At 51.9% G+C, this 284,338-nt stretch overlaps 4 protein-coding genes, 3 long non-coding RNA genes and 1 pseudogene across 12 annotated transcripts; 2 read left to right on the top strand and 6 right to left on the bottom strand.

Moving 5' to 3' along the window:
* Window positions 1–10,707: 10,707 nt before the first annotated feature.
* LOC106783065 (uncharacterized) lies at window positions 10,708–21,740 on the top strand. Its single transcript, XR_001380562.3, has 3 exons — window positions 10,708–10,830; window positions 19,991–20,108; window positions 21,490–21,740. It is a non-coding gene; the product is annotated as an uncharacterized lncRNA (long non-coding RNA).
* Window positions 21,741–59,294: 37,554 nt separating this feature from the next.
* GHRHR (growth hormone releasing hormone receptor) lies at window positions 59,295–71,291 on the bottom strand. Its single transcript, XM_001916546.5, has 13 exons — window positions 71,169–71,291; window positions 69,253–69,355; window positions 69,025–69,132; window positions 68,179–68,276; window positions 66,943–67,040; window positions 66,045–66,177; window positions 64,452–64,605; window positions 64,092–64,152; window positions 63,459–63,528; window positions 62,723–62,814; window positions 62,018–62,147; window positions 61,478–61,519; window positions 59,295–59,679 (listed from the first exon to the last, which is right to left on the bottom strand). The coding sequence occupies exons 1-13, from the start codon at window positions 71,223–71,225 to the stop codon at window positions 59,554–59,556; spliced, it is 1,272 nt and encodes a 423-aa protein (XP_001916581.3). The 5' UTR covers window positions 71,226–71,291; the 3' UTR covers window positions 59,295–59,553.
* Window positions 71,292–88,994: 17,703 nt separating this feature from the next.
* LOC111773208 (uncharacterized) lies at window positions 88,995–90,253 on the bottom strand. The gene is made up of 2 exons (XR_002807507.2): window positions 89,899–90,253; window positions 88,995–89,643 (listed from the first exon to the last, which is right to left on the bottom strand). It is a non-coding gene; the product is annotated as an uncharacterized lncRNA (long non-coding RNA).
* A 5,465-nt stretch (window positions 90,254–95,718) lies between these two features.
* On the bottom strand, window positions 95,719–114,881 carry AQP1 (aquaporin 1 (Colton blood group)). The gene is made up of 6 exons (XM_001499632.6): window positions 114,860–114,881; window positions 114,116–114,217; window positions 109,119–113,847; window positions 99,052–99,216; window positions 98,661–98,741; window positions 95,719–97,835 (listed from the first exon to the last, which is right to left on the bottom strand). The coding sequence occupies exons 3-6, from the start codon at window positions 109,506–109,508 to the stop codon at window positions 97,656–97,658; spliced, it is 816 nt and encodes a 271-aa protein (XP_001499682.2). The 5' UTR covers window positions 109,509–113,847; window positions 114,116–114,217; window positions 114,860–114,881; the 3' UTR covers window positions 95,719–97,655.
* Window positions 114,882–129,745: 14,864 nt separating this feature from the next.
* Window positions 129,746–243,534, bottom strand: MINDY4 (MINDY lysine 48 deubiquitinase 4). Of its 4 annotated transcripts, none has more exons than XM_001500529.5 (18): window positions 243,143–243,534; window positions 236,914–237,033; window positions 233,651–233,886; window positions 229,881–230,127; window positions 224,706–225,127; window positions 188,867–188,925; window positions 183,768–183,874; window positions 181,165–181,281; window positions 179,806–179,894; window positions 170,640–170,741; window positions 168,888–168,951; window positions 167,771–167,836; window positions 161,352–161,419; window positions 148,183–148,246; window positions 145,014–145,175; window positions 140,100–140,280; window positions 139,475–139,547; window positions 129,746–130,206 (listed from the first exon to the last, which is right to left on the bottom strand). In XM_001500529.5, the coding sequence occupies exons 1-18, from the start codon at window positions 243,203–243,205 to the stop codon at window positions 130,158–130,160; spliced, it is 2,289 nt and encodes a 762-aa protein (XP_001500579.2). In that variant the 5' UTR covers window positions 243,206–243,534; the 3' UTR covers window positions 129,746–130,157. The 4 variants fall into 4 exon arrangements, with proteins under 4 accessions (XP_001500579.2, XP_014594643.2, XP_070120870.1 ...); XM_014739157.3 differs by lacking the exon at window positions 243,143–243,534 and adding an exon at window positions 240,435–240,583; XM_070264769.1 differs by lacking the exons at window positions 129,746–130,206; window positions 243,143–243,534 and adding exons at window positions 136,449–136,623; window positions 240,435–240,583.
* LOC138923793 (oxysterol-binding protein-related protein 9 pseudogene) lies at window positions 131,035–133,209 on the bottom strand (annotated as a pseudogene).
* Window positions 178,315–206,390, top strand: LOC138923794 (uncharacterized). Its single transcript, XR_011437918.1, has 3 exons — window positions 178,315–178,398; window positions 204,645–204,854; window positions 205,513–206,390. It is a non-coding gene; the product is annotated as an uncharacterized lncRNA (long non-coding RNA).
* Window positions 243,535–245,000: 1,466 nt separating the features above from the next.
* INMT (indolethylamine N-methyltransferase) lies at window positions 245,001–262,524 on the bottom strand. 3 transcript variants are annotated; one of them, XR_011437917.1, is made up of 4 exons: window positions 260,858–261,725; window positions 259,342–259,549; window positions 255,134–258,326; window positions 253,557–254,923 (listed from the first exon to the last, which is right to left on the bottom strand). XR_011437917.1 is itself a non-coding variant. In XM_070264770.1 (3 exons), the coding sequence occupies exons 1-3, from the start codon at window positions 261,114–261,116 to the stop codon at window positions 247,838–247,840; spliced, it is 846 nt and encodes a 281-aa protein (XP_070120871.1). In that variant the 5' UTR covers window positions 261,117–261,725; the 3' UTR covers window positions 245,001–247,837. The 3 variants fall into 3 exon arrangements, 2 of the variants coding, with proteins under 2 accessions (XP_070120871.1, XP_001500553.2); XM_070264770.1 differs by lacking the exons at window positions 253,557–254,923; window positions 255,134–258,326 and adding an exon at window positions 245,001–248,216; XM_001500503.5 differs by having other exon boundaries at window positions 253,557–258,326; window positions 260,858–262,524.
* Window positions 262,525–284,338: the final 21,814 nt, after the last annotated feature.

Genomic DNA, 284,338 nt, shown 5'->3' with positions numbered 1-284,338 from the left:
TCTTCCGCCGCAGGAGGACCCCTACAAACGGGCTGTATTGTGTAAGTTCAAGAGCCATATTGCGCATGCCCTGCTAGGGGCTCGTTCACTGCCCCAGATGTGGCTCCAGGTCCTGTTAGGGCAGAAGCCCGCACCTGTCCACCTGCCCTCCTCTCCCCCTCGCAGATCCCACAGTCAAGGCCAGGTCCCAGTTGCTGTTGCTCCAGGTTCTTCGGAGCCTGACTTGGCTGCCTTGAAAATAGCAGTGCACCCGGCCCAACCTAAGTCCTGACTTCAACACAGGGCCTCGGCAAGCACGGAGGTGTGGAAATTACACATAATTCGTGTGGGAGGAGACAGCAAGCGTGAGGCATGGAGACAGCCGTTCCCAGAAAAGCAGCTCAGGATAATAGGGGGCCTGTGACAGGCTGAGCCCCAACTTGGTGTCATGCAAACGATGCTGATAATTATATTAAAAGTAGTGCAAACAGAACGTTCTTTGACGACCAACTTTGGGAGCAGGTTGGCAGCTGATGAGATCATCCTTCGCCATGGCTAATGGGAGCATTGTCTGCAAGGAATTGGCCGGGCATCAGGCCCTCCAGGCCCTGAGCAGGAGCTGGGAGGATAGTTGGAGCCGACAGGATGGGGTTGACCCAAGGCCTTGCGTGCGCTCAGGGGCTGATTTGCATAATCAGGTTTCTCTTGCTGCATAACAAGTTTCCACAAATTTAGGAGCTTAAAACAACACACAAAGATTATCTCATAGTCTCCCTGGGGCATGAATGCAGACGGGCGGGGGGGGGGGGGGGGGGTGCGGGGGTGTTGGTGGTGGTGGTCTGCTGCTCAGGGTGTCCCAAGACTGTAATGAGTGTCATCTGGGCCTGAGGGCTTGTCTGAGGCTTGGGATCTTCTTCCAAGATTGTCGGCAGAGTCTGTCCTTCATGGTCGCAGGACTGGGGCCGTCAGCTTGCAGAGGGCTCCCACCGCCCCCACCAGGCAGCCCTCTTCACAACATGGCGGTTTGCTTCTTCAAGGCCAACAGGAGAGAAACGGCTGCCTCTGTGTCTCTAACTTCTAGACCCTCTTTTAAAGGGCTCGTCTGATTAGCTCAAGCCATCTCAGGAAAATCTCCCTTTTGACAAACTTAAAATCAACTCATTAGGGACTTTAACAACATCCGCAAAATCCCTTCCCCTTTGCCACATCACTAGCCTACCCAGGAAAGTAAAATCCCATTATATTTGTAGGTCCCGTCCACATCCAAGAGGAGGGGCTTGTATGGGCTTGTACACAAAGGGGCAGGCATCTCAGGGACCTTACAATTCTGTCCACTACAATCCTGTCACCTCACCTAGGGGCTGGAACGTGAGGGCTGGGGTAGGGACACCCATTGACCCAAGCACCCTGAGATCAGAGCCTGTGTTGTCTTGTTCCATCCCCACTGCTTGGCATGAAGTCAGTGCTCAGGAAATATTTATTGATTGCAACAGTGAGTCACCAACTCCTACCTCCATTGTACAGGTGGGGAAACCACAGCCCGGAGAAGGAAAAGAACTCTTTCAAGTCATCTGAGTCCACAGGTGACAAAGCTGAAGTGGCGATAAGCACTTCCATTTGTGGAGCGCTCATTCCACGCCAGGCACGACGTCTGCTTGTTTCACCAGCTCCTTGAACATCATCAAGCTGTATGATTAGGGATTCTGATTATCCCAGGTTTATGGATGAAGAGACCAAGTCTCGGGGAGGTGAAGTCACTGGTCCAAAGATGCTGCCAGCACAATCACAAAGCCGTGTCTCCGGCTCACTTGGCTTGATTCCGACGTCCCTGGCACTCCCTTTTCTACGCTGTGTGGCCTGTGTCTGCAGGCAGCACAGCCTGAGAGCAGCACCAAGAGGCCGGATGTGCTGAGATGGTCAAGGATGCTTGGCCGCCTTCCCCCATGCCTCTGCCCACCGCTCCCCCTTCCTTCCCAGGGGGATTAAGTCATCACTCTCTTTCACACTGAGCCACCTAGGGCCTGACAAGGGGGGTGGTATTTCTAATTACTCATATTTAGCCAGCCTGGTTAGTCCTGTCACAAAGGCATTGTCTCTTTTAGCTCTTTCCTTTGTGTTCTGAGGACACTTCTCTGGAAGGGAGGGGACCCATCTCTATGACCGGAGAGGGGAGGACTCAGGGGAATCTACTTCGAGTGGGCAAAGGGGTCTTTTATGACCACAGAGCAAGCATCTCTCCGAGCCTGCCGCCTCCCGCCAGATGCCCACAGGAAGCCTTCTTCCGGCCCTGGAGCACAGAGACTATGGGTCCTCCATATTGGAAGCCGGGACCTGGTTCACTCCCCAGATGTGCATATGCATTACCCCCTCGCCTTCTGTCAGTCTCTGGTCAAATGTCCCTGCCCTCCGCATGTGATGGCACCCCTACTCCATCACGCTCCACTCCCTTACCCTGTGTTATAACACAATGGTTAAGCATAGATTTGGAGCCAGACTGCTGGGTTCAAATCCTGTCTTTGCCCCTTGGACAAGTTATTTGACCTTCTGTGTCTCAGTTCCTGCATCTATAAAGCGGGACTAAACAATAACATCTACTTTTTAACATTTTTGTAAAATTTAAATGTTAATTTATATAAAGCATTAGCACCGTGTCTAGCACAAAGTATGTACAATAAAGTATTAATTTTGCCCTTTTTACTCTTTTTCTTTATAGCACTATCACTGTCTGACGTGTTGCGTATTATTTGTCTATTCGTTTAACAGTCATCTCCTCTAAGAGAATGGAAGCCGCTCGAGGGCAGGGTCTTTCTTTGCTCATTGCTCTTTTTCCAGCATCCAGAGGAGCTGGATGGTGTTTGTTGACTCGGTGAGTGAATCCCACCTTCCCTCTTCCCAGGCAGGACTTCTGTTTCTCTCTGCACTCTTCGGAAGTTCTAATGTAAAGAGAATGAAATGCAGCTTCCGTGCCCACGTCCTCTTCTAACCTCTGTCACCCTGATTCATGACCACAGACTCCATTTCTGGAACCACAGACCCCTCTGTAGTCCAGTCACCGAATTCTAGAAGGCAATGAAATTGTCTGAGCTCTGTGTCCTAACATCCTGGAATTCTGGAATTCATGGATCCCTAGACTGGATTCCAAGATTGGAGAATTCCAGTATGGAACTCTGGAGTCTGAGAATGTAATCTGAGAATTGCTGATAGGACCTAGGAATCTTGGAAAGGAGGTCCAGAATTTCAGAAGGGATTCTTGGAATCGGGTCATTGGGAGAATCTGGTGAGACCAGCTGGCTCTGTTTCGCTGGCTTTTTTGCAGCGATAAAAACACCAGTGGTGCCGGTGCTCAGAGCGGAGGGGCAGGGAGAGGGGCCAGGACTGCGGTGGGAAAGGCCTCCCTTGTGAGGGTTGCTAGGCGCTGGTACTGCCCAGACAATGAGCTGGCCGGGTAGGTAGAGCCTAGGGCTGCATCCTAATCAGAATGCAGGGGGAGGAAGGGAGGGAGGGAGGGGTTTGGGGTAGCATGTGTGGGGGCGGGCATGACCAGCCCTAATCCCATTACAGCTGGCCATCCAGCTGCCAGGGTTGGCTGGGCACCAGGCCTGGCTGTGCCCTCTCCTCCAACTGTAGGCCCAGGCTGCAGAGGCCTTTGGATTTAGAAGGTTCTCCATCTTGATCTGAAGTCTATACCCCAGAACAGGAGTGTGGCTATGTCTTGAGCCCCAGAGAACTAAGGCTAAAAGAAGGATCATGGCCATGGGGTTATCGGGTGGAAGAATCTCTCAAGAAAATGGATTGACCTGGGGTAAAATGGTGGTACTTTGTAAGAAATTTTGGAAATAAGACAGAGGTACAATTAATGGACACTTGACACTACTTCCACCCTGAGAACTGAGCCAACCCCGGCCAGTGCTTTGACCCAGGCTGGACACTGAACCCTGACCTTGTCTTAAATTAGCCTCTAATCACAGTCTCAGAGGAAGCCCCTGCCCCGGCCACAGACTGACCTCTAAACTCTAACCCTAGCCCAAGACCAAGCCCTGATCCCAGCTACAGGTTCCTCCAAATGATGCTTGATGATCCCACAGATCTCTGAAAATAGGACTCACCTCAAAGAACCTAAAAGACCAATAATTCCTTAAATTGGTATAATAGAGCCCCCTGAGATATGCTGGCTCCTGGAAACGCACAGCTACAAAGACCTGGGCTGAACTCCCAGTCAAAGCAGAGCAGGCTGACTCTGCCCTTCACTGTGTGGAAGGGTCTTGTGTCCAGAAGTCTCTGCTCCACCCTGTGCTCCTTTCAGCATGGGAAAGAGAATCTGGAAGGAGGGACCTGACCCAGAGTCAAGATGCTGTTGGAGGTAGAGTTGCAGACCGTGGTGAGAGAGTTGGGTGAGGGACTGTGGAGGTGGCCCTGGTGGTGTTGGAGGTGGAGATGGCCGCGGGGATGATGATCTTGATGATTTTGACAAATGGAGATGGCAACACAGATGAATATCTGTAAGGCTGGCAGTAGCCACAAATCCCATGTGGATCTCCCAACTTTTCTTCTCTTCCCTCAACTGCACTCCTTTCCTCTTTCCTGCCACCCACTGTCTTGGCTTTGGTTTGGCTGGGTTTAGTGTCTTGGAATAGGTCATTGTTTTTCCTTAATGAGCCTGGAGCTTTTCAAGGAGGAACTCTGTAACAATCCAATAACAGATGAATCTGAGTCTTTTTGTGCTCCCTGCTTCTCCTTTTAACATCTCCAAAGTGGAGGGTCAGCTGCCTTCTTCCCATCAATATGACTGCACAATAGAACAGGAGGAGGCTTCTCCCCTGAGCACCTAACGTGTCTGACACACACGCTGCTCACTCCCAGGAAGGTCAAGGGAGTCCTGTCTGGAAAGGTCGGATGGACACGCAGGCCTCTCAGAGCTGCAGTCACCTGGACAGAGAAGAGAAAAACTGTAGCATATATCTGGCTGCCGTGCCAGCTACACTACCAAGGGGCAGTGTAGCCAGCCTCACTTGGCCCACATGACCACAGGGTGTGAGGGTCACAGGGAAAGACCCTCTGCCCCTCAGCAATCCTCCTTGTTCAGTGCCTCACTGAAATCTCTCCACTGTGACTCATTTTCTTTTGGTGAGAAGTGGGCAGAGGCAGTGCAGAGAGCTCTGGTCTGGTGGTGAGAGGACCTGCGTTCTAATCTAGGTCCCAGTGCTGCTTGTAACCCGTACTTCCACCACATAACCCCGCCTTCATGTCTCCAGGAGGGCAGCGCGGTGGACTTTTTGGTTAAGATACTTCTTTACTGCCTGGCTGTCCTTTGTAGTGCAAACCGTTTAGCCTCCTTAGTTCAGTCTCCAGTTCTAAATGCTAGTGGCATTGCCCAGTCACGTTGTGACATTAAAAACACTCCTGTGCATCTCCAATACTGCCCACTCTCTACCCCCTTCAGGACTACTTCAAGAGATGGTCTACGCAGGAATTGCAAAGAGAATGGCCTCCAAACTGTTCAGACAAGATCATCCCACCGCTCACCTTCAAGCCGTATGAGAGAAGGTAAGGAGTTGGAAAGAAAACTATGGAGGATACATCTGTATGGGGTTCCAAGTAGGAACCCCACGTCAATCAAGTGAGAGGAGCTTAGAGAGACTCACTTGGAGAGCTTGTCAATTCTCCCTGAAACTGGCTAACACAGAGACTGACGGCTGCACAGAGACATATCCCAGCGTGACGCGCAGGAAGAACTATACCAAGAGATTGGAGTCATTCGTGGAGGATGCAGAGTCAGCGAAGCGTTTAAAGCAAGGGATGTTAAAGAGAATCATTGGGGCAGCACGACGGAGGATGTATTGTAGGCAGAGAGACCAGTTAGGCAGCTACTATCAAAGTCCTGAGGACAGATGATGAAGGGCTGAACTGAACTAAGGCAGTGGCCGTAGACAGAAAAGGGCAGGGCTGGATCTGAGAAGAAGCGAACACAAGGGGCCCGGCCTGGTGGCGCAGCGGTTAAGTGCGCATGTTCCACTTTGGCAGCCCGGGGTTCATCGGTTCGGATCCCGGGTGTGGACATGGCACCGCTTGGCAAGCCATGCTGTGGTAGGCGTCTCACATACAAAGTAGAGGAAGATGGGCACAGATGTTAGCTCAGGGCCAGTGTTTCTCAGCAAAAAAAAATTTAAAAAGAAGATAAATAAATCAGGACTGTTTTTGAAAACTCTAAGAGGCAGGACCTATAAGAGGAGTTTTTGTTATTGTTATTATTCAATTTAAAAAAATGTAAAACACTGTGGAGAGGGCATATATTGAGCACCATTATCATTCACTAACACTTTAGCATGAATTAGCATATTCATCCATGTATCAGTGGAAATTTATCAAAAGTAAAGTTCTAAAGAATGAAGACTGGATGGGGAGAGGGAAAAAGAAAATATACCACCAGGAAAATGAAAGACCTACATGGGAACAAATCTGGACACTTGCCAGGAGAAGGCAATGTAGACAGAAGAGATAAGAAGGGATGTCAGGCAGACTGTTTTGCACTGGATGTCTGGAGATCTGGCTTAAGTCTCTATCCTGTCCATAACCTATCAGCCCGAGGATCCTAGCAAGTCACTTAACTTCTTAGAGTGTCTAGTTCCTCATTTGTGACTAGTGGATGATACTACTTATCTTACAGGGTCAAGTTCTGTAAAGGGCCTTTTCAACTTCCAAGCTCTGTGAGGGGCTATTATTCCATCAGGTTGCTGAAAGTTAATCCCAGAAATGGTTACCCATCACCTTTCTCTGAAATACAGCCAACCCATCAACCTATCAGCTGCCAGTCTTCTTAAAATTAGTTTTGTCAGCTTCCAAGGAAAACTCGATTAGTCATAATGGGTACAAAAGGGGAAGGGCAAGAGAAAGTTGGCGAGAGTCAGTGCTGCTTAGAAGTCTTCTGTTCACTGGAAACCCCTTATGGACCTCAGTTTCCCCATGTATCCAATGGGAGTGGCAGTGGCTAGCCTCACTATTACAAGGAGATAATCCACGCTTCTAAGTTTGTTTAAGGAAAGGGGCTATCGTCTTTCTTCTTTTCTGCCATTCAGTAGCCATGATCTTGTTTTTAAGTTTTTGTTGCCTCGGTTTCCCAGCTGTGAAATGTGAAGAATAATGGCATATTAGTATGCCATAAGGTTGTTGTGAAGATTAAATGTGTTTAAATTTATGGCGCCTAGGGTGGTATGAGTGAGTACTCTGTAAGCAGTAGCTATTACTACTTCTACTTCCCTGCTACTACCACCGCCATCATTATCGATCCCCGCAGGACCTGGCATCAGTAGACATTCCATATGTGTTTGCTGAACCAGACTGCTCGTGGGTGTGGAGCGTGGAGAGAAGCGTGCACTGTCGTGCAGGTGGGTGAGCTCAGATTCCAGGCCTCCCATGCTCACTGTGCTTGCACTCAGAACCTCAGCTCCCCCGACAATCTAAAGGACTCCAAACAGCCCTTTCCAAGAGTACAACTCAGTAGGGAGAATTGGAGCAGGAAGTTCTTCTGGCACTTTCTTCCCAGTTCCTCTCTTCTAAAGTTGGAAACAAGACCAGGACCCCTCCCCGACAAATGGCTGCCTTTCTGGTGGCCTTGACCCATGATAACCTTGGGCCAGATAGAGAATCCAGTGTCAGTTGACTCAAGTAGGACATCTCCCCAGAGGTCCAGAGCCATATATCCAAGCCTCCTTGACAACCCAAGTCCAGCATTTCCAACACTGAATGCAGGATCCCTCCCCAATCTACGTCACCCCCCAGTGCCCCATCTCCACAAATGGGAGCGCACTCAGCTCCTTTGTGAGTCAGAAACCTGGGAGTCATTCACACTTCTGCATCCCTCAAGATTCAGCCAGGCAACCAGCATTTAGTGAGGACCTCCCGTGGGCCAGGCACCAGGCCAGGCACTGGGGTGCAGTAGTCCCTGGCCTCCTGGAGCTCCCAGTCAGATGGGGTGCACAGAAGTTAAGCAATGATCATTCAAATAACATAATCCAATCTGTGATATTGAAATACAATAATAGGGTGCTGTAAGCCTATATAAGCCTGTAAACAGGTGGCCTGATCTCATCTAAGAGGTCAGGGAGGCCTCTCCGAGAAACAGTCTGTTTATCTTAGATCTGAAGAACAAGTGAAGGAGCCTGGGGGGTGGGGGAGATACTACAGCAGAGAAAGCAACAAGAGCAAAGGCCACGAACAGAGATGGAGCCCCCTGCACTTGACCCACTGTACTCAGACCAAGAAGAAGAGGCTTGATTTGAGGCCAGAGGACCAGGTCAGATGGTGAAGGCCTCTGCGACGGTATCCTAAGAGCAGTGGGAAGCTGCTGAACAGATGATGAGATCTCATTTGCATTTAAACAATATCACCAGGATGTAAAGGAAAAACCAGGTTGGAGGATGTGGGGAGACCAGCTAGCAGGCTGTTGCAGAGGATGAGGCAGGAGATTATGGTGTGGACTAAGGGAATATTGGAAGAAGAGAGAAGTGGGGGAATGGAGACCATCCGGGAGAGGAAATCAATAGGACAACATTTCCCAGTTTCCCCTGCAGCCAGATGTGACTACATTCAGGTCAATGATATGTGAGCAGAAGTGATGTAAATGACATCCAATTTGTGCCCTAAAGGGAGGGGCGTGAATTCCCCTTCCTCTTTGCCCCTTCCCACTGTCCAGAATGAAGTCACGACAGTGGGAACTAGAGCAAACATCGTGGTCAAGGAGAAGAAGGCTGCTTATGAAGGAGAGCAGAGGCATGAAGGAGTGTGGGCCCCCTGGGATTATGGAGCTGCCATACCAGCCCTGAATTGCCAACCCAAACTTTTGTGTGAGAAAGAGGCAAACTTTTATTTTGTTTGGGCACTCCTATTTGGGGTCTCTCTGTTACAGCTGCTGGATCAAACCTTCATAGAGTGACAGATTAGATGTGAAGCACATGGACAAGAGAGGCAGCGTTTCCCTTGGGTCTCTGGCTTACACCACTGGCTGGTGATGGTCAAGTTCACTGGGACAGGAAAGCCTGGGGCAGGAACAGGCTTCAAGGTGGAAGGAGGTGGGGGCTCTACAGATTGTGAACTTGACTTGGACAAGCTGAATTTGAGGCACCCTAAGAGGAAACAAGAAGAGATGTCCAGGGAGCAGGTAGGGTGCTTAGAAGAGAGATGGGAGTTGGAAGAAAGTGTGATCAGGGAATGAATTGGTGGTTCTCAACCCTGACTGAACAAGAGCATTTAAAAAATGCTAATACCCGGACCCAACGGCAGAGATTCCGATTTATTAGGTCTGGGGCAGGGCCTGGCATCGGCATTTTTAAAAGCTCCCCAGGTGATTCTAACATGCAGCCAGGGACGAGAACCACTGGTGTGGATGGTTATTGAACCCACAGGACTGGATGAGACAGCCTAGGGAAGGAGTATAGAGTGAGAAGAAAATCGATCTTCAAGTCCTGTCGATTTCAGTCCCTCTCACACCTCCAGGGCCCCGCTGGGAGATGAGAAAGAGAGGATGACATAGCAACTGCCCCGCCATTGCCATCAGTCCTCATGTGGAACGTGGGAAGGAGAGCCAAATAAGAAGCACGATAGTCTTCTTGGATGTGGCAGGGCTTTGGAGTGACAAAACTGTTCTCCTTCGTGGGGCCACCTGCCCTCCACTCAGGAAGCTGCTCTGGCCTTCACAGCTGACCCGCCAGAGGCTGCTCGGGAGCAGACTCCACCTCCCCTCCTGCCCAGGGCAACTCCACGAGGCTGTCACTGCAGCTGGTGGCCCTGTCTGCAAGTGCCAGGCCAGGCTGATCTGTGAGAACACACACACAGTGCACCCTCGGGCCATCTACCGCTTCCTTTCTTCCTGGCCATTTTGTTTTTCTGGCTCTCAGATTGCTCATCTGTAAAACAGAATAGCTATACTCAAGCCAAACAAGACAGTGAGTTTTTTTGGTGAGCATCAGAGTGGTCATGAAGGAAACTACGGAAACGTGTGAAGCTCCTTCTATCTGCCATACGTCTATTGTTCTCCAGGCTGGGTGGAAGGAAGATGCAGGGAGGGAGGCAGAGAGATGAAGGGGACCCGCAGACCCCTGCTGCTCTTGGGCTGCTTACAGAAGAACATGCCTCCCATAAGTGAAAGGCTGGAAGCGAAAAAGCCCACGGCATTTGGGTCAGAAGGAGCCCACAGTTTACGAGGGCAGAGGGCAGCGGGAAGGGGAAGGCACTGGAAGCCCAGCCAGAAGGTTATTTCCGTGAGAACAAACATTTTCTTCCCTCATTTGCGTCTCCACGGCAAGTGGCCAGTGTCTGTTCTGGGAGCCAAGAGGGAACGTGGCAATGTTCAGCCAGACCGGGCTTGAATGTCAGCACTGCCACGCTCTGATTGTGTGACCCCCGGGCAAGTTACGAAGTGTTGTCCTTTCTGAGCCTGTTTCTTCATCTACACGTTGCTCAGCATGAAGCCTGGAACACAGCAGAAGTCAATCATAAATATCAGCTACTTTTGCTCTTAACAGGATTATACCAAATTCAGAAGGTTACGAGCTAACATGAAAAAGACCTGACTTCCCTTTCTTCCTTTAAGTTGAATCAAGTGAACTTTCAGGCAGGCACCAGGGTAAAGCCTGCCTGCCAATTCTTTGTAAACAGTGAGGCTTCCTGCAGTGTTATGGGCTGTCGGGGGAGAAGGCATTGTGAACTAGCACCCATTGTGACGGTCTACAAGGTGAGAAGTCGATTATCCCACCTAGGGTGCCAGGAGCAGGAGTGAAAGGTCAGACACAGGGCCAGGAATAATTGCCTGACACAGGGACAGTCCGCAGGGAATACCAGGAGCCCCCTGGGCAAGAGGTCAGTGGGAATGGGGGGTAGGGGCGAGGGAAGACCTACCAGAAAATGATTCTTGGTTGGGCGGGTAGATGAATGGTTGGAATCCTGTAGCCTCATGCCCCTGGCTGGGACTAGAGGATCTGGTAGACTTGGATAATTGGTGCTGAGTCCCTACCCTGATGCTAACAGCTTCTCCAGTCCCCATCTTTGACTGTTGCTTCTCCCCTGGGGCCAGGATGGCCCGTTCGGCCCCATGGCAGTTCTTCTCCCAACATCTGGACTGTAGCCACCTCTCCCCATCCTGAGTTGGAGGGTTTCCCCAGGGCCGGCTGCAACCTCAGCCCACATCACCCCACTGGGGCAGGTTGGCAGGGCCTGAGTAACACGAAGGAGTCCTCTGTGTGTCCTACCCCAGACCCCTGCTCTTCCCACCTTCTCCTCTTATTCCTCCTTTTTCTGCTCCCCCGGGTGGTAAGTTAGGGCCCCAAATTGAGGCCATGTCTCCTGCCTTCCTTCCCCCAGAGCCTGGCCTGCCTTCTTGGTGGCCCCGTCTCCACCTCTGTGTGCGGAGCCCAGCCAGGGTGTTGAAGTGCCTTTGGCAGAGTCGAGAGTCTCAGACAAGATGCCCTGCCTGAGCCCAGTGTTCCTGAGCCCCCCTGGTGGCATGGGGGTGTCCAAAGATCTCGGCCAGGGAGCTCGTTTGCTGGGCTGCAGGCTCAGCCTGGTCTCAGCAGTGGCCGGCCTTGGGAGGTGAGGGGAGGTAGCTGCCTGGTTGCTTTGGGGCTCTGGGCACTATTAGTTGAGGCTCCTGGAAGTTCTGGCACAGGGCTGGAGCTCTACTCACATTTGTTGCATAACTTATACCTGGAAGGGACCTTAAACACTATCGATCCAACCCCCTTCATTTTGCAGACCGAGCAATGGAGTCCCTGGGAGCAGCAATAACCTGCTGGGACTAGAACATCTGAGCATGGTTCCCTCTCATTCCTGCAAAAGGCTGTTCCTTTTGCACATTACACTCAGAGTTACAAAGTTCAGCTGTCCTTGCCAGCTTCTCCTCTGGCGGGACATGCTCTTTCTCAGCTGACCATCAACAAATCCATCCTAGGTGTTAGCCTCTGACAGTGCCCTAAAGGTTCCCTCCAGTCAAGGACAGCCTGGTGACCAGGCGCCCAGCCTCACAGCCCCAAAGGCATGAACTATGGATGGCGGAATCTCAGACAGAGGCCCTCCTTGTTAGCATCGCCCCCACTGCCCAGCCCCCATGGGTGCAAGCAACCACCAGAGGATCTCAGCCACTCAGCAGAAGCCGAAGCAATTGGATTGCAGAAATCCATGAAAAAGAATGGATTTTCTTACTGCACTCAGAGTCTTTAATTTCCTGTGTTTGCCCCCAAAGGGCTTTTTCATCGACAAAGCACTTGGTTCTGTGGGCAGTGCGGTTGAAGAGAAGCTGCTGATGGAGAGATTAGCGATCAGGGACATGCAGGGGCTGGTGTGCTGGGAGGATGGCTCCGATGAAGCAGTAGGAGAGCCCAACCCAGCCTGGGTTAGGGGCAGGGGTGCCCCAAACGGCCAAGAGTGGGCAGACTCAGAACAGAAGCCAGGTTGGGCTGCAGTCAGGAGCCAGGTGGCAGTGAGCAAGTTGCCAAACCAGAAACAAGTGCTTTTGAAAACGGATTCCTAGGGACCTTTCAAATCAGCTGAGAGAGACAGTGGGAGTTAGGGATGGGGGCCAGCTGGAACGTTCTAGAGCCAGAGTCAGGACACAAGAAGCTCAGATCAGAGTCTGTGCCCATCCCTCCCCATGTGTTCTGAACTCCAGACTCTGTCAGAGCCCTGAGCTGAATTCGTGGGCTGTTGCAAGGAGGAGAAACTTCTCCCCTAGGAGAAGGAACAGGAACAACTTGGGGAAGATAGGGCTGATGGGTTTATGAGAGAGCAGGGGGAAAAAAGATTTTCTGTCTTCAACTGTAAGAAGGATGTGTATGAAGGGTCTCCTCAGCTTAGCTATAGAGAAGAACTATAGGCTCACTTTGAAGCAGTTAATATTATAGTCAGACATATGGAAGGACTTCCTGACTACCAAATTAATGAGCTGCCTGGGTCACCCTTCCCACACCCCATGCACTTCTCACCTTAGCTGAGGCCACTTGACACGGCCCCTCCCTGCTCTTTTCAGGAACCATGGATTCCTAGTTCCAGGGACTCAGCGTGAATCTGGCCAGCCTGCAGGGTTCCAGCCCAGGCATGAGCCCAGACCTCCTGCCTTGGGCCAGTGAGTTCTGCGATCTTGCTACAACCGGCCAGAAGCTCACAGGCTCTCCAGGGAGCCTGAAAACTGACCACACCCTGCTTCTTAAGATATCTTCTCCTCCTGCCTGGTTCTCCTCTCGCCTCCCTGGCTTCTCCCTCTCAGCCTCTCATTCGGATTCCTTCTCCGTGGCTCACCCTGTCAATGTTGTGTGCTCCAGGGCTCAGCCCAAGCAACCTTCTCTCCAATGTCTGCACTCTCCCTAGGTGATCGCATCGCCCCCCAGGGCTTTAAATTCCCTCTATCTGTTGCTGACCCCCAAGTATCTATCTCCACCCCAGATGCCTCCCCACACATCCAACTGTCTTCTTACATCTCTAGTTGGATGTCTACAGTCATCTCAAACTTAGCAGGACCAACGCACAACACCTGAGCTCCTCTTCTGAGCCTGCATCCTCCTCCAGCTTCCCTATCTTGGTGACCAACATCACCTTCCACCTGCTGTTCAAAGCAGTGAACATTAGTGAGCATTCTTGATACCTTCCATTCCCTTACCAGTTGCCTATGCCCACTCTGTCAGGGAATCCTGGGGAGACCCAGTGGATCCTGAATCATCCCACTTCTGTCCGACTCCATCTTGACCACCATGACCCGCCATATCCTAATGGGGTGTAGTTAAGCACCCAGATTCTGGAGCCACTCCCTGTGTGGCCTTGGGCAAATTACTTAACCTCTCTGGGCCACAGCTTCCTCACATGTAAAGTGAGGACAATAACAACATCTCCCTTATGAAGTGGTTGTGAAAATTAAGTCAAATGATGTATGTAAGAAAGAACAGTGCTGAGTACATAGGAAACATTTAATCAATAGAATCATTGTCTAACTCAGCCCCATGCAATAGAAACATAATGTGAGCCACAAATGGAAGAAATATAGGTAATTTAAAATGTTCTAGTAGCCACATTAAAAAAAGTAAAAAGAAACAAGGGGAATTAATTTTAATGATACATTTTGTTTAAGCCAGTATACCTAAAATATGATTTTAACATGTAGTCAATACAAAAATATGAATATTTTACATTATTTTTATTGTGCCAAGTCTGAAATCCAGTGTATCTTTTACACTCGCAGCACTTCTCAATTGGGACTTGTCACATTTCAGTGCTCAAAATCTCCATGGGGCCAGTGTCTTCTGCTTTGGCCAGGGCAGGTCTGGGTAGTCTCGATGTTTCCCTTCTTATACAGCAGAGTTTCCCAATCTCTGCACCACTGACATTTTGGGCGAGTGATGGAGACAGAAATTGCACCCAGAGTATATACAGAAAGAGCGAGATGTGAGTGTAGTGACCCTGGGTTATCCCAAAAGAACAGCAGCTCTGGGGAACAGAGACATGTAGAGCAGGGTTTTGCAACCTCAGCACTATTGACATTTGGGGCCAGACACTTCTCTGTTGTGGGGGCCATCCTGCGTACTGGAGGATGTTTAGCAGCATCCCTGGCCTCTACCCACTAGATGCCCGTAAGACCCCCCACCCTCCACCGCAGTCAGACACTGCCAAATATCCAGGGAGAGAGGTCCCTCCTGGTCGAGAATCATTGTTCTTGAGTCTCTTCTGTTTAAATTCCTCTAATGGCTTCTCACTGCACAGAGGATGGATCCCAAACCCCTCACTGGTTGGCACAGTCCTGAGATCTGGCCCCCGTCTGCTGAGCCCATCTCCTTCTCTGTCCTGGGTGCCCACCATGCCCCGGTCCTCCCAGCCTCCTGCAGTTCCTGAGCAGGCCAAGATTGTCCCCTCTGTGGGGTCTCCACCCAACTGTTCCCTCTGCTTGCCATGCTTTTCCCCTTGACCTTCCCTCTGCTGGTTCTTCCCATCCTTCAGGTCTCAGCTTAAGGCTCGCTGGGGTCTGCCAGCCACCTCTACCCGCCCCGGATCTCTCCTCGCCCTTCACTCACCACCCCTCCCCATGGTGAAAGTCTCTGCATGCCACCTGATATCTTTCTAGGTTACTATTGTCTATCTCTTCCTCTGAAACATAAGCTCTGGGACCACAGGGACCTTGTCTATCTTGATTATCACTGTCCTCCCAGCATCCAGAGGAGTGCCAGGCACAGAGTAGGTCCTCTCAGTGAGTATTCACTGAAGGAACCAATGCCCCTCTGCTCTGGCCTCCAGGCCTCAGCTCGAAGTCCCCACAGTGTGCCCACACAGCTATGCCAGGAGTCCCCCTTGATTCTCCGGTGGGTTGGTCAAAGAGCTGCTGCCTTTCCAATGTCTGCTTGGCAGGCTGCTGTAGACGGCAATTCAGGTTCTGCTCCAGGTTTTGCTCCGTGCAAAGGCAGTCTGTGGAGGTGGTGAAGGATGAAATCCATTCTCTGCAGGGCCAGATCTGCCAAGAGAGGGCATCTTCTTCTAATTCACACGAGGGGGCCACGGGGCTCGCAGTATCCTTGCCACTCTGGCTGCCTGATGGTGCCAGCTGCCCAGTCCCAGAGGAACTCCCCATTGCAGGAGTGGTCCCTTCTGGTGCCCCAGGCCTGGCCAGGCACCTGTGGGATCCAGCCTGGATGGAAAATGCCTGGATCTTTGCTCTGGACCTGGGAATCTGCTGGAGGTTGGACAGCACCTCCTCCCCATGTCCTTGTCCTATGAGACCTCCCTGCCTCCTCAGCTATGCACGAGCAGAAGCAGCAGGCCCTGGGACTCTCTGCACCCCCTTCAACCCTACCTGCCAAGGCCAGCTCCAGCTTCCACATCTCTTAGACTGTCATCTAAGAAAGAACTGCCCAGCCAGCAGAGCCTGCAAATCCTGGGAAGTGGCAGAGGGAGAGGCTAAGAGAGCAAAGCCAGCCCGGGGAAGGAGCCTCACCAGTGGCAGGCAGTGAGGAGCAGAGGGTGGATGCAGGATCTTGGAGCAAATGGTCCTGGAGACCTTGCCTAATAAGTGCCCTTGAGAGATGCCCCCTCCAGCGTCCTCTTGGGGCAGTGGGGGCAGCTTCCAAAGACTGTTCAGGGCCCATTCCACAGGCCTCTGACATCCTGGCTAGGCTCTTGTCTCAGGCCAGTAGAGTCTGGAGGGCTGGAGATCAGCCCCCACCCCTTTGATATATGGGGAAACTGAGGCCCAGGGCTGTGAGATTCCAAATGGAGTGGTCTGGAGAGCAGGGGTCACTGAGAGGGCAGTATTAGGAGGACGAGGTAGCAGGAGGGCAGCCAGGGCCTCTGAGCTACTCCCCCAGGCCTCTTGGCCACAGGGCTCCCCCATCCCTACCCAACTCAACCTTTGTCTGATTTGCTCCCTGTGACAGCTGGGGAGGCTGGGCCTCGCCCTGGCTCCTGCCATCAGCCATCTCTGTGTGGCACTAAAGATGTGTGCGGGAGCCAGGCCTCGGCAGCAAGCTTGGCAGGCAGCTCGGCGTTGCCTGGGAGACCACAGAGGAAGAAAGCTGCTCCACACGGCTACCGAGGGCCAGATGGCTCGTGGCTCCAGAGATGCCTCTCCCAGGGGCCACAACCTCATATACACCTTGCAGGGGTGTCTCCCAGACACCCATAAGGCAGATGGGAAAACTGAGGTGCCAAGGAGTGGAAGGTCTGACTTGTTGACACACTGAGGGTCGGTGGCGAGGAACCAAGGACAGACGCAGAGGCCCTGCCTCCCAGCCCTGGGCTCTGCTGACCTCCTGGACCTGCAACTCAGGAACACACAGCCAGGGGGCGTGCTGGTCGCCATGGCCAGGTCTCCCAACCCTGCCCCTCTGGAAAGACCTGAGGCTCTGTTAAAGGCCGCTACTAAACCTCGCTCTCTGGAGCAGCGGGATGTGTAGCCACAGAGTCTGAGGAAAACTCCCAGCTCTGGATGCATGCACTGCAAGTGAATAAGACAACACTGAGAGTTGGAAGCTGGGCTCTTGGCTGGGGTGCCATCAAGGAGCCAGAACAGGGTGCTGAGATTGGGTGGCTGTGCCTTGGAGTTGGGGAAGTCCACCGTCTTCCTTCCACACAAGAGGAAATCGAAGTGTGTGTTGGGTGGGGGGAGAGTGTCAGTCGTTCAGAAAGGCTGCCTGGCCCGGTTCCCCTCCTCAAAGCTGGGAGAAGCAGGTATGGGACCTCCCTCACACCTCCAGAGACCCACAGGGTTGGGGGGACCCACTATCCTCAAGGTGGGTGTGGCTGTTTTGCTGAAGGTGATTCTAAAATAGCCGTTCCTCAGCTCGCCCGGCCGGCCGGCCGTGTTCAGTACGCAAGCCTTCCAGCCAAGTGCTTAGAAATGCTGAGCAGGACAGCCCTGGGTGCTGACCCCGGAGGAGAAGAGGAGCTCACCTCTGGCCTGCCCTCGGGGACCCCCAAGGCTGGTGGGTGCCTCCCCTCGCTCTCCAGTTCATGCGTTGGTGAAGAGCGCATACCTGGCCTGGGCTGGAGTTTGAGGCTGGACCTCTCAGGGTTGTGGGGGCTGGTGGGGATGGGGCCATCAGCTGGGGATGGGGAAACCTGGAAGTCTTCCCAGAGAAGGGGAGGGAGAGGGGACAGTCGGGCCCCCTCCCATGGAAGGTCGGGAAATACCCAGCACAGCTCCAAGCACAGATCTTAATGAGTCTCTTCTCTGGGAGCAGGGACATGGCTGTAGGCTTCTCAGCACTGACATTCAGGCATAAATTAAACAGGGAGACAGCCAGGCGGCTCTCCAGGTTCACGTAACCGAGCTAAATTGCCCCACAGCGCTCTCCTCCGTGGCACAAACAGAAACCACCCCCCTGCTGGAGGTTGTCGCCAGGCGGCCCAGCAGCGTCTGCTCAGAGAGCTGCCTGCAGCCCCGGGGCCTCCCGCCCCCAGCCCCTGCCTGCTGCCTGAGCTGTCAGCCCGACTCCCAAACAGGCTGATTATCCCTACCGAGGGAAAACAAAACATGTCAGCAGGCCCTGAGAAGAGGCCTGTCTTCTTAGGCAGAAGTAATCTGAGGAAAACTCCCTGCTCTGATCTGCAATAGGAGGTGAATGAGCTGAGCGCACGCGGCTTTACCAGCCCCGCTTTCTCCTGGCACCGGGGCAGCCTCTGCCAACATCACCTCCTCCGAGAAGCCTTCCGGGCCTACACTGACCCTGCCCAGGCTCCCTGCAGGCCTCCCTGACCGTCCCAGGGCCTGCGGCGAGTTCTCAGTCACTATTCCCCTGTGTAGCCCTGGAGTTTTGTGGACTCTTGGCTGTACGGTTTGTTATTTTGTAGGAATTTTGGAAATGGTTGTGGGCTAGAAGACTTGCTGACTCCTCCAGGAAGAATTCTCTTCCTGGTTGAACGGGGTGCCGTTCAGGTGAGAGGAAGGATGCCACGGAGTTTCGGATCTAGCTGCCTCTGTTTGGGAAGAAAAAAATCATGACTGAGACCCTCGCTCGGCCCATTGGACACCCCTCATGATTTCCCACCCCTGTACTTGCCCTTGGGTTCCCTCCACCTGCGATGTCCTTCAGCCAGTCCTCTATCACAGCTGACCTGCAAACTCAGCCAAACAAACCAGACAAAACCCCAACCCTCCCCAGCTTCAAGGGGTCTCAGCCCCCAGGCCAGACTTTGTACCTCCACCCTGCCTGGTGTTCATCTGAGCAGACATCTCCACTCGCTCTCCCTGGGCTGGGAGCTCCTGTGGGCAGGGGTCATGCCAGCCACATCTGCCCAGGCCCCAGACCGTGGACCAGACACAGCTCACGTCCAGGAAACATGCTGAGTGAATGAAAAGGAAAGTTTCCTCTTCCCAGCCCGGCTTCTCTACCTCTTCCATCTATGTGAGCTGCCCATGCTGCTGCTGCCATCTCCTCCCAAACTCTAAGGAGGGTCCTTGTGTGATATTTACCCAGGGCCCTCCTGCCTGTCCTCTTGGGGAGGGAACTAACATTCTCGGAACGCCTCCGATGTGCTGGGTAAAGTGATAAGCATTTTACACATGGATCTGGTCTACCCTCACAGCCCCACTGTGTGTTTGGTGTATTGTGCCCGACCCTACAGATGCAGAAAGTGAGGATCAGAGAACATACAGACCTGCCCCAGAACCTGGGTGGTAGAGCAAGGATCTGAGTTTCAAGGCTCTTGCTTCCATGCCAGGGGCTCTTTCCTCTGCAATAGACAGTTACTCCATTCACCTAGGGTTCCCATGACCAAGCCTCAGGCAAGAAGCGCTGCCGCGGGGTGGGGGTGGGGGGGAGCTCACACTGCCCCCAGGAAGGCTCACACTGCAGCTCCCCATCCCAGGGTGGATGCTCCATCTGAGCGCATTTCAACCCAGTTATATCATCATTATCCTCAGCTAACTGTTAATGGGCATTTACCATATATGCCAGGTGCAATGCTAAGCGTTTTTGCAAATCGATACATGATAAATTTCACAACAACTCTTTGAGGTTTGTCATTTATAATCTCTACATTGCAGGTGAGGAAACTGAGGCACAGAGAGGTTAGCAAACTCACCTAAGGTCACGGCTATTAAGTAACAGAGTCCACGTTCTTAATAGCATTCAGGCCGGAGGCGTAGGAAATGTGGATCACGTGCCTCTGCCCTGCAGCTAGCCAGAATGACGTTCTGGGGGCATCTAGCATGTTGCCCACCCCACCCTCGCCCACCAAGTGGCACACAGAGGGCTGGGGCTGCCAACTCTCCTCCCCAGCCTGCCTGTAGCTCTGGAGAGTAGGCCCAGAGTCTGCCACCTCTCTCCCCGACCACTCACCCCAACTGTGAGCTCATCAAGGGCCGGGGCCAGATTCATCCTCTTTTATTTCCTCCCACAGGAGAGCAGAGACCAGAGCTGAACAAAAAGGGAGCATAATGATTTTACATACGCATTTACGATGTTTACTCTGCCTGCTTCCAAAGCAGATGTAAGGTGGTTTCGAATATTGAAATGCATAATTAGGACAATACAATTATTCTTTAAAACAGAGCTGTTGGAATCCAATCAGCAGTCAGGAAGATGGAGCTCTTTGGGCAGCTGGGAGGCCCCAGGCTGGAATGCAGGAACCTGGGTTCATGTCCCTGGCTTGGCCACAAACAGCCTTACGTAAGTCATTCATCCTTCTTGGGTCTCAGCGTACCTATCTGTAGAACAGGCAGGTGGAATATGTCGTGCGGAGATTGAAATTGGTGGACAGCTTTTCATTCTGTGCTACCTGGAGCCCTAGGGGTTAGTTAAGGACAGTCCAGTGGCTGCTGTGGGTGGACAGGGAGGTTAGGGGTCAGGAGATGGGCCCCAGGCTGCCACTCCCACCACAATCAGAGTGACTACTTTCATGTATTTTAATCATTGAGCTTCTGCTAAAAATGTTTGAAAAACCGCACCAGACAAGACATTCTCTTAGTCTCTCAGTGTGAAAAGCCCTCTCCTTCTGTCCACGCTGCTGGCCCACCCACCCACACCAAGCTCCATTCTGGGCATAGCTGGGGTTTCCCTGATCTCAAAGGATGCTTGAGGCCAGGCAGGGAGACGTGGGTGCCCCCTTAGGGAAGGGACTACAGTTCGGGGGCTCACACTTGGCCGGGGTTTCTAAAAAGAAGCTAGGGCCCCTTCTCTCCCTAGACAGGAGCTCACCCTGGGCCTCTAAGACCCAAGCCCTGTGCGTTGGTCCGGGAGCTGTGCACGTCAGGGGCCCTCCCTCACCCTGCCTCAGCCCAGCTGTGCAGGGCCTCTGTGCTGCAGGCAGGTGCCCAGGACACGGTCTCCTCGAGGAGACCACACCAGACACAGGTGGGCAGGCGGGTGGCCCAGATAAGCTCCTGTCCACAGCGGGGACTGGACGTTCCAGCCACCGCAGCTTTGGGGATGACTCAGCCGCTGCCCAGATGGCCAGGTGCCCCCTATGTGGACCTCAGAGTCTGTGCTATCAGCTCCCTGGCACCCCAGTGCCCACTGCCTCCCTCTGTCATTGGCATGGCTGTGGCCGCTGATCTTTGATCACTGTGGTAGGGTGGGTGGCACGGAGCCATGCACTCTCTCAGCCAGTGTCCCTATGGCCAACTTGCTGGTGTACTTTGTCACCTTAAAGTCTGGTCCCAGCCTGAGCCTCCCCCAGAAGTCTAATCCCTCCTAAGCCCAGCCATGAGCAATTCATGCAATGGGAGATCTGAACTGCAGCGCGGAATTCAGGTTCAGTGTGCGTAGTACTCCTGCACCCCTTGAAAGGGAGAGTCCTGTGTCCCGGGAGTGGGGTGCAGGAATAGGTGCCGCACTCAGGCCTGTGGTGATCAATCCTCCGGCTCTGTGGTGGGAGGAAGAGAGGAAAGGGGATAGGAGAGCCAAAAGGACAGATGGCCAAGGCCCAGGACAAATGGGCCAGGGGAGGGTAGAGATGCTGGGGCAGCAACTTCCCCATCCCATGAGCACAAGATAGAGGGCCTCCCTGGAGCCTGGGGGCCCAGAGTAGCACACCCCTACATTCCTGCAGGACAGCCTGCAGACTCCAGTATACCCAATGTGTGCCAGCCACGGCGGGTCTGACTTGGCTTCTGGGATCTGGGCTTTTCCATCAGCTGACCCCATGCTGTGACTTGGAAGCCCCACGACCTCCTGCCAGCTTCATGCCTCACTGCACCTGCCTCTGCTGCATGGGACACCTATGACCATGCCCCTCGGCTTCCTTGACCCAACCATCATCACCCGTCCTCGGCCTCCCATTAAATGATGGTGGTCCCCAGAGCTTGGGTCCTGACTCCCTTTTCACTCTTAGTGGCAACTCTTAGGCAGCACTTAGTGGGCTCGCAGCACAATCTCTGTGGGAGGAGACAGAGATGTCACACACAGGCTCTGATACTCCCACCATCTCCCCACACCCACCCAGCTGAGCACCAGTCTCTGTTCACCAGCTAATTGCCAGGAGACCCAAATCCCTCGTTTGAGCCCCACCCCTGTCTAGCCAACCATCTGCTGGACTTCTCCACAGTGATGCCTCACAGATGCTTTGCAGTCAGCCAGTCCAAAACCAAGCTCATCCCTGTCTTCTAGGTCTTTGTAAAAGGTACCACCATCTCCCCAACTGCCCAAACCACAAACCTAAGTAGGAATAAGCCTCTTCTGCAGAGACCACTCCCATCTCGAGCTGGTCTGCCCCAGCCTGTCCCTCATCCACAGTAGGAAGGCATTTAGTCCCTCCTTTCCAACCACACGGAAGTGCCCAAGCCAGGACATCATTGCCTTTTACCAGTTACAATATCCTCCCAACTGGTCACCAGACCTCTGCTCTCACCCACTCTGCAGTTGGGATAGAGTGAGTTTTGCCACCTGCTAATCTGACTAAGCCATTTCTTTGTTCCAGAATCCTCAATGGCTCCCTATGTCCCATTGTATCCTGTCTAACTCAGCCGAACTCTCTGCAATCGGCTTCCAGGTCTATGTTTTCTCCTTCCTGACTTGCTCTCCACTCCAGCCTTCCCTGACACACCGACGGAGTTTTCCTTCCCCTCCCCCGTCCTGTCTCCGTTCATTTTTAACTCTGCCCCAGCCAGAGCAAGAAAATACTTCCACCGGAGGGCTCTTCTTCCTCAATCCCCATGTCCAGGTCATGAAGGACCAGCTCCATCCACCCTCTTACAGGGGTCTCCCCAGCTGCCTCGGCCCCCACCCACCTCCCTTTTCTGAGCTCCCCTGCCCCAGCCGGCGAGCCCTATGCACGCTCCAGCTCGGCTCTCACTGTGGCCTGGTTCTTCTCTGGCTGACTTCGGGGGGAGGCTGGTCTCCCCACCAGCCAGGGGCTTCCCGAGGGCAGGAGTCAGGCCTCCTATGCCAGTCCTTCCAGTAGGCCAAGCAGTGAAGACCAGGACGCAGGGGAAGGAGCACAGAGCCTGGGGCCTTCTTCAATATCTGGAGGGGCCGCTCACACTCTCCACTCTTACCTGATCTGAACAACTGCTTTTATTTTCCTCAGGGAAAAACTCTGGGACCTCAGGGGTTCTGGGTGAGTTTTGCACCCAGTTTTCTTGGGGGGAGGGGTTGAGGAGCCTACAATTTGCAGGGGGAGTCCTGGGTCTAGGCCCCCTGACCCCTGTCATTTATCCCCTCCCCGGGCATCGACCTGGGCCTGGGATGCAGCACCACCATCCTCAGACTCAGACGCTGCTCTCGTCCTCCCTGCCCATCACGCTGCTCATCGCCCTCCCTTCTCCTGAACCGTAGACTGAAAGCTCCAGGCCATTTTAGTCCAATTTTCTCCTCAAATAGACAAGTGATTGTGGCATTAAGACCTGGTATCTGCTGTTCAGAATCAGCAAAGAGCAGAACATGGGACAAATAATGAGGACTGTTGGACAGAGCTACGCAGGAGCACTTTCTCCTCCTGGCCCCACCCCTCCACACCCCCTAACCACCCTCCCACACACACACCCCAGAGTCTGAATGGAGAGGAGCCCTCCCTGGCACAGGGGGTCCCGGCTTCCCCAGCTGGGCATGGGACCCTGGGCCAGCCACCTCTCCTCCCAACCTCGCTCTCCTCATCTGTACAATGGGCATTGCTGTCTTCCCCAGAGGACTAGAGGAAGGTGAGAAGTACTTTAAAAAAGCCAAGGAGGAGACCAGTACCTGGAAACTGTTGCTGTTCCCATCCACTATCAGCCTGCACTCTCTCTCCATCTTTGGCAGGCTGTCTGAGCCAGGATCATTCTACCCAGTTCAGTGGATAAGAACACAGGTGTGCAGCAGCTAAATGTTACCTATTGTCCCCACATCCATTCAGAGGCCTAAGGAAGAATAGCACGTATTTATGGAGATTTTATGACGTCCCAGGACGGGGGCTCCACTTGGATTATCTTATTCGAACCTAACAACGCCACCATGAAATGGTCCCATTATTATCCCCGGTTTACAGATGGGCAAATTAAGGCAGAGATCGTTTAAGCAACTGGCCCAAAGAGACATTTTGTGAGCTGCGGGCAGGGATTTGAACCCAGGCGATCTGGTCCCTCATACGCACCGTGCAACACTCCTTCACGACCAAGTCCCCGAGTCTAAGGACTGAGGGAGTGAACCTGGACGGCTCGGGTCAGCCACAACCCAGGCGTTGGATCGGAGACCCCCCCGAGAGCCCACAGACTCAGGAACTTCCTTCCGTAGTCCTCACCCATTTTCAGAGGAGGTGGGCCGGATGTGTGAACCAGGAAGTCGGTCCTGAGGGGGGTACAGAAGCAGGTAGATTCTGCTTGTCGGGCCAAGGGATGTGGGGGGAGAGGAAACCCTTCCTGGATTGCCCATGCCTGCTTCAGTCTTCCTCCCTCCTGGTCTCTGTGTTTTCTTCAGGTCTCTACCCCTGCCTTCCTCCCTCTCCCATCCTCTTCTACCTGGTCCAGCCTCTGGCTCTCCCACCAAATCTCTGCATGTCTACCTGCCCCTCCCCTCCCCAAAGCAGCTCCCCGTCCCAGACAAGGGCAGAAAGAGAGAAGTGTAGGGTAAGCTGCTCCCAGGAGGTTGCAGGCAGCTGCGTGCCCCCATTCCAGCGGGCAGATCTTATCTTGAGCACCTCTACCCTGCTCCCCGTATTTCCTGCTGTGGCAGAAATGAGCCCAGCTGGCCAGAGCTGGCACTCATACCCAGGCTTTCCTCTGGTACCTCTACCCCTGCTCTCTCTCCTCCCCTCTTCCCATCCTCCCTTCCTCCTGGATACAGTCAGTCATTCACTCAACAAACTCTGGTGGGATGCCTATTCTTTGTCAGGTGCAAGGCCCAGTGTTTGGGTCCAGATGTGAAAAGGACACTGCCTGGGCTCTGGGCCTCAAAGGAGGGGGTGGACACAGCAACCATTTCCCCACAGTGTGCAAAGGGCTGTGCCAGAGGCATTAGCAGGGGGGCCTGTGGGAGCCTAGCTAATGGGGCTATTCTCTGGGAGTAGGGCACAGGGGTCAGGGGGGCATTCCTAGACATTTCCTGGTTAACCTGACCTGCCCCATCTCATCTGAAAATCGGTGTGACTTCCCAACCTGAATGACATAGGTGCTGAAGCCTGAGGGAAGAGCAGGGACTCCCGGTGATGAGCCCACCCTCTCCCCAGTCTCTGCCCCGCCCCCACAGCCCTGTCCCCAGCCAGCAGGGCAGACCCCGAGGAGGTCAGGGCCACAGACACAGGGGTGGAAAGGAGGCACAGGGTCCCCAGGGCCTGATCCTATTCTGAGCTGGGAGACCTCCACCCGCTCCCCTCCTCCCACAGCAAACTCTCCCCAACCCAAGACCAGCACCAGGCTCCAGCTGGGCCCCCACCCTGCACCCCTTACCCCACATCAGAGCACTGACTGGGCCTTCTGGGGTCCTCCCCCCTCCACGGCCCACTCCCCATCAGCAGGGCCTTGTGCTGGGTGTCAGGAGATGGAGGACAAGGAGGAGCAGAAAGTCCAGGGACCCACCGTGAGTCAACTCGTCCCCCTTCCTCACATCCCCCAGGCCTCCCCACCCTCACCCCGCAGCCAGCTGCCCCCCTGACCCACCATTGGTGCCAGGGAGGAAGTGTGGGTGAGGGCAGGAACAGGGACATTCTGGCCGCCCTCCTGTGCATGGAGGGTGGGGGAGAACTCAGGGATTGGGAGGGCGTCTCAGGCAGGCAGCCGGGACTCTAAAGGCTCTGGTGGGGACAGGAACTCAGGGTCCTCAAGTAGCTGGCCAGTGGCTTTGCTCTTTGCATGGGAACCAGGTAGGACCCAGGAGAAAATGTTTCCTCTCTTGCCAGTGCCTCTCAGAGGACCTGCCTGCTCCCTCCAAGAGGAAGGCAGCCTTATACAAGGTATGTAACCTCTTTATTTTACAGATGAGGACAACTAAGACCAAGAGAGTTTACCCGAGGTCCTTAACAGGGTCACAGGGCAAGTAAGGAGTCCAGGCAGAAGGCATCTGACACAGATCAAGGTCTCCGGGATGATCCAGTCGACACAGGGCCCCTGTGACTGGAGGGTGGGTTGTGGGGTGGCTATTGCTACCCATGATGGGTGCCATCTCCTTCCCTAGTCCACAGAATAGAGGTGGTCCCCACCCAGGTATGCAGAAGAGGAGTGGCTTTACCCGCCTCCCGGGCTCAGAGTGCGCAGCCAGCTCATGATGGCGGCAGCTGCAGCAAGACTTTTCCTGCCCTGGCGGGCCCTTCCCTCACCTTCCTCCTGCCCCTCCCACACCCAGGAGGGGTCAGAAACTGGCTCTCAAGCTGGACAGCGGCTGAAGGGGGGAAGAAGCAAACCATATCCCCCCTTCCCACAGCAGACCCGAGCAAGGCAGGGGAAAGTGCTGTTAAATCAATTTCAGAGTTTTAATTAATAGCTTCTCTGTGGGCTAAGAGTGGGCAGGAAAGATATGGGACCTGCCTGAGTTTTCCTCTAAGAAAGGAGGAGGAGACTTCCCCAACAGTACCTTTCAAGGGAGCTGTGGGATACAAAACTAAAATTGTGTTTTCAATAGACACAAGCCCAGCTTGTTCAACATATACATGTAATGCGCCAAGATTGGTTCCTGTCCCAATAAATGTGAGCTAAAATGACTGTCACCCCCAGGTTCTCTCAGTTCCATCTGACCTTGATGGGGCAAAGGGCCCATCATGTGGTCCTAGCGGCACAGGTGTTCTTGGGTTATCTTTCTGTTTATCTGCCCTGGGTACCTTCAGTGGCAGCCCTGCCACCAACCCCTTCAATGCTTTTGGCCAGGAAGGTCTCTGCCCTATCTGGGCCCCAGTTTCCCTCTCTGTAGCAGGATGAGGCAAATGAGATCCTTTATAAAAGATTGGCCCATTTTAACTATTTAGGTGATGGCAGGGGTCCCCTCTTCAGTGATCTTGAGAAGTCCTGGGTCTACATGGGCATAGGACTATAGTGAGGAAAAAGGTAAAATTCAGGAAATGTCACATAATCTTGATTTCTGAGTCCTCCTGAGCAATTCAGCCAGCATGTCTGCATGGCAACAGTCAACTTAAGTGGGGAGGAGCAGTGTCCATCATCCAGAAAAAAAATCTCTCCATTTGGCCACAGTCCCCACCACTCCCTATTGCCCTCCATTCCTAATGCCAGCTGCCATTTATCACTGAGCATGTGCTGTTGTTTTAGTAGAAAACTATTTCTTTGTCATTATGTTGCCTCAAAAGTAGAAAATTGAACTAGAAGGATATATGTTTTAAGAAAAAAATGGCAAAGGGGGACTATTTCCTTGGAAAGATGTTTAACCATCAAATGTCTGATCCTGCTTTCTTATTTGACTTCCCGGCCCAAGGCATGTAGCAGTTGAGTTTGTCTTCTCAGGCCACCCAGCAGACCCCCTGGCCCTGCCCTGACAGGACTAAGGGATCAGCACAAGTCCCCAGCCCCTGGACATTTCTCTGGGGGAGCTCTCCCTCCTCTTTCTTCACCCACACTAAGACATCCTTCTCTAGACCCAGAACCTCATGTGGCAACAGGCCCAAAATGGAGAAGGCTTGCATGGTGCAGAAGCCAGCTTGGAGCCAGGCGGGGCAGGGATATGGGGGCGGCCACAGCGCCATTGTCTGGACCCTCAGTCTCCATGCTCTGCAGACCCTCACTTGGAGAACCAGCTGACACCCCCCTCAGGCCCTCTCCCTCCTTCCCTCTGCTGGAGTTGCCATGACAACCAGAGTTCATCCTCTCTGCCAAAAACTCTGCAAAAACAACTCCGCCCTGGGCTAGGAGGGAAGGGGCAACGGCCAGGCATCAGGGTAACCACAAGGAAGGCACGTGGGTCGGTGTCCTACCGATGGCCCCCGAAAGAAGTGCTGAGCTGGGAACTGGGAATTTGCAACCGGTCAGAGGCAGAGTCAGGTGGCGTGATAATAGTCCAAAAGGATTTTTCATTGTCCTCCATTTTCCGCATACTCACAGCTTACATCTGGCCCCGCAGTTTCTCCACAGTCTCCATCTAATCTGCCTCCATTCTGGGGTGATGGGCAGAGGACAGAGGGGTGTGGTACAGGGGCCCAGAGAACCAGCTGTAGCCTTGGAACATAGATCCAGAAGGAGACCAGGCTCTCTATCTCTGCCTGGCCCATGCCGTGTGACCTCAGACAAAGGCATTTTCCTCTCTGGTGACCTGAATCCTTAGGCTCCATTTCCTACATCCCCAACTCCCATCATTAAAAGCGAATTCAGGAAGGAGTCAGGGTCTCATTCACACTGGGGTCTATGTGACTGAGAAGGTGTGAGCGGACGTCTTCCCAGGGAATGAGCGTTTTAGCATGGCTTCACCCTTCTGATGGTAGCATTTCAGGCCTCAAAGAGGCGGGCTGGGTTGGGAGCATTTTCTACTCCTCTGAGCTCCCATGAGGTGAGGGGGCCCACACTACTCCCTTCTGGGGAGACTCAAGGACAACCATGTTAACCCCACAGCGCTCTCCCACAGCACGGCCAGCCACAGGAATGGTCACCATTGCAGCTTGAGGACATCCTGCCCTCAGTGCCGTCCCCTCAGGGTGGACCAGGTTGTGATGAGCAGTGGCTGGCCACAGAAGGGGCCCTGAATGTCTGTGGAGGGAGGAAGGGTGGGGACCGGTGGGTGATGGGAGAAGAGCAGAGGCCTGCCTTAGAGACCTCGCATTTGTTCATATCTGATCAGAGCTCCCCCCTCAGCTCACAATGTGTCCTTTAGAAAATTGTTTCTCCGCCCTGGGCCTCGGCCTCCTGGTTCTGAACAATGGGGGCTCTGGGCAGGACAGTCGTGGAGAGCATAGTCTGTGTGATGTTCCACCAGCCTGGGGGCTTGATGGGGCAGGACATCTCCTCTTCACCTCTGACCCCTAGACCCTCAATTTGGGGCTGTGAAAGGGAGGAAGGGCTAGGAAGATGGTGGGTGTGGAGGTCGTGAGCAGAGGCAGGCATGGTCCAGTCTTCCCCAAGGTGGCCGAGGCCCCAGACACCTGGGGCAGGTGAAAGAGCTGCTTCTGCCTGTGGGATCCGGCCGTCCCTGCTGCCTGTGCTGGGGTGGGAAGGAAGTCACTGGCCTGGGCGTTTAGATTCCTCCCTGAAGCCAGAGTGGAGGAGACTCACAGGCGAGCAGACAATTCCAGTTCCATGCAGCATCTGTGAGGATGGAGGGCTCCTCAGGAAGCTCCTGGCGGGAGGAACAAAGTAGCTGAGTGTGAAGACGGGCACATCTATTCTGACTGTGAGGTAGCCGGGCAGGAAAGTCTTTCTGGAGCAGGCAATAACAGAGCCAAGGCCAGCGTGAGGACTGCAGGGGACAAAAAGCAGGGCCAGAAGCTTGCAGGCACAGAGAACCTTGTGAGCAAAAGCCTAGAGAGTGGGACCAGCCTGCTGCATGGGGGCCACGGGAAGGGTGTGTGTCCGCGTGCACATGTGCACATGTGTGGACTTGCAGGGGCAGACAAGGAGGCCAGCCCCAGCCTTGGCCATCCTGGAGTACAGAGGGCAGAGGGCAGAGGGCAGTGGGAGGGGGTTAGCGGGAGGCAGAGAGACCAGCAGGGAGGTTGCTGTTGTCCAGAGAGGAGAGGACAGCCTACTCTCCAGCAGCCCTGACATGATTCCACTCCGCCAACTTTCCTGAGCATCTACTTAGTGATAATGCGCAACACTTTTGTAAGGCTTGTGTGCGCTGGGCACTATTCCAAGCACTTGACACGTGTTGCCTGGTGTAATCTTACAGCAATCCAGTGAGCTGGGGTCCCTTTCACACACATTCTACAGATGAGAAAAGTGAGGCACATGCAGTGAAGGCCTCTGGTTTCCGTCTCCAGGCAGCCCAGCCCCAGAGTCTCTGCTCTTAACCATCCCTGCCCTGTGCCCACCAGGGAGGCAATGTGCCAGATGTTAGGGACAAATAAAATACGCTCCCCACAAGTCACCAGGCCAGAGGAGATGAAGCCCAGCCTGTGGCAGGCAGGGGTCGTGGGGGTAGAGAGCAGGGGGTGTGTTGGGAGATACTGGGAGGTGATGTTTAGTTTAGAGACTGTGACGGGGGAAGAGGAAGGAGTCAAGGCCCCACCTCTTCCCAGCTCCCGTCTCTTCTTGGAGCTTCCCCCTGAGGTGGAGGCAGAGGAGCTGGCACACACGTGGTGACAGCCACCCCCAACCACCCAGGCCTGGATCTGCTTCCCAGCCCCTCCTGGGTCTCAGCTAGAGCTGCAGTGGGAGGGCTGTGAGGCAGAGGAGCAGCCCCAGCACCGCCTCCCTGGGGAGGGGGCAGGGCTTTGCAGACCCCCTCTTCTCTTTGCCCAAACCCTGACGGGCTGGGTCCCGCTGCAGCAAACACAGGGTGATTTATAGGGACTTCTCCAGCGGTTTCTCATGAACCACAGGCTCCCGAAGACACCCGAGGTGGCTCTCCTCAGACTGAGGACTAAATTGATTGATTAAATAAATATTTAATTTATATAAATATATAATTTACATATAGCTATAAGTTAACTATAACAGTGATTTATTAATATAACCAATTCAGCACCTGGCTTTATTCCAGGCTCCCGGCTGGGCTCTGGAGACAGGGCAGATAGGTATGCCCTGGAACAGGTCAGCCATGACCCTGCTTTCACAGAGCTTACAGCCTGTTTGGGAGACAGGACAGGTGAACAAGTAGGGACTTGGCAGAAAAATGAAGAGCAGAGAGTAGGGGGCACCTAGTCAATTTTGGTGGGGTAGGATGGGTGCAGAGTCATGGAAGGCTTCCTGGAGGCAGTGACATTTAAGCTGAAAGCTGGTAAATAGAGATGGGGCAAAGGAGAAGAGGCAGGGAGGAGGCATGGCGTGCCATATTTGAAGTATGGAGTACTCAGGGTAAGAGCAAGGGCTGGGGCTGAGGAGGTGGGCAGAGGCCAGATAGCAAGACTCATGGCCAAGTGATAGGGTTGAGCTTCATTTCAAGGGCAATGAGAAACTCTCAGATGTGATCAGATTGGGAGAGGTCTCTGAGCCAGACTAGGGAGGAGGAGAGGCATGAGGGGGCTGTCACGGTCCAGGAGAGAAATGATGCACGGACTAGACTGTCCAAGCTGCTGATAGAGACACATGAGCGGACTCCAGAGGTGAGGAGGAAGTGGTGTTCACAGTGTGTGATGGTTGACCCTCTTGGTGGGATGCAGAAGGACCTGTGGACTGGTTCCCTGGACCGCAGGGCAGAGGGCAGGAGTATTCACCAAGATAGAACGCAGGAGGAAGAGCAGGTTTGGAGGGAGCAATGATGAGTTCAGCTTGAGGTATGCTGAATTTGGGGGGCCTGTGGTCCACACGAGAGGACACGTCTGAACCCCTGGGTGTGGGCTCATGGGAGAGAGCAGGGCTGGAGAGCAGAGTCAGGGATCGTCAGCATGTAGATGTGCCAGGAGGTCAGTGCAGCCCTGGCAGATGCCTTCAAAGGTAAGCCCTGTGGCTTGGCCACAGCCACTTACATTCCCTTCCCCGACTCCTGCAAAGCCCCACTAAAATGACAGAAAAAGACAAAGATGGCCAGAGAGGAGACAACAGGACACGACAAAATTTTGGAAAATGGAAAATGAATGGAGGAGCAGTAACTGCCTTGGCGGAATTGAGAAAGCAGAAACCTAAGTGCCTGTGGAGGCGGAAGGCAGCAAGAAGCAGGCCGGATTCCACTCCGATGCCTGGAAAGACTCAGGAAGGAGAGCTGCCAGACTCCCCTGAAAGCAGGAGTGAGGCTGAAAACAGAGGAGCAGTGTGAAAGTCTCCTTTAAAAAGCTGTCAGACCCGCCCTCCCCATCCCCATGCAAATTCCTTTCCCACCCAGCTGAGGATGAAATAGATCTCAGGAGAGATTCGACCTTGGTGACACTGGGACTGTGAAGTGAGGGATGGGAGATGAGGAATCATACTGAAATGGGGGATTTCATGCTGGAATGGGGGATTTCATACAGAAGGGTGGACCTCCAGCCCCCATCTGCTACTCCACTTGCAGAAGGCTCAAGACCCCAGTAGGAAATTAGAGATCTCTCTGGAAAAACTGCCCAGCTCAAGAGGAAAGATGTAGAGACAGTGGCATTTGGGCTCACCACCTGATCGTCTCCAGGAAAGCCTATCCGTGGACAAGCCCTGTCTGTGCACACAGAGCTTCCTGTCAGATTGGTGGTACTCTGTCTGAAACAAGGATTGCCACCCAGGGTCCGCAGACATGTTAGAAATGCCTCCGACATGAAAGACACAAGACAGGGACGGGGGAAGCAAAAAAGGGGTTTGGCAGACAGAGAAAGAAACTTAGAGGAAACAGAGATAAGCAGGGAGGAAAAAACTAAAAATAGCTAATCTCCTTAGAAAATTAATAAAATATATTGCATACTCGGGAAAAATGATCAGAATGTTATTTTTTAAAGGAACATTAAAAAAATAAGCAAAAGAACTTGGAAAGGAAAGGGAAAAATTTGATAGCTGAAATTAAATATTCAGTGCAAGGGCTGAAAGATTAAGTTGAAAACCTCTTTTGGAAAATAAAACAAAATGGCAAGTTAGAAAATAAGAGAGAAAAGATAAGAAAGTGGAGGTTCAAATCATAAAGTCTACTATCTTACTAATGGGCGTCCTGGAAAGTGCGAACAGAGGGACCCAAGGGGAGAAATTTTTCAAACAGATGAAACAGGAAGATTTTCTAGAACCAAAGGATGTGAGTCTCTACTTTGAAAGGACTCATGAGTACCCAGCAGCAATGAACTGTAGAAGATGCATACCAAGGCACATTATCACCAAATTCAGAGTATCAGAGACAAGAAAAAACTGAAAATTTTAGGGGAAAGGGGGAGGATGGGTCACATATAAAAGATAAAGACTTTGAATGACATCAGACTTCTCAGGAACAAAACTGGAAAATAGAAAACAACTGAGCACACAAAAGTCTCCTGAGATTTCAAAATCATTGAGAGAAATTTATTTGTAACCTACCATTCCATACCTAGCCAAACTATCCATCATGTAGGTAAAATAAAAGGTAAAATAAATGCATATTCAGACATGAAAGGAGTCACAAAATTTACCTACTGTGTGCATTTTCTTAGGAAATTACTGGAGAATATGCTACACCAAAACAAGGAAGTTAGCCAAGAAATAGGAAGGCATTGGGTCCAGGACACAGTGGAATCAACTAATGAGCAAGATGGAAATCCTCAGGAAGACAGAGAAAGAAGGTTCTAGAAGGACAGCTAGGGAAGAGACGTGGATAGCGGCCCCTTCAGGTGGGGACTAGAGGCTCTAAGGGGCATGTCTGCAAAACAGAAAAAAATTTGAATTTATAGATTATCTGAGGAGGCTGACAGAATCAAAAGCAGTTTTAGGCTTTGTTAGAGAGTTTGGAAAGAATTCACGGTAGGTACATGAAAACTAAGTAAGCAACAAAAAAAATAACTTCAGGAAAAAACAAGTCCTGTGGATGCCACTTCTGACATCTCTCAGGGGTTTCCCCTCCACTTCTCCTGGATTCCAGAAGGTCCACAGCCCCCACTCAGGCAAGATGGTAGATTCTTCTCAGGAGAACTGAACAAGCCCATAAAGAAAGAAGAGCAAAATCTGACATTTGGGCATCCCCCAACAAAAAGGCAGGCTCGCCATCTGCCCACCTCCAGTGGAGCCCCTCAGTAGCCCAGCCCCGCCCAGCCACACAGGCTGCCAATCAGCATCTGAGGGGCTCCCTCAGTACAAACGAGCAGCCAAGGACCACCAGACATTTGAGAAAATCCTCCAACATTAAAGACCAAGGTCCAAACAAAGAAAACACGTGGTCCAAACTACAAGAAAGAAACAAAGAGAAAACAGAGACAACGCAGGGAACAGAAGAAAACTTCAACACCAGCACTAATGGTAACATGCTTAATGAAAAGAAAAATCACATTCAGACACAAGGGAATTTTGAAAAAAGAACAGAGAACAAAAATGAGCTTTAGGAAATTAAAATAAAAAGAGTAATAAATTTGAAAAATCAACAGAAAAGTGGAAGGTGAAATAGAAGGGCTCTATCAGGAAAAGGCTTTTTAAAAAAAGGAACACAGGAAAAAAATATTACAAGAAAGAATTAGAGATACATTCTAGGAAGTCCAACATCTGGCTAAAGGGAATTCAAGAAAGTGAGGACAAAAAAACTGGAGAAGAAGAAATTGCACACAAAAACTTACCGGAATTGGACATGAATTTCCAGAATAAAAAGGTCCACCCAGGACCCAGCACATTGGATGAAAACAGATTCATAAATGAGGATGAGAAAGCTTATATTGAGCTCTTAGGAGCTTCCAGGTAATGAAGCCGCTGCCCGGAGACCAGGAGTCAGAACGGCATGGGTTGCTCTCCAGCAGCTCTGGAATTGAGAAGCCAATGGGCCATGCTTAACAGGGGAATATATTTCCAACCTGGGAATCCATGCTCTGGGAAGCCATCAACCGAGCGTGAGGCTAGATTAAAGACATTTTCAGAATAAAAATTCTGAAAATTTTACCCCCCGTGTCCCCTTTCTCAGGAAGCAATTGCAGGATGTACATCACCAACAGGGGAACAAACCCAGGAAGGGAAAGAAAAGAGGTTCTGGAAATAAGGACGTGAAGACAGAAGCGCAGTGGAGCTGCGTCTCAGCATGAGGACAGAGAGGGCCCTAAGAGCACAGGTTGAGTATCAGGCCCCGCAGGCAACAAGTCCGGGTTAAAACAAGAGAACAGAGGGAAAAATGAAACCGGTGCGTTTGATTGAATGGAAACCCTATTAATAGGCAAGCGGCAGAGACGTGGAACACTTAGAAAAAGTTGACAATACATACCAGACGTCAGGCGAATAAAAAAGGCGGTTATTAACTCCGGAAAAAAGAAGGGTTATATAAAGAAGAATGCAGGTACAATGTACAACTGGGCTCAGCGGTGCTTTTGTTCAATGAAAAATTAGCAAATAACCTTGTTGGGAGGATGGAGGGAAAGGAAGCAGAAAAGAAGGGAGATTTACATCTTCATTTACCACGGCAGCAAGTCAGAAGCTAACGCCCAAAAGTGACAAATCAAAAAATATTGTGGAAAAAAAAATATTGTGTATGCATATATTTAGAAAAATGGAGTTAAATACAAGACGAAACACCCAAAAGAATTAAGGGTGATTAGAGCACAGAGGTGACACTGAACTTGGAGACCAGTGGACTGGAGATTGCCGCTTTTCATTCTAAACCTTCTAGCACCATTTAACTTTAACTACATGCTGGTATTGTTTTGAATTCCCCAAGTACAATGTTATTCAATCCTTGTATGTCCATAATCCAGCCGGGCGTATAGTCGGTTCTCAAATGTGTGCGTATGAAATGAATAGAGGGAGACATCCTAGAACTGGAGGGGTTTCCCAGGAGAAACCACTGGGCCTAAAAGGCTGGGGCATAGGATCTGGATGAACAGAGAGAAGGACCCTGGTATCTGGAGTGGAAATGGTGGAGCAGAGGGTCCTCCAAGACTGAACAGGCTGATGAATTGTATGGCTCAGTCATTCTGGGAGCCTCTGAATTCTAAAAGAGAGCCCACAGAGAAAGCCCCAAAGGAATGAGGGTGCAGAAGCAGAGTTTCAGTGTCCTTGGCAGATGCGCCACTATTTGTCTATTTGCACAAAACTCTAACACAGTTGCAGCCCCTCGATAAGGGGCCACTAGCAGCCCCTTCCTTCCCCTCTGCACCCCTCAGACCTGCATTCGCTCCTTCTTTCAGAGTGGGAGTACGAAACCCTCTGCACAGCAGGATTCCCTGCGGAGCTTCCCCCAAATAGCACCTCTGTCCGACCCCGTCCCTAAGAGTCTGATGCTCCTGGTCTGGGAAGGGACCCGAGCTTCAGGGAGGGGACTAGGTTGAGGCGAGTGAGGCACTCCCTCTCGGGGTCCTGCAGGGGCAGGTCCTGTCTTGGTTTAAAAGTGTGATATTTTGTTTATCGTGGATTTTTAAATTAATTTTAATGTTTTCAACTATTACATTAAAATATTTTTATCTTGATTACTGAGCTTGGGATCCCTCTTGAATTTTCCACTCCTGTCGAGTGCCTCGCTCTCCGCCCTCTAGTTCTGGCGCTAGTGAGTGTCAGAGTTTTTGCTTAACGCCTTGCCAGGGCCTGACTGTGGGGCGTATGCATTGCACCGAAGCCCCCTGCGCTGTACCCTGCTCCGGGGAGGTGGGCTGTAGGTCAGGGCAGCCCTGGGCTTCTGGACCTTCCAGAGGAGAACCAGCAGCGTCCTGACTCTGGCGGCTCCCTCTGCTCCCTGGGGCTGCCTCAAGATGAGCGGAGGACTGTCACCCCTGCTCTGGGCTGGGAGACTTCTATGGAGGGAAAGGCGACATCTGTGCAACCTTCTTTTTCTAGAAAAGCCGTCCAAACAGTCCCCTGACGCAGACCCTTCAGTCTTCCGAGGGAGTAAATTAAATGCCTGCATGTCGCTTGCATAGCTAACGCTCATTGCGGTTCACAGAAGTTTTATGCACGTTTTCGATCCAGTGGAGCCGAATGTTGCCTGTCAGCTAATTACCACTTACCACGTGCCCGGTGCTCTGCTGGGGCTTTGAGTGGATCATCCTAGTGCATTCTCACGCCACCTCATGAGGTGGAAACCATTGTCTTCTCCATTTTACAGGTGAGGAAATTGATGCCAGAGAGGTCAGTTAACTTGCCGGAGGTCACACAGCTGGCAGAGGGTAAATGGCACTCTGTCATCCTGACTCCCATGCTCAGAAGCACCCCATCATTCTAACTCCACCAGCAGAAATGTCTAGAGTCCAGACTGGAGTCAGGAAGCCGGGGTCTCGGGATGGAGTCACTGTGAGCCGGCGCAAACACGTCCTCCCATTTGCTGTCTCTGGGCCTCAATTTCCTCATTTGAACAGAAGGATTGGGCAGCTGGCCCATTCTGGCCCTGGCGTGCAGGGATCCTGTGACTAGACCATCTGGCCCTATGTTCCAGCAGTCATATGTCCTGCCGGTGTCACGGCTAAAAATGCTGTGGAAGAGAGTGACCTGCAAGTCAGCAGGTCAGCAGGTCAGCAGGTCAGCAGGTCGGCAGGTCAGCAGGTGTGGCTCCAAATTCGGAAGGAAAGGATGGTGGGGTTCTGGGCTGGGGTTGGAAACCACTCTGATCGCCTTCTTCAGGACCTCCTGGTCCGAGTGTTCAGCAGCTGCCCCAAGCCCCGGGGGTGCCCTCCCCTCACCGGAGAGTCTCCTGGCTCCGCAGGTAGAGAGGGGTCAGGGGGCAGAGGCCAGGCTTGGGGGGAGGGGGCGGTGGGGGGGGGGAGGAGCAGGTCTTGGGGATGGAGCTGGGGTGGAGTGAGAGAGGCCTGGAGTGTCCGGGACAGAAGTGGACGGAGCTCCACGAATCGCCCAGGGATTCAAGAGAGAGGAGCCTCAGAAACTGCTGGCCGTGCGCCTTGCTGTGAGGCAGGAAGGGAAACAGGGGAGGACAGGGCCATCTGGGATCCCACCTGCCTGTGACTGGGGGTGGCAGAGGGGAGGGGTTCGGGAGCTGAGGAGCAGCGAAGCCTCTAACAGGGGAAGCAGGCCAGTCTAGAGAGTTCAGGTCCCCTGTGGTCAGGCACAAGGAGCTTGGAGCTGCTGGGAGCCAAGCAGGTGGCCAAGAGGAAGCAGCAGCCCTCCCCAGGGAGTAGATGCTGTGTCCTCCAGAGCCCAGGGATGCTCCACAAGCTGTGAGCTGGTGGAAAGCCACTGCCAGGGCTGGGCCGCCAGAGAGGTCAGTCGCTGGTGACCAGTGGTTCTTCCCGGGATGCTTCCCGCCTCCTTGTGACCAGGTGTGAAGTCGGTAACAGGCCGGGGCCCTGCCCCTGACCCACCGCCTAGCCCCACGGTCTCCGTCTGTCCTGCCTTTCCCTGTATACGTGTGGCGAAGGGGAGGGAAAGCAGCAGATGGGCAGGTGCGACTTCAGGTGGCCTCTGCTGGGTGGATGGAAGAGGCCCCCGAGCCTGCTAACGATGGCTGCTGGGGTCTCACTGTGATACGGCGCCCTCTCCCAAAGGGAACACAGGACAGCCATCACGTTCCACGCTGAGCTGGAAATCAAGAGGCCTGCGCTTTGTCACCAACTCTTCTTTGCCTTCCTGGGAGACCAGGTGTGGTCCCCAAACAAGGGCGCTGCACTCAGATGTCTCAAAGGGTCTCAGTGCATCAAAAGCCATGACTCTGTGGGGCTCCTTGTGACTCTGCACAGAGACTAAAGGGGACCTCTCTGTGATGAGATCACGAGGGCTTATCTGGACCACCCTTCCCTGCCCCCAACTCTAGGGGGGGTCCCATGACCTCTCATACTCTTTACAGTGGGACAGCGCCCACCTTGGTTACTCATGGTTCGGAAACATTCAATTCTCATGCAACATGTCAGGATGCCAGTCACATGAGAGATTTGGGAGAGAAGTGACTGGCCCTGTAGAAAGGGACATCCTGATCAAGATGAGAACACAGGCCCCACTGCCTTTGATCTGTAACCTCCTGACCATGCCAAGTTCCCAGCCCCCGGCCCGCCTCTCTCTCCTCTCCTTCCTGGCCCCTTCCTTCCAGAGTGTCTTGGTCCCCAATTACTCAGAGCTGCAGGAGGCCTGCCAGGAACGAAATTAGAGCTACACATCAGCTAGTCTATATTTACCACCTGACGGCCGAGAAGGATCTATCTTCTCCACAATTAAATGAAAAGAGTTTTAATATCGGCAGGCAAAGGACTCGAGCATCAACGGAGAATTAGGTTAAAGCCAGCAATTGGATTAGCGCCCAGCTGCAAGTGAAATGAGGACTCGGACACCGGAGCGTTGTTTTTCTCCTGGTGACAGGCCCTTCCTTGGTGTGGGGCAGGGAGGCTGGGCTCCTGAGATTGGCCCGACCCCCTGCCCTGAGGACCAGAGACTAGAGGGGCCAACTTTCCAAGAACCCTCTGTGAAAAGGAAGCCCTCAGCCAGGTGTGGTAGATGAGGGGAAGCAGGTCCCCACAGCCAGTCAGCCTCCACACCCCCTACTGAGAAGCAGACCTCATCGTGTCCCCTCATTCGTCTCCTCTCTTGCCTAGCTCAGGCCCCCACCTCCTTCCCTCGACTGGCTGCAGCCACCCACGGCCTCTTCTCTCCCCATCCAACCTGCAAGCACACGCTAACCGGTCTTCCCTAAGCCAGCCGCCTTCCCTAACGTGTAGCAAACGGATGCAGGGGCATATGTGCCCCCGCCCGGGGCAGTCGTTGAGGCCACATCAAAGACACTACTCAAATAATTGTCCCTTCCCTTTTTTTTTCAACTTCACACCGAATTACTTTCTTTAGATTTATTAACTGTGAAGTGCATGAATGCACGCTGGCTTTGCTATGGGTTTATCTGGGAGCAAATTCCAGCACAGCCTAGGGAGAGACAGCACACGCGTGTCACTTTGTTTCTGGTCTCTATCTCCCTTCGCTGCCCTGATGAAGCAAACCCAAATCCTTCCCGGGAAACAAAGGCAAGTCCTTCCCATCGGCTCCCTGAAGGTGGGTGTCATGTCCACCCTTCCAAACAGAGCACTGGGAGGCACACAGTCCAGCCCCGACTCATGAGAACATGCAAGCCCCATCCCGGTTGTGTGGATCTTCGGAAGGGCAGACTCCGCAGCCAACTGCATCTCTTCTGGCTGCGTTCCTCCTTTCGCACCAACAGTAAGTTCTTCCTTCCTCTTTCCTAAGCCTCTCTGGGAGGAGTCCAAGTTTGCTGGCCTCATCTCAAGAGAACACAGAAATCAGCCGGTGATGACCGGAGAACACCAGGCCTCTTCCCCCAGACTCCCAAACCTAACAGCCCCGAGCAGAACTGGGGGTCCCGGATTGTCGCCTCCATTGCAGAGGGGAAAGCTGAGGCCCCAGGAAGTCAAATGGCCACCAGAGAACTAGGCATGGAATAGACCGCCCTGAGACTCCCGGATGCCGAGCTCAGCGAGCGAGGAGTACATGTCCTCACTGCCCACGACGTGCCCAGTCCTGTGCTGAGCTGGGGTTGGGAGTGTCAAGAACAGTGCAGGGTCTGAGACTTTACCCCATTTACAAAATCACGGGTTAGCCTGCAGTATGGTGGATGCCGCCAAAGATACCAGACTCCCGGGGTCAGGGACAAAGGACTTAGCTACTCATGGCAAAAGCAGCAGCCAGAGCTTCATGGTGGCTTGCTGTGGTTCTCTTGGGCCACCCAAGTCCCACCAAGGCCATGGGAGGGGCCCATTATGGGCAGGCCTCTCAGCGGGTTGTGTTACAGGAGAGAACACTGAGTTTGGAGGTTCCCCACTTTTGTAGAAAGTGGAAGGAAACCTGCTCTTTGCCTGGTGGGAGATGCTACCTCATCTGTCAAGGTTGCTCGTGGCGAAAATGACCCTGAGGAGTGGCCCAGGTAGAGGGTGATCAGGACCTTGCATTCTTGGCATGTCCAGCGGGAATTTCCAGCAATGCCCATGGCACATGGTGAATTGTCTCTCTCAAGAGGGGGGAGAGGGGGTGGGCATTGTTCCTGCCCTCAGGGTGCCCCAGATCACCATACTCACGGGTGCTGCCTTTGTGCATGCACAGTGGGTATCTCCTTGGAGCTGCACATTTTCACCACAGAAACAACATCATGAATAAGGGCTGGGGTGCCTGGGTATCTCACAGTAACAGCAAATAGCTAGAAAGCATTGTTGTGAAATGAGGTCCGAGTGAGACCATACTAGAACCCTGGAGAAATAGATCTAAATACATCTCAAGGTCCTGACTAAGACTGGACTCCAATTACCTCCTGAGCGTGTCAGGTGGGAGGAAATAGGCCAGGCTGCAGTGACAAATAATTCCCCAAACCTCAGTGGTTTGAAACCACACGGTGTTTTCTTCTTATTCATGCCCCGTGGCCGTCACGGTTAGCAGGGGCTCTGCTGCAGGCCCCAGACTGATGGTCCAGCCCATATCTGGACCTCTGCCAGGGACCGAGGCTGAAGGAAAAGATCCTGTGGTGAAGATGTGCTGGCTCTTAAAGTCTCTGCCCAGCAGTGGCCCCATCACTTCCTACATTCTGCCGGTCCAGGTAAGACCTACGGCCGCAACTAACCTCACGCGGACATGCAAGGGCCATCCCACTCTGTGCACAGAAACAAAGAGAGCCAGAGACTGTGTCCCCAGCCCTTATGACACCCCAACAAGGGTCTCCAGGGTCTCGTTACTCTATAAAGAAACCAGAACAGGAGACCAAAGATGAGGCACCGTGGTTGTGGTTTACGAAAAAACAATAGACGAATTGAAATTCCAGTCAGCGGACTCCCGCTCAAAGAAGAAGCTTTGGCAATACACCAAGAGTGGGTAATGGATATATGTTTTGTTAAGTTGTCCCCCAATGTTGAAGATACGCGCACCATTGTTTATGATGCTCCACTTTGACATTTCTTATTATCTCGTTAATAGTCTTGTAGGGCTTATCTTCAGCTTACATACTCTCTGGGCCCCGATGAAGAGTTAAGTAGTTCTTTGTTGAAGGGTTCCAGTAAGTGTCCCAAAGTCCCTCCAAACTGGGGGGCAAGACTCCGAGACCAGCCCATGTGGCTGCTCCCTTGTGCCCTGACCTCTCCCTTCTCTTCTCTTCAAGTCTCTCCTCCACCTGACGTTGTTGCTCTTCCCTCTTACCAGGCGTGAAATCTTTGCCAAATCATGTAATCTCTCTGTGCCTTAGTTTTCCCATATGTAAAATGGGGGTGCCAATAGGGTCTACCTCATAGGGTTTTTATGAGGATTGATTAAGATGACACATGTAACATGCTTAGAACATACAGCCTGTCAGTAATGTCTGAGATAGAAAAGGGTTCAATTTTGTAATTGTTCCACAGACACACACCCTTCCCCCAAGATTAAGAAGTTTCGGCACCCCACTGCATCCTAGAATTTTGTACATTGAGCTGTCTCAGGCATTTGCTAGACGTTTACGAATTCTTCTTCTTTGTAGACTTCCTGCTGACTCCAGGTGGGGAGAAGGTCCCTCCATCCCCTACACGTTCACGAGGAAGGCAATGGCTGCTCCTCCTGGCTGCTGTCTCTGTTCTGGCAATGCTGTGTCTGGTTTTCTCCTACATTCCTAGAAGCAAATACAACTCACAATGAGAACTGATTTCCTGCCTTGTCTCTATGAAGAATATCAACCTCTCCAGCTGCCCCAGTTTTGACTCTAATCCGTGGGAAGTAATAAACCAGGAGTATGATCCCAAAGGTGTGTTTGTCTGTTTCCTGGCAGAGCGTCTGGACAACGGGATCTCCATGGGAACTGAAAGGGCCCATGCTCGAGACAAAGGCGGGGCCGTGTGCAAACAGCTTTCCACCTGCATTCCTTCGCTCAGGCTGCTGTAACCAGTATCACAGACAGGGTGAGTTAAACAGCAGAAACTTATTTCTTCATGATCCTGGAGGCCAGGAACACTAGATCGAGGGGTTGACAGTGTTGCTTTCTTCTGAGGCCTCTCTCCTTGGAGTGTGGATGGCCGTCTTCTCCCTGTGTCTTCACGTGGTCTTCCCTCTGTGTGTGTCCGTCGTCTTATGAGGACACCACTCAGCTGGTTTAGGGTCCACTCTAATGACCTCATTTTGACTTAACGACCCCTGTGATGGCCCTATCTCCAGATACAGTCACACCCCGAGGTCCTGGGGGTTACGGCTTCAGCATACGAATTTGGGAGGACCCCATTAAGCCCATAACACTTCCCCTCCTCAAGTTTCAAGCCCAGGAGCAGGGCTGGGGGCAAGTTTCCGTCCATCTCAGCTCTGTTGTCTCCGCCTCAGCCATGTCCTACATTGCCCTCTCCTGTTCGAGCTCCTCCCAGCCCTGACCTCTCCTGCAGGAGGCCTCCTCCTGCCCCGGCCCACACTCTAATCTCCCACAGCCCCATTCCCGACTGTCCCCAGGGACTGAGCTCCCATGGGCTCAGCGGGTGCCCCTGCCCCTCAGCCTGGAGCTCCTCCAGCAGAGGTAACACGCCCACTGGGCCCTGCAGAAGGGGGTGCCCAGCGGGACTCGCCCACTCGCAGAGGCCAGAGGTGGCTGGAGGAATGAGAAGGGTCTTGTGGGGAGGCTGGGGAGGGGCCAGGCCGCCCCAGCTCTGGAAGCGATATCTGGGACGTAGGAGCAGGAAGAGGCCTGTGGGGCCTCCCACTGGATCGACTTGTCCTCTGTGGGCCCACCCCTGGCCCACACGAGCCCTGGCCCCATCTCCCTCAGTGGGAGAGGATGGCTAACAGATGTTCCAGATGTTCCTAAGGGCTCCTCGGCCTCTGAGTCCAGAAGAGGGTCAAGGGGCAACTTTGTAATTTCCTGGCGGGGGAACCGTAGCTAACCACAGGAGCCAGTGGTTTGTAAAGTTTCCACGCACCTCGTCACACTTCCGTTCTGAATCCTTTTTCTGGGTGTCTGTCCCTCTATTGCCTGGATAGTCCGCCCTGCTGGCTGTCGGCCTCACATCTGCTCGAGGCTCCGTGATGGGGATGGGGGTCTGAGTCAGGGACTGTTCAAGTCTTTCTTTGGTCTGATATATATGGGCGTTTTCATTAGTGTATCCACAGTGCCTGGAACAGGAGCCGGTAGGTAGGAAAACACGTGCTCAATAAAAACGTTTGAACAGGTGAATGACAAGGAAGAGCAAACGTCGCCTTGGAGCCCAGTGTGCTGGTTAGAGTAGAGGGGTGGTGCCAGGAGGACAGAAGTCCCCTCTGAAAACACAGATAGACGAGAAGCATGTGAGCTTCCTTAGGAGCATGAGCTGGGAGGGGAAGGAGGGTCAAAAGCAGGGAACTTGAACTCTAAAGCCTGGGTTCAGAGGTCAGAAGAACAGAAAATGGAGAGAGACCAAGAGAAAGCACCTATTGGGAGTGAGTCTCCTGTCACTGGCGGCATTCAAGGCTTGCTAGACACCAGGAGACCAGGATGCTGCCCAGAGGTCCCAAAAGAGCAGATATTCTCAGACTTGATAGTGACGCAGAACTCTGACTCTGGACCTGGCCCTGCTTTTGGCCCTCTGGGACCTGGGCAGGCTCTGGCCTTCTCTGGGCCTCAGTTTCCTCCTCTGTAGTATGGCAGGGAGAGGTATGACTTTGAATTTCACGGCAGCCCCTCCAGCCCTGAAGATCAGTGCTCTTGAGCCTTGGGACTGTGGTCCCCCTCAGGGCTGCTCTCCAGAGAGGGGGGAGCAGGGCACGGAGGGGAAGGGCAGTGGGGAGTCCTGCCCATGGCGTGCAAAGACCTCAGTGAGAACGAGCTATACCCGGACTCCCACGCCTCCAGCCAACCCCATAGGCCCTCAGCCCTGAGTTTAGTGGCCCCAGGGGTGCTGGAGGAGTAGATGAAGGTTTAGCAGGGTCAGGGGTCATGGCCTCCTCTAGGGGAGCGAGGCCAGAGGCAGGGGCTCCAGAGAACACATGTCTGGCAATGGAAGGGCCTCGGGCTGGGAGGCAGGAGGCCTGGGTCCCAGCCCCTGCCCAAACGCTGATTCTCTGTGTGACCATGGGCAAGTCGCTCTCCCTCTCTGAACGCCAACACCCAAATTTACCAAGGCTAGGTCTGGGCTCTGCCAAGATCTGGGCAGGAAGGAGGCAAAATGAAGCAGACAGGGTCGCAAGCTTCAAGAGCCCTGGATGTGACTGAAATTTGGGAAAAGAGGAGGAAGGGACACACAGGAAAGGACAAACATGGTAAAATCAGTAAAATGTGCTTACTAATCTCTGCTCTGCCTTCTGGCCTCTTTGTGAAGAGCAAAACTAAAAACCTGTGTCAGCGAGTCACTCAGTGCTGCCGTGTCCCCCAGCTCGTTGATCTCAGGTTGACCCAGAAGCTCAGCGTCACTGCGAGGAGACAGGCTCTGGGAGGTAAGTGACCCATGCGAGCCATTCTCCGACTAGGACACTATCCCCTCCTGCAGCCCCTGGAGCTCCCTGCCATGTTCTGTCATGGCTGCCTGTCCCTTGTCAGCCTCCCCACCAGGCTGTGAACTCCAGGAGCGCAGGGTGCTGTCTCTGGTTCACGTCCGTATTCATGGCGCCTTGAACGGGGCCTGGCACCCAGGAGGGCAAGGAATCAGAGCCGGATCCCACCCAAAGAAAGGCCTAGAACGACACAGGATGGTCAAAGGAAGATTTCTTTAGATGACTTTGATTTCAGAGAATTTGACACGGAAGCTTCAGGGAAGTCACGGGAGAAATCAGAACTCTGGACCTCTTTACGCATTTTAATTCCATTTCAATTCATTTACACAAACTTTTTCCTAATGCCTTCTCTGTGTCAGGCGCTGTTGAAAAAACTAAACACAAACCCCGCCCCCATGGAGCTTACATTCTAATGGAGAGAGAGAGAGAATAAACAAGATAGGTAGATAAGTCATGCAGGATTTTAGTAGTCGGTGCCCTAGAGAATGTGAAGTGAGAAGGTGGCATAAGACGTGCTGTGGGCTGCGGCTGGGGCGGAAGCTGCCAGTGGGTCAGGGCCCCTCACTGAGGTGAGGGGGTGAGCCACGGGGGTTTCTGAGGGAAGACTTCTCCAGGCAGAGAGGATAAGTGCAAAGGCCCTGGGGCAGGAACAACAAGGAGGCCAGCACAGCTTGAGCCGAGAGAGTGAAGGAAAGAAGAAAAGAGTCCAGAGAGGCAGAGAACACAGGCCTTTGTACTCTTGTGTCGGCCATGGGGCCCCTGGCATTTTACTTTGAGGAAAATGAGGAGCAACTGGAGAGTTTGGCAAATAATTGTGTTTATTTTGGATTACAGTGTTTCGGGATTGGGGGTAGAATAGCCATCATATTCTTCTGTGAATCCCACCCTGGCATGAACCCAGGTCCGACTAACTCCAAACCCAGTACTCACTCTGGTACCCCTGCCTCTGAGAAGGGAGAGGCTGGGAATGGACAGGACATTCTAGTGTTGAGGGCCGAGCCCTGGGCGGGGGGCTTGGGCCAGAGCAGAGGGAGGGAAGCCAGAGGCTCCAGAGGCAGCCTTGCTGGGCTCCCAGCAGCTCTAGGAAGGAGTGTGGCTCCAGTGAGATAATTTTTCCTCCGCAGCACAGGGAATGTGGCGTTTGCCCTGCACGGCCAGCTGTGGGTTGTTTGGGGAAGAGGAAAAGGGAGAAACGACAGCCTGGCTGGGCCCATGTGCAGGCCCGAGGATTGCTCAACAAGCTCAGTGGAGTGGAATCCAGGCTCTCCTCCGCTTGGTCCCCTCCCCACGCCCCAGCAAGCCTCACCCTGCCCTGGGGTCACAGAAGTCAGAAGCTGCTTCCAATTAGACCCGCAGAATCCCACAGGCCCTCAGGGAACGGGTTCGCAGGAGCTTGACGTCACCACCATTTGGGGTCCAGAAGGGAGGAGGAGGTGACCCCTGAGTTGAGTGGGAGGATCAAGGCACATAGCAATCACTGCTTACCTGGGTCCCCAGGGCCCAGAGGCAGTGCCGCAAGCAGGTGTGGAGAGGGTCCTTCAGACACGGATTTGAACCCACTTAGGATGTGCGTGAGCTGCACGACCTTGAGCAAGCAGATGAAGCTCCCTGAGCCTCGGTTTCCTCATCCGTGGAATGGAGAGAATGCGCTACTGACTTCACGAGGCTTAAAAGATGATGCACCCCCAGGGCCTGGCACACGGGCAACGCACGTTACACAGCGGCACCTCTCCTCATCACTCAACCAGTGAGGCGACTTCTCTCCCTGCGTGTCCCCCCACCCCGGGCTGGGCTTGGCTCAGGAGTGGGGGAGCAGGGGGTCCTCTGGGCTCAGCCTAATGGGGGATCCTGGGCTGGCTGGGGTTGATGCAGGAACCCAAATAGGACATGAAAAGAGAGAAAGGTGACCTAGGGGACTGTTTCTCAAACTTGTTTTTACTGCCCCCACGGCGAGAAAGACATCTTGCCCTGTGATTCCACATAAACGTGCATATATGCGTAAAATGGAAACGAAAGTTCCGTGAAACAGTACTCACTCTCACTGGGCGTGATGCAGTCTGTTTTCTGTTCTCTTTCATTTCACTAAAAATGTTAAGTGCTGCTCACAACCCAAACACAAAAAAGATAACCAGCTAACGTGAAGCGCCGGCCCCGGGGCTGGCCGGAATGCAGTCCATGGTTGGGCTCACAGAGGGTTCATTCTGGCCTTTTCGAGAACGGCTCAGGGAGGGGAAGACTGGCTGGTGAGGATGCCCATCGCCATGTGACTGTCCTCTTCAGGTCCTCACAGGGCCACCCAGAGGCCTGGCAAGGAAACCCAAGAGGCAGATGCTCCCGAGAGGCTGCTCTGACCCTCTCCAGGGGGACCCTCTCCAGGGGGACCTTCCTGCCCAGCAGAGCCACCCACAGGGGACCATGGAAGATCATATTCAGACAGAGACCAGATGGCCACTAAGCGGACAGCCTCACTGTGTGTATCTGGCCTGGGAAGGACCAAGGAACCTTGGGGACCCGAGAGAGGCAATATAGCATAGTGGTTAGCACAGAGTCTTTACTGCCAGGTTGCCTGGGTCCAAATCCTGCTTCCATTACCTCTCAGCTATACGGCCACGGGCAAACTACTTAACCTCTTTGTGCCTCAGTTTCCTCCTCTGTAAAATGGGGAGGATAATTCCTCAAAGGGTTCGCACGTGTCACCCAGAACAGTCCCAGGCACTACTGTCATTTTTATTGCTCAGTCAGATGAAGGCGCTTACTGGCTGGAGGCCAGCCGGGTGGGGTGCCAACATATCCCATACAGGACCTGTGGGTCGAGCTTTCTATCTCCCTGGCCCCCATGTCAGTGAACCAGGTTGTTCTTGAGACCTGTGGGCTGGGAGTGCTGCTGCTCACCCAGAGGGGCCCTCCCAGACAGCATGGACCACCGTCCACCTCACTGCTGGCCTCTGCAGGAGTTCCCTGCCCTGGAAACTTGCCCTGCCTGATGCCCCCAACACACGCTGGTCCAGGGGAGTAGGGGGGCAGTTCTTCCTTCTAACATCGCAGACAGGTCCTTCTGGGGCCGGGGGCCTGTGCGGGGCCCCAGGGTGCAGGAAAAGGTCCTGAGCTGGGAATACAAGTCCGTGCCTGGTGCTACTTTCCGCTATCTTCCTTCAGGCCCCCCTTATGAGCACAGGGTAGACCAGCCCCCATGATGTCAGGGGCTGTGCTTGGGGGAGGGGCCACCCCGTACCTGGAATGGAGTCCCAAAGACTCACTGTTCATGTGCTCCATTCACTGTGTTTCTCCTTGGAGGGCTACGTGGATTCGCACAGGGCCACCATCACCCTGAAGTGTTCATGGGTGTGCTGCAGACCACGTGACAGGTGGGGTGGAGGAGTATTTATGGATGCAGGTGCTTCTTTCTAGTGTTCCCTACACCAAATGCCAAATACTAGAAACCGGAAACTCAAACCTCTTGCGGGACCTGCCCCTACTTCGCCCCAGGGCTCCCCTTTCCCTGCCCGCAGTCTGGCCCTGGGGTCAGCCAGCCCTGCGTGCAGACCCCGGCTCTGCTAGTGACCCGATTCCTGACCTGCAGCTCGTTACTGCACCTCTGTGCGGCCAGGCTGGGCGTCAGTACAACTGGGTCAAGGGCTGCTGCGAGGATTAAATCAAGTGAAGCATGGAATCAACCAGCACAGTGCTTGACCCTCCGTGGGTCCGTGACAAATACAAGAGGCTGTCCTCCTCCCTCGGTGGCCTCCCTGCCAAGTCCCCACCTCTGTCCTCCCCACAAGTCGCAACTCCCGGCACAGCCTCCACCCGAGGCTCTTCCGGGCGCTCGGCTTTGTAAACAGGTCTCGTGGCAGCGGCAGCAGCCTTAATTTTAGTTCTGGGCTCAGTAATTGCCCGTGATTACAGGCCTGTCAGCGCAGCGAGCACTGCAGCTGCTAGGAAGCTGGTGGGCCTCGGCAGGGCCGGGCTGCAGCACATGCTCACACACGTGCCTGCGCACGAGGGGACACGGCGCTCGTGTGCACACACACGCACTGGTCCTCCAGGACCAGGACCCCGAGGATGGACCTCAGCCAAGCTGCACGCATTCTGTATGTGCCCGAGTCAGCTCCTCCAGGAGGGGGTTTAACAACACACGTGCACGCACAGCCTACCCCGTGATGGATGACAGGCTGACAGTAAGCAGAGGAGGACAGGGAAACAGAAGGTTTTAGGACAAGAACTCTCACCTACCTGCTCTTTCCAGAATCTTCCTTCTCTCCTCTGCCTGTGGGCCCCAAGGGAGGAACACCAGAAAGAGATGCCCCATCTTTTCTGCTTTGAGACACGTGTGTGAGTGTGTGGGTATGTGGGGCAGGCACTGAGTGTGTGGATGTGAGGCGGGTCAGTCAGTCGATAAACATTCACGAGACATCTACGGTGACTCTTGACCTTGACCCTGTTTAGTCTGGGGGCACAGCGGTGAATAAGACAAAGAGGATCTCGACAATAAACATGAAAATATCTCGTACCCTGCTGTTGATGCTCATTTTTTGCAGGTTCCGTACTCATGAATTTGCCTCCTAGCTGACATTTATTTGTACCCCACAGTCACCACTCAAAGTGCTTCCACTGTCCTTCTCAGAAATGTACAGAGTGGAGAAGAGCTTGGTGGCCCGATGCACAGGTTCCCAGCTGAGGTCCAACAAGGCCACGCTCTGCCTTCCTGTGTCAGCTCTCAGACTGTAAGCAAGTGTCCTTTTGGAAGTCCACCCAGTGCCACGTTTTTAACTTTTCTGTGCTTTTCCTTGGCGATTTGGCAGTTTAAAAGGCCCCCCGAGCGTAGTGCTGTGTAGTGTTCCTAAGGCAGGGAGGCTGTGACGTCCTCCAGGAGAAAACCCGGGTGCTCGAGTAGCTTCCTTCTATTGTGGGTTCCAGCGCTGTTGGCCGTGAGCTCAACGTCAATGAATCAACGAGATACATTAAATAAAGGGTCTACAAACAGAAACACACAGAAAACAAGGTTCTGTGTCAGTCGTTGACTAAATGCTGTGACGAGAGCCTCCCGGGAGCCTAACCCCGTATTTCTCATAGGAGCTGGGGTTCCTTATCTGCTAACTCAGCGTTCACGGGGACTTCATAGAACATAACTACCGTGAATAACGAGAATGGACTGCAATTACCGCTCAGTACCACGAAGGAAATAAAACAAGGAAATGCAATAGGACAGTGTGAGACATCACCAGGTGGTCAGGACGGGCCTCCCCGAGGAGGTGACGTTGCCCTGAATGGGGACTAAGTGAAGATGGCAGCCCTGGGCGGCGCTGGGGGAAGAGTGTCCTGGCAGGAGTGGTGCTGAAGCTAGCACAGGCTCCAGACTCTGGGAACCCGAGAAGGTGGGTGTGGCCAGGGCCAGGCACGGGGGAGGAGGGCAGAAGATGAGGCTGGCGGGTGGGCAGGTCCAGGCCACACAGGGCCTCACAGGCCGCAGAAGGGAACTTGAATTCTTTTTCTAAGTCAAGTTAGAAAGCGGGCAGTGCCAGGATTGGCTTTATCCCCACTGTGTGCACCGTGTCCCATAAAGGCTAACAAGGCAACAGCAACTGGTCTGTGGCAGGAGCCCTGGGGTCGTAGCAGAGACGTGGTGACAAGAGGATGGATTTGGAGATGTTGGGGAGGCTGAGGCTTCAGAATATCCTAATGGGATCCGGTGGGAACTGCTGGGCAGATGGGGTAGACACACAGAACGGGGAGACCAGCAGGAGGAGCTGGCCTGCAGCCCTACTAATTGCGAGATGCCCACACACAGTGGTTGGTCGAGGAGGCAGCTGGACCAGGGGTCTGGGGTTGGGTGGGGGCACACGCATGTGAGTCTCACGTGTGCCCTGTGAGATCTTCCCACCCAGGCTGTGTTGGGGCCTCGGCTTTCACTGGGAGCTTTCACTGGGCCCCGCTGGCCTTCCTCCACCCTCTCCCCAGGACACTTCCTGTGGTCAAACAACGCAGAGCCAAACCCAGAGAAACCTCTTCACACACACACACACGGATGGTCTCTGTTTGAAAGATCCAACTCAATCAAACAGGTCATGTGCACTGGGCCTCCCCACCTTCATGTCAGCTGTTCCTCGTCCCCGGATCTTTCCCTTCTTCAAATCTCACTCATCCTTGTGGGCCCAACCCACCACGCCTCCCCCAGGAAGACTTCTCTGACTGCTCTGACCCCCAACTGACCTCTGACATTTGAACCCCCACAGCCCTGCTGGCCTGAGTCCCATAAGCCCCTGTTCTCAGCAAGCATACCCACTGCCCAAAGCAGGGTTGAGGTCTCCTAATCTTCCCCTCCACGCTGTGAGACCCCTAGGGCACAGCCCTAGTGCTAGGGGGTGCAGGAGGTCAGAAGACTGAGGCTGAGGTCAAGGTCAAAGTCAAGATTCCTGCAGGGCTCAGGTTGAAGCCTGAGGCTGTGCTTAGTTAGATTCCAGCTGGGCCCAAGTTCAGGCGGAGGAAGAGGCTGCAGAAAGGACTCAGGCTGTGGGCAGCGTCAGGGCTTGGCCTGGGTCAAGGCGGGGCCTCGGAGTCAGGTCTGCCTGTGCCAGGCTGGCTGGCATGTGCGGCACTGGCTCCCATGACCACCCCACACCCCACGGAGCTCCGGCTGCTGGGCTGCGAGGCTGAGGGCCCTTCGGCCTTCCCCAGAGGCGGGCCCTGGGCTGTTTGCCTCCCACCCGACTCGCAGGCTGCTGGATGCCTGGGAGGGGCCCTGCCTGGTGGATATCTGTCCAGTGAGAGCCCAGAGCTGCTCTGTGCCAGCACCACGCCCACTGAGCTGTGGGCCACGCTGGTGCCATGGCGATGCCACCACTGCCAGCCTTTCCCAGCCCCGTCACTATGGGAATGTGTGTAGGGCTGCAGCTGCTTATGCAACACCGCTGAGGCAGGGACTGCCTGCCCGTCAACCCCATCCTGCCTGCCGGCCTAACCTGCTCCCAGGGATCCCTGCAGGGAGGGTCTGTGAACTTGGGTTATGTTGTCCCATCTGTCATCCCCCAGACTCCCCCATATACATACACACACAGCACCCTGTCTCTGGAAGGGACACATGGGTTAGAAGGGCCATGTGGGTCTTGGGGAAGATGGGGAGGAAAGAGAAAGAGACGCGGTTGTGGGGGATGGGCAGAGGGAACTACAGAGGAGAATTCTGACAGATGGGAGCAGCAGGCCATCTGGATGCAAGTGAAAAGCTCCAGCACCTCCGGCCAGCCCCAGGCCCCAGATGTCTACTGTCATAGAGACAGGCCAGCTGCCCGACAGGCTGTTCTGTCACTTACCACAGCTGGAAGCTGGGGCCCAGTAAAGAGAAAGAAAAAGACAGGGAGAAAGACAGAGACAGAGATAGAAACAGAGAAATAGAGAGACAGGGACAAAGAGACAGAGAGAGAGACAGAGAAAGAGAGACAGAGAGAGAAAGGAGACAGAGAAAGAGAGATGGAGACAGAGACAGAGAGAGACAGAGACACAGAGAGACACATACAGAGGGAGACACAGAGTGGGAGAGCTCCAGAAGAGAAATACACACACAAAGATTCACACAGATGAGAGAGACAGAACAGACTGTCAAAAAAAAGTCCCAAACATCTGCACTTTATAGTTTCCTGCTGGTTTTCAAAGCCTGGCTCTGCCTCTGAAGGCAGCCCTGTTCCTAACGGTTCCAGGGCCCGGGCCCCAGGCAGCCCCAAAGTTTGGAGGGTGAGGCCATCACAGGCTTGCTGGGCTGGACACACCAGGGCAATCGAGGGCAGGGAAGGGCTGGGTCTCCTCACGCCCCCTGCTGCCCGCCCGGGGCCTCTCCCCCGTGGCCTTGTCATGCGTCTCCCTCCAGCTTGCCTGTCCTCCTCACCCAGCGTCACCCCAACGCCGCCTGAGCCCCCTCTTTGCAGTCTCCAGCCTTCCGCAGGCTTCCTCTGTCACTGGAGACTCTGGCTCCAAGTCCTCCTTTCCATCAAGCCCAGCCCTCATCCTGGGTGACCAGTCACCTCAGTGCCCAGGCCAAGGTCTTGCAGTCCCTTCCCGTCCTTCTCTCAGGGCCTTCTCCTGGACACCCAGCAATCACTCCCTCCCGCTCCAGCACAGAGCCAAGGCCAAGGCTAGAAACCTCACCAGCAATGGCAGATCCCCACTGAGCCCCTGGCCACACTCGCCTATCCCGCCAGGCCCTGATGCTTCCACACCCCAACCCCTCCATGGGCCCCTCTGGCCTTGATCCTGGGTGATCAGCACAAGCTCTCGTTTGCAAATATGGCGAGGTCTCAGGGCTGGCCCAGGCGCTTTGGCGGTCCTGGGTTCACTGGTTCAGATCCTGGGTGGGGACCTACGCTCTGCATATCAAGCCATGCTGTGTCAGGTGTCTGTGGTAGGCATCCCACATATAAAGTAGAGGAAGACAGGCACAGATGTTAACTCAGGGCTAATCTTACTAAAAAAAAAAAAATATAGTGAGGTGTGAGTGCCTCTGTCTTCTGGGCCAAACCTCACCCTGAATAAGCTCAATTTAGCCTTCTCTGTGCTGGACACTCCTCGTCCACCCCAGGGAGGTCACTCAAATTCATGCTCTCTGGGTGAGCTGGCCCGTTGGCTCTGCCTGACTGCTTCACTATATTTCTCCTCCCACCTTCTGTGGCTACTGTCTCCGACCTTCTCCATTCTCTCCAAGACCCCCACGCACTCTCCACTCTCACCCTGGCAGACAGCTGGCCTTCCCAGTGAATGCAGGAGCCCACAGCCGGCCCCCTGTACCTGCCCACCCCCAGGCCCCCATACCTGCCTGCATCCCCCACTACCCGCTGGGGCAGAGACCCCTTTCCCAGGCCAAGGTGCCCCCATGTGAGTTCTGGGCCCACGTTCTCATTCTCCCCATCTCCTTCTCAGGGACCTCGCTCAACGCCTTGCCCTCCCCGGATCCTTCAGCAACCACCTGACGTCCATCACATCAGCATTTATTCAGGTTGGCTTCTTACAACAAAACCATTCCCCACTAGACCCCACATTGCCCTCCTGACACCCTCTCATCTCCCCTCCCAGACAAGCCTCAGTGAAGGGAGTGTCTACACAGCCTGCCTCCACTCTCCCACGGCCACTCCCTTTTCAGCACCCTGTAGTCTGGCTTCTGCCTCCACCTTCTGCCACAGCCGCTCTTGCTGTGGGCTCGGCTGCCAAGTCCAGAGGCCGCTTTGCGAGGCTCATCTCACGGGCTGCAGGGGTGCTGCCGCCAGCCGCCAGGCTTTCCCTCCACCATGTATGTGGCTCCCAGGAGCCCAGGTTCATCGAGATTTCCTCCCACCTCTTTGCTGCTCCCCCTTTGCAGGTCCTTCTCCTCCATCGGACTTGGGGATGTTTCAGTCCCTCGGGGCTTCCTGCCTCACTCGCTCTCACGCCGGGTGGTGGAACAGCAAGGATGCTCCGACTCACGAATCCCACTTCCAACCCAGGCCTCTCTTCTCAGCCCCACTTGATCCCTGGCATCCAACCGAATGTCTCCCTTGCACACCAAACTCATCGTGCCCACACTGATCGTCCACTCTTCCCCCTACAACGGGCTCCTCTCCACCACCGCCCACCCCAGGACTCTTCCTAGAAACCTCCGTCTTTCCATCTCACGCACTGACTCATCATCTCGTCAGGCATCTTTTCACTCTGTTCTAATCTGTCCTACCACCATCCCTGTGGTCACGCCTCCATTTTCAGTCTCCCTTCTTCCAGGTGAGGTCTCTGCCTGAAATTCAGTCTTCACATACCAGTCAGAGGGATCATTTTAAAAACATAAGGTTCGCTTTATCACACACTTCCAACAATTCTTGGGATGCAAACTTAATATGGCTTTCCCATCCCTGTGTGATCTGGGTGCCACCTGCCCCCACCCTCGTCTCAGGCTTCCCCTTTTCTCCCTACAATCCAGCCATAGCAGCCGACTTTCAACACCCCCCCCCAAAATTGCCAACTCCTTCCTGCCTCAGGGCCTTTGCACCTGCTGTTTCCTTTACCTGGGATTTCTATCCACTTCTCTATGCAGCCAACTCATACTCTTGGTTCTAATCTCAAATTAGATGTCACCCCTCCAGGAAGCCTTTTTTCGTTACACCCCAGACTAGAGTTGGTCCTCCAAATATTGTTCTTTCGGCAACCTACTTCGCCTTTGTACACCTATCACCATTATTATGCAATTGTTTGAGGGGCATGATTGTCTCCCTGTACTAGACATCTGTCATGTCTGTGGACAGCCAGCATACTCTGAATGTCCTTCGTGTGTCTGAGGAACTTGTGGGATCACGTGGGCCCTCTCCAAGGTAGAAGTCAGAGCTGGCTTTCCCAGACCCCAGTGTAGCTAGTGGACAGGGTCAGGACCAAGGCTGTGCTGTCCACGGCAGCCCTGTGAGACCCAGGTTTGGAAGACAGCAATGAGAGGAAGCCAGCGCCAGGTGGAATTGGGTTTTTGGCAAGTGTGGCGGTGGTGTTTGGCTTTTCAGGACAGCCATGTGGTGTGTCTGGCATCCCGTCCCCAGGGTTACTCGTGTGAGCAGCAGCGTCTGTGACCAAAAGTGGTGGAGTGGGGAATTCGCCACAGTGGTCCCAGGGGGCTCCCTGGGACAGAGAATGGGCTCCTCATTTTCATCCTCGCCTCCCCCTCCCCAAGGTGTAGAGGAGCACAGGCCGGCCACAACAGAGGGAAGTCCAAGTTTCTTCCTTCCCTTTAGGAAACCTCCTTTCTATTGGCTGGGAGGAAGATGCTGCAGTGGATGATGGGAAATTCTGCTTTTCCAGCACAAAACCAGGGGCCCAGGGAAACCCCCTTCTGGTCTGAACCCTGGACAGAGACTTCAATGAGCACCAGTTCTCCTGTCTCTTTAGTTCTCACTCTTCTTATCAGCTTCGTCCTCCTCAAAACTGGGGTCTGGAGGGGTTTGGGGGTGTCCCATTCCTCTTCCCCTCCAGGAGCCTTCTGACCTCTTATGCTGACCAGACTAGAATCCCCTTCTTCCACCTGCCCCGTAGGCTCACTAGGCTAGGCCCTGCGTGTCCTGTGTCCATCTCCAGCCTCAGGGTCTCATTCAGGGAGCAGGGTCAGCCCAGCCAGGGTTCTTGGCTGCAATTATTCTGCCACCTGGTGGCCAAGGTGAGCATTGCTCATCTCAGCTCATCTCATTGCCTGCAGTCAAACGTCCCTTTTGAAGAGCCCTCAGATGTCACCTAATGACCCCCTCCTTCCTGGTACAGATGGGGATGCTGAGGCTCTGAGAAGGGAAGGCCTTGCCAGTCAAAGGATCTGCCCAGGAACCCTCACCGTAGCCCCAGCCCAGGGATCCTTGCAGGGGAAGAGACTAGAAAAGTGATAGGAATTTGAGGCTCCAGTTGAGACTGGAAGGCAGCAAGGAATAGACGTCCAGCCACAGATGCTCTAGGGGAGCAGTGGACGGTTCACAGAGCGAGCTTCTGCTCCGACCACTGCTACCGCCACGAACTCACCGCTCACAGGAGCTGCGGTCAACCACCAACACCAACGCCTAACTAACAGCCAACACTAACTGCTAACAACACCACCAACAGCAGGCAAACGCCGAGAGGCCTCTCTGACTATCCGGCTGACAAAGATACTATTAACGACAATAATGATGCAGAGAAACTGTCACGCTCATGCTGCTTGTGCAAGAACGCACTGGATCGACTTTTCTGGGAGGCAATTTGCCAATAGGAATTAAAAGACTTATCATGGGCATTGCGCTGGCTCCCAAATTCTAGGTCTGGGAGTTTATTCGGATGTTTTTATCTCTTTGCGATGTACACAAAGAACTGTATGCAAGAAGTTTGTCATCACCATTATTTACCAAAAAACCGGGAGCAATCTTCGAGAGAAGATTTGCTAAATAATTATTGGCTGAATAAAGAATATTAGATAGACTTTACAAATTACATAGCAGAAAAGAGGTTTGCAGCAATGACTGATTTACCATTTTTAGTAATAAATTTAGAGATATAATTCACATGATAATTCACGCTTTTAAAGTGTACAATTCAGTGGCTTTTAGTATATTCACAGTGTGCAGCCATCACCACTATCCAGTTTTAGAACATTTCATCACCCCTAAAAGGAACCCCGAACCATCAGTAATCAGTCTCCATTTCCCCCTCCCCCAGCCCCTGGAAACCTCTACTCTACTTTGTCTCTGTGGATTCACCCATTCTGGACATTTCATACAGACAGAATCATACAATAATGTGCCTTTTATGACTGGTGTCTTTCACTTAGCATGTTTCCCGGGTTCATCCACGTCGTATCATGTATCAGGACTTCATTCCTTTTTATTACAGGATAATATTCCATTGTATGGATATACTTCATTTTGTTTATCCATTCACCAATTGATGGAAATTTGGGTTGTTTCCATCTTTTGGGCATTATAATAATGTTGCTATGAACACTCATGTACAAGTTGTTATACAGATGTAGGTTTGCGATTCTCTTGCCTGCATCCCTAGGACCGGATTTGCTGGGTTATATGGTAACTCGATGTTGGACATTTGGAGGAGCTGCTGGAATTTTTGCCAAAAAAATGGTCAGAAAATAAATAAATAAATAAATAACTGCACCATTTTACATTCCCGCCAATAATGTATGATGGTTCTAATTTCTCCACATCCTCGCCAATACTTATCATCTGTTTTTTTCATTTTAGCCATTCTAATGGGTGTGAAACAGTATCTCATTGTAGTTTTGATTTGCATTTTCCCAGTGATTAATGATACTGAGCATCTTTTCATGTGCCTATGGGCCAATTTATATTGTGTATGTTAACTTTATGCATAAGAAACAAAATACGAATTTATAAATATAGATATGATCTCAAAATGTTTCAAAAATGCAGAGAAAAAACAGGAAACATACAAAATACCAACGGTGATTGTTTTGGGCTAATGAAATTATGGCTGATGTTTATTTTATTTTTTAACCCCTTTTCTCTCTCCCAAATGCCCTGCAATGAGTTTGAATTACTTTTATGATCTGAGACTAAAGGAAAGAATGCCTGATAGGGTTTTTAGACTGGGGCCACACCTTGACGTTTGTCTGACCAGGAGGGCGCTGGGCAGCAGGGCATTATGGCCAACAGTGTGACCATGGGTTTCCTATGGCTGCATTTCCTTTCACTGGACGCACTGAGTGCAAGGGAGGAGGGTGTCCACCAGAGAAGGAAGGGCGGGAAGGCTGGAGGAGTGAGGGAAGGCTCCCTGGAGGCAAGCAAATGGAGCTGAGTTCTGCAGGACCAATAGATCTGCTGTGGGCAGGTAAAGAAGGGGAGAGATTTCGTTCTGACCTGCAGTGCCCATTTCTGCTGAAACCTCCCTCCATCCCCCTCAGTGGCCCACCAACATGTCCCCAAGGACAGCACCCAGTTCTCATTCTCCTCCCTCCTGCCAAGGAGTAGGGTGGGGGAGAAATGGACGGTGATGATGTGTTATATCAGGGGCCCTCACTTGGGTGTGGGGCAGCAGGCAGCAGGTGGGGAGCACAAGAAGGCACACAGTGGAGAGGACATTAGGGAAAACTCTAGAATTGAGAAATCTCCACCCTAGAGTAAAACAGGGAAAGGGATCCAAGCAATTTCCAGAAGAACAAACCCAAAAGGCTAACAGGCACAGGAAGAGATGCTCACTCATTAGTTATCAGAGAATGTAAATTAAAACGACAATGAGATGTCACTTTACACCCATTTGACTTGCAAACATTAAAAAGCTGGGTAATGCCAAGTATTGGCGGAGCTGCTGTGGGAGTGTTGACTTTGCAGGCATCCTGGAGGACAATCTGCTGCTACTTTGTCACAATAAGAAAAGGCCTAACTGATGACCCGGCCCTTCCACCCCTGGGCATGTGTCCCAGAGAAAGGCTCGCTCACCCAGGTGCAGGAGGGGACAGGCATGTGAATGTTCACCTAGAGGGAGGAGGAGACAGGACGAGTCACACGTGGGCAATGACACCATGTGGCACCATACAGCAGTCAAAATAAGGGACCAGATGAGCACACAGCAACACCGGTGGATCTCTTCAAAGCATAGTGCCGAGGGGAAAAACATTAGAAGCAGGATGAGGCACAGAACCAACAGCACTTATGTAAATTACGAGTACACACCCACCAAACACTACATATTTTGCAAAAATACACAGAAAGACAAATATTCACATTAAACACATTGGAATGTTGGCCTGTGGGAGGAGGGAAGTGGAAGTGGAGGTGGAGACAAAAGAGAACAAATTTTAAAAATAAATCAAACAAGAGGATCCTTGCACAGATGATGGTGATGCAACATGAACGGAGGATGATAAACGCACTCCTGAGCCAAATAAAAGCTATGGACCCCTCCCCCCGGGGGCCCGTGCACTCACTCAAACGACATCTGTTCATTTACAAGTTTATTAGCTGCGGCCCAGGCTCTCGGAGGAGGAACTGAGCGGAACAGACAGAGGAACGGAGGAGTCAGAGGCAGACACACAGGGACCCAGGTGCAGGATGGGAAGAATGGCTGCCACTGCCTAGGGCTGGCTGCAGCTCGGAGGGGGCCTCTGGGGGGCACGGGCCCCATACCTCTGGAGGATGGTGGCCCCATTGCAGCTGCCCAAGTTTGGGTATGGACTTCAGTCGCATGAGGTGGCCAGCCTAGCACACAGATGTCAGCACCTTTACCCCCGAGCGAGAAGGCATCGTCCACTTGGCGTGGGTCCTCCGGGCTGGCAGAAGCTCAGGGTCATGGCCGTGCCATCTCCGTGAGATCTCAGCCCTTACCTCCAGGGACAAGAGGGAGGACGTTAGGAAGGTCCTTTACTCAACTCCAGTGGGACTGAGGGTGCAGGGAGAGATCATATAGGAGAAACAGAGACAGGGGCTCCTGGGGCAAGAGAAGCTATGGTTGGCTATAGCCACTGCTAAGTACTGCCTCTACAGGCTACTACTTCCTCCTTCCTGTGAATATTTCTGGCCATTCCCTTTAGTGCCTTTCTCTCTTTTAGCACTGCCTTTGTCCAGGCCCAGTTAAAGATGTTCATGGGTGCTTTCCTGAGTTTCTGGCCAGACAACTACTGTCCTCCCTGAATAGCTTGGACCATCCCCTGCCCTGGGGTTCAATCTCGCCCCTGTCCACTGAGCTGAATGGTGGCCACTGGGAGCCTGTCCAGAGGACATGACCTGAAGGGAGAGAGGACTCCAAACTCTCTCTGAGGAACTGCAGTTGAGGGGACTGAGAGTAACCAAAAAAGCAGCTTGGGAGGGGCAGGGGGGCAATGTCTGTATCTTCACCTCTCCAAGGGGCTCTCGGGGGCAGAGGGAGCTGAGAGGCTGTGACCTGCCTAGATGAGCTGAACTTAGGCCATGGTGAAAAACAAAAGGGAGGCAGATTTTTGTTCAACATAAAGTGAGCTGCCTGACAACAGAAAGAGCTATTCATAGGCAGTAAGCTCCCCATCACGAGAGGTATGTAACTATCTGGTTCCAAACACTGCTTCGTGGGACAGATCCCTTCACAACTCTCTGTGGAACTCCCTTTCCCAGGCGCCCCCAGTCTCAGCTGAGGCTGTTCCTCGCCCCTTCCGGCCTCCCCAGGGCCCATGAGCCACCACTCTCAGATACTGCTGTCCTGTGTCTGCACCTGGATACCAGAAAAGGCTGTGTGAGATTCAGAAAGGCTGAGAAGGCAACGAAGAGTGTCAGAGGGAAGGGAACCACTCAGAGACAGAGGTGGCAGGTGAGGCGGGAGCAACACTCCACAGCTGGGGGGGACAGGCACATGCACCCAGGTCTCCAGCAGAACGCGGAGCCCACGGCAAATCCACGGCCACTAGAGGGAGCCCATGACTGCCGGCACAGTACAGGGCTTGGTGGTCTGGGGCACCAAGTTAAATACTCCCACCTCTCCCCACAAAGCCAGTCTGTCCCAAGGGGAAAAGGCAAGTGCCTTCTGGGCGGATGTTTTAACCCGCTCCTCTCTGCCATCTTTCCGTATTTCTACATGTGCACCAAAACCATCTGTTCCGTCCCTTCATGTGTATGTCCACCTTGTCTGGTCTGTTCTCGTCTCTCTCTCTTCCAGGTGCTCTCACTCAGTGTCCCTGGCTCTGCTCTCCACCATCCTCTACAGCTCTGCATCCCATGCTGTTTTCCTAGGTCCCCATATGTCTACCTCTGACTTTCTTGGTTCCTCTCTCTTCTCTCTGTTTCTCCCAGAGCTGGTTTATTCCCTCCTCCACACTCCTTTTTGTTCAATTTTAGGAACACAGAATCAATTTTAGGAGCACAGTTCAATTTTAGCCCACCCCTGGATCTCTCTTCTGATTCCTGAAAGGCCTCCTCCACCTCCAGCTAAATGGACAGTATACTTCACCCAGCCCAGAGGAGGGATGGATAAAGAATGTTTACAAGAAGCATTCAGGTTCAGCTTGATCCAGAAGCTCAGGACAGACACCCACATAGGATCACAGGACTCAAGGTTTGACCTGAGCTGGGATTTACAGGGCCTGGGCAGGAGAAGGGGGCCTTAGGACTGAGGGAGGAAAGCCTCGATGAGTAAGGATAGCCTGAGATCACATACCTCTTGGTTGAGGAAGCAGTACAGGATGGCAACAATGAAGCCCTGTGTGGCCAAGGAAGAAGGACCCCATCAGAATAACTTGGCCTGGCCTCAAGTTTCTACCACCTTTTCCCTTACCTACTCCCTAGGCTGTGGCTTGGGCCAGGCATTTGGGAAAAGGAAAAGTAGGTACATTCATCACTTACCATATGCTAGGCATACTGTCTCACGTAACTGTCATAGCAAGCCTGCCAAAGCTGTACTGTTGGCCCCATTTCTCTGATATTCTTTACTTCTGCATGCCCAGTATTGAGCAGAGAGCCTGGCAGTAAGGTGCTCAGTAAATGTTGACTTGGTTGGATGGATGGGTGGATGGGTGGAGGGATGGATGGACGGATGGATAGATAGATGGGTGCAGGGGTAGTTGAATGAATAGAGAGATGGATGGATGGAAGGTGGACAGACAGATGGACAATTGAATAGATGGATGAGTGACTGGAAGGAAGAATCCCCCCCCTGCCCAAGGACTCAGAGGGAAGGAGCACCTGTGGGGACCCCCACCTGGAAGGAGCCCAGGCCCAGCTCCAGGGGCAGGCGAACGCCGAGGCCGGCACTATCAGGCAGGAAGTTGAAGATGATGTAGTGAATTCCAAACAACGGGATGAGGAGAAGGGTGGACTTGGAGAGCCGCCTGCAGGAGAGGACAAGCCCTAGGCTCCCGTGGCTGGAATCAGAAACTCCACATGCCCCCGGCTTGCCTTCACCTTCCGCCAGCTCCCCATATCGACTCTACGCATCAGCCACCCTGGAGAATCCATCCTCCCCACACACACCCCGGGCTCCTGGATCCTGCTGCTCCTTCTGCCAAAACCTCTTGTCTCAATTTATTCTGGTAAGTCTATGCATCTTTCAAAGTCTAGTTCAAAGACCACTTCTGCCAGGAAGCCTTCCCTGACCACACCCCACTCTAGCCCCCCCCCATTTAGAAAGGCATTCCTTCGGCAGGCTCCTGTAGAAATGGATCCCAGCACTCAGCAGCCTATTTGGCCTGATAACTGGCTGTTTGGAACCTCCATCCTCCCCATATTGTGGTCTCCTGGAGGGCAGGGACCAGATTTATTCTCTCTCTGGGAACATGGGGAAGAGCACGGGGCCAGGATCTTAAATGCCGGCTGGATGAAAGAGAACCACACCAACTCCCACTCCAGTTATGGCCCCAGAATTCCCCAACACACACACATGCGCGTGCGCACATACACACGTTACCAGTACTGAGGCTGGGTGTGAAGGCTGCCCTGAGCTGGCTCCAGTTTCCTCAGCAGGATGCGGATGATATTGAGAAACAGCCCAAAGTTCACCTGGAAATAGAGGTGCAGGAGGGCAAGGGTCACAGGGTGTCCCTGGTGACCTGGAGTGGGGTGTCTTTGGGGACTAGAAGCCTCAAGTCTCTGAGAGACGGGGATGTGCAGGTGGAGGCATGTACACATCGCTCCGGTACTTGGAGCCTAGAGACTGGGAGGTGCCACACGGAGCTCAGGGGCTTAGGGTCCCCCTCCCTCTCCAGTCTTGGGATCAAGGGTGGGAGGCCAGGCCTTGCCATCCTGCCTCCAGCACCTCCTAGAGCCTTCCCTGGCACAAAGCAGGTGGCCTTCACTTTGCATAATTGCTAAATTGGGGGAAATGTGCACGTTCACCGAAGCCACGTAACCCAGCCCTGGCTGCCCCGTTCTCTGTGGGAGCGAGTGCTGGGTCTCAAGGACAGCACTCCTTCTATGTCCCCCTCCCCAGGTTCACGGCAGCAGCTGATGCTCTGCAGCGGGGACACCAGGTGGTCATCAGAACCCTGAGCTGGAACGGCTGAACGCGGAGCGAGGCCACCTGGTTTCATCAGCGGGGCCTCACAGAACCCAGGCTGGAGTCTGTTTCCCGCTGTGGACGGTCCCTCGGTGGACCCAGGGAGGGTAGCTGAATAAAGCAGAGGACACTAGCCCCACAGACTGACCCCAACAGAGAGGACGATGGGCCCTTTGATGATCCACCAGTAGGGGGAGCTGTTGTCCAGGTCCCAGCACCTAGGGAGAGGAGGGCCAGGACTGAGGCCGGATGCTTAGAACGCAGCGGGCCTTTTCTGCGGTCACCGTGCAGCTCTCTCCTCTCTTGTCTCTACCCACCACCCTCCACACTCCACTCTGTGGCATTCGAGCCTTCCAGCCTCCCCGCGCTCCCGTCCAGCCTTCTCTCCACTCTCAGCGCCTGACGCCCCCTGCCGCAGGGCCGCCCAATCCATGCCGGGCTCAGCCTTTCTCTCCGCCTAGATGGATGAACTTCTCGAAAATCAGTCTGTCTGCTGCCTTCTTGCTGGCCCCAACGCTTCCCCGGTTCCAGGAGGCCCCCCACTTACAGCCCCCCACCCCCACCTCTCCCTGAGCCCGCAGGCCCGAGAATCGGAGCCCCTCCCGCCCCTTCGACGCATCCAGGGACAGCCTCCGACCCCGCCCAAGCCTGGGAGTTCTCTGCAGGCGGCCCGGGTCTTCTCTTCCTCTCCCCTCCTGGAGAACAGCCAGGTTCCCTGACTGTACAGTCCACGCCCCACGGGACCCTGTAAGGGTGTGGACAGTTGGCCACCCAGACTCACGCAACGTCCTCGAAGGCCAACTTGCAACCCACCCACGTGCCAGTGAAGAGCAGGGGAAGCCCTGTGGGGGTTCAGAGGAGACAGGAGTAAGGCGTCTGCATCTTGCGCACGGAGACCTGCCCCCGCCTCCCACCACCACCAGCAGCCCCACAGTCACTGTGAGGACAGGCCCAGGCGAGAGCCCAAAGGCCAGGGACCTGGCCCCATTCTCCAACACTTGCTGTAGGACTACAGGCCGTCGCTTCCCCACTGTGGGCCTTGGGTCATCATAAGTGAGCTGAAGGGACCTTCGTGTGAGCTCCCTGGTATTCCTGGCCCTCCGCTTCCCCTACGGTGTGCAAACCAGCCTTCAGTGCTCACCCCAGCCGGCAAGAACTAGCCCCCAGAAGGCTCGCTTTGTGCTGGGGGATGTGGAGGCCAAGAGCCAGGTCAGGTAGACGGCTTCTGCCAACAGCCAGCTGAAGTTGGTCATGGTGGCGAAATGGGAGGTGGCCACAGAGACCTTGCACAGAACCTGTGGGTGGGGGACCTGGGTGCTTCAGAGCTGGGACACCCAGTGGAGCCCCACCCAAGTCCCCCGACTCCACTCAGGTCCCCTCCATCTTGGGCTGTACCAGAGAGGATAGGTAGTATAATGTGGTGGTTAGGAGCACAGATTTGGGATCCGGACAGCCTGGGGTCAAATTGACACCTATTAGCCCGGTAACTTCCCCACGCTTTAGCTTTTCATCTGTAGAAGGAAAACCTTCAATACCTAGCTCATGGCCTCTTCAGAAAGATTAAATGGAAACTGCGTATGAATTGCTGCTATTTTCACATTCATCCCATCCTTCCTGAGCTCAAGCCAATCCCTAGAGCTTGGATATGGAGCACTGCTTACTCATGGACAGCTCCCTCCAGCAAACACACGCATGCGCCCAGGATTTCACTCATTCCCCGCCTGACTCTCCCATCTGTCAGGGTGAGGAGCACCCCTCTGAGCTCAGATGGCCCACACTTGGTCCCAGGCTCACCACTAAGCAGCCGGGTGACATTGCCAATTGTCCTTCATCTACAAATGGGACTAAAATGAAAATATAAGTAGGAAATAAAAGATGATAATGTACGTGAAGCATATAGTGTACTGCCTGGCACATAGGGACTCAGTCTATATATTATCATTCTTGCTTTCATTCATTCATTCAGGTCATCTGTTGGTTTGTTCGTTCATTTTTCTGTTCATTTCCAGCATGATTTTAGGGTTCCTGGTAAGTTCCTCCATACTCGGCCCAACTTCTTTTTATTGTCAGTCTCCACTCATGCTCCCATCTCCCACCCCATTATGACGTCCCAGGTTCTTGGACATGCGCAGCTTCTCCTGTCTGGGAGAGTGTGTTTGCCCAGTCCCTCCACTTAACGTGTCCTCTCTCCCCCTCTCCCTGTCACGAGTGCCCACCCAGCTCCAAAGCCATCTCCTCCCCAGAGCTCCCTCTTGTCCTCTCCTGGCTCTCAGCTCCCTCCACCTGGTGGTCCCATAAGCTGGTGCAATCTGCCCCCTAGGCACCCTGGGCGCTTCCTGAGGGAGGGACCCAGCCCCTCACATACCCACCCCCAGCCACAGATGGACGAGTGCTCAGGGGAGGGGTGGAGTGAAAAGTTGGGTGGAGTGAAATGTGGTCCAGGTTGAATATGGAATGGGGCATGGAAAGAGGAATACCGAATGTGGAGTGGAGAGGGCACTGGGAAATGACATTCATTGGCACCATGGTCCAGGAAACGGCATGAGGATTTAGGACCTGACTCTGGAGCTGGGCGGGAGGAGGGAGGGGTGATTTCCTGTTCTGTGATTGGCAATGCCAGAGCCCCAGGGTCAGCCCACAGGCCTGAGCAGGCTGGCAGGCATATCTAGGTCTCTAACCCAGCCCCTTCCCGCCCCCCCGACCCACCCCGACACCCCCCAACCATGGCTGTTACAGTGGAGAAGCTGCAGTGGTCAGTGTTCTCGCCGTGAAAGAGGGCGGCATCCTTCAGGAACACAGCTCCCGCCTTGAGGATAAAAGTGGCGAACAGCTGGGTGTGGATGTAGTTCCGGGGACAGTGGAGCCTCCTGGAGGGGGCAAGGAGGGATAAGGAACAGAAGGCAAGGTAGGAGCCAGCTTCTAGTGTGCCTGCTGCAGGCTGAGGGAGGCTGAGCAGCGCGGGGGCGGGGGGGGGGGGGACTGGATTGACTTGGATTGGACTGGATTGGATTGAGCAGAATTGGGGCTACAGTTTTAGCCTTGCAGGACAGCAGACCAACCACTGCCCTGGGTTCAGTATAGGTGAGGGGCGGAGCATACCAGTCCCCGCCTTCAGAGAGCTCATAGTCTCTCCGACAGAGGCAGAAACAGCAGGGTACTGCCCAGGGGAGTCCCCTGGATGATCAGAGAGAGGAGACACATCCCCATGAGCCAGAGAACAGCACAGGCCAGGTTGTGGGGCTCAAGCTCTGCAGTCTGGGGGGCCTTAAGAGGAACAATGGTCAAAGAGTTGGAACAGTCAAGAAGGGCTCCACGGAAGAAGCAAAGAGGATTCTTAAAGCAGGTGGGAGCTGGCCTTTGAATTTTGAAAGTCATGAAGACCTTGAGAAGAAAGGAGGCAGGCATTGCAAGCAAATAGAATAAGTTCCATGTGAACGAAGGTGTAGAGGTGGGAGAGTCCTGGGGTGTGAAGAGAAGGGTCTACACGTGCAGAAAAAGACAGGAAATGGTAGAAATGGCCATGGCGCCTAGAGCTGGAAACCTGTTGAACGTCCAGGCAAGGAAGCAGGCTTGGCATGGCGGACAATAGGGAGGTAAGGAAGGTTCTTGAGCAGGTGATGAGGATGGCAAACCTGAGAGCCACCAGGATGGCGATGGCCACAAAGAGGGCCACGCTGGAGATGCTGTGGCCCAGGGTGTAGATGATCTTCATGGTGGAGAAGTAAGATTTCTGGGGAGGGGGAGATGGAGAAAGGCTCAGCAACCGTGCCCTTGGGGAAAGGCAGGCTTGACAGTCGAGTGGGCGCAGCTCTCAGCACTACCCCAAGACTCCCCATCTGGGGACAGGGGTGTCCGCGGGGACCACAGCAAGCTCCCTCCGGGAACAGAAGTGTTTGTTTACAGCCTGTCTTCCTCCAGACCCGCTGGGGAGGGAGGAGACGGTGACCGGAATGAGATGCTCACCTCTGCCTGCTGCTCTGAGGGCGGGGAGAGCCAGCAGCAGACACCACGTGTCTCCGGAGAATGACAAAAACTCAAGAGGAAATCAGGCTTGTTTATTGACATCCAGTTTTCTTATTGCCTTGGGAACAAGATGTCCCCAAATAAAGGGGACAGCCAGGGACAGTCGCAGGAAAAAGTTCTTTCCATGAGCAAGTATTTGGATCAATCAAAGTCCAGCCCGGACCACAGAGATGGAGACGGGGGGTGTAGGCTGGGGGATGGGAGCAGGGGCCCAGCTCCCTGGAGGGATGCAGGCAATACCGCCCCTCTCTGACTCAGTTTTTTCATCTGAAAAATGGCCAGACTCATGCTTTCCCTTGCAGGGCTGAGGGGAAAGAGATATGGGATTGTGGGGGTGGAAGCACCTTGCAGAGGCTCCGCTCAGTTCTGAAGTGTGGGGTATGCCGACTAGATTAGGGGTCACTGTGATCACTTCTGGCCTGGAGTCTCCCTCGCTTGCCCACATCACAGCCAGGCACACTACTTTACAGACTGAGGACCAGAGAGAGCAAGGAGTTTGCCCAGGACCTCGAGGACCCCTTGTTTCCCTGGAACCACTCAAAGCTTCCTGCCCTGGAGGCCTGGGCACAGAGAGGCTACTCCAAGGAGACAGTGGCCAGCACATCTCCCAGCCTGCCCTCTGTCTGCCCTCTCCCTCCTAGCAGCGTGGCCCACGTGTCACCCTTGAGCAAATTAGCAAAAGGTCCCCCCTCTCTTCCAGACACTTCCATCTTCTGGAAATCTGCTGTAATTAATATTCCAACTTGTTAGCTACAACGGAAATGGTGGCCCCTATGGTTGTGCAGTCCACCACTCATACAAACATCCATGGCAACCCTACCTCCAAGACACCAGGAGCCTCTTACCTCCTCAGTCAGCAGCTCCAGGGGCACAGGGCAGGCCACAGGGTAAGGTGGGAAAGGCTCTGACCAGCCCGTGATAGTACAATCCCGCTTCACGGACCCTGGGAAGGAAGTGGAGATGAGGAAGCAGAGAGCTGGTTATGGCTCCTCCCCTCTGCCCAGGAAGGTGGGGAGCCATGGCCCATGAAGTGACCTTGGCAGGATCTGCAGAGACAGCCCCTCTCAGGGGAAGAGAGAAGGGGTCCTTCCTTCAGAGGCCTGAGTTCCAGGTGCAGCCCACTGGGACACATTCCAGGGCCTTCCTCTCTGGCCTCAGAGTTACCGTTTGTTAAACGAAGAGAATCATTCCCTTGAGGGGCAGAGTAGTGTGTTGGGCCCCCAGCATCCTAAGGGCAGCGGGGAGAAAGGAGGCTTTCTCTGCCCCTGGAGGGACTGTCCACCCCAGGTACCCAGGCCAGGTAGCTGAGGCAGAGCAGCGCGCTGCCCTTCCACCCTGCCCCCAGTAGGCAGCTGGCAGCATCTTAGCGGTCAGACAGGCTCTGGGCCCCGCCTGCTGACATCCAGAGAACATCCACTGGGTGCCAGGCCCTGGGTCCAGCGCTTCCAGGCTCTGCTCATGAATCCTCACTCCCTGTGAATTTGATGCTCTTGTTCTCGCCAAGTCACAGGTGAGGAAGCTGAGGGTCAGGGAGGTTGACTGACTTGCCCAAGGTCCCACCCAAAGAGAGGAAGTTGGTGTTCAAATCCAGGTCTGCCTGCCCCAAAGGCCAGGGATGTGTCTGCCATATCCTGGCACCACCAGATGAAACCACCTCCCCTCCCCTCCACCCCACCTCCAGGAACCCTCACCTGGCTCTGGGCTGAAGTGAGAGAAGAACTCTGGGCAGGGGAGAGTCACCCACTCGCCAGAGTCTGCCATAGGCCAGCAGAGCAGCCCATCCCAGGTCCAAGGGCAGCCTAGACAGAGATGGCAGCGGAGTAGACTCAGCCCGGGGGCAGCCCCTCCAGCATTCCGAGGAGAAGCTGGAGGAGATAAAGCCATCCGAGAAGCCGCCTCCTCCCTCCCAAGCCCCATACCCAGGGTGGTGTTGGGCATCTCCTCGGCCGCCCGGAGACAGGCATCCTCCTCCTCTCTCAGCTGGGTGAGGAAGTCACACTCTGGTTGCACGTGGCCCAGCACCTGCAGGAGAGAGTTAATGGTGAGCCCAGCCAGTGGGGTGCTCCTTCTGGGGTCTCTGGTCCAAATGACCTGAGGGCAGAGACAAAGCTGGAGTCATTTCTGTGCCCCTGCTCCCAAGCACAGAGCCTGCCTCACAGCACGTACAGGTGCACTTGATGGTGGGAGGGAAGGAAGAAGGAGGGAAGGAGAGATGGAGGTCAGATGGATGCCTCCCCTGTTCTTCTCATGGCAACGAGTGCTGACACTCATTACGCAAACATCCTCAGAAGGGCTCACGGAGACAATTAAGCATCCGTGTAGTGGCCTTTGCTGCTCCCTTGCTTTACTCCTGCATCCGCACTCCTGCTTCCTGGGAGCAATTCTTCAAAAAAGCACCTTGGTAGACAGGATAACACCACCCCCTCAACAAAATAAATGTCCACATTTATTCTGGAAACCTGTGAATGTGCCGCCTTGCGGGGCAAGAGACTTGGCAGGTGTGGTTAATTTAAAGATCTTGAGATGGTGAGGTTATCCTGGATCATCTGGGTGGGCACGAGGCTCCTTATAAAAAGAGGCAGGAATGTCTGAGTCAGATGAGGAGATGTGATGATGGAAGGAGGGGTGCGTGTTGGGGGCACTTGTAGTGTTGGGGTGTGTGTGGGAGAGAGAAAGCGAGACTTTACCGCTGGGGCACACACATGAGAGGGAGGAGGCTGCCATCTCTGCGGAGGGCAGGGCAGTAGAAGCTACCTGTATCTTACCTTATGCCCAGCCCTTGACGAGTCAGACCCTGCTCAATGCACAACAGCCCTGGCAAGCAGATATTATTTGCCTTTTTCATAAAAGAGACAAGCAAGGCTCAGGAGGGGTGAGGAACGTGCCCAGGTCACACAGCTAGGTTCAGGGGGCAGGATTTGAGCCGGAAAACCATGTGCCTAGGGGCAGCACCTGTACACGGTGCTTGGGAGGTGTGCCAGCCCCTCCAAGCCAGTGGAGGAAGAAGAAGGCCTCAGTCCACATGGGCTCTCAGGACACCCCCCCCCCCCCCACAGGAACCTGGGCTGCCCGTCCACTACCTTGAGCCTCCTGTTCTGGTCCCTGCGTCATTTGCAGTAACTCGTGGAGAAGATGCTGGGAAATTGCAGCTCATTCAGGGGGGACCCTGGTTCTGGCACCCTATTCTCCAACAGTCTAGACCTCTGGGCAATATTTGGTTGCCTAAAGCTTCTCTGGCGCAAGAGCATATCATAAGAGGAAGAGTCCTCTCAATACGGAGGGGAGCAGCTGTTCTCCACTAACCACTCAGGCCACTCAGTCCCCGGCCACACCCTCTTAAAAGGCAGCAGCCAAATGGGAGTGAGGCTCCAGGGGTTGTTGAGATGGGGAGGGGTCTGGAGATCTTAGAGGAGGAGTTTGTGGAGAAAGAGACAGGATGTGAAGGGGAGGGCCTGACTGCCTCCCGATGATCCAGAGGCACTGTCTGGGGGCAGACAGAGTCTCTGCGGCCCCGAGAGGACACAGACAGACCCTGGGGGGAGCGACAGGGAGGTGGACTTAGCTTAGCCCCGGCAAGGAGGTCTTGATAGCCAGAGCTACCCCGAGACAAGCAGACTGCCTGGGAAAGGAAGGGATGGGAAGGGATGGAGGAGGCCTCGGGCATCGGGAGTTCTCTAGGCCACGGCCTGCTGCCTGCTTGGCAGACAGAGACTCCTGCACTGGGGAAGAGCAGGCGGGGTCCCCACCAGGCTCCAGCTGGACCTTCGGATGGCCCTGTGGCTCGCAGACCTGGAGCCCAGCAAGAGAGGCAGGAAGGTCTGGGCTGGCTACTCACCATGGGTAACGGGCTCAGTAAGCAGAGGATGCAGACGCCCCACGCCCTACCATCCATGGCGGGGCCTCAGGAGCAGCTCCTCAGGCAGCCTCAGTGACCCTCAGCCCTCTTCCCTCCCCGACTGTCCCCTGCTGCTGCCGCTGCCACCACAGCCTCTGCGTCCCCTTCCCGGATGGTTGTTTGCATAGGCAGGAGCCAGAAGAGGGCTCAGAACCACGTGAATATTTACCAGGACTGCAGGACACTGTGCCCAACTCAGCCCTGGCCCTGGAGCGGGACTCCGTGTCCCAGCAGGGAGGGGCTGAACCCCCTCCCCCGACTCCCTTCCACTCTGTCTGTAAGTCAGCCTGTTTGTCTGTCCTGATAGCAATGGGCCTGAGTGGTGACAGTCACAGGACACTTCTTGCTCCATGAGGTCAATATTCTTTCTCATTTTCTTCTCTTTTCTCATTTTCTAGTCCTCTACTGGCCCAGACTGGAGAGAGACCCCCAGAAACGAAGGAGACTCAGAGAAGAAGAAGAAGACCTGGGCTTGCCCTCAGGGAGCCCCCAGTTTGGGTGTTGGTCCCAGTCTCATCCACAGGGCTGGAGGGAGGGCTCAAAGGAGGTGGGGGTAGGGTCTCACAGGGGCGGGAGGGTAGGAATGAGCTGAGACAAGGAAGGGGGATCACGAAGCACCTGCATGGGCTGGGCGAGAAAATGTCGTATCTGCAGCTCCTCGTTTCTTTCCCAGGCAAGGACGCCAGCCTGGATGGCGAGCTAAAGTCTGCAGATACAAGGACCTGGACTTCACGCAGGGGCTTCCCAAAGTCTCTCCAAAAGTCCTCAGGGCCACAGGGAGAGATGAGGCTGAAAGGGAGGCGTGCAAGGGAATTCACGGAGCTGGGGCATCCTGAACGGACCAGGGCAGCTGTTATCAGTAGCAGACACGAGAGGACTTACACAGCCGCTCAAATTCTTTTAAATGTTCATTACTTGGTCATTTTTATTATAGTTTAGACTTTAAAAATGTGGAATCCCAATTGACCAGGCTAAAGAAAGTGTTCTAAATTACCCTGGATCTTGCACAGCATTTTGGGGTTTGAATGCACATTTCATCTCCGAGGGCCCCGAACACCCCAGGACCTGGTTGGTGCTGACATTTGTGCGTAGGTCTGCGCTCCCGGAGCTCGCTGGGCTGGACGCTGATGACAGCAGACATGTTTACAGCCTGACGCGAGTCATGAATGATGAAGGCGCCGCGCCCCCGCCACATCTGCATCGCGGAATCAGTTTACATCAGCACGGCTTTCTTTTTCCATTTGTATTCATCGCCAATGAAGTGTTGGAGAAAAATATTTTGAAAAGAAAACATGAGCCACCCCAAGCCCCAGACGCCCCCTGCCCTTGCAAAAGTGTTTTGGTGTGCTTCACAGTGAACAGTGCGAGTGGGCGGCACACACACTGAGCTCAGCAGGTTGTCAGGAGAAGCAGAGGTCCCCTGTCGGTAGGGAAGTGAGGGCAGGAGGGCGGAACACCGAGAAAGTGTAACTTAAAGAGAAAGCTAGAATTTCCCATCCTTCAACTACAAGAAGCAATGGCCCAAGGATAAACATCACAATTAATCAGTGTTGATAATTAGAGTCAATGTCATTAGCTTTAATGATGGTTAATAATTGATATTGATATGCAATAATAATTATTATTATCCAAATTAGTGATTCTTAACAGGAAGCAATTTTGTTCCCCAGGGAACATTTGGCAATGCCTAGAGAGGGTTTTCATTATCACAGCCAAGGGTCAGGAGTCAGAGGTAGGGAGAAAATGTGGAGAGGTGCTATAGTATGTAATGGATGGAAACCAGGGATGCTGATAAACATCCGTCAATGCACAGGTATGCCCCACAGCCATACAAAGAATTATGCAGCCCCAAAGGTCAATAAGACTAAGGTTGAGAAACCCTGGTCTGAAACTCTGTTCATATTCCCCAGGCCTCCCCCAAGGCCCGTTGTCTGTTCTGAATAGACGGGCTCATTGAACTCCCATCTCTGACTATCTCTGTATCTAGTCAGGGTTCAAATTCTGCCTCCACCACTTGCCAGCTGTGTGACCTTGGGCAAGTTATTCAACCCTTCTGAACTTCAGTTTCCCCATCTGAAAAATGGGGATGATAGCTTCCTTGTAGGGTTGATGGGATCAGTAATCAGGGGAAGGCATGTAAAGTGCCTCGCACAGAGCCTGGCTCATAGTCATTAACGGCAGCATGAATAAGGACGGACTATCAGCAGATGAGGTTAGAATAATCGACTCTTTGTATGGAAAAATAAGATTAGCTCTCTAGCTCACATTTATAAATTCTAGAAAGTTTAAAGACCTAATTGTAAAACAACAAAATAATAAGATTTTTTTCCAATCATGGAAATTTCTTTTTATGACCTTAGAAGAAAGGAGATTTTCTTATATAAAAAATAAAAACCATTAAGAAAAGATTGATGTTTGACCACACCAACATTTTAAAAAAAGTATATTCAAGAAAGGACATCACTGATAAAACTATAAGCAAGTTATGGATTGAAAGAAATATCTGTGACCAATAAGGACAAAGACATGGTAACAAAAATATATTTTAAAAATACCTAAAAATCAAAATATAGAGAAAAATAACCCAATAGAAAAGTGAGCAAAGGATATAAAGAAGCAATTCAGAAAATAAGTAAAATATAGGACCAATAAACAGATGAGAGATGCTCGACATCACTAATACTCAAGAAAATGATAATTAAAATAATACTGAGCCACTCTTTTCACCTATCACATTGCTTAAAATATTAATGTCTGATAATACAATGTTTGGAAACTAATGAGAGGAAAGGTACTTTTATACTGTGCAGATTAGAATGAACACTGGTACCCCCACTTTGAAAAGCAATTTGAAGTGATCTACTGAATCTATAAATGAACAGACCCTATCAATCACAAGTTCTATTTCTGGACATCTGCCCCAGAGGGCGATGTTATTTATAATATGTAGTAAAAACCAGAAAACAACACAAATGTCCAATGATAATGGAATAGCTAAATAAAATGTGATATATTCGTACAATGGAATACAGTAGAGCATTAAATGGATGAACTAAATCTATTTGCATCAATATGGAGAGATTTCAAAAACATGTATTTGAGGAACTTCTGCTTCCAGCCAAGACACAGTAACAGGGACCACTTTACCTTCCTCTTGCCTTAACAGCAAGAAACTCAAACAAAATACACAAAACATTGAGTCTTAATAGATGAAGGAAAAAAAGCACATGATCCTCTCAACTGATGCAGAGAAAGCATTTGGCAAAATCTAATACCCTTTCAAGATAAAAACACTCAGTACTCTAAGAATAGAAGGGAGCTTCCCCAACATGATAAAGGCTGTGAATGAAAACTCACAGTTCCACCATGCTCAATGGTGAAAGACGGAAAGCTTTTTCGATAAGATGAGGAACAAGACAGGATGTCCGCTTTCTCCACTTCTGTTCAACGCAGTACTGGAAGTTCTAACCAGAATAATAAGGCAAGAAAAAGAAATAAAAGGCATCCAAATTGGAAGGGGAAAAAATTATCTCTGTTCACAGATGACATTATCTTATATATAGAAAATTCTAAAGAATCCACACACCAAAAACAGGTTAATAAACAAATTCAGCAGAGTTGCAGGATACAAAATCGACATGCAAAAATCAGTTGTTTTTCTTTTTTTTTTTTTTTTTAAAGATTTTATTTTTTCCTTTTTCTCCCCAAAGCCCTCCAATACATAGTTGTATATTCTTCGTTGTGGGTCCTTCTAGTTGTGGCATGTGGGACGCTGCCTCAGCGTGGTTTGATGAGCAGTGCCATCTCCGCGCCCAGGATTCGAACCAACGAAACACTGGGCTGCCTGCAGCGGAGTGCGTGAACTTAACCACTCGGCCACGGGGCCAGCCCCGAAATCAGTTGTTTTTCTATACACTAACAATGAACAATCTGAAAAGCAAATTAAGAAAACCATTCTGTTTACAATAGGATCAAAAAGAAATATATATATATCTCTACAGTAATCATGATAGTGTGGTTTTGACAAAAGGGTAGACATACAGATCAACGAAACAATGTAGAGAGGTCAGAAACAGACGCCCACAAAATAGTCAGCTGGCTTTTTATAAACGTGCGAAGGCAATTCAATGGAAAAAAATAGTCTTTTCAACAAATAGTGCTGAAATAATTGAACATCCATATGCAAAAGAAAAAAATGAACTTCAACACATTCCTCACACTTATGCAAACTGACTCAAATGAGATCGTAGACCTAAATTTAAACATAAAACAATAAATCACCCAGAAGAAAACATAGGGAAAAATTTGCATGTCGTTGGGTTTGGGAAAGGCTTGTTTCATATGATACTAAAAGCACAAACCATAAGAGAGAAAACCTTGTAGGGGCCGGCCCCGTGGCCCAGTGGTTAAGTTCGTGAGCTCCACTTCACGGCCCAAGGTTTCGATGGTTCGGATCCTGGGCGCCGACATGGCACCGCTCATCAGGCCATGATGAGGCAGCGTCCCACATGCCACAACTAGAAGGACCCACAACTACAATATACAACTATGTACTGGGGGGATTTGGGGAGAAAAAACAAAAAAAGAAGATTGGCAACAGTTTTTAGCTCAGGTGCCAATCTTTAAAAAAAAAAAAAAAAAACAGCAGGTTGCCCTTTAAAAAAAGTAACCTGGTAAATTAGACTCTATCAAAATTAAAAATTTTTGCTTTGCAAAGAGATTAAGAAGACAAGCCAGAGACGGGGAGAAAATATTTGCAAACCGCATATCTTATAAAGGACGTCTGTCTGCAATATACAGTCATGTGTTGCTTAATGATGAGGAAATGCTCTGAGAAATGCATCTTTCGGCGATTTCGTCGTGGTGTGCACACCATGGAGTGCACTTACACAAACCTAGATGGTATAGCCTACTACACACCCAGGCTGTGTGCGACTAATCCTGTGGGACCACCACTGTATACGCAGTTTGTTCTGGACCGAAATGTTGTTACGTGGTGCATGACTGCATAGAAAACACTCAAAACTCAACAATAAGAAAACAAACAACGTAACTTTTAAAAGGGACAAAAGAGCTGGACAGACACTTCATCAAAGAAAATAGAGGCATACCTCAAAGTGGATTTGGTTCCAGACCACCACAATAAAGCGAATATCACAACAAAGTGTATCATGCAAATTTTTTGGTTTCCCAGTGCATATAAAAATAACGTTTACATTATACTATAGTTTATTAAGTGTGCAATACCATTATATCAAAAAAGCAAGGTACATACCTTAATTAGAAAACACTTTATCGCTGGGGCTGGCCTGGCGGGATAATGGTTGGGTTCACACACTTTGCTTCAGCGCCCTGGGGTTCATGGGTTTGGATCCTGGGCACAGACCTATGCACTACTCATCAACCCATGCTGTGGCAGCATCCCACATACAAAATAGAAGAAGATTGGCACAGCTGTTAGCTCAGCGACAATCTTCCTCAAGCAAAAAGAGGAAGATTGGCAACAGATGTTAGCTCAGGGCCAATCTTCTTCACCAAAAGAAAAAAAAAAACTTTATTGCTAAAGATGCTAACCATCACGTGAGCCTTCAGCGAGTTGTAATCTTTTTGCTAGTGGAGGGTCTTGTCTCAATGTTGGTGGCTGCTGACTGATCAGGGTGGTTGCTGAAGGTTGGGGTGGCTGTGGCAATTTCTTAAAATAAGACAACAATGAAGTTTGCTGCATCGATTAACTTTTCCCTTCACAAAGGATTTCTCTGTAGCATGTGATGCCATTTGATAGCATTTTACCCACAGTAGAACTTCTTTCAAAACTGGAGTCAGTCCTTTCAAATCCTGCCACTGCTTTATCAACTAAGTTTATGTAATGTTCTAAATCCTTTGTTGTCATTTCAACAGTCTTCACAGCATCGTCACCAGGAGTAGATTCCATCTCAAGAAACCACTTTCTTTGCTCATCCATAAGAAACAAATCCTCATCTGTTAAATTTTTATCATGAGATTGCAGCCGTTCAGTCACATCTTCAGGCTCCACTTTTAATTCTAGTTCTCTTGCTATTTCCATCACATCTGCAGTTACTTCCTCCACTGAAGTCTTGAACCCCTCAAAGTCATCCACGAGGGTTGGAATCTACTTCTTCCAAACTCCCGTTCACGTTGATATTTTGACATCTTCCCATAAATCACAAATGCTCTTAATGGCATCTAGAATGGCAAATCCTTTCCAGAAGACTTTCAATTTACTTTGCCCTGACCCATCAGAGGAATCGCTATCTATGGCAGCTAGAGCCTTACCAAATGTATTTCTTAAATGATAAGTCTTGAAAGTTGAAATTACCCCTTGATCCATGGGCTGCAGAGTGGATGTTGGGTTAGCAACCATGGAAACAATATCAATCTCATCGTACGTCTCCATCAGAGCTCTTGGGTGACCTGGCACATTGTCAATGAGCAGTAATACTTTGAAAGGAATCTTTAACTCTGAGCAGTGGTTCTCAACAGTGGGCTTAAAATATTCAGTAAACCATGTTGTAAACAGATGTGCTGTCATCCAGGCTTTGTTTTTCCAATTATAGAGCACAGGAGGAGTAGATATAGCATAGTTCTCAAGGGCCCTAGAATTTTTGGAATGGCCAGTGAGCATTGGCTTCAAGTTAAAGTCACCAGCTGCATGAGCCCCTAACAAGAGAGTCAGCCCGTCCTTTGAGCTTTGAAGCCAGGCACTGACTTCTCCTCTCTCGCTATGAAAGCCCTAGATGGCATCTTCTTCCAGTAGAAGTCTGTTTATTCTACACTGAAAATCTGTTGTCTAGTGTGGCCACCATCATTAATGATCTTAGGTAGATCTTCTGGAGAACTTGCTGCAGCATCTCCATCAGCACTTGGTGCTTCACTGTCATTTTATGTTATGGAGATGGCTTCTTTCCTTAAATCTCATGAGCCAACCTCTGCTAGCTTCAGACTTTTCTTCTGCAGCTTCCTCACCTCTCTCAGCCTTCACAGAGTTGAAGAGAGTTAGGGCCTTGCTCTGGATTAGGCTTTGGCTGAAGGGAAGGTTGTGGCTGGTTTGACCTTCTATCCAGACCATTAAAACTTTGTCCACATCAGCAATAAGACTGTTTTGGTTTCTTATTATTTGTGTGTTCACTGGAGTAGCACTTTAATTTCCTTCAAGGACTTTTCCTTTGCATTCACAACTTGGCTAACTGTTTGGCACAAGAGGCCCAGCTTTCAGCCTGTCTCAGCTTTTGAAATGCCTTCCTCACTAAGCTTAATTGTTTCTAGCCTTTGATTTAAAGTGAGAGACGTGCGACTCTTCCTTTCATTTGAACACTTAGAGGCCATTGTAGGGTTATTAATTGGCCTAATTCCAATATTGTTGCATCTCATGGGATAGGGAGGCCCAAGGAGAGAGAGACGGGGAATGGCTGGTCGGTGGAGCAGTCAGAATACACAAAACATTTATGGATTAAGTTCGTTATGTTATATGGGCGCTGTTCATGGCACCCCAAAACAATTACAATAGTACCATCGAAGATCACTGATCACAGATCACCATAAAAAATAGAATAATAATGAAAAATTCTGAAATATTGCAAAAATTACCAAAATGTGACACAGAGACATGAAATGAGCAAATGCTGTTGGAAAAATGGTGCCGATAGACTTGCTCAAGGCACTGTTGCCACAAACCTTCAATTTGTAAAAAATGTAATATCCAGGAACTGCAATAAAGTGAAGTGCACTAAAACTAGGTATGTCTGTATACAAATGGCAAATAATATGTGAAAAGATGCTCAACATCATTAGTCACGAGGGAAATGCAAATTAAAACCACAGATGCTACAAACCACAAACTGCACACATATTAAAATGGCTGAGATTTAAAAGCCAACAAAACCAAGTGCTAGCAAAGATGCAGAGCCACTGGAACTTTCATATGTTGCTGGTGAGAATGTAAGATGGTACAACCACTTTGGAAAACAACTTAGTGGTTTCTTTTAAAGTTAAACATGCACTTACCATCAATCCTACTCCTAGTATTTACTCAAGTGATTGAACACTTGTGTGCCCCTGTATGCAAATGTTTATAGCAGCTTTACTTGCAATCAGCAGAAGCTGGAAACGACCGAGATGTCCTTCAACAGATGGATGGTAAACAAACTGTGGTGCATTCACACAACAGGACATTACTCATCAGTGAAATGGGACAGACTACTGATTCCTGCAACGCTATGGGTCAATCTCAAATTTACTTTGGCAGGTGAGAGAAAGAAGCCAACCCAAAGGCTACTTACTATATTATTCCATTTATATGCCATCCTAGGAAAGGTAAAGCTACAGGGGCAGAAAGCAGATCAGTAATTCCCCAGGGGTGAGAGCGAGAGAAGAGTTTGACTACAGAGGGACAGCACGAGGGAACTGGGGAGCCAAGGAACTTTCCTGGATTGTAATGTGGTGTTGGAAAAATGATTCCATACATTAGTCAAGACCCATGGAACTGTACCCCTCAAAAAGTGAATTTGACTGTGTGCAAATGCTTTTAAAAATCAACCAAGATGTCAGGGGTTCTCAGGATGTAATGTAGACTCTGACAAAAGAATCTGACAGTATTATAAATATAGGACATAACCACACTTAGGGAGTGGGGAAGAAAAGAGCTGACCTCAGTATTTTGCTGGATACTGTGAGGCTAAAGATAAAAAGAACCGTACACAAATTCTGTACTATTTGGTAAATTTCTTTTTCACTAAGTGTGAGTTAGCCATTCTGAAAATACTTCACATGTACAGTAGAGTGGAACAAATAAGTAAATATATTGTAGATAATAAGATCCGAAGAAAGGTATTGTAGTTAATGAGAGCTGAAGACGTTACAGATAACTAAAGAAGAAATGCCAGAGTGAACACACATGCTGGATTGGAGTCACAGGTATTAGCATAAAATGATGTTTTCCTTTAAGAGATGGGCAGACATAGATAGGTGTATAGGTAGGTAGATACATACATATATATGTGCACGTACGTGGTTATATATGTTCATATATTTTCTACCTGTGGCCCATCAGAGGGCCTGGAAGCAATGACACCCCTGTAGCAGCTAGCACTCAATGTTGGTATCTAAATACCACACCAGTTAAAGGAACCAGGGTCATTTGGAGAAGTATTTATTGTTTCCAGGGCTGGGGCAGTAATAACTCAAGATGAGCCTGGAGCATTTTGTGGTGCTAGTAAGTTACAAAGAAAAAAGGAAGAAAAGACAGAGAGGGCAGTGGGGAGGGAGGGAGAAGATGAGGACATGTCAAAGGACACAGGGACAAACCTAGAAGACACCCAAAGGCCAAGACTGGCATTGAGCAACCAAATTAATAGCGATGGTATTGAATTATATTCCAAAGAGTAAAACAAATATCCAGGCGTTCACACTGATACAAATAAATGATGGAGAATGGACAACTCTTCCTTACAAAATAATTCCAATTATTAAAGGTGGATGGAACGAGGGACAGAGAAAATCGCCATTACTACAACACAGTAATATTCGCTGCAGGTAAATTCACCAAAGAATGCAAAAGTTTAAGAAAAAACAGGATATTTGCTTAGTCTCAAAGTATCTCTCTCAAACTTTTATTTTAAGAAAAGAGAAAAAATAGTAACTTTTCAGTGGAAAAAATAGTAACTGTCAGACACCAAGTGATCAAGGTCACCATCCCTGTAATAAGTCACGTTGATGTGACATCCCCATGATGTGGTATAATGAGAAGTGCATGTGGCATTTTTCCCCAAAACCCGTAACTTCCAGCTAAAGATGAGAAAACATCTGACAAACCCAAATTGAGAGAGAGTGGACAAAATACCTAACTGTCACAGGTTAGAGGAGACCAAGGAGACGAGACAACTAAACGCGACGTGGTTCCTGGAACAGAAAAAGGACATCAGGGGAATCTGAATTAAGTCTGTGGTTTGGTTGTGGCATTGCAGTAATGTTAATTTCTTAGTTTTGATAATTATACCATGGTTATGTAAGATGTTAAAATTATGGACCTCTCTGTACTATCTTTGCATTGTCCTGTAGATATAAAATTATTCTTAAATAAAAAGCTAAAAAAAGACACAGTGAAACTAAGAAAACAAAAAGCAAACCCCTAAATGAGAGAAAATATTTCTAAAACCTATATCTTATAAAGGACTTGAACCTAGAATATACAAAGAATTACCACAACTTCATAATAAGGAAACAACCTGATTTTAAAAGAATGGTTAAGATTTGAATAGTCACTTAACCAAAGAAGATATGCATGGCAAATAAGCACATTTAAAGTTACTCAGCACCATTAGCCATTATGGAAACATGAATTTCACCACGAGATACCACCACACATCCACTAGAGGAGCTTAAAGTGGAACAGCTGTCAACACAAGTCTTGGCGAGGATGAGGAGCAACTGGGACTCTCACACGTTGCTGGCGGAAGCACAGAACGGCGCAGCTTCTCTAGAAAACAGTTTGGCAGTTGGATATAAAGTTAGACATACATGCAACCCAATAATCCTACTTCTAAATATTTACCCAAGAGAAACGAAAACACACGCTCATGCAAAGACTTGTACCCAAATGTTCGTACGAGCTTTATTCATAATAGCCCAAATCTGGAAACACCCCAAATGTCCCTCACTGATGAATGGATAAGCAAATTATGCTACATGCATGTAACGGAATGTTACTTAGTAATAAAAAGGAACAGACACTCACATGCAGCTACTTGAATGAATCTCAGAAGCATTCAGCTAAGCGACAGAAGTCAGACTGAAAAACTCCACACAGTATGATCCATGTATATGAAATTCCAGAAAAAGTAAAACTATAGCAACAGAAAACAGATCAAAGGTTGCTGGAGCCCAGGGTGAGGGCTGTGAATTGACTGCAAAGGGACAGCCGGCAACGTTGGAAATTTCTATAGGGAGATTAGGATGGCCATTACACTATGCACTCATTTAAAACTCACCAAATTGTAAACGTAAATTGGTGAACTTTATTCTATGAAAAACTATTCCTCAATAAAGCTGATTTAAAATATACAGACTTTTAGTAGAAAAAAACAAGTTGCAAAATTTATTTCTTTTAATTAAAAAAACTATACTTGTGTATATAAATGTATTTTTTAATGTCTGGAAGTCCCCACATCAAAATCATAAAAATGGGGAAAAGAGGAAGGGGACAGGGGATGGAATGTGGAGAATGGTCGAATGGGGCATTCATTTTAACTCCAATATTCCAGTTTTTAAGAAAAATGTATTCGTGCACTACTTGTACAATTAATATTAAATTTCAAAGACAGCAGAAGCTGGCGTTTAGTCTTTCCCTGCCCCCGGGCGGGTATTGGAGAATTCGGGGTCTAAGGTGTCCGCCCCACAAGCAGCGGGGTTCCGAGGGCAGGGACAAATAGTCCTCAAGAGAGCCCTCTGGCCGCAGCACAATGCGCAGCACCGAGCCGCGGAGGCTTTCGGGTCCCGCCAGCGTTTGGTGCCCCCTGGTGGTGATGCTGCGTCCTCCTGATGTTAGGCTGGCGGGGCAACGTGGGAAAGCAGCCCTCCGTCTTGGGTGGCTCCGGGCATGCCTGTACCCGCGGCCGGGGTCTTGAAGCTGGTGGGCAGGTCTCGGGAAGAAGCTATTTCTGGATGTTTGGCCCGGATCTCCCTTGCAGGGGTGGGCTGAGGCAGTGGCACTCAGGGCAAGTCCAGAGCCAGCCCTATCCCAGGCTGGGTTTCAGCCCCTCGTCCTGTTCCTGACTCTGTCCTTCCCTCACCGGCAGGAACACAGGGGCCCTGGGGCCTCAGAGTGGATCCCTTCAGACCGAAGTCCCATCCTTGGCCCTCTGAGAAGGCACCCTGCTTAGCTGGCGCTCCACAGGGGGCTGGCTGCCTGGAGCCACAGGAGGCTGTCACAGGGGCCCGTGACCTGCCACTGCATAGGGCCGGGTGAGAATTCAAGCTCGGCTCAGGAGCTCAGCCTGTGATCTCTTGGGGGTCTCATTTGGACTAGGGTTGAGGCTCAGTTTGGGGGTCAACCTCAGGGGTCAGTCTGGGGCCCGGGCCGGGCTCAGCCTCCGGCTAGGGTCAGGATCAGGAAGAGGGCCAGGGCCGAGTTTTCTTGGGGTACCATGAATGATGATGTTTAGATTCTTTGGGCTCTGAATGGCAAATCAGCTTCTGTTAAAAGGCCTTCAGGTCAATCTCACAGTCCCAAAGTGATTTTTTGCTGAAGCAGAATCGTGGCCCCGAAGGAGCACCTGCTGAATGAGGCACAGGGCAGGGTGGGGCAGGGCCAGGTGCAGACGGGCAGGGGTGCAGGAGGAGCACTGGCCTTCAGCCAGGCAATGTGAGAACAGTGTGACACTTTGTTTTCCTCCTACCGAAGACCGTGCTTTGATTTGTGCATGGAGAACTCATTTCTTTATAAACTTTAAACTTCTCCCTAGACTTTGCCCTCCTTCTCCTGGAACGGGCTTTCTGTAGCCAGGCCTGATGAGAGGGGCTACCTGGGAGGGATCGAGACCCAGCCGTCCCTCGCGTGCGCCCAGCGTGGATCAATGTCCTTATTTTGCAGAAGGAGAAGCTGAGGCTCCCAAGGTCTCATGGGAAATTGTCCTCTGAGTCAGGACTGGGACCCGGGTCTCCAGGCTCCCAGCCCGCGTGCTGTCTGTGGCCCGAGTTGCGTGCTATAATTCACTGTAGGAGTCTGATTCAGAATGTCGGTGGCTTGTTTTGGTGTTGAAGACGTTTTTACGCAACAATTCAATGTGCCAGGAGCAGCAGCCCCAGAGCGCTGGGAGAGCATCATGCAGAATGCTGTCCCCCCGCTCCTGTGAGAGGGCAGAGCAGGGCTGCACCCCACATCACTGTGCCACCTTGCACACACTCCCTGGACCTTCCGGATGAGGCAAGCACCACCTCCAGGCAGAGGAAGGATCACCAGTTCACCTCCTCTCCCCACAAGTGGGGAGACAGAGACCCAAAGAGGGCGGGAGACCTCCCCAGGGTCGCACAGCCGGTCAGAAGCAAAGCTAGGGTGCTACTTGGCCAGCCACTCCTCCCAGAGCAACAGGAGAATGGGCAGTGCCAATGGAATGTGGCCCTGGGTCCGACAGGGACAAAGCTGGGACGCCAGGGCTGGGGGGCTGCCGAGGACCGAGGGAAGCTGCAGGAGTAGGGTAGGAAGGCTCAAGGCTGGGGCCGCCAGGCACAGCGTGGCCAGTGGTCAGGAGTGGGCAAGAGTGGCCAGGAGAAACCAGTGGTGGCAAGTTCCCCACAGTAAACAAACCCCTGCCACAGGGAACCAGAGGGATGAATGCCTGAAACCAAAGGTGGACAGAACATCCCAGAAAGCTACCCACAACAGGCTACTGTTCATTTAAAGCCCAAAAAGAGGAGCATTGAACAATTGCTTGATTAGGCATGTATACTTACATGGTCAAAATCTTTTCTTTTAAGCAAAGGAATGATAAACACAAAATTCAGGATATTAGATACCTCTAAGGGGTCTTCAGGGCATAGGCAGGTGCACAGAGCTAGATGTAAATTACTGGAAATGTTCCACGTCTTTGGTTGAGTGACAGGCTCATGGGTATTTATTATTTGTTATTTCACTCAACTTTATAATTTACCTCTGTAATAATTAACACTTACATGGAGCTGACTCCGTGCCAGGCCCTTTCATAAGCGCATTACATACATGAGCCCTTTAATCCTCACCACAGCTCCATGAGGCAGGGCCCCATTTACAGATGAGGAAACTGAGGCACCATTAGTCGGAGATCACACAGCTGATACGAGACCCCGGATTCCACCCGCCGCAGTCTGAGTCCAGAGCCCATGGTCTAAACCTCTCTGCCAAGCTACATGTGTTATTGTATAAGTGTGTTATTTATTAAGGTAATAGAAAATTTAAAGTGTACTGGGAGAGGTGGGAAAGGAGGCTGCCACTGTGTTCCAGGTGACATGCAGATGTCCCAACCAGCTGGCCCCTTCCCCAGGTAAAATCCCTCCCCTCCTCCCCTCCACCTACCCAGTTGCCCACCCCTGTCTTCTCTGGGCACCTAGCACTGATGATCCTGTGCTTCCATTTGCATAGTGGGGTGGCCTGTAGTCAGATAGCTGGCCCAAGCCTGGAAGACCCATGGAGGAGGCGGCCCTGGGCTCCTCTGGGAGCACCTGGGGGCTGGGCCGGAGCTCCCGCTCCTTCAGGCCTCCCTCAGAGTTGCTGAGCCTGGGGCTGGCACAGGGGTGCTGGTGCTCAGTTCTGATCTGAGCAGGGCCTGCCCCTGGTGGGAAGGGATGGTGAGTGCAAGGGGGGGCTGGATGTCCCCTGAGGCCAACTCCTGGCCTCTCCCTGCAGCTCGATCCTCACCCTCCCCACCCGAACCATCTCGGCCCCACCCAGCCCCCTTATTTATAAACCATATGTCCTTGTGTCCCTGCCCGCCTGGACTGTTTGTCCAAAGCTTCAGCTGCTTCCCCTGATAACCCAAGGACCAGAGGTCCCAGGGAACTGGGAGGCGCCCAGAGCCAAGCAGAGTTCAAGGATGCTCTGCGGGGTCCCTCTCCTTACTCAGGAGCCGTCAGGGGCTCCCCATGGCCATCGCGGGGCCTGATGCATAGAATTTGCTCAAGAATCAGTAGTTGTTCCCATTTAAATGTTTAATTGCTGTTGTTGCCCCCAGGAGCAATTCCAGACTACTTGGCCAAGCCCCTCAAAGACAACTGAGGAAATTTAGGCCCAGAGAGAGGAAATGATTTGCCGTCATTCACACAGCAAGGCATTCTGAAGTTCTCTCTATTTCACCTCACTGCCTTTCTACCCACCCCAATGGAAAAAGGAATAGAACTCAGTCCCAGATCATGGCTCTGAATCCTAGCTCTGCCCTTCCTCGCTGTGCAACTTTGAATTGGTTGTCTAATCTCTCTGATTTATAGTTTCTTTGTCTATAAAACATAAGCATTGTCTGTTTTGTTCAATACCCACTGCCCAGGATAGTGCTTGACACATAGGAGGAGCTGAATAAATGTTTCTCTGATGAATGAACCAGTGACTCCCTAACTCTCAGCTCGTTTATGAGTATCAAGCGAAGTGATATACATGAGGTTCCTGCTCCGTGCTAAACGTGTGGCAGGACATTGCAAATGGGGATCCCCTTGTCCCTTCACTGACCACTCTGAGGGCTCCAGCCTCCCTTTTGACCCCAGCCCGGGAGCCCCAATCTCCAAAGCCCAGATACACCCTGAAATTCCCAGGCACCAAGAGCCTGGAGCCTAATGAATCTGTTCGGAGCGCGCAGGCCAGCCTCCTCCCCTGCAGCTCCTCCAGCCGTGCTCCCTACTTCTCTGCCTGCCCCATGGCCCCTCCACATGGTGCCTGGGGAAACAGCACCCCTGGCCACCCCTTGGGGTCCAGCCTGCAAGCCCTGGGTGCCCTGGACCCCACTCCCCTCTCTTCTCTTTCACCAGTGAGTGTTCCCTCACCCCTGTCATCGGTGGAGGTGGACAGGCGGGCGGGGGGAGGGCGGTGATCAGAGCAAGGTGTCAAGTGAGCCTGTGCCCAGGGCAGTTCTGGGGCGGTGAAGGCCTTTGCAGAGATGGGTTAGGGCTGCCCCACAGGGACAGGGAAAGGCTGAGAAAAGAAATGGCCTCAGTGAAATGCAACCCGAGATGAGGGCCCGAGCAAGCTAGGGGCAGCAGACCGGGCTCGAGTCCCAGCGCACAGGGAGCCCCCAGGTGATTTAGGGCAGGTCCCTTCTCTCTGGCCTCCATTTTCCCAGCTCTTTGATTGGGGAGCGTGGGGGAGGCGTGGGGTTTTTGACCGATTCCCTGTCACCTCCACTCTTCTCTGGCTTCCTAGCATCATCACACCCAGGTCCCCACAGTCCCCACATGTAGACACAGCTGTCCCAGGACACCGAAGCAAACAGGCAGCTTCTACTCCCAGCCTGGCCTGCTAAGGAGCCCCACGCACCCCCATCTGACAACCTCCTCCACCCACTAAGCCCCAGCACCTGCCCTGCAGGGCCCACAAGGGATTAGCAGCCCACAGGAGGAGGGAAGGAGAGATGTGGGCATGCAGGCAGGGCTCTGGAAACAGGCCCCCCTGGGAGTGCTAAGCCCTGGGAAGGGGCCTCGCTGGCTTCCCTGAGAGTTGGGCTGAGGCACCCGGATGGTGATTCCACCTGGATGAGCCCCAGGGTGTGTGGTATGAGGGCCAGGCCTGTGAGTGTTGCCATAGACCTCCTCCTCCCGTGGGCAGGGGGCTGCGACCAGGCAGAGATGGGGGAATGAGGGCGCCGGGGGCCTGGCCTCAGTGAGAGCCTGCAGGGACCCACTGCAGGCCTTCCTCCCAGCACTGTGCTAGGGAAACTAAGTCAGGGGAGGGGTCCCAGCGTCCCACAGCACAGCAGGCAAGTGGGGAGGACAGACAGCAGGTGCAGCAGCTTCCCCATGTCCAGGGCAGGCCTGTACCTTCCAGCGGGAGACAGACTCAATCCTGGCCGCAGAGGATGTCGGATCTCCCCAACCATCCTGGAGCTTCCGAGGAGAGGCCCAAGGCCTCAATCCCTGTGTGTGTCCCCCACAGCAAAGCTGAGCAAGCTCAGAGCCCAGGGGGCCTTAGGACAGAGCTGCAGAGATGTGAGCTGAAGTGTGAATGATAAACCCCCAAGGCCAGCACACGGGGAGAAGCTTCCAGGCTTGAGTTTTGAAAGGCTTTTGAGCAAAATCCTAGACCTGGGAGGGCCTTTCCAGTCTCTCAAATTCAATCCCCATTGTCTGGATGGTGAAACTGAGGCATGGAGAGGAGAAGGGACTGGTCCAAGGTGCCACAATAAGTCAGTGGCAGAGACAGGCCTAGAACTCTGGGCCCCAACTCCCAGCCCAGGGCTCATTCCCCTTCCACGGGCTGCCGCCCTGCTCCAGTGTCAAGGGAGCCCTGGTGTGGGGGCCCGTCCTGGCCTCCCTGGATTGGCCTGTTTCCAGAGGCCCTGGGTGAGATGCGGCTCAGCTCGGGCTCACCCCCAGCCTGCACCACCTTTGCCCACAGCTCCAGGAGCTTGGCATGGACACCGGCCCCAGCTGGTTCCAGCACAATGGAAGGCCAGTCAATGATTCATGAAGCTCCTTTCCTGGAGGCCTTCTCCGAGTGTACCCGGGCACCTGCGCTGGCTCCTGCACAAGCCCCCCAGGGTGGCAGGACAGGGATTAATCACTGATGGGCCCAGAGGAAGAGTCACTCCAAGGAGGAAGGTCCTCTTCACCATCACCCAGATGGCACACAGCTCCCCCCCCAACCCCCAGCCCTCTCCTTCTCTCTCTCCCTCCCACTCTCCCTCTCTCTCTTTTTGTGTCTCTTTGCGATCTTCCTGTCCCTCTTGATCACTGGCTACTTCTATCCCTCACCAGGTCTCTCCCTCTGTCTCTCCCTCACACACATACGCACACCCCCCGACCTGCCTCCCCTTCCCCCCACCCCCCTAGCCCCCTCCCTCCGAGCTCAGAGCTTCTCTCTCCTCCCTCTTCCCTTACACCTGCCCTCAGGAGAGGTTTTGATAAACTAAGCCACCTGAGCTTTAAAGAGGGACGCTCTGAAAGCTGAGGGGTCCTCAGAGATAATGCCCAGACCAACATTTACAATACGTGTTCCATAGAAAACCGATTCACTGAAATTATGTTAAGAGTTACTTCTAAAAGAAAGTTTTTTGGCCAAATAAGTTTGGTGAACCCCTACCTAAAAAAGTGAGTGTTTTTTATTGCAGAGCTTGTCAGAGCCTCTACTATGGTTGAGTGTCCCAGAGGGTGATGTGGTTTCTGAACTTACCTCATCACCTGGGAAAATGAGTCGACAGCTCGAGGAGCTGGGGCTGTCACTCTGTGAGGACCACAGAGGGCAGGTGACCCACCGAAGCCCACCCCGCTGAGGATGGCGCCTGTTGGTAGAATCCCCATGGCTGCTGAGCTCTTGTTTTAAACCTAACTCTCTAGGATTTCCCCTCCAGAAAATCTCAAGGGCGGCTTGGGCTGGCTTCACACTCAGGGAGAAGGAAGGAAACAGAGAGCGAGGAGTCCTCAGGATTTTCTGGAACGGAAGCTTCGGGCCCCAGGGAGGCATTCCTGGGCTTGGTGTCTCTAGGCCCCACATTCCTGGCGGCAGATGCAGCTGCTCCTCCCAGCCTGGGTGCCAGCAGTGGAAATTCTTGGAATTCGTGTCGGATGGAAGGTGCCACTGGCCCCTCAGTCACAATCCAGGCGCATCAGCCACTCCTGGAACTTCATGAACAGTTTAACAGAGTCACACCCTCCTTTGGGCCCAGCAAGACTCTCACAGGTGTGGAGCAGAAACACCTCTTCAAGTCTGGCGAGGAGGAAGGGGGTTAACCTGCGGCAGGGACAAAAAGACCCAGAAATACGGGTGAATTCACAGAACACTGGAACAGGTATTCACAGATGCTCATTGCAGAGTTGTAGGTGCATGCTGGGCAGCTGGCACATGCCAGGTGGCGGTTGAGATTAAGGGGCCACATGCCCTGTGACTACGGGAGAGACTGCCTCCAAAACCAGCTTGAGTCAGTGACTTGACCTAGATACAAAACTAACTCCCTCCTCACTGCACCTTCTGGAAGGTGGAACTCACCTCCTGGTCTCTGACTTCACAAGGACTGTCGGCCGAAGAAGCTTGACACGTGAAAAGAGAGCTTGCCAGCATTCTTATCAAACGTATAATTTATTATGAATTTTTCTTCAGAAAAAAATTCTCACTGACGGAAAAAAATACACTCCCACCTCATGTGTCATCCGTCCAAGCAAGGAGACCTGATTCGGTGAGGGTGAAGCAGGGAGCCTGACCTCCAACTGACTCCCAGGAACTTGCTTTTTCCCAGCAGGCAGACCCCCGTGGACAGCCTGGAGCTCAGCAAATGGCTGTCCACTCTGTGGGTCTGGGTAAAGTGCTCTGCTATTGTTCAAAGACTCAGGCTCGATGTAAGGGAGGTCTCCTGGGAGTTCAGACAAATAACAGTTGTGAGTCGGCCACGTCATCCACTGTGAGGCAGTAGCCTGCACAATCTAGAATATTCTGTTGTAGGTTCTATGGTCAACTCAGACATCACTGATTCCCACTTTACGAGTTTGACGTCACTCTTACACATACACACATACACACACACCAAAGTGATCGTCAACATATATTAACACCCTGCATGACATGGGCGCGACCCTCAGCCGTCGACTTTAAACTTAGATGATTAAAATTCATTTTATTGGTTTGTATAGGTTTAGTTTGTTTGGGTTTTCTATTTGAGTTCCTTAAAGGCATAAGTTATGTGTATCTATTTAAGTTGCACTGTGAAAAATACAAGCTAGGTTTAAAAAATAAATAAAGCTTATGTTAAATAAGGTACCAGGGATCTATTGGCCATTTCCAGAATGTTCGAGACTGCTGTGAATGGTGGGCGCCCATCCTTGAGAACTTTTTCATCTTCGTTAATTTTGGGGGGTTTGCTTTTCTTAGATTGGACTCATCTGTTCAATTCATTGAGAGTCTCTCTCTCTCCCTCCCTCCCTCCCTTTCACGTTTCTCCCCAAAGACCATACTTTTCTCCCTCCAAAGTATAGATTTACGTGCTTACTTAAGAGCTTGTAGAAAAAACAATGCCAACTCTGCCTTAATGAACACAAGGCAGGCCAGCCTTCTCAAACTAGTATTCCACATGGGGGGCAGGCTGGCTTTAGACAAACCAAGGATGGCATCTTGTGGTGGCATCCCTTAGTAACAACATGACTATGGGCAGAGTGCATTTCTCCAGCCTGTGACTATGTGGCAGGCATCCGTCATGGCCTGGGCTGCAAGAGCTGGCAAAGCACTGGGTCTTTTAGGTACACAAAGCTGTGCCATGGCTCTCCCGTGAGGTTCTTAGGACAGATCAGAGGATGACTGCAGACAGAGTATTACAGGGCTGAGTTCTCCCCCAGCACACACACACACGCACACGCACACACACACATTTTTTCTAACTTGAACTTTACTGCACGGACGTCTCTCTTACATATGTGAGTTGAATGCTTTCTTTCCCACCCAGAGGTGACGTGCAAACTACATAACAGCCGCATGTGGCAAGGGCACCAGTCCACCACAGCTTCCCACAACTGTAGTGCTGGACAGGGTCCTGGAGGGCCCTGATGATGACAGGCTTAACCCTTAAGAGCTGGGCTGTGGCAAGGCCACACGCCGGCCTCTTCTGGGGAGACTAGGGAAGGACAAGAGTAGCCAGCGTGGCCAGATGGGGGTTGGTGTATGAGAGGAGCTCCAAACAGGTGGAAGTATTGTAATTTTTAAGAACCGGTGAGGCCGTACTGACCCATATGGCTGAAGATCAGCTGTGCCCTCACTTCGTTCCCCATCAATACTCTGGAAAGAACAGAAAAATAAGCAAAATCCTATATGCAGAGCATGTGGTTTTATTGGAGTGAGGCAGAGTCACCTGAGCAGAATGAGCTCATTAAAATTTCTGGGTACCCTTCACCAGCGGCCACTCTGCGCACCAGGCCCAAGGTGATGGTAGGGACAGTCTCTTGAGGGCTGGATACAATGGCCCTGTAGGCAAAGGCCTCACCTGCCTTCACGACCTCCAGAATTGCCCCCTTTTCATCACTAAGGACAGTAAACATCACCACCTATGGGTCTGTGGCCCCCAAGAATGGCCCTGCCCTGGCCCCCAGCTCCTAGCAAATTCCACTCATCGCCCTCATTGTATTCTAAACCTAAAGAAAACAAGGCGTCATGCCCAGCAGCTGATCCATAAAACATTAATCACTATCACCCTCCTTGAGAGGCTCCTGAGCAGTGAAGGTGTGACCTCCAGGAGCGATGGAAAAATCCTAGTGGGTCAGCACATGGCCGGGCCAAGCCAAGGGGGGGCCCTGGCACCAGTCCCTCCAGTGCTTTTCCAGACCGGCTCCAGGCTTTGGTTCCAAGGATACCGAGGACCAGCCTGGGAACCCTAAAAGGGAGAGAATACTCCCTGCATCTAACAAATCTCCAAAAGGTGCCGTGGTCCTTGGGGCCAAGTGGCAAATGGCTGCCTTGAGCGACCCACATTCTTTCATTTGGGCCATCTTTGAGCCCACATGAGCTTTTGAGATGGATAATGATGCTGGGATCAGGGCCAGAGTTACAAACCGCTAGCCCCAATGAGGCTTCATGGCATCTACGTCAGGCAGCTGACTGATCGCAGTCCCGGATAGCTTCAAAGATCAACTCTTCTCCCGTAGACATCTGAGGACCTCTCCAAGGCCTGGAGAGAGGAATCTCCTTGATCCGGGAGAAGAAAGGGAAATTTCAAAGGAGAACTATGGGACTACAAGGATCCCAGATTCTTGGATGTTTAGAAAACCGGGACTTTTTGCCCCAATGGTTGAGGTCATATATGTATGGCTAAAAGGCAACCTCAAGTTGATCTGAACTTTCATCACAGGGCTCTGGCTGATGGTCCCGCTAAAGGGCTTTGGAAAATTGTGTAATCTGGGCCAGGGTTCCCAGGAGGCCTCAGAACAGGTGGGGCAACTGTGGAACCGTAACTTTTTGCTCTTGTGAATTGAATGGAGGGACAAATATTCTAGGATTCAGTAACTGCTGGATTATATCCTGCTTCCTTATGGGCCAAGTGCAGAGGGCATGACCTTCTGGGCCAGCTGAGCCACCTCTGTGTGCAAGTCTCCACTGGACCATGGGAGAGTCCAGTGGAGGAAGTGACCTGTTGTCTTGTCTCATCAGGGACCCAGCCAAAGGGGGGTGATAAGTGCTCCCGCCAAAGCACCTCATCTGTGCAGAGTGACCTGAATGCTCAGCAGCTGAGGAACTAAGGTTGAGTCATGGAATCTTCCAGGAAATTTACTCTCTCCATTAAAATTTGATGAACAAAACAGACAAGGGCTCTGGTTGCTCCAGAAGTCCCACTCCAGTTCCAATTATTCCCCCCAAAATCCCTCCTCTGTGCTGGACTGGACGGAACATGAACAGAGCAGAGTAAGGGTGACCCTTGGGAGACAGGGTCCCTGGAGCACTGAACCAGGGGCTGGACATTGGGAGGGAATCTAGGAAAGACTGGCCCCAAAGCTTTTGCCCTCAGGTCTGAATGGGGGTCTGTGATTATTATTCCTCAGGGTGCAGCATTGCCCTTCTCCTTCTCATATACTCTGGTGAGAGAGGACAACCTCTGAATGAGCAAGTTTATCAGACATTTTCCTCTAGGGGGAAGTGAGGCCTGTAGGGCACTGAGGAGGCTGGGGTGGGACCAGTGCTAGGGGAGCAGCCTTGGGCCAGGGGGTGCCAAGGTATCTTAAGCAGACACCACATCCAGCTGGCCTGGGATGAACAGCTCTTCTCCTGGTGCTGGAGTCCCCTTCAACCAGTCGTTCCCCACTCTTCCTCCTCCCTCTAACACCCTGCAGGCAGAGGAAGCCAGGCTGCCTGGCTGGTCCAGAGCTAAACTTATTGGGGGTCATGACAAAATGGGCCAGCATCATATAGTGGGAAATAGCCTGATCTTTGAAGCCAGACAGAGCAGGTTCAAATCCTAATTCTTCCCCCAACGCACTGTGTGGTCTAGGACAAATCATTTTATCTTGAGGGACCCCAGCGTTCTTTATCAATGGGGGCAATCATCTCTGCCTTCCAAGGATTAGAAAGACTGTATCTGAATCCCCAGGGAAGCTCCTCACACATAGTAGGTGCTCAAGAAATACCAGCTCCTCGACTTCTTCTTCAGGTCCTGCCTCCTGGCACTAGGATTCTAGAAGTTATAGCTAAATAGTCAAAAAGAAAGGCTCTGCCCTAGAATGGCTAGGAGGTGGCAAAGGAGGAGCAGGGGCTGAGGTGGGGGTGGCCAGTGCCCCTAGTCAGGACTGAAAAGGCTTCATGCCTAAAAGGATGGGACAAGATAAGGACCCGTGTTGAGAAGGGCTGTGAGAGATAGCCTTGGTACACCCTCCCAGGTGGGCCTGGGTTGCAGTGAGCTAGCTCAGACCCTGTTCCCATACCTGCCTGTCCTCAAGGGCAGTTTGCATGGGCCGAGAAAGCCTGGGTGCCACTCACAGTAGCCCAGTGCCCACTGGAACAGGAAAGCCTGTTCCCATAGCACTGACTCAGCCTTCACTGGTGATCTAGTCCCTGGCCCTCTGCAGGCCCGGCCACCCTGTATCACCATCAGCCAAGCCCTCCACCAGAGGGAGGCAGGAACCATGTGTCTCTTAGGAACAGTGTGGGGGTGCCAGGACCTTCCTAGTCTCCCCTTACCTTCACAGCCCACACTCATGGCAACATCTGCCCATGTGGTCCAGTGAGATTTCTAGAAGGTTGATGGTTCTCAGAGCCCCCCAGACTCCAGGCCTCTGTGGAAGGTGCAAGCCTGCCCATGGCCTGTTCCCTGTTCTCGGGCACTCAGTTTCCCCACATCGTTGTTCCTGTCCTGAGAAACTAGCCTTAAGTGTGTGTGCATGGGGGAGTGTCGGGGCCTGGGGTCAAGTGTCAGCTCTACATAGACTTATCCTGTGACTTTGGGGCATGTCTCTGAGTAGCCATCTCCCTTCCATTGAGTGAGGACACCCATGCCTGCTGTGCGCCCAAGAGTGGGGGAGGCCATAGGTGGGAAGGGGTCTTGTGAGCTCGAGAGGCCTGGCCAGGGCCTTTTTCAGCCCACACTGGCCTCAGGCCTACCAGGGGAAGAGGCAGAAAGGCAGGAGCAGACAGAGGGGTCCTTCCATGGCTCCCTGTCACCCTCTGGCAGAGGCAAGCTCACTCTGACCTCTGTTCTCTTCCATCCTGGGCACACCCCTTGGGAATGTGATGAAAACCACAAACCCCTCCACAGAAAAATGCACATCCTCACTGAATGTGGCTTGTGGTTTCAGAGCAGAGGAGCCCTTTGGCCCAAAAGGGCTCAAGGGACTAAATTACTTTTCCCCTCTTAGCTACTGCACGTTGTCCTTCACATCCTTCATCAGCATCCCCAGTGCCTGGCGTTAACCTCACTCTGACCGGTGAGTCTGTGCTCTCAGTAGGACTGAGTTCCCGGTCAGAGCCTGTGGGCCCCAGTACCCAGCCCAGGCATGGGTGGGGTCAGAAATGTGAGAGGGTCACAGAGGGAAGAATGGCTGGGCAGTCCCTGGTGCTCCCTGGGCTCTGCTCTGATGGGCGCAGAGGGAACTAAAGGGGCTGTCATACTTCCATCCTGCTTCCCCCTCATTCACATTCCAGAATCAAAAATGGCCCCTATTAGGGGTGTCCCTCAGATGCAGTTCTGGGGTGGGGCTGTGTCCACCCTTTGAGGCCAGGGATCCTGAGAAGGGCAGGCAGTGGCTCTCCTTCAGACTAGGTCCCTAGGGGTGGACCCAATCTCTTAGACTTGGAGATCTCTTCTGGGAACACAGTGCCAAATGACGAAAAACTACAAGGAGCTTGGACAACCTGTATTATCCTTTATTTTCTTAACATATAGTGAAATTCCAACTCCAAAGAGACATATATGCAGAGCAGACAGAGGCAGGGTCCTGGTACGCAGCAGCCAGAACTGGGCAGTGGGCGGGTCTGCTCCCTTCTCCCCTCCAGCACAAGCCTCACGCCTCCTGGCCCCTGGCCATTGCCCAGGCAGAAACCAAGAAGCTGGGAATGACAGGAGCCATTCTCACAGTCCAGGGAGTAGCCAGAGGCTGGCCTCGGCTGCTAGGCCTGGCCAAATCATAATCTAGCCGTGGGACCTTGAACCTTAGTTTCCTTGTCTGTTAAATGGGCTAGAAGTCCTTGCTAAGAAATGGAGAAGAGAGTGTGTGGATACCGTGATGCATCAGTGACCATTAGGGCCTCCTGGTCGTCCCACTGCTTCTAGATACCTATGTTGTGTCTCTCAGTTTTTGTTACTGTCGTGGCTACAGGCACATAGGGGCACCTGCTCCGGCCCTGGTGGAGTTGAGTGGACTGTGTGTATAGCTGCCCCCAAAGCAGACTCTGGACTCTGAACTGTCCTTGGGCTGCAGTGGTAGCCACTTCACCAGGTCAAGGCCGCCTCTCCCCTCCAGGTAAAGGAGAAAGAGAAGGCTGTGGCCCAGGGTCACACAGGGAGCCTGTGCAGATCACCCAGCTGCTGAAATACCTCCAACCAGGAGCTCAGGAATAAGGGGGGAGTCTGCTCCTCCCCACCCCTCCCAGGACCAGCCAGGGGCTTGGAAGCCCCCCTAAGGGTCCAACAAGGGCATCTGCCTCCGTGAGCTGATCCACATCATGGTCATCTGTCCTCAGGCTTGGGGCTTCAGATAACCAGCTGCCCTTTAATAAACACACCTGCATAATGGTGACCTGTGTCTACACTGGAGGAAGTGAAGAACCGAATAAAGAGCAAGATGATGCGACAACGGGTGGAAAATACCAGCTAGACTCAGTGAAGGGACGTGAGTATTCATCCTTCACCCTCCGAGGAGCCTTCCTTCTGCAACAGCAGACCCTGTCCGGGAAGCCCCTGCACAGGAATGAGCCCTGCTTGCCCAGGAACGGGAACTTCCGATGTTCTGTGCTATGTGTTGCTCTCTGCTTTGAACATGGATGCATATGTACACATGTTCACATGGACGCTAGGTACAGCTATAAACTCGGGGAGAGAACCAGGGCAAATGGGAGAAGAAGCGCCAGTCCAGACTACATCTTGCCGAACCCGCGGTGTGTCTACACTTACAGAATCCTACAGAGGGGCCTCAGGCCCAGATAACTCTCCGTGTGCCTGCCACTTTACAGATGGAGTCACTGAGGCCCCGAGATGAGGATGATCCCAAGGTCATGCAGCAAGTCCAGTTGGGGGGCGGGGGGAGGACGGGGCTGGAAGCAAGCTGCACTGCAAGGACGAAGCTTTTCTGCCACTTGCACCCACCACTGCCCCTCGTGCGGGCTCTTCCCCTCAAAGCACCCTAAGGAGCAAAGTGCATGTTCTGAGAAGGAGGGCCACTCCCAAAGGCACAAAGCAATAACAGTGGAGCCCCAGGCACCGGCGGCAGGTGAGTTGGTGAGCAACTTGGAGATGAGGGGGATTTTCGGGCACACCTCCAGTCACACTCTGAGGGGACAACTTAGCAGGGCAGGTCCCTCTCTTTCACCTCCTCCGTGACTTCAAGGGAGTGAGTAATTGGTAAATCTGGGTCCCCAGGAAGCCCCGAGGCCAGGAAACAGAGAAAGAGAAAGAAAGTGATAGAAACAGCCCCAAATCACGCTTGACCACGCAGTTCCTGCGGGTCTTTGGGAAGTGACATTGGCCAGCTTGTCAGAGTGTCTACAATATGGATTTCAGCCCTCCCCTCCCTCCGCCCGCCCCTGGCCCCGCTCCCCACGTGGGTGCCTGGGCCAGGTCGCCTCTATTTGGGCTTCATCTCCACCCTGGCGTGGATGTCGTCGCCATCCAGGTCGTACTCCTCCACCTGGCCGCTGGTCCACACCTTCACGCGGTCTGCGAGGTCGCTGCTGCGTGGGGCCAGGATGAAGTCATAGATGAGCACTGCCAGGGCTCCCCCGATGAATGGCCCCACCCAGAAAATCTAGGAACAGAGCAGGCGTGCTCAGGGGGTGTCTCATGGGGCCTTCCAGACTGCGCTGAAGGCCCCCTCTTCTGGCATGCTCTCCCCGAGTTCCCCACCCCTCACCCCATTGGATGGGTTCTCTTGCCCCTGTGCCTGGGACAGGGGCAGGCAGTGCTGAACCCCAACATCCTGATTCCAGTGCCCCCAGAACTGGCCCAAGCCACAAGTGAGGTAGTGGGCATCTCCCTGCCACTGTGTGGTCCAGCTCAGGGTGCCTAGTGTGGTCAGAACAGCCCCTTCCTGAGGGTGGCCACTGCCCCACCCTCCCCAGCTTTGGAGGGGCCACAGGAAAGTCTAGTCTGATAAAAGGTTGGCCTGGAATGGAAACCTCAACAGCAAGAACAGCTCAGTCCACTGAGCTCTTCCTCCATCCTGATCTCAGCTTACAGGTGGTGAGGTCGTTCATGCTCCCGGCCATCCCGGGGGGCAGGTAGGTCCTTCCACACCCCACTTCACAGGCCGGGAAATGCAGGCAATGAGACGGCCAGCAGCCCACCCAAGGTCACGCTGAATGGGAAAGTGGCGGAGCCAGGATTCGGGCCTGGCTCTCGAACACACTGCTGGGAGGACGTGGGGCAGGTCTGAGCTGGGCAGGCAGAGGCCTGGCGTACACTGCCTGAGGTGTGGCCCCATCCGCCCCTCATCTCAGGCCTTGGTTCTCCCTCTGCCCTGGCTGTCTCCCAGAACCTCCATGATGAGAAAGGATGCTGCGAGGTGGGGTGGGGCCTACCATGGGCACCAAAGCCTCCCCCCTTCCTCCACGGGGAGCCTGCCACCCCTTACCCAGTGATCCTTGAAGTTGTGGGTGATCACCGAGGAGCCAAAGGACCGGGCAGGGTTAATACCGCAGCCGGTGTAGTCGATCTGTGAGAGAGAAGGGGCACGCGGGCGGAGGGGGGACAGAAAGGGAGAAAGTGACCCAGAGAGAAAAAACAAGGAGGTGACGATCAGACCCAGAAAGAGAGGGGCACACTGACCCAGAAAGATGGTCAGGAGGTCCCTGTGCTTCCCTCTCCTGGGTAAGACCCAGCCCCCCAGCCCCAAAGAGCTGATCCCCTCACCCCAGGGCGTGAGCCCTGTCGGGGGTTCCATCCGCTGCCCCTGACAGGGCACTCCGACAGCCCCTGCCTGGCCCTGCCCACCCCACCCCTACCTGGGAAGACTCCCCACTCACCGCCAGCAGGTGTCCCAGGGCCACAGAGAAGCCGATAGCAAGAGGGGCTGAGCCCCCGAGGTCACGGCGTCTCCGGTCAGTGGTGGCCAGCACACACAGCACCAGCTGCAGGGTGCCGATGATCTCGATGCCCAGGCCTTGGCCCGAGTTCACGCCAGAGGCCAGCTGTAGGGGAGAGGGATGGCAAGCCTCGGTGGGGACTGTGTCCCAGGCCCCCCAGGCCCAGGCACCAAGGGCCAGACCTTCAGTGCCCTGAGAGCCCATCGCATCAGCCCCTGGCTGAGCCTGGAGGGGCCTAGGCCCTGCCCAAGCACACACAGCTGATAGTGGGCGTCAGGCCTTGTCCTCTCCCATATCTGTTGAGGAAGCACCAGCTTGGCCCCTGGTACCTGCCTAGACCCTGCAGGCTCTGCCTAGAGGCCAGAGAGGCCTGGAGTGAGGTGGGTCATCTGCATCCAGCTACACTGAGGCCAGGGTACCCTGGGGGTACTAAGGCCACAGGCAAGGGGTGAGCCCCAGGCATGGGAGGTGATGGTCAGGGACACTCATAGGAGAAGAGAAGCAAAGGGGTGGCAGGGCCCATCTGGAGACATTACTTCATGCCCCCAAAGTCCAGAACATTCCACCCCATCCTCTGCCTCATCCCAAACTCCCAAAGCTGGGAAGGGTCTTGCTCCGTGAGCTGGCCTGGCTCCCTTTGTGCCTCTCTCCTTTGTGCCTTCTCCCTTGCTGCCCCCACCCTCTGTCTCCTTCCCCACCTCTGTCTGTCTCTCCCCTGGTCCAGTGTCTCTCTCCTACTTCTTTCTGGCCCTGCCCTCCCTGTCTGCTCCCTCCCTCTTCCTCCTGGCCCGGCCCCCCTCCCTCTCTCTGGCCACATCGGCTCCGCCACCAGCATCTGGCTGCCACTTGCTCCTGGGCCACTTTTAGAAACATGACTCATGGAAAAAGAAGGGAATGGGACCTGCCATGAGGTCATCGAAGCCGTCCCCCTGCAGCTTCACCAGAAAGACCCCTCCCCAGGGAGTCCCTGCACCCCCCCCCCACGTGGGGGTCCCAGGGGCCAGGTCCTACACGGGGGAGCTGGGCCACATTGGCAAAGGCCCACTCTCAAAGGTGCCCGGATGTGGCCACGTGGGCTGCCTTCTCCCAGGCAGGGCTAGTGTGTCCAAATAAGCCTGCACTTGAAGTCTCATCCTGAGGGTAGGGGGTGTCCCCAAGGCCGTAGGGCATTTTGCAAAATCCTAGAAAAATGGGCACTCCACTCTCCAGAGGTTTTCTCAGCCCCACCCTGAGGCCATCTTACAAGAACAATTCTCTTCCCGCCTTTGTCTGCAGCCCTGGGTCAGAGGGAAAGTGACTCACATCCCCTCCCCTGCTTTGCAACCCCAGTTCTGGGCCTTTCCTGGCCCACCCCAGAGCTTTGGCCCCTCAGCTCAGCCAGCCCTCTGGGCAATGCCCAGTTTCTTCCCACCCCGAGGTGGGGCGGTGGATGCAGGAGCCCTGTGTTCAGGTCCCGACTCTCCTACTTGCTGACCCGATGAGCATGCCCTTTCCCCTCTCTGGTCCTCAGTTTCCCCATCTGTAAAATGGATCTAATTTTCCCTGCCCACTCTCCAGACCGGTTCAAAGGCGGTGGGGGCTGTCTGGGGGCATTTGGAAAGGGCTGCAGAGGCAGGAGCGACCAGAACAGTTGCGGTTTTTTTCTGATTCTTCCAGGTCTTATCCCCAGGATTGGGGGACAGGCAGAAGGGGAAGGGGCCTGCAGCACAGGGGTGTGGAGAAGGGAGTGAGGCCTGCCGGGAGTCGGGAGAAGCTCCACTGAGGCGAGGCTCGTACCAAGGCCCATCACACAGACACCTGCCACTCATCTCTGTGTCTGAGCTCTCAGGGAGCTCAGGGTTCCTCCTCCTCTTCTCTCCTCTGCTCTCCAGGGTCGGCCTAATTGCTAGCTGGCAGGAGTTCTAAAACCAGCCGTTCCAGGCTGATTAATGGAGCAATCGCTCTAAGTGGCTCCTGCCTCAACCTCCCGCATCCCCACCCCGCCACTCACAGACGTGGCCTGGGTGAGCTCATCTCCTTCCCTGGTTCTTAATCAGGTCTGAGCATCCCAGCCTCTGCTTTGCCCCAAGGCACCACTTTTTATGCAAGTGAGCAGAGCACAGGGCCCAGTGTCATACCCACAGCTCCAAGTCCACGGGAAGGGGTCACCTGCCCTGGGAACTTCGGGATATACGCCTTCCTGGCAGTCCAGAGCCCTTAGAACCTGACTGCCCAGAACCACATGGGTTAGTAAACCTCTCCCATTCCCGCCACCACCACCGTCAGGAAGCCTCCCCTGATTGCTTCAGTATCTACTGACCACCTCTCCTTCAACTGCCAATGCACTTGCATTACTTACACCTAGAAAAACTTGATAATTCAGAATTGGAAGGAGTAGTTAAACGTCTGTTGAAACGTGATGTCCAGGAAAGAGCAGGTAAAAATTCAATACATATGTTACTATTTACAACCTATTAAAGTTGAAACAATTGCTTCAATAGGGCCAATCCCAGTTGTGGTCACTTGTTATTGGAAAAAAAAATCAATGTTTGCACGTCCCCAGGTAGTTTTGACTGGCTCAGGTCTTATATTTTACTGATTAAGTAGTAAAAAAACAAAAAGTAACAGTTTTGTGAATGCAAGTATAAACAACAGAACAATCCACACAGTTAATCTGAAGCATCAGAAAGATACAAATTCTCCATTCATGAACCAAGCCCATTGATACCGACTCTCAAGGCCCATTTCAGACCCACCAACTCCAAGAAGCCTTCCCAGGCCCCTGGCTGGAATTAACTTCTGCCGTCGCCCCGTCTGCCCTCGCTGAACTGCCTGCAGCTGCTGTAGAGAAGCAGTCCTCCCGCCTCCTGTGTGGGTGCTCGTCCCGCCTGGCCTGGGCGCTCAGGGAAGACACGTCACGGAGATCTTCCCATCTCCCTCCCCAGACCTTGGAGTGGACATTTGCTGTATGGCGACAGAAGTGGCAGGGGATGCTAATTTTCTAAGACTTCCACCCTCTCTGGAGGCCACCTGGCTCCAGGGAAGCTCTCTGGACCCAGGGCTGGCTTATCTGCTTTCTAGCAGGGAGACCCCAGGCCAGTCACTAGTCTCCCTGGGCCTTAAAGGGCAGCCCATGCAAGGGCTCTGTGAGATGATGAATGAGGAGGCCAAGGCCCAGGGAGCACAGAGCAAAGAGAGGACCCTTGCCTGGGGTCTGTGCCTCCCACACTCCCAGGCCAAGGCGCTGGCTACCTACCCAGGGACCTGGCTATTCCCACCTTGGACTGGGGAGCTGGCAGAAGATGGCCCTGTAGCTGCCAGTGTGTCCTGGGCTCCAGGGTGGTGGAAGGCTGACCTCTCCAGGAAAAGGGCCTCAAACCCTCCCCATTGCCTATGGGCAGGCTGAGCAAGGTAGCTTCCAGGGCCCAGGGCCCCAGCTTGGCCTGGGCACCCTGGTGTCCCACTCTTGGGAATAGCAGGCTCCAGAGCCACACCTGGCTGCAGCTCTGAGATCTGCTTTTTTTTTTTTTTTTTTGAGGAAGATTAGCCCTGAGCTAACTACTGCCAATCTTCCTCTTTTTGCCGAGGAAGACTGGCCCTGAGCTAACATCCATGCCCATCTTCCTCCACTTTTTTTTTATATGTGGGATGCCCACCACAGCATGGCTTTTGCCAAGTGGTGTCATGTCCACACCTGGGATCCAAACTGGCGAACCCCGGGCCACTGAGAAGTGGAACATGCGAACCTAACCACTGCACCACCGGGCCAGCCCCTGAGATCTGCTCTTGAAGAACAGGGGATGGGAGACATTGAGGCCTGCCCCACCCACCCACTGGACTCCGCACTCACGGTGGGAGGGCCTCAGTGTCACCCCTCCATGGGTGTTCACATGTGCATGTGCCTCTGTGTCCACAGCTCTGTGCACCTCTGTGTGTCTGTATATATCAGTGTCTGCCTATCTGTGGGTGACCACGTATGACTCTCTCCTTTTCTTTTTTTGTTAGGTATTAAAAGATTTATTACATAATAAGTAAATGAAAAGTCTATCAAAGAGCTGTAAAAATTCTCAATCTATATGTGCCAAACAATATAGCCTAAAAATAAATGATACAAAAATTGACAGAAATATAAGGAGCATCTGATCAACCCACTATCAGAGTGAAAGCATTTAAGGACCTTTTCTTAGGAACTGATGGAATGAGGCAGTCAAATATATAAATAACATGAGCAGGGAGGATTGGAACTGTATAATTAATGACTTTGATGTAAGGAAAATATGTAAAACCCTGCACCTCCAAATTAGAGAATATACATTCTTTTCCAGGCCTGGTGGGACATTCAGACAAATGGGTCGTGTGTTGGCCAAATGTATCTCCACTGTCTCTGAGAATCCCTGTGACACAGGGTGTGTCTCTTACCAAGGTGGGCTCTGTGTACTGGGGGTCTCTGTGTGGCATGTGGCCCTGGATGGCCATACTGTGTATCTGAGGGCATTTCTGAGTGTGTCACCATGCCCTGTGTGTCACACATCCACACACAGGTCCCAGCCACTACTGACTAGGGAGGGGGGAAGAGAAGAGAAGGAGGGCCCCTTGAGCAAGAGAGAGAAAAGAGCAGGTCTCAAAGCCTGTTTAGTTGCTCTCAGAAGCCATTTCATCTCCCAGACAAGAAACAATACATAAAGCAATGAGTTCCTCCTTCCCCCACTCCTTCCTTTCCTTACTCCAGGGCAGACCCCACCCTCCTGCCAGGGGAAAGAAGGAGGCTTTACTGAGGAGCCCCCACCCCACTCTCCTGGAGTCCCAGGGCCTGAGTGGGACCAGCCAGACTTGAGAATGTGCTCCACGCCCACGTGTGTGTGCCCCCATGTACCATGTCCAGTGTGTGTGTGAGTGTGTGTGCATGTGTGTGTTAGTACAGCATGGCCGTGTGCACGCTGGAGCAACAGGAATAATGAAAAGCTGGGAGGCAGGAGGCTGGGGGCATGGTCCTGCCCTGCCATGATCCTCTATGCAACCTGGACAAGGCTCCACACACCTGTGGGCCTCAGTTTCCTCATTAGTAAAATGGCGGCCTTGGCCCAGATTCTAATCCCAGACCATCTCTAGAATTCCTCCCTTCCTGACTTGGGACCCCTGCCTCCAAGACCCACAGACATCCCCCCGGCTAAGGTCCAGAAACCCAAGTACAGGATTCCTTTCCACGAGGCCATCTGAACTGCTGGTCTCAACATGGCCCGAAGCCTGTGACGGGACCTCCCTGTACGCACCCTGCTGTACCCCCGCACAGCCAGACGCCCCCAGAGCAGCCCGGCTGCAGATAGATTCTGCTTACACACCCCTAATGACAGGGAGCTCACTGACTTGAAGGCAGCCCCTTCCCAATTAAAAAAAAAAAAACTCCTGCCTTACGTGGAGCAGACATCCGTCTCTCCAGTGGTCCTGACAGTGGGATTTCAGGCACTGAGAGGAACTGATGATGGGAGTGGGCCCTTTCCTGCCTCTTCTCCCACCTTTGGAGTCGGGGTTTTTAGTCTTCAAGTATGTGCACCCCACTGGACTGTGGATTCCTAGTTGCATGAAGACAGCCCCTCACTTTTCCCCTGGGAAGCACTGTGGGCAAGGAGCCCCTCTGGTCCTGGGGAGACCCCTGGCTGAGGGGACCCTGGCCATGACCACATTTTCCTGCCTACACCTATAGGGCTCAGCCCCAGACATTCGGGAGGCCCCAGACCCTTTGGCCCTCTCAAGGCCGTGATCATGACCCCCAGGGAGGCTCTGCCAGCAAGAACAGAGGGCTCCCTGTGCCCCCAGGAGAGATTCCCCATGCCACTCCCCAAGGGGCAAATGGGGGGCATGTTTGGCCTGCCTGGGGAAAGCCCTGGTGGGCTAACGCACCGGGAGCACCTGCCGGGTGGGGCCCTAGAGGAAGTGAGGAGCACTGTCTGGGCCCGAGCTCAGGTTGGGGAGGACTGCATGGAATTGGCCTGTGAGGAGCTAATGGCTCAAGGCGTGAGGGGGGCTGTGGCCCGGGAGACAGGAGCGAGGCGAGTCCCCTCAACTGAGGCACCTCCTTCAGAGCATCGCCCCTTCCACCAAGGGTTTCCCAGGAGGGGTGAGGGCCAGTGTCAGGTGGGCAACCCAGGGCCGCCAGGGCTGATCCAAGGGCTCTAACGGGGGAAGCAGCTCAGACTTTTCCGTGGTGAAGGAAGTCTCCACCGCAAAGGTCTTGCCTCTCTTGGTGCCCTCCCCCTCATCGGGTTCTGGCTGGAAACAGTAATTATACGTCCCAGCTGTGGCACCACCACCCAGCCCCCAGCCCCCTCCCTGGGCAGGCCAGGCTGGGCATGGCCGTCGGAAAACTCTGGCTTCCCCTTCCCCAGCCCACCCCCAGCCCTGGAGGAGGCAGGGGGGCCCTTCAACTGGGGGAGAAATGATGGCAAGGAGTGGGGGGACTCTCACTCTGTGGTTGGGGAAACTGAGGCCCAAGAAACTGAGGAAGGTTATGGCTGAAGTCAGACCCCTGATGCAGCAGGCAGAAGCATCCCACAGGGGATCAGGCCCAGAATCAGCAGGACTGAGAGAAGACCCCCAAAGAGGGGAGTTTGCCCTCTGCCTGAGCCCCCTAAGGGGCTGAAATCACAGGCTATGGGATGGCCAGGAATCCAGCCCCCTCCAGGATGCTGTCAGACACTGACCTGAATCATGAGCCTCACCACCCTCTGGAGCCCCAACCTTCCACTGTGACCCCGAGTCTGGCCACAACCCACGACCCCAGGCCTCAACATCCACTGCCCCTTTGCCTGTGTTCATGTACTTCCTCTGCCTAAAAGCCCCCTCCCTGGTGGGGTCTCCACATTCAGGCTCATGTGGCACCTCCTCCCTGAAGCCTTCCTGGTCTTCCCCAACCCTTAAGGTTAGAAGTTCTCTGGCTGCCCTGACATCTTTTATCACACCTGCCTTCTGGCCCCCATCACAGGGCAGCCATGCTTATCTTGCCCGGGCAGCTGTGCACACAGCTTATCTCGCCCAGGATCATGGGCTTCCCCAAGGCAGGGAGCCAACTGCTTCAGCCCCGCAGTCAGCCCGCTGCAGCCTCACAGTCTCGCAGTCCTGGGTCGTGTCTGCGGGGAGCGTGGGGAGGGAGCCACCAAGGGGAAGAGTAAAAAGAGTGGGCAAATGGTCAGGACTCCGAGGTTCACAAGCAAGCGAGCATCCTCCACTCCACGGAGCTCAGCCACACCCTGCTGTGTCCCTGTTTCACAGATGGGAACTGGGGATACACAGGGAGCTCAGTTGCGTGAAGTCACACAGGGTATTGGTGGCTGAGCTAGGGCAGGGGAGGCTGCAGCACCAACCCCTGCCTCTGAGCCTCTCACCCTTGGCTGAAATTAGAACCAGCAGGGAATCCTGCAGGCTGGACGGAGGCCCATGGTCTCTCCAGGGCGCATCCTGAGCCCTGACTCAGTGGGAAGAAAGTTGTCCCCACCATGTCCCCGGGGGACACCCCCTGACTCACCCCAACCACTTCCTGCCACTTCTTTCCCTATTTTCCTTGAAAATCTCCAAGCCAACAACTGGCTCCACCCAAGTTTGGGTCAGGGTGGGGCCCCAGGCCCTAGGGGCTGCGGAAGCCTCCCGAAGGGCTGGAGGAAAGAGTGTGTCACCTGCTGGGTAGACTGGACTCTGCCCCTCTTGAGGCCCTGAGGCCACCCCCCAGGTCCCTTCAGATCCCAGGTCCAGTGTCTAATAGGCAGCCTTGGGGGGCACACTTTCTCTGTTTCTAGGACCACGATTTGTGCTTCTGGACACCAATCTCCCATCGTGTGGACAGGGAGCGCCTGGGCCCCTACCACAGTGCTTGCAGCCCTCATGCTCAGCGTGGCCCGCCTGGGCTCCTCTCAGCCAAACCTCCTGGGAAGAGTCATAAACACCAGTGCATAGAGTGAGCTTGCTGGTGGTACGGGCGTGGCCCAGAGATAGCAGGAGACTGGGGCTCCTCTTAAAGCCTCAGGGTCCTCAGCTCCGAGGAAATTCAACAAGTCAGCAACAGAAAGGACCTGAGCCCAGTGTGCCCACCTCCTGGCCCAGGGCTGGCCCCGCACCAGGCTGCCCCTTTTCCTCCCCCATCTGCAACCTGTTCAGCCCAGGTGTTGGGGTGACTCTGGAAAATGGGGGCCAGGGAGGGGAAGAGACAGTGGAACAAGGCGTGGCCAGATCCAGATGGCACAGCGCTGCCCGCCCGCCCACACCTGCGTGGATGCCTGTGTTAGAGAATGTCAAGTGTGTTAGCAGATGCCCTGCCTGCCTGCTCCCTGAGAAGGAGGGTCAGCTGGTGGCCAGAAGGCCTGGGGACACTCCACTCCTCCCCTGTGAGGACCCTTTCCCTACCCCCATCATGCCCAACAGAGCCCAAATGTGAACCTGACCCTACCCAGTGGGCATTCCCTGAGGTCACCTGACTCTGCCCCCACTGAGAGACTAAGGCCTGGAGGGATGTGGCCTGCTGGAACGCTGTCCCTCACATCCACCATGGCCTCATCTTCCTCGACTAAAGTCTAAACTCCAGCCTGCAGGCTAATCTTCAATCTTAGGCTGGGCAGCAGTTGGCTCCACGAGGGGGCTGGGTGAGATGTCACTGTGACATGAGAAGTGCTAAGCCCCCCGTGTCAAGGCCATGCCAGCTGCCCTCTGCACCAGACCTTACCTCGCCTCCCCAGCTGCAGCACCAGGGTCTGAACTTTGGCTGGGAAGCATGAGGACAGTTGCTGTGATCACCCGCTGCTACCTCTGAGGAGCCCTCAGCCAGCTCCCTTACTGTCCCCACACCCACCTGCCCGCCCGAGGTCCTACCAGCCTCCTTTCTCTAGATCTGATTCCACCTCTCGGCTCCTTTGCCTCTCTCCTTCCCTGCAGGGGACACGCTCAGAGACGTCCTTCAAACCTCACTCAGCCTTTAGGGCCAAATTTCCCCCTGCTGTGGCCCAAGCCAGGTCTAAGTTTGCACTTGGCTGACAGGCTGGAAAGCCCAGGTTTGTGACAGCAGGCGACTACCGCCAATGCCAATTAGCTGTGCTAAACAGCCCTAGAGGAAATCTTTTCAGCAGCTGCCACCCAGTTGCCAACATCTGCTTATCATTAGTGCCCCAATCAAGCCAGGAGCGGTGGGCACATGCAGGTACACCTTCACCTCCACCCACGCTCACACAGCAGCACTAACGTGCTCACAGACACACTTCCAGAAACAGACACACACGGGAGCACAGAGCTTACACAAGCTCAGAGAACTATGCCGGCATCCACGTGTACATTCATATACACGGGCACACGCCACACCTCTCAGTGCCCGGCAACAGAGAGTAGAGCCCAGACAGGAGGTGAGATGTCCTCGCCCTAGCCCCACCCCGCACTGTAATCCAGGAAAACCACCTGCAAACAGCCAGAAAGTGTTCCCCCTCATCTTTGTCTGATTCCTGGGGGACAGAGGAGCGAGAGGGGCTTTTTCCTTGAAGGCAGCTTATTTGGGGACCTGTGTGAATGTGGGGGCTGCCGGAAGGCCTGTGTGGCCCCCCACGGGAGTCCTGCTCACACATTTGCAGACCTGGCCACAGACATGCCAGGCATCTGGCTCACGGTGGCTGGGGAGTGAGGGCAGAGTTTCCCCAGGGTCCAGGCTGCAGGAGGAGGGAGGCGGCTGCACAGGCAGGGCTGCCGAGGGCCAAGAAACTACAGCTGAGGGGTGAGGAGCTGCTGGCCCAACCACCAGCTGCCTCCAGAGCTTATTTCCCACAATAGATGCCCACAGGGGATATTGGCAAGACTACTATTCTCTGGGTCTCAGTGCCTGGCAGAAAACAGGCTCTGGGCTGCAGGCGGAGCTGAGTTCCAGCCCCAACTCTGCATGACCTCCAGCAACTTCTGTTCTCTCAGTTCCTCAGTGTCCCCATCTGCATAATGGGCAGAGGATGAGACCTGCGCTGTCTCAGCACCATCCTCGATTCCCCCACGCCTGAGGCCACCCCACTCACCTCGTTGCGGCCGAGTGAGTTGTCGGGCAGGGAGGAGGTGATGCCTGAGAGGATGGCAGTGGCGACGATGGCACCCACACACTGGGCAATGATGTACATGAGGGCCCGGAGGATGCTGATCTGGCAGCTGAGCAGCAGCCCCAGTGTGACGGCCGGGTTGAGGTGGGCGCCACTGATGTGGCCCACGCTCTGGGCCAGTGTGGCGATGCTCAGCCCAAAGGCCAGCGACACCTTCACGTTGTCCTGGGCCGCACCTGCTGTCTGGTTGCTCTTCACCGGGTATTGGAAGCCCAGGGCGGAACCAATGCTGATGAAGACGAAGAGGATCATAGCCAGGAACTCAGCCACCACTGCCCTCCAAAAGAGCTTCGTCTTGAACTCGCTGGCCATGCTGGCAGGGGGCTTGGCTGGAGACTGCTGCCTGGTGCTCAACTCCCTCCGAGAGCTGAGCCACAGCCCGGGCTGGGCCTATTTATAGGGCCCAGGGGGGAGGAGAGGAGGGGGGGCACAAAGGGAGGAAGGCCTCTCCTTGCTCCTGGCCCGCCCCACACCGCACGGGCCTCCTCTCAGCGATGGATGCAGACACAGCTCTGCTGTCGGCCTGCCAACTTTTTTTCCCTTCCTCCTCTCCCCCCTCCCTCCCTCTCTCCCTCCGCCCTCAGCCCTGCCCAGCCCGAGGAGGCAGGCAAGCGACAGCCACTGCTCTAATAGGCTTTGGGAAATTCCTCCAAGTTGGCCCCACTCAGGGGGCCAGAGAAATCCAGGTGTCCCCACCCTGTGTGCAAAGCTCAGAGGGTGCCCGAGGGCAGAGCCGGGCACTCGGGATGGGGCAAGGTGGGCGGGTTGGACTTGGCGGGGTGGACGTTGCCCTCCCTGGGGGCAGGCACCATGACCCTGATGGCCTGGCATCCCCATTCCACCCCAGAGTGGCGTTAGTCTGGAGTCCATGGGCCCAGGGCTCTAAAGGGGCAGTCTGAGCCTCTCACACTCCAGCTCAGGCCTGGCCACTGGATGTCACTTCAGGGATGTCCCCACGCCTCCAGCCCCACCCACCAGGCCTCAGTTGATGGGGACGTGGAGGTAACAGAAGGTGCACAAGCTGTCTGTGGCCCACCCTCCACTCTGTGGTCAAGGGCAGGCCTGAGATAGGCAAGGATCTGGGAAGCCCCCACTCTGGGAGCCCTCAAGTTTCTAGGAAGCAGTTTGAACTAGTGATCTGGGGGCAGGTGGGGAAGGTGAGGGCAGTTAAGGACTTTCCTCTCAAAGGCTGTGGCAGATCTCTGGGGAGACTGAAGGAATAGCAGCCTGACCCAGAGACGAGAAGGCCCAGGAGGGAAAGAGGAGAGAAGGAGGGAGCAAGGGAGAAACGGAGAGGCAGACCCGAATGGAGAAGGGAAGAGGAGAGGAGACAGACAGACACACAGACAGACAGACAGAGAATGAAGCAGAGTAATAGGGAAGCGGAACCATCAAAAAAATGGAAGTGAACGAGACAATCCCCAGGCAGAGGCAGGGAGACAGGCTGGGGCTGAGAGAAAGACAGAGAGCACAGATGGAGAGAGACAAACCGGGGAGAGGGGAGACAGGCCTGGACCCAGAGGCCAGAAGGAAAGGGAAAGATTGGGGAGGGGCGGGCAAGTAAAGGGGGAGCGACCAGACAAGCACCCCACCTCTGCAGACTCCTACAGTCCAGCCTGTGACTGTACATCCCCCAGCCAGAGGCCTAATGGCAGCCAACAAGCTGAGCAAGAAACTGGTCTCCTGGGCCAGGAGGCCCATCGGGAGTCTGGGCTCAGTCCCTAGCCTGCTGCACATAGTGTGGGAATGGGAGCAGGCAAGTCCCTAGAGGGTGGGGCCTCAGGGGCCCTTTCCTCCCACATCCCGCCTGCCCCGCCACAGTCCTACACGTGAGTGCTGGCTTCTCCCCATTTTATAGGTGGGAAACTGATGCCCAAGGAGAAGAAGCACTTCTCTGAGTTCTGTGTATGCCAGGGGCTGGGCAGGGGTGAGCACATGACCTTGTGCCTCATGTCCAGGGGCCATCTGCAGAAGATGACGCCAGCCCCACTGGCCACCCTGCTGCCCAGCTGCAGCACACACCAGGGCCACCCTGCCCCGGCGATCAACTGTCCAGGCATCAGCCTAGTGTTTGCGGGGGGCAAGAGGCTCACTGGGGGTGGAGGTGGGGGAGCCGTGTTCCCCTAAGTGTCTGTAAGTACAGGATGGAGTGGCCACAAGGCAGGGAGTCAGCATGTAGCCAACAGGCCCTGCCTGCTCAGAGAGCCCGAGCAGCCGGAGGTAATCGGTGCCTTATTAACCATCCAAGAGAGGGAGCCAGCCCCACTGGGCCACTTCCAGGCACCTCCTCCACATCCTCCACCCTGGGCAGGCCTGGCTCAGCTCTCCGCGCCCCAGGAGGCTTCCTCGCGCTCTGGCTCCTGGCCCCTGGCCCTGTGGACTTGTGGCAACAATGCCCCACAGTGAGGGGTTCTCTGGCCAGTGCCAGGGCCTCCAACCAGAACTCCCTCCCCAGGGCTGGGTTTCCCTCACACCCAGGCCTCAGAGGACAGCCCTTTGTCGCCTCTATCCAGGCAGGACCATTTCCCTTCAGGCCACAGGCTCCATGTCCACTGAGAGACATCCGCACCATCCTCCTTCCCCCTCCATTTCCAGGTCCCGACAGGGCCTGCACCAGTCCTTGCCCTATGCTTGGTGAAGGGCAACTTCTGACACCGGTAGGTACTGGGACCCAGCCCTCGGTCCCTGGGAGGGCTTGCAGAAGGCAGCTGGGAGAGCTGGCATCGGGCCCACAGGGGCCACTGGACGCAAGCTGGTCTAGGGGTGCAACACCACAGGAGAGGGGCCTGCATGGGCCCGTGTGTGCTCCGGGTTCTGAACCCCTGTCTGCGGGTCAGTCAGGATCCAAGCAACTGAGGACACAGGGTATGCTACCAGGTGTGAGGGTGAGAGTCCACTGGGACGTACTAATTTATCTGACAAATGTTTACTTGGCACGTGCCAGACACCCTTCTGGGTGCCAGGAGACAGCTACGAACCCAAGGGCCCACTCCTTGTCCTCGTGAAGCTTGCATTCTAGCACGTGAGGCTGCAGGCCCTGTGTGGGCACTCTGGAGGCCAGAGCATGTGACTGTGGAGGGCATGTGTGTGTGCGCGTGTGTGTGTGTGTGTGCGTATGCACTTGGCAGATGCCCATGTCCTTCAGAGCAGGGCGGGAGATAGGGACCCACGCATCACAGGGTAGGCAAAGCACTTTTGTCCAGGCAAATTAGGCACCTGCCAATCTCAGAATGAGAGGAGGGTCCTCAGGGCAACACCTCCGCCACCCCTGCATCTCCCTGCATCTCCCGCCCCTCCTCCACACCAGCTGGCCTCCACCTCAAATGCCACCATCATAGCTCCATTCCTTTGGAGGAAGGCATTGCCATCACCAGGAGGCGCCATCAGAATGCAAGCATCTCCAGAATAATGCCCACCTCATTCACCCACCATCTCCCATAATGCCAAGGGGCCTCTGTGGCCATGACCTGACCACATGGATGGGAAGGGGGAAAGGTCTGCACTGGAGCTCCAGACCCAGGAAAGCCCCAAACTCTCCACTTCCTAATCTCTGGTCTGCCACAAATCCAGAGCAACCAGTAGAGGAAGGAAGGAAAGAGCAGCTGGCTGAGGGCCCGTCTTCCCCACATCCCTGGGAGGCTGGGATGGTAAGTGATTTGCCAATGAACAGCAGAGCTGGGATTAGAACTCAGGACCCCGGGGCTGGCCCGGTGGCACAGCGGTTAAGTTTGCACGTTCTGCTTCTCGGTGGCCCCGGGTTTGCCGGTTCGGATCCCAGGTGTGGACATGGCACCACTTGGCAAAAGCCATGCTGTGCTAGGTGTCCCACATATAAAGTGGAGGAAGATGGGCATGGATGTTAGCTCAGGGCCAGCCTTCCTTAGCAAAAAGAGGAGGAATGGGAGATGTTAGCTCAGGGCTAATCTTGCTCAGGAAAAAAAAAAAGAACTCAGGACCCCTGATTCCCAGAGCCCAAGTCTGGTTCTTGGCCTGCCCGTCAGGAAGGGCCCCTGATGGACCTGGTGACCAGAGGGACAGTCCAGTTCTGCTGGCTCAGGAGCAAGTACAAAGGCTGCGGATCCAGGCCCCAGAGGTCTAGGATGGGTGAGGAGTGGGCATGGGAGGACCGTCTCAGCTTTCCTGCATAACGGGGAGGAGATGGGGGAGGACGCACCGGGCTAAAAGCTGGGAGGGGCTAGAGTCACCCCTGCGGGCCCACTAGTCTGGGAGTTTGGGCTCTGAGATGGCGCTGCCTCTACCCCGGCTCCTCCTCCAGTGTGGCCTGACTTGGCGGGCTCCATGTCCCTCCCATGGACAGTGGCACGGGCTCAGCCTCCAGAGCCCACAGGCCTGAGCCAGGCTAAATAAGGGGAGACTGTCCCCCACCCTGGCTCCTGAGCCCTGGGCGGGGCTTGAGGCCACTCAGGCCTGGTCACCGTCTGGGCCTGCTGGAGCAACAGCCTCGGCAAACGCTTTTCCAGATGTGCCCTGTTCCTGACGTGCCCGGCGAGACCTGAATTCCAGTCAGAGCTGGCTGCTCACAGGACAGTCTGGGCTTTGTCGCCTTCGGGATCCAGCGGGAGAATCTCAGGCTTTGTCCGGAGGTGCGTGCAAAGAACCTCAGGTGTTGGCTAAGGGTCCGGACCTCGGGCTGTGTGGGGAGAAGACGCCCCACGGGTGTGGCCACAGCCCTCACTCTCTTAGCCAGAAGCTTCTGGGGAGCGCAGGGCAGAGGGGCTGAGGGTCACGGACCCTCCCTTCTGGGCCTGGCAGGGACTCCCCCGCCCCCCCTGCAAGCCGGGTTGTGGGGAAACAATGATTTCATTCCCTCCAGGAGGCCCACCAGGGAGGTGGAGCTCGGGGTGGGGAGGGACTCAGACAGCAGGCTGGCCGTGACCATCCAGGCACCATCGGCTCACCAGCAGTTTGGATGAATTTTCCGGAATGGCTCAGGCTTTCCTGAATCAAGGCAGAGAGCAGCACCAAAGGAGAGTGGGAAGACGACAATGTCCCTGAGGGTCCTGGAGAGGGATGGAGAAAATCAGAGACCACCCCTCCTGGAGAATCCCTCTGACCTTGATCTGGGACCTGCCAGCCCTGGTTCTTGGCTGCTCAGACAGGGCCCATCTCCCTGACTCCCCACACTGGGGATTTGGCTCCAGGTGGAGTCATCCTCTCTGAGAGGCATAGCCATTCTCCTCTGAGGGGGAGCACAGGAAGGACCAGGCCCAGAGCACAAAGACCAAAAGGAAATGGGATGTCCCCTCAAACTCCTTGACCTAGTCCTCAAGGCTCTCCACTGGCCACCTTGTGCGGCACTCGCCACTACCCCTTCCCAACCCCAGACAAGGGCCGGGTTCCTGTGCCACCAGGCCCCCTGTGCCTGGATGTCGGTAAGCCACTCTTCCTCCTCTGCCACACCCTCCTTCCTCCTCCTTCCCAGGGACCCCTTGTCCACAGCAGCACCCACAGCAAAGGTCGGGGCTCACCCCAGCCTGGGCTGTCCCCCCACGCTCCATGGGGTGAGGCTGGGCCCGAGGGCAGGGCCTGGGTCTTCTCTTTCCCCATCCTCCGCGCCCCCAGGGGAGCTGAGCAGCAGGCTGAGCATAGCCAGAGACTCTGCTCTCTGGCCGTCTGATTCCCCAGAGAGACGGGGCACCCACCTTTCAAAGCAAGTGAATTCCTCTCTAACAGATAATTTAGGCGTCACACAATCTGCCTTAAATCAAAACCGGATTTAGCGGGCCACCAGTGATTCATCAGAAGCGGAACAATTTAGTAATTCTCTAAACTGCTGCCTCCCTTTCACTTCTCCTCTCGCTGCCCTCACCCCCACCGCTGCCTGCCCTGAGCAATAGCCAGGCTATCATCGGAGCGGGGTGGAGAGGGTGGGCGGGGATGGACACAATGTCAAACCCATTTCTGGAAACCAGGATTTTCTATTTTGATGTTTTCCCAACGTGCCAGCAATAGCACGATTGGATGCCACAGAGGATGAGCCGGAGAGACAGGATGGGAAAAGTTGCCCAGCCCAGCCAGGCTCTATGAGAGCATATCACACCGCATCCAGGGATGGGAGCGGAGATTCCAGAGTCAGGCTGGGCTCCCAGGCCTGAATGAGGGCGCTGCGAGGACGCGGGGCTGCCTCCATGCCCCCCTCCAACTCTGCTGGGACTGGAGGAGGTCCTCCAAGAGGGGAGTGAAGTCACCTTTTCCCCAGCCCTGCCCTGCGGGTGGGGAGGCATCCCTCACTTCCAGACAATGCTGGTGCTGGCATTTGTGCCGGGCTGCCAGCCACACCCTTGGGGCGGTGGGCCGGTGGGGCAGTGGGGCGGTGGGGCGGGGTGGTGGGGGGGCGCAGGCAGGACAGGGGCCTCTGCCTGGAGCTGGCCTCTGTGCTGTGGGTCCCTGGAAGGGAAGTCGTGGCTTTATGTGGAAGTGGTTTGGGAGCAATTTCCTCACACTGGGCACACACATGGCACTTCCCCTGTCCCCTGGCCTGGCTGCCCCTGTGGCTTCCCGCTCTACTCTCCAAGCCCCCTACCTCCTCCTGCCCTGGACCCTCAAAAATCTCCTGTCTCTGCCTTCTTAGATCACAAAGCATCAAGATTGGGAGAAGGAGGTCAGATAGCACTGGATCTGATGCCCTCATTTTGGGCATGGGAAACTGAGGCTCAGAGAGGCAAGGTGATATCCCGGGGTTCTTTGGTAGGTCAGGGTGAAGCCAGGACTGGAGTCCTGGTCTCCTGGTTCCTGCCCAGGCCTGGTCTGCCAGCCACACCCTGCCTCTTCCTCCTCCCTTCTCTGCTTGACAGGAGGCCACCTCCTCCTGGACTCCAGCAAGAACTCAGAAAATTGCCCCCCTGACCAGGAATCCAGAGGCCCGGGCAGTCAGAAGGTACCCGTAGGGGAGCCTGACTTTGACTCCCCCAGCCCCCAGGACCTGACATTTTCGTGTCTGCCAGCAGGCCTGAGCCAGCTAGAAGTGCTTCAATTCCCCAGCTACGCTGTATCCCCAGAACCTCTGCTCCCACGGCTCCTGGCATTCTGCTCACCTTGTGAGGTTTCTCATGCTCTCCTGCCCCTGTCCCACCCCTCACCTATGGCCAATGTCCCCATAGGGAGTGTCCGAGTGCTCACAGCAGGCCCTGCAGGCAGGGACTCTGGGCTCCCTTTCCTCTTGCTCCAGCCCTTCTCCTGGACGCCCCATGCTTCTGGCCACCTGGCCTCACTGCCCTCTGTGGGTCCCACTGCCTCTGGCACTCCTCACTACGTCTTCCTTGGCTCTATGTCCTCCTGAGAACCGCCATGGAAGCTGGACCCTGCTTCAGCTGCCCCCGGGTCCCATCACACGTGCCAGGTGCCCTTGCTTCCCGTGGGCTCTACTGCTGGGACAAGCTGGGTGCTTCACAGGGCCAAAGCCTGGGGGCCTCTTCAGCGTTTCCAGCAAGCAAAGCCCAGCTGGATTCCAGCAGCGGGAGCAGGTACCCACCCATATGCCACCTCATGCTCCCTCCAGGCCCTACAGCAGGACCGCTTAGATGCTACTGGGTATCAGAACTTTAGGGAAATTCCTCTTTCATTGTGCTCGCAGCCATTCTCACACACCTCACCACCAGGATCAATATATTTATCATTTTACCAATGCAGTCGCAAAATTTAATTTTTAATATTTTTTATGGAGGAAGAGCATAGGGCCCACAAAAATCATAATGTGGTGCTGAGCACCACCATGGCCACCACCACCACCACCACCAGACAGAAGTATACAGGACGGGGCCGGAGATGGGCAGGCTCAGCTGTGCTCAGACTGACCCCTCCAACAAGTAAGGCGGATTCCTGGGCTGAGCTGTGTCGCCAAATCTTTCCTCCTTCATCATGAGTCCTCTATCCTTCTTGCCTGCCCTTGCAGAGTCACACCTGGCCAGGGTGCCACCATAGCTGTCCCTCCCTCTTCCCCAGACAGCGAGTGGGATTGCATGTGTGCACACACACAGGGCGTGTGCTTGTACATGTATACACACATACACGTGGACAGTACACGTGTACACACATGCATATACATGCAATGCACACACATTGGTTTGCATGCACAAAACACGTGTTGCACACATGCAAACACATGTGCTTGCCCAAACATATACACACGCAAGTGCACACACATCCTCACATGTACACATGCATGCAAACACACAGAGTAAAGATATGCATTGTGGTCACAAACCCCTGCAGCTCCAAGACCCTCTGCCATGCAGACTGTGGCCTCTGCTGCCTGCACCCTGAGCTCTGGGACCTCTGCACAGTCTCTCTGGCACCTCTGAGCACCATAGCTGGGCCATTTGTTCTGCTCATAATCCAGGGGCCTCCCTCATCTCATCTCTTTATCATGGAGCTGAATTTAAATGTTGGAGGGAAGGAGCCGTGGCCAAGAGGAAAGCAGCGGTGGGCATTTCTGTAGCTGCCTGGCTTTGTGGTTTCTCTCTTGGGAATTCTACATCTGTTTCAATGTGTGTCCTAGTCTCTCTTCATCTCCGAACTGAACCCTCCACCCTGAGTGGGGACAGGGACTGGGTCTGACCCGGCTCTCTGCTCACAGCCAGGTGGGTAGCAGCCTCAGTGCACAGAGCTGCTCAGGAAAGATTTTAAAGGTGAACAGAACCAGCCGTCTGCCAGCCCACCAACCAGTGTCTGGAGGGCTGTGCTGGGCCCCCACAGAGCAGGGACAGGCAGGACCACCTATGAGACCACCCCCTTTCTCTCTTTGGCTGTCTAGGGTGGGAGGAAGGGTGAGCAGGGCCCGCCCTGGTCTCCATCCACCGGTGACCCCTCCCTCTGTGGTCCTGTCTGGGGATTCTATTCATGTGAAGCCAACATTCCTGGAGCCCACAGGGCCAGCAAGATCATCTCACACAAGCGGATCGCTGTCTCGCCTAATGAGAAAATGATGACATGGCCCCCTGCCCTGGGCCCCCGGGCCCAGCCAGGCCCTGGCTCCCCAGCCCCCTGTGCCGCCGGCAGCCTCACAAGCGTGCACACACCTCCTGCTTTGTGCCATTGTTCTACAGGTATGCCCGCTGGTCCTGGGAAGTCAACTCACAGGCCCCCACGCCACCCCTCCAGAGGGTGACCTCCTGTCCCCAGGAGTGAGCACCTCTGAACTCCTAGGACATTAGACCGTTAGGACAGGGGGGCCTTCAGGTCATCAAGACCCTATTGCACAAACGTAAAGGAAGGCCCCGGGCTACAGCGGCTTCTCTAATGTCTGCACTGTGAACCAGTCTCAGCTCCCTCCCTACCAGCAGAGCGGCACACAGCTCACTAGGAAGGGCTTGCTACAAGAGCCAGGCAGAGCTCCCTTCCCCACCCCTCACCCCGCATCCTCCCTGTACATTGCCCTCCCCGCCCCCACTCTGGACCTCTGAAGAGCCAAGGCTGGAGGGGTTGGGGCTGCAGGGTCTAGAACTCAGGAAGCCCAGGACCCTCACGTCCATCGATCCTGCCTCTGCCCAGGCCAGGCCTAGGCCTAAAGAGGATAAACACAGTGTTGGCAGCAGCCTAGGGGCTGGTGAGAGGCTTTCCCGGAATCCCTCCACATTCCAGAGCCGGAAGCCCTCGGAGGGGCCATTTTTAGAGCCAACTGGGAAAGAGGGACCTGCCAGGCCTGCATCAGCTGCCTGCCTGCGTCTCCCACTCATCCTCACCCCGCCAGTCAGAGGACAGGTGAGCAGAGGAGGAGATCCGGGCCCTCGGTTCCCAGGCTGGTTGGGAGTCCCAGACTCACAAAGACAAGGCAGTCAGAGAGGAGCCCAGGCAAGGTTATGCGCTGGGGGAGGGAGGGATCGGCGAGGGGGCATAGTCACAGAAGCCTTCCTGGAGGAGGCAGGACTTTGACTCATAGAATCTCGGGATCTGAAGGGATCACAAAGGCTGCCTACAGTTGCACATCATCAGACCCAGGAAGCTCCTTGATACATCCCTTTCAGGAGGCTATGATCCCCTACGTGGGTACCTCCCTCACTGGGGACCCCTTATCTTCTCATCGTGGGACAGCTTAGATGGTTAGAGAGTCACTTCTTATCTGTCACTTTCCAGCAATGCTGCCACCTTTCCCAGTGCTGCCCTTTGGGGGCCTCAGACCAAGTGTGTCCCATGTGTCCACCCCCCGCCAGTGACAGCTCTTTGGAGCAGATGCGTGGACAGAAGGACCCATATTCCAAGGGCTGCCAATTCTCAGTCAAGTCATCCCCGGGTATCTCGGGCCCTCTGTGCTCCTGCTTCATCCTGGTGGCAGTGGACCCAAGCTGCGCACAGTCACATCAGGGCAACCCCATTACCCCAGGAGTGGCCAGAAGCAGTCGCTGCCGAGAGCCCAGCACCGGAGGAGGACGCCTATGGTCCGCGAGGGAGCAGACAGTTGGCCCAACGAGGCCCCCCTGTCCCGGGGCGCATGCTCACCACCCGCCTCATCCCTACAGATGATGACACAAGAGGGCTCCCACACCCCTCAGTGGCCTGACCCTGCCAGAGAGAAGAACTGAGCGCCAAAACTGCAGCCAGGGTCGGTTTGCAGGGCTGGGGTCAGGCCTGGGCAGGGCTGCCACAGAGGTCAGTTTTCCTGTAGAGAAATCAGGGCAGGAAGGGGAATCTTCCCAGGCCCTGTCTCGCGCACTTCCGACATCTGTTCCAAAAGCATCTGAGGATGTCTTCAGCGCTTCTCAGACTCTAACATGAACGTGAATCCTCTGGGGAGCCTGTTAGAATGCAGATTCTTGGGGCCAGCCTTGTGGCACAAGCTCACTTCCACAGCTCGAGTTCCTGGGTTCCAATCCCAGGCACAGACCTACACACCACTCATCAAGTCACGCTGTGGCGGCGACGCACATACAGTGGAGGAAGATTGGCACAGACGATTGCTCTCAGGGCCAATCTTCTTCAAGTGAAAAAAGAGGAAGATTGGCAACAGGTGTTAGCTGAGAGCTAATCTTCCTCAGGAGGAAAAGAAAAACGCAGATTCTGATTCAATAGGTCTGGGTAGGCCCAAGATTCTGCTTTTCTAACAAGCTCCCAGGTGGTGCCAATGCTGCTGGTCTCAGGACTTTGAGCAGCAAGGGGCTGAATTACAAAAGCAAAAAGCTCTGGATCACAGTCTAGTTAAAACAAAAACACAGAGAGGGAGGAAGCTGCTCCTGATACCAGAGAGAGATTGCAACGGAGCATCGCTTTCCCTGTGAGCTTTCCGAAAACCGTGGCAAGAAAGGAAAGAAGCGCTTACCAACTCTTACGCCATGATAGAAGAGACAACTGCAGGCATGGAGAGAAAGCCCTTCCCCGGTCTGGCTGCCCAGGAAACTGATGAAGCGGACCTTATTCTCAGGAGAGTGGAGAAGCAGGCTGTTTTAGGGGTACTGCCAGCCTTTCTATGAGAAGCACTGAGCCTGGGCACCTCAGTGGGGTGCATCTGTGATGGAGAGTCACGGTTTAGACCCCACTGCCCCTGGTGCCCCACCTGGGCCAGCGCCATGGTCAGCGCCCATAGGAGACCATCCTTCTCCCACTTTTTGGCTCAGACACTAGCTGGCTTAACCATCCCTGACAACAGAGTGGAAACCTGGACTCAGATGCTTCACCATGCAGCACCCCGCAAGGTGTTCAGGGGAGGGCAGCTGAGGCCCAGGCCTGAGCCTCAGGAAGGGGTGAGGTGGATCTGTGGGCAGCGGAAGAGCCCCACCTCTTTCCAGTAATCAAGAAAGGCTTCCTGGAGGAGGGCACATGGCGGGCAGACTTGTTTATGTAAAGGAAGGGAGGTGGTTTGGGGAAAGGAAAGTCCAAGCAGAAGGAGGGATGGGATGGGGTGGGCATCCAGCCACAGTGGGGGTGGGGAGGTTCCCTCACTGCCCCTCTCTCCATGGCTGGCTCAGACCCTCAGAGACGGGCTGGTGGAGGTGGGACGGCACATGGCTCTCCTGCCACCCCCACGCCCAGGATGTCCAGTATAAGTCTATCTCCTCTTTACACCCTGAATCTCTGCTCCCCCTCCTGGCTCTGCCTGCCTCGAGGAGCACCCAGGTTGGGGCACGGAGGCTCTGGCCTGGGGGCATCCCACACCCAGACCAGTGTGGGTGGGAACTGGAGCTGAGTGAGGGCTTTGGCCAATGAGGCCTCTGAACGTGACCGTGGGCACAGCCACAGGCAGGACACAGGAAAGGAGAGACTGGTCAGCCTTCTGCCACGAGGCCTTGGGATGTCATGGTCAGTCGAGGTCTTCACTCTTAGACGGCTACGTTCCTACGAAAGGCCAACCCGAGTGGTCACCTTGGCCTGAAGGGGGGTCACATGGGTGTTGACTTCTCAGCCATCCTCACTCCTTCCTGGGGTGACCCGGGACACATCCCTCTCTTCCCAGCATCCTTTGTGACAACAAGGACGTGCAGGACCCTGATGATTTCCCAGAGAAGGAAATGGAAAATTCTCAGATAAAAAAAGCCAAGGTGTGTCTGTGTTAGAGGGGAAAAAAGGAAAAGCGCTTGGCATTTTCTATGATGACCAAAGCCGCTGGGGGCCAGTTGGAAGTGGGGTCTGCCGGGGACGCTGGGCTGGACGGCTGTTCCTGCCTTGGTGAGCCAGGCCTCCTTCTGGGCATGGCCAGATGGGGCTGTGACCCATCCTTCTCTCCACCACTCACGGGGAGAGGTCTGAATTGAAGGAAAGGCTGGGCTCCCACACAATGGCTTCGGGTGTAGAAACCAGGACACTGGTGGCTATTTCCAGATTCCCCAAAGTCTCAGGCCAGGGCTGGTGGCTGGGGAGGAAATCAGGGGAGATAGGAGAAGGGGCTCCAGGAAGCCCCCCTGGCGCCACCATCCCGCTTGGGGGCCTTCCAGAAGGCGGGGGAGCAAGTAGGAAGAACTTGGCACCTGCCGTCTGTCAGCCTGGAGGCCCAGTGTGAGTGCCTGGCTCTCTGAGACTCAGTTTCCTCATCTGGAAGTGGGAGGTTGGAGGGAGAGGCCCGTCAGCTGCTGTACGCCGTACCTGCCACGGTGACCCCGGTCTCAGCCTCAGGAGTGGTCACTACAGAGAATGCGGGCCCAGCTATGCAGGGCCACCTGGTCCAGTCACCTCATTTTACATATGGGGTACCGAAGTCCAGAGTGGGGAGGGAGGGCCTTGTGGGGGCAACTTCTCCAGCTGACCCTGGAGCAGCTATGGGACTGGGAGGGATGCAGGGGAGGGAGAGGGGGGACTGCCATCTTGGGGCAGGCTTGGAAATGGAGGGGGAAAGGGACTGACCTCCAGGGGTCAGTCAACACGCTAAGGTCCAGCTGGCTGCACTGCGTCACAGCACTCAGCATGGTCACATTTCTTGTCTCTTAGTGAGTTAGACCTGCCCCGGTTCCTGCACCTGCCCATCCAGCTCCCAGAAAACAGCCAACATCCACTGGGTGCAGGCTGGGTGCTAGGCCCTGTTCCAAGCACAGTCTACTCACTGCTCACACCAGCTGTAAGAGGTGCAGGATATGATTATTCCCATCTCACAGATAGAGAAACTGAGGCTCAGAGAGGTGTTTGTTTTGTAACTTAACTTACATGACCCAACTGAGAAGTTGGAGCTAAGATCGAAACTCAGGTAGTCAAACGCCAGGTAAGAACTCACTCCACTCCGCCAAGCTGCCAGGCCCCTTTCTCCCAGTGCACACCCCATACTGGGTGCAGCACGGATCCCCAAACCCCAGAGACAGAACAGCAGAGGGACAGCCTTGAACCTTTTGACCTACAGGTCCGGGAGAGCCAGGATCCCTGACAACAGCAGACACGGTGGAGGATGAACGGGCCTCGGACCAGGGGCTGGGAGCTCTCTGTCCGCTCTCCCACCTGAGAGAGTCCTGGTCCTCGGGAGATGAGCAGTTTCCACAATGCCCATAGATACCCCAAATGGCCAGAGCTGGGGGTCCCAGACTCAGAACACAGAGGGGCACTGAGAACCCCCAGGGGCAAAGGCCCTTCCCAAGGCCACCGAGGGACTGAGAGCCATCCTGCCAGCCTGCCTGGCCGTCTTCCATATGCGCTTGGAGGTGGCCAGACCCAAGGGAGCCAGACGGTCCCGTCCAGCTGGCCCAAGGTCACCAACAGCTTCGAAAACAATAGGCAGTGGGTCCAGCCGTGGCTGGGGCCAGAACAAAGGCCTAGGCACTTCCTCGAATTGAGGCCCCCTCCTTCATGGTTTGCCAAGGCCGGGGACGAAGGAAACCTTCATCGGGAGGTAGGGATGTTTTGCAAAAAACTGTTCCCCGGAGAGCTCCAGCCGCCAGGGCTGACAGGGGAGCAGACAGAGGGAACGGCTGCCCAAAGCCGAGATCTGTCTGCCAGGAGGCAGGGGAGGGAGCCTTGACTCCAATTCCACGGGCCCCCCCACCTTGCTCCCCAGGCTGAATCACTAAGATCTCCCACCTGCTCCTCGTTTCCATGGCCCTACCTCAGAAGTTGGCATCTTCTCTCTGATCCACCCTCCACAGTGTTGCAGTATCCGTCTTCTAAAACTGCTTGGACCCACTAGTGTCCTGTTCTGAAACCCCCCATGGCTCCCCAGTGCTCACAGGAGACACTGTGACATGCAAGGCCCTTCAGGGATCCAACCCTAATATCCTTAACCTTCCTGCCACCCCAGGTTCCCCAGGCCTCTTTCCCCTGGCAGCTCTGCCCTTGCCCGTCCCTCCTGGAGTGCCTCTGCCCCTCCTCCTCCCCTACCCTCCTTCAGGATCCAGCTTCAGTCTTCCCCCTCCAAGAAGCCTCCCTGATTGCTCCAGCCCATACACATTCCCTTCCTCTGAACCCTATGCCCCCAATAAAACCCAAGAAGGATCTGAGCCCAGGGTTTGGAGAACAGGGCGTCAGGAGATCAAGCAATATTAGGACAATCCTTCCTTAGACTAAGGTTCCCCTTACGTAGCACCATCTGTTTACACAGTTGTCCTGACGCAATTATTATCAGCACCCCCTCAGCTTCACAGGGGCCGGGGAGGGGTGAGGCAGAGGGGGCAGGGCCCAGAGGCAGTGCTGACAACCAGTTTCCCAAGTGCCCCGAGGGTGTCTACACTTGACACCCTGAGGTGAGTGCTTATCGCCCAGGGCTCCCCTCCGCAGGGGGGAGGGACTTCGCTGAACCTCGCAGATCTAATGGGCCTGAAAACAGAACATGCCAGATAAGCACCCAGGATTGCCCTTATCGGGGCCACAGAAAAGCCGCCAGGTTTAATCTCAGAGCCACACCCGGAATCAACAGTCTAGAGACCTCAGGCAGCGCGTGCCCTCCCTAGCACCCCAGTGACTGGGCCGTTATGGTGGGAGGGAGGGGCAGTGCAGGTATGTGGTGGGGGCCTTCTTCAAAGAAGGGGAATGAACCTTGGGCTTCATCCCCCAGGATGGGAAAGTATATGGGGGAAGGGAGAACGGGGGTATCTGGAAACCTGTAGTTGGGTGACCAACATCTACTAACTGGGATCTGGGCTTGTGAGAGAGGAGCTGATCAAGGGTGCTCAGAGGGTAGGGCCCGCACTTATAGCTGGGTAATTCTGGAGGGCTTCCTGGAGAAAGGGCCTTGGAGCTAAGCTTTGAGGGATGGGTAGGATTTAACACATGGACATGGAGAGCGGAAGGGCAGGGACCCAGGTGCAGCAAAGAGCACTAGCAAAGGCTTCAGGCAGCAAGAGGCTGTTTGGCCTGGGTGGGTGGAGCATGGAGCCAGAGGAGGGAGGAAGGGGGGAGGCAGAATGAGAGGCAGATTGGAATCAACTCCTTGGCCCGCCTATCAGAGGTATTCCTCTCAGTCCAAAGACCGTCTGGAGGTCTGGTCTCCAAGAGACCTCCATGAAGGAGAAATGTCCCAGGAGGGCTCTAAACTAAGGATTGCTATCTGGGCCTCAGTTTCCCATCTGTAAAGAGAAGGCCTTCAGTGACTTCCCAGGGAATAGGACATGGGATGGGTATTTCGTGGGAATGTGGGCAAGACAGTGGGGTGAAGCACCATGATCTAGAAATGGCATGAAAGGAGGGACAGGAGAGGCCAGCCTCAGGCTTCGGAAGTGACCGAGCACCCGGCCAGTGGATTCTGATCCCCCTCCTGGGAAGGGCAGGTCGGCTGGAGCAATGTTCCTGAGCGGTGGGCAGGCACTGGCTAGGTGCCGCCGCCTGCCCACTCCCCCGCCCACCTGCCGGCCCACCCCTGAGTTAAGCAATCTCCATTATCACAGATGCCTGGCATTTTTGCCTGGTAATTACAGCTCCAGCAGCCCCACGAGGATTAGGGCGCGATTAGGGAGCAGGGAGGACTCTGGTGGGTGGAGCAAAATACCTGCAAATAGACTTGGCAGCCTGATTACCTCCTGCAAGTTTCAGGATCCTGTAAGGGCTCGATGGCCGATGGCTGGTAAGGATGGTAAGGGCCTCCAGCAGCAAAGGCCCTCAGCGTCTGTCACCTCCAGCCCCTCCTCGCCTCTCCACTCATGCTGCCCTCCCCGGGAGAACCACAGCAGCCCTCCAATGTGCCCCTGCCTCCACTGCACATGCAGAGAGAAGTCTGAACAGAGCTCTCAGCAGCCCTTGTCTCTGGGAAACATCCCAGCCCCAGGCCCCTGTCTAAGGCCACCCCTACCCGCCACTGCCTCGTCTCCCAATCCTCCGCCCTTCCCACTCTCTTGTCGCCCCCATGAGACCTACAGACATCATGGACTGCCGTGGTCTCTTGGCTCTCAGGGTTCCCTCCACTTGGAATGATCTTCCACCCAAGTCTCCACTTGTCAAACCCTGCCTATCCTTCAAGGCCCCAGGTCAGACCCTGCTACCTCCGAGGAGCCTCTCCTAGCCCCCATGGGAAATATCAAGAGCAAACACATATCAATGCGCCAGGCCCTATTCTGCACGCTTCACAATATCGATTCACTTAATCCTCCTGCCAGCTCTAGGAGGTGGTAATTTCATAGATGAGGAAACTGAGGCCCAGAGAGCTTGTGTCAAGTGTTCATGGCCACCCAGGCAGGAGGCAGTGGGTCAGGACTAAACTCAGGCCCTTTGTCTCGACACAGCTTCTTCCTCGGCACGCCCACCTGGCACCTCTCTCACACGTCCCTTCAGGATCTCCTGACAGAGACGGCTTCTGTTCTCCCACACTGTCACCCCACAAGATCAAGCTCTGGAGCAGAGCTTCTCCAACGTTAATCTGATTTGCCTGAGGGTTTCCTTAAAACGCAGATTTTAATCCAGTGGGTCTGGGGTGGAGCCTGAGGTTCTGCATTTCTAAGAAGCTCTTGGATGTTGTAGATGCTGCGGTGGAAGGACCACATGTGGAGTAGCGAGGCAAGAGTCTGGACTAGAGCAGGAAAGCGCTCCTGGTGCCATCGGTTGCTTAGCAGAGCTGAGGGCCTGTGGGAGCCTAAGACTGCCCTTCACGGCTCCCAGGAGGATGGGCCCACGTCTGCCTCTTTTCCACCGCTGGTGCTCCGAATGGGCTGGGCCCCAATCCCTGACTTCCCTTCAGCCCACACATGGCAATCTGGGGAGCAGTCAGGTGGGGTCTGTACGCATCCCTACCTTAGGATAACCCCCAACGCCCTTCCAAGCCGTGACCCAGCTCTGTCCCCCAGAGAATTCTTGCAGCTCTTCTGGAAACTGCTGTTACCTGTGCCTCCGCCACGTAGAACTTACAGAGAGTGATGCAAATGGTTCTGCCAACATTGGCCCATTACACCCTCTCGCCATGAAAGAAGGTGAAGGAAGCTGACGGGGGGGGAGGCCAGTAGCTGTTGAGGGCTTTCTGGAGAGAGGCATCAGTGTGCTGGGATCCCCATCTCCCAGCCATGGGGCCAGGAGGGTGCATCTCGTCTCCTAAAGCCAAGTGAGGGAGGTTTTAGGCAAACCGCCTGAAAGCTTGTCATGTGTACCCCACAGTGTGGGATGGTCCCTGACTCCCATCTGGGGACAGTGGGATGTTGCTGCTCCCAATGGGTGGCTGAGCAGACAGACAGGCTGAGGTGGGAAAGGTCTGACCTCCAGAATTTGGGAGGCAAAGATGCGTTGGTGCTTTGTGTGGTTCAAATGTGTATCCTACAGAAGGAAGACTCCGGTCTTCTTAAAAGGGGAAGGAGGGAGACATACTCCAGCAGAAGCTGGGTGGTGGCAGGTGCCGGGAGCTGCCATAAGCAGCAGCCAGAGGATGAGTCGCCTGACTGGGGAGAGATCCCTAGTGATCCCTGGAGATCCTCAGCGACCCCCCTAAGAGCAGGGGGAGGGGGAACTTTCCAGTGATGAGCTGATGAGCGAATGGAGTTAAGTGGCCATGAGACCGGTCTTACTGTTCACAGTGCAGAAAAAGCAATGGACCCAGCCTGCTCTTTCATCCAGAAACCAAGAGACAGCCAAGGGAAAGAGAGAACCTAGTGGAAAGTAAGAAAGAATAAAGCTGCTTCTGCCTCTTACCCCACCGAGGTCTGCTCGTTCAATAAACTGCGCCCTGGCGCTGTGTCTGTGGTGGGCAGAGGTGGAGCTGCCGAGCCCAGATGCAGCCCTAGAGGCCACTCAACTATAGGCATGGGTCTGAACCTTTTTGACGGACAGCAGGAGGGGCGGTCATTCCAAGCCCAATGCCATGAGGACAGCTATAGACCCTCTCCCCAGAAAGTTACACATATGCACATGTACACAAAGATTTCAATATAAGTGGAGGGGCTATGGACCCTCTGAAGCCCACCCCAGTCTCCCCAAAGAACCATGCACCCCAATGGAGAACGCTCACGTGCAAGGAGGCACGGGCCTGCGTTTCATTCTTGCAGGCTTGGCGCCAGCACCGTGGGTTCATTCTAGTTTCTGGGTCTGGGAGAGGGCGGTGCTGGGATTTGCTCATCTTAAATTCCAGGAAACCCAGGCGAGGGGCGTCAGACGGCACGTGTACCTGCGTCTTGGCTTCGAGAATAATGCTTTTGTAATTTGTTGGAACCAGTCTTCTCAAGCAACGCTGGGAATATTTTGATTTCTCCAGCCCTGCCAATGGGACTCTGGTCAGGAGGTTAAGTGAGTTTCATTGAAAAGACACACTTTTCCTTCCCGGGCTGATAAACAAGGCTGCTGCGGGGAAACCGGCTTCCTCCCCCGGGCGCTCAGCTGGAGCAGCCGGGTCCCGGCCAAGGAAAACAAATGCATAAACATTTTGGGGACATATAGGAAGCATTTCTGCTGGACGCCTGCTGTGTGAATGGCCACTGGCGTTTACAGAGCAAACCCCGCTGGGGCCTCGGCACAGCCTGGACAAAGCACTGCCGGCCCACTCACTTCCCTCGCGGCTCCTCCCTGCCTCTCCCCAAAGACCTGCTGTCGTCGGGCCACGAGAGCACAAAACAGTCTCTACAGTTGTCACCTCCAAAAGCCAGCTTGCCCGCTGCATGCCTAGCACTTAAAGAGAAGGGGTCCCCCTTTCAGCCAGCGCTGCCGAGGGAACATAGACCCCCAGCTGCTTGTGTCCTGAGCCCAAGGGGCACACACAGAGGCTGTGGACCAGCTGCCATCCAGGGTTAATGACTCTCCGGGGCCTCTCCTTAGGCCAGGGCAGACTTGGGAGGAGCACACGCCTTGGTCCCCGTGTGAAAACACCCACCACTGCAGAGCCACTCAGAGTCACAGCCCCAGCGCTCACAGGGCACGGCAGGGGCAGGCGCCGGACGGGGCTCCTGAGGGCTCTGCCATTACGTTGCTCGTAGCTTCTCACAAGGACAGCCACGTGACAGAGGCTCCTGGAGGCCAGTGCTGACTCTGGGCACCCTGGCCCAGCCCCTCTGTTGGCAGCCCTATGCAGAGGGGTCCTTAACTTTGGTTTCCGACATGACTCTTTCCTTCTCTGGTCGTCTTCTTCTTCACCAGCCTCCCCTTGCATTTCTATACTTCCTCATCTTCCTTTTTGAAATGTGTAGGATATAAATTAGTGGAATGAAGGGGGCTCCAGCTGCACAATTTCCCTTCACGAGTGATTGTTTTTCCGTTCCCACCTATCCCATCCTTGCTCTGGAACGCGAGGGTCTCCACAGGCCTGGCCCACCCACGTTTTCAGCCAGTTCTCTTGGCATGTGCCCCACTGCAGCCACATGGGGGGACAACACCCAGTCCCTCTGCTCATCTCCATCATACTGCCCTACGGGGCCAAAAGGCTCCTCCCTAGAAGGTTCTTTCCCCCATATCCACTTGCCCAGGTGCTGCCTACCCTTCAGAGCCTCATGACCATCCTCTTGGGGCCTCGCAGGGGGTCTGCCCTGTGGGTTTGCAGGGGGGCCTGAGTTACTCCTGGTCAGCACAGCTTATGGATCCTGGTGCCTTAGACCTGGGGCTGATCCATAGAAGTTGGGCTAGACCAGAAGTCTAGCCAGGGACACCACGGGATCAGGGTGATGCCCTAGCCCACAGGTCTCCAGGGCTCTGGGGCCCCTCCACCCATCATCGTCCCCACCCAGCCATGAATCTCGCAGAAACCCTGCTTCCTTTGTGGCAACAGAACAAATGAGTCTTGGCCCTCAGCATGGGTTTGATTCCTGTTTTATAGAAAGCCAACTGCCAGAAATAATGAGTGCTCAGGGTCCCTGCGCCGAGGGTCCCTGGGCCGACTGTATCAGAGGCTCGGCGAGGGGACAGCCCAGTGGGGTACAAAGGAGGGAGGCAGACAAAAGGTGGCAAAGGCCCTGCTGGCCAGCCTCCTTCCAGTCCTTGGCAGTCACAGCTCAGCCAGGAGGGAGCTGCACCTCAGCACCCCCGACCTTCACCACAGTCCAGGGGGACCCTTCGTGGAGGCAGCAGGGAGGTGCTGGATGCTTCTGCAGCAGTGCAGGCCCAGGTGAGGTGACACTCTTCTGAGAGACTTGTCCCTGACAACTGGGGCTCAGCTGTCACCTGCAGTGATGAGTGGTGAGCCATAGGGCTTACCCACATGAAGGGTCACAGGATGGGGTCTGAGCCGTTCCAGTTCACCGACGCCCCCTTCCACCTGAGAGCAGAGGAGCACAGAAAGGGAGTCAGAGCTGCAGGGCCCATGAGGGAGCCATCACCTGAAGTTCCTGTCTCAGTGGCTTTGAGATGTCAGGTTCCACCCTCCCCACCTCGCCCCAGCCCACTCACACACAAACCTGCACACCAGGCTCTTATGAAACACAAATGCACCCAAGACCCTGGAGAGCAATGGAGGAGACAGAAGTGACAGGTCATTCATTTATTCCTTCCTTCATGCCACAAGAGTTCACTGAGAATCTCATTTGCGCCTGGCATGGCAGGGCCCTCAGCCGACATGAGTGATGCACACACATCAGAATCCAGCTGCTTTCCAGGGGTGCCTAATGGGGGTACTGTAAAGGCACATGGGAAGACCTAAATACGGAGACATCCTGGAGTGTTCAAGGTGCAGAAGGAGGTCCAGGCACCGGAGCCTAGACAAGTAAGGAGAGAGGTGCAGCACAGGGTGGGCAGCGGATGCGAGCGGCGCCGCACGGAACCTGGGGGGCCTGGTACGGGTTCTGGGCTTTGCTCCAAGAGCTAGTGAAGGGCTGTGAGCAGTTCAGCAAAACACAGATTTGCATTTTTTTAAAAATTACTTTATGAAGCCTTAAGAAGCACGGAGTATAACTAAACTGTAGTCCAGGGTTAGATACAATTTAATAATAGTTCCATTGCAAAATGAAAGTTATTACAGGTGAGACCATGAAATTTCCCAACACTTGAGTTTAATACATGGCACTGTTTCCTAAAACAACTCGGAGCAATCACATTTATAGAGGAGGGAATATTTCTGTAAAATCTGGCATTAGGTGTATTACACATTACCATATATCCTCAGACTGTATGAACTAGGAAACACGCATTGCGTACCTCACAGCAGGACTAGGGAGCAGAGGCTGAGCTGGTGTTTAGAAATGCTTTTCAACGTGTGGGGTTTGGGGAGGGAGAAGATGTTTTCAAAACCTGAGGTTTTTCTTCAGGACTGAAGTGAAAATGGTAACTGTCACAGACGAGGAAGGGAAAAGGGAGGTTTTTCTCACTTTAACTGTGTCTGCATTGGAAAGTCTAGTAGCCCTGAGGCTGGAACTGCAAGAAGGGCGTGAACAAGGTCTCCCAAAGTAACACTGTCCGTTTCCCAGCTGAATGTTGGAAGTACCAAGAGGTTTCAGCAGTGGTTCATCGTAAACCCAACATTCTCCCTCTTCGTGAGTAACCTAGACGCCCCGTGAATGTCCTTCTCCTTCCTTCCTTCCTCAGGCTTCTGCTCTTTGCCTTTCTCCACGTCTGTGCCTTGCTTCAGTGGCAGCATCAATGTCTCTGATTTCTGGGTTGAGATGGGCAGCCTTCCAGAGGCAGCGCGATTCATACTCATCCTCTTCTTCAACTTACTTTCCTCTTGATTACAGGCAACTTCTTGGTATCTGTAAAGACTGGATGTTCCCCTGTTGAATATTTTGCACACTTTACACCATTCGAATTGCCTTCAAATGAGCCAAAAGATTTCTTGTCATTCGGAAAAAAAAAAAAATCTTAGTGGTAATTCTGTGCTTCTTGCTCCTATAGAAGGTTTGGTGTGTGAGATGATATTCGTATATGGCCCGTTTTGGGATAATGAATAATGCATTCTCCTCCTAGCTCCACCCAGGGAACTGTGAGGACAGACTTTCCATAACCACTGGGGAATGTGAGAATGTACTGTTTGTCATGGTCTAGACACAAGACACAGCCCTGCCCTGTGCTTTGCACACCAACTGAGATCGCAAGGAACTTTAATCTGGTCCATATATGAATGCTGAATTGTGTCTTCTTGCTAAAACATTCAGCATAAAAGGCTGAGATGGGAGGAAGATGGAAAACCTGCTTGGCCATGAGCGTTACACTGTTTTCAGGAAGTGGTCTTTCCAAACCCAGCTCTGCGTTCTCTTTAGTGTCATTTGGTAACGCCTGTGATGCTGAGAGATCTCACTCCCAATGCAGTTGTATGGCTTTTTGGCAACCGATCCTTTCCTCCCTGTGTGAAAGGTCGAGAAGCACCATTTCACCAACTGAACCATTTGGTCTCTGGGATCCTTCTGGTCACAAATGCTCAGAAGCAGGTCTGCATGTGCAAAAAAGTCTGCATACGTTTCTAGAAAAGGTCTTCTCTCAAGAGTAACTCTTGGAAGAACATCTTAGTAAGGTCCATTCCAAGCCTAACCTGTGACAAGAGAAGCGTGATGACGCTCCTGCGCTCGGCCACGGATCCTGCCTCCCCTTCGTCATCAGTCACATCATGTGAACCAATATGGTCGACATCACTTGTTCCATTGGATGTAGAAGAATTAAGTGACTCTGTGGCATCTGGGTGCTTTAGACTATTTCCTGAGCTTCTGTGTGTCAGCACTGAGGCGAATCTGGAGGAATCTATTAGACACTCTGATGTTGAGACACTCTGATGGAATCCATCGACATCATAACATTTGTCGCAGTTTGAAGAAGAAACACTGGGACAGTGTCTGGAGACAACTTGACATGGCTAGGAGAAGCTGGGCTGCTCCTAGATGGTCAGTGCCCACTGCCTGCATAGCCTGGTACTGGAGCCTGATGATGTCCTGGGGTAGCTAATATTGGTCCAGTCGGTAGGGAAAATGGATACAGCTCTGACTTGCACCACTGAGCAGGTTCTGGAGGTAAGACAGGCTGGGAAGGCACTGTGCTGATGACAGGTTCTAAGGTAAGAGGTCGATCTACTGGGTTAACAGCACTTTAGCAATCCGTAGCAACACAATGCCGGGCTTAATTGATTCTACCATGCAACGTGAGATTTTCAATTTTCTTTCTCTGTTCAACATCTTTGCAGTTTTGAAGCATGTCATTAAAAAGCTCTTATTGTTCTATTAATATTTGTAGGCAAGTATCAGCCTCTGTTAGTATCTTATCAAAGTCTTAGGCACTAGGGGCACATCCTGAATCTAGATGGCGGCAGAAGGGAGGTAGGGAGGAGAGCAATATCCTGGCCCACAGCCTGGCTCCAGACAGGCATCAGGGACCCAGATTTACAAAGGGGAAACTCCTGCCCAGAGCAGGGTGGTTTCCTGTCCCCATCACAGAGAGAAGGAGGGGAAGAGTCAAAAGTAGACCAGACTTCCTATCTCCCTCTAGGATCCCCCCTCAGCCTGGCCCTTCTGCCATCCCTCTCCACCCCTCCCAGCCTTGGCCCTCCCCACCCTGACAGGCAGACAGAAATACCTCCTAGGAGCTCCCAATTTGCAAACCCCTCAGATCCTGGCAAAATGGAGTTTGGCTTCAGGGCAGGGGTGAGTCATACTCATCTACTGCTGGCATCCATGTCATACCAACAGGCACGGAGTTCCAAGGTCAGGCCGTGGGGTTTATGTTTACAGAGGTAACTAACCCACCCCATCCCGGCCAATAGGTGCCAATGCAGGGAAAGTACTGGAAGCATCGGAGAGAAGCAGTTTTCAACTATGACAGACAATCCAAGCAGAGACTTTTAAAAATGGAAAGGGCTGGGATGGGAAGGATGCTATGCTTCTGCAGAGGATGAACAGTTCCCTGGGAGGAATGGTTCTGAAAGTCCATGAGTCCACAAATAAGAAGAGCTCCGCATATGCAATTAGGGACAGGAGGAGAACAGGGCAGGATGAAAGGGAAAGGCTTCTGAGGGTGCGGCAGCATCAAAGCTCACTCACCCAGTGGGGATGCAGGAGGAGGCTGAGAGCGTGAGAGTTTACAGCAGGGTTTCTCAACCTTGGCACAGCCGCCATTTTGGACTAGAGAATTCTGCTGTGGGGGCTGTCTTGTGCATTGTACAATGTTTAGCATCCTCCCTCCCCCAAGCTGTGACAACAAAAAAATGTCCCCAGACGTTGCTAAATATCCCCTGGCGTGTAAAATTGCCCCCTGTTGAGGACCATTGGCTTAAAGGTTGAGCTCGGTGAAGATGCTGTGGTCCCTGGAGCTCAAGTCAGCTCAGCATCATGGAGTGGGTGCACCTCATGGACACAAGGCCTTTCCTCCCTAGGGGGTCATCACCACGACAGAGGGGGAGCTACCTGCCTCCACCAATTTCAACATTGATGAACTGGTGTCTTTCATGGGGAAGGGATGCCTGATAGAGCCTGGGTCAGCGAGGAGAAGAAGGCAGGCCATTTTAAAGCCTCCAGAGCTGATTCCAGAGTAGAAACGCCTGGAACAACTCTTCCTCACTTTGGATCCAGACCAGTATCCTCTGTGCAAGTTCCACTTCCTGTGCTCCAGCCACCAGAAGCCAGCACGGCTCTGGAATGTGCCCCATGGGCTGTCTCTCACCTGTGGGCTTGGCCTGTGCTGTGCCCTGCACCTGGAACAACCACCCTCCTCCCCTCGACCTCCATCCTTCAGGATCAGATCCAGGACTCCTCCCTCCAGTAGTATTCTCTGACCTCCTGGCCACCCGGGGGTCCTTTCTCTGCACCACCCTCAGGCTGTCCTGGCCATATTGTCATGAGATCTCCCTGCCCTGCTAGACTGTGAGCGGAGGGCAGAGCTGGTCCCATTCATCTGTTCCGTCTGTAATCTCCAGCAGCTGACCGAAGCATGGGCTCCAGGGGTGCTGCTGAATGAACACACCCCCTCCACACCCACTGCTCCTCCTGGGGCCGCAGGCACCCAGCAGGGAAACCTCAGTCTTCATTCCCACCTCACTCTCCCTTCCCTTTGACCCAGGCAGTCACAAAGCCCTGCCCTTGGCCCACTGCCCTTCTCGTGTCCCTTCCCCTCTGCCTCCCTCTCATTCTTCCTGCACCCCCGACACTTGTGCCAGCCCTTTATGGTTTCTGAGGAAAAGGGAACACTTCTGCAATCTCCTCTCTCAACCTCACAACAGCTCAGGGAAGGGATCATTATACCACATCAACAGATGGGGAAACCGAGATCTGGAGCAGAACCAGACCTTCTGGAGGTCAAGTGACATGACAGCAGCAGAGACAGGACTCAGCTGAGGTCCAGACTCCTGTTCGGTGCTCTTTCCCTGCATCATGGCATTGAGTGTTCTGTAAACCCAAGCAGGGCAACACCATGGGCGGATGTGCATGCAGGCTGCAGAGCGGGGAGTCAGAAGAGGGAGGTCAGGGCAGCGTGGGTCCCCAGGCAACCCTCCTTTGATGGGTGGGAGGTGCTCTGAACAGGGCGCCTACACAAAAAGGATGTCTGTGGAGGCGTGAAGGCTGGAACAGGCCCCTCAGACGGGCGGGGTCACAGCTGAGGGAGGTGGGTGCTCTGCTCCAGCCCCTCGAGGGCACCGTTTCCAGTGAAATTACATTTTCAATTTCTTGTCTGAGCCTCCAAACAGAAACATCTGTGGCCCAGCCCCAGGCCCCGGTTATGAGTTCTTTCCTCTTTTCTCTGGACTGTTGACAACCGTTTCATTCTCTCTCACTGGAGCTAGGCTGGAAGCTTGAGAGAGGTCACTGCGTGTGTCTTGTTTGGAAATGACCATAAATGAGTCTGTTTTGCTGTGATGGTTAGAGAACAGTGGGGGGAGCGGGCGGGGGACAGACCCCACATTCCTCACACAAGCGAAGGTAATGGGAGACTCTCTGAGACGGAGACATGCGTCACACCAAGACTGGGGACGGCACGGGACCCGCGGATGGTTCAAATTAGGATGCTCTTCTCTGAAGGCAAAACCAGCAGTCTGATCTTGTGCAACGTCGCTGTGGCAACAAAGCCAGGTGGCGGGAAGTCACACGGCCCTCTGGGTGACCTTTCAGTGGGGTGGGATGGCATGGGCTTAGGCACCAGGCCCTGCACTGCTTGCGACTCGAGGTGTGGCCTGGGGCACAGACCTCTGCTCTGGAGACCCCCGTCTGTAAAAGGAAGGGCCACCTTGAGCAGTGTCCAAGGGTCTGTCTGTGGATCCATGCAAGTGGCCAGACAGCCAGGTGTGTGGTGTGCTCCGTGCTCAGTCAGGGTGACGTCAGAGGTTCTCACAGGTTCTTAGAGAGCTGGGCTTGAGGGCAGGCTGTGCATCTCTCCCTGGATCAGAACAGTCGATTCTGAACTTGACTTCTATCTGACTGTGAACTCTCTGAGAGCAAGAACCAAGTCTTATCCAGCTGTTTTTCCCATAGAGTCCAGCCCAGGGATTCCAAGAGGGTTGAAGTGATGGGAGGAAACCTCACTGCCCGCCAGGTTGGTCTATCCTGCCCTGAGCACTCAGCCACATCTCAGCAGGTGCTTGGAACCTGACTGGCCTTACCAATGCCCTGAGTGCAGGGTGCAGACCCCGTGTTCCCCCTTCCTGTCAAGGCAGGGACCTCCTACAGGCCGCAGGACTTATCCCCCAGGAGGCGGAGCCCCATCTCCAGCAGGTCCTCACTGACCTTGAAAGTCACTTTTCCAATTTTCTCCCTTTGAGTGGTTTGAGAATCTGGGATGAAAACAAAATGCGAAGTCTTTGTAATCCAATCCCTTGGAACAGGATTCCAGGAGGCCGGGCCTGCTGTTTCCCATTACTGTGGTCTGTTATCTGATGGGTACGGAGGGGAAAACACCCCGCGTTCCCACTCTTCGCTCACCCTCTCAGCTTTTCCGGGGAAAATGCTGGGAAAAGTCTCACCATCCTAACTGCCCAGGTGGACCCAGCATGGTGGGGCAAGTGAGGGGGCAAGAGAACAGGCAGGCAGCTGGTTCCAGGAAAGTCCTAGCAGAGGACGGAGCACTCATACCCAAAGGGTGGGGGGCCAGGAGGACAGTCAATGGAGCCAGGAAGAAAGGACCCCTGGCCCGGTGTGTTAGAGGCCAGATGCAGGAGGGAAGCACCCCACTGACATCTGCCTCTCACCAGGCAACCAGCGAGGCCAAGGGAGGGTGGGCATATTCCTTCCCAGGGACTGGAACAGCAGTTTTCAAAGTGTAGTCCCGGGACAGCAGTGCCAGCAGCACCTGGGAACTCCTCAGAAATGCAAATTCTCGGGCCCCACCCCAACCTGTGTTTCACCACGCCCTGCAGGCTATGTCGGCTAAGGCCTGAGGATCAGGCCCGAGAGCAAATCTTCCCAACAGTGAGCGGTAGATGGATACAGGTGTGCCAAAACATTGACCCCCCTCAGCCATCAGGGAGCTGGCTGGGGTCTGGGCCAACCAGAGTCCCCAGGCCAGTCGTCACTAACTCTACACAAATATGATGATTTTCCACCTGTGACAAGGACTAGGAAGTGCCACTGGGGGAGATGTTAGGGCTCAGCCTTCCCCAAGTTCCTCCTGTGACAGCGAGCAGGGGCCAGGGCAGGACAGGGACTTGGCCTGGACCATCTGCCCCTAGCCGAGGACTCCCTCCTTGATGCATGCGGCCTCTCCAGCTTCCCACATCATTTCACCGTCACCTGCCAGCACATGGCTGGGGCAGGGGTTAGGTGCTGGGAGAAGGGGACAGCTGACATCATACTCAGTTGTCTGTGGACTCGGCTCCCTGTCACGCCAGCTCTGGGCGAGGGGCTGCCTCGGGAACAGACCAGAATCCCGAGTCATTCTCAAGCAATTGCCAAATAGAGCCGAGCCCCAGAAGTCCAACCCTTGGGCCCACGGATGTGCCTGGTAAGTCCTGCAGAGGAGCCGTTCTTGGGGCAAGAGGAATTACGCCAGATGCGGCAGCTGGAGAGAGTCGGGTGGTGGGCTGCCCACGGGGTGTGCAGACAGATGGAGGCTCACAGTGAGAACCCAGGGGTCTGGACAGGGTGTGCCCAGGGGCGGTCCCCAGCCCTGCTTGGCAGGCCTGCCTGCAGGAAGGATGCCCTGTGGCCTCCCACCCTGTCCTGCAGAAGGTGCCAAGGCCAGTGTCACCTCCTTTCTCTGCTGCTGCCCTTCTCTCATCACTTGGAATGAGTGGCTCTTTGTACATGAAAGGAAAGCGGCCTGCGTGTGCCTTTAATCCTCCCGACGAAAGAAGCACCGGCACATGACCCCACAGGAATGCTTCATCCCTGGCCTAGTGGGCAGGCAGGTGGATGGATGAACAGAAAGACGCCAGGATGGGGCGTAATGAGGACATCCTCTCCCACGTCCTCTCCCTGGTGTTTGCACCGTGTGTGTGGAGTCCTCTCTCTCTCTGTGGCTCCTCTCAAGGGCTCACTTGCCGGTGGGTGGGCAGTGTCCCTAGGCTCCAGGTGAGCCCCCTGGGTCTCAGGCAGCCAGGGCCGCAGGGCCTCGGCCATCGTCCATGTCTCTCTGTCCCAGTCCCAGTCATTTCACAAACAGGGAGGTGGAGGTTCCGCCCAGCGTCACACTGAGTCATGAGTGGCCAAGACGCTAATAACAAGAGCTTGGTAATGTCCCGGGCACTGTTCACGACTGTGAGCCAGGCACTTCCGTCATCCCCATTTTACAAATGACAAAGTGACGTCCAGATAGGTGAAGCCCAATGGCTCATAGCCAGAAAGTGGCAAGGTCAGGATTCAAACTCCAGAACCCACGCTCATAACACCTGCAAGTTCTGCTTCCCCAAAGAAGGCACTGGAACCCAGGTCTCCTCCCTCCCTGGCCAGCTCCTCCCACTGCATCCTCAGGCCTCCACATCATTACCCAAAGGCTCTGTGAAGGGCCTGCCTGCGGGTCCCCAGTGAACTTGGGAGTGAAGTGAGCCCCACTCACCCCGGAGTCTGGGCAACCCCCCTCCCTAACATACAGACGGGCTGAGTTAGAGGAGCTGAGGACCCCACACTGCCTCCGAGGCCAGGGGGCACCTCTGCTCAGTGTTCACAGGGCCCAACCTGCGCCAGCAGAATGACAGAGGCTGTCCTCCCAGGCACAGAGGGTGCCGCTGCTCCAGAAGCCACCTCTGAGCTACCCCCTGGCAGGCCAGGTCTTCCCCCTTCCGATCCTGCTCGAGCCCCAGCCCGCCCCACCAGGTAACCTCACCTGTCTCTCCTTTGGGTCTAATAGCACTTACCACACCTGGCAGCTGCTGCCTTGAGGGAGGCGGGGCCTTGAGAAGCAGCCCTTTATCCCCTACCCCCGCCACAGGGACATCCTCACAAACTGAAGACACGTCACTGCTGCAAAGCACACATTTCTCCACTTGGGCCACAGTGACCACAAAATGCTGCATCTGCATAAGCCCAGGCACTGTGTCCTTCCAGGCTGTGGGATCCCACCTCACCACACCGCCCTGAGTTGGGGTGATCCCAGAACCCATCCTCCTTCCTGCAGGCCTGACCACCCCACCCACTGCACCTCCCGGCCGCTCAAGCAAAGTTCCAAAGCCAGAGATGGCCCCGACTCACTTGGTTCTGATGCAGAGCTCGAGAGGTGGGACGAGGTCATTGTTTCTGTCCTCAGGGACTGTCTGGGTGGTGTCTGGGGAACGGGGAGAGGCACACGCTCGTTAGCCCAGGACCCACGCTCACCCTGAGGTCAGCACCGACACCCCAACTCCCTACCCAACTCTGCTGGTACCTGCCCCTCTTCTCATCTCGACTGGACCACTCTTGTTCCTGCCCATGGGTTCTCTCCCAGACATCACAGCACCCTACTCGCTGGCCTCGTACCTCCAGTCTCCACTCCACCCTCCTGTGCCCTCCAGGTACAGAATAATTCTTTCTAAAAACACATGTGATCCATCACTTCCCTGTTCCAAAACCTTTCGTGGCTCCCTACTGCCTAAAGAATAAAACCCAAACATGTGAGCATTGTATTTGGGGCTCTCTACTACGTGGACTCAACTGCACCTTACACACTCTTAACACCATCAGTTTCTCAAGGCCCTCTTCTGGCCCCTCCTGCAGAGAGACCTGCAAACACTCGCCGGCTGATCCCCGAGTCCTGAGGCTTGAGTCTGCAGTGTTCTCTGGCTGCACCGAGTGGGTGTGCTAAGCTAGGGTACGGGGACAGGGTGGGGAGGCAACACACCAACAGTCAGCCGGATCTGCTCCTGCTGGTTGGCCAGGCCGTCGTAGTAGTACAGGTCAAAGAGCCTCTCTGTCCTCCAGTCTCGCAGGAGCTCCGGCTGCAGGCTGAAGAGGACGCTGAAGTGGCTCTCGCTGCACACCACCCAGATGGGGAACCTCGGGGTCTTCAGGAAGCAGCCGACCTGCAGGAGGAAGAGGGAGCAGACAGAGATGCCTGACGCAACCGGCCATCCCCAGGGAAAGGGGCCAGGGCATCTTCTGCCCAACCCCAGGACTGGGCTGACCTCAGAGAGACCCTGTTGGGGATACAGGATGCTGGGCGCCCCTCGTGGTGCTGCTCGCAGGGCCTCTGCCTCACAGATAGTCCTACCCCTGGAGATACCCCAGCCTGAAATCCAGCAGCCTCCATCCCCGTCATCTCCCACATCTCACTGGTTCACCGTGCTGCCCATCCTGCCTCTAAAAGCTCCCTCACGCCCCGCCTCTCCTCCCAATGACCTCCTCACTGGTTCTTCCACACCCTCCCCTCCCCCTCACAGCCACAAAGAACCTCTCACAAGTCCTCAGACTAACCCAGCACGGCGAGCATTCACTGTCCACCAGTCTAGAGCGCTGGTACACCTCTCCTCTCCTTCAACCACCTGCATCACCCAAGTTACCCAGTCAGGGAGCACGAATCACTTCTTCCTTCTAGCTCCCGGGGTGGCGGGTACAAGGTACTAGGCACTAGGTACTAAGTACCTGCCCTCTTCTATGGCAGAGCATCACTCTGCCTCACGATGATGCATTTTGTGCCTCTTGCATGCTGGACTATACCCTTAGCACCAAGAACAGGGGTACAAGTCACCATAAGCAAATGTTTGACAAATGAAGATCCTCAAGAATGAAGCGGAACTTGAACTAGGACTTCACCTTGAAGACAGGTGGGACTTGGGGCCACAGGGAGAAAGGACGGAGGGCCTCTGGGTGAGCAGTCTGTGGGTGATGGTGAATGTCCCAAGACATTCAGGGAAGAGCGGGGCGTTCGGGAACGAGCAGGGGAAGCAGAGGACAGGAGCTGGGACCTCCTTCTGAGGAGGGACTCCCTTGGAGAGCTCCCAGCAGAGGACGTTCACGGTGGAGGTGTGTCAGGGAAGGTAGACACCAAGGAACACGCATCAGGGCCCTCAGTGCTGCTGTTGCTCTGCCTGCAAAGGGAGAGCGTGGCCAGGGCCCTCTGCGAAGACCTGCTCACAGGCCTGGCTGGCTCTGGCCCTCGGGTTGGCCAGCCCTCTGCACGCTCCCTCCCTGTCACCTGTGACTCCCTTAGGCAGCACCTCCCCACCCCTGACGCTGGTTTATTCAGCTCCATACACCATGGGCCAGGGTGATTCCAGCCTAATCCCCACCAGCCCCAGGGAGATGTTTGCAAGCTCAGGTATTTACAGCCGCAGCCTGTGGATTAAGGAAAGAATGGGAATTATTTTTCCAGTGGGGAGAAGGGCATACTTTCTCTAGGGCCCGTCACGGGAGAGTGGCTGGGCAGCTTCCTCGGCCCCTCAGAGCCCACCTGGGAGCTGCCTCTGGGTTGGGGTGTCTGGGACAGAAGGTTGTGCTCAGAAGGCCCTGAACGAGGTCCCTGTGGAAAGACTTGCCCACCGACAGCTTCCTCTTCCAGAGGGCAGCAGGGTCATCTTTACGTGTGTTCATTTTCTCATTTTCCCAGCGCCCCACCCCCACCTGGCTGGTGGGTCCCTCACCCCAGCTCCGTGTGACATTAAAACGTGATGGCAGAGCTCGCTCCTCAGTGAGACGTGGGGGAATTAGATGTTTTACAGGACGTGGCTGGACGTGCCTAAACCCGACTGCAAACTTGGCTTCCATGCCAGGCTCAAAAGAGGCTTTTCTGGTGAGGGCATCGCCTCGAACAGGGAGCCCTGAAGCCTGGAGACCCCGCTCATTCACTGTGGTCGGGGGGGGGGGGCGGGACGGGGAGAACCACTAAGTCTGCCAGGGAGAGGGCGTCTGCATAATCGGATGCCCTGAATTTTCCAGCAGAGGGACCAAAGGGCAGCTTGCCATTTATACAATGGTCAAAAGATTAAGGGCAAAGAAGCTGCCCAGAGAGTTTATAAATGAGTTTTCTCATTCAGGAGCCGCTTCCAAGTGGGAGACATTTTCCAAAGATGAAATTTGCTTCCTTTGGGTTCTCGGGTAGCTGACCAAAGGCCTGGGGCGAGGAGGAAACGTAGGGGCACATTTTCTCCAGCACAGTCGGAGGCTTTCTCCTAGCGGGTGGAGGGGCAGCACTAGTAGGGATTACCTTTAAATGGGGACTCTTCCATCTTCTGGGAGGAGGAGGGTGGAGTGAATGCCCCCAGCCCATCTGTGACTGCCAGCTTAGAAGCCCTAATTTAAAAGGATCAACATCTGATTGCTGGCAGAGTTACAGTCTGTCATCTCCAAGGATAACATCCATTTAACATGACTTATACTTTTGTCCCAGGCACCATGCTAGGCGATGAGGACACAGCCAGGCTAGGGCAGGGGGCTGGTTCCTTATGGCCGGGGGCGCATTTCTCAGCCCAGCACTTCCTCTGCTTCACCGAGGCATACCCATAGTGGAGCATGGGTCATCTGAGAAGCTCGCTGATAGGCAGCACCGCCCCACTGCCCGCCCCTACAGACTCAGCGAAGGCCCCAGAACCCCAGCTCTGGTCAGAGGCTGCAGCCAGAAGCTGGAGACAGGCTGTGAGTGAGAGACAGGTCTGGATCCGCCCTCTATGTGAAAGAAAGCCTCAGCCTTACAGGAACAGCCCCACCATGGACACCATGACCCAGGCTGCCCCAAATGCCAGATCTTCCCCATGACCACGGCTATGCTGCCCAACGGCGGGGCACCGGGCCAGGGCAGAGCGGAACCCCCCCCCCCAACCAGGGAGAGTCCTAAACCTCCCTGGATTCCTTCCACGTCCAACGTGGCCAATCATGTAGGCCCCAGGAACTCAGGGACAGAGGGCACAGAGGGGACGGCAGGTGGTGTTAAGGGAGAGGAAAGCACTTTGTCTACACTGGCAGGCCTCTGCCTTCTCCTGCAGAGCCCAGGCCACCAGTGAGCGCCGGGGAGAAGGAGAGGAGGCCCCGTCCCCACCAAGCACACAACTGCAGAGGTGGTCCGTGCAGACTCAAGGGTTTAGGTCATTGTAGGGCCTGAATTTCTTCAACTGACATTTCATTCCAAGGCAAAGATGACCCCCAACTGATGTTCCCATCAACTACCCTCAACAGACCGCAGGAAAATAGTTTACTTTTTGACCAACACCGTCGACACAAGAATGAAACCAGGGCTCACGGTAAGCCCGGGGATTCCGCGTGCCTGGCCAAGGTTGCTGTGGAATTTCGGGCTGAATGCTTCCAGAGCCCACCCAGGGTCTGATGCTCAGGGCCCTGCTGCTTCTCACGGGCCACGTGGCCACATTCCTGGGCTTCCTCCTGACACCAGCACATCAGGAAAGGAGCCACTATCATTCCTTTCTTTGTCTTTGGAACCCACAAGTCAGCTTCCCATACGTGGGGGTAGGGGTGTCACCCAGAGAGGGCGTCTGGGGACGGGGCCACACCAGGTGGCCCAGGAGCAACAGGATAGCACCCCTAAACATTTAATCCTGCAGGAAGGGCACCATGAAACTTGAGTCCTGCCTTAAAATTCCAGTCTCCACCCACCCTGCAAATCCATTGGCCTAGTACTGTCTGAGTCCCCTTAGGCCAGTCTCTGTTCCCGGTTCTGGGCCTACATGATGAATGAGGCCTCATCCAGACCTTCCAAGAATCTTTGCCAGGGGGCCACCACGAAAAAAGCTCCTGCTACCCCCTCAGGACAACACTTTCCAGGGACTCAACCACAGAACAGTGTCTCCTCTGAAAACATGACAATCAAGACTCAGATGATTCAGTGGCAGGCTGGGGCGAGAACACAGGGCCCATGCACCCCTGCCAGTGCTGCCCCAAGACACAGTCACCCTATCCCATGTCCAGCTTCACCTGGGGATCCAGTCCTTTCCGAGACCCTGGATGCAGTGAGAGAGGAGGTAGAGGGACCAACACACTAGCAAACAGACTGAGTGAGGCCTGTTATGGGTTAAACTGTGTACCTCAAAAAGATATGCTGAAGTCCTCGTTCCCAGTACCTCAGAATGTGACCTCATTTGGAAATAGGGTTGTTGTAGATGTAACTAGTTAAGTTGAGGTTAGTGGAGTAGGGTGAACCCTAATCCAACATGACTGACATCCTTCTAAGAAAAGGAGACGACACACAGGGAGAAGATAGCCACTTGACGATGGAGGCAGAGACTGGGGTGGTGCACCTGCAAGCCCTGGAACACCCAAGATTGCCGGAAAGCACCAAAAGCTAGACGAGACGAGGCAGGACTCTGCCTGTGGGTTTCAGAGGGAGCACTGCCCTGCCAACACCTTGGTTTTGGACTTCCGCTATGAGAACATCTGCTCCAGTACTATGAGACAACACACTTCTGTTGTTTCAAGACAGCCAGTTTGTGGTGCTTTGTTGAGACAGCTCTAGGAACAAATACAAGGCCCAAGACCCAGGTCCCCGTTCCTGGAGAAGATGCCCCAACACACACATACACACATACACACACACACACACAAAGAGGACAGCTGCAGCCACTCAAACCCACAATCACACTATAAATTCCTTCCAGACAACCTTTCCCACAACACAGTACCAGCCGGCTTTGGGTATGAATTACTCAAGAGCAGTGAAGCTGCACTTCTCCCCAAACCCTCTGTGATTGACACTGGACCCGAATTCCGCCCGGCTCTGGGGACTGGAGTTGGCCTTTCCTTCCCCCGCCCTCCTTCTCGTTGGTCCCAGGGAGCCGGTCTCCTTGTCTCTGGGGACCTGCTCTCCTGGTACCTGGCACACGTTGTAGTGCTCAAAGAGAGACAAGAAGCCAATGTCGCTGCGCGCAGCAATGCCTTTGAGGAGTGTGATGTTCCCGTTTCCAGAATCCAGCTCAATCACGTCGTTGAAAACATTGGACACGGCTTTCCCGGTCAGGAGCAGATTGACAAGTTCCTGTTGATGAGAGAAAGGGAAAAGCTTGTCAAGGGGAGATCAGGAACAAGAGAAAAAGGGTGGAGAAGGAAGGAAAGCGGGGGCGGGGGGGGAGACCGAAATCAGAGGGGCTGTGACTTCACCGTCCCCACGGTCCTCAGGGGAGGCTGCCCACTCTTCTCATCAAAGCGACTCCAGGCACTCATCAGTCTTTATTCCCCAAGCATTCATTGAGCACCAACTGTACACAGGAACCTGTCCTAAGCCCTGGGCTCCAGAGGGTGGCGGGGAGGGGGCCCTGCTGGAGGGAAAGAATGGCTCCTGACCTCAGGCGTCCAGGTCCAGAGTGGGGAAAAATGTGTGCACGGGGCATTCGGGGCCCAGGCGGACACGAGACCGCATGCCTGAGTCAGAGGCGCTTTGTGGAGAAGCGACATTTGGGTGGGTCTCAAAGGAGGGTATTTTTTTTCATAGCCTTTTGTATTTTGAGACAATTTCAGACTCAAAAGAAGAAGTAAAAATAGTACAGAGAGTTCCTGTGTACCCTTCACCCAGCTTCCCCCAATAACATCTTACATAACCGGGGCACATTCTCAACACCAGGAAACTGACAGTGGTGCAATACCAATAACTCAATTCCAGGCCTTATTCGGACTTCACCGGTGACGGTGGGGTCTCTAGGTGCGGAGGGAGAGTAGAGGACAGCAGAAGCAGAGAGGTGGAGGCAGAGAAGCCCAAGGCCGGGTTCTAGCTCTGTCTCTGCCCTCGACGGCTACATGGCATCGGGCAGCAGCTGCGTGACTCGAGATGCACACCTGAGAGTGCAACAGGCTGCCATCCCCAGAATCACGTGGTGACATGTGGAACATGGTTTCTCTGACCGTCTCCTTCAGCCAGTGCCTCCTGCATTGGGGTGGCTGGAAGGGCCCTCCCTTATACAAGCCATCTAGGGGTCCAAACTCCTGTTAGGAATGGGGAAACTGAGGCTCACAGATGAAAAAGGATGGCCCAAGCCACACAGCTGGTTAGTGACTGAGCTGGACTTCCACCCACATTTTCCAGCTCCCTGTCTGGTGTCCCTTCCCTCTCCCCTCACTTGTTACCCTCCAGGTACCACCTGGCTGGCCAAAGATTCGAGATGAAGGATGGCCGCTGCTCCGCTAGGTGCCCGCTGCTCCGCTGAGGAAGGATGCAAGCGAGCACTGCGTTGGCACATGGGCAGGCAGGACCCTCTATTTAACACAACTTCTGCCAGGGCTGGCACATGTGGGAGGCCAGCAGGCAGGACTCTCCCCCACAGCACGTAACAGCCCTTTCTCTGTAGGGCAGAGGTCATAGAAGTGTTTTCCCCTGAATTGTGAGAACAACGCCTGGAGTCAATAAATACCTCCGTCAGCACCAAGACCCCTGCTCCAGTGACAGTAAAAGAAGCCTCCTCTAATGGACACAGAGGGAACCCCATTGGAGGGAGATACCGAAGGGGCCTCATTGTGTCCTTGCAGAGGAAACGAGAAAGAATTTGGAGGAAATGCCTGCTCTGAGATGCTGTACCTCAGCGGTAGTGGCTGCTAAGAAAGGCCCGGCCTTTCTCGGATGCGTTTGAGTTTTCCCATCTAGGTTTCAAGGGGAGAAAAAGGCTCCAGCTCCCCATCTGCGGTATGTCTCAAACCCTCCTCAGAGAGGGAAGCCTTCTTGCAACGGGGGAGAAGGGGCGACGGGCTGCTCCCTGCCCCTAGACTCAAAGTCAACATCGTGGCAAAGCTCAGTGGTCATCTAGGCCCTTGCTTCTCAAAGTGTGGTCCATGGACCAGCAGCATCACCCTCCTTGGGGACCCTGTTAGAAATTCAGAATCTCATGTGCCAGCCTGGACCCACTGAATCTGAGCCCGCTTGTCAACCAGACCCCTGGGGGGTTCATGTGCACAATGAAGTTTGAGAAGCAGAGGTCTAGTCCAAACATCTCATTCCACAGGGAAGAAAACGAGTCTTGGGAAGAGGAAGAACCTCACCCCAGCTCATTCTGCAAGTGAAACAGCCAACCCAGCTCAGAAGCCGGACCCAGACTCTGGCCTGGCACCCTCTGCACACACTTGACTGCCCATCCCTGGACCACACTGCTCTCTGCCTGCTGAGGGGGAAGCTCCTGCAGGGAAGACAGCATCAGAGTGGGAGATGAGCCACAGGTGGCCAGAAAGGCAGCCACTCACCCTGAGGCCTTCCTCTAGGAAGGTGGGCAGCAGCCAACCCCACAGTCCCTTGGGTGCCCTGGACAAACCAAGCTGGCCCCTGCAGGTGCTCAGTATGTATTTAGAGCTGGCACAAGTGAGCCAGGACCCCCAGGACAATTCGGTGCTCAGCTGGGCCCAGCACACTGAGCAGCTCTGCCCAGCCTGTCTGTGCTACACCTGCTGCCCCTGTATGTTGCCCCCGTATACATTGAAGGTCAGATTTAACTGTGGCCCGGTGGCCACTCTGGGAGGCCTTGCTGTGCGAGAAAGGTACAGACAGAAGCCAGGTGGGACGTTCAGCTCCCAGTCCCGATGCTCACTGATCTTGGACAGATCCCTTCCCTGGTATCACAAGGTGATTGGGAGCATCTATGAACAGCAATTGTGCTAAGGGTTCCCCTGCCGCCCCATGAGGCCCCTTGAGGGCCCCTTTGTGAAGATGCAGAGGGGAGGGTGGTGTAAAGACAATGCCCTGTGCAAACACAAAGGGTGCCAAGGCTGTCATCTCCCCAGCTGGACCCAGGGCCGCAGCCTGTGCCCAGGTTCTGGGCTGGGCAGTGCCTGGGCCTGCCACTGGTCCTTTTGCAGCCCGTGCAGCACCAAGCTAGCAGAGTGGGCACAGCAAGCTCTCCAGACACGGAAGCTAACCTGAGTTCCTTTTCTAGGTGCCCACGACGGTAAAGCCCAGCAGAGGCCGGCATGTGAAAGCTGCATGGAGAGGGCTGGCAGGTGCAAAGAAAGAAGAGAAGAGGCAGAGAAAGAAGCGCCTGGCTGCCCCGGGCCCCACTGTGCCCCCTGACCTGTGTGCAGTATCCGTGTGCTCCAATCAGGTGGCTGGTGGGGACATCGAAGTCCTGGCGGACGCTGGAAAACACAGAAGAAGCGGTGTTAGCACGTCTCCACCTGACTCGAGCTGCCTGAGCAACCTCACTGGGTGACCAAGGCTCCCCTTGAGCTCCAGGTTGAGCTCCAGCACTGCAGATTTGGTGAGAATATGAGCGCTCTGGGTTCTGCATCCTCCCTTGTGGCTGGAGCCCGGGGCTCCCCGAGTCTCGCCCACTCTGCTCTGGGCAATGGCCTCCACTCCAACTTGGGGACAGAACCGTGACGCAGCAGAAAGGCCCCTGGGTTTGGAATCCAGCATCCTGCATTCACATCCCAAGTGTCATTTATGAATGGTGGGGACTGGGACATCCACTGCCATCTCTGGGCCTCGGTCTATGAGTCTGTTAAACGGGAGGAATGGTCTAAAATAATAGCTGCCACCACTAGGCACAGACCTCATACCAGGCCCCGCACACACATTATTTCCTAAAGCCTGAGAGAACACCAGGGCTCAGAGAAGGGCTGACTTGCCCAGGGTGCTTGGCTGGTGGGCCATGGAGCTGCAGGGGACCCAGTAGCCAGTCTCAGAGGCCCGTGCTCTCCCCAGCTCAGATTACCACTGTGGCTCCACCCTCGGAATAGGGCTCCCTAAAAGGTACAAAGTGAAAAGCCCGTTTGCCAAAAGAAATCCCTCAAACCAAAAGAAACAGGTTTCTGGGGCTGTACAGTGCTGGGGACCAGAACAACTCAGGGCGTTGTACCAGCAACGGTCCTGTCACATGTGAAGTTGGCACCAGGAGGCAAACCTCTCCCCACCGCATCTCAAAACCCTCCTACCGTCTAGAAAGCCCACCATTAGGACGCTGTTCCTTTTACCGACCCAAAGTGAATCCCTCGGGAGACTAAGCGTTATTGCTGAACGGAGCCATCGGACAAGTAAACAGGAAAGAAGCTCCTATCTACGGACACACACAGAGGATGGGAATGACAGCTTGCCAGCCTCCCAGGAAGGTGAGACTTACTATATTTTATAGACGTGAAAGATGTTCAGAGAGGTGACGCCAGGGGGGCCATGTGAAGCCAGAGACTGGCTCCCTCTGCCACTGCACATGGCCTTGGGGACACACCGCCCACCAGTCCCGTGCCCGAGGCCTGGCCTGCAGCCTTCATCCCCACCCCAGAGAGCACCGAGATGCAGCCCAGAGGGAGGAAGGGCTCAGCAACCACGATGTTTGTTTTTCCTTTTAGTGGAAGAGAAGAGAAACCTGGTCTCAATTTTATGCTTTAAATCTAAGATCTGCCATAAGTTTGCAAACCTAAAACACACACCCTGGCCACTGTGTCCTTTCCAAATGAGTTTAGAAACTCCGGTCCCAGGACCTCTGCAGGAAAAATGCTTTCTTGTGGTTTTTAATAACCATGGCCAGATGGGGACGGTTTGTGGTTCACACAGAGAAGACGGGCTGGGATTGGCACAGCAGGGCCCAGCTGAGAACCAAGGCGGCCAGGGGTCGCCTTGGAGGCTGGCCCACCAGAGACAGCCCAGCAGGCCTGGGAATGAGCGGGCTGGGGCACGAACGGCCGAAGGCAGCGCTTCACTGGCAGGAGCTCAGGCAGAAGAATTAATGGAAACGCTGTCTGAGGCATAGACAGGCATCTTCTGGAAAGAAGAAAATAACCTCAAAGGAGCCCTGCGAGGGCTGATAAGCATCGCTGGCCCCGAGCCTGCCCGCAGCTTTCAGAAGGAGTCTGATCTTCGTAATCTCACATTCTCGTGTTCGCCCAGCGGGTTTGAGCGCCTGCGTCAGCTGAGGGCAGGGGGACGGTCAGAGGGGACAATGGGAGGAAATGGTAATTGCATCCTTAGGTGCAAACACGGTTGGAAATTCAGCAGCGGGCTCCGAGTTAAAAAGGAGAAACATCTGTATTTCACATCAGGGCATTCAGGAGATGCCAAGGCGCGGCTTATGGCTTACGAGATTTACAACTTTGGCAAATCTAGATGCGCAGACCTCGTCTAGGGGGATTCCCCGGAGAGCGGGGTGTCAGGAGGCCTTGAGCAAAGGAACAGGCTGTGCTCTGCCTGCAGGGAAGACAATTCACGTGGCAGGGCCCCCACCAGGCCCGGGTTCTAGCCCCAGCTTGCTACGTGGCCACAAAGCTCTCCTCTCTGAGCCTCAGTCTCCCCTTTTGCAACATAAGGGGCTTGTGCAAAGACGAGTGATGCTATGGGCTGAATTGTGCCCTCCAGAAGTCCTATGTTGAGGCCCTAACCCCCGTACCTCAGAATGTGAGTACAGTCGGAGACAGGGCTTTTAACTTGGTGATTAAGTTTAATGAGGCCGTTAGGCTGGGCCCTCATCCAATCTGACTAGTGTCCTTATAAGAAGAGGAGATCAGGACACACAGAGGCACACGGGGGATGCGTGCACACAGAGGAAGGACCCTGTGAGGACACAGTGAGAAGGCGTCTGTGTGCAAACCGAGGAGAGACGCCTCAGAAGAGACCAACCCTGCCAGCACCTTGATCTTGGGCTTCCACACTCCAGAACCGTGAGACAATTAATTTCTGTTGCTTAAGCCCCCTGGCTTAAGACCCAGGCTGTGGTACTTTGTCACAGCAGCCCTAGCAGACGAATACAAGCCAGCTCCAACATCTTTTTAGACTCAGAGCCCTTTCTTCAAATGAAACCTTACATGCAGAAGCCCAACATATGAAATATAAAGGCAGAGCTGCTCCGGCTGAAGATGGTGCAGGTCCTGGGCCCATCCTTTTCCCCCTCCACCAGGCCCTGCGGCCCCTCTGGGGAACCCCTGGGTCTCCAAGGTCATGCAGTGTCCTGGGAGCAGGGGCTGAATCTGTGGAGGGGTTGCCTGAGCTCTGAGGTTCCTAGACTTTTCCGGGCTTCTGAGCTATAAGCTGTGATGGGCCCTTCCCTGGGACTGATAACCACTCCTGTCCAAAAGTTAGGTTGTCCCTTCCATGGTCCTCCTGGGGGCTAGACACAAGTAGGCCCCAGGAAAATGCTGGACAGCCTGAGGAACCAGGCACCAGGCTGAGTGACAGGAGGCAGGAGGAGCCAGGGCCTGAGGAAGCATGCCCTCCTGAGGCTGTCCTGCACCAAGACCCCTTCAGGGAGCAGGAGCTTGCCTGGATTCTGGGTTCTAAGAAGCACAGAGTGGAGGGAGCCTGAATGCATTTGCTCAGGGCATGGAAACTTACCAGGAGGGGCTTGGCCTTGGCTGCCCTGCCACCACCCTCTTCAGCATTCTGGGAGCAAAGGGCCAGAACCTGGACCAACAGACTAGGGTGACAGCCCAGCCTCAGGGATGTCCAGTTCACTCACCGACAGAGGAGAGGGGCCTGAGAGACTGGAACTGCTCCTCCCAGCTCTGACCCCATCAGGAGGTCCTAGGGACACTGCAGTGACTAAGAAACAGGAGAAAGAGGATGCCAGGGTTGGCAGAGCCCTCAGGGCTCAGCATTTCCCAGACTGGAAAAAGGATGGCCAGAGAAAGAACACAACTGGCCCAGGATAGTGACAGATGCCAGCCCAAATGCAGTGCCCAAAGCCTAGCACTCCACTGCCTCTCTCCAGTCCGCCCTTCGTCACACGTCCCTGAGGGGGAGAGGCTCTGCCGCTGAGCAGCTGACAAGCATGAGCCTCAAACCTGCAGCTTCAGACACTTGCAAGTACATCGTCCTCTCTAAAGCCTTGTGAGGCCAGGACGGCAAGAACCGCCATCTCCATTTCACTGATGGGGAAACTGAGGCCCAGAAAGGAGAAGGACTTGCAGTCTGTGGTCACACAGAGAGTCAGTGGGCCAGGACTGTGTCCCCATCACCAACATCACAGTGTCTACTATGGCCAGCTCCAGGCAGGCCCCAGAGCCCTGAAGCCCCACTCCTGGTCCCCACCCTCCCTGGCTGGGTGCAGCTTGTCCCTTTACCCTAAAACCATTCCCACAGGCATCGGAACATCTGAATGAAAGAACCTGAACAACTCACTTGAACAATGAATCTGGGCATTTTCTCCAGAAGTTTCTGAATAAGAAAGAAAATATGTCCAAGTGGCCCAGCGACATGGTTCCAATCTATGGTCACAGCCATTCACCTAAAATCAATGTCCACAAGGCAGGGCAGTGGCCAGCTTGGCCTCAGACTAGCTAAGTGACCTCCGCCAAGTCCCTGCCTCTCTTTCAGCCTGATTGGTCATTTATAAAACCAGAGGACTGGAACAAGGGGCCTCCGGGAACCTTCTGGGATGTGAACAAGTGTACCTGGTCCACGACGCTGATATTTAAAACATCACCCCTAAAACAGGTAGTAATTAACCTGGGAGGACCCGACCAGCCATCTCCCCTCCACCTGACCTCTGGGGTACCAGGCCCCCGGGCCACCACCACATCCCGCGGGGCCAGCTCCTGCCCGTCTCTCCCAGTTGGCCCCTCCCCAGGGACTGCACCACCCACCACCTGCAGTGGCCTCCAGAGACCACAACCTTTCGTTTGGTGGGACTTCTATTGACTTTTGAGGGCGACATCAATAGAGCAAAGGGCAAGCTGTGCAACAACTAAGAGAACCTGGGCTGGGAAGTCAGGGAGCCCTGGATTCAAATCCACTGTTGTTCCCCTCCGAGCCTCAGTTTCCCCACTTGCAATACGGTATGCTAATGTCTCCTTCTGGTACGGATGGCTGTAAGAACTGAATGAGAGGAGCTATATAAAGCATTTGGGATTCAATAAACATCGCTTCCTTTTTCCTACGATAGCAACAATAACAACAACATCAAAAAACAATGAGATCATGATTCCTGCAACCCCAAACATTCGTTTCACAGCCAACAACCCAGAATAAACAGAGGCCTCCAAGCGGTTGAAACGCAGCCATGAATATATGAAAAGAATTTGGAGAGAGCGGATATTGACTTTTTTCCCAGGAAGGCCAAGAAGGAGTGGACAATGAGTTAGAACACCTGGGTGTCAGGCCCCCTCTGACACCTGCGCTGTGTGACCTTCATCAAACTGCTTGCCATCTCTGAGTCTCAGGTATATCATCCTCTGATGGTGACAACAATTATCACCACAAAGGGTTGTTGCAATAAGGGCCGAGGCCATAAAAAGGCCTTGCAAACTGCAAACAGGCCCACAGGTTGGAGGGAACAGCTATGATTTCCAGGGGCCTGGAGAGGAAGGAGCTAGATGGGGGCCCATGAGGCGGGGCAAGGTGTGTGGAGGAGAGAGAGGGACCTGCCTGGAGGAAGGAAGAGAAACTAGAGATGTCCAAGCCCTTTCCGAGCTGCCTTCCCCCTCACCACCCACCAGTCCTCTCCCCACGTGCCAGCACCTTCCTCCCCAACCAGACCTCGTGTGATTACTCCCTGCAAACCCCACCACTGGCCTGTGCCTACTCTGTCCTTGCCGCCTGCCAAAACCCTTCCCACGTACCCCTCCGAGCCCTGCCGAATCTCGCCTCCTCCATCCGACATGCCACATCTCTCCTGGACGTCCTTTCCTAAGAGCACCACCAACTGCTCTTCGTGCATCTGCCGGGCCCCTCCTTGCAGTAAGGACGTTAGGGCCAGGGACATGTTGTGTCCGTCTGGCCCCCTGGTACCCAGAACTGAGCTCTAACCCTGCAGGTACATGGCAAATGGGCTCTAAATTATGTGAGCCTGCCCACACTCATCCCAGTGTGGAGGCTGCAAGGAAGGCCTGGTGGGGCGGCTTCCAGAAGCTGGATCCCAGGAGGGGTGCAGAGGCAGACGGAAGGAAGCTTCCCACCCAAGCAGCGGGGGCTGGCCTGGAGCAGAAGATTCCTCCACGAGGTTAACTGCCTCTCCCTCCTCCCAAGGCCTGTCCTCTTTATCTGGGCGTCCAAGGCCTTCGTGGAACAAGGAGGTGCAGCCCTTGGGTGAATGGGTCAGGGTGCTAGGTGCATAGAGGCTCAGGAGGCCCTTCCAGCACTGCCATTAACCCGGGTGTGGCCTGGGCTTGGTGGCTCTTCTCTGCTGTGGGAGGTGGCCCCCCAAACCCGTCCTCAGGCTCAGTGTCCATGGGCAGACCCACTGCCCTCAGCCACGCCCCATTGGTGCTCCCTGGCCATGACCTGCCACCTCAGCAGCCTGGCACCAGGCTTGCTTTGGCCCAGACCATGCCAGCTGAAATTAAACGGAGAGGGAGGCAGGGGGACAAGCAGCTGGTTTGCTATGGACCTCCCCGGGGGTCTTGTCTTCCACTTCTCCCTCTAAGTTGGAAGATACAGCCAAACAGCGCCTGTCACTCCTCGCCCAGCCCAAAGAGGGCAAGCAGGAACAGGGTCTTAGACTGGGAGCCAGCAGACTTGGGTGATGGTGTCAGCTATGCCACCAACCTGCCCTTAACTTCTCGGAGCCTCGGTCCCTACCTCTGTAAAATGGGATGATGGCCCCAGGCTCTGAACCTGCCCCTTGGGTTGCCATAAGCCCCAAAGTGCAGGGTGTCAGTGAGGGAGCCTGCCTCCCCGCTCCAGCACCTGCCTTCCACAGGGTGAGGGGGCCTCACGGGACCCCAGAGGGAGCCAGTCAGAGATCTACCGGACAGGCCCCTGGTCACTGCACAGGAGCTGGGGGACACGGGAGCTGGGGGCTCCCAGAAAAGAAGGCAGGGAGGGGAATGAGGTCAGTTGAAGAAGGAGGGTCTGGGTGGAGCGTCTGCTGTTTCCAGTGACAAAGGTAGCCGCAGGCCCTTTGGGTCTGCCACCACCCGCACCCTGGTCCCTTCAGACGTATTTGCTGAGAGAGCTCAGCAGCATGGCCTCCAGCCTACTCTGAATGGAGGCTGAAGTTGGCTGGAGTTGCTTGAGGAAGTTCCTCTCGTCCTGTTTCCCAGCTAAAGTCGAAAGATCTTGGCATGTCGGGCGGGAAGGCCCTGCGCCCTCCTGTCTGGTCTCTCGTGTTCCACAGGGAGGACCCAGGTGAGAGAGGCTGCGGGCTTTGTTCAGGCTGCAAAGCAGCTGCTGTCCGTGTGGACTCGGGGCGCCCAGTCTGGGTGGTTCTGTGTGCATCTCGTTATCCTGGGCTGCAAGAGGTGACGCGGGTGCAACAGGAGGGTGGAGGAGAGCACTGACGCGTATCCCATCTGTCCCCCCACCCCCATCAGGGCAGCACAGCTGGGACCTGGGACTCTCAACAAGAACAGCCCCCCACTCAAATCCATACGCTGCAAACCACAGGCCCAGCCAGCTTCCCTGAGGTGGGCTCTGGTCAGGGAGCTCTGCCAGAACAAGAAGCTTTGTCAGTGCATTTCTTCATCTCTGAGAGGAGCCTGTGGGGCCTCTGTCAAGGCCCAGATCTGACCCACCCTAAACTCACAGCTGCTCTCCTGTTCCTTGATGCATCCCAAACTTCCAGTTCCTGATTATAGGCACCCCCCTTTCCCAGCCTGTGTGGTAGACCTTGTGGGTCCTCACTGCCTTCTGAGTGTTCACATGCCCCATGATGGGGGCAGCCCAGGCCTGGCCACCGTGAGGCATCAGGAGCAGGCTGAGGAGTGCTGGAGCAAGGGCTCCCTCTCCACCGGGATCTCCATGCAGGAGGGCCCTCCTGAGAACATGGCTAAGACAAGGAAAGAAGAGTGAAGACACAGAAGGAGGGACAACAAGTCCCAAAGGCACTGTCTGGGTTCCTGGAGCTAGCCACTCTGAAAGCCCTGGGATGAGTTGATTAATAGTGTTGTTTTCTACTCACACTGGCTAAGAACGGACTATCTGTCGCTTGCCTTTGCATTACTAACACTCATGGTTGGCTTTCATTTCAGGGCTATTTCCACAAAGAAATAAACTGAGTGCTTGTTGTTTTTACTCTCTTGGAGAGAGACACAGAGAGTGACAGGGCCAGCATGGTGTGGGTGCTGCCCCTCGCCCTCAGTGCCTGGCTAGCGCTATTCAGAAACTACTTCAGCAAATGGCAAACCACTGCCGACAGTGGACTTTCAAGATTGCCTTTGGGCAGCCAAAGTCGCGCTGTAATGAATGCCAAGGGTCCCCTGCATGCAAAGGTTTGCTTCACAAGCTGTCGCCCCCCACTGCCCAGGCCTGAGCTCCCAGGTGGGCATTACCCAAGCCCTCCCCTGTGCAGGCCCCGGCTCAGCGCCGGCTCCCTGGGGGCTGGAGCACCCCTGCACAGCGCGGCGCAGGCCTGGCTCGGAGCTGGCCCTCACCCCAGGTGCTGAGCATCTCTGGGGTTGTGAGAGCATGCTGGGGAAGGTTCTAGGTCGTGTGACTGGGAAAGCAGTGGAGCTGGGAGAGCATGAAAGCTTGTATGAGATTTACTGTAAGCAACTCGAGATCTTAGGAAAGAAAATAGGTAGATGGCTGGAAATCAAGTGGAGAAGAATAAAACCTTCTCAAAGCTTTGCAGTCGGCCCAGGGTAAACCAAACTCAACGGCTAGCTTCGCTCCTGTTCTTTCGGCCTCTGAGGGTGAAGTGGCCAGGCTGTGCTCTGCTGCGTTTGCATCTGCCGGTGGTTCCCTCCCCCTGGCTGCATTGGGCTTGGGAACAGCCGATGGACAGGAAGCACTGACTTTGGTGCAAGGGTTGCCCATGAGCCTCAGGCATGAGTCTGAGAGCCCTAGCTAGGGGGGACGGACGGCCATGCCCTCAGCCACACACACACGCATACACACACACACACACAATCAAGTCGCCCTTTGCACAATCTTGGACACAGCCAACAATACCCACATCATCTCAGCCAGCCCCGCAGCCTCGCTGACTCTCACCCATGCACACACCATCACGAATGCACCCAGACACACACTGTTTGTAAAGGACCGGGGAGGTTTCCCAGCCCCCCACTCCGCTTCTCCCTGGCTGAACAGCCTAAGATTTGAGAGCCTCTGCTCTCTCTCTGGGCTACCAGGACACATTTCCAACTGCCCAAAGCAGTGACAGATCACCCCAAAACGGCAATGGGATGGCACAGCTGAATCTGAACCCAGAGCAGGAAACCCTGGGCATCGTCCGCTCCTGCGGATTCTCAGCTGTGTTTGCAGAGCCAGGCCTTCTCCAAGGAGGGGTCTCCAGGACGGGGCGGGGAGATGCGGAGGGGGAGCTGGGCTCTCTGCTTCCCAATCCCGCTGCTCTACTCCCAGCGGTCCTGCTGCATCTGCTTTATATAGTGAGCTTCCGGATACGGTTTATTTGGAAAAAATCAGATTTCGTTTCACTACAAAAAGAGTTTAAAAGCACTGGTCTGACCCCCTCCTGTTAGAGATAAACAGCTGAAGACACAGGTTGAGTCCGCCACACAGCTTGCTGGCAGCAGAGATGGGGACCCAGGTGTCCTGAAACTACATTGTAGCCACCAGGTGGGAGGCTGTCGTGTGACCTGTCACACTGGGCTGCCCTGGACAAGCCTCTCAGCTCAGGCTGACAAATGGTGCCTGTGTTGGTGACATTGGCCCCCAGATGCCCAAATGTCCATAAAGAAAGGCCTTTGAGAGTTGCCTACCCCAGAGAGAGGCCGGGATGAGGCGCGTTTTCACAGTCCCAGGACCATTATCACTGCCAAGCGAATCACAACAAACCCTCAGCCCGGCCTGGCATCCCACCCGAGGATGGCGATCGGAGGCTCCGGGAGCCGAGGGAAGCAACACCGGAGCGCAGCATGACTGGCAGGGAGAGGGAGCAGACCGTCCTGCAGCTCCCCTTCCAAAGGCAAGGCGAGAAAACGGCTCCTTCAAGGAGTCCCCAGAAACGCCAGGAATGCTAACACGTTCTCCTAAATAATTTCAGCGTGACTCTCACAGGGTCCAGGCAGCATCTCAACAGGCTGTTCCTGTCCTTGCTGTCAGGTCTGTCCTTCCTCCTCACAGGTGCCACCCCTTACAGGAAGCCCCGCCAGACCACGTAGACAACAGGTCAACTCCACTGCAATGCTCAGGTCCCGGCAGCCCCATGCGAGCATGGAGGGTCAGGCAGCCAGCCTGGGCCTGCCTGGGTCAGGAGAGTGTGCGGGTCCGGAGAGGCCCCCAGAGGCGGCACAGGCTGCCCCAGGCCTGCACCATTCCTCACCTGAAGTCCTCAGTCTAACTAGAAGTTTCCTTGAAGCTCAAAGAGTAAGAGTGAGTTGGCGTCTTCGCAAGCACACCTCTGGGCGGCTCACTCCCAGGACAGGGATTGGCCCTGCCGCTGTCCTTTCTCCTGTCTCCTCCGAGCAAGGGCACGCAGTGCCCCCAGGCTGCTCAAGACGTGCCTGCCAAGGGGAAGCGCTGCCACAGGTGGACACATCTCCAACTGCAGGACGCCCCTGTGGCCCTGTCTCCACCACAGGGCACCAAGCCAAGACTGAGGGCATGACAAGACAGGACGGAACACAAGAGGTGTGTGAGCACAGCTGGATGAGATTGGACCAGCAGCGGCCATCATCCGAGGCTGGCCGCCCAGCGTGAGCCGCGCTGAGCACACGACATGTATTTCTTCATTTGATCTACGAGGCAGGGATTCCAATCCCCACTTCACAGAGCAAGAAACTCAGGACCAAAGGAGGATGGAGACAGGAAACTGAGTCGGTTTTACTGCCAAGTTCGGGTCGTTAAACCGCAAACCCCAAGAGCCCTCCCTGGGGCCAGGCTGCCTGGTCAGAGCTGTGTGACCTGGGGCGGGCCACTCACCTCTCACAGTCTCCCTTCCTCATCTGAGAGCCAGGGATGGGGACAGTCATCACAGCAGTGCCACCTAACAGGGCAGCTGTGGCGATGAAAGGAGCTTCACATGTACAACATTACAGCAGAGGATCTGGCACAGGGGAAGCTTATGAGGCGCCCGCTGCTCTTGTTCTTACTGCCATGGGAATGTCCTCTGTGCAGTCTTCCTAAAGAAGGAAAGGGGGGCCATAGGAGCAAGACAAACCCCACTGGTGCCCTTCTGGGTCCAAGGCTAAAGCGGGTCTCCCCTGGTCCTCCTGGAAAGCGGGCCAGGGCTGGCCAAGGTGCCCCGGGGGGCAGGTTTTGACACCATTGCCTCCAGGGCCTGGGAAGGTTCTCAGGGGCCCCGAGGGGCATGGAGACTGTCTACACACTCTCTCCCCTGCCCTGGGAACAAGGGGAAGGAGGCGAGTCCACCAAATCGTGTGTGTCTGTGTGTCTGTGTCTATATGTGTGTGTCTCTGTGTGTGTCTGTGTATGTCTGTGTGTTTCTCTATAAGTGTGTGTCTGTGTGTCTATATGTGTGTGTCTCTGTGTGTGTCTGTGTATGTCTGTAAGTCTGTATGTGTGTCTGTCTGTGTTTATGTCTCTGTGTCTATGTGCATCTGTGCACCTGTGTGTGCGTCTCTGAGTATCTGTGTGTGTGTGTCTGTGTGTATGTCTATATGTGTGTGCCTCTGTGTGTGTGTCTGTGTGTTTGTCTCTGTGTCTATGTGCATCTGTGCACTTGTGTGTGTGTCTCTGAGTATCTGTGTGTGTTTGTGTATGTGTGTGGTGGAGGGGAGAGGGGTGACAGGGCTGTGACTTCAGGCCCATTAGCACAAGGCTGTGCAGGTCCAGCAGGGCAGCCTTCCTCACACAGATGCCCCACAGGTGCCACGGCCTGGGCAGGAACTGACCCCCGCCAGGCTTGGCTGGATGGGGAGGGGAGGGGCCAGAAGCAGCCCCCATCCTCCAGCTCTGGACAGCGTGAAGAGTGGCCTGGCTGTGGAGCCCTGCTGGCCCCCGCAGATGGGGTGGGCTGCCAGAGCCGCTCCCTACAGGCTCGGGCGTGTAAACGCGGTGCCCAGCTCCTGGGCTGGTGAGTGGGGTCTACGGCAGCTGCCACTCCAAGCAGAGTCCTAGACCCTCAGAGCCAGAGGGCCCCCTGTACAAATGAGGAAACTGAGGCTGAGAGGATCACACAGCCAGACATCACCCAGCCTGGCCATTCTGAGAGCTCAGCATCTCCTCAGCAAGCTCAGGCATCTCACCCACCCACCCGGAGATCCCCACCCAACCCCGTCAGCCCAGGGATTAGCAGATGCAGGCCTGGGGAGAAGGTGGTGCAGCTTATGGTCTCCATGCACGTGAGCCAGGCCAGGAATGAAACATATCATTATGGCAGGATTAGAAGAAAAATGCTGTTAGAAAACGCTGTGCGCACACACGCATTTAATAAGGTCAGCAGCAGTGAGCTGCAGGCAGGCCAGCAGCATGAGGCCACGGAACCCCTGCCCTCCTCCTCTCACCCAGGCCAGAGGCCACGGGAGACATGGACAGGGCCAGGCCCAGGCCTAGCTGTGGGGAGCAAGAGTTCCCGTCTCCCAGGGCCTGCCCAGCCTGGGTGTACCACCTCCCGACTTCCCGGGGCCACCGGCTTAGACTGGTTCCCAACCTCCAATGTGGAAATTCATTCCCCAGGTCCCCACACCCTCTGGGGTCTGCTCTCTGCCTGCAATGGATGGGCAATGGATCTACTTTACCAAACTATTAATGTGCTATTAATATGCTACCCTCTCTGGAGACATAATGCCCAGGTGACACATACAGTAAGAGGCAGGAAACCTCCAAGGGAACAAGCGAGCGAGTGTGATGGAGGAACTCCAGCCCTCAGGCAGCCCAGGGGCAAGGGGTGTGGGGGGAGGGCACGTCCTCCCCGCTCCCCTTGCCTCCAAGACCCCAGGCCTCCCCGCCACTCATCTCCTCTGGGCTGGCCCTACACCAGAACTTTGCAGCCTGTGGGACTGCTTTGGCCTACAGTGAATCCCCCTTCCCTGAGTTCATGGGGGCCCTCAGTCATTCCCCAGGCCTCAGCCTTAGCTGTGCATCCCCACACATGCCCGGGGGAGCCCACAGTGTACTCAACGATGCACACACTGCAGTCCCACGGGGGTGCTGCGGCACCCAGGATGGGGAAGAAGAGTTCTCTGTGGGTGGGTGTCTCTCAGATCACCCCCCGCCACCCATGCCCCAGCACACGTGAGGAGACCGAGGAGAAGGTAGGGTGTAGGCAGAATGTAACGTGTCTCCCCCACCAGCCAACCGACCATCCCCTACTCCGCTGCTTCATTCATCCTTTCAACCACGCTCACTATGCACCCACCAGGCGCCAAGCCCTGCCCGGGGCTCTGGGGAGGCGGCAGCGAAGCAGACAGACAGGCCGAGCCCCAGGAGTCGAGGGAGGAAGATACTCACAGCTCCGTGGACCTGGACAGAATGGCCGACACGGTGAGCAGGACGCATCCGTGGGGGCCCGCTTCAAACTGGGAAGAGGAGAAGGGAGTGAGCCCCCATCAGGTCTGCTCCCCGCTCCTCTCCCCTCCTCGCAGGCCACACCCTAGGGAGCAGCCTGACCCTGAGCCAGCTGCCTCCAGCCGGGTCCCAGAGGATGGCAGGTGGCCCCAATGGCAGACCCCATGCAGGTCTCACCAACCAGATGCTCTAAAGGATGGGGAGCACACCAGCCTGAGTGACCCTGGGAGCAGACACAGTGCCCACCAAGGGGCACGCACGCGACTGCTGAGTCCTGGAAGCTCACAGCAGCAGGCAGGGCAGGTGCCTTTCAAGTGCAAGTGTCTCGTGCACATCATCCCACTAAAACTCTCACAGGCTCACAGGAGAAGCACTTATTGCTGCCCTCTGCCATGCAAAGGCCCTGGGGCTCAGAAGTTGAGCGACTGGCCCGAGGTCCCCCAGCTGGTAAGAGGCCCAGTGGGATTCCTGGGGCTCCTCCTGATTGCACATTCCTTCCTTTGAGGAACTGTGCTGTGCTGAGAGCCCAGAGAGCAGGTTTGGAGCACAGTCGGGTCGGAGGGCATAGTGAGGTGAGCAAGGGCAGATCCTGTCTCTTTAAAATTTTTCATATTTTATCCATCATGGATTTTTTTGGATGGATACTTTTTAAATATTGCATTAAACTATTATTTATGCTGATTACTGAGGTTTTCCATACGCCCCTTGAATTTTGCGCCCAAGGCGAGCACCTCGCTCGTCTCCCCCTGGTCCAGACCCCAGTGTGGAGCCCAGAGCCTGGAGCCTGGCTGCCTGGGTTTAAGTCCTGGCTCTACCACTCCCACAGGGACATTTCTTAACTTCTCTGTCCCCAGTCTTCTCATCTGTCAAACAAGGACAATAATAATAGGACCCACCTACCCTCCTCAGGTTGTTGTGAAGATTAAGTGAGAGCATCCTTGTACAGCCCTTAGAACAGGGCCCAGCACCCGTGTTAGCTGTCAGTATGCTGGCTCCTCACCGCCTACCTGTTCAGCGAGCCCAGCAGGCCACAGCCTAGTGGGATGGACTATGTCACTTTCACTCCCTGGAGAAATGCCATCCCCCAACTGCAAATCAGTGTGAAGACCTTACTCATCCCTTTTTGGAGATGATACCACTTCTTGCGAACTGCTGTTAAGGATGCTGCCTATTAAAATAGCCCATGTTGAAAAAATATTTGCAAGTCATATATCTGACAAAGGCTTAATATCCATAATATATAAAGAACTCTCGCAACTCAACAACAAAACATCAAACAACCCAATCAAAAAATGGGCAGGAGACATGAACAGACATTTCTCCAAAGAAGATATACAGATGGCCAATAGGCACATGAAAAGATGCTCATCATCGCTGATCATCAGGGAAATGCAAATCAAAACTACACTGAGATATCACCTTACACCCATTAGAATGACAAAAATATCGAAAACTAATAGTAACAAATGTTGGAGAGGTTGCGGAGAAAAAGGAACCCTCGTACACTGCTGGTGGGAATGCAAACTGGTGCAGCCACTATGGAAAACAGTATGGAGATTCCTCAAAAAATTAAAAATAGAACTACCATACGATCCAGCCATCCCACTACTGGGTATTTATCCAAAGAGCTTGAAGTCAGCAATCCCAAAAGTCCTATGCACCCCAATGTTCATTGGAGCATTATTTACAATAGCCAAGACGTGGAAGCAACCTAAGTGCCCAGCAACAGATGAATGGATAAAGAAGATGTGGTATATATATACAATGGAATACTACTCAGCTGTAAAACAGAACAAAATCATTCCATTTGCAGTAACATGGATGGACCTTGAGGGAATTATGTTAAGTGAAATAAGCCAGTTAGAGAAGGATAATCTGTGTATGACTCCACTCATATGAGGAATTTAAAATTATGGACTAAGAACAGTTTAGTGGATACCAGGGGAAAGGTGGGGTGGGGGGTGGGCACAAAGGGTGAAGTGGTGCACCTACAACATGACTGACAAACATTAATGTACAACTGAAATTTCACAAGATTGTAACCTATCATTAACTCAATTAAAAAAAATAGCCCATGTTCCTTATGTGTGATCAGTTTCTTTTTGTGCATAAAACCAGGAAAAAAAAGCTCACTTTCCTAGAACAATGAGAATAATATAACTTATCATGTTTCCATGTTTGCCGTGGCTGCCGGGAAGCTCAGAGACCAAATACAGTATTCAACTGTGGTAACTATTTCAGCTCAAGCTTCTGATAAAATTATCTTTTCTTTTCCTCAAAATTATTTTCATCCAGTAATTCAATTAGTCAGTCACTCAAAAAAAAAATTACTGAGTGAAATTTCTGTGCCAAGAGGATGCTCCTTGCTAAGGCTATACTTGTGAACAAGGTGGACATGGATCCGCCTTCACGGGGAGTAACTCAGTGAAGAAAGAACAATAAGCACCTTGAAAAGGGTGAGGAAGCTCTGCTCTGATGGGAAACACACAAGAAGGGCCTTCAACAGACTTGGGGTATAGGGAGGAAGGGGTATCATGAAAGGCTTTCTGGAGGAAGTGGTGTCTAAATAGAAACCCAAGGGACATGGAGGAATCAGAAGAGAAAGGAACACTATTGCAGATAAGACAAAAGGCATGTGCAAAGGCCCAGAGGCAAGCGAGGGCAAGTTTACTATGGTTGAACACAGAAGAGCCCTGAGCTATGTCATTTTTTGTAAGCAACTTCAAATCTTTTTTTGGAAGTAGAAATGGAATGAATGAATCAACCACAAGCTTCCATCAACCTTAGCTTAATTCTGTGATCTCAGGCTAGGCACTTCACTTCTGTGGTCCTCAGTTTCCCCATTTGTAAAACAAGGTTAATGAATACCTACTTTGCATATTTCATGGGCTCCATGTCTGTAGAAGTGCTCTGATAACTGCAAAGAGTAATGCTGATGTCCCTGCACAGGGGGACATTGGCCCAGGAGGACCTGAGCCACCAGCACCCTTGTCACAGCTCCACTACACACCTGCATGTCACCCTAGGGAGTGGCAAAGCTCTCTTAGTCTCAGCTTCCTCTTCTGGACTTTCATCTCACCTTGGGGAAGTCACGGACTTGCATGTCGCCTTAGGGAAGTCACAAATCTCTCTTAGTCTCAGTTTCCCCTTCTGGAATGCCTACCTGCTTCTGCCATGGACTTGGGCCCTGTCGTGGGGCAGCCAGGCAGTTTCGAGGTCTGCCTCCCCTCTGCCGTGCCTGCAATGCATACCCACTTGCAGGACTGCAATGAAATAAGGGACACGAGCTCTTACATGAGTAAGCTCTAACTCTCTCTGTCAATGTGGAGAATTCTTGTTACTGCTTGGACCAGCATTTCCAGTCCTTGGAGCACCTTCAAGGGGGTCTCACTGCGGGCCCTGGATATGCCCCTGCACGTGGTCTGGTTAGTTGTGACTGCAGACGAGAGGGAAGGAGCCCTGGCCCTTGCAGGAACACAACTGAATGGCACCAATATTCCATTTTGTTTTAAAAAACATTTATTAAAATTATTTCATCAGATTCAAGCTGCCAAGACATGGGAGGCCACAGGGCAAGGCGCCTGCATTGAAAGGCGAGCTCAAGCAGACAACTGGGCAGGAAACCATCGTTAGGGTCTGGAAAAATGTCTGGTGCCGCTTGGGAAGAAGGGGCCATTCTCCGGTGCGGCTGGGGCCCTGGAGAGACCTCAGTCCACGAAGGACCTCCAATCGGAGGCAGGGGCAGGGGCACCCCAGCTCGCGGGGCAGGGGGCCCTCCAGACACCTCGCCCAGAGGGTGAGCGGTAATGAAAACACCGCGAGGAGTCTATTTATTCTGGGCAGAGAAGTTCGGTGTTCATTTCCAGGCCTGGCACGAGGAGCCCCACTTAGGCCCAGGCCATGAAAAATGGATTTGGTAAGAGCAGTGCTGAGGCAGCTCAATGCCTTCCAGCAAAAACATAAATTAAACTGCAGGGGGAAAACATGGCCTTCCAGAAGGAGGCGGGCCGGATATTGACTGCTTGTACCCAGGGACTAAAGTCGGGTAGGCGGGGACCTGCTCTGAGCCCAGAGGCAGGACAGAAGGAAAGCGGCTGCTTCCCCTGGTGGAGGCTCCACCCTTGACCTCTTTCACGGTCTCTATCTTGCTTGGGCTCCACCAAAACCCTGGGGGTACAGGCCCGGAGGATGGAGTCCCCATCTGACAGACAGGATACACAAGGCCTTTGCGCAGAGGGGCCACCTTGGGGCCATGAGTGGGCAGTGATGCAGCCTCAGAATCTGGGGCCTCTGAGAATCACCGCGGGCCCCTCCTTTGCCCCCTAGAAACCTCCCAGGGCACTTCCCTCTCCCGGCCTCGGTGGCTCCACGCTCTGCTTCCCCTGATGTGGGAACACAGGTGCCCCCCAGTCCCCACCTCCTGGTCAGATGGCACTCATGGACGCTATCAGGCTTTGCTCGTCTCTCAGATGCGCTGTTGTATTCTCACAGCTCTCTGGGTGGATTTAATTGTAGGGTCCTCTCTGCGTATTTAGAAAGGCTGGTACTTAGTTTGGAAAACATTCTTTCCCATGTGTTTAAGTTTCTTTTTAAGAACCACGGTTAGACTGTAAAGGGTTAGAAGTACTTAGATAACTGCTCCATCCTCCATTTTCCAGATGAGGCAACTGAGGCCCAGTGACCTACCTGAGGCCACAGGTGACCAAGAAATAGGCCAGAGGAGGTCCCCGGGCCCCTGCTCAGCAGCCCGCTCCCCAGGACACCTTGGCCTGGCCCCTCTCTGACACCAGAGCCCTCCCACACACCTCCCAGACAGGCCAGCAGAGCAGCCAGAGCAGAAGGCAGCATCCTACGTTGGGCATCCAGGCCAGGCGCTGGGCCTCTCCTTGGGCTGAGTCCACCCTGAGGCCCCAGGTCTGGGGGATCAGCACCCCAGTGACCACACACCTGCCTCCCGGGGTCTCAGGGTAGGCCCTGTCTTCCAACACGACAGCATGCCTGCTGTCAGGGCCGGGACCTCCCGCAGTCCTCGGGGAATTGTGCGGGGGAGGGTCTTCTGAGAGCAGGAGTGTCAGGCCTGGTCCCACATCCGGCAAGTTCTCTCACCCTCCAGGCTCACCACCAAATCATCTAACGCCCTCCTGAGGCCTCAAAGTCCCCACGGCCCAGAAGGCCGAAAGGAAGGCCAAGAGGAGGCACGAGAGCATGCATGCCGGCACATGGAGAGAGACGGGCTCGGCCCTCTGCTTGCCTGCACCCCTGACACACAGACGAACTGTCAGCCCTGTAGCCGGGGACTCCAGAGGCCATCAGTCTCATGGCCTCGGCTCACGCTGCACCCTCTCTCTCTAATGCTTCCCTCTCATTCCCAGTCTACAAGCAACCCATCTCATGGTTGCCCGAAATAATGATGACGATGGTGGCCACGGTTTCCACCACAACAGTGAGCAATCACTGAGAACATGGAGCAGGGCACATGGCGCCAGGCCCTCGGCACAGCACTCTGAGGTGGGCCTTTATTATCACTCGCATTTCACAGGTGAGGAAACTGAGGCACAAAGGGATTAAGTAAGTTGCCCAAGGTCACAGAGCTCCTCAGGGGTGTAACATAGAAGCAAACCAAGGCCCATGGCTCCAGAGACTGTGTTCTTTACCCCGGAAGCATTCAACTCCCTCCTCTGCAAAGCCAGCGAGGCTGCAGCCCTACCCTGAGTTCCCTCGGCCCTTTGATGGGGCTGTTCCCAGGCCCCAGCGCATTCCGCCCCATCTCACAGCCAGGAGGGGATGCACAGCTCTCCTCCAGCAGACACGGTGCTCCAGAGGCCCCACCTGGCCTGCCCTGCCTCCTGGGACACCAAACGAGGTCTCCATCAGTGGTGCTCAGACCTCCAACCCAGCCCAGGAATCGAGATTCTAGTCCCCTCTCCAGTTGGTGCTGGACCCCTCACCGGCGAAGGGTTCTTTACTTCCAGAGGGGCTGCTTCCCCTGGGACAGAGAGAAAGCTCTCAATCCACAGGCTGATGGCTGCGTCCCTTCACCAGGCCCCGCTCCAGCCCAGCCCTGCTTTCCCAGCCCCCACTGTGGCAGCACCCTTTGCCTTGTAGTCATGGCCGGCCCTCAAGGATGCGATGGCAGAGACTGGATCCCTTGCTCCCCAAGCCCACTCTTCTCCAGCCTAAATCACCCCGCTGCCCTCGGCCATGGCACCCAGGGCCAGCACCAGCTCCTTCCCAGCCTCTCCACCCCTCACCCCACCAGAAGGGGATGTGGGGGGGACAACTCCCGTTCACCAGCATCTCTTCCACAAAGAAAGTAGAAGGCTTACCAATGCACATCCCACAAAATAGATCACTGTTCATACCTGATGGATGCTCTGTTGAAGAAAAGTCACCAGCTCCTCATAGCAGGTCAAACTATGGAGTATGAGCTGGGAAGACACAAACACACAAGGTGAACAGCCCAAGTCCTGTGGGCGGTGCCCTGTCCTGGCTCAGCTTCCGCGGCCCTGGTTTCAGCAGATACAAAATCCCACTTAGGAATGTCCCTGCAGAGCGGCGACCTCAGGACCCTGTTGGGGTCTCTGGGGTTAAGTCTGTCCTGTGGCAGCACTGGGCCTACCTTTAGAGGCCCCAGGATTGGAGTCATCATGGGACTAAAGCCAAGGAGCCAGCACCGTGCGTGAGTTAGGCTATCTGAGAAGCCCCTGGAGTGGGGGGAGCAAGGGGTACGGGGCGGGTATCCCATCCAAACCGCCATCGCCAGGCCAGTTCCAAGCCCAGCAGGCAGCATCCTGAGTTCAGTGGGAAGCAGTGGTTACGAGGCTACTTCACTTTCTCAGGTGGGTCAGGAAAAAACACATTTAGAGAAAACATCCAATGGAGTGAGACCCTTCATTAGGATCCCAGGGCCTCGCGTGCCCAAACCTAGGTCAAATGAAACAACCTAGGTAAAACAAAAATGAAGTGAAGAGGAGGCTAATTTATGGAAAATGTCGCTGTTTCTGTGTTTGCGCACATCTCTCATTTATTCCCCCTTTCTTCATCTGTCTGAGGTTTAGCTTTGTGGCTGGTGCTCTATCCTATCAAAGCTCTTCTCTACCTTCTAACATCCTCTCCCCTCCAGACCACCCCCCACCACCCTCTCAAAACAATCCCAGAGAGGATGCTGAAGACATACAAAGAGGGACACAGAGAAGGCTGGGGTTGAGCCAAAAGGCTTTATGTATGGACCACAGGGGGAACTTCAGGCTCTGTACAACCTCGACGTGACAGGGCATCCATCAGCCTTTTGGCCATAAAGCCAGTTCTGGCAACAGCCCCTTCACCCCCCACCCCCGCCCTGCCCCAGGTGGAGGGCACTGCTGGTCTGGGATGCAGTTAGGGCTGGCCCATCCCAGCTGAGGAAGGATTTACTTATATGAAAGGAGACCGTTCCCCAACAAAGCCAAGGTTGCGTGATAATTTTCCAGAAAGCCGTACTGTTTCTAAGACTCCATCTGCTTTGTATTTCCCTGTTGGACTGAACTGCTGTGCTCCTGAAGCCCTAAAAAGGAAAGGGAGATGCATGAGGCCTCTGCAGGAAGAGAAGACATGCCCTCGAGCCAGGGCGAAACCACATGCGCCGTTCAGGGAGGACAAATCAAAGGTGGCTCCCGAGGAAAGGAAGTGGCCAAGGGTTTCTTGTTTTTACCCACTTTGAACTCACCCTCTAGGCTGGGTCTACAGAACTCCACTAACAGGAGGGGAAAAAAGGAATGGAGGGCAGCAGACGGAGGGCCCAAGACAGTGAGACCCAAGTCCTGCAGTCGGGAGCCTGCCTCTCACCCACAGCCAACAGGATTCCCAGACTGAGGAATGCTGACTCGCCCTTTGTTGTCTGGCATGTGAGGAACCCCGGCCTCCGTCCTCTCTGAGGCTCCCCACCTCGTCAGCATCTGTTCACACAGCACCCTCAGTGTGCAGCCCAGTGAGGCATGGACCACAAGTGGGGGTTGGGTTTGGGGCCCATGGTGCCATTAGCCCGCTGTGTAGCCTGGGAACAGCCACTGCCTCTCTCTGGGTTTCTGTTTCCTGGTCTGTAAAACAGGGAGAAACTGAAGTTTTGCCCCATGTGCTCTCAGGGCTGCCCTGTAGATCCTAATGGCTGGAGTCAGTAAGTTAACTGGAACACCGGTCCCAAGGACAAGCAGCCAATAGGAACAATAACAATAATGATGATAACGCCCAACATCCACATGATACTCAGTATGTGTCAGACATTGTCCTAGGTGCCTCACACTTATCATCTATCATTTATTTATATGGATAAGTGATTTAAACTGATAGATAATATTATCATTTATTATGTACCATTTTATTTATAGACTCATTTAATTCTCATAATCACCCGATTAAGTAATCATCATCCCCATTTTCCAGATGAGTAAGCAGATGAGGCGCAGAGAGGTTGAGTCAATTGTCCAAGGTCACACGCCCAATAAGCAGTGGTGTTGAAGTCACCCTCTAGACTCCATTCTCTTAAGCACTGTGCTCTACTGACCACTGTGCCCACCAGAGTGTGGCCCTTGGCCCCAAAAGCACCCCCTTTACTAAAGCTTAGCCACATGGCTGGGACGAAGTGATGCTTCCATTCTGAAGGGTCAGGCTGAAGAGCGGGCAAACCATCCGTGTGGACTACAAGGATGGCATCCTCCGTCTGGGGTAGGACAGAGGCAGCAGGGAAAAGCCCCCTCCACCACCAGCCGCTCACCCCTCTGGGTCTCCTCCTCACTGGAACGGGGATCCATGTGACAGAGCAAACGGGAACATGCTCTGGGGACTGGGGAGAGCAGTATAGATTGGCGGGGTGACCAAGTCAACTGAGAGGCTGTTTCGGAGGCCTCCGGATCAGAGAAATACTGAGGAGAGCAGGCTTCCCGGGCCAGAGGTTTTCTGGGGCAGGTGACGTCCCTGAGTTCCCCAAGGAGGAGGCAGGGCAAATCTAACCCCATCCCGAGACGAGCACAGAGCTGTGTGGAGGGCCTGAGCCCTCTCCCAGTGCAGGGCTGCCCACCACAGCAGGCTGACTCTCTGGGCTCGTCCCAGCACAGGGCCCAGGGCAGGGGTCTGAGAGGACACACAGATGTGGTCCCTAACCCCGATGTCCCAGGACAGGAAAGCACATAGCCAGCTTGCCTGCAGCTCTGCCAGCCCGCGGTTGAGCGGCAGCACACAGCCCTCAGAAGCACTTACAGTGTGACCACGGCTCTCTCGTGGCCCCCAGCCCGCCACACAATGTCCGCAATGGCCAGGGTGAGGCAGTGGGTCCTGTGGGCGTTTGAAGGCTGCAGCTGCCTGGGGAGAAAAAAGGGAATGTGTTTACGTCTATGGGGACACCAGCCAGGGATGCCGCAGCCCTGCAGCAGACAGCTGTCCCTTCCTCTGCCACCCAGAGGGGCCCCTGTGGCCTGGGACTCCAGCAGCGTGTGGGAGGAGCGGTCTCCTCACAGGAGAACCCAAGGAAGAGCCTGGAGGGAGGGTTTGGGCGGGGCTGGAGGAGGAGCAGACCAGGAAACCCCACAGGGAGCAAAGGGGACTCCGGAGGCTTGGCCGGGCCTGAGGCGTGCGTCAGACAGGGCCCGGCGTTCTGACAGAGCCCAGGGGGCCAAGCCGACGTGCTTCAACACTGCTGCCATCCCAAAGAGAGAAAGTCATCCCAGGCAGAGGCACGCCACTGCCCTGCCCCGGGCTCGGCCAGTCCCACGTCTGGGCCCCCAGAGACAATGGCTCCTGCAAGAAGGTGCCCTTCACTCCCACCAGCCGGTAGGAAATGAGACCACAGGTGGGAGGGGAAAGCAGCCTGGTTACCTAGATACAGGGCGTGGGGGTGCGGGAGAGGAAGGATTCAGGATGACCTCCGGGTGGGCTCATGGTGGTACGGCCAACTAAAATGAGGAAGACAGGGTGGGGAGGAGAACTGGGGCAGGCAGCTGGGGGTGCACTGGGACCCCCAGGAGAAGCTGTAGGACACACCGAAGCCCCAGGAGAGCTGTCAGGGCTGAGTATAGGTTTACTAGCCACCAGCATGTGAGGAGTTGGCACTCTGAGAGGCTAAGATTTCCCAGAGAGAAGATGAGAAAGGGAGAGGGGGCGGCCAAGGACGGAGCCCCGGAGAACTCCAGCGTATGGGGGAGGTGGAGGAAGGCAGGAAGAGGCAGAACTGGGGGACAGTGCCGGTCCACAGATTTAGGAGCAAAAGGGCTCTAAGGACGGGCAGTCAGCGGTGTCAAAAATGGCAGAGAGATCTCTTTCGATAAAAACGGTAACAGAGAGGCCCCTGGGGCGTGAAGTGAACGAGAGAGAAGAGGCAACTGGCAAACAGGCTTCTTTCAGTTTCACATTCCCAGGGCCCCTTAGAGCTGAACTTCTGGCCTTCTCCTCTGAAATTTTTCTAAATTCACACAAAAGCAGGCAGAGTGTTTCCCTTCCTAAGAAACAAAAAGGCCTTGATGAAGACCCTGCTGGGGCTCAAAGGAATACAGAGAGGAGTTTCCATGTTTCCAATCACCAAGCTGAGCTGCGGAGGCGGAGAAAGAAAACTGGAGTTTTGCCCCTCCTCTTCAGGGTAGGAAAATGGGAACCAGGAGATCAGGACACAGGTCACCGTGGTAGGCAGCATGCGGTCACCACCAAGTGCCTGGGTGGCCTGGGACACAGAGCCGGCGGTCTGCACCCAGGCTCTTGTGGTCCAATGACTTTAAAATGGGAGGCGACGTGACACAGCGGTCCCTCAGTTTCCCCATCCATAAGCTGGCAATGACAATACTACCTCCTTCATAATGTTGGGAGCTTTAAACGAGACGATGTTTGTAAGGCCCACAGCCCAGCGCCTGGCACATGGTGAATGTTCAATAAAGGGGACCTATTACTACTGTCTTCATGGAAACGTCAGGGTCCCACTTGGGCTGCGGCGACGGGAAGGTGAACCCCAACATCTGATGTGAAAGTGACAGCAAGGGCCTGGCACCAGGGATTCCTTCCAACCCAATGAGACAACAACAAGCACTCGACCCCTGGAACCACAACACGGCAGGCTGCCGGGTACTTCTGCAGCCGCGGGAAGCCTTCCATGCTCCTCGAGGAGACGGTTACCATGCCATCACCAAACCGAGCCTCCCGCGCTGTGGGAGCACTGGCCCGGGTCACCGCCAACTATGAAAACAAAGGTGAGGAAACTGGGTTTCAGAAGAGGACAGGCCGAGGACTAGGGGGCCAGGAAAGCAGGGCTTGTCAGACAAAAGAGAAAGCATTGAGTGTTTCTCTCTTTGGACTCAGAACCCAGGAACGTGAACTCCATCATCCCCACACCCCGTTTCCATCCCTTCCAGATGACCACCATGTCCTGTCAATCGCATCCCACCTCCTGAGTACCCACACCCACCCCCTTCCTGCCCCTCTCTGGGACCTGGGTGCCCTGCTCCTCTGCTGAGCTGTTACGGCCAGTGCCTGACAGGTGCTTCCGCTCCATCTGGTCCCTCTCTCTAACCCTCATTGCACATACTCACCAAGGACTGTGCCTACAACACAGATGTGAGCTGGGTACTCCCCAGTTAAGACCCTTACCATGGGTAGGGGTTGTACAAAATTATGCCTGGATTGTACACTCTGCCTAGAACACCTATGCTGGAAAACCTCCAGACGTGGAACTAAGAGGCCACCTTTCAAACACTCACTGCGTTCTACACTAACTGACGGAAGCCGGTAATGCTCGATGGAAAGCTTCTCAGCGTAGCGACAAGTAAGACTTTAAAAGCTGACATATCCTGGGTACTCACCATGTGCCAGGCACCATGAGAAGCACTTCACATGCATCATTTCATTAACTGTTAAAACCACCCTATGAAGGAGGTACTATTATTGTCCCCTTTTAAAATGGGGAAACTGAGGCACAGAGACTCAATGATTCACCCAAGGTCACAGTTAGTAAAAACTGGAAAAATTAAAACAGGATTAAGGGAGGAAGGAGAACTTGGAGAGGTGGAACCGCCTGGAGCTCTTGGCTCTAGGAACAAGCATCCCTCTGCCTTCAAGCTTATCTTTCCGGCACCATGCAACACGACCAAGGGCCCTGGCTTCCTCATCTCACGGGCTCTAATACAGACCCCTGAACCTCCGGGTTTCTACACAAACTAAGATGATGTGTGTAAGGTCCACAGCCCAGGTCCACAGTCTACATTCTTTTCACTGGTTTCCATTTAGTAACTCTGCCAGTCTCTCCACCCTTCCCTGGGGCTTCTCTGCATGCTCTTTTGAGATACAACTTTTCAGACAACGCAGAGGTAAGGCCTAGGTCACAGGCCTGGGGAAGCCCCTTGCCCTCACTGGCCTTCACCTCCCCACCTGTAAATGCGGGCGCTGGGCCAGATGCTCCTCAGCACCATTCCAGTCCTGCCATTCTGCCATTTAACCAGCCCCAGGGTAGACAGGGCTGAGCGCTCGTGCAGCCAAGAGGAAGGGCTGCTGTGTGAATCCCCCAGACTCCACCTTCACCAGACAACTCAGTGTCTGCTTTTACTAGCCACACCTCGGTGACCAAGATGGTCCTGCGCCGCCTTGATCAGTCAGACCACATTTATCAAACTCCTACCATGACTCTAGCACTTGGCCAGGCTCTTAAACCAAGAGAAGTTTCTTTAGGAGTCTAGCTCCTCGCAGAAGTGCAGGCTGCCTAGGGATGGCAGTGGGCACGCGGAAGCAATATATCCTGTGTTTGCCTAAATTACCCAAGTCTTTCAGGTTAAAGAGATGTTTCTACCCTAATTATCTCAAAACAGCCTCACCTGTCCACTCTGACATGCCCACGAGTTGGAATTTATAGAAAATTCAGAGGAAAGCTGGACAATGAATGGAGGTCGGTTAGTCCATCCTGTCGGCTCCCTCTCAGGATCAAAAGCCGTTGGAGAGGGGTGGACAGAAGGCTGGCCTGAGGAACACTGGACCTGGGTTCCAAGCCTGGCTCTGTTACTGTTGTCCAGAGAAAGCTTGGGCAAGTGCCCCTCCATCTCTGGGCCTTGAATCCCCCAATTTCAGAAGGGAAGTGGAGGTGAGAAGACAGCCTTTGTCTCTGGCTCGCTGGAGGTCTGCAGGGGAATGAGGCTCGTCGTCTCTTCCCATAAGAAGAGCCTCAAGTGGAAAATCACTGAGTCCTCCTTCCCGGCTCTGTCGTTCCCGATGAGGAGAGGCCGGCTGCCGGCCTGATGGAATGAGTCTTAATGAAGCCAGACAGTCCTACAGAAAAAACAGCCCCCTGCCAAGAAGCTTTTATTTCAGCATGACTTCCCTGGAGGGCGCATCACACCCTCCATGCCGCTTTCACGGAACCACTTCCCCATCGGTCCAGGGAGAGAGTGAGGAGGGAGCCCCCAGCACCCAGGCCTACAGACCCAACGTAGGGAGGCCCACAGGTCCTGGAGGCCTGCGAGGGCCCGGAGGACAACAGCTGCCGAGCTGTGGCATGCCAGGCCATTGCGGTGTTCCTGAAGAGAACAGGAGGTTGCCTACTCGGTTTTTTTTTTGTTGTTTTAAACTGGATCATTTCTGAAATCCTGGAATTATAGAGTCAAAAGGGAGTACTGAGGCTCAAACCCAACTCAGTACACACGGCCCGTGCAAAAACATCAACAACTCAGTCAATTGACGACTGAGCAGTCCTGCCAAGATGGCAGTGTCCCGTTGGCTCACGGGAAGCAGTGGGTCCCCAGGTGTTTGCTGTGTTAGTCTCTGTACTCTTCTGTGTTGATTTCTTCCAAAGTAGGAAAAAAAGGAAGGTTCTCCCCAGAAGCCCTTCGTAAAATACCAAGCCACACCTTGGTCACTGAGAGTCTGTCTGGGTGTGCAGCACTTGGGTCTTTCAAACCCATGACACTCTGCCTGCCAGCGCCGGCCCTTCTGGCCTCTCTGGCTCTCCCATTGCTCAGGGTCTCCTCTAGGGCACAGCAGCAATGTGTGACCAACATGGCATCAGGTACCAGGCTTTGCTCTGCCACGGATGCCAGGTGTGACCCTGGGCAAGCATCTTTCCCTCTGTGAGCCTCAATTTCCCCATATGTACCACTGCAGGAGACTTCTATGGTCTTACCCGCTTGCACAGCCCTCGACGATTTACAAAGGACTTGTGTGCATTTCCTCACTGAGTCAGACTTAGGCAGGACCAAGACCCACAAATGGAGGAAGTAAGGCACTGCTCCCCCGCACTGCAATCGGGGTCTCTGACGTGGTCCAGCACTGTCTTCAGCACCTCCTGCCCCGCGACGAGCTAAGGAGTGCAGAGCCAGGCACTCCCCCACCCTCAGCCTCAGCACAGGGCACTTATAGGCTACCCCAATGCCCACCTGGCAAGGACGACTCTCTGTGGCCTCTGACCTGCTGGGCCTCACCTCAGCAAAGCAGCAACCCAGACTGGCTCTTGTTTCCTCCTCTGCTAACAGCTCTGAGCTCTGGACTCCACTGGTCTTTGCTTGAGGCAAGTCCTAGCCTGAACCCAGGAGGGCTCTCCCCTCCCACCCTACTCGCCCCTCAGTCCCCAAGGCAGGCTCATGACCCCCAAAGCCAGGATAAGGGAAGTAGGAGGAGGAGACACAGGATGGGAGGGGCATGGAGGCATCTGGTGCCCCTTGCTCATGGCCCATCACCACTGGAACCACCTCCAGCTTGTGCCCCTCAGAGCCACCTCTTCCTAAGTCCCCTGGGGCATTTTCAGTAGCCCTGGCTGGACAAGAGAGCCCAGGTCACTGAGCCAAGTGGTCCTCTCTTCCTTCTCTGAGGAGTATGAAGAATGCGCACTCTCAGGCCTGCTCTACAGTCTTTTGGAGAAGTGAGCTGGCCCACTATGCTCAGCCTGCATGGAAAGCCGCTCTGTGTGCAGGGCCTGGGGCAGCAGGGGGTGGGTGTGCAAGAGGAGAGGGATTTACAAGGACCACCCACAGTTGTGGGCCTCCAAAGAAAGGTGAGGTCACTCTTTTGCAGCATGAATCCTTCCATGCTTCCTGGAGGAGGGGGCTGTGGCCAGCAGGCCAACCTCTCCCAGCTATTTGGCACAGACCTCCTCTGGTCCTGCCAGGCAGCTTTCCCCCCAGAGTGGGGCTCCTTCCCACAGGTATATCCCTACACAGAATCCCCAGCAGCTACTTCTCCCCTCTTCTCCCTCTTCCCACCCCACCACTGCCCCCAGAACCCAGCCCAGTCTCATGAGGCCAGCCTCCAAGGGCCTTTAATCCAGGCTGGCCCCAACTCCTCTCTCAGGGTCCCAGTTGACGGGGAGCCTGGAACCAAGGCTGCATTCCCTCCTCCCCTCCCCCCCAGGAGAGCTTTGGCAGAACTCTCCATCTAGTTGATGCTTAGATAGACACATGTCAATATAAACTGGGCCCAAGTCAGTGCCTGGCCAGTGGCTGACTGGCAGGCAGCGAGAGGTGGCTGAGAACCTCACTTCCCACAGCCGGCACAGATTCCTTTCTACTCAGAGCCTGCCTTAGCCCCCAACGTGCCTGGCCTTCTGCCTGCCAAGCCCTGGCTCCTCTCTCTGGTGTGGAGAGCAGAGCTCTCCCCCAGGGATGTGCCTGGGGATCCAGGCCTCTCACATCCCTTAGTCCAGGTGTTGGATGGGTGACAAGGAACCAAGTCTGCCCTGTGCCCCAGGCAGAAATAGCCCTTCCTGGAACCAACTTAAAACGCCCTGTCTTGACTGTTGGGAAATGATCCACAACTTCCCCCAAGAAGTCCAAAGTCCAAGTTCAAAAGCAGCTCTGAAGGGGCACAGGGCTGAAATGAGTTATGAGCCCTCTCCCACGAGGGCCAAGGCCAAGGCTTGCCCTGAGCAGGCGGCCGGGCCCGAGGCCCCTCTGGCAGCCTAGCTGACCCATCTCCCAGCCCCGGTCTCACCCTGTCCCTCCAAACTCTGCCCTGGCCACCCCAGGCAACTGTCTACTCCTCTCCTGGCCCTGTTCTCGCTGACCTTGGGCCTCTGCACACACTGTTCTCCTTACTGGAATGCCGTTCATTCCCCTCCCCTCCGTTAGACTGGATAACTAATGTATTTGTCCATGCGTTCACGCCACAAAAATTCTGAGGGCCTCTTCTGTGGGCTGGATGCCAGGGACGGGCTCTGAACCAGGCAGCCCAGGAAAGCCCCTGTTCCATGGTGCTGGTGTTCTCAGGGGACGGGTGGGGGCAGACAGTGACAGGTAACAACGCTGATGAACAAGGGCACCAACCGGTGGGGAGGCCTTGAAGCAGGCCCGGGTTTGTCTCCAGTGGGGAGGTCAGGTAAGGCCTCCCTAAAGTCATGGCCTCTGCACAGTGAGGAGCCAGCACCCAGGGCCTAGTGGGCCCAGGAAGGAGTTTGAGGGATCTGCTGGGAAGGAGGAAACTGAGGGAGGAACAAGCTTGCACAAGGATGTGTGTACAGGGGAATCAGGAGTCCTATTTATCCTCCAGATCTCAGTGAGATTAAAATGCTACTCCTCGAGGAAGCCTGCCCAACCCTCTTCAGGTCAGGTGAACCCTTAGCATCCTGCACAACCCCTCTAAGCTCCTGTCTATTTGTCTGGCTCTCGTGTTGAATCGTAGGTGCCATGAAGGCAAGGCCACAGCTGTCTCAAGCCTGCTATTCCCTGTCAAGCACCTGCTAAGCACTTCCTGCCTGCTCCTTTTCCCTGCAAGCAGGGAAGGCAGGCAGCTGGGTGTATGTGTGCTCGGAGTCCGGGCAGCCTTTGAGGGCAGCCAGAGGTCCCTCACTTAGCGAGTTCCACCCAGTCAGGAGTGTTCCTGAAATGGAGCACTGTGCTGGCCTCTCCGGGAGAGTCGATGGCAAGGTCTCCGCCCATGACGTAAACCCAAACCTCTCAGCACTTTGCTGGGCTGGCCTTCCAGAGCGGGTGGTGGGGGATGGTCCTGCACAGACAGGAGCAGCAATGGATGGAGCCGGCGGGGCAGCAAGAAGAGCAAGGGCAAGGTGAGATCACGCTGTGGAAATGTTATGTCGCTGTGCCTCTGGTTACGGTGATGCCGCGCTTCTGGTCAGCATCTTTGGCTTGAGAGGAAACACCTTGACTATTACTTTGTCAAGAAATTAGACAAATTATATTATTAGATAAATTATAAAATGCCAAGCATGAAAAGCTACCTTACTTAGACCTTGTCGAAGGCAAAATCCTTTACGCTGGCAAAATGTGTTTCATTTGTACCGAGCTTGGCTGGATGTGTGGGGACCAGGGTCTCTCCCGGGAATCTGAACATGAATAAATGGGGAATGAGCCTCGTCTTTACTACACCTAAGCTTAAAAAAAAGGAGGGGGACACTGAAATGCCCATGTCAAAGAGCAAGTCCCTTTAATTAAAGTTCAGGAACTGGCAAAACTAAGCTGCGGTTTTAGAATCCATTTAATTACAACTTATAGGAGGAGAATGGAGGTATCTACTGGACAAGAGGATTCTTCCAGGGTGCTGGAAATATATTCTTTCTTGACCTGGGTGATGTGTTCCCGGGTGTGTGATTCCTTGAGCAGAACACATATGAGCTGTACACGTTTTTGAGTTGTGCACTTTTCTGTATGTAAGTTACATTTCAACTTTTAAAAAAACGACAAGTGCCAGAAGTTCTGTAGCTCCGAGGACAATGCAGTACAAGCTAGTAACTGGGCGGGCAGGGAGGGTAAGAAGGCTGCCTCCTGAAATTGGCTGTGCTGGCCTGACCCCAGCCAGCACCCTGCCAATCCTTCTATCTCAGCACAACAGTGGTGTGGAATTATGGTTTTTTATCCATCCCTCAACCTCATAGACCGTTATGCAGGATAGAGAATGCATCTATTTCTCTCCGTATCACTTGTGCTTGCACACAGATATTCCAGAAATATCTGTTGAGTGAGTGAGAATGCGAATGAGGTGCCCATGTGCAAACACTTCATGTGTGAGATGGAAAATAAATGGCCGGAGGGAGTGGAAGCAATGCCCTGTGGGGCTGGCTGGAATGTGTGGTAATGGCTGTTGGCAGAGGTGAGGTAACACGGGGAGGGAGAGGAGGCCTGGACTCAGTCAAAGGGTCAGGAGGGTGACGTGGGTATGGACGGGATTAGGGCAGCTGTTGTGTTCAGCTTCTGAGGAGGGGGGTGGCCTCAGTTTCGATGCCACTCCAGCACCCTCTTACCACATGGCACAGGACTTACCACCCTCCCTGCTTTTGGAAACACATTCACACAGGTCATTTCAACTGGTCAGTACCGGCCCTGTTAGCCAGGCGCCATTTCCCTTTCCAGAAGACGGGAAATATCAGGGAACACACACGCTTCCTTGCTTGTTTTTTCTGGACACTGCGGAGAAGCCTTGGGAAAAGAAGATATTGCCAGAATGAGCGTTAACTTACCTCGCATAGTCAGCTCTGCTATCTCCTTCAAACAGGAGTTTCTGTAGGACACAGCCTTGGACAGCTGCCAGAACCCCACAGGGACCCCCCTGCAAAGAAGGACGTGCATTAGTGCCAGTGAGAACAGACCCAGGGCAGAGCTGTCTGTTCCTCCAGAACCAGCCACCGACCATAGGGTACAGAGCACAGGGGCCCGCCGAGCCTCTCCAACAGGGGTCTCCGACGTGGCAACTATTCTATGGAGCGCCGACCCTGAGTCACATAGAGGGGGCGACAAAGGCCCCGGTGCCCATCGCTGGAGGAAGGAGCGAGCCTGCAATATCTGATGGCAGGAAAGCAACTCTTCACATCCAGTCATTTGTGAAGGTGTGATGCCATGGACACCACCACCGGTTTCCAGGGAAATGTCTCTATGTCCACAGGCTGAGGATGTCAACTGTCTACCCAGCCTTCAAGGCCCATCCTGAAGGCCTCCTCCTTCAGGAAGCCTCCCCCAACGGTCTCAGCTAGAAGCGAGCCCTTTGGCAGCCTCCACTGATGTGAGCAACCTTCTGCCCAGCTTGCTGTCTGCCTCAGCACCCATTAGGTGGTCTTTGTCCCCTCCCACACTGGAGTGACAAGGCTCCTTGAGAAGCTCATCCCTGTAGGCATCAACAAGTACAAGGACCTGTCCAAGCAGTGGGCCACGGGTGCCCTTGAATGGGGGGTGCAAGGGACGTGCTGAGCTTGGCCATTCCAGGGACAGAGCTGGTGGTCCTGGGGTTCTTCCTCAGGCAGTGTGGGGCAGCGGGAGGCCCCTGGGGCTTGAAACATGAACCCAGTTGAGCCGCAGGATTTAGAGTGTCTTCTGGCCCTTAAAGTGTACATCTTAGGAAATGTGTATAACCATGTTCAAATCCCGCCACGATCCATCTAGATTTCCCTGTCCTATGTCACACCTCCTCCTGCTGCTCCTCATGCTTGATACCTTGGCCTCCCCTTTGTTCATGCTGTCACCTGCCTCAAGTGTCCTTTCTCTAGCTCTACCTGCAAAATTTCTCAGTCCTCAGTGCATTTCTCAATCCTCAGCCTAAGAACCCTCTCTGGTGCCCCTCACCAGATGCAAGGCCTCCTGCTCCCTCTAAGAGAGGATTCCAGCACCATGCACCACTCACAGTAGGGGTTGCGTGCCCCAGCTCTTGCTCCGCCGGCCACACGCGGAGTTCCTGCACTTGGCGACAATTCAGCAAACATCGGGCTGGCCAGCGCTGGACAGCCCAGGTAATGCGAACAGGATTTACCAGGCTGGGGGACGCCCCACTCCTATTCATGATGGGCTCCCCACACAAAGGTCCCTTGGGAAATGTAAAAGCCACCTACCTTGTTCTGAACAATGCCATACTTTAACGAGGCTGCGTCACTAAAGGAAAAACTCTGAAGTTTCCATTCTTCATTGAAACAGCAAAAGCTGGAACCAAACAGAAGGGTCTTTAGGTCCTGTCAAAACGAGAGAGTTTTATTGGTTGTTTTAAAAGCAAACAATATACTGCTCGGTGTATATATTCCCACAGGAGCTGGTCTTGAATTCTAGCACGACAGAATGTTTTTCAGAGGGTCATCTATTTTCTGTTTATTTTGCAAACCCATTCTTCTCATAACTGAGGAAAGAGTAAAATCGACCCTGAGGGTCTTACCTCTGGAACATCTGTAAACCCAACTAGCCTGTGCTGACTCAGACAAGGATTTTTTTAGGTTCCTTAGAGGAATCTAAATTTTTGAAACACAAAATTTTAGTTTTATAAGGGATCTTGGAGGTTCTTGACTGCACCTTAGTTAGAATAATCTATGGAGCTCCTAACAATCCTGATGCTCAGACCACATGCCAGGCCAATGAAATCAGAACCCCTGGGCATCAGGCTCTGGTATCTGTAGTTTTAAATGCTCCCCAGGTGATTCCAATATGCAGCCAAGTTTGAGAATTGATGCTCTAGGATAAGCTTAGCAAGCTGTGAGCCACAGGCCAAATCCGGCCCCCCACTTGTTTTGCAAATAAAGTTTTATTGAAACACAGCAATGCCCATTTGTTTACATATTGTCTATGTTTGCTTTTCATTACAATGGCAGAGCTGAACGGTTGAAAGAAAGCCAAAATACACTACCTGGCCTTTTACAGAAGAAGTTTGCCAACCCTGCTCTAGTATAATCTCTTACTACAAGGAAGAATCTCCTCATGACATCACCCACTAGTGGTCCCCCCACAAACTCAGCTTGAACACCCCAACCATCCAGTGAAGGGGTTCCACCACCTCTAAAGGCAGCCCCTCCGTTTTCTCACAGCTTATTCTCTAAACTTCTGGCTGATATTCAGCTCACTGTTCATCTCTCATCAACTAAAGCCCCACCCCACCAGAGCCCCAGAACGTGCCAACACCTCCCCACTGACCACCCCTTGGGCCTCGGACAGGAAGGCAGAACCTCTCCCTGGATGCCCCCTCCCCATGCCGGCTACCTTCTCTCTCCACCATGATTTTACATCCCAGGGTCTCTGAAGGGCCAACACGTGGATTCTGTTGCCACCTCCCCAGACTCCCTCTCCTAGCCAGATCTTTCTTACAGACTCAGATTATTTCCCTCTAGAATCAGCTCTTTTTTTCTTTTCATTAAGTACAAGGAGAATCTCTGTGACAGAGGCATGTGTCTACGTGTCATCAAATGTAAGCTGGTGGCACACAGGAGAGATGGGGGGGTGAATGCACCTGTCAGGGCTTGGTTCCTCTTGTGCCAAGTACAACCATCCACGTATGTGAACTGAGTTTGCTGAGAGCCTAGAAACTATAGGGAGACTTGAGTCTTCTGGCTGATGCCCATGTCTGCTCTCTTAACAACAGGATGACAGCTCCCAGCCAGGCACAGAATAGTCTTCAGGTCAGAGGGTCATGAGCCTGGAAACCTGGGTTCCACTTGCCGAGGATGCTCTGAGGCCTGGGCCCTCCTTTCCTCTGTGTGGGCCTCAGGTTTTCCACTGCTTTTAGGGATGCTACCACTGGGTGGTCTCTAGGCGCCTCTAAGGACCCTTCCCACAATGTGAGTACCCAGTGCAAAGAATCCAAGCCCTGTGGCTACAGATAGCCAGAGCACCTACTCCTGGGTTTGGGGCCACTTAAATGTGTCTGACCCCCTGTGGTTTCAAAAGAAGGAAAGGAAAGGGAGGGGAGGAATGGGGAGGGAGAAAACCTCCAGAAAAATCTTTGGCTTTTTTTATCTGTGTGCTGAGTAAATACTTGGTAAGTAGGAAGAGAAGGGGGTCAGTTGTGTCCCCAGGAGTTTTATTTTTTCCTCTTGAATCCTGGCCGAAAAGCCAGTGGAGGACAGCGGGAGCAGCATTCCATCCCATAGGAACCACTGGCCACGGGGAGAGGTGAGGCCATCTGGCAGCTGAGGATGGTGAGGAATCCAGGACATCCCTGCAGAGGAGGCTGCTGAGGCCAGGAACCTGCTCCCTGAGTCCTGCGACCTCAAGTCCCTCCAGGAGGCCCTTGGAGGGAACCCAGATGGTGCTAAAGAATTGTTAATGCTTCCCCGTCCTTCCCTCACTGCAACCCAGCCTGAGCCCAGCTTAGGAGACTAGCAGGAGCAGAGCCAGTCTAAGGAGGACAATTGTCCCTTTGTCATCACAATTCTGGAGTTGCCCATTGCAGATGTGGTGAAGTGGCTCTGGGCCAAAAGAAGAACTAGATGCTGGAATGTTGGAATGGGAGGAGGTCATATCCTCACCTTTTGTCTCGGACAGGGAAGGGGAGTGGCCAGGACTAGGTCCCCGTTTTCCTGACTCTCAGTTAAGGTTTTCTTCTACACCACACCCAAATTTCCATTTTAACCATGACCCAGAGATTATAACGAGATGGATGGGACCAGAAAGATCAAAATCACCTCATCCACACCAATTCAAATCAAGATATAGCAACTTGTAACTTGACACCTACCTTTGCCACTGAGAGGTCGATTGGCTTTGACACTGTCTGCAGCTTGAGCAGGCATGGGACTGGAGACAGGAGGACTTCTTCCCTTACCAGTTCATCCTCCACATCCTCTGAAAGAAAACCATGGTCGTGTGAGCTCCTCGTTACGACTCACAGAGAATAAAATATGAAGTCATTTAACACCGAGGACTCCGCTGACTTTGGAGGTGGTGTGAATGAAAAGAGGGCTCCCCACCATCCACCTCTCTCCCCTTTGGGGCTCCCAGGCCTTCATCAGAAGGAAAAAGGGCAGAGCAAGAAACCCCTTGCTTCTTGTCGCAGCCCCACGCTGGTCCACACCACAAGGATGCTGGCGAGTGGGACTTGGCTATTGGTCCACTAGAAAGTTCTGCTTGTAAACCTGCAGTGAAACAAATGCCCAGGGCCTAAGCCATTGAGTCAGGCCCAGAAAAGCCTCCCTCAGACAGATTTCTTACAAAAGGTGGGCAGGACGTGCAAATCCGTCCTCCTGAGGGTACAAACATGAAGAGGGCAGAAGGAGAAAAGAAAACGCCACTATTTCTGATAAAATTGCAATAATAATAGATTATCACTATTGTGGCTTTCATTTATTAACCATCTGTGTTTTATCCCCCTAACAGCCCCACTGGGGAGCACTTACCATTACTCTCGTTTACAGTTGAGGAAACTGAGGCTTAAGAGAAGTTAAGTGACTGGCCTAAAGTCACGCAGAAGGGAAGTGGCAGTGACAGGATACAAACCCAGGCCGACTCCTAATCGCTCTGCCATCCTGCCAGCCAGACCTCCCCGGACCTCCAGCCAGAGGGTCACTAAGTGTCATTCCGGATATTGTCCTCTCACAGCTGGGGCGGCTGAGGTCCAGAGAGGGGCCGAGCACGACTCTAGGCAGCACCAGCCTGTGTCTTCCCAGCCGGCCAAGGCTCCCTCTCACCGTTACACCCACTGCCACAGCATTTCCCAAAACAGTCAGACAAAGGACCCAAGTGAAAACAACCGAGAGCAATTATGCTCACAAAGCTGAGCAGGCCGGTCTCCAGAGAGTCTCTGTTTCCCACTTTCCCAAGACTAAATGATTATTTAAAAAGCATGCCACACTCTGTAGAAATCAACATGCTTTCCCACAATTCTGTGTATCGGGGCCTATAGAAATGTCACTATCCCTGCCCCACATCTTCTGGAGATGGTGTCCAAAGGCCAACGTCCCCAGGACATGTGTCTTATATCTTATTCTACAGCCTCCTCTTCTCCCCTGGGAGAGGAGCAGGCACAGCACGAGGCCGACTCCTAGAGGCTGAGTCCACTGAAAAGGAGGCAGATTCTACCTCCAGGCTGGAAATAATTTAAAAGTAAGTCTGGAATTTAATTGAGAACCTGAATTTAAAAGAGAACCTTTCTTAGTCAGGGCCTCTGAAAAAACCACCCTGTGACCAGGGCCTTAAAAATATACCTTGAAATAAAGACCAGATGTTCACCCAGCAACATGCATGGGTCTTAAAAGCATGGTGTTGGGTAGAGAAAGTAAGAAAGCAAATGAGATCTAGAACACAATACGATTTACATCCATTACAAATAGCTGCACGCAGAACAACACGACACATTTTGCAAGAACATACACATGCAAAAAGATATCAACTAAATACATGAGAATGGTTGCTTACGGACAGGAGGGTCATGGAAGTGTGGGATGGGGCTAAAGGGAGACTAGGAAGGAAAGGCAAGAGGGAGGAAGGAGGAAGGATGAGGGAGGGAGGGAGGGAAGAAGGCCAGGTCAGGCTTTGCAAAGATCAATACTGAGAATGTTCACTGGAGGAATAGAGATGGGTGATTAACTCAACCATAGGTAACTGAGGCCCAAAACCGAGGGGGAGAGTAACCTGAGTGATCCCACCAGGGCTCCTTTCAATGCCTCAGGCCAGACTGTTTCCTGGAGGCATAGAAGGGGCAGGATTGACGCCTATTTGGTGGCTTCTGTTTAGTATGAGTTTGTCCAGGAGGGAGCGGGGCTGAACCATGCTCTGCTGGGGCCCCATGAAGCAAGCCTGAGGATGGAGGCTGGGGGCCAGGGGAAGGGACCGGGTGGAGTCCCAGGGGGACGCAGCCTCCCTGGGCTTCTGCCAGGAGGAAGTTGGCCGCTGTGCAGGAAGTTGGTTCAGGACCACATAGCAGGCCTCGGGCACAGATGTGGCGGGACCACCATGCAAGGGAAAAACAAAGCACTCAGAATGACATGTTGGCCCAGCAGACAAAACCTTCTGCAAATGCCAGTGGTTTGAGAACGCTATTTTTAAGGCCCTGGTATAAATGTCTGGTTGAAAAGAAGCAAGGAATTTTGTTTCCCATACCATTTTATTTACCCTTTGGAAAAACTATATATATGTTTTCAGACATAACATATATTAGAATACATAATAGAGGCCCATATACTTCTTTTTCCAGATGCCTGCTCAGTATTACCTACTGAGTATAAGATATCTTCTCCGGGAAGCGCCCGAATGCCCCAGACTCAGGAATCTCAGAAAGGTGCCCCTCCAGGCTTCGGTTCTGATAACAGACTCCATCTCCCCAGCCCTCCACCGGAGACCAAGGCTGAAACCTCAACCCTCTCCCACACACCACATTGCTCCAGCCTCCAGATTATTCTGCCTCCAGAAAGTCTCAGCCCTTGCCTCCGCCCTTTCCCTCTCCACTGTTACAATAATATGCCATTATTCTCTATTTGTTCATCAAGCAGTTTATTGACCTCTCATGATGTGCTATGGGTTATGTGGGACAGAGGAGGTCCAGAAATGATTAAAACACCACCACCCCTGTCTTCAAGGATCTCACTGCCTAGAAGAGGGGACAGAGCCCTGAAGAAATAACATAACACAAGTGCTAAAATAGAGACAAGTCCAAAGGTTTTAAGAGCCGAGTGGAAGAGGCAAATAATTCTGCCTTAAAGGGTCAGAGAAGCTCCTCATAAGAGGTAAATATTTGAGCGGGTCTTGAAATGCTCATAGGATTTCCCCAGATAGAACAGGGGTCCAATTGCCTCTTTTCTGGACTATTCCAAGAGCCCCCTCACCAGTCTCCCAATGTCCAGGCTCTTATTCCTAAAATCCATCCTCCACACACATGCAGAGAGCCCCAGACACACAGCCCCGGACACATGGCTCACAGCAGAGAATCTTCAAGTGCTCCTTACTGGCTAATGACCTACACTCAAACCCTTAGCACTCAAGACCATCCTTGCCCCGCCACAGCTTCCTGCCCAGCCCCGTCTCCCCCTGACCCCACACCTTCCCCTACAGGCCAGTCGCCTCAAACCAATCTCTCTCTCACACTCCCGACCTTTGACCATGTGGTTCCTCTCACATCTCTACTGGGCAAGACCTTGCCCATCCTTCAAAGCCCAGTCTAAATACCACCTCACCATGGGAACTTCCAGAACCCACCACAGAACTTGGCTTACACGCCCCTTGAAGCAGTGAGGAACTGCTGATCGTCTGCTCTATGCGTTGCTACCAGAGGACACCTCTTCTTTGTCCCACCCAACCCTGCCCTCAAAGAAGGCAAGCCCACTTTTTATTCACCTTGATCTGCTTTCAATAGTCCTGCAGATGCCCTGGCAGGTAACTGCTGACAAAATTTGCTGAACTGAACCAAATGAAAAGGAATAGGGGTGGGGAAGGGAATGTCATTCCTCCAACCAAATTTTACTCCTTGTTTCTGCCCCCCACACCAACACTTCTCTTTCCCGTTCTCTTGGTGACTGGGTTCCATGATCTCTTCTCTTTTATCTCCTTCTCCTTTTCTAAGTCGTTAGCTGAGCCACTAGCAAAGAGGGGTCTGCCTCCCTCTGGAAAACACACAGACACAGACACACACACACTTCAAACAGCTGGGTTCTGAGGGAACTTCCTTCCAGTCGAAGCCTGCTGGGTTCTGAAGGCTGGAAACTGATTTGCCTCGTGTTCAGACAGGAGTGGCTTTCACTGTAAAATCTTCAAGTGCAGCACTTTACGGAGCGGCTTCAGATGCCAGCGTCTCCTGGCTCCGCACTGCATCCTGCGTGGCCACGTGCAGAATCCTGACCCCTCCCAGGCAGGCCAAACGATCCCCACCGGCCACGTCTGATGATTCAGACTCGAGGAACTGTTACCTCTGAAGGGAGCTAAGCAGAATAAACAATCCTGCCTCCATCATTCAAGGGCCTGCCCCTGCGCTTTCAACTTCATCTAAGCAAACCGTCAGACTGCGCGCCTCACACGAGAAGCTTCTAAAGGGCGCACTGCTTGCTTCCTTCGCTTTAAAAGGGAGCACTTAAAAGGAGAGGAAAAGCATGCGAATAACTCTTAGATCTCAAAGTGGTGCAACAGGTAAACTGCCGGCTTCCAGAAGAGCAAATGTCAACGGCACTTTCATGTCTGCTCGTTGGTTCGTCATCCTCTGTTCTCCTGCTGCTTTTGACAAGCCCTGCAACACTCAGTCTTTGGGGAGTAGAGAATTATAGAAAAAGAGATAAAGAAAGATTCCTTCAACACTACAGAGTGGGTAGGTCGACACGTTCTCCACCTTGATCTCGGAGAGAAGTCACACAGATGTAAACGTATGTGAAGACACACCGAGGCACGCTAAAGTTCTGTGCACTGATGCACTTCACAGCTTGTATTTTACACCTCAATAATATGTTGATAAATATTTTTAAAAGGATGGATTTCCCCAGGCAGAGCTGTACCACTGTTTTGACTGAGAACTGTCTTCTGGAGACCTTAGTAGGCTCTAAATGACCCTAAAAGAACCTCCAAATGCAGCAGAAAAGTCTCCTCTGGCCACCCAGTGTGGATCCAGAAACACCCAGACTTCTTACAAGGATTTCTCCAGGAGAGAAAGACAGTCGGTGGAAGAAGACATCAACCCAAAAGAGAGAAGCCTGCTCTAGTCTCCCGGCCAGCCTCTCCTTCCTGAGGTCAGGTGGGAAGAAAGAAGCCCCTACCCCAGCCAGCAGAGAGCCCCACCATGGACCCAGGACCTCCCAGACAGAGCAAATGAAGCCGCCTGCACCCTGATGGGCACAGCACAGAGGCACCAGCTGCACCTACCGAGCTGCAGGACTCCCAGCTCATCATCGGCCTTGTTGGACACTGGCAGCTGATTTTTCCTAGAAAAAAAGAGAACGTCAATGTACCAGAGGAGCATGACAGAGAAGTGCAAACAGCAGAGAAGAATGGGAGGAGTACCGGCTAGGGGTTCAGGAGACGGGTTCCCTCCAGCCCTGGCCCTGCCACTCTGTGTGGGCCTTGCCCCACTCCCTCTCTGAGCCACCAAGAGGTTCCATACCAGATGGGACCAAATGGCCTCCAAGGTGCCTTTCAAGTCTGTGTTCTTACAGACACACACAAACAAATCAAGTCCTTGCAATCATTGCACAGATTTTTTCATCTCATCTCTCTGTATATTGTTTTTGCTCGCCTTCTTACAAAGCTATCAGTAGCTATTTATAAGAAACCTCTGAAATGCACCAAAGAACCTGTCCTGTATCCTTCTATTACCTGAAAAAATTGCCCATGATTCTGATTTGTAAATTCAGGTATGTGTAGGCAGAACTTTCTTAAAATGATCTACCTGTATCTTAGCCCTCTTTAGGTTCTTTTTGTTTCCTCCAGCATGCATATATGTGAACTAAAGTAAAATCATTTTTTTAAAAGGCTGTATTAAAAATAACAATATTACATCACTCTCTGAAAACCCATTTACTATATTAAAAAATGACAGCTCTTTTGAACGTGGCATTGAAATATATTTTCCTCCAAGATCCTTGCAGGGTAAGATAGGATTGAAGTAACGATCGTAATCTTGCTGTGGTCCCTTCTATTGAATTGGCTTCCTCCTGAAGATGTATGAAGGGGCGTGAGTGGAAGACCGCGGAGGACACACAGTACCAAAGCCGCGAGCACGCACGTACGGCTCTGGATCCCAGGCTTCTTTCTTGCGCGCTGGAACGTGGAGCTGCTTCCCCGCCCTTCCCAGGCAGCCCTAATCCTCCCCTTGTCCTCCCGCACTCAGTCAAGCCCATTTCTTCCATTTGAAACTGTAAAATTCCTATACCCCTACGCTACCAGGATTCTGCAAGTGTTCTCGGGGGAATGGTGAAAGAAAGAACTGCAAAGAGGAGCTAAGGCATAGGGGAGCAGCAGAAGGGTGTGAAAGAGGGAGGCGATGCAGAGACTGTGTCAGAGCCACCCCTCCCTGGCCCCAGCAATGAGGGACTGTGCTTTCATAAGAACCCTCTGCCAGCCATGCCTCTGCCATCCCCACCAGCTCTGCCACTAACGGCTGAGGACCTGAGTCCTACCTCTATCTATCCCTTCTGTCACTATTTCATCCAGAAACTAATGCAAGGTGCCTTCCTCTGGCTGTGCCTCTGAGTCCCTGTGTGAAAAATGAGGACCGAGACATGGGTACTAGATGGCCTCTAAAATCCGCCTTGAACCATTTCAAGCAGGGCACAGCAGCAGCAAAGACATCTCTGGAACATCCTGGAGGCAACACATCTCTCTTGTACCCATCTCTGCTCTCTGCCTCCTTGTCTCTTACCCAGATCATTGCAACAGCCTCCTAACTGGTTTCCTGACCCCCAGTGTGATGCCCGCCCCCCACGCCAGCCCCCACATCTTCACACAGTTGTCAAAGGCATCTTTCTAAACGGCAAATCTGACCATGCCATGGCCTGGCTGAAATTCTTCAAAGGTTCCCCACCATCATCATCATCATCAACAGCAATAATCATATTTATAATGATGACAGAAATAAGAACAGCAAAGCCTTTCTGACTCCTTTGACTGTTCCAGGTACTGTGCTGCGTGCTTTGCAAGTATCAAGAGCCATCTGCTTCTTAGAACAGCCTTATGAAGTAGTTATTGCACTGAGCGTCAGAGAGGTCCAGTAACTTTCCCAGAGTTACACAGCAAGTAAGTGGCAGCACAGGAATCCTAACCTAGGCAATGACTCCAAAGATAATGGCTGCAACCATCACATATAATACTTCCTTATAAAATAAAATCCAGTCCCATTAGGGTGCCCTATGAGCTATCTATGATCTGGCCACCTACCGCCCCAGCCTGACCTCCCTCTGTATCCTCACGCTCCCCCTGCATTCCTCCATGCTGAACTTCTCCAGCTATGCCTCTATACCTTTCTCCTAAGCTATTCAATCAGCTAGAATATCCTTTGGCAAACTCATACTAACCCTATAAAGCCCTGGTGGGACGTCACCTCCTTCTCAACTCCAAAGCATGCATTCATTCACTTCTCCATTCACTCATCCAGCAAACACATGACAGTTACCTGGCAGGCCTGGTTTCCTGAGGGAACCTCAGCCAGGAAAAACGGACAGACGTAAGTCACAATATGATATGGTATCGGAGGCTGAATAATGACCCTAAAGATACCCATGCCTTGGAATCTGTGGATGGTACCTTAAACGGCAAAAAGGACTTTGCATTTAGGACTAAGTTACAGATCTTGAGATGGAAGAGAGTATCCTGGATTATCCAGGTGGAACCAATGTAATTCTAAGCATCTTTATAACAGAGAAGCAGAAGGACGTCTGACACAGAAGAAGAGAGGTGATGTGATGCCAGAAGCAGAGGTTGAAGTGATGCGCCTTGAAGATGGAGGAAGGAGCCACAAGTCATGGAATGTGGGTGGCTCCTAGAAGCTGAAAAAGCAAAGAAACAGATTCTCCCCAGGCACCTTCTGAAAGAACTAGCCCTGCCAACAACTTGACTTCAGCCCCGTGGAACTGATTTCACACTTTGGTCCTCCAGAACAGCGAGGTAACAAATCCACGTTGTTTTAAGCCATTAAGTTGCGGTAATTTGTTACAGCAGCTGCAGGAAACTAATACACATGGGGAGAGACATAACCAAGGAGGAACAAAGGATGGCAAGATTCTCTTGGTTGCCTCTGTATCCTGCGTGCCCAGCACCTAGTCAGTGCTCTGTAAACACGTGCCGAGTACTGGAGTGACCCTCACAGAAGCTAGGTAACTCACACAAGGTCACACAACTTAGAAGCGCCAGAGCCAGCTCTCAAACCCAGGCTGCTGGCTCCAAATGCTCTATCTTGCTCTTTCTTCCATTTTATGCTTCTTTCCACTGCCCAGGAACCTCCATGGCTTCCTGGGGACCATGGGACAGAGTCCAGACCTCCCAAGTGACCCCCCTGGGCTCCCGAAGGCACATGGGTGGCCGCGAGCCATGGTGAGAGCAGGAATGATGTTCCTGCTGCGTAGGGTACAGCAGGGCCTCTCCTGGGTCATGGGACTTCCACCAGAGCGCCATCCATCAGCTGCAGGAGCCCAGCTCCGATGCTTTGTGCCCATTTCCCACAGATCTCATCACCAGAGGAGACTTCAATCACGCTCACACTTAGGGAATGTGCTCATTGTTCCTTTCATGTGTCCCTTTGTGGCACAAAGCATTACAGAGTTTAAAAGGTCAGTTTAAAAGCATGTTCTTGCCTTTGAGTGAAAACTATTATGAAAAACAATGTCAAAAAAAGATAAATCAGGGATTCAAAACATTTTTTCAAAATGCGATTGTGCAGATAACCCAGAGACGTGTGTCAAAGTGTGCACCTAATAAATCCATGGGAGCCAGGCTGTAGACACTCAGCTTGCTTGCTATGTCTGAGGCCTCCACTTGCCACCCAAGCTCTTTTTCCTGCCCCCACAGGAGACGCAAGGGACAGGGCACTGCGGGTGTTGGGGGGGACATGGCACCAGGACTCAACCCCTGGACTGAATTTTGGCTGGTGCAAGGAGCCACTCAGAGACTTGAGCTCTTGCCCCTGCTCCCCACATTCTGTATGACCGTGGGCAAGTCACTTACCCTCTGTGGGCATCAGATGTCTCACCTGCACCTTGGGGGAAGCCTGAGCATGCCTACTTACCGAGGGACATGAGCAGGTGCCGGGGCTATGAGAGGACTGAAGTACCCAGGTCACACTATTCTCGAAGATTCTCTACGGCTTCTGCATCCCAGCACTCAGAATATCCCACTAGGTCTGAACATAAAGACAGAGACAAGGAGATGCTCCTTCCTGTATGTTTGGTACTAGAAACCTGGCTAAATTAGTTATGGATTACAAAAGAAAGGTGTCCCATGACGGGCTGGCCAAGTGGCGTAGCAGTTAAGTTTGCATGCTCTGCTTTGGCAGCCCAGGGATCACCAGTTCAGATCCAGGGCACGGACCTATACACTGCTTATCAAGCTGTGCTGTGGCAGGCATCCCACATATAAAATAGGGGAAGATGGGCACGGATGTTAGCTCAGGGCCAATCTTCCTCAGCAAAAAGAGGAGAATTGGCAGTGGATGTTAGGTCAGGGCTAATCTTCCTCAAAAAAAAAAAGAAAGGTGTCCCGTGAGAAGAAAGATATTTATCACTTACTATACATTCTATTTGATGAAAACTCAGAATCCAGCATGAATGGAGTCCTACTCATATAGCACAAGAATCCAGAAGATGAGGAGTTAACATAAAATTTTCCCAAGCCAGTGCTACCCCAGCACACCTATCAGAAGCGAAGTAAAATGCTCTGGAGGGGCAGTTCAACAAAGCAGGTCACACCAGATTCCCTGGGGGAGAGAAAGATTTTTCTAAAGCCCCACTGGAAAATATGCTCAGAACAAAAAACTATTAAATATATGAGAAAATGATGTACCATAAATGAAAGCCAGCTGACACAACAAATAGGACTCCCAAGAACTTGAGATAAGAGAACAACAATCTAAAAGAGTCTGTAATTAGAGTGGAGAAAGTTTTAAAAGGAATGGAAATCATAAGGAAAGAGACACTTGAGAAAAGAATGGGCAGCTTTGAAAAGTAAATACAGTCATAGAAATAAAAAACTTATGGGCACGTAATGATGGTGATAGATAATAACATAGCAAATCTATTTTTTAAAAATCCATGAGTCAGCAACTGGAAGAATGAGGAATGGAGGGAGGGAAAGGGCAGGCGTGGATCATAGGAAGTTCTTCTCTATAGAACACCATCAACCAATAAATGTAAAAAACATGATAAAACGATAAAAACTAGAAAATTACCATTTTATAAACTCCTGCTATGGTAAAAGATCATCAACAGACGCTAAGACCACTGGTTGAAATGTGTTTGACGCACAGGATACTCATATAATCTGAAAGTTACAGATTCTATATTAATTGCAAAAGGGAAAGTTATCTTTAGGATGATGGAGAGATTGCCAGAAACCACCTTAAGAGAGGGATACAACTGAGCATCACCGAAAATAAACTGACATTCTGTGCTCCTGATGTGGCCTAATGGGAAGGACATAACAACACGCATGCATTGTTCTTGCCAGAAAATGTTCAGCATAAATCTAGTAATGAAACAGACATATTTAGAATGTGGTCGCTGTGTGAGACAACCAGATGGCACTCATCATGAAAAACTAAAAATGGAGGGGAAATCGTTTGAGATTAAAAGAAACTGGAGACATGGCAACAAAATATGACTGAACTTTGACTGGATGCTGGATTGAAAAGACTAAAGCCTAAAAGAAGATTTTGGAGGAAGTCGGTCATGGGCTTTATGTTAGCTGATGCTATGGAATCAGTGTGAAATGTCTCAGGTGTGATAATGGTACTGTGGTTATCTAGGAGAATGTTCTTGTCCTTAGGACATGCAAGCTGAAATATTTAGGGGTGAAATGCCACGATATCTGAATTCACTTTCAAATGGATCGTCAAAAATGTGTGTGTTACAAATGCATATAATATATATGGGGAGGGGAGAAGAGAAGAGAAAGAAAGAGAGAGAAAAAAAACAAGGGCAATAAAATCTTAGAATTGCTGAATGTAGGTGAAGGTTATATAGGTGTTCACTGTACTGTTCAACTTTTCTACAGGTTAGAACATTTTTAAAGTTGGGGGAAAAAACTTCCAGTAAGCTTAAACAGGTGACCAAATACAGTGAAGAGATAAATGACTAGAAGTTATCAGATGCCATTACCCAGAATGCAACTTAATCAGAAGAGAGACAAAATATATGAAAGAGCAAATAAGAGACATAGAAGAGAAAAAATTTAAGTTTGATATATATCTAAAAGGAGTTCCAGAAGGAAAGAATAAAGAGAATGTGAGAAAGGAAATTAGTGAAAGATAATTGCTAAGAACTTACCAGACGTGAATCCTCGCAGAAACATACTAAGCCTCACACGGTACATGCGAGAATAAATGCAGATCTGGATATGTCATATGGAAACTACCAGCATGCCAAAGACAAGGAGAAAAATCTTAGAGAAAAGGTAGATGAGCTATAAACAACAATTACTTTAACAAAAGACATCTTTAACATTCAAAATATTAAAGGTAAGGACAAAATGAAGACATTTTCAGACAAACACTAAAAAAGTTTACCATCGAAGCCCTTCACTGAATGAACTACTAAAAGACTTCCTCCAGGAAGCAGGAAACTGAACCCAGAAGGAAAGAGGAGGATGAGAGCAACGGTGGGAAAAGAAATCCGTAAACATTTAGATAAACCTAAACGAGAGCCGACAATAAAAATATTAACAATAGCAACTAATCTGGGAGTAGCTAAAAACAAAGAGGTAATCCTAGACAATAACAAACAGAGAACATGGGAAGGGGAAATGATCACAGTGAAAGCTCTCTAAAAATCTAAATTCCTCGCATTTTTTGAGGGGGTAGAGAGATTGATGAAACTTAAACTTTAAGTCAATTATGATCAAAAATTTAGGAGTAACCACTGAAACAGTAAAAACATCATGGCTAACTTCCAAATCAGAAAGCAGAAGAAGGAAAAATATACATATCAGTTAATTCCTAAGAAAGCGCCACTGCGGAAAACAGTTTGGCAGTTCCTCAGAAATCTAAACATAGAATTACCAAACGACGCTGCAACTCCACTCCTAGGTCTATATCCAAAAGAACTGAAAACAGGGACACATGTTCAAGTCAGCTCTATTCCCAATAGCCAAAATGTGGCAGCCACCCAAATGTCCACCAATGGAGGAGCGGATAAACAAAATGCTATCTATTCATACGATGGATTATTTTTATACTGTAAAAAGGAATGAAGTACTGATACGTGTTACAACATGGGTGAACCTCGAAAACACTACGCTGAGTAAAAAAGCCAGAGACAACAAATCACACATTACATGATTCTATTTACGTGAACTATCATAGGTTGGTGACTGCCAGGGGCCAGGGGCTGGGAGGAATGGGGAGAAACTGCTTAACAGGAAGATATTTTACTCTGAAGAGAAGAAAACGTTTTAGAACTTGAGGTGGCGGTTACACAACATTGTGAATGTACTAAATGCCACTGAATTGTTCACTTTAAAATTGTTAATTGAAAAAAAGAAAGGAAGAGGGGGCAGCCCCATGGCCTAGTGGTTAAGTTTGGCACAATCCACTTCGGTGGGGCCAGAGTTTGTTCCCAGGTGCAAACCTACACCACTCACCAGCAGCCATGCTGTGGCAGCGATCCCCATACAAAATAGTGGATGACTGGCACAGATGTTAGCTCAGGGCAAATCTTCCTCAGCAAAAAAGAAAACAAAAGGAAAGAAAAGGAAGAACAAATAAAAGTGTGGCAAACTGAAAGCATAAAATATAACAGCATGAATGAATTCAAAAAATATAGCAGGATGAATGAATTCAAGTATATCAGTAATTACAATAAAGGTGAACAAATTAAAGTTACCAGTAAAAGACAGAGGCACTCAAATTGATTTTTTAAATTAGCTATATGCTGTTTCACAAGATATATAACACAAAAGGTGAACAGTAAAGCATAGGAAAAAAATATGTCACTTGCTTGCCAACCATTTAAAGCTAATGTACTAAATACTATCAGATAAAAACAGACTTTGGAATAAAAAGTATTATTAGTGATAAACCTACTTGTTATGGAAAAACAAAAGGAACAATTCAATAGGAAAATTGAGCCATCATGAACCTCTATTAAGTGGAGTTAATAACAGTCCTACCTCAAAAGATCATGGTGAAAATTAATCGAGTTAATATATCAAGTACTGAGAATAGTACCCAACACACAGTAACCATTACAGGTTAGCTGAGAGGATGATTAACGAGGCTAGCATAACCTTGATTCCAAAAACCTAACACTTGTAAATATAAGTGCAAAAATGTGAAATAAGATAATAGAAAACTGCATCAGCCATGAGTTTGAAGAAAACTGTGGCTAAGCAAGGATGCAAGAATATTTTAATACTGAAGAATCTAATAATATAATTCACACCAACAGAGCGAAGAAATGCAAAATAATCTCAATAGATGTAGAAAAATCATTTGATAAAAATAAACTCACATATACTCAAAAATAAAAACTTAGCAAGCTCAACAGACGGAAAGGGTTTTGCTTTACTTGATATATATATATATATATATATATATATATATTTGAACCCCACAGAACATCCTAACACTGAAGCATGAAAAGCATCCCTACTGGAGGCAGCAGCCAGACGAGGATGTCCAGTATCTCACAAGATTCAAATTTATACTACAAATTGTATAGTAACACACCAGATTCATATTTATCCTAGAATTACACTAGAGCACTGGAACAAGACAGGTGAAATTGACAACCCCGGGGCCAGAGTCCAGGTTTCCTGATGCAGGTTCAGCACTCGTTACTATTCTGCTTCAAACAGAACATCCTTTTGGAATGAACGAGAAGAGAGAGTAACGAAGCAGAGAGTTGTTCAGTTGTCAGTGGACACATAGGAACTGGAGAGAGAAGCCACAGGACCAGCCTGTGCCAGAAAAGATTGGCATCACCTGACAACAAACTAATAAAACTTCCCTTTGGCCAGATTCATCTTTAGGAGGCTGCAAGGATCATGACATCCAGCGATTCTGGGCTTCAGCTCTTCAGACCCACACCATCCCCACCCGCAGGCACTTCTCAGTGTGTGTGTGCATGAAGCAAGCACTTAGAGGTGCCCTCTGGGGGTGGCTGTGTTGTGTTCGGTTCCTGCCTTCCCAGCAGTAACTCTGAACAGCACTTGTGTTTAAAGGCTCTCGTTGAGGACTGATCTTCGGAAGGAAGCCTCAGTGAGGCGGATCCCTGAGGGCAAGCTGACTTAAAAAGACATTTTTAAAAAATCGAAGTCCTCCATAGAAGAAAAGACTGTTTGCTTTCACTTTCCTACCCTCCATTTCTCTGTGGCTTCCTACAGAGGCTCAGGCCAAGCTCCCCACACAAAGACAAGGTACAGACTCGCAGCGGGTCAGACTTGGAAGATGCTCAGGGGTCACCTGGCATAAGCTCTGGTTTTACAGATGAGGAAACTGAGCTCTGGCAGAGAAAGGGAACTCCTCAGGCGTCTTCACCTCCCAGGTGCTCAGCCTGTTGGGATTCGGGTCCCATCTCAGGAAGCACTTCTCCACCCCGGGCCACCAGATTGGCAAGCATTTTTAAAATTAATCCGTAAAGAACAAGAGGTCCCATTAAGGCTGAGTTATCAAGAAGTCATCATGTGCACCAACCACTGCGACGTGTAGTGACTTTAACAGATCTCAGTTTTAACACTCTGCAGTTGCCAGTTCTTGGACTGCTGACCTTCAGCACATAAAAAGAATCTTTTTTTGTTCCTCTCTCTTTTCTTTTCTCTTAAGGATGTGGAAAAGCTGACTAGAATTGCCCGGTCTGACATTTCCTGTGAGAAAGCACTCTGTTTGGAAAGCAATCTGCCTTAACAATTCAACCCAAATAGATTATCTTCCTGACACTAGTAAAAAACCTTAATTGGGAATTGGGCTGCATACCCAAGTCTCTCTCATCCGGGTCCACAATGACGAAGATTGGACAAAGATAGGGATCGCCCGGTGAGGACAGATTTGGCGGGGGCAGGGGGAGGCACTGATAGCCCTGCATCCTCCTGGAAAAGCCATCGGCTCTGCCTGTCTGGGTGGAGAGAACACACGTTGTACTCCAACCTCCTGAACCATTGTTCTTTGGGGGTGATAATTTCTCAGCTTAACTATCTTTCCGTATGCGTGCCTCCCCAAGGGCTCTGGCACACACCCTTGACGAGAAGTGTGAGGAGCCAGAGCAAGATCTGAAAGTCAGTCCAACGTTTCTCCTTCCTTGAGTCAGGCTGGATCAGGCACATTCCAGGAACAGGGAAGAAATTTACTCTGGTCACCAAGACATCAGACTAGGAGAGTTCCTTCAAGGACATACAATTCGCAAAACAAAACCGTACCAGATGCAACCTTCCCTTATATTACTCTCCCAATCTCCCAATTTGGCACAAAGCCTTGCCATACAGCTGGTGTTTAATGGATGCTCCCTCTGGAAGCTGAGGAGTACTCAGAGTTCACCCAGATACAGCTCGTCCATCTGGAGAGGCTGGGAAAGCCAATCCAGACCATCTAGTCTAATTAAGTAGCCCTGTCAGGGGAAGGGGAAGGGCGCAGAGTTTCTGCCAAGGTCCCCTGGGTCATAGGCAAAGCCAGAAATAGAATTTTAGGCTCCAGACTCTCATCTTGGTTCATTTCCATCTATCCCATGCTGGACGTTGGAGGCACCAATTGCGTTTTCTTAAGACCCAAGATGCCTTAGGACAGGCTGGTTGCTCTTCCCTTAAGGGGCACAAGCTAGCAGGGCTTTGAGGCTCTCTGAAGTCCCATCTCCTGCTCTTGTCACAGGCTGCAGTTTCCCGGGTGTGGCTGAGCTCAGCTCCACAAGGTGACTGATGCCAAGAGGGAGGTGCTGCTCAACAGGCAGTAAAAAGCTGGGTAGAGATGATGTTACTCCCCAGAAAGAAAAATATCCTATTGAAGGGAAAGCAGTCTCTAGGGAACACCTCTCTGGCACATGGTCAATCCACTGAGTAACCCTTCACTCACCTGAGCTGTGCAGTTCACCAAGCACAATGTTGCTAGCCCATGATCTTCCTTCCTCTTGGTCTTGCCTCCTCCCCTCTGTCCACTGGCAAGCGGCTGCATGGCTCAGCCAAGCCCAACCATCCCGAGATGCTAGATGAGACCAATGACTAGGGTCAGAGCTAGAGACGTGACATGGTACCCGGCCTAACCCATGAGGACTCCCCGGTATGAGCCCCAGACTGCAAACCCAGCAGGGGGCATCACTAAGGCTGTGCTGATTAGGGCTCCTGGCATTAGACTGAGGATCCAGTGGGATGAATCTACCCAAGACAAAGAATCCCCCTGGCCCTGCCCTCCCCGAGGCTGGTGTGAGAGCCCAGGATGGAAAGGATTGACTTGGCCCCGTCTCGAGGAGTCTACAGTCACCCTTGGAGTTATAAAAGGGAAGGCCTACACAAAGACATTACATCAGAGTTGTCACCGGTTTCCATAGAGGACTGGAAAGCCGTGAGGAGATGTTTACTTAGCTGCTAGGAGAAGCTGCTGTTTGGCACCATTGCTGCCCTTTACTGTCCTAATAAAGGCCCAGAGATCCAGGGAAGGACCTGCCCCAACGGCAGAGGCCAGCTCTCTCCGAGTCCCATTAAACATTAAATCCACTTAGGTTCTGTTTGGTTAAATATGCCAAAGGGCAGCTTGAAACAACTGCTGGGATGAAATATTTCCATTTTGAACTCACACAACATTCCCCTGCGTAAGCACTAACAAAAGAGCCACGAGCAGCAAGTCTGAAACCACATTGTCAGGGTCCGAGGTTAACTTCATTACCGACTTGAAAATAAAGAAATTTGGATTCACTCACTTTCAGAAAAGGTGAGGAGGCTTACCTTGAATACTACTTAGTTCTGGAGCTCCTGTCTTTCCCCAAGTGTCCCTGGGCAAACGGTCCCTTTTTCTACTTTACCAAGCACTTGCAAAAGCATGCTTTTTAATTTCACTCTCACAAAAGGGCTGCGTGGGAGGCGGCATGGGACTTCTTAGCCCTATTTTCACAAATGAGGACACTGAGGCTTAGAAAACTGGAAATTGTCCAACACAAAACCAGTACGTGACATACAGGTCCATGGTGAAATGAGGAAAAAGAGCAACATAAAGTGAATCTTTCACAAGGCTTAATTTGTTCCCTAAGGTTGGACTTTTATTTCAAGATTGTATCTATATTTAAATTTTATGAAATTATTTTAATGTTCTCACTTAGCCAGGAAAATAATAATAATAATAACAACAACCTGAATAGGGTCTGATTTGCCATGAAGTTAACGGGGCTTAAGCTTCAGGGACCCTCGCTGGCACAGGCCCCTTCCAAGAGGACCTAGCAATGTGTTGGCATGGTCTTCTATTTTTGTAAAATTTGAAAAAATGAGAAACTTTTATATTCTTTGTCTTAAAGGGGCCGCCCAAACTGTGTAAGTTTCAGGCCCACAAAGTCTGGATCTGAACCTGGAGTTGGTCCCCCCGGGGTTTTGGTTTTTGATTTTGTTTTTATTTTGCTGACCCATGAGTTGCCAGTGACCCACTGTACCAGGGGGATGACCCAACGTCTCCTCTGACCCAGAGACCCTGGCACTGTCTTGCCCAAGTCCCTACAGAGAAAGGCCCGGCAAAGACTGGCTCCTGGAGCTCCTCTTTCTTCTATCCCACATTGCCCCATCACAAAAAAGGAATCTCTAGGAAATTCTGACCAACTCCAAAAGCAGAGAGGAATGATTGTTTCCTGGACATTTCTTATTAAAAAGAGAAAGAAACATGTTGCTTTAAGCCCAGGTTAGCTTTGCAAACTTTGAGCATTATACCACTCACACACAAAAAAACACAGAGCTGTGGAATTTCCATGGGTGAGCCAGCCCCAACTCAGGACAAGCACACCCTGGCTAAAATTAGATGTGTCCCTGTGCCAGATAGGCGGCCTCCCCGTGCCTCTCCTGGGAGCCATTTTCACTTGAAATGGGGTGTGAGGGTCCTTGGGTACCAACCAGAGTGGGGGACCCCTCCCTCCCCACTCCTCCAGAGGTACCACTTCTGCCCCTAATGAGGGTTCCCAGCTATTCAGCACAGATGGCTCATGGATGAGGGGCCTGGCAGGTGGGGGTATTCAGTGGGGAGCTGGGAAGTGGCTGAGAACAGCTGCTCAAAGATGGGGAATCTATGCTGGAACTTTCCATGAGCCCCAAAGCAGGAGAGCAGAGGGCCCACCTCAGAAAGAAGTCAGGAAGTGGGAAATTAGAATTGTAGCCCAGGGCAAGTATTCCCTCCCAGATCCTTAAGAGGTAAAAATATTTCATGTGAGTTTGTAAGAGAGGGAAAAAAAAATCAAAGCAGCACAATCTCTTTTCTCCTTAATAGTGAAACTTCTGCAGAAGCGGAATGAAGCCCTTTGGCAAGGCTCTGTCTTCCCTGGTTTCTAGGGATCTGAATCCAAACACCCAGGCACGAGACGGAGAGCACAGGCCTTCCGGAGCCCTGGAGTGCTCACTTCTCCAGGCTGCGCCCTTCTGCCACAGTCACCTGTCCCCAGCGGGGCAGACATGCAAGGGCCTATAGACTGCAGCCCCTTCTGGATTGCGTGGGCAAGAAACAGACCCAGCAAAGTGGCCAACAGGAAGAGCTTTGACCAAAAGCATCTGGAGCTTTTTCCAGAACAAATATAAGAACCATGTGAAGCAGCTGGACCCATGTCAGGCAGTCTCCTGTTGGAAATGTCACATTGAGCCTCATGATGTGGGTGTAATCAAAAGATTGGGGGTTTCGAGTCTTTTCAACAAATGGTGCTGGGAAAACTGGAAAGCCACATGTAAAAGAATGAAAATTGACCATTCTTTTTCACCATTCACCAAAATAAACTCAAAATGGATCAAAGACCTAAAGGTGAGACCTGAAACCATAAGGCTTCTGAAAGAAAACGTAGGCAGTACACTCTTTGACATCAGTATTAAAAGGATCTTTTCGGACACCATGCCTTCTCAGAGAAGGGAAACAATAGAAAGAATAAACAAATGGGACTTCATCAGATTAAAGAGCTTCTTCAAGGCAAATGAAAACAGGATTGAAACAAAACAACAACCCACTAACTGGGAAAAAATATTTGCAAGTCATATATCTGACAAAGGCTTAATATCCTTAATATATAAAGAACTCTCACAACTCAATCACAAAACATCAAACAACCCAATCAAAAAATGGGCTGGAGACATGAACAGACATTTCTCCAAAGAAGATATACTGATGGCCAATAGGCACATGAAAAGATGCTCATCATCGCTGATCATCAGGGAAATGCAAATCAAAACTACTCTAAGATATCACCTTACACCCATTAGAATGACAAAACTATCTAAAACTAATAGCAACAAATGTTGGAGAGGTTGTGGAGAAAAAGGAACCCTCATACACTGCTGGTGGGAATGCAAACTGGTGCAGCCACTATGGAAACAGTATGGAGATTCCTCAAAAAACTAAAAATAGAACTACCATACGATCCAGCCATCCCACTACTGGGTATTTATCCAAAGAGCCTGAAGTCAGCAATCCCAAAAGTCCTGTGCACCCCAATGTTTATTTTTATTTTTTTTTTTTTAAAGATTTTTTTTTTTTTTTAAAGATTTTTATTTTTTCCTTTTTCTCCCCAAAGCCCCCTGGTACATAGTTGTGTATTCTTCGTTGTGGGTTCTTCTAGTTGTGGCATGTGGGACGCTGCCTCAGCGTGGTCCGATGAGCAGTGCCATGTCCGCGCCCAGGATTCGAACTAACGAAACACTGGGCCGCCTGCAGTGGAGCGCGTGAACTTAACCACTCGGCCACGGGGCCAGCCCCGCACCCCAATGTTTATTGCAGCACTGTTTACAACAGCCAAGACGTGGAAGCAACCTAAGTGCCCATCAACAGACTAATGGATAAAGAAGATGTGGTACATATATACAATGGAATACTACTCAGCTGCAAAACAGAACAAAATCATTCCATTTGCAATAACATGGATGGACCTTGAGAGAATTATGTTAAGTGAAATAAGCCAGCAAGAGAAAGATAATCTGTGTATGACTCCACTCATATGAGGAATTTAAAACTATGGACCAAGAACAGTTTAGTGGATACCAGGGGAAAGGTGGGGTGGGGGGTGGGCACAAAGGGTGAAGTGGTGCACCTACAACATGACTGACAAACATTAATGTACAATTGAAATTTCACAAGATTGTAACCTATCAATAACTCAATAAAAAAAAAAAAAAAAAAAAGAAGAGATTCCCACCAAAAAAAAAAAGATTGGGGGTTTCGAGACAACATCCAGAGAGTCGAGAGAGGGCAAGAGAGGGACGACACAGCCAGCCTCAACCGCCAGGCTGTGGGGGTGTGGATTCCAGTCTCAGCAGCGCTGGTGTAGGAGGATGGATCTGGTGAGGGAGGATAGGAATCTGCTTTGCAGTGGCCACCAGGATACCCCTGGAAGAGGCAGCTTTCTGTGCATCTGGAAAACATGTGTAAGCTATCGTTTCTGTAACAGCCACCCATTCCTTGGAGGTTAAAGGGCTTGAGGAGGCCCATCCATAACAAGGATGGGGCTACCACACTCCACCCCGAGCTGTGCTGGGTGTTTCCTTGGTGCTTGTGTTTTATACTGCCACCTCACCCAGATTCCAGCATTTCGTGACACTCTATGACCTTGTTACACTTCTTTACGATCTTTACTGAAAGACGAAAGATGGATTCTATTGACTATTCGCTTTTCCTTTTTGTTCCATGTGTATTTTCCCTTTCTATTTTGAAAAATGTTGAACTTACAGGAAGATTGAAAGAATAATACAATGAACATCAGTATGTACACCCTTCATTTATAGGGACAAATTGTTAACATTTTGCCATATTTGCCTTCCCTCTCTCTTTCTCTCTTTTTCTCTCCAAACACAGATATACCCACAAATACACACATTTTTTTTTTTTCTGCTGATCCATCTGAAAGCAAGTTGCAGCTACCACAAACCATCATCCCTAAAAGCTTCAGCTTGGATCTCCTGAGAACAAGGACAGCTCCTGCAAAACCCATGCGGGGTTTATTTGTATGACAACACTCTTCAAAACCAACATTCTCCTTTAAGCTCTCCCAGATCCTTGCATCTGGTAAGTGCACTCTTCTGGAGTTATTTTCTTTAAAAAGAAGGATAACAGATCAGTCATAATGTCTTTATTAAATATTAAATGGGCCAGATCCACTTTCGGTTTTTATCTAAAATGGATACTTTCAACTTCTCTTTTCTCCTTTTAATACACTCCTAGGAGTGTAGTGGACTTAAGGATGCCTGCTCGCCTGCATCTAGGCTAGAAAGTGACTTGAGGAAGCTGACAGGGGCTGGGGCGGGAGGGACTCTGGGCTGTAGAAGTCTGTGTGGATGGATTTTCTTGGCAGTTCCTGGCATCGGTTCCTAGACACTTGTCAAATGCCCTTATAAGTTCATCGGCCCTCTACACAGTAGCTTCTGGAACGTGAATACTCAATATGTCACTGCTCCATAAGGTGGTGAATGTGAAATAAGGGAGTTGGCTCTAAGCCGTGCAAAAGAGCCTCCAGTCTCAGAGGGTGCCAGAGTACTTGTTCTTGGTTTCTATCAGTGACTTTTTTAGTTTGCTTGATTGTCTTTTTGTCTCATTCAAAAGAAATCTTATCTGAAGGGTGAAAGGCTGAACAAAGTGACCCTGGGACCAAAGGAAGCAACATCATCAATTATAGGAACACCATCTGCCTCTCATGGACTTCCCATTTCTCTTTACTCCTTCACAGAAGCTCATGAAGCCCTGGGCCAGGGCAGAAGCTGTGAGGTGGAGGACCACAGCCACGTGGGCCCAGGCAAGGGCAGCTCATGGTGCCAGCCCACTGCCCAGGCCTGGACCCCAGAGAACTCTGGAAGAGAAAAGCAGGGCGTACATCTATGTCAACCTCCAGAGCTTTAAAATGGACCAGCCTCACCTTGGCTTCAGTGCAAAGGGGAAGAAATGCCTATGGAAGGCAATTCAATCCACAAATGCTCCCCGGAGGGCCTACTATGTGCCTGGCCCCTTGGTACAGACTCGCCCTGAGTCCCAGGCACCCAGGCCATGCTCTGATCTTCACTTCCCTCAGCCACAGCCCACACAATGGATGTGAACATTTCTCTTTGACCATCATAACCTTCACGATCTGGCTCTAACCTTACTTCCCATCACTTTCTCACAAAATTTCCATTTATTCAGGAATACATCCACTCTTTTAAGAAATGGGGTGTTCATCTAACCAAATGGTAGAAAAGAAAGTATTTATTAAAGTAACCATTGTGGGCCAAATATTTCATATACATTATTTCACTTATTCTTCATAACAATGCCATAAAAGGTGGCTATATCATCCCATTTTTTAGATGAAGAAATTAAGCTGCAAAGAGATTTAAAAAAAAAAAAAACACTGTGCCCCAGGTCACCCTGTTTATAAGGGGCAGATCTGTTCAATCCTAAATCTCAGGCCCTTTCAACCTCCCCAGGCTGAGAGTTACTAAACATGTTAAAGATCGACAGCCGCGTTTCAAAGTCTCTGAATACAATAAAATGCAGTGTTTCCCTAATAGCAGTCCTCAATAACTTCACAAAGCTTTGCTTAATTGGAATAAATTTCAAATAACTCAAAAACTCTGCCGAACAGAAGTGGCTCTTTCACTGGGGATTTAAAAGGTACTTTAGAAACTTGTAATGCCCGGGGCCATCATTATGGACATCCATTATCATCTTCGACTGTGGCAGAAACTGAATCTGGCTGCTGTCAGCGCTGCCTGCTCCCGACCCCACCCAGCACACACTTCCTGCCTCCTCAGTTTCTGCGAATGATCAGTCTCTCCTCTCAGCTGCCGCGCCCAGCCCTCAGCTTACAAACACGCTCACAGCTCTTCTGTCCTGGGAAAAGGACCCTGTTCCCTAACGCTCTACCCTCGTGAGCTGCCATCCTGTCCCCATGCTTCCCTTCACCTCTAACTTTCTACAAAGCTCCATCCTCTGTGTATGTCCTCGCCCCACCACCATTCCTCAACCCAGTACAGTTGACCTCCTGCTACCAGAACCCTACTGAATGTGCTCTCTCCAAAGCCACTCCTGTCACCAGACTTAGTGACCTTCCTCAACCCCCCAAGAGTCAAAGCTGCCAACCTCCTGCTTCCTAGAGACCCTCTCTTACCTCACCTCTCCCCCACCCCAGTCCTTCTTCTGCTCTGACCACTCCTTTTCTTTCCCACCAAACATGTGGCTCTCCCACTACAGGATTCTGACCTGGGTGCCTTTATCATGCGCCCTTGGCAATGTCCACCCCTCTGAGGACTTCAGCTTTTGGGCCCATGCCAGCACCTCCCAAATGCCTCTCTCCCAACCTCTCCCCCAACATTTCCCAGGATCTGCATGTCTACCCCACGCCTCACCGTAGAATCAAAAGCTCTAGCGGATGTGTCTAGGAACAGACTCCTCATCCATGTCCTGATGCAGCCAGTGCCTCCCGCTGCAGGTCCCCTACCTCTGCTATCACATTCCCAGCCTCCTGGTCCTCCAGGCCCACAACCTCCCTGCACACCCAGTCCTGGGTCCTCCTCTCAGAGCCCCTGTTCCTCATCCCTCTGGTACAGTCAGGTCATCCTGGTCAGTCCTGCAGCAACCCTGGACCAATCTTCCTGAAGCACAGTTCCAACTCGTTAAAAAATAACAACTGCATCACCAAAAATGTGAGAGACCTTTCTACGTGTCTCTCTTGCGCTCTAGCCCATCTCTCAAGGCACAGTCCAGTCCTCCAGTCTCCCCAGCCCCTCGTCCCCGCACACGCTCTGCATTCCAGATACACCAGCTTGACCTCCTCTTTGCCTATGCTCACATTGGTGGGGATGCTTCCACTCCCCGAATTACCAGACTGGCCCTCTACATCCTTGCCAATGTCAGCTCCCCAAGAGCCCTTCTTCCCCAGACAGGGGCCAGAGGACAGTGGTTAAGGCTGAGGACCCTCGAGCCAGACTGCTCGCATGAACTCAGGCTGGTTGGTCGTTCTGTGCTTCAGTTTCCCCACCTGTGAAATGGAGCCCATAACCCTCCTGGTGTTGCTGTCAGGATCAAATGAGGTAACACATCTGAAGCTCTTGCAACGGACCCGTCTTGCAGGGAGGACTCAGTAAACACCAGCAGCTTAACTATCCCTGAAAGAATCCAGACTCCAGCTCCATGGCACTCTGCTCTTGTCCCCTCATCACTCTTGTGTTTTTTTGTTTTTTTAATCCTGCAGAACAGTCATGTGTATGGATGTCTCAGTTTCTTTGGGCAGGACCCTCATCTTCAACATCTCTCTCCCCAGCACTATTTGAACGAGCAAGAGGAACTCCATAAATGTTTTGTTGAACTGAATAAAACTAAATAACATGTATTTCGATTGAGATCAAAAACTGTTTATTGGGAAAAGGCTCCGCTTCTCAGGGACCCATGGCCGTGAAACCGGCCTCAACAGGAAATGGAAGGAATCCCATGGCTTTAGTAACTTCTTGTGGAATGAGCAGAGAAAACAAAATAGAATTTTCTGGAATGAGGCACACACACGGAATCCAGCTATACAGGAAACCGCCCTGGCAGGTCATCTTTGTGATTTGAAGAACTCTGCCCAAAATGCCCCTGACAGAACTCAGCATCAAAGGCCATCTTTCCAAGGTGGGGGCACTAGCCCGCGTGAGTCAGAGCACCAGTTCATCCTACGGCCGCCATTTGGGAAAACCAGCTGGGGAACCAGGAGGGAAGGCCCACTCCAGCAGGACGGGATGGGATTCGGCAGGAGAAAGATTTCAGCTCTCTCTACCCCAGCCCCTAAGGTAGCCAAGGTAGCCAGCCTATCAGAGTTTTACTCAGAGTGGGAACAAGGAGACCCATCCACTCCCTAAGTCACTGCCCCTCCCTAATCCTTAGGGAAGCTTAGGCTGTTTCTCCATGAGCCACCCTAAGTGCACATCATCCAAAAATGTCTGCAAATGCAGCAGAACCCAATGCAGGCCCCAGAAAAAAAGGGCTGAGGAAGAGTAAGGCAGCTACTTTAGTCTTTAGGAATGAGACCCCAGGGACACCAGCAAACTTTTTCCTAAAACATCTTAGGCCTGGAGGAAGATGACGGAAGAGAGAAGAGTATGTCCAGGCACAGCAGTGAGGCCCTTAGCTGGCCCCCAAGAGGGCTATTCCAACCTCGCTCAGCCTTCAAGGCCCAGCCCAGGAACAGCCCCCTCCTCTAAGATCCTACAGCACCTCAATGGCCACCATTCAATGCTGCCTCCTATTTTTAGGTGACGTCTCCTATTTGCTAAATCACTAATCCCACTCCTCTGTGTGCTCCTTGAGTGAAGGGAAGACCTCACACTTCACTTCCCCCTGCCCCAACGCAAAGCCAATAATCCAGCGCCAGCTCCATCCAATAAGTGTGGAACAATTCTGAGCAGAACTGAAGGAGGTAGGGTCACAGACAACGCGCCCTCATACTCAGGCAGCCGACAGGCCAGCAGGAGAAACAAGGCAGCCCGTCAGCTCTCTCTATTGTGACATGTGCTGTGAGAGGAATGAGAAGGGGACCACGTCCAGACACGGGAGCAGGGAAGAGATGGGGAAAGACTTCCTAAAGCAAGCAACAGTCAAGATGACTTAAAAACAGGACAGCACAGTTGTGATGGGTTGGTGGGTTGGTGGATTGGATGGAGGACTGGTCGCTTGGATGATTAGTTGGTTAAATAAATATACTAATAATGAAGGAGTGAATGAATGAATGCCAACAAGTGAAGTTGAAGGTAAAGTTTGGATTGTTCCAATTCTATTAAAGATTATCACTTCAAGCTTCATGACACTATCCTAAACAGATCAGCGTAATTTTCCCTTCCATTCTCCTTATTAAGTACAGTCTCTCATTTGCTCAATATTTACTGCCAGGTCCAGGAATATAGCTAGAAAGAAAGAAAGAAGGCCCACTCCAGCCCTCAAGGAGTTTTCATGGAAGTAAAGATAAGTCCTCGCTATATTGAGGGTTATCCATTATACTGAGGAGCAGAAGAGAAGCACCAGACTCTAGAGACCAGGCCAGGATTAGGGTGAGACGTGCAAGGTGCGCAGGGTGCAAAATTTAAGGAGGCACTCGCTCTCAGGTTCATACGGGCACCTACGCTACACTTGAACCACCTTGAGAGTGAGTGCCTCCTTAAATTTTGCATCCTAGATGCCTCACTTGCTTCACTCTTAGCCTGTCCCTGTCATTGACCTCTACATGGGCCTCTCTATGGGGTTCTGGTAGCCAGGATCTGCAGGAAGCTAGCTGGCAGACCAGCAGATAAAAGCATCTTGGAGTGAGGAAAAAAAGAACCACCCAGGAAAGAAGACTCTCCATACACCTCCCCCGCTCCCTGACACTCTTCTCCAAAAAATTATCCCTGAGCCTTAACAGCCTCATTCCGTCTAGCAGCAGCTGCTTCCCCTGCATGGGACATCTTCCCAGCCTGCATGCCATGGACTTGGGCCTAGGGCAGAGCTGGCAAGACCCAGGTGTGGTCAGAAGGAGGATCTCAGAGCTGGAAGTCTGATGTCCAGAGATGGACAAAATGAGATCATTCACCCTTTCAGGGAGAGGTGTGGACACTCTCTCACCTCTTTAGCCATACTTTCTTGATCTCAAAGGAAATCTGAGTCATGGGAAGTCTCTTTCCCCTGGGAGATGCGTTGGATCAAAGACTCGGAAACCCTGGCACTGAAGGTATCCAGCAGCTATAATTACCACACAGGGCAGGGGTATCGACTCATTCCTGGAGGTCTCCACGTGGCCTGTAATGTGCACTGGAGCCATTTCTCATGTTTAATCTCCTGCACAAGCTAGGAAGAGGCCAGCATTCAGCAGGAGCGAGAAGTGGCATTCCGCCATGGACTGGCAGCGTACATGTAGGGTAAATGTGGGTAAGAAGCGGGAGGAGAACCAGCTGAGCACAGGGCGCCGACGGCGGGTGTGGAAGGCAGCTGCACCCGCCACAGAAGAGAGGTCCCTGGAGGCAGTTATGAAGGTGAAGCTGGACCAGCGCAGGAGCCCCAGGCAGGCCACATGTCCACACGGGGCTTCTGGCACACAGGACAGCAACTGTGTGTTGTTTCACGAGTCAGCTAATTTTGAACCTCTCTAGTCTGACATAAAGTCCAAATCATGTGCACAGACAAATTAAAATGGAAATTCTCCCCATTACTCGTCCCAGGAGGTGCAGACGCTGTCAGGCTTGGGATGCTGGGATATGGGGAACAGTCAATAAACCGCAAGCGCCACATCCTCTCCAAACCCCGCCAGGCCCCAGATGGCATTATTCACTCCCTCTCAGGACGCAGCCAGGCATCTGTGTGCCTCCTGGCCTCCGCTCCTGATCCCAGGAGGGGCTGGGGACCCAGGAGGGATTGGGATTCACTCAACTCTCTCCCCTGAGGGCATCCTCCATGGTAGGGGCCTGGCGAGTGTCTGCTGAGCAAAATCCCACAAGGCCAGTCAAGGTCCCTGGGGTCCTGAAGATTGATGAAGATGTGCTGCCACCTGCTGCCCATTCTCCTGCAAAGGCCAAAGATCTGAAGAGGCACCCCCAATGTCAGAGCTGCTGGATCCCTGGCATTGACTATTTACTGGCTGTAACACAGAGGCAAGGACACCAATGCTTTGGAGCCATGGCTGTGTCCAGGCTGTAGAGACCTTGCCGAATAAGGCAGGTTAGTCACAGCCACTCCTCGCCCAAAGTGACTGGTTCAGCATGAAGTCTCTCCAAGCCCAGGGCCCTCCTGCCCTGTCATCAGCGCCCCCTAACTGCTCCCCGATCTTTCACTCCTCTGGGAGGGCCACAATTTAGCACCCAATTTCCTGCAGCCTCAAGGCAGGCCCTGGGCTTCGGAGGCAGGGAGGCGTCTCATCCTTCCACATCCCCAGAGCCTAATCTGGGCACCGAGGGGGCTCAAGAGACACCTCCCATCTGATTGATACCACAGGACATTACCCAGCCAGGAAGCCAGTGACGAGTTAACAGGGCGCTCTTGCAACGAGGGCTGTGGGTGTCATGATGGGAGGGGCTGGCTGTGGGCCTCTATCGGGCTTCATTCCAGTCTCCCCGTCTGGGGTCTGCATCCTCACCTGTAAACGATCCCTGCTTGGCCTGCCCCATTAGAGCATGCTACGCACCAGAGGCGATGTCCATGAGCAGGCTTTGCAGCTTGTCTATTTTTACTTTAACACTGGGAGCTGGTGACTGTAAAAGAAGCCATGAGAACTGATGTGGAAGACACTGGTGACCTGCCTGGATGCCCTTGACTGGGCACACCCATCCCAGCTGCTGTCCATGTTGGCTGCTAAGGGCTCACAGCTGCACCTTCTCCAAAGAATTGCCCTTTACCAAACTCGCCCCAGAGGTGGCACACCGCCCGCCCAACCCCAGGATGGGCAACCCATAGCCAATGACTGACAGGAAAAGAAAAGCCCACTCCCGGCTTTAAGGTGGGACCAGCTCTGGAACAAGTCACACTCTCGTCTCGCTGCAGGATTAGACTGAGATCACACATCCTTGCTGAGACGTTTCTCTGCCCCGTCCTGCTCCCCTCACTGCCCCTCTCCTGAGAGCACCCCCCCAATAAATGACAAGCACATGACCCTCCATCTCAGGCTGCACTTACAGGGCACTGCTTCCCACACCTTGGTCTGCAGCTCATCACCTGAGGGCTGGTTAAAGACCCTGTTGGGCTTCACCCCCAAAGTTCCGATTGAGTCGGGTAGACAAGTTGTGTTTCTAACAAGTACCCAGGTGATGCAGATGCTGCCGGTCCAGGGATCATGGTTTCAGAGCCACTGCTCTTTTTTGTCTTTTTAAAGATTGGCACCTGAGCTAACAACTGTTGCCAATCTTCTTTTTTTTTTATTCTTCTCCCCAAAGCCCCCCAGTACATAGTTGTAGATTCTAGTTGTGAGTGCCTCTGGTTGTGATATGTGGGACGCCGCCTCAGCGTGGCCTGATGAACGGTGCCATGTCTGCACCCAGAATCCAAACTGGCAAAACCCTGGGCCACCAAAGCAGAGGGTGTGAACTTAACCACTTGGCCACAGGGCCAGTGCCAGAACCACAGTTCTTGGGAACCTCCCATAACACAGACAGCATTCAACAAGTAACAGGCAAAGGGGTTAGAATGGCAGGATTTAACCAGGCAGCAGCTAGGCTGCCTCCCCACCCCAAACCCTGCAGCCAGGACCAGTAGGTCAGCAGGCCTCCAGCTATAGACCCTCATGCTCGGGGCTGGGGGTGACTCCAGGTTGCTGAGCCCTAAACCATTCTACTATGCACCTATAGGAGGCCACAGTCTAGGAGGGACTCCACAGGCACAGGGCCCTGGTTTATACGCTCATCCTTTACCCAGACGAGTCTCAGAGGTCGGCCGAACAGACTGTGCTTCTTGGATCACAGAGAAGGCAGAAGTTCAGTCTGGGCACACCCAAGGCGATGTGGAGAATGTAGGATGGGGAGGTGTCCGAGATGGAGGAACCCCTAAAGAGCAGTCCATCCAGCCCCTTCCCTTACAGACAGGAGCACAGAGGCCCAGAGAGGGCTAGAGATCTGACCTAGGCAGAAATTCCGCCTGCAAACATGGGAAAAATAAGTGCTCAACTTAAAGCCAAGACAGATGCTTTTACTGTCATCAGAGAATAGCTGTGAGCAATCCTATTAACTTGGGCTCTAGTAATAGTCCTGGTATGAGAGATAATCTCTTAACAGCTTCAGTAAGACCTCAAGGCCAGAAAAGAATTGTCCTGTCACAACAGCAGCAACAGGGCCTGAAATGAGACCCACAGGACAGCTGACTGGCCACATTTGTGCATTCCAGGCACATGGCCCCTGACTCACAGGCCACAGGGAGGCCAGTCAACAAAGAAACACCACTGGCCTGACAGAAAGTATCACAGCAGGCCAGGGATATGGACTGTGGCCCCATGACCACGACCCAAACCTGCTTCTCCCACATTCTTCTTCATTTCAGGGAATGGCAACCCCATCTTATAGTTGTTCAGCCAAAAACTTTGGAGTCATCCTTGCCTGCTCTCTTTCTCTAATACAGCACATCTAACCCATGGGCAAATCCTGTTGAGTCTACCATATATGTGTGTGTGTGTGTTTTTGTGTTATATATGTAACCCAGCTCACGTCTCGCCACCTTCATTGCCACTGCCCTGATTCAAGCCACCCCAGCTCTCTCTAGTCCACTGCAGTCGCCTCCTGACTGGTCTCCTTGCTTCCATTCTTGCCTCCTTGAGTCATTCTCAACCCAGCAGCCAGAGGGATCCTACTGAAACACAAGTCAGCTCATTCCACGCCTCTGCTCGACCTCCCAAGGCTCCAGTGTCTCCTAGAGAAAAAGCCAGTGTGTTCAGCAGCCTCCAGGCCCTCACTCCCTCCGCCCCCCCCCCCCCCCCCCATCCACTCCAGCCTTGACTAAGCAACATGCTCCCACCGCAGGGCCTACGCACAGCTGCTCTCTCTTTGCATTTGCTCCCAGGGATCAAGGGGCTGGTTCCCCGTCTTCTGTCTGGTCTCCTCTCAAGTGTCACCTTCTCAGAAAGGTTTTCCCTGGCTACCCCTTTGTAAAATAGCAGCCCCCAACCCAGGGCTCCCTATCACTCTTCCTCGGTTTATGTGTCCTCACAGCACTCAGATATGTCATCTATTTAGTTGTTTGGGTGTTGTTGGGGGCTGCTTCTCCCCATCAGAAGCGAAAGCTCCCAGAGGGCAGAGACTTGGTCTGCTTCATTCACACGGAATCCCCAGCGGCTAGAACTGTGTCTGGCACATAGTAGGCCATCACAGGTTGCGTGGTGGTAGACATTAACAACTGGCTCTCCAGGGAGGGGGACACTCATGTGCAGCATTTGCCAATTTCCATGGTGCCAATATTCCCACCGTGACCAATTTCAAGCTACCACCTCGATGTCACGAACGCAGAGTGGGGAAGAGATGCTAACGACCAGCTCTCTGAGCCGGTAGGGGCCGGCTCTCACACCCTACAGCCATTACTAAACAGCTGTTAATAAATTGAACAAGTAAATGGATATGTTTGTGAATTGACAGAGTTTTTTTGAGGATGTCACTCTAGGAACTCAGGGTCTGAAATCAAGTCTCTCCTAAACCATGAGGAACAGGACGTCATATGTTGGTTGGTGACAACTGTGCTGGAGGTTCATACCGAACACAGGAAGGACCATACCTGTTTAAGGTAAATGCTCTAAACACAGCTAGACAGTGAAAACAGAGGTTATGAAAGGACTTTACAACACCTGCAAGAGCTCACGTGAGTCATTTCCCCTCTGCTCTCTGGGCCCTGTCCCCTGACTGCCAAATGAAGGGCTTGGATTCTAAGGATCTTTCCAGCCCTGACAGTCTACGAGGTTAAGAACTGAGATGGGTCCTAAAGGAGCATCTATTCCACCCTGCTTTTTAAAACACCCAATTGAAAATATCTTTTAAAAAGTCCAACTAAACCTCCATTTCTATCATACTTTAAGCTTGTATTCTGGGAAGACACCCCCTTTCCCCAGAGTGAAATCCATTAATGCTCATGAAATAAACAACTACCCTGAGGCCCCTGGAGCCACCAAGGCAGGCCCCACAGCCAGGCACCCTCTGCACACCTAATCCTGCTGCTCCCTGGGACCACATATCCATGGGTTTTTCCAGTTCCCTTCCCACACATGCCCCACATGAAAAAAAGAGACACAGATAGACAGACAGGGGAGAACGCCTGGAAAAGGTGAAAATAACAACAATTCTCCTGGGAGTGATAGAAAGGGAGACTGAGAGGATAAAGGTGAACACTTTCATAGTTGCAATGAGACCAGAAAAGATTTTAAATGCTGCAGGAAAAAACCAGTTGCCTTCTGTGGCAGGCAGAGAAGGCCTCCCACCTCCCAAAGATGTCCACATCCCAATCCCCGGAACCTGCAAAAGCGCTGAGTTACTGACAAGGGGGAATAAGGTTGCGGAAGGAGACACGGTTGCTAATCAGCTGATCTGGATATGGGGTGATTAGCCTGGCTTATGCAGGTGGGCCCAGTGTAATCACAGGGCTCCTTAAACGGGGAAGAGGGAGGCAGAAAAAGGAGAACCAGAGAGACGGCAGCCTGAGAAGGACTGGGCTCAACACTGCTGGCTTTGAAGATGGAAGACGGGAGCCACAAACCAAGGAAGGTGGGTGGCTCCTAGAAGCTGACAAAGACAAGGAAACGGGTTCTCCTCTAGAGGCCCCAGATGGAACACAGCCCTGCCAACACCTTGATTTTAGCCCAGTGAGACCCAATTCTGACCTCTACCTTCCAGAACTGTAAGGTAACAAATTTGTGTGGTTTCCAAGCCACTAAGTTTATGATAATTTGTTACACCAACAATAAGGAACTAATAGACCTTCATATTGGCCCACACTGTCAGGCCATCTGATCCCTGATCCTAACAAGGAACTGTGTGACCCTGAGGAGGCCCATGCCCCTCTCCGGGCCTCAGCATCCCCATCTATACCATGAGCCTTCCCATCTTGGTGCTCCTGGTTCCCAAGGCCCCATGGCTCAAGCTGCTTGAGGGGACACACGTTCGCTTGGTGGCTCTGGCACCTGGCTACGGCTGCTGTGGCCACTGCCATGGGCTGAATTCCCAAGGGAGGGCAACGACCCTTCTCAATTTCATGACCATGATTACATCCACGTTTCCAAAGAAGACTGGGCAAAAAGTGAGCTGCCGGAGCCTCTGCAGCCCACGCACACCTGGAAATCACAAGCTGAAGCCAGTTCCTATTGCCAGATGCCCGGCATGACATGTTTTGAGCTAATATGCAGAAAATCAACCACAGCAGGGTCCATGTGGCCATCAGCAGGCCCAGAGATTCACTCTGAGGGACTCTCAGACAAATGACAGGCCAGCATGCCCCGAGAGAGGGCTGTACGCACCACAAGGGAGGTCGCCTCCAACCAGACTATCGACCTCCACAAAGTGCCACCCGGGGAGCCACCAGGCTTGGAACACCTAGCTCTGGGGGCTTGTAACGAAGAATTACCTCTCCCGTGCTCTTAGTCCTGCGTCTGAGGTTTCTCGAGGGGCTACTTGGGGCCAGGAGCGTGGGTGACAGCAAGACAGGAGAACGTGCAGAGGAAGGCCCTGCCCGGGACAGAGCGCAGGCAGGAGGCAGACGGAGGCATGGGTTGGAGACTGTCCGCGTCAGGGCCAGAGTCCCAGCAGATCTGATGGATCGTGAGCGGAACCCAACAAGCGCAGCCCTGACAAGCCAGTGACAAAGGACGGACAGCCCCAAACAACCACGACCTCCACAATGGGAGCCCAGACGACATATTTTCTAAGCATCTTCTAAGATCAGAGGACACAGGAAAGAAACAAAAGTCAAAGCAGAAAAGAGTCCCTTCAGCAACAGAGTCAGATTTAAGGAGCCAGAGTTAGAAAGGCCTGACTGCGCAGATATTCTTGTGCCCTAATATCTCAGTAAGTCACGTCCTCCACCCGCCCCCTCTCTCCCAGGACACACGCTCACTCCCCCTGCCCATGTCCCTGGCCCTGGGTGTGACTTCATGGCCATCCCTGAACCTGACACTATGAGGCCCAGAGAAGGCTCCAGTAGCCACCTTCCCTCCAGCTTCATCAGGGCTGAGTGATGGAGCGTGTGCTGGCATCTCACTGTCCTTTGTCATGTTTTAAAAGAATCACATATGCACACGTCTCTGTCAGCTTGAGGAGCTCACGGGATCTGATACACATGAGGACTCAGACCCATGTTTACTGAACTGAATGAAATGAAAGGGAGGACGGCAGGCAGAACTGATGAAGGCGGGGGTGCTGGGAAGGGCAGGGACTGCAGTTAGGTTTAGCAAGTGGGATTACTCTGGCCCCAGTTTCAAATCAAGGGGACTGCATACAGTTATGCAGTATGTGCACTGCACAAGATGCCCAGCTGAGGGGATGAGAGGCCGCTGAAATCCAACCCATATGCCATTCTCCAAACTGTGAGCCTTGGACATGCATCTACTCAGAACCTTGACAGGTCCCTTAAATTCTCTGTGCCTCGGTTTCCTCATCTGTGAAGTGGGGATAATATTCACTGGGGTGGGAGGATGCTTGTTGTCAACTCCCACTGTCCTCTGGGATTTGGAGGGTGCCCTTCTGGTCTCCCCTCCTCTAGACCTCTACTCTCCTCCCCTTTACTCACCCCATCCTGAGGGAGGAAGCGTGACTTGTCTGATTGGTTAATTTGGGAAAGAAAACAAAGGGGAGTATTAGGTTCAGCTGCACCCTTTCTCCTCTTGGGCGTGAGCTGCTTCCTCCAGGGGCCAGCCCCTCCTGCCATGTGGCCATGTGAGGTGACCTGCCCTGGGCCCGAGATGAGGTGGGAGGTCTGTCTACTCTGGACCCCCAGGCCTCAGGACTGGCTGTGTCTTCTACCTTCCCCTTATCAACACAGAGATGATACGTATTTTACTCCAATCTAACTGATACCCTTTGTTTTATTTTTCAGTTTGTTCAGAACTTAAGAGGAGAAGAACTTAATGAGAACTAAAAAAAAAAAAACCCACAATAATACATCTCAACGGATTATTATAAAGAGCAAAAGAGATAACATACACAAGTGCTTAGCATGGTGCCCAGCAAATAGGGGAAAGTGGTAGGTAAACAACAAGGCCCCCAAAATGTCTGTTGATTGATCTATACAAAGGTCAACACTGGTAAACACATGTAAAGACCCCAGGTTCTACTTCTCCTGTACTGGGGGGAGGGGCTGTGGAAGCACCTTTACCTGCTACCCTCTTCCTATAAGACAAAGGCCGTCCCATCTTTCAAGGGTTTAATAACTGGTCCAAGGCCACAGCAGTTAGAAAGGGCAGAGTTGGTTTGCCAGTCCAGGTCGTCAGACTCCCAGAACCCCCGTGCCATACCTCTTAAGTGCCCTGTAAACAGTAGGTACTCAGTAAATATCCAATGATTGAAGCAGAGGGCCCAGAATAACTCTGGAAGTAAGAATCATAGGCCAGCAGAATGTGTGAGCTGGAAGGACACTTGGAAGCCATCTACCTAGTGGCCACCTTTTACAGTCAGGGATACTGAAGTCCAGAGACAAAATGACCCACCCAGGTCAGCCAGGACAAGGCGAGGACTAGAACCCAGGCTTCCTGATACTCCAGCCACTCCTCTTTCTCCTTAACCCACCGTCTCTCCCAGGCCACTGCAGCCTAAGAATGCTCCCCTCCATTAGGTTTGAGGCATTGTTCCCTTTTCCAGCCCTGGAAACATGTTATGGCACTGGAAGGCAAAATATGGCCATCTGCATCAAACTATAGGCAAGCAGATTTTAACTCAATGTGAAGAAGAATTTTCTAACAGTCAGAATCATGCCAAAGTGCTGTGGGACGAAGGGAGCTCCCCATCCCTGGAGGTGTTCAAGCTGAAGCCAGTCACCATCTAAAGGCTGCGGAAAGGATTTCTCCTCAAGCGGAGAGGTGGCACCATTCATTCATGTATTCATGTATTCACTAGATTCTGGAGCTGGCTTCCTGGGTTCAAACCCCTGCTGCCTCTTGGTATATAAACTTGGGCAAGTAATTCAACATCTCCGAGTGAGATTCCTCATCTGTAAAATGGGGATTATAATAGTATTTCCCTCATAGAACTTTTCCGAGAATTAAAAAAATAAATTTACATAAAATACTTATAACAGGTGTTTTGCACAAAATATCAAAAGCTTATTTTGTTATCGTCGTTGTTAGTAATAGTATGAAACCAATATTCATCGAGTGCCTTCTGTGTACCAGGCACTATTCCAGGTACAGGGAATACGAGGGTCCCTGCTCTTGTGAAACTTATATTCTATTGTGGGGGAGACAAATAAGGCATAATAAGTAAAATAGTTTCGGGTAATGATAGGTGCCGTGATGACAATAAAGCAGGCTAGAGATGACGGGGTGGAGGCGAAGTGAGTCAAAGAAAACCACTCTGAGTACAGAACATCTGACTGACAGTCACAAGACGATTTGGGAGCAGGGCCCTTAGGGCAAGGGGACAAGGCGGTTCTCCCTCATGTAGGAATAAGCTAGACACGCTGGGTGAACAGAAAAAAAAGGGCTGTAGAACGAATAAAGATCTGTACACAGCTACGCCAGTCCTACATGAAAGGAGAAGGGGGACTGGCCCTAACAAGATAATAAGCTACAACTACAAAGCCATAGTAATAAAAGCTATGGCCATGTGGCTTTAGCCAAGAAAAGACAAAAGACCAATGAAACACAATAGAGAGCTCAAAGACAGACCCATGTCTACCTGGGAACATAGTACAGCATAAAGGTGGCTTCATAAATCAGTGGGGGTAAAGAACTGACTGTAGAGTACAGGGTACTGGGAAAACTCTCTTCCTATAAAGGGAAAAATAAAAGTGGATCTTTTCATCCTAACAAATACAAAAGCGCAAATCCATAAAGGTAAAAGCTAAAACTACAAAGTTAATGGAAAAAATATAGAAGAATATCATTGAAACCTACAAGCAAGAAAGAACTTAATAAAGAAAGCTTCAAAAATGCAAATCAAACATCACTAATCATTAGGGAAATGCAAATCAAAACTACAGTGAGCTATCACCTTACACCAGTCAGAAAGGCTGTAATTACCAAGACCAAAAACCACAAGTGTTGGAGAGGGTGTGGAGAGAAGGGAACCCTCATACACTGCTGGTGGGAATGCAAACTGGTGCAGCCACTTTGGAAAACAGTATGGAGTATCCTCAAAAAACTAAAAACAGAAATACCATACGACCCAGCTATCCCACTACTGGGTATCTACCCAAACCACTTGAAATCAACAATCCAAAGTACCTCTATGTTCATTGCAGCACTATTCACAATAGCCAAGACACAGAAACAACCCCAGTGCCCATCAACTGATGATTGGATAAAGATGATGTGGTATATATATACAATGGAATACTACTCAGCCATAAAAAAGACAAAATCATCCCATTTGCAATAACATGGAAGGACCTGAAGGGTATTATGCTAAGCGAAATAAGCCAGACTGAGAAAGACAAACACCACATGATTTCACTCATATGTGGAATATAAACAAACACATGGACAAAGAAAACAGTTCAGTGGTTACCAGGGGAAGGGAGTGGGGGGGCGCACAGGGGGTGAAGAGGAGTACTCATGTGGTGACAGGCAAGAAATAATGTACAACTGAAATTTCACAATGATGTAAACTATTATGAATCTCAATTTTAAAAAATTGAAATTAAAAAAATATAAATGCAAATTATATGCCAAACAAGAGATTGATTACACCAAAACGAAGGATTTCCATTCAACAAAGGAGATAATGGACAAAGTTAGACAAATAACAGAATGATAGAAGATATTTACAAAGTCTAAAACTAACAAGAGATTAATATCTTCCAAAATAAAATTAAACTCTCTTTGGAAGAAGGTAACTAACAAGAGATTAATATCTACCAAAGGAAAATTAAGTTCTCTTTTGGAAGAAGGTAGCCTATACAATTATTCATAAACAACATCTGGAATTCAATCAAAATGATCAGAAATGCAAAGGAATAGAACAAAATGACCAAAACCCGAAAGAAAAACAGATAATAGCAATAGACCCATAGATGATCCAGATATGGAAGTTACTAGACAGGGACTTTAAAATGACTATGAATAATATGCTCAAGAAAATAAAGGAAGAGATGGAAAATTTCAAAAAAAGACTGAAATCTATTTTTTAAAAAGAAATAGAAATACTAAAACTAAAAACTAAAATAACTAAAATTAAGAATTTATTATATTTATTTAATAGCATGGCAGAAGAGAAGTAACATGAACTGGAAGATAGATCAAGAGAAAATATCTAGGGGCCAGCCCTGTGGCCGAGTAGTTAAGTTTGTGCACTCCACTTCAGCAGCCCAGGATTCACCAGTTTGGATCCTGGGTGCAGATCTACACACCACTCATCAAGCCATGTTATAGCAGCATCCCACATAGAACTAGAATGACTTACAACTAGGATATACAACTATGTACTGGTGCTTTGGGGAGAGGGAAAAGAAAGAGAGATTGGCAACAGATGTTAGCTCAGGGCCAATCTTCCTCACCAAAAAAGCAAAAGAAAAAAGAGAAACTATCTAGATTGAAGTACAGAGAGAAAAAAAGATGGTAAATCTAAGAAAGAATATTTTTTAAAAACCCTATAGAACACAATGAAAATATCTAGTATATGAATAACTGGAGTGCCAGGAGAGAAAAGAGAGGATGGGACAAAAGCAATATTTGAAAAGATAATAGGCAATAGTTTTCAAAACTGATGAAAGGTGTCAACCCAAAACTTCAAGAAACTCTACATATCACAAGTAGAATCACCAAAGAAGACCAGCCCTAGACACATCATAGGAACACTGTTGAAAATCAAAGAGAAAATCTTAAAAGAAGCCAAGAAGAAAAAAAAAACAGCCAGAGGTTAAAAAAAGACACATCACATTCAAAAGAGTAACAATAAAAACATCAACTGATTTATCAACAGAGATGACGAAAACCTAAGGCAATGGAATGACGTAATTAAAGTGTTGGGGGAAAAACCCCACCAATCTAGAATTCTATACCTATTGAAAACATCTTTCAAATATAAAGGAAAATACAGACATTTCCAAACAAAAGCTGAAAACAAAGTTATTGTGGCACACCTGCTAAAGAAACACTAAAAGGAGTTCTTCAAGCTAAAGGAAAATATAAGTACCATAATCATTCCAACCAAACTAAAAAACTATCAGACTAGATTAAAAATTCCAAATATATGCTGCTTATAAGAGATAAGCTTAAATATATACTGGACCATAAAGAAATCTTAAAAAATATCAAAGGATTGAAATCATACAGGGTATATATCACCAAAGTAGAAATAAGCTAGAAATCAAAAACAAAAAGATAACCAGAAAAATAGCCTAAATGTTTTGAATTAGTCCATACATGTCTAAACAACCCATGGGTCAAAAGAAGAAATCACAGAGGAAATCAGAAAATATTTAAACTAAATTATATATAACATGTTAACTTGTGGGATACAGACAAAGCATTGCTTAGAGGGACATTTGTAGCCTTAAAAAATATTGCAGGGGCAAACCCCATGGCATAATGGTTGGGTTCACACACTCTGCTTCAGTGGCCCAGGGTTTGCAGGTTTGGATTCCAGGTGCAAAGCTACACACCTCTTGTCAAGCCACGCTGTGGCTGTGTCCCATATATAAAGGAGAGGAAGACTGGCACAGATGTTAGCTCAGCAACAATCTTCCTCAAGCAACAAGAAGAGGATTGACCACAGATGTTAGCTCAGGGCCAATCTTCCTCACACACACACAAAAAATTACAAAAACAGAAGGCTGAGGGGGATAGGGGTGGGAGAAATAGGTGAACTGTTTTTGTTTTTTTCACTTAAATAAATTATAATAATAAAAAATAGAGGGAAGGATCCTGGTAAACCCCACAGGCTTTTGGTTGGCACCCCTAAGTGTAAGGCTACAGAAGGGAGGAAAGTAAAAGGATGGAAAAACATATACCATGAAGACATTAATCAAAGGAAGACTGGGGTAGCCATACCTAAATAGACACCAAGACAGCAAGCGCTACTAGAGATAGAGATTTCATGATAGAAAAGTCTGCCCAACAGGAAGCTATAAGAATTCTATATGTATATGCAGCAAATAGCCACAAAGTGTATTAAGCAAAGTAAGCCCAGCTTATTGATGATCACAAAGGGAATTAATGGATTATAGCTGTTTTGCACCATCAGTGGCTAAGGGCCTGGCACATATTAGGTGCACAGAAAATGACTAAAAATGCCAGTATTACAAACCAGGATGCCCAATATTTCTACTAATACCCACCCCTGTAGAAATTCGAATGTACATATTACTAGTGCTTAAAATATACACAACACACACACATACAAACACACACAATAACCGAACTAGTACAAGATGGCGCTTACAGGCACGGTGGGCTTTGGACTCAGAAAGGCCTGGGTTCATATCCCAGCTCCTTCGATTACCAGGTATGTGACCTTGGGAGCATAGCCCCTATTAGCCTGTATTTCTTCATCTGTAAATTGAGGAATAATAATACCTCCTTTCAGGTTTTTTCAAGTATGAAACAGAATAATCCATGAAAAGTGCCTGGCATAGTGTCAGGCACTAAGTAAACACTCAATTAATGGTAGCAATCAATAGTAAGAATCATATGTAAGAAATTTTGAAAATAACCCCAGAATAGCAGTTAAGAAGAGAATAGAAAAAAGAGGGACCAGTTCTAGCATACCTTAGATACCAGAATCTGGCGAGGCTGTTGCAAGAAGGGAAATCTGCCAGCCAACCTCCTTCATGAACTTATAGACAAAAACCCTACACAGAATATTAATAAATTGAATCCAACAACATATAAAAAGATAATATATCATAGCCAAGTGGGGTTTATTCCAAGAATGTACAGTGGGTTTAACATTCAAAAATCAGTGTAGGAATCATCAAGGAGAAAGAATAAGGATGGGGTAAAAAAAAAAAATGGCCCCAAAGGAGCCTTGTGGGAGCTGATTCACCCCCGTATCCCCAGCCTCCCACAGGAAACGTCTCTCACATCGCATCAGCCTGACCATGCTGCTGCAGGCTCAGACGGGGACCACCTGCCAACACCTTGTTGACTTTGTAAGAATTAAGAGAGACTCAGGAGACCTCCCCAGAAGCTTCCCGGGTGTGTGAGCTCCAGGCTGATTTCCCCCCGACAGTGACCACGATCACCTTCCCTACTTCACAGGCTTGCTCTGAGAGCCAAGGAGCGGCTAGGAACTGAACGGTTCTCTGGGAAAAGCCGTCACCTGGGCACAGCATGCTCACCTGAGGGGCGGGGGCTGGCTCCCCTGCCGTTTGAATGCTCTTTCCAGCCTCTCCTGGGTTGTCCTGGCATTCCCGCCGGGCAAGGAGAACTTCAAGGGCATCCTGTCGGCCTCTGAGTCCACAGCGGGGCTGTCCTCTGGAGGGTCTCTGCCCCTGCCGCTCCCCCTCTGGGGCAGCCCTTTGCTCGGCAGGTGAGGAGGGCTGCTGGGCGCCGTTCTCCGCTTCTCTGGGATCAGCTCACTGAGCGGGCCCTGGGGGCTCCTGGAGTTGGAGCCGGGGCTGGACGCCAGGCCCTCCTGTGGGGCAGGACAGGCTGGGGTGCGGTGGGAGAACTCGGGCGCTTTGGGGCTCTCTTCCTCGTGGGGGTGGGTGATGCTGCTCAAGGCGGGGGACCGCCTCAGGGAGCGTTTGCGGAGGGGATCCTGAAAGGGGCAAGGACAAAAGCAGTGAGGAACAGCTTCAAGGGGGGTGGGGAAATACTGGATCCCACATCAAGCATTTGCCCATGCTGTTCCCTCCCCCAGGGAAGTCTTTCCCCATCCCCAACTCTTTCTCTTTAAAATCCTACCTATTCTTTGTGGAGATGCTCAACGGCTACCACCTCTGTAACACTGCCATGGCGCCCCAGCCACAGAACCCAAGAGCATGCCTCAGTCCCTACACAGAGCAGGCTCCAGGAGCAGGTGAAGCTGTAGGCCCTGGGTCAGACCGGGGTGCTAACTCCCACATCACCACCTCCCAGCTGTGTCCCCTGTGAGTTCCCCACCCTCCACTTCCCTCACCTGTGATATACCTCTCCACGATCCACTGTCATTTCTAAATCCCCAAACCTCCAAAAGCAAAAGTTTCTTTTGGAATCCCGCAACAAATTCTTTTTAACTGTTATGAGGTTGCTTACAGTCTTTCTGTAAGTGTGAATATTCATATATTTAGTTGCAGAAATGTTAACGTTTTTGCTTATGAGGTGCTACCCCAAACACTACGACAGGTGTTATGTGGTTTGTGGTTTATGCACTGTATTTCTTTTCTGAAAAAAAAAAAAAAAAAGAAATTCTAAATTCCAAAACACACCTGGTCCAAAGGTTTTGGATGAGAGACTGGGGACCTGTAGTCCTGTCTCCCACAAGACTGTGATGAGGATTCAAGGAGAGACCCCTGTAAGGCTCTAGCACAGAGCCAGACCCACCACAGCAGTCAACAATATTAGCCACTGCTATGCATCTTTTCCCCTGTCGCCTCTTACGTATGGGCTTAACCCCTCCTGCTGGCAGACCAGGAATGGCAGAGGCCATCCTTTGATCATCTCTGTCACGACAGAGCTCCCAGCTCAGTGACCTACACCTAGTAAGCACTCAAGATTTGCTTAGTTTTTGAAATGAAGGAATTCCAAAGGAGTCGACTGAAATGTCCTCGCTCACTATCAATGATGAACTGATGAAATGGGAACTCACATTCTTACCAATGGGGGGGGGGGGGGTGGGGGGGCGGGGCGGGGAGTGGAGGTGGAAGGGTCAAAAATAGACCTGCTGGGCTTTTCTCAGCATTTCTAGAAATAATCTCAAACCAAATGGTAAAGCCCGTGCTGGAATAGGAACAGCTAATTCCATAGTGTTCTTGCCCAGTGGAAATTACTAGGCACTATAAACCGCCTCCAAAAGTCACCCAGGGCATCCCCCACCACAAAGCAAGGAAAACATGAGTCACCAGCCCAAGGGGACCCAAACTTCCGGCCAAGGGCAGTGAACCCAGTCTCTTACTCATCCTTCATAAGTGCATAAGTGGAACACTACTAGATGATGAAATACCTTGCAAACCTTGCTCTTTTCTCTTGAGAATCCGATAAGTATGGCCAAGGTACTCAAAGGCCCATAAAACATCTTCCAGAAAACCTGGGGAAATTCTACAGCAACCCATCCTTTCATGTCCTTCATGGGATCAGATACCCCAGGGGAAAAGCGCACCTCCCAAGACAATCACTAAAAGGAGACGTTGCCGCAACCTCTTGGCGGGAAAGCAGATCCCAGTCCTCTGCCTCATACTTCAGTTGTGAAGGGGTCTCAACCGCACGGACTTGACAATCAGAACGTCACGGTAGGGCAGGACCCTGGTGTTCCACTGGTTGACTTGTTCTCAAAGTGTGGTCTGCCAACCTCAGGGGTCCCCACCCCCTTTTAGGGAGCTCAAAGCTATTTTCATAGTAATAATATGACATGATTTGCCTTTTTTACTGTGTTGACATTCGCGGTGATTGTGCAAAAGCAGTGGTGGGAAAAGCTGCAGGCCTTCAGCACAAATCAAGGCAGTGGCACCAAGCTTTACTAGTACTCAAGTATTTACCAGCACTTGCAATCAAAATAAATAGCGACATGCTAATTTCACTTAAGAACGTCCATGCTGAAGCATAAAAATTATTAATTTCCTGCAGTCTCACCCATGTGGTACACATCTCTTTACTATTCTGTGCGACAAAACTGGAGGCATATATAAGCCCTCTGCTGGATGCGGAGGACGGCTGCTGTCTCAAGGAAAAGCCCTTGAGCAACCACCTGAATTGTGAGCTGACCTTGCTATGTTTTTGATGGAACAACTCTCAAATGAACTATGGTTATTCAGACTCGGGTACTGGGCAGGCATTTTCTTGAAAATAAATTGGGCCTGTCTCTTCAAGGGAAACAAGTGATGTATTGTCATCAGTGATAAAATATAAGTTGTCAGGTAAAAATTAGAATTTGGGGAAACTTGTAGTATCTGCCACAGTGAGCACGGGGGCCTTTCAATACTTAACAACTTTTCTGGTGAGCTGGGTGGTGATATCAACAAATGAGATGTTTTTTAATGTTTTCTTGTTGTATAATGAAATGTCTCAACATTTGGAAGATCTGCATAACTCAGTAAACCAATATTTTCCAAATGACCAAACATCATGTTACTATACCACGTAGTGGGAAAAAAGTCATTCAAAGCACAAGACAGACCGACAGAAATCAATAGAATACGAAAACTTCGTTGGTAGGGTTTCAGATTCCACATTAAGAAACTACAAGTTGTCTAGTTTGGGTGTAGAATTAAAGAATATCCCTAGTTTTCTGAAAAAACTATTAAAATACTTTTCCCTTTTCCAACTGCATGTCTGTGTGAGGCCAAATTTTCTTCATCTACTTCAACCAAACTACCCGAACACAACAGACTGAATCCAGAAACAAATATGAGACTTGAAATATCTTCTACTATGCCAGACATTAAAGAGATCTATAAAAATATAAAACAATGCTACTTATCTCAATATTTTTGTTGATTTAGAAAAAATGGGGTTTTTTGTTTAAAAACATATTATTTGTATTAAATGTAATGGGTTTACTATTGTTAACGATTTAGTAAGTAAATATTATTTAATTTCTCAGTTTTAATTTCTAATATGGTAAATCTCAGTAGACAAAACCCACACAAGCCAAAGTTCTTTGGGCTCCTCAATAATTTTAAGAGTATAAAGAGATCCTGAGACTACAGCTTGAGAACCACTGATGTGGTCTAAACTCTCAACCAAATAGGAACCCCATCTACAATGTCCCCAGCAGATGGGGTACCTGGCTTCCCCCAACACAACTAGTCTAGTCCCTTCCAAAATGGCCTGTTCTACTGCTGAGGTGGCTCTGACACACAGCTCCTCACACCAGCCTCCACCCACTGGTCCCACTGGTGCTCTCTGGAGCTACCAGGCAAGTCTACACCACTCAATCCAACAAACCGCCAGCAGGCATACACCATGCTCTACACAGAAACATGGCAGAGTCTCTGCTCTTGAGCTTACAGCCTAAGTTCAAAACAGCCAATAGGGTTCATCTCGCTCACCACTCCAATCCATCCATTGGCAGTAACTGCCCAAGATGCCCAAGGTGTCTGAAGTCACGTCCAGGCTTGACAGGAAAAAGAGTACCAAGATCAACTAGCAATGTCTGCCACAGGCATGGCGTGGAGTGGCAGGAAGTCGCAGCCACCTATTTGCCACCCTGGGAGTAGACTATTCCTACCTCCATCTTTCATAAAATCTCTTACATTCTGCCCCACCTCCCACAAGCCTTCTCTTCCCAAGATCAAACATTCTCAAATCTTTCCCTTTCCTCCAAACTTTTCACCTTCCTAGTTCCTTTCCTCTAGGCATAGTCCAGTTTACGAATGTTCTGCTTCAAGTACAAGATGCCCAGATGGGACATGATGTCGACGTGTGGTCTGAACCACACAGAGGGGAGCAGACTCTGGTCTCCTTTGATCTGGACACCAAGACCACATGACCATCTCCAAACCATGAAATCCCAGAGCTCGAAGGAGCCTTGGATACCTGGTCTAACAAACGAGACCACAGCCAAGAAGAATAAAGACCTTGTCCGAAAATTTCACAAGATGCAGGCAGAGGCAGGGAGGGGTCCACTTCTTTCTGGCCTAATTGCAAATGAGTTGGAAGAACCATTGCTGGCATCTACAGCTACAGCCCACAGCTAAACACGCAGCATGTGAGAGCAGAGGTGACCAGCCAGGGACACAGACGACCAATGTTTGGTTTGCTCAAGCTTCCCGATCTGACTGATACTACACTTTGAGTTCTAAGTTTGATTTTCTTTTGTTGCTTTACAAGCTCCTTTTATACTCATTCTCTCATTGGGTTTCTTCCCTCCACCTAGTGAGACCCCACTACAGCCCTTCCTTAAGCCACACTATAAAACAATCATGTTAAACTTTTAGAATTTTTTTTAAAGCAAAACAAATCTAGCTATAAGGATTGGGATTCCTTTTTCCCTTTTAACTATCATGTTTTTAAAAATGAAAAAGATGCTCTCTAGACTCGGACGGGGCTCCCCACCCCACTCCTGAATTGCAAAGATAAAGCTGGGTAGATATGTTCTCAGTAGGCAAAGGAATCTAAAACCATGACAACCACCTCATTGACAAAATGGGTAAACTGAGGGCAGGGAAGGAGAGGAGGTGTGCCCACGGTCCCACAGGGGTTGATGGTAGAACTAGGGAGAAAAAGAGGTAGGAGTTCTTCCCATCCCACCACACAGATCCCCTTCCTTCTTTGGCTGTCTCGAAGGGTACCCCCAAATAAACCCAGGCAGCCCTCCAGCCCTGCCCGGTGCTCACTGTCCACTCTCATAACAACGGTGAGAGCAACAACCCCACCTGCGGGGAGCTGGCGATGGGCCCGGCCATCATGCCTCGGACGATCAGGCCAGGTTTCGGCCTGACCTTCTCTCCCATCCTCTTCGTATCCAAGGCAGGCTCCGACGACTGAAGCTTTTCCATCTTCTCCCACGCAGGGCCCACAGCAGGGCTTCCACCTGGAACAGTCTGCATGGGCCTACTCTTGTGTGGGGGCCTTTTGGATGACACGAAGTTACCAAGCATATCCCCATCAAGATCGTCGTGTCTGCGAAAAAGGCTATTTCCATTAAAACAGGTTCCCCACAAGGAATCGCTAGCGACAATAATAAATTCCACACTCAACAGGCCCTCAGAGCAAGCCCATTCACAAATCTGTGGTGATTTCTCACCAGCCAGCGTTTAATCATTAAAGGGAAGGAATAGAAAATACTTTTGCATCAGGGCAAGTCTGGCCTACAAATGGCGACCAGGAAACAAGAAACAAAATCAGAGTTGATGGTCCATGATAGGATCCCTCAAATCCTCAGTATAAAGAGCATCCTTGTTTCTTCCAGACCCCAGTGATTAAGGGAACCGGCAGCCCTTTGATACAGTCCTGAAATGTGTGGAGCCAGTCTTACTGCACGCCACGGAGGCCAGTGGGGAGAGACCTGAAGCAAGCTCGGCGCTCTCCCACTGTTAAGGTTCAGGTAGGTCAGGCATGCCAACGGCTTCTTTTCTTGGGTTGTTTGGCACTAAAAGAGAGAAAAAGAGTAGGAGAGATAGAAAGAGGGTGTGTGCGCGAGAGAGAGAGAATAAGAGAGCAAGAGAGAACAAAAAAAGGGTGAGAGGCAAAGAGTGAGAAAGAATAACAAGGAAGAGACAGAGCAAGGACCCAGGTCAAGAGGAATCTCCCCTGGGAGCACTCAGGGTCCAGCACTCCTCTGACACAGCCTGGGATGCTTCCTACCACTGGACTCTGGCATGAAGGGGCACTGACACCTTCCCTGTGCCAAGCTGCTTACCAAGCACTGGGTCACTCATGAGAAAGCGGTCGTGCGTGCTATGGCTGGGCATGTCAAGCAGAGGAAGGGTCTGGAACCAGCCTGGGGAAATCCAGAAGGACTCCCAGAGAAGGCAGCACCTGAGTCTGGAAGAATGAGGAGGCAAGAGATGACCAGGAAAAGGCCCAGGCACCAGCAAGGAGGCCCTTGAAAGCAGGACACGCCCAGGTGAGCCATGGCAGCTGATCGTGGAAAGGGCTTTGCAAGTTATCCTAAGGAGTTAGGATTTTATTCTGGAAGCTATGGGGAGTTTCTGAAGGCCTTTCAGCAGGGGAGCAGCACGGCCAGAGTTTTTTGGAGGAAAGCTCACACCCTCTTAGGTCAAAGGTGGATTTGAAGAGAAGACCACTAGAGGCCTGGAGCCCAGGGAAGAGCTGGGGGAGTCAGCAAGGGAAGGAAGTGAGGGCGTGAACTAAGGCTGGTGCTATTAGGGCAGAGAGAATGGCAGAGTCTAGCATCATTCAGGACTCACAGATGCAAAAATGATAGACAAGGAGGAGTCAAGGATAACACCCAAGTTTGCAGCTTGGGCTATTGGGTGTGACTGAGGAGCCTCAACTACTGTATTGCTGGTTTTTTATCATTTCAGAAATATTTAATCTCCCAGCCAGGCAGTAAGCACCTTTGAAGGAGGGACCTCCTTGCCTTTCACATTTTGAGCCTTGAATTAATTCTTTTAGTGCTCCCCGTCTTTTGGCAGCTTGACACCCAGACCCTAAGCTTTGCTTACCCTCAGAAAAGGAAATCCTTTTCAACAGAGCTGGAAGAATATCCATTCCCAGGAAGTTAGACTCACTATTAGCTACTGCATGCAGTGTGTTAAGGTTGTAATTTAACCTGTTTTCCAAATAACAGAGGTTCAATCAAGAATGCCAAGTCATTCTCTTCCTGGGAGTTCTAAAAGGCCTTATTTTTCAGATTTCTCCATCTCTATAGTGTTTCATTGCCTTTTAGAATGCTATACTCCTGGTTTTTATGTTTTTTGTGTATTTTTAAAGATTGTCACATAATGGTGGGAACAGTAAGGCAAGGTTTGTTTTTTTTTTAAAGATTGGCACCTGAGCTAACATCTGCTGCCAATCTTCTTTTTTTTCTCCTTCTTCTTCTTCGTCTTCTCCCCAAAGCCCCCCAGTACATAGTTGTATATTCTAGTTGTAGGTCCTTCTGGTTGTGCTATGTGGGACGATGCGTCAGCTTGGCTTGATGAGCAGTGTTAGGTCCATGCCCATGCTCTGAAGCAGTGAAACCCTGAGCCACCAAAGTGGTGTGTGCGAACTTAACCACTCAGCCACAGGGCCAGCCCCAGAAGGATTTTCTTTTTTCTTTTTTTCTTTCTTTCTTTCTTTTTTTTTTTTGGTGAGGAAGATTGGCCCTGAGCTAACATCTGTTGCTAATCCTCCTCCTTTTATTTTCCTCCCCATAGCCCCAGTACACAGTTGTATATCCTAGTTGTAAGTCCTTCTAGTTCTTCTATGTGGGCTGCTGCCACAACATGGCTTGATGAGGGTGTGTAGGTCCACACCCAGAATCCAAACCAGTGAGCCCTGGGCCGCTGAAGCAGAGCATGCAGACTTAACCACTATGCCACTGGGGCAGCCCCTATACTCCTGTTTTTAATAAAATGGAAACAAAGCAAGCTCCTAAACCTTACAAATCATGGAATTTAAATTAAACATTTTGAATCATAAGCACCCTCCACCACAGAGGGGTCCATTCCCATGCCTCTAGAGAAAAATAACAGTGCTCCATGACAGGGATTTTGGAAGCAGAGAATGTGGGAGGCTGAATAATGGTCTCCCAAAGATGTCTGTGTCCCAACCCCTGGAACCTGTGAATATGTCACCTTACACAGCAAAAGAAACTTTGCAGACGTGATTAAGTTAAGGATCTTGAGATGAGGACATTATTCTGGGTTATCTGAGTGGGCCCAATGGAGTCACAAGAGTCCCTGTTAGAGCGAGACAGGAGGATCAGAGTCAGTGGTAGGAGATGTGATGACAGAAGCAGAGGTTGTACTGACGAGCTCTGAAGAGGGAGGAAGCGGCCACGAGCCAAGGGATGCAGGTGACCTCTAGAAGCCGAAAAAAGAAAGGAAACAGATTCTCCTCTCAGAGCCTCTAGAAGGAACCAGCCCTACTGACACCTTACCATTAGCCCAGTGAGACCAATTTTGGACATCTGACCTCTAGAAGTGTAAGATAATAAATTGGTGTTGCTAGAAGACACTGTGATGGTTATATTTTATATGTCAACTTAGCTAAGCTGTGGTGCCCCAATGTTTGGTCAAACACTAGTCTAGATGCTGCCGTGAAGGTATTTTTTTAGATGTGATTAACATCTATAATCAATTGACTTTAAGTAAAGGAAATTACCGTAGAAAATATGGGTGGGCCTCATTCAATCAGTTGAAGGCCTTAAGAGCAAAAACTGAGGTTTCCCAGAGAAGAAGGAATTCTGCCTCAATACGGTAACACAGAAATCTTGCCCTACATATTGCAGGCTTGCCAGCCCCCACAACTGTGTGAGCCAATTCCTTAAAAAAAATAATCTCTTTATTTATATATATAACATTTATACATATATATGTATATATATTAATACATATATACACATACACATATATCCTATTGTTTCCTATTGGTTCTGTTTCTCTGGAGAACTCTGACTGTTACAGCCTCTGAGCTTATAGTACCTTGTTACAGCAGCAATAGGAATCTAATCCACAGTATAAATGGGAAGAGATACCTGGCTTTGCTTGTTTCTGACAACGAAGTTCTCCATCCTGCATCTTCATCTGCAAGGTCATATATATTCACCAGCGTGGTCTCTGAGCATCTCAATGGCAATCTGTTATTTTTCTTTGGAATCGAGAGTGCAGGTATTGCTGTTTCTTGAGTGAAATTGATGGCAGTATTTCCAAAGTGATCCAGAAAGTATCTGGTAATGAGTTCAAGGTTTGTCTTTAGAGGATTTTCCTTTGCCTATCATTGGGGAAAAAAAAATCATTAATTGTACATACAGCTTCAGGGGAAGAGTGGAAAAGACAGCTATTCCGATTCTTTCACAAAAGTTTATCGACTTCTCACTCCTTCATACAGTCTTTCAGCAAACGTTCACTGACTGCCTATTCTATGTCAGGTACTGTGTTAGGTAGTAACACAGAGATGCAGATAAAATCTGTATCTGAAAAGACCTAGGATGCAATGCATGAGTCAGGCGATTCCATGAACATTTGTAATAAAATGTGATATGAATAGAGAGATACCCAAACAAATTTCTTCTTGTTTTTTTTCTCCTAGGAACAACTTTATAAAATGCATATCCTTTCCTTAAAAAACAATTATGCTGTTAGGGATCACTAACTCTACAAGTTTACAAATATTTGGGACCTGAGCATTTTCTTAGTTTGTGCACTCTGCATTTAACACCGGATATGAAAGATTACAGAGACAATGCAGCTGAAGGTTACTGCAGAGAACACAGACAGGCAGTCAGGACTGACTCAGTTTATACCCCAACCTTAAAAAAAAAATAATACAGATAAAATGAAACTTTTCAGTGGTAGGTTTTGGAAATAAATGACACCAGTATTTCCCAACCCTGACTGCACTAAATGTTACCTTTGGTGATTTTTTAAAATACAGATTCCCAGGCTCCATTAAGTATACCCTAGATAAACTCAGATAACGACTGCCTGATAAATCTGTTGAATTTGGTCATAAGCCACGTGGCTGTGGGTCTTGGTCCCAGAGTTCTGCCGCGTAGATCAGGGGAATAGAAAGGGACAAGGACTGGATGCGCCCGAGGGTCCCCTCTGTGCCAGGCCGTCTGTCAAGTGCTTTTCCACTCTGACCACAAACTCACCAAATGCCCGCATCTGCTCACAGTTCCAAAGGGCCTGGGTGTTCCCGGGCAAGTGGAGTGGGGACTGACATGGTCACATGTTAGTCAAAATCAGAGGACAGATTTATCTTATTTTTCTAGTACGGGACCAAAAAACTGTCTTGTCTGAGTCTAAGTGAAATTTACAAGGAAGACAGTTGGGGGGAAGATGTTATATAATTTATTTCCACCTTCTTGTTTTTCCTTTTAATAAAGAGATTTAGGGCCCAGGATTACCTGAATTATACTTTGTGGCTTTTCACATCACTTTGCTCATAATAGAAACAGCCTTTATTTGAATCTAGATACATTTTTCAAAACCTCAATTTCACATAGACATTTTTATCTATCATATACCTAATAGGGAAAAACAAGTTACTGGAATTAACGTTAAATTGCAGGGCTTTCCTAGCATCACGCTAGCTTTGGGCTGAGTGAATGTCAAAATCATTATGCAACAGATAAATTAATAAGGATATTTTTCTGTAAAATATAAGCTCTAATTCATTGTATAACATCTAATAACAACTGCGTAAATCAAATCATCAGGGCACTTATCAAGATCTAAGGAAAATATTTTAAGTATCTTAAGATAACAGTTACCTTAGGGAGACGACATTAGGAAGAAATTTGAAAAAATAGTGAAGAAATAAAAAGAACTTGAATGGCAAAGATACTTATGGGAAATTGGGTAAAGATGCATCTACATAAAAATGCTACAGAACCAGAATGGTTAACTGAATTTCCTGGTTAACTCTCTCACTCTCCACAGAAAAATCTTTCTAAAATGTACACACCATGGGCCTGCCTGGTGGCAGAGTAGTTAAGTTCATGTGCTCCACTTCAATGGCCCCAGGTTGGCCAGCTCTCAGGTGTGAACCTATGCACCACTTATCAAGCCATGCTGTTGCAGGCATCCCACATATAAAGCAGAGGAAGAAGGGCATGGATGTTCGTTCAGGGCCACTCTTCCTCAGCAAAAAAAAAAAAAAAGGGAGGAAGATTGGCAGTGGATGTTAGCTCAGGGCTAATCTTCCTCAAAAAAATAAATAAATAAAATGTACACACCACTCTCCTGCCTTAAAATGCAGCAGATGGAGGTTTTGGAAATATCTGCTGCCTGGGTCAACAGTCCTCTTTCTGAAGGACTTCAGCTAGAGCGTACAGGAGATGGAGGGGCCCCAGTGTCACCCCAGGACCCAGAGGACGAAGGTCATCTATTTGAAGTCTTTACTGAGCCTGTGATAGGCCTTTCCCTGGCTGCCATTTGTGATAAATGCCAAAATACATGATCATTAGGTTCTTTCCAACTCTGACACTATATCCTACCACAAGACACACCTGCGGGAGAGCCCATTCTTACATCAAATTAGAAGATTCTGTCTTTTCAACAGAAAGAGCAATTAAGTCAGAATGGCAGCTTCACTCATTCACATATTCCACAAATACATATTGACTATTTACTGTCATCAGGCAATGTGTTAAGTATGGGGATACAACAGTGAACAAAAGAGGCCATCTCTGGCCCTTGCAGCATCCAAGATGCGAATTAAACAACCACACAAACATTCTACTGTCAGCCTGATGAGCACGACAAAGGATGCCATGAAGGGCGGGGAGGGGGACGGGGGGGCGGTCAGGGAAGCACCCCCACCACCAAGGGGGTGCCGTTCCATTTGCTATCTCAGCTCCAATGCACCCTGGTTAGCTGAACGCGAGCCCCGCTTCTGCCTGAATTAGATGTCACAGTAGACTTAAGAATAAGGTATTACTCAGAACTGAAGAAGGAAAGTCTTGCGCAGGCAGGGGATGGAAAGTTTTAGTATAACTCAAGACTATATCCTTAAGTACAGTCTTACTAAAAATAGCCTCACGGAGGAGGAGGGAGCACAGGGAGTAACCGCTACAGGCTCGGGTTCAAAAGGAGCCTCAGAGCCGCGCACGCGCAAGACGTGGGTGGGACGGCCCCAGAAACCCGACACACGCGCGGGATCTGTCAGCACCCAGCCCGGTCTGATTCTCCAGACCTCCTGCCACCTGTCTCTGATGGCTTGGCAGGCCCCGTGAGTGCTCTGACTTTGCCAAACTCGGTTCCAGAACTTCACGCCACACCTCAAAGCACTTACTTTGTTCTCCTTGTAGAGAAATTCAAGATGCAAAACCTTGCGGAGGTCGTTTCTGCTGTTTATGCTGAGATCAGAGCGCGGGCGTTCCTGATCCATGATCACACACGTCTTCTTTAAGCCCTGAGGGAAGAAATCTGGATCACTATTTACCATTTTAAATCAAAACCTTCCTTTGTCCGACACAGTATAAACAAAGACTGTTGACGTTCTTCGTGGTCATATTCTTATCCTGCCCTCCTGACAAGGATAAGGCAAAGACCAAACACTGACTCAAGGACTTATTTTTATATAACCTTTAGGCTTGACAGCATCTTCACGACTATCACCATGAATCTTACAACGACCCCGTGGGCTGAGCTAAGGAAGGCTGGAGTGGTCAGGCCATTGTATAGATGAGGAAAATGAAATTCAGGTGACTGACTAACCCAAGGCTGACCCAGGAGCCCTGGGTTTGGCCTTAGATTTGGGGCTATACAATATGAAGATTTAAAAATAAACAAAAACAAAAGGCCAATATTCATTCCCCTCTTTTCTCAGATGGGGAGCCAGGGTTGATCTACCCAAGATAACAACACAGTGGAATCACATGGGGGGGGGGGTTCTGACCATCCCAGCCTGTGAGTCCATGATGTCGTGACCCAGGCCCACCAGAAGCAATTGGTAAAGGCTGCTGAACCCCCAGTAAAACCGCTTTCCACCATTCAGCCCTGAACTCCCAGAAGACCCGGCTAAGACACACTCTGGCAATGGGAAGTGCTGGTCCCGATACGAGCCTGGCTTCTTCATTTGAAAAACAACCACAGCTGCTGTGGCCTGCACAGAGAGCTCAGCTGCTGCTAAGGGAGCCCCTGGCTCTTGATGGATCCAGACCCCAGTGCTAGACAGGCCTCAACTTCTCCCCTCGCCTTTGTGTGTGGGCTCTCACTGCTTGGAAAACAAGACAAAACCTGCTGCCTGCCATGAATTGAGGCAAGAGGAATGTGAAACAAGACGTATGAATACAGCCTTGAACTGAAGAGAATAAAAAGGAAGTCTTAGAGATGGGGGAACAGAAAGCAATGGATATATACGTTGGGGAAAAAGTAGGGATGTGCTTGGGTGCATTAGGGAGAGTCACCTGGAAGGAGAGGTGGGACTCAAGAGGTACCTACAATTCATCTGGGCTTAACCATGTCTTCCCCGATCAAAGTGATGTGGAAACCTCTATAATGAGGGTCCCTCTCTGCTGGATAACTCCTTACATTTGTGAACAGTTCAGATCAGCAAGTCTTGGTACATGTAAGAAACTCTCCAGGACTGTAGTGCACGCTGGCATCTGAAAACCACTGGGGTAGTGGATGAGGACGCCCTCGAGAATCAGCCGGTCCTTGGTCCCATCCAGCCCACTTAATCTTCATTCACTCAACAAACCTCCATCATGCACCTACTGTGTGCCAGGCTCTGTTCTAGATGCAGGAGATACAGAAGGAATAAGACCAAACACCGCCCCTCCCCCCCCACCACCGCTACCCTGTCATGGAACTGACATTCTGTTGGGGAAGTCAACCATAGACAAAGGGTTGAACGTACAGTAGGGCGGCTTCTAACATGCCCCACTGGAGACCGATGAAACAGGGAGAGCAGAGATGAAGATGAAGGACTCTATGTTAGACAGTCAGCTACTTATTGAGCATCATCCACATGCTCACTCCTATCTTCTGGTTTCCCCCATCTGTGAAAGGGAACGAACTGCTAATCTACTAGTTCAGCTGCTAGAGGTAGAGGAGTGAACAGATCCAAGTCCTGGCCCTCAGGGAGCTTACATTCTATCAGGGGAAAGCCAACAAGAATATACTATGGGGAAAAAATACAGCAGACTCAGGAGACAGAGAGGTGGGGGGGTGGGAGCAGGGAAGGGGGATTATTTTATAAAAGGTGGTCAGGAAAGGCTTCATGATTCGCTGACATTAGAGCAGAGATGTGAGGGAAGTAAGGAAGCAGGCCATGCAGACACTTGGAGGAAGAGCGTTCTAGGCTAGGAACAGCAAGGGCAAAGGCCCTGTGGCAGTCACAGGAGGCCAGTGCAGCTAGAGCCACGTGACCAGGGGAAAGTGGTAGGAGATGAAGTCAGAGACGTTACCCAGAGCCTGCTAAGGAAAGACCTTGTCGGTTTTTGTGAAATGGGGGCGCTACTGGAGGATCTGAAAAGAGGAGCATCCTGGACTGACTTATATTTGGACAGGATCACCTAGCTGCTAGGTCAGGAACAGATTGTTGAAGGCAGGGGATTAAAGAGAAACCAGTTAGGAGGCTAGCAAACCATTCACATGAAAGATGGCGGTGGCTTGGACTAGGGTGTTTGCAGCAGAAGTGGAAAGAGGGGGCGACATTCTCTATGTGTTCCGACGGTAAAGCCAACAGATTTACAGATGGACTGGGTGTGAGGTGCACAAGAAGAAAAAGAGGCAGGAATGATTCCAGAGGTTTTGGCCCAAGCAACCAGAAGGATGGTGATACTACTTAATGAAGTGGGGAAAACTGTGGGAGGTAGAGGAAATCAGGAATTGAACTCAGGATGTGTTGAGTTGAGACGTTTTTAGATATCCAAGTGGAAATGTAAAACAGGCAGTTGGAAAGGATGTTAGAGTTCAAGGAGAGGTCTTGGCTGGGGAGAGACAATTGGGAATTGTCAGCAGATCGATGGGACTAGAATCCACAAGACTGGGGGCGGTGCCTGGAAAATGAATGGAAAAGAGGAGAGAAGAGGGCCATAGACCGAGTCTTTGAGCCCACCAGCATGCACAGCTCAGGGAAATGAGGGGGACCAGAAAAGAACCTGAGAAGGAGTGACTAGGGAGGTATAGGAGGAAAGCCCAGAGGAGGTGGCCTCCAGAAGCCAAGCAGAATGAGTTTCCAGGAAGAAGGATGTAATTAGCTGTGCCAAACACAATTGTTAGATCATGAAGTATGAGGACTGAAAATTAAAGGTCATTGACAAATGTGACAAAGAGTCTTTTCCAGGGGTTGGTGGGGACAAAAGCCTGATTAAAGTGGGTTTAAGAAAGTATGGAGAAGAATTAGAATCAGAGCATGCATAACTTTTTCATGAGCCTTTGCCATAAAAGGGAGAAGCAAATGGACTAGTAGCTGGAGGGGCTTGCGGGCCAAGACGGGATTCACAGGAGCCCGTATATATGTTGACAGGAAAAATCCAGCAGAGAAGACAAAATGGATAATGCACTAGAGAGAGATGATGATAACTGCAGCCGTGTCCCTGAGCACGCAGGGGGACAGGCACCCAGGGAGGGGTGGCCTTACCCAGGAGCCTAGAGAATTCACCATGAGGACAGGAGGGACGGCGAGGTGAGTGGTTCGGGCCCAGGAAGGTTACGTGTGGTGGTGGGAGCCTGCGGGAGTTTTCTCATGACTGCTTCTACGTTCTCAGTGACATCAGACGGGGAAGGAGCTTTGCGGTTTGAGGAGAGAGAAGGTGTGAAATGGTCATCCACAATCAGGGAGTTAACGGGCTGGAGAGGTCTCACCAGGTGGGCAGGCATCCCTGAGGCATCACAGGGTGAGTGGCCATGAATTCAGGGCGGTCAACATGGTGGTGCGTTTTTCTCCAGCTCCATTCAGCTCTGCGGTGCAGGCACGGAGTGGGCCCAGCCGACTTTTCAACATTGGGGGAGTATGATGAAGGGAGAGAAGGACAAGGGAGTCAAACATGTTGTTGAGGGTGTGATTATAGTGACGGGTAGGTAAGAAGTGGCGGGAGGTCAGGATAGGGCTGAGGGACTGTGAAAAGGTGACAGGGACGATGGAATGGAGATGTGAGTGAGGTTGAAGAATAGTTTATGTGGGCTACTAAGGGAGGTGAGGTGGAAATGAGGACAGTGGGATGCTTGGACCTAAAATTATGGAAAGGGTGCAGTATTGGTAATGATAAGCCTAGGTCAGGACTACGGGAAAGGGTGGTGGAGGTAGGAGAGGGCCCACGGACCTGGGATGCTGGGGTACCAGGAGAGGCCCCTTGGTGGACCCTGACACCACCAAGAAACTGTACGACTCTCCCTGAGGGGAGATCACACTTGGTGAGTTCACGGAGGCCAATGCAGCTGAGTATGAGACAGGGTCAAGGGTGGAGAAGGCAGTAGTGGAAGATGAGGTCCAAGGGGGAGCCGGGAGCCAGGTCACAGAGAGCTTGCAGGCCCTGGAAGGCCTTCCCTTCGAATTTATTCCCACTGGAATAGGAAGCCCATGGAGGGTTTTGAGCTGAGGAGTGACATGATCTGACCTGCTCACCCTAGGCAAGTTTCTTCTCCTCCTCATCTCATAATTGATAGTCTTACGTGCGAAGGCATCATTATACCTGCCTTTCAGGACTGACGTGAGGATCTGGGGAGACCTAGAAGGTACCTCGTGCCATCATGGGAACTCTCTTGGTTATAGCTGCTGGGTGCCTACCTTGTGCCAAGTCCTGAGGGGAGGACATGGTCTCTGCCCCACAGCAGAAGGCGATGAGAAAAGCAGTTTACCTGGGCTGCAGTCCCAGCTCTCCATGACTTTCTGAGTGACTATGGACCACTCCTTTCTCCTCTGGGCCTTTGTGTGCCCAGATAAAAATCACGAGGGAAAGGAGGCCAGGCAAACCAGACGACTGCCAGGGTCCCACCCAGGTCAGGTGTCAGCTCTGTGGACCCGTCTAGTAGGTAACAGGCAAATGTATCAACTATAACATGAGCATCAGTGAGCAAACCCCAGGCAGGATGGGTCAGTCATCCTAACTGGAGTCATCTGAGAAGACCTCCTGAAGAACGTGGGACTTGAGGGGACCACGGTGGAACAAGGAAAAGCATGTGCGAGAAGCTGGAAATGAGATTGGGAGGGTAAGCGGGGCTCAAGCTAGAGGGCAGCCTTGGACATCAGGCGATGACTTCAGATTTCGTTTGTACTCAGGCAAGGAAAGGCATGAGGGAAACTCTCCGAGGGGTTTGCTTGGTGGCCCAGTCTTAAAAGAATGATGGCAGTGGTCAGCCTCATGGGTGTGTCACTGACATGCAACTGCAGCCAGGACTTGGTGATGAAAGGTCAATTTGCCATAGACACAGAGCAGATACAATGAAGCCACATGTATTTTTTTTAATTTAAATAAAAACACATTTTTAAAAAGCAAAGAAGGACACTTTCAAAACAGGTCCACATCAGAGATGGGGGAGAAACCATGCAGCAGATACAATGCTTGGGAGCTGCCCACATGTTATTATTAACCCTCATTATAAATCTGCAAAGGGTAGGTCTTCTTATTCCTGTTGTACAGGGAGGGGAATCGAGGCAGGAGTAACATAAGTTCACACTGCTAACTAGTAGCAGATATTTGAACTCCTCCATCTGATTCCAAAGCCCTTCTCTTTTCCTCGATTCAAACAATTGTTTGTTTGTATGTTTTAATCCCAGACAAGTGCCCACCGCCCCATCCAACATGACACCAAACACAACACACAGCATGTGGCCAGCCCTCAGTCACTGTGTGCAGAATGCGTAATGGGTGCTCCCCCCACACCCGCGTTCCCCTTGACCCCCACTGACTTATTTCCCACCGTGTCCTCGTGTCCTGTCTCCACCGTAAGGGCAGAGGAGAGCTGAGGACGTCACAACTCGTACTACTTCGGAAACTCTGCTGGGACAAGACGGTAGGAGAACTTAAAACCAGAAACAACTGAACTTCCCACTGTTGATGGACACGACCAAGGGGTTGAACCGTGAAGAACTTCTTTAAGACTTTTAGGTTCCCTCTTGGGGCAATTGGGGGAAGTTCTTTCCCAGTGGGGTGTAAGTCTCGGGATTGGTTATGTGGACGGGCGGCCAGGCTGGGCAAAGGCCTGCCCGCTGGGCTGCTGGGGCCTCAAGAACGCAGCTGCGCTTTAGAGAAAACGGGAGGGGTAAACCCCCACCCACTCCGCCGTCAGCCCGCCGCCCGCCGCCCGGGCGGCGAGATGCCAGAGGCTGGCGGCGGTCCGCGATCCCGCCCTGCTTTGCGGGAAGTGCGCGGTGACAGAAATGGCTCCTGGGAAATGTAGTTTCCCCAGGCCCGGGAAAGTGGCGCTTTTGTCGGGCATCACTGGGCCAGGCAGCAGGCAGGGGAAGATCTCCCTCCTCGAAGGTGCAGCGGTTGCAGGGGAACCCCCAGACTGCCTCCCCCTACGCCAAATTAGAGCAACTGCCCAGAACTGTGGAGGGCGGCGCGACGTACCTTTCTGCTGAGGAACTCCCTGACCAGGGAGGCGGCCACCTCCTCCACGAAGAGGCTGTCCATGCTGCCGGTTCTGCCCACGAGGCCGCAGCCAGCGCAGCCCCAGGCCCCCGGGTCCGTTGGGGCCAGTATGGCCGCGTTGCCGTGGCGACGGTGTCATCAGAGCCGGCGAGAACTCCTCCTCTTCCCTGGGAGCCGGCGGCTGGGCCGGGAAGGTGGGAGGGAAGGGGAGGAGCGTCCTCAAACTCGCTTCTGGGAGCGGGAGGCAGAACTAGTAAGTCTAAGCCCAGTGCAGCCCAGGGGCCGAGCCGTGGTCCTGGCTCTGGTCCTGTCCATCTGGGTGGCCTGGAACAAGTCACTGCCCCAATCTGAGTACCCATTTCCCAAGATGTGAAATGGGGAGGGGGCCTGCCTCCTTATTCCTGGAGGAGGAAACCCACGTGAAGTGGCCCCTAGAGGTCGACTTGCAGCACCGCAGCCCGCTCCTGGGCTCCCCGAGGCCCGCTGAGCTTGGCTGGCCTGGACTGCCGTGGGGCAAGGAGGCCCAGGACTCTGCTTACTTGGCGCCGAACTTCAAGGACAAGTACCTCCCCGCCTTGGTGCCTGCTTTCCCACGAGGAGACTGCCAGTTATTGAGCATCGGGCATTTTACACACATTATTACATCTCTAACCTCAAAACTTCCAAGCAAAGTGGTTACTATTGTCCAATTCTTTAAAACAAGACAGAGATTCAGAAAGGTTAAAATTGTGCTGAAGGCCACACAGTTAGGAATTGGCAAAGCTGGGCCTCCAGCCAAGCCCATGTCTTTGCCCCGTACCAGCTCCCCCAAACTCAGTCACTTAGGTACCATCTTCACAGTCTCAGCCCCATCTGCACAGCACCTAGTGTGTTAGTTTGCTAGGGCTGCCATACAAAGTACCATAGACAGGGTAGCTTAAACAACAGAAATGTGCGTTCTCACAACTCTGGAGGTTAGAAGTACAAGATCAAGATGTTGGCAGGTTTGGCATCTTCTGAGGCCTCTCTCCTTGGCTTGGAGATGGCTGTCTTCTCCCTGTGTGTCCAGTGATTTTCCCTCTGTATATATCTGCATCATCTCTTTTTCTTACAAGGATACTAATCATATTGGATTAGGGCCCACCCTAATGAAACCATTTTAACTTAATTACCTCTTTAATGGCGCTATCTCCAAATACAGTCACATTCGGAGATGCTGGGAGTTAGGACTTCAACATATGGATTTGCAGGGACACCCATCAACCCATAATACCTATAGTTACTTATGTATTATTTTTTTTAAGTTAACATGCATGTTCTTAAATTTATGTTCAAAGGTAAGTGTTTCCAATCAGTAATATCCACAAAATCATAGGTTGGGTGTGCTTGTTAACTCTCTAATGCACATTAAAACAAATATGTAACCAGAAAGTTGTGTGTTCCTCTAAAATCATCTTGCGACCATACATGTGAAGCAATGGTACCACACTATTCAGACGCCCTAGGAAATCGTTGTAACGTGGCAGACCGTGTTATGATTTCTAGGTGTCTTCCCCCTCTAGCGTGCGATGGTTCGTGGAGAAGCCATTTTTGGGCACTTAGTGCTATGTGACAGCCAGTGAGTATAGAGTAGGCAGAGCTGCAGAAGCCCACATGATCCTCTGTCAAGGGGACCTCATGTGCCCGCTACGAAGACACACTAAAGGATGTGTAATGATAGGAAACAGCACAAGACACATTTGTGCTCCGGTAAGAGATTGTGTATCACAGATAGTAAGTGTTATGTAGTAAGTCAGAGGAAAGAGAGATTCCCCTCCTGGAGGAAGATCAGGGTGAAATGAAGACAAAGAGTAAAAAATTCCTTCCTTCATCATTCATTTATTCATTGATACATATTTATTGAGCCCTTGCCACGTGCCTGGTGGACAGACGCCATGGATTTAGCACTGTAAAATATGTGCGCTCTTGGAGGAAGAGAAGTCGGTAGGAGTGGGGAATGAGGAGATAGACAAGAAGCAAATAACTGAAACACATGGAAAATACACACAGAGCATAGCAGGTGGGTTTACAATGTCATAGATTTAAAAAGAAAAAAAAAGCACAGGAGGAGTATATATAGGAGGGCTTTCGATGGAGAGCAGAGACCACAATTTTTTAAAAGGTGATCACCTAAGACTGCTTTCGGGCTGCTATAACAGAATACCATGGACTAGGTGGCTTGTAAACAGAAATTTATTTCTTACAATTCTGGAGGCTGGAAGTCCAAGATCAAGGTGCCTGCAGGTGCAGTGTCTGGTGAGGGCCCACTTCCGGGTTCATAGATGGCCATCCTCAAAGGGCAGAAAGGGCGACAGAGCTCTCGGGGGTCTCTTTTAGAAGTGCACTAATCCTTCCTTGAGGGCTCCACCCTCATGACCTAAGCACCTCCAAAGTTCCCATCACACTGGGGTTTAGGATTTCAACATATGAATTTGGAGGCGGGGGGACACAAACATTCAAACCACAATGATTACTTAGTAATATTTCAGCAAAGACCTGAAGAAGAGAGGATGAGAGCCACACACATACTTAGAGGAAGAGCCCTCTAGGCAGAGGAAACAGTGAGCGCAAAGGTGCTGAGACAGCGTCCAGCCTGAGTGCCTGTGAACCAGAGAGGCCAGAGGACTGGGGAGAGAATGAGGCATCAGGGCCCCACTGTGAAGGCCTGTGGCCATTGGAAGGACTGGCTTTTACTGACTTGAGTTTTGAGCAGAGGAGAGACAGGATCTGACCTAGTTTTGACTGGATCCCTCTGGCTTTTGTGTTGAGAATAGACTGTAGAGGGGCGAGTATGGAACAGAGAGACTGATTAGGAGACAGTTACAACAAGCAGTAATCTGGGTAAAATCTAGGCTAGACATATTCAGTGTGTGTGAATGCGTGTGTGTGTGCGCGCTACACTTTCCTGACTATGGGACTTTTTTACCACATTTGGAATGGAACAGTTAAGCAAGAGAAGCACAGGAATGCATTCTTTTTCTAGATGCGTAGCTAGCTCCTGGGGATACAATAACCTTAAGATAACCTTAAGGTGTCAAGTAAAAGGGAACAACCTGGTAAATATGGGAAGGGCGAAGGATGTCCTGCCAGCCATCCGGGGGAGAGACTACATTGCGTCATACATCCCATTCTTTGCCACAGATCCCTGGCAGTCATCCTGCTTTCTCTGGATCATGCTCCTGTGAGTTGGAGAATCTCACAGGGCGCTGTAAGGGAGCCCGGCTCTCCCGCTAGAATGTGGATGGTGGCTGGGGTCCTCAAAAATGACTCCTTTATAATAAACATGCAGAGATGTGACAACAATGCCATCAAAAGAAGGACCTGATCATTCTTTCCAAGTTCCATAAAACAGAGATAAATGCTTGGAGATGCTAAATTAGCAAGAGCTATGGATCCTGCCTGCCCAGGACCCAGCAAACACAATCTCTCTGTGCCACACGCTGACCTAAAACCAGCGTGAGCCGAGAGGGATGTCAGCATCACTGGTGATTGGCAGTCATTTCAGCCGCCTGCTCAGAAATTCAATGGGCTACTCACTGAGCTCAGCAATGGAATTGTGAGGAAAAAGTTAACTCCCAAAAGATTACATACAGCATATCTTTGTGCAAACTTAAAACAACTTAAATCAAAAAATCATAATTTGTGGGAAAATATAGCTTCAGTAAAGATATATTTATAAGCTATATTTATTAAAAAGCTATATTTATAAAAATCAACGTAAGGGAGTGAAGACCACATGATTCACCAGCAGTCCCTCAGGAGGGGCTGGGGGGCAGGGGGACAGGGCAGGGGAGAGCCACATGGGTAAATATAATTAATTGTCAGTGTTCTGAGTGTCATCAGGGCATTTGTTTCATAAGCGTTTGTTACAGGGCAGGGGAGAACCACATGGGTAAATATAATTAATTGTCAGTGTTCTGAGTGTCATCAGGGCATTTGTTTCATAAGCGTTTGTTACAGTACTCCTATTGATTCATTAGTTAATGAAAGGAGGCCTTGCTGGGACCAGTGATGAGAGGAGGTCGTGAGGCAAGGTGTATTATTAGTTAAGGGAAATTCAGTGGACCTTACATTGGAGAAGCAATTTAGATGGCCTTGCCTCATAACACAGAAAGGGTTCTGCAGGCGTGTGTTTGTGTGCGTACATACATGCGTGCGCGTGCATGTATGCGTGTAAAAATCACACACATTGCTATATGTGATAGCAATGCACACAGCAGTGGCTCTATGCATCTATGAGTCTGTGAGCTCCCGTATTTGTGTGAGTCTAACCACAGGAGTTTATGGGGTCCCTTGATTCTGCCTGCTGCCCTGTTGGGCGCTGCAGCAGACATGGGATGGGCCTCGGAACAGGGAGGTGGGCCTGCCGCGTTGTTTGCAAGAGTCGAGGGTCATGTGGTGCCTCCTCCAGGATGCTCCAGGGAGAGGACTGACCGAATGGATACCCCTCCAACCTAGGGATCCCTGAAGGCAGGGCAGGGCTGGGCATTTACCTGGGTCGGGGAGGTTCCGAAGAACAGAAGCATGCATGTTTGTTTCCATAACCATGTCCTCCCCAGGGACCTGCTATCCAGGGTCAGGGAGGTGGGAGCATGGATCTGACCAGGTGCAACTTGTCTGAAACAGCTGAGTTGGAAGGACATGGTGAAAGTCCTTCTAATGATGTGAACTCCAGTCTTTCCCAGCTGTCTGGCCACCACTCCCAGTGGCCAGGACAAGGAGTCCAGCCCAGGCCACTGTCCTTGGCAACATGAAGGAACAATTCACCCACACACCCTCCACATGGCCCTGTGTCATTGGCCACCTCCCAGTCTCTACTCCACATGGCTGCCAACATGAGACTGGAGATGGAGGAAAGACCGAAGTGCCAGCCAGGCTCCAGCAGGATGAATTGGGACAGCCACAACCCTGGTGAGGCTCTTGGCCTTTCACTGAGCCCAAAGCATCCCAGACCTCCTCAGTTTCAGGAGTGATGGGGTCCAGCTGTCCATGCAGTTCCATGCAGCAAGGCCATCCACAAGCCTGTGTAGCAGGGCTGCCCAGGCAGAAGATGAGTGGGAAGGAGAGGCACCCAGTGAGATTTTGAGAATATATCCATTTTAACTAAAATTGTATATAATCTCCTCCACCTCTGTGATAGTTAATTTTATGTGTCAACTTGCCTAGACCACAGTACCCCAATATTTAGTCAAACATGAGTCTAGATGTTGCTGTGAAGGCATTTTTTTAGATGACATTACCATTTAAATCATTTTACCTTGAATAAGACATATTACCCTCTATAATGGGGTGGGCCTCATCCAATCAGTTGAAGACCTTAGGAGGAAAAGATGGAAGCACCCCAAGGAAGAAGGTATTCTGTCTCCCAACTGCCTTTGGACTCAAACTGCAACATTACCTCTTCCTTGGGTGTCCAGCCTGCCAGCCTGCCCTGCAAATTTTAGTCTCTCAATAGATAGATAGATGAGAGATAGAGAGATAGACAGACAGATGATAGAGAGAGAAAGATGACAGATAAAGAGATAGAGAGACAGATAGACAGATATCTCCTATTGGTTCTGTTTCTTTGGAGAACTCTGACAATACACTGCTCAACCCACCTTCCTGAATGCTCACCCTGGAACAATCCTAGAAAATTCTTGAGCAAAGCTCCTTAGACACAGTCCAGATAAAAAGACGCCTTCTCTGGGGCAAGCTGAGACCTTTGGCAGTTATTCCATATCCTCGTGTTTTCACCATCAAGTGCAGACTCCAGATCCCCAGATGTCACTGTCAATGCCTCCTTGTGAGTAATTCCTGATTTAAATAATATGATGTCACTCTTTGCAAATCATAATATGATATCCCCCAAGAAAGCATTCTGCATGAAAATTCTGGTCCAAGTAAATGAATGGAAAGTGCCCCCAAAGCACTATGGGGAATTCCACGGAGTGCCCCACAGAATCCATTCTTTCCTTCATTAATAATAATATATTTGGAGTTGGGTAAGCGGTTTTCTAGCCACACTATATTCCCCACCCTCCCCTGCAGTTGAATGTGGCCATGGAGCTAAGTTGTCACCAATGGAATGAGAAGGCCAGCATTTTAAGACGGGCCCACGTCTTCCATACTCTTTTACTCCAGTCAGCCAGGCGCTGCTGCACCTATGGGTGTGTGCTGTGACCATAAAGGCAAAGATGACACCCTTGGACAGTAATTCTCAAAGGGTGGCCCCCAAAACACCAGCATCAGCATCACCCAAGAACTTGTTAGAAATGCAAATTCTTCATCTCTACATCAGATCTACTGAATCAGAAACTCTAATGGGGTGCCCCATCTGCATTTAACCAGACCTCAGTGTAATTCTGCTGTGCACCTAAGTCTGAGCCTGCTTCTCTAGGGGTGGCAGAAACAATATGTAAGAAACCTGGTTCCCTGAAGGACTGCATGGAGCAGGGTCACCGGTGACCTGGAATTCAGAAGATTACAAATAAGAGGAATAAACTTCCATCTGGTTTGGGCTTTGGCTTTTTATTTATTTTTATTATTATTTTTTTGAAAGTGGAGATGGGAGTGTCTTTTGTTACAGCAGCTTGTCTTTTCAACCTCAGCAATACAAACCTCTAGGAAGGAATGAAACCCCAACTGTGGGTGGTGCTCCCTTCCCCAGGGTTTGCTGGACCAGAGCTTCCCCACTGAGCGTCCACACTGGCATGTTGCAAATTGGTTACAGGTGTGCTGAGATCACACCCTCCTTGGGCAGCTGGATGAGGCTGTCTGGGCAGAGACCACAGGCCCTTACTGCCACGAGCAGCCTTCATTTACCCCAACACATTGCACAGCAATTATCATTTTCTATGTATGCCCTGACATGAAAACTGCCCCAGAGAGACCTCCAACTTTCCATCTTCTGCTTCTTGCTCTCCCCTCCCCTGGATCTCTGACCTCTTAGTCCACAGCTCTGGACAAGCCTGGAGCTCTTGCTCCACTGGCCTGATCTGGGCACCTTCCTCTAGGTTAACTATCTGAATGTTCCAACTCAGTGCTCCTGAGCTGATGGTCACAGGAACTTTCCCTTCTACTTCAGTCTCCCTAAAGCCAGGGTGACCCACTCTCACTTTAAGGCCATGCTTGGGGATAGTTGTAGGATTTCTTTTTGGCCAGGTTTCCTGGCCTGAGTCCTTTGCTCCAAAGGAGGCTGTTTGGAGCAGGCCGCCATCGGCACCTCCCCAAGTCAACTCTGGCTCAGGGTGGTTGCTTCATGGACCACCAGGTGCCCTGGCAGGCAAAGTGCTGGGCCTCTGGGACCAGAGTGAAAGAAGGCAGCCACAGTCCTCAGTCCTTTGTTCTACTCTCATGCCTGATTATATTGGTTAGCATTAGGTTCAGTTGAGCAACAGAAAACGCCAAACAAGAGTGACTTAGTAAGGAAGTACTCAAAGAATGATGTCAAAAGAACATAGAAGCCAGCTTAAAGAGGCTCCTACTGGCCAAATCTGTGCATCAAAGTAAGTAATGATAGTAATATAGATTACAACCCATTGACTAAAATAAGAATCCATGAGTCCATATTTATAGAAAGAAGGAAAGAAAGAAAGAAAGAAAGCCCCTCCTTACATTTGTATGTCAACCAATAAACATTGAAAGAAACGTGGAATTAGCAAATCACCATTTAGCAACTGGCATAATAATAATTCACTCAGGCAAGAAGCACCAATGGATGCTAAAGCTGCTGGGTAAAAGTTTGATGATAAACAGGATATTTATATAGTCTCAAAGTATCTCTCCATAAGATATTTCTGAATTACAAAGGGAAAATGGTCATTTCACAGTAAAGAAAGTTGGCTGACATGCTATTCACCGAATGATGGAGCTACCATCACCAGCAATGGGACAATCAACATCGTGTGCCTCCTTATACCCTGACAGAGACTCACACCGTTGCTGTGGTGTTCCTGCCAAGATAATAACAATAACAATAGGACAACAACATCAGTGACATAAACAAGATCAAATTTTACGTCTCTCACCTAAAAGTCCAGGGCTCATGCAGTGCCACACATTATGAGCTTTCCAGTTTCCTTCCCTCTTGTTTCTCCACCATGTGTGGCCTTGACCTCACAGCCCAAGATGGCACCATTCACGTTCAAGGTAACAGGATGGAGTAAAGGAGGAAGAATAAAAGGCAAGGAGTCCATGTGTACCACACCTTAGGGAAGGTTTCCAGAAGCTGGCACAGAACAGTCTGCTTACATCCCTTTGGTCAGAACTCACTCGCTTGGTCGCACCTAGCTGCTGGGAAGTGTGGTCTCTGTTTTGGATGGCCATATGCTCAGCTAAAAAATTCTATTACTATGAACGAGATAAAGGGTATAACCTATATGGGAGGACACCTAACAATCTCTGGAACACTGCTATTCTTTCGTTTCAAAACGGCACATTTCTATACCTCCAGTTCTTTTCCCTAGGATCTCAAATCATGGCACCCTCTCCATCCCAAACACTTACTGCAGACACAACACGCCCGTGTGTGCGCCCAGACGTGGAGGGAGCTCAGAGCCCACATCCTTCAGACCTTGATCCCCAAAGATGCTCTGGCCTATTCCGCTTCTGGGACTGTGCGCAGCTTTACGTCTCAACATCATTACTTAGGAGGAGGGCAGTTACCCACGGAAACGCCCCCATGGCCTCTATGCTCACATTGAAGCTGATTTAAGCTGAGATGAACAGAATGACCAACCTTTGTTCCTTTCCTTTCTAGATAAGCAAATTAAAATGCCTCTGGTAAACAAACATTTCTCCTGACCTTAGGTTTGTGGATCTAAAACAAAGAGCCAGTTATTTTACCAGCAGAATGAGTTTACTCAGGAATGGCAAAGAATTGTAATTTGGGATATGCAGTCTATGGGAACCACAGGGAAGCCAAAAGAAACAAAGCAGAAAAACGTTCTTTTACGAAGTTAGGAGGGGGTGTTGTAAAGGAAGAGCCCACTGGAGGAGAGGGGGGCGTTTGAAGTACAGTGGCTTTTCATTGGCTGAGTTATAGCTGTCTCTCATTGGCTGAGCTGTTGCTGGGCAACAAGGAATTTCTTCCTCCCTTCTGCTGGAGGAGTATCACTCCCCGGCAGAAATGCAAGGTACCGTCTCTTCCTGTCAGGGTCAGTAGCCTGCACTGAGTGACCCGTGCATGGGTGAAAGTGCTCTCTTCTGGCCTCCTGGCTCCATTTTAAGTGAGGATTCTGTTTATTAATTTTCACAGGCTTTTACAGAGCTCTAGGAAGAAGAGTAGGTTTGGGGCTTTTGAGATTAGTGTGGGGTCGCAAGATGTGCAGGACTTCCCAGCGTTCCAGGTGGAGCCCGAGGACCGCCACTTGCCAAGAGTGCACAAGGACAAGATAGGTCTGCACTTGCCGGGCAAGAAGGGCTGCAGTGACAGCTCACGTCTCCTCACCAGCTTTCTCCTCCCCTGCTCCACTCCACCCGCCGCCTCCAGCTCCACCACTGCAAGGATGAGGGGTGCTGCAGTCTTGGGGTGCGAGGAGATTGGGAAGTTCCTATGCTTTTGGAGCCTATAAGTCTTTGTGGAAGCCCCTCTCCAAGTCTCGTTTGGCCAGGGGTGTTGCTTGATTCCCATAATGTGGTAGGGGTGGTGGGGTGGGCAGAGGGGGACTACACAGATAGTGAAGTCTCCTGAGAGCCTGCAACCAAGAGCCACATTCTTATTTGTGTCATTTCAGGACCTCAGGGGCCACAACTGTGAAGTAGCGATGGTCCTTGTATGCTTAGCCACAACACGCAAGGTGTTCCCTCTGCTGGGAAGAGCTGGCCCTTCTCCTCTTTGTTAGACGTTAGTGAACGGCTCACTCTCAAAACACAGCTCAAAGGTTAGTGCCCTGAAGCCTTCCTGGAATGGCCCCAGGCCCAGCTCCACATCTTTCTGGTTCGCTATGAGATGAGTGTGGGCTGCAGGTTAACCTCTTAGGCTCTTGAGCTAGACTGCCTGGATCTAGAAGCCTGGTTCAGCTACTTTGTAGCTGTGTGACTTTGACAAGTATTTTAACCTCTCTGCCTCAGTTTCCCTGCCTGTAAAATGAGGATTAAAAATAATACCTTCCGGGGCCAGCCCTCTGGCCTAGTGGTCAAGTTCCTGCATTGTGCTTAGGCGGCCCAGGGTTTCACTGGCCCAGATCCCGGGCACGGACATGGCACCGCTCATTAGGCCATGCTGAGGGGGCGTCCCACATAGCACAACCAGAAGGACCTACAACTAGAATACACAACTATGTACTGGGGGGCTTTGGGGAGAAGAAGAAGAAGAGAAAGAAGAAGACTGGCAACAGATGTTAGCTCAGGTGCCGATCTTCAAAAGGAAAAAAATGCCCAAGAAGACACTGTGTAGGGTCTACAATTTTTTTAAAAAATTAAGTAAAAATAATACCTTCCACATGAACCTGTTGTGAGAATTAAATGAGTTTTACATGTTTTTAAAAGTGGCTGACCTCATAGCAGCATTATTCTCAATAGCCAAAAGGTGGAAACAATCTAAACGTCCATGGATGGATGAACAGATAAACAAAATGTGGTGCATACATACGAGGGACTATTATCCAGCCTTAAAAAGGAAGGAAGTTCTGACCCGTGCTACAACATGGACGAACCTTGAGGACTTTATGCTAAGGGAAATAAACCAGTCACAAAAAGACAAATACTGTGTGGTTCCCCTCATATGAGGTACCCAGAGCAGTCAAATTCATAGAGACAGAAAGAATGGTGGTTGCCAGGGGCTGGGGGAGAGAGGAATGGGGAGTTGCTTTTTGATGGGTGCAGAGTTTCAGTTTGGGAAGTTGAAAAGTGTCTTGTGGACAGATGGTGGTGAGGGTTGCACAACAGTGTGCTTGTACTTCATGCCGCTGAACTGTTCACTTGAAATGGTTAAGAGGGTAAATTTTATTTATGTATATTTTACCACAATTTAAAAAATTAAAAAAAATTTTTAAGAGGCTAGCATTTAATTGATGTTAATGTTAGCACATGATCTGTGTGTTTCTTGTCTATTCCTCTCCTCCAGGGAGGGCACTGAAGAGTTCAACCCTGGTATGGTGAGCACCCTGAAAAGAGCAGGGGGTGCCGAATCTGCAGAACTCATGCAGACGATCCTGCAGGGTCAGACGGCATTGTGGGAGGAGGCGGGCGTGGGACAAGGCAGGGAAGAGCCTACTACGCCCAAGGAGAGGTGGCAAGGCGCAAAACTTGCCCCAGGAGGAGCCTAATGAGACAGAGTTCACAGCACTGGGAGGGCCCAAGGAGAGCCAGGAGCTCCCTCCTCCTCAGGGCTTGTGGAGGGGTGCCTGCAACCAGCCTGCTGGACACACCTTCTCTTAAGCTTCCCGCACCGGTTTCACAGGGAGGGGTGGGGGACAGAGACAACTAGAAATGGCGCTGGGAGAGAGGAGAAACTGAGTCACTGACTTCTAAGAATAGGCCGTCACCCAGCTCCCAGCAGACCCCACCCAGGAACACGCGAAAGAAGCCTGAGGCATTAGGGTGGGTGCAGAGGGAGCCCCCTGGTGTCCAGCTGGGTCCCGGCAGGGCCTGCTGGGCCATGCTCAGTTGGTCACGCACATGCTCTGCCTGGGGATGAGGGTGCTGCCTCCAGGCCAGGGGAGCTTATACTGGGGGGAGGACTCATCCACCAGAAGGCTCACGCACTGACCAGTCGTCTCCTGCTTTCTTGTGCCTGCTGAGCCCAGGGCTCTCCGGAAGCTGCGGTGGAGAACGGAACGGAGGAAGCAGAGGGCTCCAGACCACCAGCTTCGGAGTAAAGGATCAAAGGCTGGGGTCGGCTCTGCTTGACGCAAAAAGAATGTGGCAGAGGCTGGCGGCTGGCTAACCCATCCCCTGCCGCCGTACTTCTCCCCAGCCCGCCTCCACCATAGAGATTAGAAAAGCAGTATGCTTCCTTTCCCAGCCTACCTTGCAGCTAGTGGAGGGCCACATGACACAAGTGGAGTCTGCTAGAATCCTTCTGCAGTGGCTTTTGCTTTCCTCATAAAAGGGCCAGAGACTACCGATGAAGTCTCCTTTTCCTCCATTTCCCTGCCTTGAACCTAGGAATGATGCCTGGAGCTATAGCAGCCATCTTGTAACCATGAGGAAAGGCAAAGTTAATCACAGAGATGCCAGCTCTATTACCATTGAGTCACGGAACCAATATGTCACATCATTATATGAGAAGTCAAAGAGAAATTGGTGAAGCCACCATAGTTGGGTTTTATACTGTTTGCACTCCCAATAAAGCAGGAGAGCTACCCCATCACCTCAGGGAGGTCACAGTTTAGTAAATTACTACACAAAAGGAGTCTTGCCCCAAACGGCCACCTCCCCTGCCCCCAAACAGAAGGTTCCTTTCTCCAGCTACAAAGGGGCTTTCTTCTCTAAGGACCCCTTTCCCCCAGGCTCGACAGCATATCACAGGTTCTGCCCACTGGTTAGGGTACGCAAATGTTTCATTACAGCGTGTGGAGAGTACAAGCTATCTGCGGGTGGACACACGGCAGGTGCTTAGCACAGTCACTCAGTAATGAGCCGGGCAGGCTTCACAAGCCCCCATGGACCTCCCCCACACCCTTGCCCACCCTCTTCCCCAAGGCAGCCAGCCAGCAGCTCTGCATGCTGAGCTGCCCTAGGAGCGAGGCCCCCGGGTTGCATGCTCTGTGTCTTTTGCCTGTGTTTAGGCCAGATCGCACTCTACGGGAGGTCCTGAGCTGTAAGAAGGGACACATTTGTAGCTCCCTCTCCTTAGCAATCTCCTCTCCTGGACATTGCCTGTCTTCCCCTTGCAGGAACCATCCCCTTTTTAAATGCCTCAAAACATCTGAGTTGCCAGGGTCCATTTTCCCTCCTCGTGGCAGCCCCTCACCCTCCCTGTTCCTAGATACGGGTTTGCAGAGTCTTCACGTCTGCTGGGCACCCCACCTGCCTCTGCCTGGTGATCATCCCGACATAAGCGTTTCTAAAGCCTACTCATATATGACGTGTCTCCAGACAAGTCCAGAGAGGGTCAGACAGAGACACGTTTCGGGAGTAGCTGGGGTCTGTAAGTCCCCTGGAGTGGAGTGTGACCTGGGAAGTGAGCTCTGCTGATAGGACTGCCATTGCTGACCAAGCCCGTGCTAGGGGAGACCCAAGGCGAAGAGGGGCTTCCGTGCCCCTCCAAGCCTGTGGGGACACCTAATGGCTTGGAGGGCACACTGGACCAGACGTCGGGAAACCTGCTTCTCCAACTCTGTCACCAGGTTGCTGTATGTCTTTGGGCAAGTCACTTACCCTCTCTGGACCTCAGCTTTCTGGGCTATAGAACAAAGGAATTGGACAAGGTCATTTCAAAGGGCTGTTCCAGCTCTCCTTTGGGGAAGTAATGTCAATCGTCATTTGTGCAAAGCCTTTTACTTTTCAAAGTGCTTTCACATCAATGATGTCCTGCTTCTAGAGTTTTCTTGCAGATTATTTGATTAGGTCCCATTTCCCTGACTTCACAGAAAGGAAATAGGAGGCCCAGAGAAGGGAAAAGACACTCAAGGTCACCCAGCCAATTAGCGGCAGGGCTGGGACTAGAATCCAGGTCTCCTGACTCTCATCGGGGCTGCTGTGTCCAGCTCTGCTGGGTGCACCCCACACATAGGTACAGGTTTGAGGGGAAGGGAGGCTGAAAGGTGCTCAGGGGTGGGACCAAGCCAGCCTTAAGGAAAGGGCACCTTTCTCTAATTGGTCTGCCAGAAGGGCCGCCTTGTTCTCATCGTCCATCCAGAGGAAGAAGGAATACTTTTTCAATTAATCAGCGCAGAGGGCGCCTTTCTGCAGTTTGTCCATCTGTAGGAATGATTTTCCTAGTCCACACAAGGCACCTGATGTTCTAGCAACAGCCTGACTCCCAGACTGTGCCTCTTCCCCCTTGGGGCTGGATGACCAGGGCTGGCATCGGGCCGCCAGATGAAATACAGGACACCCAGTTAAATCTGAATTTCAGATAAACAATTAATACGCGTTTTGGATAAAAATGTCTTGTGCCATTTTGGGGACACACAGCCTAGAAGAAATTTATTTTGGTCATCTGAAGTTCAATTAACTGGGCATCCTGTATTTTTATTTGCTAAATCTGCCAACCCTAGTCTGGAGGCAGTGGTGTGCTCAGGCTGGCTTGTATCAGTTCATGAGGGCCAATGGTTAATTTTTTAGGAATTTTGTGGTCCAGATATTAAACCACTGGCGCTTGAAAGCAATCACGGTGGGAGCATTCACACCATGGAAATAGGCAACGCCACAAATCATCCATCCATCCGCTGTTTTTTTTTTGCTTTGCTTTTTTTAGAGCTGATTGTGAAACGTTTACCAATACGCCACTGTCTAGAGGTTTCCTTGTCTTAAACGTACTGGGTGAAGACTCTGAAACTATGTGACCAGGTGCACTACCATCGCACGGGAGTCAGATAGCATCTGAGGGTAGCTGTCAGACTTAGTATATTAGAAAACGGAAAATTCCACTCGTGTGATCCTAGAAATAGGTATGTTGGAAACTTAGGATTCTAAAACGAGGATGTTAAAATCTCAAGATTTCAGAAGATGGACTATTAGTGTTGATAGCAGGGGCTGTTACACACTACCCATTCCTAACCCCTCTCTAGAGTGTAGATGGGCCGAGGCCTGAGCCTGGCCCCATCCCTGGCTGGCCCTCCTGGCTCAGGGCCCACGCCGCTTGCGGGCCACGATGAAACAGAGCCCTGTGTTGGCAGCAAGGCTGACCGTGTAGCTCCTGGGGCTGTGCAGGAGCTGCTCGATGTCAAAGCCGGCGTCCAGGACAGCCTGCTCCACCTCCTCCTTCTCCAGGGGCACGCAGGAGAACTGGCGCTTCCCCACCATGTAGGACTTGAGCCGCAGCGTGACGACAGTCACCAGGTGGCCACCCGGCTTGAGCAGTGAGGCAAGGTTGCGCAGCGCGGCGCGGTAGGCGTCCAGGCTGCAGCAGGCACACTCCATGGCCAGCAGCGTGAGCACACAGTCGGCCGGGGGCAGTACAACCGGGGCCAGCGGGTTGCCCAGGTTGGCATCGCACTTGAGCACCCGCTTTACCACAGCCCGCAGCTTCTCCTCCTTCTCCCACCACCGGTCGCTGAGGAGAGAGGGCAGGGCTCGGGGGAGGTGCATCAAGGTCCCGAAGGGAACTCCCACCCCACTGGGACCAGCAGATGGTCAAAGGATTGCTGCCCCAGCTCCCCCAGTAGGAAAACGGTCAGGGGAATGGGACCAGATCAATTGAGGGGCCTTCTTCTCTCTGATTCCATCTGGGTCCGCTCCCTGGGACCCCCCCCAAGAGATGGATTGAGCCCCAAGCATGGATTGAGCTTTCACTAAATGTTATTGGATAGACGGATGAATTAATGAATTAGCAACAGATAATGCATGGATGTGGCTATCTTAAAAATATAATATTGAGTGATGAAAAGCAAATCCTAGAAGAAAATATAGAGGAAATTACTCTGTTATAAAGTTCATAGATGACTAGAACTAAACAATAGGCTGCTTAGACATACATAAATATGTGACAAAAGTTATTTTTAAAAAGGAAGGAAATGTGAAATATAAAATTCATATGAGTGATTACCTTCAGTGGGGAAGGTAGGGGGCAAGAGGAGAAGCACCTGTAAGTCCTCATTGCATCTGAATACTCAGGCTGGGTGGGGGGTTCATGCCACTACGTGTAATATTCTCACAACAGGTATAGACAATAGAGGGAAGAAGGAAAAATGATAGATGATAGAGAGGTAGAAAGATAGATAGACAGACAGAAAGATGATCAATAGATAGAGGCAGACAGGCAAGAAGGAAGGAAGGAGGGAAAGATGGAAGGAAGGAAGGAAGGAAATGCCCTCCATCTGCTCTTCAGTGGTCATTCCTGGCTGGATCCCATCTCAATACAGTCCTATAATCAGAAACTTGCCCCAAATGAGCTGTAATCCTGAAACTCAAGGGCCCATCTACTATCCTACCCAAAGCATCTGGTCCCATCCTTGAGGGACCTACTGTCCTGAAAATGTCAGGGACAACAGAGAGGGCAGAGAGCCCTCTGAGGGGAGCCACTGATGTCCAGCCCCCAGGGAACACCCTCCCCCACCCCTGAGCCCTACCTGTTCCCTTCTAGCTCACAGGCGAATCTCACAGCCGGGGTCCAGTCGTAGGCCCCAGGCTCCTTCTTCAGCCACTTTTCCAGCTCCTCCCGGTTGCGGTCAGTGAAGTCGGAGAGAGTGATGTCTTTGAAGGACTCACAGGCGGCAAGCACTTGGTAGATGGTAGGGCCTGAGCCGATGTCGATCAGCGTGTCCCCTTGGAGGCCCCCTGACAGAGGGAGAGAGGTCACTGAGACTGATAAGGGGCAGATGAAAGAACTGAGACCTGAGACCAACAAACACCCTGGTCCAGCCCACAGGGGATGCAGCGCCAACCATGACCATTATCATGGATACACCAAGCACCGTGCTAAAGGCTGTATATGCATTAATTTCCGTGTACACTTCAGAACTACCCCATGCAGAAACTGCTACTTTTATTTCCATTTTAAAGATTAGAAAATTGTGTCTCAGAAAGGATAAACAATTAGCGCAATGTCTTTCAGCCAAGAGTGTAACCACTACCCTCCTGGACAGAGAACATGGGTCCCAAACCCTGCTCTGAAGAAGATTCTGTTCAGGCTGCCTGGGAGCCTCCATGGGTGTCCAGCCCTGTCTAGCTAGCTTCCTCTGGGGAGGGCGGGCAGGAACAGGAAGCCGGGCTTGCCAAGGAGCTGACCTGGGAAGATGGCCCAGGAGTGCGTTGAGGTTACCTGGAAGCTGAAATGAAGCGTGATTTCCAGCATTCTGCCTGGAGGACGGGCCTGTGGGGTCACAGCTGCCAGGTTGTTCTCTGATCCCTGCCTCCCCAACCCGCCCAATCCTCCAGGCTCAGCAGCCCTTAACCCCCTCCTGTCCTCCTCACCAAGGGACTCCCCAGTTTCCTATCCCTTCCCCCAGTGCAGCAGCCAGAGTGAGGACACTGCCACAAGAGCCAGGAAGGACATGACCAGCTCACTGTGTCACCAGGGGGAGAGTAGTTATCATTGGGAGGTAGGCCATTTACAGACGGCTCAGTTGAGTCCCTTGGAGACTGAGGGCCCTGCCAGCAGGTGTGTGACAGGACTGAGACCTCACCCAGCTCTCTCAACTCCCCGAGTAGGGCTTTTCCAGACTCTCGTGACAGCCACATCCCACTATCCCACTGTTTGCCCTTGGCCTTCTTGGGGTCTCTGAGGCCTGACTGTGCAGGAGCTAGGCTGGGCTTGACGACCTTGAGAGCCTTCCCTGCCCCACCCCAAAGATCTAGGGGCTAACGGAGAGCGTTTGGGAACTACAAGATCCTCTACTCTCCCCACCAGATTTCCTGGTCCCTACTCCCTGTGAGGAGACAGACCCCACCTCCTGCCTCACATCTGATCAAAGAGAGCGGCAGGGCCCACCAGCTCCCCACCTCAACCCCCACACCCTGTAGCCCCTAGACAGGACCAGGCTTCCACCCCGGTGGGCCACGCCAGGCACCTTCCCTTATTCCCTCTCCAGGGTCCCTGGAGAGCGGCTCAAGGGGCTGCAGGAATGAGGTTCCCCCTCTGCTCACCTGGGCCGAAGGTCTTGTGGAGACACTCCAGATTAAACTTGAGCATCTCAGCCTCGGGGACGGGACCACTGTCGAAGCTGTAGAAGGTGGCCAGGTAGTCCCTGGGCAGGAAGTGTTTCTGGTACTCATCGCCCCCGGTGAAGCTGCCCTCCATGGTGGCCCTGAGTGTGTGCCGTCCTGTCTGCCCAGGTCTTATGAGGGCTCGGGATGCTCCTGGCCCCGCCCCCAGAATTTTGTCCCATCCCCTCACTCCTCCCATGCTGGCCTCTGCTTGAGCTGCCCTTCTGGAGAGATGCCCATGGACCCTCCCTCCGCCCAGCACACCAACAAACCTCAGCTGAAACTGCTCTAAACCCAGAGCCCTGACAGCTGAGGCTGCAGCCGCCCTGGTCCTGCTTCCTCGAGGGATGGACCCAGGTCCATCGATGGTGCCCAGTCCTGGGTCCTCCTCTCAGCTCCGCCAGCCACGTGCTGCTATGTGACCTTGGGCAGGTGTCAAACCTCAGTTTCCCCATGAGCATACTCATTTCACAGGCTGTAAGAACCAAAGTCACTCCCCTAAGTCACAGATATCATGAGCCTGAGGGCACAGTGAGGTCCCCATCAGTCCCCTGGTGGTCAGAGGGGCCCAGTGGCTCTCCCCAGGCCAGGCAGTGGGCATCCCAGCCCTTCTGGAGGACATTGTTCAGACCCCAGGGGGCAGAACAGGATGGCTGACTGCATCACCACGCAGGCCACTGTGTGATCAGAAATTAGCCACCACCCTCCACGAATGGGACAAGGGAGCCCCGTCATGAAGCATAGCCTGTCAGAGGAGTCGGGGCTTCTTGGCTGCTGACTCGCCATGTGACCCCAGGTAAGTCACCCCCCTGGCCTCAGTCTTCCTCCTTTTAAAGGGGGAATGGGTTATAAAACCTCCCACAGACAGGAAAAGCTTGGCCTCCTTTCCTTTCCAGGAAAGAGCTCTGACTTGGCCACAAACCAGACAGAAATGGATCTGCTGCCCTTGGGGTCTGGGCCTGCTGCCCTGGAAGTGAGAAGGACAAGAACGACTTGTTCTGGCTTTAAGTAAATAAACAATGCTGACCCTGTAGGGCCTGACAAACTGAGGCTTCCACAGAGGCAGGAAAACCCAGTGGTCATTCAGGGCCTGATTTCCAAGGGGTGGGTACACGGTCAGCCTCCAGGGAGGCCTGGGGCCATGGTCCCAGCCCACAGAAGGCACTCAGAGCAGGCAGGGAGCTGGAGCTCTCACGTTATGTAATTTGAGTGTTTAATAAAGAGACAGCATTAGCAAAGGTTTGGGCAGGGTTGAGGGAAGCCACAAAGGACCTGTTACTCAGGGCTCTCCAAAGAAACAGACCAAAAGCGTGTGTGTGTGTGTGTGTGTGTGTGCGTGTGTGTGTGTGTATGTATGAATGTAAAGAGGCTTATTTTAAGAAACTGGCTCACACAATTATGAAGGCAGCAAGTCCAAATCTGCAGGGTGCACCCAAAATCTGTTGGAGACCCAGGAAGACGGGAAGCTGCTCTTCTGATCTGAAGGCTGTCAGGCGAGAAGCAGAAAGAGCCAACTCAAGAGCCAGTGCAAGTCCAAAGGCCATCTGCTGGCAGAATCCCCTCTTGTTTAGGCGAAGGCCGTCTTTGTTCTGTTCGGGATTTCAACTGATCGGATGAGGCCCACCCACATTATGGAGGGCAATTTGCTTTACTGAATGTCCACCAAGTTAAATGTTAATCACATCCAAAACTTCACAGAAACATCCAGGATAATGATTGACCACATATCTGGGCACCATGGCCCAGCTAAATTGACACAGAAAATTAACCATCACCATACTCCAGGGCTAGTGGCAGGGACCATTATCTGCCCTAGACCCAAGACAGAGAGCTGTGTGGAGAAGGCCACCTGCAGCAGCCAACAGCAAAGGAGCTGAAGAATAAATACCCAGACTCACTCTCCTCCCTCCCTCCTATATCCTGCCAAACCCGCTGAAATGCGGAAAACAATGGAACCGCTAATACAGTCCACATAGGTCAGCCTCTGGGGGCCCACAAGGACCTGAGAAGGATGGAGAGTGGATACTGAGGGACACATGGAAGGTGCCCCGCACAGAATCCCATTAACATTTATAGAATTGAACTGTGGACAACTATGTACCATCCAGGGGAGACCCAGAGCCCCTCCAGGGGGATGTGGGCATCCAGGGGTCTGCCCAAGCCGGGTGGGGGGATCATTCTCCCTGGAACCGTTCACTCTGCGGCAATTGGACATCTTTGGATGAGCTGAGGAGGCCCCTCCAACTCAGAGCCCCCAGTGCCTCCTGCTACCCAGGGGAATGAATCCACAACCCCCGGCATAGCCTCTTGCCTCACACACCTCTCCACCAGTTCCACCTTCTCCACCCCAGGGCACATCCTGACTGTGGCCTGGCCAGGGGTCTTTGCAGCACCAGGGTAATCTGCTCAAAGTCAAGTCTTGTATGGATAGATTCTAAGGAAAGGTTTCTCAACCTCAGCACCACTGACATTTCAGGCCAGATAACTGTCTATTGGGATGGGGGGCAGAACCGTGCATGGAAGGATAACTAGCCGCATCCCTGGCCTCTACCCAGTGGATGCCAGTAGCACCCAGTTCCCAGTGGTGACAACCTACAGTGTCTCCAGACATAGCCAGATGTCCCCTGGGGGGCAAAGCTTCCCCCAGTTGAAAGCCACAGTCCTGAGGTTTGCCTTCACCCAGTTGACAACATTTTGTTCATGCCAGGGCGGTTTCAGTCCCTTTTAAGAATGTCTGCATCATCTTAAGCATCTTTCCCTACTCTGACTTTTAAATAGCTCAAGGAAGTTTCCATTCCAGGGGACTTCCGCCTAATTTCAAGCAAATGAGTAAATGTCAAGCTACCTATAAAGAAAATAAGGCCACTTGCGAGCAGACCAGATAAAGAAACGGTGAATCTCCTTATCAAGATAGGAAAACTACCATCAGCACCCCACGCTCTCTGATGCCCCTGTTATCTTGCTTCTGCCTGACCCTGTGGAGTGAAGGACGAGTCCAGAGAACAAGAGAGGAGCTTGCCCATGTCAACACGACTTCTCTCTGATAAGCCACGAGCAGCCACGCAGAGCCTCGTCTCACGCCAAACACCAAAATAAAGGCTACACAACTTATAACAATCAGTCACAGAAGCTATCATAATTGAATAGCTATCAAACCTCTGCATAGGGAAGGATTTCGGAAGCCTAGACAGAAGAAAGCCCAAAGGAAAAAAAATAGCACACTTTATTAAAGAAAAATTAAACAATTTGTTTATCCTGAAAAAAATTAAACGGCAAAAAAACACTGTTTTCCTTTTGGAAAAATAATTTGGCAATTATTTGCCTAAATTATTTGCCTAAATAATTTGTACTAAACGTTTTAAAACCTTGACCCAGTAATCTCACACCTGGGAATCCAGCCTAAAGCCAGAATCCAAAATACGGAAAAAGCTTAATGTGCGAGGCTATTGATTACAAGGTTATTTACAACGATGAAAATTTGCAGGTCTTACCTGTGAGCCACTAGGGAAGCAGTTAAGTCAATCTTACCTAAACCTCTCTGTGTGCTATTTACGAGGCAGCACTAAAAACTGACATTTCCAGAGGCTTTATGGTGACTTGGAGAATGATGCTGACCCAGCACTGGGGGAACCAGCAGGTGCAGATGGGCACACACAGCACAATTACAGCCCTGCAAAGACATTTCAGACGCAAGTGTCCAGAGGCAAATTGCTATATAAGAAACCCTGGGGGCCAGCCCTGTAGCCTAGTGGTTAAATTCGGTGCTCAACTTCAGCAGCCCAGGTTTGGATCCCAGGTGCAGACCTATACTACTTGTCAGTGGCCATGCTGTGGCAGTGACCCATATACAAAATAAAGGAAGATTGGCACAGATATTAGCTCAGGGACAACCTTCCTCAAGCAAAAAGAGGAAGATTGGCAACAGATGTTAGCTCAGAGCTAATCTTCCTCACCAAAAAAAAAAAGATAGAGGAAGATTGGCATAGATGTCAGCTCAGGGTGAACCTTCCTCAGCAAAAGAAAAAAAAAGAAAGAAATCCTGCGACAAATATGACACACTCAATGTCACCAGTCATTTTAATCCACCTAGCATGTATGTCAATTGGATGTTAAGATGAAATTCTTTTTTAATAAATTGGATAGAGGTCTAACTTTATTTTCTTCCAACTGGATAGGCAGATGTGCTATCACCATTTATTATTTAACAGCCCCTTTTCTCAGTGCATGGATAGTACAGCTTCTATTCATTTCAGAAAAGGGGGAAATTTACATTTAACACAATAAAATTAAAGTTTATATTCTGTTGAAATCCAAAACCCTGAAAAATAAATGTTGACTGTCTTTGATTCTGGGTGGTGGGACTGAGGGGCTTTACTGCTCAGAGTGTGGTGGCCTCAGTGTCACCGGGGATCTGTTAGAAACGCAGAATCTCAGAACCAGAATCTGCTTTCTCAGTGAGTGGGACAGCATAGTGCGACGGGTGGCGAATAAGGTTTGCAGTCGGTCTTTATTTTGGCTTTGGACACAGGCCTTGAATTGGAACCTAGACGCCACCACTTGCTGGCAGGGCCACTGTGGAAAAGGCACGTCACCTTCAGCTTCCTCATCTCCCCGGGGGGGCGGGGTGTCAATGTCGACTTTGCAGGTTGTTATGAAGATGGTAGAGGACGGGGGATGCCTGGCACACAGTAGGTGCTCTGTAGGCGTTAGGGACCTTTCTAGGTATCCTCTGTGGTCCTGCTCCTTCAACATCCATGGGAGGGCCAGCCCACTACAGGCCCAGGCTTGCCCATCTGCAAAATATGCTTGAGTTTGCTGCCTGGACTCTCTGCTCTCAGGTGAACATTTGAAAGAGATTTGGCAATGCTTTTTTGAATATAAAACTTTTTATTTCGAGATCATTGTAGATTCACATGCAGTTGTAGGAAATAATACAGAGAGATCCACGTCCCCTTTACCTAGTTTCCCCCACGATAACATCTTTCAAAGCAAAAGTAAATATCACAACCAGGATGCTGACATTGACCCAATCTGCTGCTCTAATTCAGCTTTCCCAGCATCACTGTACTTGTGTGTGCGTGCATGGGCGTGCATGTAAGTTGTGTGCAATTTTATTACATATTCTGTTTATCTACAGCATGTAGATAACGAAGACAACGATGTAAATCGTTTGTCCAAACACAGGCATCCCGGATTCTCAGGGGCCCTGACTAAGTTTACTTCTGCCCTAAGCAAAAAGAAAGGATAGATTAAGCAAATGGAGAGCATAAATAGGACTGAAAACAAGGGGATATTTAATTAAGTTCAGGACAAACTGTTTTCAAGAGCAAGCTCACTGACCTCCTCAGGGAACCTTGGCCATCTGGGGATCTCGGGGATCCTGTTTCCTCACCCTCAGGGGCCTCTCCACTCTGGTTCTCATTTTCCCACCAAACCCAAAGAAGGAAGCATTCTTGACCCTCTGTCTGTCTGTGCTTTTGTCTCTCTCTCTGCCCATCTGTCTCTCTCTGTGTTCTCACTGTGCCCCTGTCCCTCTGTTTTCTCTCCCTCCTCCATTCTCTCCCCAGCAGCACCTACACTCAAAACACTGCCTCTTGGGACCCGAGAACATGGAGCGCATGTTGGTGACCCTGTTGCATCCACACGTTCTTGATGATTATCAGCCAGAAAAGCTAACACCGTGGCCCAGCTCCTTGTGTGTGGAGTCTGAGCTCCTCCCGGAAAGGGAGGGCCTGGTCTGAGGAGATCGGGACACTGCCAGAGGGAGGAAGCTGGGGAGGGACGGGGGGGCGGGGGGGGGGGCAGGGGAGGACACATGGGCACTGCAGGAGTCGGGAGATGCAGGGGGCGCCCAGCTGAACGGAGGTGAGGAGACTTCCTGGAGCAGGCACCTTGGCAGCAGGCCTTGAGAAATGGATAGGTGGGTGTTAATGGAGAAGGGAGGAGGGAGAAAGCAGGGAGAAGAAGGCAGTGCACTTGGTTTTAACGTGAGGCGAAGATCCTTTCCACCTAACTCATCGCCATGTCCCCCTGCCTTCCCTGATTGGCTGAGACACTTACAAACCACTGGCTCGGGGACCTGATGTGTGCCAGGCTGTGTCCCACCCTCCAGCTGTCACTCACCTGCACCCCGGGTGAGTCTGGGGGTTCACAGCCTAGGGGCTACCCAGAGGCATGGTCGTGTCTCCTGTGTGGCATGTCCTGGGGAAGAGCAGAGCCTGGAGTCCTTCTTCTCCATCTACCATAGCCGGGCATGGCATTGGGGTGCCCCCCCCCAACACCTGGCAGATGCGTCTCCTGCAGGAGGAATGGGAGGCAACATCCTGATCAAGATGGGCCCAGGGCCTCACCATCTGCCTGCTGCTCTCGGCCTGTGAGGCCTTCCAGGAGGTCATGGCCATAGACTACATGGAGCAGAACCTCCAGGAGCTGGAGAAGTGGCTGAGGAAGGAGCCAGGGGCTGACGACTGGTCCCCAGCCATGCAATAAGTGTGTGAGCTGGAAGGAAACAGGTCCCCAAAGGTCACCATCCCTCTCAGACAAGGTCCCCCCATCCCCCACCAAGCAGAGCGTGAGCCCACCACCACTTCACCCACGTCTTCCTACACTTCCTCCTGACCACTTGGGCCTCATCAGCCCAAATGCCCTCCCTTTGAGTGAGTCCCTCCTCTAGTCTTAGAGCTGCCTGTGCTCTTCGCTTCAGTTGCCCTACTCTGCTCTGCACGACATTGTATTCCACCCATCCTGTGGGGCCAGCTTCAGTCCCACCTCCTCCTGGAAGCCTCCTCAGATTGCTCCAGCCCACACATCTCACTTTCCTCTGAAAACCAGTGGTTCAGCTTCTCCTTTAACCTAATGCTGGAGGGGCACTCATCATGGAAAGACACAGCTTCAGGGAATCCCCCAAATTTGTCCCTTCAGTGCTGTGGCCACACCCCACAGACCAACAGCATTAACTCCCTCCAGGCACTCACCCCATCCGGGTCACAGAGAGTGAATGCATCTCCTGGAGCCCCAGTGGGGCCAGGCGGGATTCTGGTCCTGATGCTACAGCCAAGGAAACTGAGGCCCAAACCTGGAGAGTGACCTCTAGGCCACCTTAAAGCCAGGACAAAGACCAGAGTTTAAGACTCCTGCCCTAACTCTGGGCCACGGGGGCCTGACCTGGCCACAGGTAGGAGCAGCCTGTAGCGGGGCAGGGCCAGAGGGCCTCTGAGTGCAGGGCCTCTGCGGCAGCCCGGCCTGCACTTCCTTGGTTCCTGCCGCCCTTCGTGGGGCAATACTGAGGTCCGGGCCTCCCTCTTCTGGGCGCTGGGCATGCTGCAGTGAACCAGACAAGGTCTTGTGCCCATGAGCTCACCTTCTAGTGGGGAAGACTACAACCGAGTCAGAGATGAGATTCAGGTAAAGACAGCTGTTCTGGAGAGACAGCTTCAGCTGGGTAGGGGCCTCGAGAGAGGTGGGGGTGCTGTGTTAGGTAGGACCATGTCTACAACACCTTGGGCTGCCATCACAAAATACCACAGCCTGGGGCCTTAAACAACAGCCGCTTATTTCTCACGGTTCTGGAGGCCGGGAGCCTGATATCAGGGTGCCAGCAGGTGGGGTTCCATCGAGGCCTCTTCTAGCTTGTAAGTGGCTACCTTCGGCTGTGCGCTCCCGCGGGAGAGATGGAGAGAGAGCAAGAGCTCCAGTGTCTCTTCTTTTAAGAGGTACTCATCCTGAGATTGTGTACGGGAGGCGGAGCAAAATGGCGGGGTAAGCTGACCCAGGACTCTCTCCCCTCCAAAATAAAACCAAAGAAATGGAAAAACTGAATTTCAACCAACGACCCCTAATGCCAAGACTGTCAGAGACCTATGGAGTAAGAAGACAGAGAACAGAGAGGCTGTAGCCGCCCTGGGAGGAGCTGGAACAGGGTAGGAGAGACCTTTACTCCTCCCCTAGAGACTGGGATCACTGCCGCGGGTGCAGGAAGGAGCCAGGGAGGGGCTGCGCGACCTGGGGATCGTCCAGGACTCCCACCACTGGTGCAGTGGAAACCCGCTGATGGAGGAAAGCTTCCGTGTGCGGGGACCCCATCAAGCCAGGGCCATGGGAGACCAGAGAACAGAGCTGATCCGAATCCAGATTGGTGTGCGAAAAAAACCACCCCTCCTCCCCCAACCCACACTGGGTGCTGCCATCTTGCCTGAAGGCAGGGGGCTCAGAATGTGTGGTGCTTGACCCCCCCCCCCCATCTAGTGGCAACAGTCTGTAAGCTCCAGACCACAAGGAAAACAATAAAAGCACAGAATTAAGTCCTGAGGACTTGGAAATAAGTAAACTAAGTGAAAATGAGTTCAGAGCAGCTATCATCAAAAAACTCAATGAGGTAGAGAGAAAGATAGAGTAAGAAGCCAATGAGTTCTGGAGTTACTTCACAAAAGAGATTGAAATTATAAAGAAGAATCAAACAGAATTACTAGAGATGAAAAACACAATGGACCAGATAAAACAGAATATGGATTCCCTGAATGCCCATGTAGACACCATAGAGGAGCAAATTAGCATAATCAAAGATAGGCTGAATGGCTCCAGATAGAGGAAGAAAGAGAACTAAGAATTAAAAAGAATGAGGAAAATATTAGAGAGATAGCAGATTCAATGAGGAGAAAGAATTTAAGAACCATAGGAATTCCCGAGAACATGGAAAAGGAAAATGGAGCAGAAAGTGTGCTTAATGAAATTATTGAAGAGAACTTCCCAAATCTAGGGATCGACGGAGAAATGTGTGTGGAGGAAGCTTTCAGATCTCCTAGATGTGTCAATGTAAAAAGACCTACTGCAAGGCATATAGTAGTAAAAATGGCAAAAATGAAAGACAAAGAAAGAATACTCAGGGCAACAAGACAGAAGAAGAAAACCTACAAAGGAACTCCTATCAGAGTTTCAGCAGATTTCTCTACAGAAACCTTACAAGCTAGGAGAGAATGGAGTGACATATTCAAAACTTTAAAAGATAAAAATCTTCAGCCAAGAATACTCTATCCAGCAAGAATATCCTTCAGCTATGAGGGAGAAATTAAATCTTTTCCAGACAAACAAAAGTTAAGGGAATTTGTAACCAAAAGTCCTCCACTACAAGAAATCCTCAAGAAGGCTCTCATACCTGAAAAAAGAAAAAAGGGAGAAAGGGGTCACAAACCGCAGAGTAGGGAGACAGATAGATAGAACCAGAATAGGATAGCAAATATTCAACTATAGCATTAGGATAAAGGTAAGGAAACTACCAAATCAAAGACGATCTTATCACTCTAACTACAAACTCATAACATGAGTTGGAATAAGAAATGAAAATAATAATTTAGGAGGGGAAGAGCAAAGGGACTAAATCAGTCTAGGACAAGTAAGAGAGCACCAGAGAATAGACTATATTATACACGAGATTCTAAATGCAAACTTCAGGGTAGCCACTAAACTAAAAAACAGAACAGAGCCACAAAACATAAATAAGGAAAAATCTAAGAAACCCAGCATAAGAAATTGCAGTAGTCAATGGGTAGGCTAAAGCACACAGGACGAGAAACAAAGGTAACGCAGGAAATCCAGATAACGAGTGACAGATTGACAGCATTAAGTCCACATGCATCAATAATCACCTTCAATGTAAACGGATTGAACTCTCCAATAAAAAGACACAGAGTGGCAAAATGGATTAAAGAACAAGATCCAACAATCTGTTGCCTCCAGGAAACACACCTCAGCCCCAAGGACAAACACAGGCTCAGAGTGAAGGGGTGGAGGACAATACTTCAAGCTAATAGCAAGCAAAAGAAAGCAGGTGTTGCAATTCTTATATCAGACAAAATGGATTTCAAAATAAGGCAGGTAAAGAGAGACACAGAGGGACAATATATAATGATCAAAGGGACACTTCATCAAGAAGAAATACCGCTTATAAATATCTATGCACCCAACATAGGAGCACCAAAGTTCATAAAGCAACTATTAACAGACCTAAAGGAAGATGTTAAAAACAACACAATAATAGTAGGGGACCTCAACATCCCACTCACATCAATGGACAGCTCATCCAGACAGAAAATCAACAAGGAAACAGTGGAGCTAAATGAAAAACTAAAACAATTGGACTTAATAGACATATATAGATCACTTCATCCTAAAACAGCAGAATACACATTTTTCTCACGTGCACATGGAACATTCTCAAAGATAGATCACGTGTTGGAAAACAAGACAAGCCTCTACAAATTTTAAAAAATTGAAATAATAAGAAGCATCTTCTCCAATCATAATGCTATAAGGCTAGAAATTAATTACAAGAAAAAAGCTGAGAAAGGCACAAGGATGTGGAGACTAAACCATACGCTACTGAACAAGCAATGGATCATTGAAGAAATTAAAGAAGAAATCAAAAAATACCTGGAAACAAATGAAAATGATAACACGCCATACCAACTCATATGGGATACAGCAAAAGCTGTTTTAAGAGGAAAATTCATCGCAATACAGGCACATCTTAACAAACAAGAAAAATCTCAAATAAGCAATCTTAAACTACACCAAACTGAACTAAAGAAAGAAGAACAAATAAAGCCCAAAGTCAGCAGAAGGAGAGAAATAATAAAAATCAGAGCAGAAATAAATGCTATTGAAACGAAAAAGGCGGTAGAAAGGATCAATGAAACAAAGAGCTTGTTCTTTGAGAAGATAAATAAAATTGACAAACCCATAGCCAGACTTACAAAGGAAAAAAGGGAGAAAGCTCAAATAAACAAAATCAGAAATGAAAGAGGAGAAATAACAACAGACTCTGCAGAAATACAATGGATTGTAAGAGAATACTACGAAAAACTATATGCCAACAAAATGGATAATGTAGAGGAAATGGATAAATTCTTGGACTCCTACAATCTCCCAAAGCTCACTCAAGAAGAAGCAGACAATTTGAACAGACCAATCACAAGGAAAGAGATTGAAACAGCAATCAAAAACATCCCAAAGAATAAAACCCCAGGACCAGATGGCTTTCCTGGGGAATTCTACCAAACTTTCAGAGAGGATTTAATACCTATCCTTTTCAAGCTATTCCAAAAAATTAGGGAGGATGGAACACTTCCTAACACATTCTATGAGGCCAACATCATGCTGATATCAAAGCCTGACAAGGACACCATGAAAAAAGAGAACAACAGGCCAATATCACTGATGAACATAGATGCAAAAATTCTAAACAAAATATTGGCAACCAGAATTCAGCAATTCATCAAAGGATCATACATCATGATCAGGTGGGATTCATACCAGGGACACAGGGATGGTTCAACATCCGCAAATCAATCAATGTGATACACCACATCAAGAAACTGAGGAATAAAAACCACATGATCATCTCAATAGATGCAGAGAAAGCATTTGACAAGATCCAAAAGCCACTTATGATAAAAACTCTGAACAAAATGGGCATAGAAGGGAACTACCTCAACATAATAAAGGACATATATGACAAACCCACAGCCAACATCATACTCAACGGGCAAAAACTGAGCCCCATCCCCCTGAAAACAGGAACAAGACAAGGATGCCCTCTATCACCACTCTTATTTAACATAGTACTGGAGGTCCTGGCCAGAGCAATCAGGCAAGAAAAAGGAATAAAAGGAATCAAAATAGGGAGGGAAGAAGTGAAACTCTCGCTGTTTGCAGATGACATGATCTTATATATAGAAAACCCCAAAGAATCCATTGGAAAACTCTTAGAAGTAATCAACAACTACAGCAAAGTTGCAGGGTATAAAATCAATTTGCATAAATCAGTAGCATTTCTATATTCTAATAACTAGCTAACAGAAAAAGAACTCAAGAACACAATACCATTCACAATCGCAACAAAAAGAATAAAATACCTCAGGGTAAATTTAACTAAGGAAGTGAAGGACCTATATAATGAAAATTACAAGGCCTTTCTGAGAGAATTGGATGATGACATAAGAAGATGGAAAGACATTCCATGTACATGGATTGGAAGAATAAACATAGTTAAAATGTCCATTCTACCTAAAGCAATCCACAGATTCAACGCTATCCCAATCAGAATCCCAATGACATTCTTTACAGAATTAGAACAAAGAATCCTAAAATTCATATGGGGCAACAAAAGACCCCAAATTGCTAAAGCAATCCCGAGAAAAAAGAACAAAACGTGAGGCATCACAATCCCTGACTTCAAAACATACTATAAAGCTACAGTAATCAAAACAGCATGGTATTGTTACAAAAACAGGCACACAGATCAATGGAACAGAATTGAAAGCCCAGAAATAAAACCACACATCTATGGACAGCTTATCTTCGACAAAAGAGCAGAGGGCATACAATGGAGAAAAGAAAGCCTTTTCAACAAATGGTGCTGGGAAAACTGGAAAGCCATATGTAAAAGAATGAAAATTGACCATTCTTTTTCACCATTCACCAAAATAAACTCAAAATGGATTAAAGACCTAAAGGTGAGACCTGAAACTATAAGGCTTCTAGAAGAAAACGTAGGCAGTACACTCTTTGACATCAGTATTAAAAGGATCTTTTCAGACACTATGTCTTCTCAGAGAAGGGAAACAATAGAAAGAATAAACAAATGGGACTTCATCAGACTAAAGAGCTTCTTCAACGCAAATGAAAACAGGATTGAAACAAAAAAACAACCCACTAACTGGGAAAAAATATTTGCAAGTCATATATCTGACAAAGGCTTAATATCCATAATATATAAAGAACTCTCAGAACTCAACAACAAAAAGTCAAACAACCCGATCAAAAAATGGGCTGGAGACATGAACAGACATTTCTCCAAAGAAGATATACAGATGGCCAATAGGCACATGAAAAGACGCTCATCATCGCTGATCATCAGGGAAATGCAAATCAAAACTACTCTAAGATATCACCTTACACCCATTAGAATGACAAAAATATCGAAAACTAATAGTAACAAATGTTGGAGAGGTTGTGGAGAAAAAGGAACCCTCATACACTGCTGGTGGGAATGCAAACTGGTGCAGCCACTATGGAAAACAGTATGGAGATTCCTCAAAAAATTAAAAATAGAACTACCATACGACCCAGCTATTCCACTACTGGGTATCTATCCAAAGAGCTTGAAGTCAGCAATTCCAAAAGTACTATGCACCCCAATGTTCATTGCAACATTATTTACAATAGCCAAGAAATGGAAGCAACCTAAGTGCCCGTCAACAGATGAATGGATAAAGAAGATGTGGTATATATATACAATGGAATACTACTCAGCTGTAAAACAGAACAAAATCATTCCATTTACAGTAACATGGATGGACCTTGAGGGAATTATGTTAAGTGAAATAAGCCAGTTAGAGAAGGATAATCTCTGTATGACTCCACTCATATGAGGAATTTAAAAATGCGGACAAAGAGAACAGATTAGTGGCTACTAGGGGAAAGGTGGGGTGGGGGGTGGGCACAAAGGGTGAAGTTGTGCACCTACAACACGACTGACAAACATTAATGTACAACTGAAATTTCACAAGATTGTAACCTATCATTAACTCAATAAAAAAAAATTATATTGTGCAGGGCCGGCCCCGTGGCCTAGTGGTTAAGATCACGCGCTCCACTGCAGGCGGCCCAGCGTTTCGTCAGTTCGAATCCTGGGTGTGGACATGGCACCGCTCATCAAGCCATGCTGAGGCAGCGTCCCACATGCCACAACTAGAAGGACCCACAACTAAGAATATACAACTATGTACCGGGGGACTTTGGGGAGAAAAAGGAAAAAAATAAAAATCTTAAAATTTAAAAAAAAGAAAAAAGGCACTCATCCCATGACCTCACCTAACCCGAATCACCTCCCCAAGGCCCCACCCCCTTGGGGGTTCGGGCTTCAGCACACGAAGGGTGAGGGAGGCACATTCAGTCCAGAGCAGAGGGAAGAGAAGGCCTCTCCAGGGAGGAGCCCTGGGGGCCGCTGCCTGGGTGAGGCGAGTGCGGGAGGACGGGAAGATCTGGGCGAAGGGAGTCAGGCACAGGGCACAGCAAGGGCAAAGGCCCGGCAGCAGAAAAGAGCTGGCCACAGGCTGGAGGCCCAGCAGGAAGGTCCGAGTGCACGGTGCGGAGTGAAGGAGTCAGGTATCTGGGAGGGCAGCCGAGGCCACACCCCACAGGGCCCGTGGGGAGGAGTGCACACTGTAGGATGAGTCTCCTGGCCACCAGAGTGTGAAGGGACATGGGAGGATCTGTGTGTTTAAAGAGCCAGGGGCTGCAGGCAGGGGGAATGGGGAGTTACTGCTTAATGGGTACAGAGTTTCTGTACGGGGTGAGAAAAGTAGATAGTGATGATGGCTGCACAACACTGTGAATGCAATTAATGCCTCTGAATTGTATGCGTAAAAATGGCTCAAATGTCAAATTTTTTGTTATATGTGTTTTACAACTGAAAAAATTAATAATGTAATATTCCAAAAATTGAATTATTTTGAATTATTAAAAAGAAAGAGGAGGGCTGGCCCCATGGCCAAGTGATTAAAGTTCCACGGGCTCCACTTTGGTGGCCCAGGTTCACGGGTTCAGATCCCAGACGTGGACCTGCTCCACTCATCAGCAATGCTGTGGAGGTGTCCCACATACAAAGGAGAGAAAGACTGGGACAGATGTTAGCTCAGGGCTAATCTTCCCCAGAAAAAAAAAAAGAGGAAGATTGGCAATGGATGTTAGCTCAGGGTGAATCTTCCACATCAAAAAAAAAAAAGGGAGGAGCATGAAGGAGTAACCAATGTCAAATCCACTGTCACCTACCAGCTGTGTAGCCTTGAACATGTCACTCAACCTCCCTGTGCCTTAGTTTCCACATCTGTATGATGGGGGAAATACTATCGCCCTCAAAGAGCTGCTGAGCAGGTTAGATCACTGGCCTTGTCCACAGGAAGCACCCTGGATGGCAGCGAGGGGCAGGGGCCCTGCTCATAATTTTCATCACCACCGGTGTGACCCTCCCCATAGAAGCAGGTTGCCGAGAAGGAGGCTTGGCTCGGGACAGTCACGTGGTGGCTAAAGGGCACTGTGACCCAGCCAGACCCGCTGGGGCCGGCCCAGGTGCCGTCAGCCAACTGTTTGCTGTCCCTGCTGGCCTTGGAGAGCGTCTGTCCCCATGTGGACACTCACTGGCAGCCGGGTGGAGCTTGGCCAGTCTGCTAAAGCCAGGCGGGCACCTGGTCACCATGGCGGCCCTGTGCTCCTGGCCCTACATGCTGGGCTCCAAGAAGTTCTTCGGGCTCTGCCTGGGGAAGCAGACGGTGGAGAGGGCCATGCAGGAGGCCAGCTGCCAGGTGCTGAGGTGCCACTACCACCCCAGCAGCTACTCAGAGGCTTACTCCATCAGCGAGGTCACCAGCAGGGGCCCGGGTGCCTGAGGCCAGCCTGCTGGAGGAGGCCTGCCCCAGAGGGGATGTCAGGACCAGCGTTTCTAGAGTCTCACCCCGCAGGCCCCCTGAACTCCAGCCCTTCACTCTGATTCCTTCGTCCCAAGGTCCCAAGTGCAAAGCAAGGGTCTGCCCAGTGCCCAGCCCAGGGATCTGCCCCCGACTCCCCTGCCCTGTTCATCCTGCACCACAGCTCAGGAAAATAAAGTGGCTCAGCTGGATGCTGTCTTGAGTTATGTTCCCCCAGAAGCAGACCCCAAGACAAGGATTTGAGTGCAAGTAGTTTATTTGAGAGGGAAGCCCAGGAAACACCAGCAGGAGCATGGCAAGGAAAGGGGGAAGGCAGGCAGTCCATAAAGGGTGTGTCATCACTGGAGCAACTGGAGCAATTGGCTGGGGGCCTTGGGGGACAGGCACATGCCTCAGAGTCACCCCAGCTGAGGGAGCTGGCGCCTTTGTCCACCCACTCCCTCAGTTGAGGTCTGCCCGGGGCATTCGTTGGCCAGCATTTTCAGCCTATCTGCTCCCGGGCAATCGGGGAGAGAACCTTGGGCACAGACTTGCAGGCGCTGGCCGCTAGAAGGTGGGCCCAGCAGGCCAAGGGGGTAGGGAGACCCCAAGAGCATCTGCAACAGACACAAATGTCCCACTGACTGCAGTGTGGGACCGATTCAGGCAGCCGGGCCCTTCTGCTGGAGGAGCAGGACCTCGGGTTCTCAAAGCCCAAAGGCATCTGCCAGAACTAGGTGATTTCTAGGCCGAACTCCTGGGCCTCCTCGGGTAGTGAAACTGAGGTCTGTGAGGGGAGGGGCCTGGCTCCTGAAGGCTCAGTGAGTCAGCTGCAGCCTGGGTCCACGTTGTGATGGATCTGGGGGAGATGGAGCTGACAGGGAGTGGGGTGCAAGGTGGAGCCTAGAAGGCTCCAGGGCGGGCAGGGGCCTGCATCCAGCCTATGGACCCTGTGCCTTGCTGAGGTCATCCCATGTGCCCAGCAACCCCGCGCTTAGGAGGGGAACCAGAGGTTCCAGGGCAGCTCCACGAGTACATGTGAGTCCAGGTTACTATGGACCTGGCAGGTGATGGAGCCTCAGGGAATGGTCAGCTGAACCAGGCCCTGCGGGGCAGGGAGTCAGCCTGCTCCACCCACGTGGTCAAGAACATGAGCTCTCGGTCCTTTGGGAAGGCCTACGGTCACGTCTCTAGAAGAACCTTCCCCAAGTCCTGTGTCTTTCAAGACCTTCCTTGTCCACACAGACAGTCAGCTCACACTGTAGTCAGCTCCCGTCACTGGGCTGACATGTCCTCTCTGGGATGTGGGAGGGCCATCCGCCTTTCTCCCCCCAAGCCTGGCTCACAGGACGTCCTTAACACTCTCTGAACTGTGGCACAGGCCCCTCGCTGGGTTTTCAGTTCCCAATGTTCCAATCCCCGTCCATCCTCCACCGAGCCGCCTCCCAAAGCAAATGCAGTCATGTCTCTACCCTGTTGGAACCTCGGCCTGCAGGATGAGGTCCTGACACAAAACAGACCAGCAGGCCCCCCACCACCTGGCTGCTACCTGGGGCCCTGCAGCCACCACGCAGGCCTCTCTGAACCAATCCAGCGACCTCCTCCTTGCATGTCCTTGCTGCACAGGGCTCCTTCTCTCCCCTCCAGCTCTGAGCAGCTTCCAACAAGGTGTGCAGGAAAGGGTAGTGATGGGGAAAAGGGCTGAGCCAGGACCCCTCGCGGGGGGACAAAGGCAGCCTCCATTGGCCATCCCACTGCTAAAGCCTAGTGTTTTTCAAACTGCTTCCATTGTGTTCTTGGGGGTCCCTAAGCCTTTTGTCAGAGGTCAGCGACAGATGTGTCCTCCTCTTTCCACCATCAGCTGGGTCTTGGGGTCCCTGCTGTAGAAACCGAGCAATGTACGATGGCCATGGCTCCCCATGGCCACCAGAGGGCAGTGCAGGGCAGAAAGCTGCCAGCAGAGGTGCAGGGAGGCAGAAGTCAGGGGCCTCCTTGGGAAAGAAAACTCCGCTCTTGAGCCACCTTTTGGCCCACTGAGGTTCTGCCAGGCCTCGCAAAGCAAGAAGCCATGAGCCGGCTCACCCAAAGGAGCCTAGAAACCCTTGGACAGGCAGGGCTTCCACGGAGCCAGAACCCTCCTGTCTTGGTGGGTCCCGGACGCTGCGTTTCAGCGAGGGCCCAGGAGACCAGGGCTTTCCAAACTAACATGTGTGTGAGTCACCTGGGGAGCTTGTTAAATAGTGAACTCTGATCTTATAAGTCTGATCCACCAGGGCCCGAGATTCTGATTCCCAAACAGCTTCCAAGTGATGCTGATGCTGCTGGTCTGGCCAGCCTTTGAGTGGCACAAGGCACAAGGAATTTATCTGGAATTCTGACTTTTCCCTGAAAAGTCACACCCTGGAGCGGGCACACCTAACTTCTCTGGCTCCTGTCTCCAGGTGAGAGAAGGAGGAGGGCCCTGCACTCTGCCCAGAAAACATCCCCCATTCCCCTTCTCTTACCCAACGTGTGGCGGGCTCTCCGCCCTCTGGTCTTTGATGATCTTTTCCACCTGACGGAACTCCTCCGGGGTAGGGATGGGGTGCCCCCAGACTCCTCACCTCAGCAGTTTCCTGTCTGGCAGGCAGGAAGTAGACACCTGGGGAAGGTTTGCTGCTGCTGAGCCTGGATTTCAAACAACTATGTGGCTGCCAGCCAGCTCTTCACGGTTATGGAGCCCTCCCGCATCACCTGCCCTCCTCTGAGCTTCTGCCAGGCAGAGGGTACAGGATGGATTTTGTTGCAGATTTCCAACCTGAGGCCCAAAGATGCGAAGTGATTTCTACAAAGTCACTCACTTTCAACCTTTCCAAGCTGGGTAGCAGATTGGGCTGGGGTTCTCACCCTGAATGTGCGTTAGAATCACCCAGGGAGCAGTACACATCCTGCAGCCTGGGCCTCACCCCAGATCAAGCAGATCAGAGGCTCTGGGGGTGGGAGCCAGTATTTCATGACGCTTTCCTGGTGATTCAAATGTGTAGCCAAGAGTGAGAACTATGGGCCCGGGCCAGGGCTTCTGAAATCCTATTTTGCTCATGAGCCACTTGGGGGTCTATTAAAATGCAGCAGGCCTGAGGTGGGCTGAGAATTCGCGTTTCTAACATGTTCCCAGATGCTGCTGCTGCTGCTGCTGAGCCAAGAACCAGGCTGGGTAAGAAGACGACAGAGAGGGGGCACCTCCTCTCTACCCACCCCCAGCCTGGGTGCCAGCTGGTTGGGGGCGGGGGAGTGAGGAACACAATAAAGTGGTCCAAGTGTGGACTAATGACCCCTGATGTCCCGTATCCTTCAGGACCCGGGTCTTGAATCATTCGGAAAAGCCGGCTAAATCGTCAAAGACAGATCTCTCTGTGCTGCCTCTACCGATATGTCACTGGGAGCATCCAAGAATCACTCCTTACTTCTAGAAGTTCATCCACAGAGCAACTGTCTGTATTTTGGCCCTGCTCACTCTCCTGCCCTCCTGACTGCAGGGTCCAGCTGCCCCCAATTGCCTGGCCCACAGCCCCTCTAACTTAGGAGGTCTAAAGGCAAACTCCCCATCCCCCCAACCTGCTCCTCCTCCCATGTTCCCACCACAGGGAGGACACTTCGGTCCACGCCCTCCCCCGGGCCTCTGGACGTTACCTCCTAAACAGCTCTCACAGCTGCCCTCCTGTCCTCCTTGCCCCGTCACTGCCCCGATTCCAGCTGTATCATCTTCTCTTCAGTTCTGCAGTGGTTTCCTGACCAGACCCCCAGCCTCACCGTCCGCCATTTTGTGTCTGTTTCCATCTTCTCCACCAGCCAATGAACTCCTAGAGCGCCGTGGCTCTTAACCATGCTCAGGGGCTGCCCCACAGTAGGTGTTTAATCAATGCTCTCTGTGTGAAGGAATGAGTGAGGAGCCATGATGTCCAGACCTGGTTCTGTTGACTCACTCACTGATCTTGCTGAGCTCTTTCTCCTCCCTGGCCTCACTCTGCTTATCCGAAATGGTACCCAAAGATCCTCAAACATCAGGTTTGAGATCCTATGAGGGGAGTAAGATACTCCCCCGCGTACCACTCCCTCAGGGGCAGCTGGAACAGCTGAGTGTCCCATGAGAGAACTGCCCTGCGGCTCTCCTAAGCACAGGGTGACAGGTGAACTGAGATTAGACCCTTTTTTCCCTCCCTCTCTCCTCACCCCCAGCTTGTGCCCTTCCCAGAACCTGGAATCCCTGGGTCTGAGAAAGGTCAGCGCCTACTCCCCGCACCTCCAGACTCTTGGCAGCAGCATCGGCCTCCCCCGGGAGCTTGTTAGAAATGCAGAATCTCAGGTTCCAGCCCTGCCTGGCCGAAGCGCATCTGCATTTTAACAAGATCCCCAGGCGATTCTCATGCACAGCGCAGTCTGGAAAGCACTGATCTAGAAATGGAGATGCAGACAGGAAGCAAAGGGGGAGCAGGGAGCAGAAGAGAGGAGCAAGGGCTCCTTCAAAGCAGCCTGCTTGCTGGGCCCTCCTCGGGCTCCACGTTGCTCCGTTGTTCCTGTCCCTGCCCTTCCCACCCAGGGTAGAGCCTCCACCCTCACCCCCCCATTTGCTACCTCGTCACCCCTTTGGTTTCCTTCATCTCACATGGTCTTCTGCTTTCCTTCTCTATCCCCCTTCTTCCCCAGAAAAGACATTCTCTCCGTTTCCCTGCTGTATCCCCAGGGCCGAGCACGTCATAGGTGCTCGACAAGTATCTGTTGAATAAATAAATTGAACACGTGAAACTTATCATGATGAACTTCTGGCTGCGGCAGCCTTCACCCTTTGAACTTGGAAGTTTCTGAAGCTAGTGATGCAACAGCTTTGTTTCATTCTTTACATTTCAAATGGGGCATGGTCAGACAACTTGGCACTTCAGGCAGGACATCAAGAGTTCAAAAAGCAGGGACCAAAGTGGGGTAGATTGCAAAAATGATCATCATTCCAGGAGGTGTGTATCTTTGCAATACGACTTTGCTCTCCTCCCCCCAAGAGGTAGAGCCTATTTCTCTCCATCACCCCACTTTCCAAATCTGGGCTTGGCCGCGTGACATGTTTTGGCCAATGCAATGTTAGCAAAAGTGATGCTGGTAGAGGCTTGAAAAATGCTTGCACACTGGGGTTTGTTCCGTCTTTTGCTCTTTTGGATTTACCCATAAGTTGAAAACTTATGTCCACACAGAAACCTGCACACAGACCTCTATACCAGTTTCGTTCATAATTGCCGAAACTTGGAGGCAATGTCCTTCAGCAGGTGAGTGGATAAATAAAGTGTGGTACGTCCAGATAATGGAATACTATTCAGCTCTGAAAAATAATGATCTCGCAAGCCATGAAAGACACAGAGGAAACTTAAATGCATGTTACTAAGTGAAAAAAGCCAATCAGAAAAGGCTACATACTGTATGATTCCCACTAAAGGACATTCTGGAAAAGAAAAAACTATGGAGACAGTAGAAGGATCCATGTCTGCAGGGGGTGGGGCCAAGGGAGGGATGAATAGGGTGAGCACAGAGGATCTGTGGGGCAGTGAAACTACTCTGTATGACACTATAATAGTGGACACAGGTCATCATGCACATTTGCCAAAACCCATAGAATGTACAACACCAAGAGGGAATGGTGACACAAACGGTGGACTTGGAGTGACAATGACGTGTCAATGTCGATTCAGTGACTACCACAAATATACTCCTCTGGTGGGGGATGTTGATGGTGAGGAAGGCTATAGGAGGGGAGGGGGTGCATCTCCGTACTTTCTGTTCAGTTTCACTGTGAACCTAAAACTACTCTAAAAAATGAAGTCTACTTTTTAAAAAAGTGTTTGTACCCTGGAACTTGTTCCCTCCCTTGCTGCTCTCAGGAACCCTGTGACCCCCAGCATGTGGCAAAGGTGGCCTGCTGGATACTGATGGCCGTGTCATGCCTATTGCCCCGGCTGACATCAAGCCAACTGCCAGACATGTGAGTGAGGGCATCCAGAGCATCAGCCCAGCCAAGACGCCAGCTGAGTGCAAAGAGCAGCCAGACCAGCCCTGACCAGCAGCACTGCCCAGCCGGCTCCCTGGAGCATGAGAATAATAAAGGCTTCTTGTTTCGAGCCTCTCTTTTTGGGGTGAGTTGCTCCCACTCAAAAAATACCTGAAAGACACATAGACTTTTTGGTTAAAGACGGCAGGTTGAACACATGTTGTAGCTCTGGGTCTCCTGAAACCCCAATAAAATGACAGTAAACAGAACGTTTAAAGCCATAAACCCGCAAGGACAAATGGGGGAGGAGACAACAGCAGTAAAATTTTGAAAGCTGGGGAGCAGACTGATGAGCAGTTCCTGACAGCAGATCCAAGACAGCTGCATCGAAAGCCGCAGTGGCTTGATCTGCTTTAGGGAAGCTCCGAGATTGGGCTGGCTGCCTCTGGAATGCATGAGGGTGGGCTGATGGTGGGCCCACGACAGGAGGGCTGTTGAACGCTGGTAGGACGAGGCCAGGATCTCATGCCCTGCCCATCACCCCAATGCAGCTGGTGGCCCCAGACATCCAGGACTGCTGGGAGCCGTGGCTACATCATTTGATCGGCTGTTTGACAGGGTCCAGCCGATTAACGCCGAGGGGTGCAGGGCCGCCCCTTGGTGAAGAATAACTGGCCAGCCCCTCACATAGTTCTGAAACCTGTGCTGCTTCTAATTGCCCTTCATTTCTTTTCCTTTCTTAACCTCCAGTTTTCACTCCTTTGGGTGGCTGCTTGGGAGGCACTACCTCCCGGGAAAATTAAATATAGTAAGAGAATGTGACCACCTGCAGGTAACTTTCAAGATATTCTTCGGTTAATTATTGGAGGAGCACACAGTCCCATTTGAGACAATCAGAAAGGAATCCTGCCCAGATAAGATGTCGAATTAGGTTTATGGCCTCTATCTGGTTAATGTTTCCTTCTCCCTCCAGTTCTTTGTCTAAATATATATATGCATCATCCTTCTAAGTTTGCTGGTTAATTGGATGATCAAGAAGTATCTATATATTATTCTTGACCTTCTGCTTTCTGTTAAAATGTTATAGAGGTTTTCTCCTAAAAGCAATAAATAATAAATAATTGATGAGTGGAAGGGCCGAGGGGTGTAGGGATGCCCCTTGGTGAAGAATGGCCGGCCGACACCCCTGATATTTTCTGAATTATATGCATGCTTTCTAGCAAGGTTACGTCTATACTTATTTCTGTTTTTTATTCTTGAAGATATACAGTTTAGCTTAGCTTTTCAGCCCTTTACTTTACTAACAAAGTGATACTTTCTCCGGCAGTGTGCTTAAGGGACTGTTAGCTCCACAATCTACAAGACAAAGGAATGCTTCCACCCCCTAAAGGGCTCGAAAAAGTAAAGATGTTTAACTGCCCGCTGAGAATGCAGATAGCCCTGGGGATAAGACACCCTGGAGTCGCCTTTTGTTCCCATTAACCATCTACACTAATGGCGTAAATGATTGAGGGAGGCAGGGATGGCTCCACCAGGATGTAACCAGACGGACTGCTGTCCTGTCCGGAGGCCTGGACCTTCTCTCTTTGATTTAACTTTACCATGAATTACAACAGATGCCTAGGTACCTATCTCCTTTAGCTTAGAGACAACAAACACTAGTTAATTGCGGAGAAGACCACCATTAACCTTATGCTATACAGAATGGAATGCTAATAAATATTCTCGTGCTCGATTTTTTTACTTCCTTATCTCTCTGAGAATATTTGTAGAACCATTTCTGTACTAATCCTGAAAAATATATAAACGACACTTGTGCACAGTAAAGTCGGACTTGCTAACACCAACCCAAGTCTCACGTCCCCTTTATTTTCCCCTCATCGCGCCGACGCCGTCCATCCCTCAGGAACCTGGACTCCGCCGGGCGGGACCCCAGCACAGGACCAAAGGCGA

The sequence above is a fragment of the Equus caballus genome, chromosome 4 (assembly GCF_041296265.1).
Source record: "Equus caballus isolate H_3958 breed thoroughbred chromosome 4, TB-T2T, whole genome shotgun sequence".
NCBI lineage: Eukaryota > Metazoa > Chordata > Mammalia > Perissodactyla > Equidae > Equus > Equus caballus.
This window is presented reverse-complemented; position numbering and strand designations above follow the sequence as displayed.

What these genes read in the sequence shown, in the direction of transcription:
- GHRHR (XM_001916546.5), bottom strand. Translation starts at nt 71,225, where the DNA reads ATGGATGGTAGGGCGTGGGGCGTCTGCATCCTCTGCTTACTGAGCCCG. An exon ending in TGGAGCTGCTGACTGAGGAG is followed by an intron (nt 67,041 to 68,178) that starts GTAAGAGGCTCC and finishes CCCCCTCCCCAG; the next exon opens with AAATCTTACTTCTCCACCAT. An exon ending in CACACCCAGCCTCAGTACTG is followed by an intron (nt 62,148 to 62,722) that starts GTAACGTGTGTA and finishes CCTCTCCTGCAG; the next exon opens with GCGGCTCTCCAAGTCCACCC.
- AQP1 (XM_001499632.6), bottom strand. Translation starts at nt 109,508, where the DNA reads ATGGCCAGCGAGTTCAAGACGAAGCTCTTTTGGAGGGCAGTGGTGGCT. An exon ending in ACTCACTCGGCCGCAACGAG is followed by an intron (nt 99,217 to 109,118) that starts GTGAGTGGGGTG and finishes TCTCCCCTACAG; the next exon opens with CTGGCCTCTGGCGTGAACTC. An exon ending in ACAACTTCAAGGATCACTGG is followed by an intron (nt 97,836 to 98,660) that starts GTAAGGGGTGGC and finishes CTCTGTTCCTAG; the next exon opens with ATTTTCTGGGTGGGGCCATT.
- MINDY4 (XM_070264768.1), bottom strand. Translation starts at nt 243,205, where the DNA reads ATGGACAGCCTCTTCGTGGAGGAGGTGGCCGCCTCCCTGGTCAGGGAG. An exon ending in CCATCGCCAGCTCCCCGCAG is followed by an intron (nt 225,128 to 229,880) that starts GTGGGGTTGTTG and finishes TGCCCCTTTCAG; the next exon opens with GATCCCCTCCGCAAACGCTC. An exon ending in CAGATGGAGTCTTAGAAACA is followed by an intron (nt 167,837 to 168,887) that starts GTACGGCTTTCT and finishes GTGTCTTCCCAG; the next exon opens with CTCATACTCCATAGTTTGAC.
- INMT (XM_001500503.5), bottom strand. Translation starts at nt 261,116, where the DNA reads ATGGGAGGAGTGAGGGGATGGGACAAAATTCTGGGGGCGGGGCCAGGA. An exon ending in CCACAAGACCTTCGGCCCAG is followed by an intron (nt 259,550 to 260,857) that starts GTGAGCAGAGGG and finishes TCCCTCTGTCAG; the next exon opens with GGGGCCTCCAAGGGGACACG. An exon ending in TGTGAGCTAGAAGGGAACAG is followed by an intron (nt 258,327 to 259,341) that starts GTAGGGCTCAGG and finishes CTCTCTCCTCAG; the next exon opens with CGACCGGTGGTGGGAGAAGG.